General features: G+C 46.7%; 1 protein-coding gene across 1 annotated transcript; it reads left to right on the top strand.

Annotated features, from left to right (window-relative positions):
• The first annotated feature begins 58,673 nt into the window (after window positions 1-58,673).
• ADORA2A (adenosine A2a receptor) lies at window positions 58,674-272,570 on the top strand. Its single transcript, XM_086942798.1, has 4 exons — window positions 58,674-60,648; window positions 75,460-75,596; window positions 185,074-185,978; window positions 266,635-272,570. Exons 3-4 carry the CDS (start codon window positions 185,629-185,631, stop codon window positions 267,548-267,550), a joined length of 1,266 nt encoding a protein of 421 aa, XP_086798924.1. The 5' UTR covers window positions 58,674-60,648; window positions 75,460-75,596; window positions 185,074-185,628; the 3' UTR covers window positions 267,551-272,570.
• Window positions 272,571-288,358: the final 15,788 nt, after the last annotated feature.

Raw genomic sequence — 288,358 nt, 5'->3', positions numbered from 1 at the left:
GCTATATCTTGGAAGTACAGGCATGTGGAGCTAGGTATAGTAAATCTATACTTCTTACATATATATATATATAGTCACCTTCATGATATTGCAGTAGAAGATGTTTTAGCCACGATATTAACTCCACAGTATTCTGGTAATATACATCAATGGCCCGATTCATGGTAATATACATCAATTGCCCGATTCACCTGGACAGTCCAGATATCTGTCCGCCCGCCCATGTGTAGTATAGAATTCTTCTTGGGTGCAGCAGCGAAACATAGATTGAGGTCCTTAGACGAGGGTGGCTTTGAACCCTTGCTTGGCTACCAGTCAAGTTCTGAGGTACCATAGTCTAGATTGTTGACCTTCTCATCTTATAGTGGCTCTGGTGACCATTTGGCTTGGTTATCAAAGGTAAGCAGATAGCCTTACATAGATGACAGGTAAAGCATGACAGCTTGCACAGGTGAACAGAGGTCACCTAGTGTATGGGAAGTGATTTCATTTACTTACACACTGTAGGGTGGTCATAAGAACTTTGGGAAGATCCCCTGGCCTTCATGTTGTTATTCACACCATGGATAGTGGATGCTTTGAGCACTTTGGTTGATCACTGAGATGCATGGTGTGTGTTCGTTAGATTGTTTTGAGGCAACACTTGAATGATTCTGGAGGTGTGAATGGTAGATGATGAAGTCCTGAGGAGACCTCCTAAGTGATTTAGAGTCGAAACGTCAACATACTTTCCCGTATAGTTCACGGACTTTGAATAAAATCACAATATTATTGAGATTTTTTTTAGTTGAATATTTTTTTATTTAGAATAAAAAAAAAATAAAGATTACAGTCATCAAAAGGAAGGAGAACAATGTATCAAAATACAGAGCTTAGCAAATAATGAACACAACAATAATATTAAAATGCACAGCTATAAAATGTAATCAATAGTAAAGTGTAAAAAGTTGAGCAAAATACATGTCTAACTATAATTGATTTTATATTTCATAGAAAAAGGAAAGAGAAGAAAGAGAGGGGAGTGGAATAAAAGAAAAAGAAGATCGAAAGAAAGAAAAGAAGGAAAGAAAGAAAAGTTAAAAGAGAGAGGTATATAAAGTAGGATAGAGATGAGTGCAAAGACAAAAAAGTAGTGAAAGGTAACCAGAGTAAATTTCTGAGATAACGATGAAGAAGAAACAGTAGATATTCTATGCTCATCACAATAGGATTCCACCATGTTAACAAACATCGTTTAGAATTATCTTTCCTACAAGTAAGTCTAACTTTAAAAGCAAGCACAATGAAAAGATCACATAACATCATCTTCGGAGAATGGTCATAAAAATAATTATGAAACCCAAAAAGAGGGGGGACTAGGAGCAAAAGGAAAGAGAGGTCCAGACCCCGAGCTCCCAAGACTAACGCTATAATCACTGGAGTGTGACTGTTCCTGAAGAAAGAAAAGCTGGCCTATTTGGTCGCTAGGACGACTGGTGAGAGAGACTATCTCATAGATTAGGTTGGAAGTGAGACATTATAAAGGCGGGGGAATTCCTTCCTTTTGGAAAAAGTGCCCTCATACACCCATGTGGGTGTCATGCTCCATCATCGGGTGTTGCCCCTCGTGGGGGTGGCGCTGCAGTCCCCCACGGGCCTCCTAGAGAGGGCTCTTTGTCGGAGTTCTTTTCGGAGAAACGCCGCAGTGGTGAGTGCGGGTGTGTGAGGGAAAAGAGGTGAGTGAATTATAAATACTACACTAGTACCCTAAAAACGTTATTCAGGGGTCCGTGTAGTATAGTTAAAACAGGTGACAAGAGAAGGCCTCTTGATTAACTTTATCAGAGGGGTGAGTATTTTCCTTCTGCTTTTTGTCAAGGTGAAAGTGATAGTCAAGTCCCTCCTTTTGTGGACCGTCAAAGAAGTATGGCAGCAGTAGCCCGAGCAGTATTCAGTGCTGACCCACCAAAGTGTGGGACTGCAGGCAGCAGAGTGAAAGCGTATCAGTTGGATACATGATCAACCCAAGTCCTGAGGAGAACAGGGAATGATCCAGACCAGAGAAAATTAAGAGATTCATCAACAGTTTTGTGTGTGTCCGTAATAAACACTATTGCTTCCTGAAACAATGCCTGGTGCCAAGAACAACCAAATGTATATGCTAGCCCCCATCATAAGGTGTCATCTCTGGCTTAATTGTGTCCATTCCTGGCATAATAGTGCCAATGGCATAATAATGGTCATCCTTGACGATTTTAGTATTTTTGGTCTAGTTGTGGTATACTGGGAGCCATCATAGACATGCTAAGAGCATGACTGGCCCATATATACCTATTCCTGGCATATTGATGGTCATGACTGATATATGGTCTCACCACTAATCCTTATGGTTTCCAGCCTTGGCACAACTAGTATAATGGTGGGCATTATTGGCATAATACAGACATCCGTGGTGCTATGTTGAGCATCCATGACCTATGACTGTAATACCCGGAATTCAAAGTAGTCTGTCCATATGAGGCATTTGTACATGGGAGCACCCACCCGACAGACCATGCACATAACCTCGGCATCATACTGGACTCATCACTCACTATGAACTGCCAGATCAACACCATCTCCTCAGCCTGCTTCAACACCCTCTGCATACTCCGCAAATCCTTCAAATGGATCCCCTCGGAATCCAGAAAAACATGCACCCTCATCACCAGCAGAGTGGACTATGACAACAACCCCTATGCCGGAATCAACAAAAAGTTCCTCCGCAAGCTCCAGACCATCAAGAAGGCCGCCGCCAGACTAAACCTCGAAATCCCCCAGCACAACCACATCACCCAACACCTCTGGGATCTCCACTGGTTCCCCATCAAAAGAAGGATAACTTTCAAACTGCTCACGCACCCCAACAAGGCCCGCCACAACATTGGACCACAATATCTCAACAACCGTCTCTCCTTCCACGGCCCCAAGAGAAACCTTAGTTTAGCTGACCTCTCCCTTGCCACAATCCCATGCTTCGACAGCATCAGAGCGGGTGGAAGGTCCTTCTCCTACATCACAACCAAGACCTGGAACCACCTCCCCCCCACCTCCGGCAAAGCCCTACACTGCTCCAGTTCAGGAAAGACCTTAAGACCTGGCTCTGCAGAAGACCCCCCAAACGGAGCTCCACCCCCACCAGTGCCTTGAGACCCTAGCAGGTGAGTAGTGCACTTTAGAAACCCTTGATTGATTGATTGATTGATGATGAAAATGAACTGCTGATGTTTTGGGACTGTGCATTTCCTAAAAACTGAATAAGCATATTTTAAAGGCAGATTTAGTTTTCAAAAATGGGGTTTCTTCTGGAAACTTGAGTTTGTTTTCCCACAGTGGAAAGTGGTATTAGAATAATTAGATGGAAAATTTGCATTTCCAGAAACTGGTGAATGATAATTCATGCTGAGCTGGGGAGACGTACTGATGTGCTTACATCATTTGTGCCACAGGCCTTGTCACGATTTGAATGTTACTTCATAAGTCAAGGGGAGGCATTTAATATTGATTAACTTTTTCCCACCATTTCTGCTGATAACCGCGCTTGGTATACTTGGGTGGTAACCACTGAAAATCTTGCTTTGGGTAGTCACTATTTTACAGTTATAAAATTTGCTAGTAGCTCGGGAAGACTTTCCTTGAGCAGAATTAGCTCTCACCACAGAAAAGGTTGCAGACCCCAGTGATAGTGAAAGGTGGATTCGTTAGGCCGACATGTTTTACTCCTTTAATAGGTCCCTAATGAATCCTTTGGCGTTTCATCAGTACCGTGCTAATAGTGAAAGAAGTTAAAAGATAGGAATCTGAGACAACGACACTCAGTAATCCCTATGGTACCTATATTCAGGTCTACAGTCTGGGTGTCAATGTACCCTGAGAGGAACGCCCACTAGGAGTTCGTAAATTCAACTCCAACAAGTAGAAAGGCGTGGAGTGCAGAATGGAGAGGACTACGGAGCCTCCCCAGGAAAGCAGCATTTAACCTGCCCTCCACTGCTCGAATGCCCTCACCGGCAGGGGCAGTACAACACTGTCAAACGCCTCATTAAATGTTTGTAGAAGTGGCTGTACCAGCCTATCTGAGTAAGCCTGATAGAACTTAATGGGAATCCATCTCCCCCCGGAGCTTTGGCACTAGGCATTTCGGTTAGCGTCTCAAGTACCACCTCTGCGGTTAGTTCGACTCTAATTCCCTTTGGGCCTCGGGTGGGAGCCTCGCCAGTTGGAACCCTTCCAGGAACGGGACATAACGTTCACCCTGGACTACTGGGTCTGTGGAATACACCTTCTTTAGGTGCTGTTGGAATACTTCCAATATTCCCGCTCTGGAATACACTGTATCTCCTGCTGGGTAATGTATGCATGTCGTCATTGGGGCGGGCCAGTTCCCTGCTCAATATCCAGGCCAACAGGCCTTATCACCTTCAGCTTGCAGCCTCTGACGGTAGCGAGTAAGTGTGTATTTGATCAGCCAGTCGCACGTGTCGCTGATCTGCTCATGCAGCTGAACATGAGACAGGCAGCACATGTGTGATTGTCTGCATTCCTGCTAACGCGTTTTCCCAGTTGCTGTAATTGTTGTCTTACTCCACACGTCAGTCCCATTCCTGCCCCACGTACTACCACCTTAATGGCTTCCCACTCTGTCCCTCTACTGTCTGTGGTGTTCCAGTTAAGTATCATGTAATCTGAAAGTGACCTCAAAAGCGATGCCCTGCCCTCTTGATCTTCTAAGATCTCAGGGGCATTTGCCAACAACAGGGCCCCTGTTCTTTAGTATTCCACTGCACTACGCAGCATGGTCCAACAAGAATCTGGCCAGATGGGTTATCTCAGCAGCCAAAAGAATGGGCGACTCGGTCACTAGGATCCTGTGTAGCCTGCTATGCGTGTTGTGTGTGGATGAGTAACATGTGTAGAGCCTCTGTGTCTGGTGTTGTGCTCGCCAGATGTCCTGTAGCCCCAACTCCCTCATCATAATCTGCAATTGTTTTGTCATGCGTGGTTTAGTGCCCGCTCTGGGCGTATGTCGGTCCAGGGTGGGATCTATAATACAGTTGAAATCTCCCAACCACACGAGAGATACATCCAGATCCACCGTTATAAGATCCTGCATCGCTGAGTAAACGGTCAGTTCATCTGTATTCGGGGCATAGGTGTTTCGAATAGTAATATCACTGCCATCCAACTGTCCTCGTAGAATCACATAGCGTCCCTCCACATCTGCTTCTATATACTGTAGTGTGAACGGTGTACAAGGGCCACCCAGATGAGCACGCCCCTAGTGTATGTAGAATAAGAGGAATGGAATACCTAGCCCCTCCACTTTTTCGCTACTTTATCAGCCCCGGTGTCGTCTAAGTGTGTTTCCTGTAGACATGTGAACGTTATATTATGTCTTTTTAGAAAGGAGAGGACCCTATGATGTTTAGTGCAATTGCATAGTCCCCTGATATTCCAGCTTAGATATTTAACCTCTCGTGCCATGGTATCGCCACTCATTTCTCACCCGGTGTGCGCCGCAGTAGCCGCCGCCCTCCTGCCCCACCCACCCCATGACCTTACACCTTGTAACGATCAATATACAGAGAACGGAAACTCCCCACCCCTACAATACTCGCACAACTTCACAGTCGACATTGCCCACCTCATGCTCTTGCCAGGGCGTACACAGCATCCCCATCCGCCCAACAGGGGCAGGTCTATAGCGTTATGTCCTCCATCTGCCCACCCCATAGCAGACCAGCAATCGCACATCAATTCTAAGGTGCAGAGGAAACCCACGTGCCTTCATTCAGACACCCGCTGCGTGTCCCCCGGCCCAAGCACGCCTGGAGTTGTGTCATTTCCCTCCCATTCACACTCCCTTCCCATAAAGAACTTTTCCGCTTCAACTCACATGACCCTCTTTTCAGGCACGCTGAACTATAAACCATCCCAGGAGCCTCAGTTAGATCATTGTTTTTTCATATACCTCCAGTTCAGGTGCCTCTTCCATCAGCGTCTCAGGCACAATGTCCGCAGTTGGGCTCACAGCTTGCGTCTCCAGATCCAATTCAACTGTGACGACTACGGCAGAGGGTCCAGGATTCCAGAGGGTATGTTCACATCTAGTTGCAGTGATCCATCCTCTCCCACTGTGATCCTTGGCTCCTTTTGGGTCGCTGTGTCCTGAGTCCCCACCAGGCCGATCGATGTCGAGGGACCCTGCCAGAGCACACACCCCACCCCTGCGTCTGTCCCTGTAGCTCCTTTGGGGGGAGTCCATATCCTCGAATTTCAAGCCACTCCCAGACTTCCTCCGGAGATTTAAAGAAGTGTGAATTGCGCCAACACTTTCAACTTGGCTGGGTATAGGAGCATGTATTGTAGCTGTAGCTCAACTAGTTTTCATTTGACCCCTAAGTAAGATTTCCGGAGCTCCTGAACCTGCCAGGTGTAGTCCAGGTATATAGTAACTTTACTATTTTCATGTCAGAGGCTGTGGTGTTGCCTGGCAGCGCATAGGGTGCAGTCCCTATCGTAGTAGTTTAGCAGTTTCGCTATTATGGCATGAGGGTGAGCGCCCAGGGACGGGGAGCAGCAGCAGCACCCTGTTGGCTCTCTCGATCGCGAACATGCTAGATAGGCCCTTGGGGCGGACTTCTGTGTGAATCCAGTGTTCAAGGAATTGCTCTGTCAATCTTTGTTCCGCATTCTCCGTAATTCCCAATACGCGGATGTTGCTGCGCCTAGCTCGTCCTTTCGCATCTTCCACCCACCGCTCTAATGCCCCTGTGGCCATCGTCATCTGTGCTACTTGCTGCTTAAGTGTTGTTATATCGCCCTGTAATTCTACAATATCACCATTAGCAATTGTGACCTTGTCTGTCACCTTTTGCAGGTCCACACAGAGCAGGTTGATGTCTATCGAGACAATCTCTACGCGATCTTCCAAGGCCTTCCTGGATCCCTGTATAGCAGCCAGTAGTTCTGCTCGAGTTGGCTAGGGTCAGTCATCTTCATGTTCTGTTTCTGCTCCCCAGCCTGTCTAGTCACGCGCCAGGGGGAGGGTTGTCTTGGTGAGTTGCACTGGGTTATGAAATTGGAACCCACCACCCTCACCGCCTTGTCCTTGCTCATGTTGTCAGTAGTGTGAGTGTCTCACTGCGCCTGCCTTCTGTATCCTGACAAACCAGGAGACTCCCTCCTTAGTGTCCAGCAGTTTGTTCAGCGGGCCCCAATTCCCCGCTCCGTCACTTCTGGGCTCTACTCCCTGTCCTCTAGGATCACATTGGAAAGTACCTCCTATGTTGGTGGATCTTCATGTGATTGGGTTGGCGCCCAATTCAGGTTGGCAAAACTTTTCCAGTGAGTGGGGCCCTGATCCACCACCCCAACAACTCCCAAGGGCGTAAGTCCACTTACTTTAGGAGATGCTTTGTATGTCAAGGGCTAGCTGCCTACCACACCGGACTCAGGGATGCCTCTGGGACTCAGTCCTGTTTATTGCAGGATGCACTCAAGTGCCAGGCCCCTCCAGGGAATCAGATGCCTTGCCCCACACAGCATGCCACCACAGGCTAGAAGTGGAGGGGAATCCAGCAGCGTGATCACCAGGAGCCTGTGATCGCCTCTCGTTGCTACCCAGCAGGGGGGGTCGAGCCTGCTCCGGCCCTCAGCGGTGCGAGGACGGTTGCTGGGCCCCAGGTTTACATGTAGGCCCCGCCTACCATGGGCCGATACTCCTTTAGGCTCTGGAGCTGGGCCACCGGGGCAATCCATGCTGCCTCACCGTGTCCGTGGAGGAATCCAGCGGCATCTCCTCACCGCCATCCTGCCATGCTCAGTTCTCGGGTCTTTCATAACAAGTCCGCGGCAGACCCCAGCCTCAATGCAGCATTTTATGGTCCGATCTTACCACCATCTCAGCTGCCCGCAGTCTTCCCCAGGGGTGGAAAGACAATCACTCAGTTCCGGCCCCACGGCGCGGCTTACACAGCGGCATCAGCCTCTCAGATTCTTCCGGTGACAGGTGTCCATCTCAAGCCTCGCCCTCCAGGCCTGGCTCTAGAAGCAATGGCAGGATCTGCCCGATATCTTATACCAGGCACCCACGCAGCAGTCCCAAACTGGCAGGATATCTGCACAGCTCTGCGACACCCTGCCAGTCTTTGGATGTGGCAGCAGGATTCTGCAGGATTTATGGGTGAACGGACGGACTGGGAGCTCATGAGGCTCACGTCCTGTCAGCCATGTTGCTTGGGCACACCCCTTCCTAAATGAAGCTTTAAAGGCATCCCAATTGTTTTGAAGTGTTAATAGACTTATTAAATTGGAAAAAAATCTTTAATAAAAAATGTGGCTTCCAAAATAAAAGTTTGACGGGATAACAAGGAATTGTTAAATCTCCAATGAGCATGTTTGATATTATTAAGGGATAAGTCAAAAGAGGATAAAACAGGGGTGTGATCAGAAATGAAAATAGAGCCTATTCCTTTTTTTTTTCTTTTTTTTTTTTGGTGTTCAACTGTTTATTGCACGTTGCATTCAGTACACTGCCGTTTGTGCCTACAACCCGGAGGCCGGCGGCAAAAGAAAGCGGGCATCGAGGAGATGTGCAGTGGAATGACACAGCCTTGTTACCGACAGCCCGGAGGCCCGGTGGAGTTTGGTAGTAGTGTATGCCCCGCAGTGTGTACCGTGTGCAATACAGATGTGGTGTATCGTTACAGATGAACTTTTTCTTTTTTAGGAGCGCAATGGAGGAACATATTGATAAAATAGTCACATTTTTCCAGAAATAAAAAACCAAAAAGGAAAACAGAGCAATGTAGCATGAAATGATGATTCAAAAGGTGTCATTACAGTCTCAGTGTTCGATAAAAATAGAGCCTATTCCTGATGACTGAATAGACAGGAGTAACGATTTAGAGAATAAAACATAATCGTTTCTAGACATAGTACGGTGAACATTAGAAAAAAATGGTAATTCATAGGTATCAGGGTTTCAAGTTTTCCATACATCGTAGAATGGACGAGAAGCAATAGCAGATTGGAACGCTTTATGTGATTTATCAGGTTTAAAATTGCATTTGGATTTCCTATCAGGAAATGGGTCTAACCAATCCTTAAAGTCAAGTCAAGTCAAGTCAATAGATCTTTATTCGGTATTTAAAAAATACCATAAAAGTACATGATAAACTGTTAAAATCCATAAAATACAATTCATATGCCAGTAATTAAACAATAGACAAAAGAGATACATTTAACACCACCCTTTTGAGTTCCGTAGCCTGAAAGAAACCTTGATAACATTTATAATACAAAACAGTGTGAGGATCATTGGCCCTTCGCAGAAACAATAAAACAACCTTGGCGTGTTTAAACTTTGCCTGTTTTAAAATTCCTACTAAAAAACTATGCCTCAGTAAAGTGTAAAATTAACATAAAAGTACAAAATGAAGGGTATCATGCGGAGACCTATTGTCGCAGCCGCAGGTACCCTTCTGCTCAACCGTTGAAGTAAAACCTGGTGGATCAGCCTGTATGTGATGTAAAAGGTTGAGCCTAAAACGAGTCATTAAACATCTGTCCTGTGCATTATGCACGAGGGCAAGATAAGGTTCCATTCCTTCCTCTGCCAATCATTGAAGTCACCTGCAACAATAATATTAGGATTAGTAATTGAAGAAAGTTTTAATTTAATATCATGCCAGAAGTCAGTCAGATTAAACAGGGCCATAAATATTGAAAAAAGTGATTTGTTTCCTAAAGATAGTGGCATTAAGCAATACCCATTGCCCATTCGTATCACAGTCAATTGATAAAATTGGATATTTAACAATTTATGACATAAGATAGCTACACCACCCTTATGATAGACAGCAAGAGAAAAGACAACTTTGCCCACCCATTGACTCTTAAGCTTGAGCGATTCAACATCATTACAGTGAGTTTCTTGTAAAAAAGCGATGTGATAATTAAGTTTTGATAAATGTAAGAGTACCTTTTGACATTTGATGGGCTGACCCAAACCACGAACGTTCCACGAAACAACATTAAACATGTTGTTGGGTAGAGACAAGGGTACAGGAACTGTAATGACACAGTGCAAAAACAATGAAGGAAACAGGAAGATACCTTAGATCAACAATCGGATAACATGAAGATACTGCCAAAAAAATGGGGAAGAGAAACAAATAAACACTCATACAATTAGAGAGAGAGTAGGAAGGAAAATAAGTAAAAAACAGTTTAGAACCATTGCGTATTGGTATCCATAGGTTGCTTAGTAATATTTTGTAGGATCATTTTTAATTTGATCGGATCTTCAAAAGTTCGGGAGACTCCCTTTTAGGTAATTTTACAGAGATAAGGATGCAAGATGTCATAGCGAATGTTCAAATGTCTCAGTTGTGGACAAAGGGCTAAGAGTTCTTTACGTCTAGCATTGGTTGCATTGGAGATATCTTGAGAGATGAAGATGTTGTGGCCAGATCATACAAGACAACGTTTTCCCTGACGGCTTTCAAGACAGCCATCAAATCAGTAAATTCTAAAAAGAGCATTATGATGCCACAAGGTCTAGTAGATTGAGGCTGGAGATGACCCAGATGGTGTGCTTGCTGAATATTTAGCGGAGAAGTAGACTCAAGGTCTAGAAGATGAGGTAGAAATTTCTTCAAGCAGGTCAGAAGGTCAGGACTCTCAACGTTTTAAGGTAGACCATAAAGGCGAAGATTATCCCTTCTATTGCATTTTTCGAGATCTTCAGTATGCATTTTTTAAGTTTTTGAATTTCGTATTCCAACATGGGGATTTTGGTAGCCATATCCTGAAGGTGACCTACACGTTGTTCCATATCGTACATTTTGCCTTCCATAAAAATCAAACGATCTTCAATTTGTTGTAGTTTTTCATTAGTAGTATCAACGAAAGGTTTATGGGCATGTACCTCCTCCAAGATAATGTATAAGGAGTCTCGGCACTGGAATTGAATGATCCCCGGTGAGCATCAATAGGGGCAAATAATTATTTGCACTGCAGGGAAATTTTAATATAAAAACATACGCCTTATAAATTAAGGTGGAAGAAGAGGAGTGTTAAAAACATGCACACTATTATGCAGGAAGAAGATACTCTTTTGGGTGAGTCTTATGAAGCATAATAAAATAAATATATCCAATTATTCTTATTTGGTATGAGTATTACCTAGAGGGTCAGGTTGGACAAGTTGGTATGTATGGTCTGCACTCCCTATTTCAGTGAATGTCCAAGTACGGTCCATAACTGGAAACTCCATTTGAACAAGATGTTAAATGCTATAGAGCTGGACATGCATGTGTCTTAGGAATGAATTGTCTTTTGTGTTCTCTCTCTCTCTTTTTTAAGGTGAAAAAAGTTTTTTATTGTGGTGTATTCGTTTTTAGATTAGTCATTGTTAAATTTCTTTTATGCTTTTTTAACAGATTGCCCTTGGAATTGTTTATAAAAGTACTCCTGTGTTTATTAAATACATATTTTTATATATGATTTATGATTTTGGGGCACTATATACTCTTGTTGGTGGGTCCATATGTATGTCAATGTGAGCAGGTCCTGACCAGTGAAGTGTGTGGTGATTGGGTTACGTGAGTGTTTGTGGTTTAGGAAAGGCCGGAAGCCGAAGGGAAAACTTGCAGATTTGATCATCTATTTGCATATAGACAGTCTAATTTGGTCCTTGGGACCATCATTTTGGATCTATGGACAACAGATCTTGGGGCAAACCATTTCTCCCTGTCACCATATAGTTCTTAGTTAGAGCATCTGTTTTACTTGTCAAGTATATGCTATCTGATGAACAATAAGGTGATATAGACCATTTTTAACGCTTTCAATACCACCAAATTTAGGAAGCATTTGTCAGTTAATATGAATTGCATTTGTCCTGTCAAAGGACCAATAGTAAAATCAAGAGGTTTTCAGATGGGACTTGTTACAACTATATTAGGGAATCCCACCGACGTATCTATTTTTTCAGAGAGAGATGCATGAGGGAGCGAGTGGTGGGAAATAGAGGTATCAGTACCACCTAAATCTATTAGAAACGGATGCTCTTCACCATCAACTGTCATTTTGACATATGGACCAGACTGTTCTATAGTTAGTGGTACTTGCTCCTCCCTCTCTCTCGGGCCTCCCTATTCAGCGTACTCAACACAATCCTCATTATCCCAATAATCGTGTGCGTGAAAAGCATTATTACATCCATCAAAATAATTAGCACTTGCACCGTGCCCTGCATTTTCTGTCCTTGTCTGTCCTCAGCCTCTGCCCCTGCCTCCCAGTAATACATTAGCAGTCCTTCGCCTCTTCCGTGAAGAGAAGGACATTTACTCTTCCAGTGCCCTTCTTGAAAACAATAGGTGCAAATATTATAGCCTATCCGAGTTCTCTGCGGCGGCGGTGTTGATTGCGCTCGGCCCCTCCCTCTAATGCTTCTTCATTCCCTTATATTACTTCCGTATACCTGCAATCTACCTCGTTGTAGATATGCCTACTCCATCAGTGCTTTAGTTATCAACTCTTTAATTTTCTTATCTGTTTTTCCCCTTTTCAGCACTTGTTTTATTCTCATACATATAAGCTATAGTTAACATTTCTGCTGTACTTTTTGCTGTCCATGACATACTCTCATATGACTTTACACTGTCTCCTAAATCAGTGAATACATTGTGAAACAAACTGAATGGTAAATATGAGTTTCCCTGCCACCGTTGCCAGATCCTGCCCACTTTGAGCCTTGAACGTTTCTTCAAATCTACTAAAGAAATCAGTTACCTCCTCGCTCTCCTTTTGTTTACATACTGTCAGTTTATCCCAATCAACCTCTTGAAGCAAAATGAATTGCAATCTTCTAATCAATAGTTGAGGCAGCCATAAAATAATAAATCTCCTGCGTGTCTATTTCTATCATTTCATTCGAAGTTAGCCCAAACTATGTTCAGTTGTGTGTGATCATTCCGTCTCACCTCATCCCTTATTTCCAGAGGAACGACATAGCCAAACAACATATCAATACCTTTAAGAGTCATGGGGGCAATCTTAAAAGCTTGTTTCAAATTGTCATAGAATAATTTGGGGTCTTTCCTAGGATCAGGGAGATCCTTTTTAATTTAATTAAGTTTTCCTGTATTCTCCTTGCATCGTGTTCAGGGGCTTTTGTTTGCTCTAACATTTTCAGTTTCTCCCTATCTAGTTTTTCCTTCATTGCCAACGTGCATACATAATTTTCCCATATTTTGAAAACTTTCAACACTGCTGGACGTACTTTTCTTAACATCAAACACTCTTGTAAGTACTGCAATTTTGCAAGATCTAAAGTTCCATTATGAGGGAACTATAATTCCTCATTCTCCTTAGTATACTTGGCCTATAATTCGTTGTACACATTTACAGTCTCTCCTTTCTTTACCATTAAAATCCAACCTGGGCTTTCTTCAAATGGAGTGGGACTTCTTCGTCTAATTTGTTCCCTGAATGTATACAACATCAACACTTCGAAATGCATTGCTTCATTGTAATACAACTCGCACCCATACTTGTCAACAATCCAAACCAATACTAATATGAGCAGTCAATACCAAAGGTTTCAATACCAATATCAAAAAATCCAGTACCAATATTTCTGTTACCAATACAACAGAACAATCTCACCAATTGTTTTCAATCTGTTGATGAAGTCCGGTCACTGGTCTTTAGACAAATGCCTAATCCAAAAGATCAATCCAGGGACCTTGGCTGGGGAAAGACTATTGTCAAGAGGCCTGTATGGAACTTCAGATGGCAGCTGCTTGAGAAACTTGGTATCTTTAAATTGCAGGATGCCCCATGATCAGTCGGCCCAACGTCGCACGTCCATGACCACAGTCCTTAAGCCTGTTGAATGTCTTTCAGCGAGGTCCCTTCATGGTCACCAATTGAGGAAAACAAACTTTTCTTCTCCACGTTACAAACAAGGCAGTAGTTGGGGGTATGCTAAAGTAACTCGCATTTAATATAGTTGATGCGTGGGTGCACATAATCACAGTGCTAAGATGGCTATGACAAGAGTGGACATCATACACAGATCTTCAAGGTTATTTATACATGTGGCACGATCTGGGGATGTGTAAAATATTGACAGAAGGAATAATCCCTAACTAGTTAAGAAGGTTAGGGTTAGTTTATAAGCATGGGCGAATTTTGCGAATCTCGCGTTCGCGAATTTTGCGGATTTGCGAACTCGCAATCCGCAAAATCCGCGAATTCTCACGAATTTGCGGATGTTTTTTTTTTGTGTTTGCCACTCTTTGTCACTACTGCCACTCTCTGACTACTTATGCCACCCTCTGGCCCACCCATGCCACCCTCTGTTTCATCACAGCACCCTCTGGTTGTCCAGTCAGTGTACATTATTGTGGCAAAGCAAAGCACACCTTCCCTGCCTCAAGTGACCTGAATTAATTTGGGGCTGATTAATGTGTCACAGAATATTTTTTTAGCTGGCACCTGCTTCCTTAGTGCTTCCTGATTAGTGATCTTTTGCACTTGCTAAGTGCTTTCATTGTTGCAAAATTAGTTACAACACCTGCCCTGCCCCAACTGACAATAATGAATTAGGGGCTGATTAATGGATTTGAACTTCCAGCCTGGCTCCTGCTTGTCTCCCTTAGCTGTAATTCAGGACCTTTGTGGCATATGTGTAACTATTCTGAGGTTCAGAGCAGGGTCACATAATAGTTGCAACTGGCAACTGAGCTCTGGAGGGGCCCCTCAGGAAGCACTACAGGAAATGGCTACTAATGATGAGCCTGAACTTTTGAACCTGGTAAGTAGTTTCAGTTTTGCTAAGATCGTATTTCTGCAATTTAGCGCTTATTCGCGGGGCGCGAAGTTGTACTGGGAAGCCGCGAACTCACGCGAACAGTGCGAGCAAGCCATAAAATCCGCTGCTCGCGGATTTGCGGATTTTGCGGGAGATTCGCGAATCTCGCGGATTGCGAATTTACCGAAAATCCGCAAAATCCGCGAGCGAAACGGATTTTCCGCCCATGCTTATTAGTTTAAGATTCGCAAATACTAACAGACAATCGAACAAATGAGCACAAACATTATCAATGGACATTGCTGTTTCCCACATACACTGGCAGACTATGAGACAAACGGGTACAAACATTACAAGTGGACATTGCTTGTTTCTTCCTATACAACTGCAGACAATTGAACAATCAAGTATAAAAATTGCTAAATTAACCTCAGAAGGGCAAAGTGTTATATTCCATATAGGTTACTATAATATAGGCCTTGGTAAACTCATTACCCTTCACCTATATTCTCTCCCTACATTACACTTGTCATGGTTTACAGAGACTGACCTTTTACCTAGATATTACACTGCATTCAGATTGCGGGTTTTCCCTAGTTTGAAATCTCATCATTATGCATGAGGGTTCTTGGAAGCACAGCAGGACTACCATCTCCTGTATAAAATCTATGTACAAAGTTCAGGCCCAACGTCATCCTTAGGCCAACACAGTAACACAGCAAAGTAGGACCTCTGGGGAGACCTATGGGTATATATACATCATATCTTGCTAAGATAGCTAGAGGAGATCGAGACTTCCCGGCCGACACACTCACCAGAGACACTGAGGATCCTGCATGCAGACAATCCAGTTCGCTGTGGTCTAACATCCCACGCGGGGTGTCCAACTCGAGACCAGGACGGGGTCCCACAGTCTCACTTAAGGTAATGTGGTTGACTAGATCCTAGAGGATTTCTTGGCTTAACACCTACACCCATGCTCAGTACATTTAGGTACAACTAGACAGGGAGATATCGTAGGAGTATGCATCTTTTATCATGTGTTTAATATACTTGAATGTATTCATGATTTTAGTAAGATGGTAGAACTATACTATCCTTTTACTTTCATAGTACTGTTAATCATTTATATCTTATACTGTCTAACGGTTGTTGCAGCACATCTATTCTACACCAGAATAACAACTGTTCAATAAATGATTATTCAAAATGCAAAGCTTGTTTTATTAATTGTATCTGTCTGAGAAAGACTAAGTAATCACGAGTGACTGAGCGAAAGGTAGTACTTTATTTCCACGGTCCTGAGGGATCAGGGTTGTCATGTTCTGAGGTCTCAAACCAAAGAGAGGGGCTCCGTATAACCCAAAAGGAAATGGAGCTCCAAATAACTGTTAAGTAAAACAAAGTATTCCTTTTGGGGGGTAGAAATAATTACCAACTAAAGCACTCACTACATTCAGTCACTTACTCACATTCAATTGTATGTTAACAACTCATTTGGGAAAGGCTCTATAATGAAAACAAAAACAATTATACACAGTATACAAATTTATTATTATTAAAAAGGCATATAAATCAATCTACAATTTCATTTAAAACTATACCACCTAATGTGGAAAGGGAGAAATATAAACCGAAACAGTAAACTTTGTCTTGGTATTTGTTAATTCGGACACTATGTTGGCAGCAATGGGAAGATATACATTTCTTATACCCAACTATTAGTTGGCAACTCCAAATGTAAACGTTTTTGTTTGCGTCAACGCGTTTCGGAGACCCTTGATGATTGTGGTCTCCTTCTTCAGGACAATGTTTTTTAATTTCTCCAATTTGTAATGTTTCACCTATGCAAAAGCATCTGGGTGAAAGAAAAACTGTTCAATTTATATCCACACCGGGTCTACTTTATCTTCAATTTTAGACTCCCAAGCTAAAAAGCGGTTGTTATGAGCTCAGAACCCACTGTTGCATATCGATTTTTCATTCATATTAGTTCAGGTGCCCTTGTTCTGCTCCTTAATGCTTTCTTAGCTCCGTAGTCTTTTAAAGGTCCCTTCTGTTTAAAAGCATTCCAATTCAAACCAACCTTTCTAATCAGGCGGCTTTCGGTTCGTTTACAATTCTTTTACATCCGGGTGTTTAGCGCTCACGGCTCATATAGTAACCTGGCAGATTTCCCCGGTGCAGTTTCTTGCATCAGGACGATCACTGTTTAAAAGTTTTGGTTTTTATCATGTATGGTATAGTTTTAAATGAAATTGTAGATTGATTTATATGCCTTTTTAATATTAATAAATTTGTATACTGTGTATAATTGTTTTTGTTTTCATTATAGAGCCTTTCCCAAATGAGTTGTTAACATACAATCGAATGTGAGTAAGTGACTGAATGTAGTGAGTGCTTCAGTTGATAATTATTTCTACCCCCCAAAAGGAATACTTTGTTTTACTTAACATGTTCTGAGGTCGCCAGAAATTATCTGCTTGGTAAGAGGAGATTATAGTGGCACTGTGAGCTAGCTGAGACAGAAAGGCTAACATACCCGGAGGGTGTGAGCAGAGTTCATCAAACAACAATCCTACAGTGTATGGTGTCTAAACGTACAGATCCTGTATATTCTCTAAAGGAACTACATGACAAAAGAGCACGTATGTCAATACTAGGTGTGTAGAGACACTAGAAAAACAAGTTTGTTAGTGCTGTCTTGAAACACGTCAGAAAGTCACCACAGTTTGTGATTCAGTATCTCAGGAGAAGGAAAATGGAAGAACTGATATTCATAATAATGAATAAAAATACGTTTTCACACCACTTTTAACTCAACCACCAGCTTGTTGGATCACCCCAAAACCTTCGAAGGAGCTGAGGTGATGAAATCTTTTTTGGGAAAGGTTTGTGAAGATTCTTCTAACGGGGCCAAAGTTAATAGCAAACCAAAAAATGCTCTTTCTATGGGTGAATTACTCAGTACTTCATTTACCGGGCTAAGCAAACAGGTCGCGTTTTGGCTTCGCGCCTTTTTCCAACTGAAAACAACGACGGAGGCTCCGCCATACATTTACAGTGTAATGGATAAAGTGCTTCCGGTGCAGAATTTTACCATCAAAATCAAAAGCGAACTTCCAGCACAATTATTGTCCGCCATCTTTAAATGGTAAAGAATCTACATAGTTCCTTACCGCCACATGAATTCATTTAGAGATATGGAATTATTCAAATACTGTGGAATATGATTCTTCATTGAGAGTTAGCTATCACGCTCTGAATGAGCAAAGGTTCACATATGTTGACTCAGTATAGATTATTCTGCTTCATACATAATTACTAATATCATTTTAACATTTTAAACATCTAATGTCATTTCAAACAACAATTCATCATTCATTGCAGTTTGTTCATAGTTAATGTTACCAATATTCCGCCCTGGATGGGCTATCAATTCATAATTTATATATTCCGATCTCACCGATTCAACCTTTAATATCTACAGCAGCTAACTTTTACTGTACAGAGGGCTTGTCAAATGCTACAGTCCTAGCCTGTATGACTTTCAAAATACGTCATTAATAACACAAAATTTCCATGGGCCACAATTCAGATTTACAGTTTGGCTAATCCCAAAAATCCCCTATCCACAAGATAGCAAGGACACATTTCCATGATCTATTAATACACAATTCGAACAGACATCAGTTAAAGTACCACATAGCTCTAGCCTATATGTATGGCTAGCTCTTCTTCAGTGTTTAGACCTAGGAGAGCCTTGGTCTGTAAATCCACTTTAAACCTGGATTCCAGTCTCCGAAGTTTCAGTTCCCTGTTCCCACCACGTTCATGTATGAGGACATGATCAAGGCAATAGAATTTCAATAAATTTCTATCACTCTGATGAAATCAGGCAGAATGCCTGGCTACAGGACATGTAAACACTGAAGAAAAAGATTAGTCAGACTTTAAATCTGAATTGTGATAAATACTAGCAGCCCGTCCCGATGTTGTCCGGGTAGGATAGCATTTCTTATCTGTGATAGGCCTGTGAAACGCTCCGATTCACAGTGCACTGCTGATGGACTTAAGAGTGCGCGTTCAGTAGTGTGTGAACTCGAGTTTCCCTACTTTATTTTTCCTTGCAATATTATATAGCGCGAACTCGACAACATGGCATGAGCACAATTTACATTACAGAAGAACACATTAATTTGTGGTAGGCACGGGGAGACAAAGCGATTTGCCTGGAATCACAGGATATCGAGCTGATGCAGAGATTCGAACGTAGCTCCCAAGCTCTAAAGTTCGCAATTCTAGAGATTGTGGCGGGAGGTATGTCTAAAAGTGCATGTGGGTGCTGGCCATCAATGAGAGAGACCTGTGCATTTTTCAAATGGGTGGTGAAAAAATATGAGTATGTTGCTGGAGATCTGGGCCGCCGTGCAACCAATGTACTTACCGGGGGAGGGTAAACACCCATTATTCCGCAACTTCCTTTCCACATACCATCACTCCGCATACTTTCATTACCAAAGTACCATGACTCCGCAATGCCATTATAACGCATGGCATTACATTTTATATGCTTTTACCACGCATACATTTACAACGAAATTCGTTGTAAATGCATGAATGGTAAAAGCATGTTTTTTTAAAAATGTTTGGATATGGTAAGTATGGGTATAGGGGTATATGTTTTGGGGTACTGAGGTATATGTTTTGGGGTATTTTAAGGGCTCAGATATAGTTTTGGGTTATGGGGCACAGGGGTAGTTTTAGGGTTTAGGGATAAGTATGGGTTTTGGTAAAGACAACAAATGATGAAAATCTACTGTTCTTTCTCATGTAATTGATATGCTGCGTGTTTGTTATGATGATATTCTGGGACTCAAATGTGTAACACGCCACTGGTTAATGTGAGCGCCAGACACGGAGAAAGGAGGTATCGATTTGGGAGAGTGTGCTTGGAAATGCACTTGTATATTTTACCTCAGAACGCCGGGTATAACATTTACTAGGTGTTTGAATAGTACATGCATTTTTGTGGTTATAGAAGTTGAAAAGTGGGATATATTGGTTGTCGGGTTAACTGTAATTATGTTCCCATAAGGGGATCTAAGCATTAGTACATGACTCACCCTTTAGGAAAAGAAAGCCGGAAGTAGCGATATGGCCACAAGTGTTATTGTTGCGCTAGAAAGCGTAGTCGGGTAGTACCTACAGGTAAAAATAGTATACTTCAGAAATGTTGAGAGACGAGATGTTGATATGCATCAGGTCCCGTAAAATCATTATGGGAGTAGGTGATACATCTAAACAAACCATAAATGAAAATTCATACCTTGAAAGGTTCATGGGAAAACATCCCCGGGAGGAGAAAAGATTAAAGCTGTTGCGCTAGAATCCGGTATTTAGGCGGGTGCACCTATAAGGTAAGTAATGGAAACACACGATGGTGTAATCTTTTCTCAATATAAGGCGGCTTAAACAATAATTTTCTTTTTGTACATATGACAGCACGATTTGCTCCTGCCAAGTATATTCTATGTAATTGTCAATATATTTAACTATAAAACTTTTCTTCATAAATTTGACCGAATTAAAGAAACTAAAAAGTCACTACAAGTCACAACGAAGCATGTAACTGCCCACTAGCACGGACACATTCTCACTCGTTTTTCACCAACTTGTTATATGTCTTCCCGTGTCTTCTTTTCACGTTGTTTGAATACATCATCTACGCACACTAGTTAATGTGTTTGCTTTTAAAAATATAAATAAACTTTAGATCCCCAAAATCACATCCACACAATCTATATAGCCACGATAAAAATTCACCACCATCCACAGTCACGAACAACATTGATATCAAGTCACACTTTTATGCCAGAATGTCACCCATTAGCATGCCCGCCTTATGTCACCTAGGGTCACCCACCACTACTTCACTCGTGTAAATTCAATCATACAAATGTAACTTTTGTATCTATACCCAGCCCTGAAGATTCGCAGTCTGTTTCCCTGCGATGAAACACGTGTTGGCCAGAACAAGAGGAACAATAAATCTGTTTTCCATAACAAGGATTATATTTCATTGAACTTTTTTTCTGTTGATTCTGAAACAATTTTGATGTGCGTAACTCACTACTAAACCATAACCAGGGCTCACCGAGCATTGTGATATTTTCCTAGAGCAGGGGCAATTGTTGTTTTTGTACAAATTAGTGTGGATTTGTGATCCACCATTGAGCGGTTACGAGGGATTACCGCCCGCCCTTTTGCCTGGAGTCTGACACTCAGTGACACGATACCGTGCGGCCACTAGGGAGTGCGCCTGTCCTAGTCTGGAATACCTCAAACCCTCCCAGTGTATCAATATGGGTTTTGGGGTACAGGGGTATTTTTATGGTTCAGGGCTAGGTTTGGGTTTAGTGGTACAGGGGTATTTTTAGGGTTCAGGGCTAGGTTTGAGTTTTGGGGTACAGGGGTATTTTAGTGTTCAGGGGTAGGTTTGGGTTTTGGGGTACAGGGTTATTTTTAGGGTTCAGGGCTAGGTTTGGGTTTTGGTGTACAGGGGTATTTTAAGGGTTCGGGCTAGACTTAGGTTTTGGGGTACAGGGGTATTTTAGGATTCAGGGGTAGGTGTGAGATTTGGGGTACAGTGGTATTTTTAGGGTTCAGGGCTAGGTTTGGGTTTTGGGGTACAGGGGTATTTTTAGGGTTCAGGGTAGGTTTGGGTTTTGAGGTACAGGGGTATTTAGAGGGTTCAGAGCTAGGTTTGGGTTTTGGGGTACAGGGGTATTTTTAGGGTTTAGGGATAGGTTTGGGTTTTGGGGTACAGGGTATATTTATAGGGTTAAGCTGGGTTACTGTTTAAGGGTGTTGGGGTATTTTAAGGAGTAAGGGTGGGTTATGATTATGGGTTGCAGGGGTATTTAAAGGGAGCAGGGTGGGATTAGCACCCGATATGAGACATGGCATGAAGAGTGGAACGTACCACACACCCCCAGCATTTGTCACGCCCCCATCACACGCCCACAGCACAACGCAGACACACCCACAAGGGACTACTTTGCTAGCACGGTTCTTTTACCTTTTAAATTTGTATGGTGGGCGTCTGCATAGCCTATGTCCTTCTGCTGCAACTGCCCTTTCCAACGCTGTATTGGGTGTTGTGACTGGTGCTGTGGTTCCTGAGTTTACCCGCCTCAAAGGTTTGAGCTCTCTCTTTATTATATTAGTATAGATATACTTTTGTCTGAAAAATAACATCTTTTTGTTTTCAGGTCAACTTTATTTACAACTGCAGAGGACCGCGATGGGCAGGTGCTTCGCCCCCAGCTACGCAAATTTATTCGTGGGCTGGTGGGAGGAGCACATGGCCTGGGCGGGGACTAATGAAAAATGGGTGGAGAAAATAGCTCTGTGGACCCGCTACATAGATGATCTTTTCATCGTGTGGCGTGGAACACAGAGCTAGGCTGAGGAATACATTGGGATTCCTCAATGATAACCAACAGAACCTCAGGTTTACTAGTCACATCAGTAAGGAAGAGGTATTCTATCTAGATCTCAGAGTATATATACAGGACAATAAGATTCAGACAGCCTTATACAGAAAACCAACGGCAGGAAATACAATCCTGCACGCAGGTAGCTGTCACCCACGAAGTGTGGTCAACAACATCCCATTGGGAGAGTTTCTGCGGATCAAGCGGAACTGTTCCACTGAAGGGGAATACATCAGAGCCAGAACAGAGTCCAGAAAGAGTTTCGAACAGAGGGGCTACTGTAAAGGTGTTCTGAATTAAGCTGAACAGAGAAGTGATGCTAGGTCCAGAAATGAATTGCTTGTAGATAGGGTTAAAAATAAAGACACAAAAGTGAGATTGATTACCAATTTCACTGGGAAATCGCCTGGGATGTTTCAAATTCTGAGAAAAAATCGGAACATATTAAAATCAGATGGCATAGTGGGAAGTCTGCTATCCGATTACCCACTGGTCACCTATCGGAAAAGCAATTCTTTGAGGGATCATCTAGTGAATAGTCATCATGAACCAAAGAAAAGAAAAAAGGCCTTTGCTTTGGGATTTTACCCATGCATGAAATGTAAGGCCTGCAAGAACTCACATAAAGTGAAAGAATATGAGGTACCGGGGAGATTTAAAAAGATGACAATTTCCAAATTACTGAATTGTAATTTCGAATTTACTGTATATTGTTTAGTGTGCCCATGCAGTAAAAAGTATGTGGGCAGTACTACCAAACAAACGAAACTAAGGATTCTGGAACACATGAGAGCCATAAACACGAAAGATCAAAGTTATCTGGTGGCTCAGCACTATGAAAAAGTGCATAAAAGCAATAGTAATCTATTGAGCTTTTTTATTTTGGATCAGCTTGTAAGAACAGAAAGAGGGGGTGACTGGGTTAAGAAACTCAGAACCCTGGAATCCAAGTACATCATAATTCTTCAAACAAAGAATCCTGTAGGGCTAAACAATGAAGAAGAAATGTGGGTGCATATTGGGTAAATCAGAAATTCCACCCGAAATCTACAGTGGCAGTATGTAAATATCTATTGTTTTCGTAACCCGAAACCTCCTTTTCCCCTCCCTTCCCCCATCAACCCTCCCCAGCAGCAGGACTCTTTCCCTAGTCTTGATGGGCCACGTAATACATATATCATGAGATAGCCCATTCGGGGCATAATCACTTAATTGTACGTGACATAACGGGCACAACCACCTAGGCCGAATACTGTTACCTATGTAACGCAATTAGTGAAAAGCAGAAACTTGTGACAACAACAAGGATGCCCATTCAGGCAATAATACCAATGAATTATAAGATACTGATTAAAAAACAATGAATGCATGAAATGTAATGTTAAAAAAAATGCTTTTCTTATATACGATTCATGAAGTATTCAGACAGTGTAAGAGGGCCGCCATATAACAATGAATGAAATTGAAGTGCCGTTTTTCAATGTTCATTTTTAATCACATGACATCGTGTCACGAAGTAACTTTATTTAAATACACAAAATGTCTCAGTCAGTCAACACTGACGAAGGCGGCAACACCGAAACGCGTTTGTTTACTTGGCATACGTGAACGCTATGATTAAAATATGGCAATGGGACTACGAAGAATGACTGGAGTGTCCTTAATTGAGGAGCTGTTCATGAGGATTTGAACTGTATGTTTGGCATAGTATACGCACTCCACCGTGCCGTAAGGAGGCACCCGAGGATAAGAGGAGCGACAGGTGGTGGAAAGGCGTTTTGGATATACATATATATATATATATATATATATAGATATATATATATATATATACAACAAAAAGCGTCCCTTCGTTCACCGGAGCACTGCAGGGTGGCTTTAGCACGCGGAAACGAAGCATCCTATAGAAACATAACATAAGCACAGAAAACACTTTATTTGATTCATAGAATAACTTTAACAGCAGCAACATTGCAGTCAATATGATCATTAGAAATGTTGCGGTCATATTGGTAATGTGAAAAGCGGGTTTCAAATTCTAGGATTTCCTGGTCTTCCACAATCGTAGATCAAATATTGTGGACACAGATATCTCTATTATAGCAAGAGAATTTCAATTCCATTGTAAGATATCCAGCAACACATTAGGTTAAAATGAGGAATTTTGCATAACAAGTCTTGTTGAAAATATAAGCTTGTAATATTGTCAGTCAGTCAGTCAAGAAAACTTTATTATCGGCCCAAGGCCATAAAAGTGATACAAAACTTCAATAAAAGACAGTTCTCAAAATTATATGACCAACAAGGATAAAACGACATTAAATTCCGAAGATATGACAACTAACCCGTTAACCGCGGCGGTAATTCCGCCGCGGTGCGGGCGTTTCCGTGCGCGGGTGGAATGCCGTCGGCCAATGGCCGACGGCAGCACTGGGGAGGTAGTGTTGCCGTCGTTGTTTGTAAAATTATAAAACATCGGATAAAATATGCTAAAAATAGGGTAAACCCCTACAAAACAGTACATATAAGTAGTCGGGAGTTTACAATGTGAACGGCTTTAGACAATAACCATTAGTACAACAAAAGAACATCCCAAATTCAGGTCTATCAGCAGAGAACAGGTTCGACACATTTCCCTTTTTCTAGTTTTTTAATTTTTGCACACCTATTACACCACATGGAGTATAGAAACCTGGAAGTGGCGAATGTCGTCAAAAAGGATGTATCATATTTTAAAAGTCTAAACACCTCAAGGTAGTTCCTGTAACCCAAGTTAATACATAGTTGAACGATCCATTTCACTCTGGCCTTTTTGTATAAGGGACAGAATAACATAACATGCAAATCAGACTCTACAGTGGCGTCGCACCCTGGACAGCCCTGGAGTGGGGTTAATGCGCCTTTCCACTTATTAGAGTAAGCCCTGAGAGGAAGTGTTCCGTATCTGAATTGCAAATATAATTTCTTGGCCTGAAGAGGCTCTATTTGATGGAAGAACTGCTTAAAATGATAAACAGATTTTACCTCCAGGAATCTAGAACTCAATACACCTAATGAGCTATTTCGTAATAGGCCAGCCAAACAGTGTTCCTTAAGGGTAAGTGCAAGGGATTTTTTTGAAATAGTAAGACAAGTCTTTTCTGGTGAGAGCCAGATCTCTGGCCTACCTAATGCATAGCAGAGCTTTCTAACATGCATGATCCAGGGAATCTTTCCCACCCCAAAAATAGAAAGCAGGTCCTTGAGTTCTTCTCTATAACTGGAGAGCTCAGGCGTGCTCCAAAGCCATCTCCAGAAGAGAAGGGGGCGATTAGCAATTATGTCTGAAATAGGGACCGTACCCAGATCAAATCGCAAGGAGAGGATAGGGGTGCTCTGGGGGAGTCTTAAGAGGCGTCTAAGGAACTCATTCTCGGTCAGGGCAAGGGAGTTAGTGCTTGCATGACCCCAGAGTTCAACCCTGTAGAGTGCTCCTCCTCTGGCTTGGGTTTTATAGATTTCTACTGGGGGGCATAGGGTTTTGTGGGAGCAATCGTTGTGTACCTTAAGAATCCCCCCCGCAGCTTGGGCCAGCTTTAGATTGTCTTTGGCCACATGAGTCCCCCAATTCATCCGATCGTTCAAAGTCACCCCGAGGCTTTCAAACGTTGAAGTTTTCTCAAGGGCTATTCCATCTACGTGGGGGTGAGGGCAGTTAGCTGTCTTAGGTCCAAAGACGCTTCCAATGTTCGCTGGATGCCCATTGGTGATTTAGACAAAAGAAGCTTGTCATCCGCGAACATGAGAGTGGATATTTTGCGATCTGCCAAGCATGGAGAGTCTAAATCTTTCTTGCCCTGGAGGTCAGAAATCAGGCCATTCAAAAAGAGAGAAAAAAGTGTGGGGGCCAGGACACACCCTTACCTGACCCCCATTTCCACTGGGAAAGGCACAATAAGTTCCCCCTTTTTTCCATATCGTACCCTTGCAAAGGTTTCTTGGTGCAATCGTTGTAGAAGGGAGCGGATATATAGGGGAGTACCCATATCTTTTAGTAGGGCCCAGAGCTTGTCTCTTTGGACCAGATCGAATGCGGCTCATAAGTCTACGAATATCAGATACAAGCTACTCCCCCCGCCCAAGACCACAGTTTTTAATTGGAGTCTAAATAACTGGTCGATGGCGCAGACCTTAGCACGAAAACCAGCCTGTAGGGGGGTAAGTATCTGGAATTCGTCCATCCAAGTCTGGAGCTGTACTAATAGGAAACGGGCAAACAGTTTTTGGAGGACATCAATTAGACTGATCGGGCGATAATTCGCCGTGTCCAAAGGGGAGCCCTTTTTGAATATGGGTATTATTTCTGCCCCTAACCACGTGTGCGGGACCTCCATACCCTGAAGGATAGCATTGAACAAAAGCCAGATATAGGGAGCCCATACCTTCGGTTCACTACGGAATCGATCTTCCGGGATTCTATCCAAGCCCGGGGCTTTTCCTGATGGTATACTCTGCAGAACCGCTACTACTTCTTACAAGGTACAGGCCGGAACAATCATATTAGGACTACCAGGGCCAGAGGGGAGAATTATCTCGTTGGATATAAGGTTAGGGGCGGCGGGGGGAGACCTGTTATTATAAGAATATAGGGGCATATTATCAAGAACAGGCGATAAAATTATCGCCGGTTTATCGGCAGGAAACTGCAGCTAAAGCGGCGATAATGGCCTTGATAATATGCCCTTGTGAATTCCCATAGCAGCCCAGGTTAACACCAGAACCACAGGTTTTTAAAATGTGTGATCCAGACCTCTTCGCTCAGGTTGGGCACTATAGCATCAGAGCCCTCAACCGTACCCGTTTTGACTAGATTCCAAAAGGCCCTAAAGTCTCGGCTATCAAGTGCGGTCTTAAGTGAAGCCCATTTATCTTCCTCCCACTCTTGCTTAGCATAGGCAATTAAATTCTTATAAAAGCTCCTAGCTAGTCTAATATTAGTATGTGTTCCACTTTTTATCTGTTTTAAAAGGGCACTTTTTGCCTTTCTGCAAGAAGAATTAAACCAGGGATTGGAGCGAGTTGGTCGTAACTTAAAGTTCCCAGTTGTATAAAAAAAAGTTGCTATTTTGCTGAGAAGATCTTGATTGATGTTCTTTATAGCAAGTTGGTGTGTTGTAATATTTATTTATACATTTATTTATATATTTATGTGTTTACCCCCCGGGGGGAGCAAATTGCGGGGGTATAGTGAAAAAGAAGTGTGGGGGTCCCCAATCCACCCCACACTGCCCCGAGGACCGCCACCCCCCGGGGCAATGCAACGCAGCCCCCTGGCGCATACTAGAGGCTCCTGGTGAGCTAGTTGGCCCCCAGGGACCCCCAGTATGCAAGGGGGATTAGTTCCCCCTCTGCAAACGCGCCAGGAGGCTGCATTTCAGAGAGGTGTAAAAAGGGGTGTGGCCTCATTACACCTCTCTGCAATGCAGCCCCCTGGCGCATACTGGAGGTTCCAGGTGGGCTAGTTGGCCCCCAGGGACCCCCAGTATGCCAGAGGAATTAGTTCCCTCTCTGCAAATATGCCTGGGGGCTGCGTTGTAGAGAGGTGTAAAAAAGGGTGTGGCCTCATTACACTTCTCTGCAATGCAGCCCCCTGGCGCATACTGGAGAATCCAGGTGGGCTAGTTGGCCCCCAGGGACCCCCAGTATGCAAGGGGAATTAGTTCCCCCTCTGCAAACACGCCACGGGGCTGCGTTGCAGAGAGGTGTACAAAAGGGTGTGGCCTCATTACACATCTCTGCAATGCAGCCCCCTGGAGTATACTGGAGGTTCCAGATGGGCTAGTTGGTCCCCAGGGACCCCCAGAATGCAAGGGGAATTAATTCCCCCTCTGCAAACGCGCCAGGGGCTGCGTTGCAGAGAGGTGTAAAAACATTTTTTTTTCAATTTATATTGAAAATATGTAATGTAATTTAAAATATAAAATATCTAAAAATAAATAATTTAAAATAATGTAGTAAATCAGTATAAAAAATATAACAATAATACATTTAAAAATTATCATTTACAAAACCATTGAAATTCACTGAAAAAAACATAGGTTTCAGCCACGTTATAGCTAGGAATTACCATTTAAAAAACCTTTGAAATTCACTGAAAAAACCATAGGTTTCAGCCACGTTATAGTTAGGAATTAGCATTTAAAAAACCTTTGAAATTCACTGAAAAAACCTGATGAGTGATGTCACTGACCATGTCATGAGTGATGTAATATGTGACGTCATCAGCAGTGCATTGCGGGCGCGAGTTATAGTTAGCTGATCTAACTATAACAGGGGAATTTCAACGGTTTTGTATCAGTGAAATGTCCAGCTAACTATAACATGTATGAAACCTATGGTTTTTTCAGTGAATTTCTAAGGTTTTTTAAATGCTAATTCGTAACTATAACGTGGCTGAAACCTATGGTTTTTTCAGTGAATATATATATATATATATATATATATACATATATATTCCAACAACTCTCCCCCGCAGGGAAGAAGTAGAGCCACACAGAAACCGAGGTATTTGCCACATTACTTCATTTTATTTTCATTTCCTTTTCTTTTTGGAAAAACGGCATTTATGCAAGACGCGTTTCGTTCTGCCAAGAACTTTATCAGTTTACAAACACAGTTTGATTGGGAAGCCGATTTGCCACCACGTGTTTCTTTGATTTTCAAGGCTCAGTTTCCTTTGATGGCACGATCTTGGTTAGGTCACTTCCTGTTACTGAGCATTGTGGTACCTGTAGTGCCCACGGCTCCCTCTTGTAATTTATTCCGAAAGTCTTTTAACCCTCCAGAGGGTCGGTGTTTGTTAAATGCCATTAGTTGTCATTTCTCCGGGAATTTTTGGGCAACAGGTTTTTCCAAGTCGGCCCCCTTTCATGGCCGCTTGAAACCATAACCGGGTCCAGTACCCGGGAGCACCGCATCCACCTTGACCGCTTGGACGGAGTCAACGATGTGGTTCGAGTCGGGGATGATGGCGCTCTCATTGGCTGTGCAGTCTCTTTCGGCGGAACCAAGACGATTAATTATTCCAACAACTCTCCCCCGCAGAGAAGAAGTAGAGCCACACAGAACTTATGCGCCTGCAATGCACTGCTGATGACGTCACATATTACATCACTCATGACATGGTCAGTGACATCACTCATGACATCACTGATGACACCATCCAGTGAATGTGTGTCTTTCTGAAAAACATATATGTTTTATATATGTATTTGTAAAGGACGATGGAAGAATAAATGGTTAAATAAGTGTGTAAATGGATGTTTGTTTTTAAAAGAATTGATTGGTTAACTGCCTTATTAAGTGTATCTTAGTGAATACATATATTAGCAAGTAACTTTTAAATATTGAAATGTATGTATCAGTGTTTCACTTTGTGTATAAGTGGCTGTATGGGTTGGTGACTGACTCACTGTTTGTATGTGTTTTGAAGACAGCATATGTACAGGACTGTATGGATGGATGAGTGTGTATATGTGTATGTTAGTGAGTAAACGACTCTCTCACTATTGTCTTTTTCAGTAACAACATATGTTTTAATCTAGTATATGTGAGTATTGATATATATAAGTGAGTATATGTGAGAGTGAGAGATTGTAAGAGTTCCTGTTTAAATAAGAATGTGTTTCTATAAGTGATTGTTTAAGAGAGTAAGTATGTGTAAGTTTCCTTAGAAGTAAAGTGGTAGTGTGTGTATAGCTGTATATGCAAATAAATGGATGTTCAATAGTTTTTTTGCATGTGTGAATATGTGTGTGAGTAACTTTTGGATGACTGTCGGTGTGTAACAGGATGTATAGGTGTATCACTACATATAATGAGTGAGAAAATGTATGAGTGACTATATAGAACTGTTGGTGAATGAGTGGATGTGTATATAGATGGTGGAATTACTGAATTGTTTGTTGTAACTGGTATGGGTATCTCCATTTTTTTGAAAATGTTAATTTCTATTTTTGAATATGTGTTTCAGGGCTTACATTAAACTGAAAGGAGGTCTGTCACTCTGTCACAAGGATGGTGTCATCAGTGATGTCATGAGTGATGTCACTGACCATGTCATGAGTGATGTAATATGTGACGTCATCTGCAGTACATTGCAGGCGCGCAAGTTATAGTGAATCCAACTAACTATAACGTGGGAATTTCAATGGTTTTATGTCAGTAAAATTTCCAGCTAACTATAACTGGTGTGAAACCTATGGTTTTTTCAGTGAATGTAATAGGTTTTTTAAAATGCTAATTCCTAACTATAACTGGTGTGAAACCTATGGTTTTTTCAGTGAATTTCATAGGTTTTTTTAATGCTAATTCCTTTCTATATCGAGTTTCTAACCTATGATTTTTTTTCTAAATTTGCTGTTTTGTGTAAGTATTAATTATTATTATTTTTTAATTATTTTTTTTAATCATTTTTTCCTGGGGCGCTCTGGGTACGCGCTCCGGTAAGCTCTCCGGAAAGCGCACCCAGAGCGCTACTTTCGTTTGTGAAAAAAAATATGAATGAAAAGTAAATAATAACGCAAGACATTTAGTACCATACATATAAAAGCAGTTTTTTTAAAATAAGGAAATGAAAATGATTTTGCATTTCCGTGAAACTATCAAAACGTCACTTCGGCGCGCCGCGTAAGCGCCCCCGGAAGCGCCTACGTTTGTGCCGCGTATGTGCCCTGGAAGCACCTACGTTCGCGCCGCGTATGCGCCTACGTTCGCGCCGCGTATGCGCCCCCGGAAGCGCCTAAGTTCGCGCCGCGTATGCGCACCCGGAAGTGCTCCGGTGCGTGCAGCGTCAGCGCGTCAAGTCATGTGACCTTAAAATAACACTTTTCATTGGTTGCTAACAGTTTTTTTTACAAAGAATGAAATCCCCACCCATTTCCTTCACTTCTTCTTTCACTTTTGTGACTGAAAGACCTGTTTTTTGCTCTTGGATCTTTCTTGGTTTACCATGGCTGCCAGAGAATCCAGCAGTGAAGATGAGCCTGAATTCATCGATGACGAGCCTCCTCAGCCAAAGGTGAAGGAGCATTTCATTTGGAACTTTTTTTCAATACCACCTAACCAGAAAAAGGTGAATGCTCCAAAAGTGGAGTGCAGGATCTGCAAACAAGTCCTGTCACGGGGTGACCCCAAAAAGAAATATTATTTTGGGAACTTTACAATGATACGGCATGTGGAGAGGAGGCACCCCCAGAATTTTGCCCGGGAAAGTGTCAGGGCTCTGGCACAAGAGGTTCCCAGTGATGGGGCCTCTACATCCACCGGAGGAGCAACTACTTCTGGGAGGGGGCGATCGCAGGAGCTCGTGCCAAATATTCAACCTGCTTTCAACAATGCTGTCCTGAAATGCAGATACTGCGATCAACTCCTTACCTATGGGGAGCAAAGTGTCCTGCTCATGGTTCGAGCATTGGAGAACCATCACTGCCGTTCCCAACCCTAATTTTTTTTGTTTTTTTTGCTCCTGTTGAGCAGTTTCCATTCCCTGTTTTTGTTTCTGTTCTTAAAAAAAAGAAGAAAAAAAAGTTCTTTTCAGAACTACCTCCAATTCTCATCAAAGAGCTATATTCTTAAAAAAATGAAAAAGAGTAAGTGAAATGTAGTGCATTGATAATGGAAAGGAAAATGAGTAAGAAAGAACAGAAAGGTATGAGAGGAGAAAGGAAGTGAAGTAGGGGGACTGAAAGAAGGTGAGTGTTGGGAAGGAAAGTAAGGAGAAGAAGAGTGAATATGGGGAATGTGGATATTCAAAGAAAATTTTGAAAAGGAACGGGGGTGTGGAAGGGTAAGAAAAGATGCATTGCTGGAGTTGAAGACTGAAGGCCTCATTTATGAAGCCATGCGTCACTTTATCGCCACCAGAGCGTCACTTTTTGTGACACATCAGTACAGTAAAAAATGTGACGCACCGGCGGCGCAAAAATTGTCGCAAGGCCATCATAAATAAGGCCCTGGATTTCCCCCATGCTTCGCTCCACGGTCCGCCAGCCGGTGCGCGTACCGGGCGCTCCCCCCGCGCAAATCGATTTTTTTTTTAAATGCCCCGCGGGACCCTAATATAGCCCCCACATCAAACCTAGGGGGTCGGGGGGGGGAGGTCTACCCTGCCCCCTTATAGTCATTTCCCCCTTTTTTTATGCCACCTCTTGTGTCTCGATCCTACCGAGACACAAGATGGCGGCCGCTCCGGACTGTTTCGAATGTTTACAGACACCCGTGAGCCAATCAGCTTTCCATGCGCAAGTCGCGAAGCACGCCCGGTGCGCTCCCCGGTGCGCGTACCGGGGCGCGCCTATAGATATATATATTTATTTTAACCTAAATTACTCAAAATCCACTGGAGCACATATCTTGAGACATAGCAAAGGCACATCGGGCTACCAGTCCCTACAATTTTGCCAAGTTTGGTGTAAATCCATTCAGCCGTTCGGGCTAAAAGTGAGTTCGACCGCCCTATGGAAATTAACATGGGGGAAAACGCGTTTTGTGACCCCCCTTTTATCTCGGCGCCCGCTTGACGCATCCCCCCATACTTTCAGGGAAGGACCGGAGCTCGACGAGGCCATTTTGAGGAAATTTTCAGGCAGATTCGTCAACCGGCGCCAAAGTTATTCCAAATAGAATTTTGAGATTTTGCATTGAAAAAAATCCTAACTATAACTACCTACTGGCAATCGCCAGTAGGTAATATATATATATATATACATACATTACCTACTGGCGGTCGCCAGTAGGTATATATAGTTAGGATTTTTTTCCTATGGGATTTTTGAAAATTCTATGTCGAATAACTTTGGCGTTTGTGGACGGAATTGGCTGAAATTTTTAGGAAAATTGCACATTTTGTTTCTGAGCAGCCCCTGAAAATTTGGGGGGGTTTCGTCAAGGGGGGGCCGAGTAAAAAGGGGGGTCCCAAAACGCGTTTTTAACATTGAGTTTTCTATAGGGCGGTTGGACTCACTTTTAGCTCGAACGGCTGAATGGATTTACACGAAACTTGGCAAAATTGTAGATATGGTTTGCCCGACGTGCCTTTGCTATGTCTCAATATATGTGCTCCAGTGGATTTTGAGAAATTAACGTTTTAAAAAACAGATATATCTGTGACAGCGCTCCGGTTAGCGCTCCGGTTCGCGTACCTGACGCGTAACGGAACTTCGCGAAGCGAAGCTGATTGGCTCTCGGGTGTCTGTAAACATTCTAAACAGTCCGGAGGGCCGCCATCTTGTGTCTCGGTAGGATCGAGACACAAGAGGTGGCCAAAACAAAGTGGGAAATGAGCATAAGGGGGCAGAGTACATACTCCCTGACCCCCTAGGTTTGATGAGGGGGCTTTAAAAGGGCCTCGCGGGGTTAAAAAATAATAATTTTTATATCATTTTTTTTGCGGGGGAGCGCTCGGTACGCGCACCGGGAAGCGGTCCGGGATGCGTAATATCGGGAAAATAGGATGAAAGAATGTTCAAATATTGTATGTTTATTGATTGTTATTTTTTTATTTTTTTTATTTTATTTAAGTACCAACATGTAGGTACCAATGCAGAGTCTAAAAATAAAAATACATTGTTTCCTTTGTAGATATCTTGCAGGTTGTTTCAGAAGTTATTGAGGTATATGAAATTCATAGCGTAGTCTGTCAGGAAAGCAGAAACACCATGGAGGTAGGAGATGATAAAGAGATGTTAAATACACATTGGAGATGATATAGTGGAAGAAAGGAAGTAACTATGAGCAAACTTAAAGTTGCACAGTATATTTAAAGTCTGATTTTACATTAAAATCAATTTGCTACTAGTTTAAAAAATACATATAAAAATGAATAATGTCTCAAACAATTTTTGAATTATTATATCTAAATTTATTATTCTGATTTATTTTCAAAATTAAAAAGAACTTCTAATAATTCTTGGTCAGATTTTGACTCATTTTCAATTAACAAATCCACAGCTTCAACACATTGCAGAAGTTCTATGTCCATTGATTGATCAAAGAATTCTGAATCATTTTCTTTGTCTTGGTTGCATTCTGCAATTTCCACGTTATTTTTCTGCTCTCCTTCCATTTCTATGCTGTAAAATGAATTTTAAAAAAATATATCAGTACAGATAGGGCACTGTTGCGTTTAAGTACAGGCAGGTAGTTTGGTTTTTTAAACAGTGATTTTTTCGTTGGGCAGTGTATGGTATCAAACTAGAAGTAGAAATATCAAAACATTTATGTGATAAAATCTAAGTCAATTCTTAATTATACAAGACAAGTCTAACTCCATCCATAACTAAAACAGAGAAGTCTATTTTATTCTATAAGTATCACAGAGGGATAGTATATAACTATCAGAAAATGTTTTCCTAATTAACTTACAGTACAGAAAATACTTCAGTTTTTAAAATAACATCTTACCTTTCAAATAGAAGTTTAAGTTATCAGTTGAAATGTACTTGATATGTACTTCAAGAAGTAGTAGTCAAAATGGCTGTGTTTCTCTCTTTTTCTTTATATATATTCAGGTACATAACCAATCAAATGTCATGAAATAATAGAAGATATTGAAAGTAGCATTTTGATTGGTTGTCAATTCTAACACTTCATAAGTGTTTTGGTTAGGTAATTTACCTCAGGATATTTAATCAGGCTTACAGCATAATTTTCACAATGAAATTCCATTAAATTTGGGGAAATGGTAGGGACTGCTATGTAGTAGGGGCTATTCTATATTTGATGAAAGTGTCTGAAGTGGTTTTTCTGTAAATTACTTTCCCACCTTTTTTTATCGAGCGCTTACCGGTGCGCTCCCCGGTACGCGAACCGGCAGGGTTACGGGAGGCCTTCATTTTGAGTATTGGTAGAATGACACAAAATGGAGGACAAACAATGTTCGGAATGGGTAGAAGAGGGCACGGTAGACACTTTGTGACCCTCTAGGTTTTCGGAGGGGGGATTAGGATCCTGATACATGCAAAAATAAAAAAATAAAAATTTAAAAATTTCGCGGGGGAGCGCCCGGTACGCGCACCAGTAAGCGAACCGGGGAGCGTACTTTGGAGAAAAAAAAAAAGAATACATTTTACAGCTTTTGATATTTGCTATTAAAAAACCATTGAAATTCACTGAAAAAACCATAGGTTATAGACCATATATAGTTAGGAATTAGCATTTACAAAACCTTGAAAATTCACTGAAAAAACCATAGGTTATAGACCATATATAGTTAGGGATTAGCATTTTCAAAACCTTATTTTACTCGCACAAACCCATTGAAATTCGCATATATAGTTAGATGCACTAACTAGTCAAGTCAAGTCAAGTCATAGAATTTATATAGCGCACTACATACCCGGAGGGTTTCAAGGCGCTAGGGAAGGGGAGGAGGATTATTTGTCAAATATCCACGTTTTAAGTTGCTTTCTGAATGCTAGGTGGTTCTGGGTAAGGCGAAGGTAAGCGGGGAGTGAGTTCCATGTTTTAGCAGCCAGGTAAGAAAAGGATCTGCCTCCCATGGTGGTCTTGTTGATGCGGGGTACAGTGGCGAGGGCTTGGCTGGAAGAACGTAGTTGTCGGGAGGGGGTGTAGAAGGACAATCGAGAGTTGAGGCATTCTGGACCGATGTCGTAGAGTGATTTGTGTGCGTGGGTAAGCAGTCGGAAAGTGATCCTCTTATTGACGGGTAGCCAGTGGAGGGCTTTAAGGTGACCAGAGATGTGTTCGTTGCGTGGGATGTCTAATATGAGTCTGGCTGAGGCGTTTTGGGATCGTTGGAGTTTCTTCTGGAGTTTTGCGGTAGTACCTGCGTAGAGGGTGTTTCCGTAGTCCAGTCGGCTCGTGACCAGAGCGTGGGTGACTGTTTTCCTTGTTTCGGAGGGGATCCAGCGAAATGTTTTTCTGAGCATGCGAAGAATGTTGAAGCAGGAAGAGGATACGGCGCTGACTTGTCTGTTCATTGAGAGTGAAGAATCCAGGATGACGCCTAGGTTCCGTGCGTGGTCTGTCGGGATGGGTGCTTTTCCGAGGGCTTCCGGCCACCAGGAGTCGTCCCATGCAGAGGGGGATGTACCTAAGATGAGGACTTCTGTTTTGTCTGAATTCAGTTTCAGACGGCTTTGTTTCATCCATTTGGCAACTTCTTTCATTCCTTCGTGTAGGTTGGTTTTGGCGGTGCTGGGGTCATTGGTGAGGGAAAGGATCAGTTGAGTGTCATCCGCATACGAGATGATGTTGAGGTTGTGTTGGCGTGCGATGGCCGCGAGGGGGCTCATGTATACGTTGAAGAGGGTGGGACTGAGTGAGGATCCTTGTGGTACGCCGCAGATGACTTCAGAGGCCTCGGACTTGAAAGGTGGAAGGCGGACTCTCTGGGTTCTTCCGGTGAGGAACGAGGTGATCCATTCAAGTGCTTTTCCTTGTATTCCGATGTTATTGAGGCGTTGTAAAAGGGTGCTGTGGCAGACTGTGTCGAATGCTGCAGAGAGGTCGAGGAGGATGAGGGCGACTGTGTCTCCATTGTCCAGTAGAGTTCGAATGTCGTCTGTTGCTGCGATGAGGTCTCAGTGCTGTGTTTTGCTCGGAAGCCAGATTGTGAGGGGTCGAGGGATTTGTTGGCTTCGAGGAAGGCGGCGAGCTGGTTATTGACAGCTTTCTCGATGACTTTGGCCGGGAATGGAAGAAGCGAGATGGGGCGGTAATTTTTGAGTTCGGTGGGGTCCGCTGTGGGTTTTTTCAGAAGGGCGGTGAGTTCAGCGTGTTTCCAGTCTTCCGGGAAGGTGGCGGAGTTGAAGGAGCAGTTGATGACATCTCGGAGGTGCGGTGCTATGACGGAGTCTGCTTTGTTGAAGATGTGGTGAGGACATGGGTCTGTGGGGGATCCTGAGTGGATGGAATTCATCAGGCGGATTGTGTCCTCAGTGGAGATTGGGTTCCAGTCGTTAAGGGTGTTCACGGGGGGAAGATGATCAGCAAATGGTAGGGTGGGTTGGTTTCCGGGTTGGTTGTCAAAGCTGTTGTGGATGTCTGCAATCTTGTTGTGGAAAAATGAGGCTAGGGAGTCGCAGAGGGTTTGAGAGGGGGTGATGTCGTTGGAGTTGGCCGAGGGATTGGAAAATTCCACTGCTGATGATGTCACATATTACATAATTCATGACATGCTCAGTTACATCACTGATGACATCACTGATGACATCTCAAATGACATCACTGATGACATCTCAAATTACATCACTGATGACATCACTGATGACAACATCCAGTGACTGTATGTTTCTGTAAAGTTAAAATATGTCTTACATATTGAAGAATGAGTGGATGTATAAGTGTCTGGATGAAGGATTTAGTAGGTGCATGACTGACTGTATGAGTGAGTGATTAAATGTGTCTCACTGAGTGCATGGGTTAGTGACTAAACTGTCTTAATTTGTGCATCATTATGTCTGTTGTTCTGTAAACTGCTGCATGTGTTGATCAGTAGCTATATGAGTAACTATATGGGTTATTGATTGGTTGCCCAAGTATTTGTATGGGAGACTGAGTGTGTGTGTGGGTGGCTGGGAGGTGTATGACTCTGTGCATAGATGTGTGAGCAGTTGATTCATTAGATGTATGGGTTCAAAAGTGCATGTGGAAACAGCTGTATGGGCGGTTGACTGTGTGCATGAGTGTATTGGTGAGTGAATGGATATCTCAGTGCTACATGTCAAAGTAAGTACATATGTAAAACACAGTACATGTGAGAGTTGACATATATAAATAACTGTGCAAAGAGCCAGTGAATGTGTGAGTGGCTGTATGGATCATTGTGAACTTGTATCAGGGATTGTATAAGAGAGTAAATATGTGTTAGTATATGTTTGAATAAGTAAGGTGTGTATATTTGTATAGTTGAGGAAATGGAGGTGTGATTGATTCTTTGCATGACTGACTAGGTGTGTGAGTAACTCCATGGATGAGTGACAGTCTGTGAGTGTCTGTTTACACTGAGTGTATCTAAGGTTATATTAGAGTCTGAAGAGGTTCATCGTATTATCACATGAATGATGTCATCAGTGATGTGCTCGCAAAAACAACAAGTGATGGACCGAATGTGGATCAATGTCACACACTCCCCCAGTCAAAAGATCTGGGCCCAAATCCATCGTTTTTTTGCACTCCACACCACCCTGGGTTAGACAATGGCGATATGCAAATCAGCTCTGACCCTGTTGCCCCATGGGAACAGTCCAGTCCGAACTACAAAAGCCATGTCCTTCCCAGAACGGAATCAAACATCCGAGGACCGGACCGGTTTTGAGGTAACACCTCTCATCAGCCCGGCTAGCTTGACTCCAAGTGGTGTGGAGTGCCTGGGACCCACGTCTGGGCATCCCCAGCGCACTTAGGGCGGCAACTGCAAAAACAACAAGTGATGGACCGAATGTGGATCAATGTCACACACTCCCCCAGTCAAAAGATCTGGGCCCAAATCCATCGTTTTTTTGCACTCCACACCACCCTGGGTTAGACAATGGCGCATTGGCGATATGCAAATCAGCTCTGACCCTGTTGCCCCATGGGAACAGTCCAGTCCGAACTACAAAAGCCATGTCCTTCCCAGAACGGAATCAAGCATCCGAGGACCGGACCGGTTTCGAGGTAACACCTCTCATCAGCCCGGCTAGCTTGACATTGATCCACATTCGGTCCATCACCTGTTGTTTTTGCAAATTACGCCCTAAGTGCGCTGGGGATGCCCAGACGTGGGTCCCAGTCACTCCACACCACTGGAGTCAAGCTAGCCGGGCTGATGAGAGGTGTTACCTCGAAACCGGTCCGGTCCTCGGATGCTTGATTCCGTTCTGGGAAGGACATGGCTTTTGTAGTTCGGACTGGACTGTTCCCATGGGGCACAGGGTCAGAGCTGATTTGCATATCGCCATTGTCTAACCCGGGGTGGTGTGGAGTGCAAAAAAACGATGGATTTGGGCCCAGATCTTTGGACTGGGTTGAGTGTGTGACATTGATCCACATTCGGTCCATCACCTGTTGTTTTTGCAAATCAGTGATGTGCTCAGTAATGTCAAATGAGATGTCATCAGTGATGTCATCAGTGATGTCATTTGAGATGTCATCAGTGATGTCATCAGTGATGTCACTGAGCATGTCATGAATGATGTAATATGTGACATCATCAGCAGTGGATTGCGGGTGCGCGATATATAGTTAGTTCATCTAACTATATATGCGAATTTCAATGGTTTTGTGCGAGTAAAATAAGGTTTTGAAAATGCTAATCCCTAACTATATATGGTCTATAACCTATGTTTTTTTCAGTGAATTTTCAAGGTTTTGTAAATGCTAATTCCTAACTATATATGGTCTATAACCTATGGTTTTTTCAGTGAATATATATATATATATATATATATATATATATATATATATATATATATATATATATATATATATATATTCACTGAGAAAAAAACAGGTTTCAGCCACGTTATAGTTAGGAATTAGCATTTAAAAAACATTTGAAATTCACTGAAAAAACCATAGGAACCTCTAGTATGTGCCAGGGGGCTGCATTGCAGAGAGGTGTAATGAGGCAACACCCCTTTTTACACCTCTCTGCAACGCAGCCCCCTGGCGCGTTTGCAGAGGGGGAACTAATTCCCCTTGCATACTGGGGTCCCTGGGGGCCAGCTAGCCCACCAGGAGCCTCCAGTATGCGCCAGGGGGCTGTGTTGCTTTGCCCCGGGGGTGGCGGTCCCCGGGGCAGTGTGGGGGGATTGGGGCCCCCCACACTTCTTTTTCACTATACCCCCGCAATTTGCTCCCCCCGGGGGGTAATTCGAAAAAACACAGACCGGGTTTAAAAAATAAAATTGGGTCTTGGGGGCCCTTGTGGAAGCACCTGGGCAGGCCTAGGGGGTCAGGGTGTTTCTACCCTGCCCCCTTTTTGTGTTCTACACGTTTGTTTTTCTGATTTCTTGTGCCTCGGTCTACCGAGCACAAGATGGCTGCCAACACTTCCTGGTTTGGAGTGTTGACAGCCAATGAGCATGCAGCTTTCTCAGGAAGGTACGCGTACCGTACACGTACCCCACGCTTTAAATAATTTTTTTTTTCTTTTGGGCATTGGGGATCCTTGTGGGACCCCTTGAGCAGGCCTAGGCAGTCAGGGTGCTTCTACCCTGCCTCCTTTTTGAGTTCTACACGTTTGTTTTTCTGCTTTCTTGTGCCTCAGTCTACCGAGGCACAAGATGTCTGCCAACAATTTCTGGTTTGGAGTGTTGACAGACAGTTGACAGCCAATCAGCATGCAGCTCATGCTCAGGAAGGTACGTGTGCGTTGGCGTACGGTACGCGGACCTGTACGCGTATGGTGCGCGCTTATAGATATATATATTTTTTTATTTTTATTTTCTCAGGAACTAGTGGAAGGATTTACACCATTTAAGCAAAAGCGTGATCTGTGAATCAGACTCTACCATTTTGCCGAATTTCTTGTAATTCCGTTCAGCAGTTCAGGCTGTAGCCATGTCTAATCGTCCTAAGGAAAATAACAAGGGGAAAACATGTTTTGGGACCACCCTTTTTCTCAGCCCCCACTTGACAATTTCCCCCAAAGCTTTCAGGGAAGGAGCGGAGCAGAGCGGGCCATCTTCTTTGAGAAAATTTGCGAAGATTCATCAACCGGCGCCAAAGTTATTCCAAATAGAATGTTGTGGATTTCCTAATGTAACTAGGTCCTAACTATAACTACCTACTGGCGACGGCCAATAGGTAATATAAATATATATATATATATTATATATATATACAACAAAAACCGTACCTTCGTTCACAGGAGCACTCAAGGGCGGCTTTAGCAAGCGGAAACGAAGCATCCTCTAGAAACATAGTATAAGCACAGAAAACGCTGAAGCCATATTCCAAGAGTTTACATCATGATTTATTCCAAAGTAAATGTGGTAGCACAGACAATTTTCTGAGGCATTTCGGCTTGCTTAATGCCATGTTCAGAGGTGCAATAATTGTATATGTGCCATGTGTTTTTAAAGGCATGCCAGCCATGTTGCTTCGGTCCAGATCATACAAGTACCACCATAATGCACCTTCCTGGAATGTAACATATTGATTCAAACTGCAGTCATTTATGAAATACTGGCATCATTGGCATCACATTAAGCATGGGCGAATTTTGCGGATCTCGCGTTCGCGAATTTTGCGGATTTGCGGATTCGCAATCCGCAAAATCCGCGAATTCCCGTGAATTTGCGGATTTTTTTTTTTGTGTTCGCCCGTGTTTCTGCCAGTTCGCGAGGGTTTTTACAATTTCGCAATTTGCGAACTTACCTGTCGGGTCGCAAGTTTTGCGAACTTGTTGTTTCTACGTGTCCAGCCTGTTTGGGACACTCTTCTTCATCACTGCCACTCTCTGTCACCACTGCCACTCTCTGACTACTCATGCCACCCTCTGGCCCACCCATGCCACCCTCTGTTTCATCACCACACCCTCTGGTTGTCCAGTGTACATTATTTTCGGCAAAGCAAAGCACACCTTCCCTGCCTCAAGTGACCTGAATTAATTTGGGGCTGATTAATGTGTCACAGAATATTTTTTTAGCTGGCACCTGCTTCCTTAGTGCGCCCCTATTAGTGATCTTTTGCACTTGCTAAGTGCTTTCATTGTTGCAAAATTAGTTACAACACCTGCCCTGCCCCAACTGACAATAATGAATTAGGGGCTGATTAATGGATTTTAACTTCCAGCCTGGCTCCTGCTTGTCTCCCTTAGCTGTAATTCAGGACCTTTGTGGCATATGTGTAACTATTCTGAGGTTCAGAGCAGTGTCACATAATAGTTTCAACTGGCAACTGAACTCTGGAGGGGCCCCTCAGGAAGCACTACAGGAAATGGCTACTAATGATGAGCCTGAACTTTTGAACCTGGTAAGTAGTTACTTTCAGTTTTGCTAAGATCGTATTTCTGGAATTTTGCACTTATTCGCGGGGCGCGAACTCACGCGAACAGTGCGAGCAGTGCGAGCAAAATCCGCTGCTCGCGGATTTGCGGATTTTGCGGGAGATTCGCGAATCTCGCGGATTGCGAATTTCCCGAAAATCCGCAAAATCCGCGAGCGGAACGGATTTTCCGCCCATGCTTACATCACATTACTGCAGTTGAAATACTTATAATAAAACAGTCTGTGCTTTTATAATATCAATTGGAAAACATCTGTCTGCTTTAAAAGTCGCAATGTTCAATTCATAAAGTGCTGTCATGTTCGAACTCTCCCAATCATAGGGCTCTGGAATCCACAAGAGGGGATACAATGCCCCCCTTGACTCCCTTGCTCAAGCCTATATGGGGTAAGTAACTGTGTATGGTGAGGGGGTGAGTTATAGTTACCTTACTGCATGAGTTATAGTTTCTTGAGAAAAGTAAAACTATAACTGTTTAATTTTGATGGTTTTGTGCATGTAAAATCTGAACCTAACTATAATGTCTCTCTAACCTTTGGTTTTTAAGTGAATTCCTAAGTTAAAAAAAAATTATATTTCCTAATTATAATCCAACCCCTGCCACAGCAGTGGTTTGCCGCATGGCTAACCCCCCATAGACACCCAACTCGGCAGGGGTTGGTCATAGGGCTTGGCACTCACCCCGTACCTTTAGCCTTGCTATGCAGGGGTTGGCAGTAGGGCCTAGTCGCCCCCTCATGCACCCTACTCCACGTCATGCACAGCCTTCAGCCATGTGCTGTGGGTTTGGCCACAGCCCCCGCAGGCACCCACCCCACTCCTTGCACTGCCTTTGACCGTGCCTGGAGGGGATCGTCCACAGGCCTGGCCGCAGCCCAGCCCCCATAGAGGGGATCTCACAGCCCCCCTTCCCGGGCTCATTCCCGGGCTCATTATGGCTCCAGGGACCCCATTTCCTAGGGTCACCCAATTACTAAATGGGAAGAGGGCTACGTGGACCCCTCCCTGGTCCTATTTTGGTCCCAGGGACCCCCATCATCTAGGGCCCTGCCAATTACTGAAAGAGGCCCCTGGGCTCCCAGCCTGACCAATTAGTGGAAGGATGGGGGGGCATTTGGCACACCTCCTTGGGCTGATTTCGGCCCTGGGGATCGCATTCCCTGGGGCCTGTCCAATTAGTTAAAGGGAAGGGCAACCACATAGCTCCCGGGCCGATTTTGGCCCCAGGCACCCCATCCCCTAGGGGCCTGGCCAAATAGAAGAAGAGGAGGGGGACCATGCGGCCCATCTCCCGGGCCTATTATGGTCCCAGACACCCCATCCCCAGGACCCGGCCAATTCGTTCAAGGAGAGGGGAGCCCTGCAGCAACTCTCCCGGGCCAATTTTGGCCTCAGGATCCCATCCCTTGGGGCCCGACCACTTGTTGCAGGGCGCCCTGGCCCCACCCAGGACACCCTATGTGCACTGTTGGGGACCGCGGGGGAGAGTCAATGCCTTAATGGTCCCTGCTGGCTCCCCGCCTCTAGTAGGAGCCGGCATGGCTCTCGCATAGTGTGCAGCAAAAAATACTGCTCCCATTGTGCAGGAACAATGTTTTTATCTGTTTTCCTCGCTGCTTCACAAAGCTCCAGCCAAGCGAAAGCAAACAACTATATCCCCAGGGTGGGCACCTTGGGACATAGGGAGCCGATCCTGGGGGAGAGGTGGTCCCCAGGGCCATTGATGTCTTCAAGAAGGGAGCAGCCTGGTCCCCTCCTTTATTTTTGCAGGGCCTGCCCTGTAGAGGTGGTGGTTCCTGAGGCTGAAAATGGCCTGGGAGGGAGAAGGCCCTCCCCCTTGACTAAATTTGAGATGTCATCAGTGATGTCACTGACCATGTCATGAGTGATGTAATATGTGAGGTCATAACCACTGCATTAGTAATAGTTAGGTGTGGTAACTATAACTGCTGAATTTCACAGGTTGTGTACGAGGAAAATCGGAGCCTAACTATAACGTCCCAGTAACCTTTCGTTTTTTCAGTGAATTTACAAGTTTTTAAAAATCAATTTCCTAACTATAATGCCCCTATAACCTTTGTTTTATTAAGTGAATTTCTAAGGTTTATTAACTGGTGCTCGCTTTTGCAGAGTGGTGGTAAAAGGTGTTGGGCTTCCGGACAGATCTCAGGAATCTCGCTTTAGGGGACTTACTGGGAATAATAGGAGGGTTCTTGGCCCCAAGGTCCCTCAGCATCCAAGAAGACTTCATGCCCCAACCAGTATTGCAACAGGAGTCATGTTTGCAGAGTGGTGGAGAAAGGGGCCATGGTCTCCGAAGTTCTCACACCAATTGCGCTCCTTGGAATTTACTGGAGGTAACAGGAGGGGTAGTTGGCCCCCAAGGACCCTCTGGAGCACAGGGGACTTCATCCCCCAAACAGCAGTGTGCCAGGAGGCATGTTTGCAGAGGGGTGGAGAAAGGGGCGTGGCCTCCGACAACCTCTCAGGAATCCCACTGTGTGGGACTTACCAATGTAACAGGAGGGGTAGTTTGCCCCCAAGGACCCTCAGCAGCCAGAGGGACTTAAACTCCCGGCCAGTTTTGCACCACATGGCGGGTTTGCAGAATGGTAGAGAAAGGGTGTGTGGCCCCCAACGCCCTCTCAGCAATCCCACAGTGTGGGACTTATTGGAGGTAACCGAAGGGCTTGTTGGCCCCCAAAGACCCTCTGGAGCCAAGGGGACTTCATCCCCCAACCAGCAGTACACCAGGGGGCGTATTTGCAGAGTGGTGCAGAAAGGCAGCGGGCCTCCAGTGAATTGCTGTTTTTTAAAAAACATTTGTTTCTCTTTTCTGGGAGGGGGCTGTGTGGCCCACCTCCCGGGCCAATTTCAGCACCATGGACCCCCATCCCCTGGTGCCTGTCCTTTTTTTATTTTAATTACTAAATTAAAGGGAGGGGGGTGAGTGGCCTCCATCCTAGGTCAATTTTGGCCTCGGAGACCTCACCCCCTGGGCCTGGCCTTTGCTTTCTTCTTTTTAATTTAAAAACTAATAAGAGGAGGGGGGGCTCCCAGCCCGCCTCCCGGGTTGATTTCGGCCCAGGTACCCCGTCCCCCAGGGCCCATCCTGTACTGTGGGTGTACTGGTCCCACCCAGTGCACCCACTTTCTAGTGTTGGGGACCGTGGGGAGCCTCAAGTCCCCCGCAGTCCCTGCCGGCTCCCACCTCCTGAGGCAACAGCGTGCTGAGCTGGTATTTGGAAAGGGTGTGCTTAAAGGTCCCTTCCACATGGCAATTGAGACTGGGATGTGTTATTTTTTTTAGACTGAAATCTGGTCGCAAAACATTAATATTTTACTGACTACTGAAAGATTGTGGTAAACTATTTGCAAACAGGTAAGTATTCCCTTTGCGAATGTTGACACAAAAATGTTTTCATCATTTAGCCTACTCCTAAAAAATGTTTGTTAAACTTTTCATTTTTTTAAAATGCATCCCATTTTCCTTTAAGAAAAACAAGTTGCACTTTTTTTTAATTACTTGTTTATTTAAAAACAATCACAGAGAAGGTGGTCCGCTGGCATAGCAGGCCAACAACCCTTTGATGGCCGCGAGTCTTGGAGGGTCACACATCCTACTTCATTAACATTTATGAGTTAGGTCAAATTGCGACACACTGCGATTCGATATTTTGTAAACCAACCTATTAGTAGATAGATCAGTTCTGAAAATACCACTCAGGTTGCAAAAATATTGGCTGTAAATTGTGACCAATATTTTGCGACCATTGTTTAATACATCTGGCACTAAGACTCCTCCCTTCGTATCAGTATCAGTTGCGGGAGGTGGGAGATTAGCTTGGTAGCCAGAAGCTTTGCCAAAATTTTAACTTCCGCATTAAGAAGGGAGATGGGGCGGTAAGACGTACACTCCGCCGGTGGTTTTCCGGGCTTGGGGATAGCCACAATTGTGGCAGTCCATTGATCCAACGGAAGTTCGGCTGTTTGCAGACTCTCAGTGTACATGGCCAATAGGGGCCCACTGAGTTGTTCAGACATAGATTGATACCATTCTATTGGGATGCCATTAGGTCCCGGTGCTTTCCCTGCCCTTACCTCATGTATGGCCCGTCGTACTTCCTCTGTCGTAATATCTGCCTCTAGCTCCGTGACTGCCTCCGACTGTAGCTTTTGTGTGACAATGTGACTAAGCGATGCTCGTGCCATGTCCGCCGTCACTACTCTATCCGGGGTGTATATAGCCTCAAAATGTTCTGCAAGGGCCCTTACTACCTCTTCCGGGCGTGTGTGCACTATTCCCTCCTATTTGTACACTTGCTGTATCCCCTTAGTGCTTCCCCCTCTCTTGTCCAGCCAGGCCAGCATTTTCCCGGCCTTGTCCCCAATGTCATATACTCTATGTGTAGTTGCAGTGAGTCACTCAGAGGTCTGATGTTGTAAGTGTTCCCTATGCTGCTGTTGACATAGGAGTAACGTGTGAGACGTATCTGGCGTTGGGTCTGCCGTATGGGCGACGTCTGCTTCGTATAGTGCCAATTCTAATTTGGTTCGTTCCACTGTCCTCTCACGCTTATAACCTGTAATGGACGCTATTGCTTGTCCCCTTAAAACTGTCTTGTACGCCTCCCATAGGACAGCGGTGACTGTACTGATGCCGTATTTTTTTGGAAATAGTGTTTAGTCGCAGTCCTGAGTGCCTTTTTAACTTTGGGGACCTTAAGATGCATGTATGGGATAGATCCTCCTGCGTGATTTCTCCTGGGTGGAGAGGGTTAAGATGACTGGGGAATGATCTGATATCCCCCTGGGTTGAATTTCAATGCTTTCCACTAGCTGCAGGACGTTTCCCAATGCCAGAAAGTAGTCTATACAAGTAAGACTGTTATGTACTGTGGAGTGATAAGTGTACTGCTTCGCATTGGGGTGTACGTGCCTCCATATGTCCACCAAACCCAAGGCCTCTAAGAATCTTTGGAAGCGGGAAGGTCCGGGGGGCCGGATCATGACCGGGAACCTATCTGCTGTAGCGTCTATTGTCGCGTTGAAGTCTCCTTCGACAATTATATCGCCCTCCGGTAGAGTCAGGAGAAAATCCCCCAATGCTGGCAGCATAACTGAGTGGAGCGCCGGAGGTATATACACTGATACAACATTCATGAGCCTCCCCTCCCACTGCCCCTGAATCGCCGCAAAGCAGCCCTGGTCGTCAATTTTGGTACCCAGTATCATGAATGGGAATGATTTCCTAACCAGAATACCCATTCCCCTGGAGCCTGATGTGAATTCCGAGTGTACCGCCATTGAGTACCTCCTCCTGTCTAGCGCTTTGGACGCCCCTCCGGTGAGGTGTGTTTCCTGCCGGAGTACTAAGGCAGGACCCTGCCTCTTCACTGCGTGCATTACTAAACAGCTCTTGATCTTGTCCCCCAGCCCTCGTACATTCCAGGTCAGAAGCCGGAGGGGAGCGACTATAGACCTCAGTGCCCCACTCTCAGGTGCAGTGGATTGTGAGTCGTGTATGTTCGCCATTGAAGCCAAGTCAGTGCCCAGTGCATCCCATCACCCAAGTCCTTTGTCCGTTTCAGAAGCCTATCGAGAGTGTGTGTCATGTAATGTGTCTTGTTAGTACCAGTAGAACGTGAAAAACAACGAAACTGCCCCCCCTTACCACCCCTCTCCCTGCCTCCCTGCTCAACGGACATAGAACCGCCCGCCCCCCAACTTAGCCGAGTGCTTTACCCCTCCCATTAACAGTCTACTTGATTGCTGGGGTGTAGTGTCCCCCGGAGCAGGCGGCTCTCCTGCCTTCTTCGGAGGCCCCCAGGCCAGTGCCCAAGCATAAACCAACCGGCAATGTCCTTATCTAGTAACATTCTTAGGCAGATCGGGTGCTCATGATTCCACGCCTCCTTCAGCTTCAGAGTTCTCCTGTATCGGCGATTGGGCCACTCCATCTCTGCCGGATGCCTGCGATCCCGCTTGGCCGTCTTCTCTTTGATTCCGGTTGGACTTATTCGTGCGGAGGGGCAGTCCTACTTGTCTCCAACCCTTCAGCCAGTCTTTGGCCGCCTCCGGCATATCGAAGAACCACACTTTATTGTCCGCCACCACTCTCAGCCGAGCCGGGAATAACATAGAATAAGACAGCTCCTTCGCCCTTAACGCCTTTTTAACCTCCAGAAAGGTCCTTCTCCATCGGGAGACCTCAGCCGTGTAGTCTGGGAAGAAGGCGAGGGTGGAGTTTTGAATCTGGATCGGTGCCGACACCCTCACCGCCTGCAAAATGGCGTCCCAGTCGCGAAAGTTAAAGAGTCTTGCCAATATTGGTCTCGGGGGGGCCCCTGGTTTTGGCTTCCTGCTTGGGACTCTATGCGCCCGTTCAACTGAGAAGAAGTGCAAGAGTCCCTTTGGTTGAAGTTGCGTCTTGATCAACTCTTCCACATAGAGGTCCATTGCGCGGGTGCCCTCAGATTCCAGAACTCCGAGAATGCGGACGTTATTCCTTCTCGAGCGCCCTTCCTGGTCGTCCAATTTCTCCTTGCGTGCTTTATTGTCGGCCTCCACCCGCTCCATCGCGATTTGTAGTTCCGAAACATCCTCTACCAAGGATTTCGTGACCACCTCGACCTGCTTCACTCTCTCGCTCTTTTTGTGAAAGTCTGCGCGCAATAGGGTGATCTCTGTAGCGGTGGACCCCACTGTTGCTTGCACCTGCGCCAGGGCTCTCATGACGTCCTCAAGCGCTGCTTTCTTGGACCCCTCTCCTTCTGTTGTTTTCCCTGTGGACGTACGGGGCTCTGCCTGGGGGGGTTGTGTTTGTCATATGCAAATTTGTCTAATCTGGATTGCGTTGAGTTATGCTTTGGGCCTCTGCCTGCCATAGTTCCCGTCAGTAGTGCCCTCCCGCCGCCGAGGTGCTGTCCAGTCCCTTGGTACTCGCGACACCGTCTGCTCCCAATTCACTCTTTTCAGTACCTGCGCCACTTCTCCTCTCTGGCTTGCTGAAGGACGGGTGGTTGGCGATTAGGCGCTATGTTGTGTGTGGGTAGCACCCCACTGCTTGCCCAGCCATATGTGTGCCTTATTCCATGGCCCCTAATGCTCAGGGGGTCCTAAGGATTGACTCCTGTGTATATGAGGCCGCCTGCTCTTGCGATGCGTAGGGGCCTCTCTCTGACGTTGTGCTCCGGCCTCCTAATTCAACTGCAGGTCTGCGCGCCGTTCCAGTGCGTGTTCAGCCCCTACCACACCATCTGGGCCCTTACTATGCCTCTGCTGCAGCTCCCATGAGCTCCGCTGGTCTGCTCCTTCGGATCGGGTGCTAAGGGAGGCGTTGGAGCCGTTTAAGTCAGGAGCGTTATGTAGCGGGCACCCGTGACTTCGTGCCCGGCGCTGTTCCGGGCGCCTCACCGCTGTCTCGTCCTCCGGACGGTCCCCGCCAATGCCGGCGTGTTGAGGGCACCACACGGGTAGGGTCAGAGTATTCTGCTTCCCTCCGCCGCCGCCGATGTGTTGCAGGTGATTTTTTCCGGGGCGGACTTCACTCCTCCCGCTTTCCAGCCACTTCCGCCCAGCCTCAGGAATCACTGTAGCTCAGTGTTGTTCGTCTCTCTTAGGCCCTCACCGGTCGGGAACTGTGATTATCGTCTCCCGGACTGCGGCACCATTCAAAATTGCTCTGGTTGGACGCCGCTCAGTCCTGAACCCAGGTCCCTCTCTTCGGAGGCTGTAAGGTAACGGATAAGTGTGCGGATGATTCTGGGAAGGCCGCCTTACTCCCGGAGCCTCACGACTATGCTGCCACCATGTTCGGCTGCTAGCCATGCCCCCTATCATGTTTTGGTTTTTAAAACATAAATGAAAGACATTGTCATTTGCAATGCCAATAGGTTAAACTTGTGTAAATGCTAGACCTATTGCATTGCAAATAATTGTTTTTTTTTATTTTTACGTCGAAGGTTGCCTGGGGCCTTTCGGCGAGATAAACTTATAATTGCCCCGAGGGAGAGGAGGGTGGAGTTATTGTGTGGAGGTGGTTTGCTCTGGGATCTTAGTTATAAAAATAATCAAACGTGCACCATCAGTCATAAACCCTGTGTACATAGATACTTGCATCAATAACCCCTAATAAAATGATACTTGTTGCAAATGATCTCCAGAATCCAATTAAGGCAGTACATATTTCAGAGAGGTGCATGTATTTGCCTCATTTCCTTAAATTCGGCTCAAATTTGCACTCACATTGGAAGTTCCAGATGGGCCCGTAATGTTTTACCTGGGAGGCCGCCATGTTCTCTGTCAGAGACCCTGCAGAATCATTGATGTCAATGTAGGTTTCTGGCAAAATCAGCATAACCTGTCAAAACTGTGTTCACCCTGATCATTAAAATCAATGCCATCTAAATCAAGGTGATGCCTGAAACTGTCATTGGAGGTGTGCACATACCACTGATTTGAAAAACCATCAACTGCCAATAGAGACAGCCAAAATCAAGGAAGATCTGTTATGTGCACCTCTGTGTATGCATTACATTTTCATAACATGTCCACTGTACCAACATAGCTCAAATGAGATCAAACACCATTCCTCCATATTGTTAACACCAGATTTAGTATTGTCACGGAAAACACGTCACTGAAATGGCCTTTTACCTGAATGCCTCCTATTTGAACCACTCGGTCGTCGCAATGGAATTTATGAGCAGCGCCCTTCCAAATGTCGTAGGACATTGCTGCTTCCGGGACCCTCCTGGGACTTCAATATAAAACTTCCCTCGAAATGCAGGTCAGGCTGAAGCAGCAGTTTTTTGTTTTAAATAAAGTATTTGCGTGGTCTCATGCCATGCTGAAAAAACGTCTTCGAAAGAACTTTTAGCCCTTATGCATTTGAAGTTGGATGGAAAGCTCCCATTGACCTCGCGATCGATAATGGCTCCCATTAGTCTTCAGACTCCTTACAGTGGCATCCCTCCAGCGCACTGGGCAGAGGGCTTCCTATTGCCCCACATGCCTGTCGCTGCCTGATCTACATTGTGAACAGGGGCGAATCGCCACTAATCAAAAGTGAACGACCCTTAAAACCTCCAGGAAAGCCGCTCATGTGACAGACAGCCAGTGTGTGCTCCCCTTTAAGCCCACGACAAAGCTAGCACCCATTGCTTTTTCCCACGTGACAGAATGCGTGGAATCGCCAAATAATCCAAATGGTTAAGCGCAGCCGCAAAAGTGAAAGCGGCGCTTGGCAAATTAATTAAAAAAGCAAGCGCGGTCCCTAAAGTGAAAGAGGACAGCGCAAAATACCATAACAGCCATTATGTATTTAATCTACCGCAATGTTAAACGAACATACACAAATGGTAAAAAAAAAGTGCCTACGAAGCAATTAAAGGACACTGGATAACGCATTGAGTCAAAGATCCAGTCCGGGCAGGCTGGGCCAAAAGTAGACATGGCGGTAACAAGGAGGGACTAAAACACCTCCTTTTCAATGAGACGCCAGCGTTTTGCATAAACGCTGACACAACCCAATCAGAATGATCGGCGGGCTTAAACTCAACTTCCCAAAAATCCTGATTACAAGAATCCTCGCAGAGCGTGCAGCGCATGCGCGCTGGCTCGCTGCAATGCTAGGCGCGAGACCTACAATTTTGACTTCAAAGAGTCAGTTTAGAGAAATGTTATAGCAAGCCTGTCCATACGAATCAAGTTTGCAAGTCTTGGTTGTCAAGGGCAGTGGGCTACCACTTCTCTGTTGTGTGTCAGACCTTGTATTAGGTACAGGCAATCTAATTTGATCCTCAATGTTCAACCCCAAAAGTTGTGGTTCATATTTTGGAGCAAGGTATCTATAAGTTTCATGTAAAAACGTGAGAGCGCTCTTTGGGACACCCCACCAGCAACAGCAACCACATCCAGGTAACTGACAGAGGCCAAAAAATGTAAAGAACACACCTCCTGCACATGGGGGGGGGGTGAAGCTGGTGTGCAGAGTACTCCTTCCTAGTTGTGGTTACAGCAATTCAATTACATCTACGCTACTTAGAGTGAATTTGTCATGTATTCCTTCCTCTGTTTGTTGGAGAACGGTGAGCCTGGTTCTAAAGATCCTCTTCTGTCTCCTCATCCTCCTCTGCTGAGCAGCCAGTGGTCACATTCTGCTCACAATCACACACAGCGCAGCCATTCTGGAAACTCGTGGTGCATTCTGAGTCAGCCTTTATAGTTTGCACTCAGTTACCACCTGAAACGAATTTGTGTAAATTTCATGTGCAAACGGACGTTTTTGGGACTAGACGCTAGTTGCAACAAGCTGGAGAATGAGGTTTGCGAGTTGAAAATATAGACGTGGCAATTGCAATTTGCAAATTTGGATTGCAAAAAATACTGAGTCGCAAAATGCAGGCATCGCTAAAAATACATTGCGAATGCCTTTTGTTCATCTCTAAACACCCCTTTTACTGTTGCGAGCCAATTTGTGACTGATTTGAGAGTCGCAAATGCTTAGCACAACTTGCCCTAAATGTTTTCTTTTCCTGTATGAAGCTTCAGCTTAGTTTGTTTTCTATGTCTAGTGGGAGAAGTCTGTCAGGAGGAGCTGGGCGCATGCACCCCGGGTGGAACTGTTAATATCAAGAATGTTTTGGAGAATGAATGGCTTGGGGTTACTGGTAAATACATGAGCATCCTTGCTGCTCCCACCTCTGACATGATGGAAGGGGGTGGTAATAGGTGGCTAGTGGAGGGTTCAGAGAGGGGATGCGCTATGGGAGATGACAGGTGAGTGCAGCAGCCGACAGGGTTGGGGCGTACCGTCATTTATGTGTAGAGGCAGTTCTGAAGCAATGGGATAGGGCAGGATGGGGGGGGGCATGTAAATGGGTAAATGGGCGAAACAGTGCTTAATTTGAGCCTGTGGCTTCCAGTGCTCCGCTCCCACACTTAATTGGCACTTAATTGTCAACAGGGACACTTGTGACAGTCTGCCACAAGGTGGTGCTGTCTGGCTAATTTAGGGATGACCACAACAACAGTTAATTATTAAATCAATATACATTAAAAATTACTATTACCTGCCCTCCAAGACATTCTGACAGCTTTGGGGGCCTAAAATAGTCTGAATTGTTACACTTGTATGAGTGTGTTGGTTAGTAGTTGTGTTGTTACTATCATTAACACTGCATAACTCGCCTGAGGCTTGAGCCGGGCGGTCCTCTTTTAACCTGAGACCTTCATTCTATTGCTAGCTCTTGCCCTGTGTGTCCGCTCCCCCCTTGCACCAGCGCGCCGTTTTTTAATCGCGACGCTGTCATTTTACCGATTTAAGGGTGTAGATTTCATTGTAATAATTGTATTGGCACTATAGTTTTACTTACCTTAGCCAGCGCTGCCTCCCCCCAGAGTCTCCGGCCGACTTTAGGGCTGGGATTCCTGGGTTTCGGGTGGAAGTTATTACGGCGGCCATCTTGGGTGAGTCACCTGTATAAAACCAAGGCAGGGGCTCATTTCTCGAGAACACTGCATAACTTCCCTGAGGCTTGAGCCGGGCGGTCCTCTTTTAACCTGAGACCTTCATTCTATTGCTAGCACTTGCCCTGTGTGTCCGCTCCCCCCTTGCACCAGCGCGCCGTTTTTTAATCGCGACGCTGTCATCTCACCGATTTAAGGGTGTAGATTTCATTTTAATAATTGTATTGGCACTATAGTTCTACTTACCTTAGCCAGCGCTGCCTCCCCCCAGAGTGTCCGGCCGATTTTAGTGCTGGGATTCCTGGGTCTCGGGTGGAAGTGATTACGGCGGCCATCTTGGGTGAGTCACCTGTATAAAATCTACTGGCCCTGGCTCCAGGCAGCGGACGCGTTCAGCGGGTGCGCCGCATTCGCGCCGGAGTCAAGCCAGAGTCCAGCCCGTCTGCGCCCGTCCGCGACAGATCGGGACGCGGGGCGAGTCCTCTTAACCCGTGATACCACTTAACTTCTCCAACCCTACAAGGTATTTTATTCAATACACTAAACTGGAGCTATTGTTATTAAGTCCCAGGGTAGCGACTGGCTGCGCTCACAGCCTCCAAGCTGATCGGTTACCTGAAGCCTGTAATTTATGTGATCATACTTTCCTATCCCTCGATAAGAACATTCAGGCTATATCAAACCCTAACATGTTACTATTAAATTGTAGGTCGTTAAAAAAACACAGGCTTGAATTATACGACCTGTTAACCTCTAATAAACCTGATGTGGCCTTTTTAACCGAGACGTGGTTGGATGAGGATTCATCACCTGAAGTGCTTGAGGCCATTCCCCCGGGTTACTGTCTTCTTCGGTTAGACAGGCATAAACAAAGAGGAGGAGGGATAGCCCTTATTCATAAGTCCGAGTTAAAATGCACCTTAGCGAAAGCCAATGTACGCCATAGTGAACGGGGCCTATTTTCCATCAAACTAGGACCTAAAAATGTTGTTAATGGCTTATTGACATATCGCCCGCCTGGAGCAGCTGGACGTTTTGTTAGTCAGTTTGTTGACTTTATTACTCAGCCAGCTCTCCGATATAAAAAGTTCGTCATTTTAGGCGATTGAAACCTCAATTTTGACGATAGGGAATGTAAGGAGGCACAGGAGGTGGCGTCAGCTCTGGCTTCATTGGGGCTTAACCTATTTTCCATCGCCCCTACACATCTACAAGGATCCCATTTTTCCCAACTGGGACGGTATTATAGCCTTACCTCCAATTGGCATAATTTGGTCTGACCACTATGTCGTCCCGATCCTGGTTGACATCACGCTTGCAGATAACAAACTAGTTAAACCCCCTTCCTTGAAGCGAAGAAATTGGAAAAAGTTTAACCAAGAAGCCTTCAGACTTGCCCTTCAAAAAAATCCTCCTCCGTACAGCAACTCCCTCCTGGAGGCTTGGCAAAATTACGAAAAATGGCTGTCCACTGCCTTGGATGAGATAGCCCCCTGGACATCCAAGCCTCTTGCTAGGCAATCCAAAACCGCCCCTTGGTTTTCGGAAAAATTAAAACAGGCCAGAGCAAGATGCAAAACGCTAGAACGGAGTTGGAGGAAATCTTACAAACCTAAGGACAAACTCTCATATAAGTGTGAATGAAAGAAATACTACAAACTGGTGAAATTTGAAAAAAGTTGCTATCTTAAAAGCAGAATTGACTCAGCAGACAACCCCACAAAAGAACTCTTTTCCATCTATAAGGAACTTACGATCCCAACGAGGTTGGAAGCTCAAGACACTCACTCGAAACAACTATGTGACTCTATGGCTGACTTCATCGTAAATAAGATAGATAATATCTATGCCACTTTTACAGAGGAGGAGGCCAGTTCGAGTAAACCCGTAATAGCCAAGACCAGCAACACGGAAACTTCCGGTCTCACGTGTTTTAATACTCCTGAGAAACAAGAGCTACTGAGCATCGCAAATAGCATACAAGCTGGCTCTCCGAGCGATGTGTGCCCACCGACTAGATGTAAGGGAGTCATGGAGACCACATTAATCGACTACATCAGCCTTATGGTGTCAATCTCCTTTCAAGAATGCCAGGTCTTAGATGCTTGGAAAACTGCTCAAGTAATCCCCCTTAAAAAGAAGGCCAACATTCATATCACCCAATTTCAAAACCTTCGCCCTATCTCCCTCCTCCCCTTTTGCGCCAAACCTGTGGAAAAGGTAGTTAATAGACAGCTTATGAGCTATCTAAAAGAACACTCTCTCCTGCACCCCACACAATCTGGGTTCAGAGCAGGGCACTCTACTGAGTCCGCCCTGCTTTTCTCCACCGAAAGTTTGAGGCATATAGTGGATGATGGAGAGACAGCAGCGTTGGTACTTTTAGATCTGAGTGCAGCCTTCGACACCGTGCTGCACTCAACGCTGCTGTCTCGGCTATCTGACATGGGAGTAACGGGGCATGCCCTTGCATGGATGGAGTCCTTCCTGGTTAACAGGAACTTTCAGATGCACTGTCCCCCCTTTAAGTCTTCCCTTAGGAAGGCGAGCCATGGGGTTCCTCAGGGCTCTAGCTTGAGCCCTACTTTATTTAATATCTACATGGAACCCCTGGCTCGCATAGTGGAGAGTTACGGGGTGGGCATTGTCAGCTACGCTGATGACACCCAGCTGATGTTCAAGCTCACACCTGACCACAGAGAGGATGCCACTAATTTTTCCAACTGTCTTTCCTCTGTGGCAGCGTGGATGAATAAGAACTGCCTTCGCCTTAATGGCGATAAGACCGAGCTATTGGTGGTAGGAAAATCTTCTTCCGCATGGTCCCACATGTGGTGGCCTGCGGAATTAGGCAGACTGCCTTGTCCTGCGGTCTCGGTACGCAACTTGGGAATAACACTCGACTCTAATCTCTCATACATGCCTCATGTTAGTAAAATCTCGACCAGATGCTTCAGTGTATTGAAGGTTCTCCGAAAGGTACCAGACATCTTCCCTATGGACTCCAGGAAGACCATTGTTCATGCCCTAGTAACCCCCCATCTGGACTATGGGAACGCCCTGTTGCTAGGCTTGAGCAAAAAGGGACTTCACCAACTCCAGTGTGTCCAGAATGCCGCGGCACGTCTTGTGCTCAAGCTTCCTCACAGAGCCTCAGGGAAATCTGCCTTGTCTAAACTCCACTGGCTCCCCATTGAGGAGCGAATTAAATTCAAAGCACTATGCTTTGCCCATCGTATCGCTCAAGGTAAGGGGCCAGAGTATCTAAAAGGCCTTCTAACCTCACACCGCCCCACCAGAAATTTAAGATCCTCTGGAGCAATGTTGTTCAAAATCCCCAAAGTCACCAGAGCCAGGATGGGCGGCCGCTCGTTCAGATTTCTGGCTTCTAAGTGCTGGAACGAGCTCCCACTTGAGATCCGTATGGAGCCCTCTGAAACCAGGTTTCGGGGAAAACTTAAAACTTTCCTATTCCCACGCACTTAACCCCTCTCCTTCCTATCCCCTTGAGTCGGCCCTCCGGCGCTCCTTTCTTTAGCGTCAATGCAGTTTTCAGCGCGGGGACACTCTGTTCTTGAGTAACCAGGCGCTTTACAAATGGCTTAAAAAAAAAAAAAAAATTGGCAGCATGGCAGGGGCAATGGGTGTTGCAAGCTGAAGTGGCCTCTTGACCAGAGCCCTGACACTTTTTTTTTTTTTTTTTTTTTACAAATTAAGCACTGGCAGGAAATGGAGGAGGGTGAGATGGGCAGTGTGCACCCAGAGTGGAGAAAGAGTGAGAGGGAAAAAGAGGCTGGGATGTACATGAGACAGGATGAGGGGAAGGCAGGCAAGCTAGTAGAAAAGGAAGGCAGGCGAGCAAGGGAAAGGTGAGGGTGTTATGGGGAAGGGCTGTGAGGGAAGGGAGCTGAGATGTGAGGGAGAGAGAGGGAGATTAGAAGAATAAAGGAAGAGGGTCAGATGATAAATGGTCAAGAGGCAGGGGCCGTGCAACATTTGTGGTGCCCATGTGAAAGCCATGTTTTGCGCCTATCTCGACATATGGTAGAAACATTTTAACATGGGAAGAAAGTGACATACCCAGCGCGCAGCGCAAGGGGCTTGTAATTCAAATAAGCCCCACATGTCATGCTTCTATGTGCTAGTGGACGCCCTCTGGTGGAGCCGCTGGCTAGCATTGCCCCTGCATAGAACCGACCCTGCTGGAAAGTGGGAAGAGAAAGAGGGTGGGGCTAGAAGTTTAGGTGGAAGAGAGCAAGGCAGGTCGATGGGGGAGAGCTGAAGTGGAGGGGAGAGCAGAGGCGGTGGGATATGGGAAAAGGGGAAACTGACGCGGCTGCGGAAGAGGAGAGGAATATATGTCACCAGATTGGAGAGTTAAGTGATGGGAGAAAAGAGGGGACAAACAGGGAGAAAGGGGAAGGATGAGGAAGAAAAGGATAGGAGGGGCGAGAGGAAGAGAATGAGTGTAGATGAACGTGAGATGCAAAATGAGAAAAGCAAATAAAACATGGGAGACTGGGAGCGAGGGGAAGGATGGAAATGTGTAGGAGAGAAGGAGCGTACATGAGAGAGAGAGATGGAGAAGGAGAAGGGGGGCGTGAGGAGTGGGAGTGAAAAGGAACGGGGTGTGAAGGGATCGATCCGTCCAAGGGAATTTAGCACATGAACCGACATGAAACAAATACTAGGTGCAGCCCTGAGTAGTCTTGCATTGTATGCTAATGACTCGAGGAGTAGGTGTGAGAGGGGAGGGGCGTGGGCGGGGGAGAGCGCGTGGGGCGGGGGCGGTGTGCGCGAGATTCGAGGCAAGAAAGAGGCAGACAGGCACTGGCACAACTGCGGCTGCGAGGGACTGAGAATACAGACAGACCGGACCTGGGAGAATACAGACCCGGGAGAATACAGACCCGGGAGAATACAGACCGGACCCAGGAAAATACAGAATACAAACCAGACCCGGGAGAATACAGACCAGACCCGGGAGAATACAGACCAGAACTGGGAGAATACAGACCCGGGAGAATACAGACCGGACCGGAGAGAATACAGACCTGGAAGAATACAGACCAGACCCGGGAGAATACAGGCCAGACCCGGGAGAATACAGACCAGAACTGGGAGAATACAGACCCGGGAGAATACAGACCGGACCGGAGAGAATACAGACCTGGAAGAATACAGACCAGACCCGGGAGAATACAGGCCAGACCCGGGAGAATACAGACCAGACCTGGGAGAATACAGATCCGGGATAATACAGATCAGGGAGAACACAGACCGGACCAGGGAGAATACAGACCAGGGAGAATACAGATCGGACCTGGGAGAATACAAGAATATAGACCAGACCCCTGAGAACACAGACCAGACTCGGGAAAATACAGACCCTCATGAATACAGACCATCGAGAATCCAGATCAGAATACAGACCAGACACGGGAGAATACAGACCAGGGGGAATATAGATCCTTGAGAATACGGTTCAGAATACAGACCAGACCCAGGAGAATACAGGCTAGACCAGACCAGGGAGAGTACAGACCAGGGAGAATACAAACCGGGGAGAAAACAGACCGGACCAGGGACAATAAAGACCATTCCACGGAAAATACAGACCAGAACACAGACCCGGGAGAGTACAGATCAGACTAAAGGCAATACAGACCAGACCCGGAGAATACAGACCAGCCTCTCGAGAATACAAACCAGACTGGGAAGAATAGGAGCAGGTGTAATACAGACCAAACCCGGGAGAGAGTGCACACCAGCCCCGGGAGAACCCTGACCAGACACGCGAAAATCCAAGGCCAGGATCGAGTCGGATCTGTGAGAGTCACGGGAGATCGCAGCTAGGTCTCAGGAGATCTCAGGCAGGTCTGGGGCAAGACCCACCCAGGAGATACCAGCCCCGGGAGGGTCCGCGCGAACCCCGGGAGATCCCTGACAAGATTCCAGGGAATCTTCTCTGGTGACGTGGAGTGTCGCCCTGACCCGAACGATTCACGTGAAAGATCCTGCAGAGCCGAGGCCGGGGTGGGGCCTGAGAGGGGGGCTGGGATCAACCGGATCACGGGCTCTTCTCTGATCGTGCTGGGAGTTCTTGGATAATTTCATTGATCTTTCCACCGGTTCCAGCCTTCGGCCCGGGACCCCTCCACCGACCCCCGTCCCGGGACAGCACTCCCCGGGGCCCGCACCTGGACGGGTAGGGGCACGGGATCCCGCCAGTGGGCAGTGCCTAAAGGATCCGCCTTTGGGTCGCCTCCGGAGTGGATTCCTCACCGTGATCCCTCCGTCTGACTTGTAACAGTAAAACTTTCCATGCAGCCTCCCAGCGATCTTTACTCCGAAACAACTCCTTGATTTGATCTGTACTTGGAAGGGATCGACCCAGGACAACCTTCTCCGGGACCCCAGCTGTGGGATCCACCCACTAAACCACCACAACAGGTCGTCACTCCGGGACATCCCTGCATGAGACCCCGCCTCAGAAACATCTGTCGGCCGTGTCCACATTTCAGGAGACCCCTGAGCAAGATCAACCAAGGAGATCAAGCAGCGAGATCTATCCAGAGGGATCCCTTCGCTACACTCTACCTATGAAAGATCCCGGCATCATCTGAGGAGATTACCGTAGGGTGCGAATTCACAGGATCCCGTCTCTAATGCGCACCCGGGGACGATCCCTTCCAATGGTGCTCGCCTAGGTAGGATCTGGCTTCTGTGGTGCGATCAACAGAAGAAGCTCTTTCATAGACCGGATCAGAAGGAAGGATCCATCGGGGGCGACCCACGCTGGATCTCCGCCCTCCAGGGAGGACGCATCAGAGAGCGGTAAGGAGAGAGGAGGGGGAGAGAGAAGGTGCCCAGGGGGGCGAGCAGGTGCCCAGGAGGTTGAGAAAGTATCCAGGAGGGTGATAATGTACCCAGGGGGGCGAGAAGGTACCCAGGGGGGCGAGAAAGTACCCAGTGGGACGAGAAGCTGCCCAGGGGGGCGAGAAGGTGCCCAGGAGGGCGAGAAGGTGCCCAGGGGGACGAGAAGGTGTCCAAGAGGGCGAGAAGGTGCCCAGGGGGGCGAGAAAGTACCCAGTGGGACGAGAAGCTGCCCAGGGGGGCGAAAGGTGCCCAGGAGGGCGAGAAGGTGCCCAGGGGGACGAGAAGGTGCCCATGTGTAGAGGAAGGTGCTATGGTGCGCAAGAAGGTTCCCGCGGGTAGGGGAAGGCGCTGGGGGTGGGGTGAGGGGATGGCGCAAGTAGGTGGCCAGGGCTCAGAGAAGGTGCCCAGGGTTATGGAAAGGTGTTCGGGGGCACAAGAATGTGCCTATGTGTAGAGGAAGGTGCGGTGGGGCGCAAGAAGGTGTCTCGGTGGTAGAAGGTGCTAGAGGGGGTAAGAAGGTGCCTGTGTGGGAGAAGGTGCAAGGGGGTGTAAGTAGGTGCCCAAGGGATGGGTGAGGTGCTAGGGGACGTAAAAAGGTGTCTAGGTTGTAAAAGGTCCTAGTGGGCGTAAGTAGGTGCCTAGGTGGTAGAAGGTGCTAGGGGGTATAAGAAGGGGCATAGGGGTAGGGGAAGGTGCTATGGGGCGCAAGAAGGTCCCTGCGGATAGGGGAAGGTGTTTGTGGCGTAAGAAGGTGGCCAGGGGTAGGAGAAGGTGCCCAGGGTTATGGGAAGGTGTTTGTGGGCACACAAATGTGCCTATGTGTAGAAGAAGGTGCGGGGAGGGGCGCAAGAAGGTGCCTCAGTGGTAGAAGGTGCTAGTGGGCGTACGTAAGTGCCTAGGTGGGAGAAGGTGCTAGTGGGCGTACGTAAGTGCCTAGGTGGGAGAAGGTGCTAGGGCGCATAAGTAGGTGCCTGGGTTGTAGAAGGTGCTAGGGGGTGTAAGAAGGGGCATAGGTGTCAGAGAAGGTGCTAGAGGGCGTAAGTAGATGCCCTGGGGTAGGGAAAAGTGCCAGTGGGGATAGGAAGGTTCCTAGGTGTGAGAAGGTGCTAGGGGGCGTAAGAAGGTGCATGGGGTAGTAGATGGTGCTGGGGGCATTAGAAGGTTCCTATGTGGCAGAAGGTACCAGGGGGTGTAAGAAGGTGCCCGGTGTTAGAAGAAGGTGCTACGGGCACAAGATTGTGCCCAGGGTAGGTTAAGGCTCTAAGGAGAGTAAGAAGGTGCCTAGGGGCAGGAGAAGGTGCTGAGGGGGCAGTGCTTATTTTGAGACGGTGGTTGCAGATGGGCTACACCTGCACTCATTTGTTTGGACCGACCCTTATTTTACGTCATCAGACTTTGACCCAGAACAAGAGAGAGAAAAACACCGAAGGCGGAAAAAGAGGAATAGAAAGAAAGAAAACTGTGACTAAGTGCGAAAGCAGGAGCCTGCACGAGTGAGACACAGGGGTAGCTAGTGTCTGGTGGCAGATAAAAGAGGCAGGAGGTGGGGTCACGAGGAGGCAGCCTGGGGTTCTGCAATCCTGACTTTGCATGGCACCCGGGGCAGTCTCCTGAGCCAGCATTTGTGCACAGAACTTATTTTTTTACACATCAGGATTTTGAAGGTTGTAAGAAGGTGCCCTGGAAGGAGAAGGCGATGAGGGGGGTAAGAACTGGTGCCCCAGAGGAGGAGGTGCTGAGGCGTTAGAGGCAGAGGAAGAGGAGAAGGTAGTGAGGGGTGCAGGATGGTGCCCAGGGAGGGAGAAGATGCCGAATGGCCTAAGAAAGTATCCAAGAGAAGGAGAAGGTAGTGAGGGGCCTAAGAAAGTACCAAGGGAAGGTAGTTAGAGACCTAAGAAAGTACCCAGGAGAAAGAGAAGGTAGTGAGAGGCCTAAGAAAGTAGCCAGGAGGAGGAGAAGGTAGTGAGGTGCCTAAGAAAGTACCCAGGAGGAGGAGAAGGTAGCAGGAGGCCTAAGAAAGTACTCAGGAGGAGGAGAAGGTAGTGAGGGGCCTAAGAAAGTACCCAGGAGGAGGAGGAGGTAGTGAGGGGCGTAAGAAAATACCCAGGAGGAGGAGAAGGTAGTGAGGGGCTTAAGAAAGTACCCAGGAGGAGGAGCAGGAGAAGGTAGTGAGGGGTGCAGGATGGTGCCCAGGGTTGGAGAAGATGCTGAGAGGCCTAAGAAAGTATCCAGGAGGAGGAGGTAGTGAGGTGCCTAAGAAAGTACCCAGGAGGAGGAGGAGGTAGCGGGAGGCCTAAGATAGTACCCAGGAGGAGGAGAAGGTAGTGAGGGGCCTAAGAAAGTACCTAGGAGGAGGAGAAGCTAGTGAGGTGCCTAAGAAAGTACCCAGGAGAAGGTAGTAAGGGTCCTAAGAAAGTACCCAGGAGGAGGAGAAGGTAGTGAGGGGCCTAAGAAAGTATCCAGGAGGAGGAGAAGGTAGTAAGGGTCCTAAGAAAGTACCCAGGAGGAGGAGAAGGTAGTGAGGGGCCTAAGAAAGTACCAAAGAGGAGGTGAAGGTAGTGAGGGCCCCAAGAAAGTACCCAGGAGGAGGAGAAGGTAGTGAGGGTCCTAAGAAAGTACCCAGGAGGAGGAGAAGGTTGTGAGGGGCCTAAGAAAGTAGCCAGGAGGAGGAGAAGGTAATGAGAGGCCTAAGAAAGTACCTAGGAGGAGGAGAAGGTAGTGAGGGGCTTAAGAAAGTACCCAGGAGGAAGAGAAGGTAGTGAGGGACCTAAGAAAGTACCCAGGAGGAGAAGGAGGTAGTGAGGGACCTAAGAAAGTACCCAGGAGAAGGGGAACATAGCGAGAGACCTAAGAAAGTAGCTCGGAGAAGGGGAAGGTAGTGAGGGACCTAAAAAGTACCCAGGAGAAGGGAAAGGTAGTGAGAGACCTAAGAAAGTACCTAGGAGGAGGAGAAGGTAGTGAGGGGCCTAAGAAAGTACCCAGGAGGAGGAGAAGGTAGCGAGAGACCTAAGGAAGTATCCAGGAGGAGGAGAAGGTAGTGAGGGCACAGTGCGGGGTACATAGAGAAGGTACTGGGAGGAAGGATACAGAGAGAAGGTACTTGGAGGAAGGGTACGTTGGTGGGTATGGAATGAAGGTACTGAGAGGAAGGGTACAGTGCAGGGTACAGAGAGAAGGTACTGGGAGGAAGGATACTTTGGTGGGTATGGAGAGAAGGTACTGAGAGGAAGGTGCTGAAAGAATAGGCGACACAGGGGAAAACCGGGTACGAGGATGATAAGAATATACCCAGAACAAGAAACAATGTCAGGGGGAGAAAGGCAAGGTACTGATAGCAAGGAGACGACCCAGAGGAGAGTACACTGCCCGCAGGAAGGGGGGTCATGGGGGCGTGAGGGGGTCTGCGATAAATAGCAGAATGCCTAAGGATTGGATGAAAAGATGCAGAGTGCAAAGAAAGGTACTGAGAAAGGGTACGCTGCTGGTTAAAGGGGGAGGGGAAAGGAGGGTGTGGCGCTGATTTGAAGGAGAAGGTACTGAGTGCAAAGATGAGACACAGGGGAAAGATAAGGTGCTCATTAGAAGTTGAAGGTACTTGTAGGAAAGAAATGTAAGGCACTTATTGTAGGGGTAAGGCTGTAAAAGGAAGGGTACGGTGCTGATTATGGGGGGAAGTATTGGGAGCTATCAGAAGGTGCTGATTATTAAGAGAAAGAAATGGGATGAAAGATAACGTGCTGATTATAAGGAGAAGATGCAGAGTGCAAAGACAACACATTGGGAGAAAAGATAAGATGCTGATTGTTAAAAGAAGGTACTGGGATAAATGGTAAGGTACTAATTACAAGAAGGTACTGGGATGAAAGATACAGAGCTTTTAATAAGAACACACTTAGTGCAAAGATTAGCTACTAGGAGGAAAGATAAAGTGTTGCATTTATTTAACGCTTACTACTCCTGAAGAGGCATTGAAGCACTTTCTCAGCGAGTAGCACGCTACTCCGGAACCCAAAAAGGATTAGTGGTGAATTAGTATAGGGAGATATGAAATTCATTTGAGCGGTGAACATCTGAGTTTCTTATTGAAAAGGGATAGTGGAAGGATAGAAGAGGGAAGAGTTTGCCTTTTTTCTAGCTCTTGCTACCCCTGATGAGGTGTTCAGGCACTTTGTGATAGTTTTGTAGCCTAGAGGAACGACTTCATGCAACACTGGAGCCATTTCATCTCCCAAACATAATTCAGTTATGAAGAGTAAGTCAGGTTGTGTGTCAGGGAGTAGGTGGTAGATGAGATGCTTGTTTTTAGAGAGTGATCGAGCATTTATTAGTAGGCAGTTTAGAGAATGTGCTTTGGTGATGGTGTGACTGTTTTGTAGAAGAGTGAGCAGTATTTTGTGGGCTTGTTGTAGCAGGTGTGCCCTTAGTGCTGGTATTAGCTGTATGAGGATAGCAATGGGTAGCTGTTCTGTATTGTGGTCTTTGTACAGCAGACTAAGAAGGCATTTTGATGGGTCTGCATGTGTGGTGAGAGTGAGTGGGTGAGTTGTGTTGTTTTTGTAGACTGCCTTGTGCAGTATACATAGAGAAGCAACGTTGTGGAGAGTGGCATGTTGCTTATTTTGTTTCCGTCTGTTTATGGTGGAAAGTGTATAAGTAAGGGGTGGTGGTGCAGCATGTGGGTCCTCTTGTAAGGTTATCAATTGTCTAATAGGTGAGAGGTGGTTAAAGCGGAGTGGCTTTGTTGCTGTATATGTGTTAGGTGTTGGGGAAGAGAGAAAGCTTGTCAGTGAAGTTTGTGTATTATTTGTGTAGTCAGGAAGGTGGAAGTGGGTGTATGTTTCTAGTTTGTGACAGAAAGTATGAGCTATTTTGTGTGTGAGAGATTTTGCGGTGCTGATCTGTGTGTTATGTTTTGTTTTTGAGGAGTACTGAGAGGAGGTGATGATGTATTTTGTTTTCTGAGAATTATTTGTATGTAACCTATTATTGGTAGTGGAAGCTGAAAGGTAAAGGGGGTACTGGAAGCTTTACAAAGGTGCTGATGGTTAAGAGAAGGTACTGCGATAAAATATAAGGTAATAATTATAAGGTGGTGCTGGATAAAAGATAAAATGCTAATTAGAAAGAAATATACAGATTATGGGGCGAAGGTGCTAAGTGCAAAGATGATACGGTCAGAGGGGAGATAAGATGCTGAGTACGAGGCGAAGGCTCTGGGGTATAAGAAAAGGTGCTGATTACAGGCAGACAGGATTGAGTGCAAAGATGAGCTACTGAGGAAAAGATAGGCTGCTGAATATAAGGCGAAAATACTGGGACCAACAAGAAGGTGCTGATTATTAAGAGAAGGTACTGGGCGAAGGATAATATGCTCTTTATAAGGGGAAGATACTGGGAGAGTGAGTCACAGTGAGGAAGGATACACTGCTGATTCAAGGAGGACGTTCAGAGGTTAAGGCTATGTTGCTGATTAAAGAAAGCAGGTATTGGGGGAAGCAAAGGTGTTCAATACAAGGAGCTGGTACTGTGAGGAAGAGAAGATGCTGATTATAAGAGGGAGGTACTGTACTGAAGGACACGTGTTTCTTATAAGGAGAAGGTACAATGAGGAATGTTTAGATGCTGGTTACAAGGGAAGGATACTGAGTGCAAAGGTGAGGCAGGGAAGGGAGGATACGGTGCTGATTATATGGATAAGGTACAGGGGAGGAAAAGGTGCTGATTTTAAGGGCGAAGCTTCTGAGTACAAAGATAAGGCCATGGGCGAGAGAATATGGAGCTAAATATGAGGCAAGGGTACTGCCTGGAAGACCAGGGTACTGGGAGGAAGAACATGGAGCTAATTATAAAGAAAGGGTACAGAAAGGAGGAACACTGGTTGATTAAAGTACTGAGCGGAATGATAAGGGGTTGACTATACAGGATGGTACTGGGAGGAAGGATACAGTGCTGATGATAAGGTAAAGGTACTGAGTACAAGGAAGAGGCGCGAGGAGGAGGATAATGTGTTGAATATAGGGATAAGGTGCTGGGGAGGAAAAGGTGCTACTTGTATGTAGAAGCTCGTGGGAGGAAGGAGAAGGAGAAGTGAAGCTTGATCTTGCTAGTTTGTCCACTTGGGCATTCATTTATTTTTTATTTCATTTATTCATGGATGGCTTGGAGATCATGGTAATTCTGAGGTTTCTTACTTACTTGGATACTTTAGGCGGTGTTTCCAGATGGTCAGGCCAGGCTGAATCTAAGAAGGTACTGGGAGGAAGGGCGCGGTGCTGATTATAAGACCAGTGTACTGAGAGGAAAGATGCGAGTCACTGATTATAAGAGGGTTCTGAGAGAAAGAATACTGTGCTGATTATGAGAAGAGGGTACTGGGAGGAAAGATATGGTGTTGATCACAAGTAGGTACTGGGAGGAAGGATATGAGGTGCTGATAATAAGAGGGTACTGGGTGAAATGGTATGGTGCTGATTATGAGAAGAGGGTACTGGTAGGAAGGGTACCGTGCTGATCTAAGAGGGTCCCGGGAGGAAGGGTATGGCGCTATCCAGAGAGTGTGCTAGGAGGGAAGGTACGGTGCTGGCTATAAGAAGGTACTGTGAGGATGGGTGCAGTGCTGATTATAAGAGTGTACTGGCAGGAAGGGAACAATGCTGATGATAAGAGGGTCCTGGTGGAGACTGTCCTGAGACCAACCTTCTACACTTAAAGTGTGTGTGTGTGTGTGGGGGGGGGTTGCATTGAGCGGAAGGCAGGTTGTGGTGGAGGGGGGAGTGCAGGGTTCCCAGTGAGATGAAGCTGCTCTCGAGGGGGAGGGGCGCAGGGTGTTGATGGAGAAGGAACAGTCGGTGGCATGAACTGATAAGGGAGAGGGGCAGAGGTGGGCACCGAGGAGGGCGGTGGATGGACAGAGACGGGCGGGGGCACCTGAACACATTTCTGCCCAGAGTTTAGTAGGCGGCCGCCTTGTGCTAAGGCGTCATGCCAGCAGAGGGTGGGGTGAAGCTGAGGCTGGGCGCTGGTAGGCAGGGTTACATACTGGCCCTAGGACTGTGTTGCTTCTCTCGGGGGCAGTTGGGCTGGGGAGATAGCTTCGTGGCGTTTGGGAGTGTGGAGGCGGTGGTGGGTCTTTAGAGGGTGTTGCTGTCAATAATGACGTAGGTGGGGGCTCCCTTCTCCCCGCTTTCGCAGCTTAAGTGAGGGAGGGGTGAGTGCCCGGACTGTCCTTTGCCTCACAGCTCCTTCACATTAATAATTCACGTGACACCTGTCTCCAAAGATCAGCTCATAAACAGCTCTGCAAGAGAGCAGCACGAGGGAGCTGTGCTGTAAAGTGACGCAAGAGATGCTGCAGGAACAAGGGAGAGAGGGATGGACAGAAGGATGGACGGAGGGGGACAAGGGCGGAGGAAAGGAGGGATGGCGAGGAGAATTGGTGGGTGATAGAAAGATGGATGGGTGGGTGGAAGGGGAGGTGGATGGGTGGATGAATGAGTGAGATAAGGAAAGCACTGAAGTAATGACACGGAGAAGGAATGAAGGAACAGCACCAAAAAGACAGAAACAAAGATGGAGAGAAGCAAAGAAACATGAAAGAAAGTTGGGAATCAGAAAAGAAAGCAGGAGCGAGATGATGAGAAGGGCAGAAAAGGGATGAAGAGAAGGAAAACAAAGACGAAATTAAGTGAGGTCTAAACAGAGGGAAAGAAGTAAAAAATGGCATAGAAAAAAATGAAGATGCAAAGAATTAACAATAGACTGGGGGCCGCCTCGAGTGCCCCCTCACACCTGCCTGCAAAACCGATATATTTTAAGCAAAGTTACTTAAAAATGTTCTGTAAAATGCCCACCTGAGATCCATGTTTCAAAGTTTTCGTTGTCAGGAGTGGTCTTTTCAAGTTCCCCGAGGCAGGTCAGCCACTGTAGTCAACACTTGATGAATCTAAACATTTGATGACTGTCCATAGAGAATTTCCTAGAAGCCCTCTACCTTTTGGTTAAATTGAGAATTGCAGTGTAAAATGTATCGTTCAGACACCTTGGTTTCAGAATCCCCTTGGAGGGGGGGCTCTGCGTCCCTGAAGACGGGTCAGGCTCGGTCGCCTCTCCAACTAGCCCAGTGCCACTTGGTATGTGGTTCAGCATGGGGAGTATTTCATTTTTCTGGCTCCTCTGCTCGGGATGCAAGTGCCCCGAGGTGCACGTGCGGCTGAGCTTGTTGCTGGACAGAGTTGTTGGTACGGAAGGTGAAGTTTATGCACCAGGTGTGTAGGTGGGGCTGTGGATATTGGTCCCCCATCGTGCATAGTTCACGCATTGCACTATGCTGCCCTGGGTTGGTAGGTGTGACTGCCAGCGCTACTTTCCTTCCACTATAGGTGATGCAAGGAAGGTTTAGGTCTCAGAGGGGTGCAGGTGGGTGTGGCGATGTTGGTCCCTCAAAGGTGCAGGCGCAACTTGTGATGTTTCTGCCACAGAAGGTGGAGTTGGGGGCTGGGAATGTTGCCACCAATGTGTTTTGTAGAGGCAGAGGGTGTTGCTGTTCTGGTGGTGGTTGTGGTCATGGGTTTGTTTATGCCCCGGGCTTTGCCATCAGGGTCGGCTTTAGCCCGTGGCGCCAGGTGTGACCGTCTTTTTTGGTACACCAGTCCCAATGACCTCCTCCTCAGATTCCCTCACTACCACCCGGCAAAAGTGTCCCTCATCTCTCCATAGCCCCTCTCTCACATACATTTCATTTGTTTAAAAGTGCTGGTGAAGGCTGGTCTAACCCATCCACTCAGCTATCCACTTAAGATACAGATCTGTTCCTTGCAGCAGGTATATTAACCCTCTGCGCTACTTTATGGCGAGTCAAAACTGCCACTAGACAAAATTCTGATCTCTCTCTAGCAGGAGCATTAATCACAAGAGTTATCTTGACATTGTTATTGCTACCTGAAAGCTGGAAGTAGAAGGAACTCTGATTTTAAATCGAAAGTTATTGCTAAATACAGCAACCCCCTGACTTCAGTGCCCCCCTCCAAGTCAGAGCCCTGTGCGGCCACACCGGTCGCACTGGCCTGAAGCCGGCCCTGACTGCCATCACATAAGGTGAGGCTGAAGCCACTGCAGTCCCAGGGATGTTGCTATCATATGAGGTGTAGAGGAGTCTGGAAAAGTTGTCACATAAAGTGTAGGTGGGGTGGGCATTGTCGTGTCCCGGTGGTGTTTGTGGACCTGGGGATATTCATGCCCCCAGGGTGTCGGTGGGAATGTGGAGTTGTCATCACATAAGGTGTGGGTGAGGCTAGTGGCATTGCAGTCCCAGGGATGTTGCTGTCACATAATGAGTAGGTGAGGTTTGACATGTTGCTGTCACAGAGGTGTAGGAAGGGCTGGGATGTTCCTGTCCCAGCCTTTGAGGGCGGTGATGCGGATGTTCGGTCCTAGTGGTGGCCACAGAACTGGTATGTTTATACGTCAGTAGTGTAGGTTATGATGTTGGTGTTGCTGCCACATACGGTGTAGTGTAGGTGCAGTGGCGTAACCTGGGTTGCCAGCACCCGGGGCAAGGCAAGTATTGCGCCCCCTAACCCCTGGACTGTAAGCACTTCCTGGCACAACATTTGAAAAGAAGAAAAATTTGTAGTACGATTTAAAAAAAATATTACACTCCCTAAAAACTTTGTGCCCCCGGAAGCACCCCTGTCTCGGCCCACGCTACGCCACTGTGAAGGTGTACGTGGGAGGGTTTCTTTCCCAGTCTAGTAGTTGGGGCAGGTTATGTTGCCTCGCAAGGGATGGAAGTGGGAGCTTGCCACCACATAGGGTCTGCGTGGTCTTGGGTGTGATGCTGCCTCAGGTGTGCAGATGGGGCCGGATAAGTCGCTGCCCGGCGTGTGGGTGTGGGTGGCAGGGATTGTGCTGCCCAGGGGTGTAGGTGGGACTGAGCGGCTCAAGTCGATTCTCTGCTAACCACCAGCAGGTGGGAGTCCAAGCCACACTTTCAGTGCATGACTGACTGGCTAGTTATAGGGTGAGATGAGTCCCTGCGGGCAGTGCTTTAAATGTGCAGGTACTAGCAGGGGCTCAGTGCCTGCTCATTTGGAAGGAATAGTATCGGCACATCTCAGCACTGCTCCAGTGCTCTTAATGGAAGAGTACCAGCACTTCTCAGCAGCACATAGGTACTCTAGGGCCAGGTTTACCCTGCACTCCAGCATCCCCAGGGTTATATACCCGTCAGGGCACGCTCCTAGAACATTTCAGAGATGAGTGTCAGTGACTCTGATTGTCCCACAGACAGAGCTTTAAATGGGAACATGGAAGGGACAGTGAGGACTAAGGCGGCTTACACATGGAGCTGGACTTTGTCAATGTTGCATATGTGATGGAATGTACTCTTGGGGGTTACATTTATCTTATTGTTATTGCTTGATGGGTCTTCCTTGGTTAGCACACACAGTGCCATTAATATGCCATCACAGTGCTTTTGGTAGTCTGGGGATGACATTTGCACACTCTTGGTAGGTTTGGAATGCCCACCGGCATCTTACTCAATTTTGTAGAGCTGTGCGGTCACTAGAGTGAATGGGAGGTGTCTCTGTTGGGTGACTGTATTAAGCCTAAGCAGAGTTCAAGTGCAAAAAAAACTCCACCGCGCTACGCGGAGCTCCGCAGGCAGCGGAGTGCATTAGATAAATTCAGTTTGCTGTGATTTTCAGTGCCAGATGCTTGTCGCACTGTGCAGTCATCGCGAACGGCACCATGCCCAGCGCAAGCAGTCGCTGCTTCCTTTCTGCCGCTCGAGTAGATTTTTACTGAAGTGGCAGCTTTCTCAAAGCGAATGGATGGTTTCACAACAAGAGCGGTCGCGCGGCATACGGAACCACTCGCAGTGAGAAATGTGACCACCCACTCTCGCTGGGAGCTTGATTTTCCAAGCTCGTGCTCACCAACTTGATGTTGCTGATTGTGAATGAGGAAAAATCTTGCCGGGAGGTGGATTTTCCTCGTTCACCAACTTGATTTTGACGAACACAAGCGAGGGAAAAAACTCTGCGAGCTCCGCATAATGCGGAGTGCGGAAAAATCCGCAAACTCCACAAGTGGAGTCTTAGACTATGAACGTTATATGAGTTTTCATTTTCTGGCATATGCGGCCTGAGGGATCTACCAGTCACTATTGAGTGTTTGAAGTTAGAAGTAGATTGTTTTCCCTAGTTAAAAGCAAGGTGCCGAATAGGTTAGAAGTTTTGGTGGCTAGCGGGGAGAGACACACAGTCACAACCTCTGCATTGAGACGGCTGTGGGAGGGCACTTATATTTTAAAGATGATTTTGGTCTTGGCATTGTCCTGAGGTTCAACCATTGTCTTCCCAAGGATGGTTGCTTATGCCATCTGCTCTGTAGGACGGGTGCCGATGAATGGTGTGGCCACAGGCAAGATGTTGCCACGATACAGATTTTTGTTTTGGGACAATTACATGAGATTGTTGCAGAGATCTTCTGAGCTGGTAGGAGTCCTGGGAGTGAGATTGCCATTTCCCTGTTCAAAAGGATTCCATATTTGGTGGAGTTTGATTCTTCAATGGTTGTAAGGTGGAATACAACCGTTTTGCCTTCATGCTTGAAGACTTGTCGTTGACTATGAAGTCACGCCACGCCTTTCATGCATGGTGCCTCTTTCTTCCAGTAGGGAGGGCTGCGGTGAACCAGCTATTGCCCTTGACGTTGCAGTGTTTAATCTGTGACAGCCTGAGGAAGGCCTGGTGTTCAAGGGGTGTCATGAACCTACTCTCCCACAAGTTGGGCTTTGACTTCAGTGGGGCGAGGACGTCAGGTTCTCTATAACCCAGAGACTTATAGCCAGAGACCTCACAGTGATCTTTCCATCAATTCTTGGGAGAGCCGTTTCCTGTTAGGAAGTTGATTGTGTGTGGGTCACATCACCTCCTTGTTGAGGAAGCTGAGCATGGTGGGGTCAGAACTGGAAAGAACCTAAAAGTCTGTCATCTGAAAAGATGTGCAATCCCAGCTGTGGTCCACAGAGCTTGTTATTTGAGTGACAAGTTGATGACATTCCAGGCTAACCTTGGCCTTTGTGTTACTCTAGATGTAGACGGGACCGTTTTCATCTTAGATTTTGATGTTTCCTAATAATGAAATCCCTATTCAAGTGTGTGGGTGGGAGTTGTTGAAGATGTTGGATAAATGCCAAGACACATTTCAGGGATGTATATGGCCAGGCACCACGTTCTATTAGCATGTGTTTAACTCAGGCGTCTAGGGACACATGCCTTTTCTTACCGACAGACGAATCCTGGTAGATCAAGCCCGGGTCTGCGTCCCTGCCATTTTGTTAGTTAATGAACCAGATGCACGAGCTGGCTAGTGGGGCAGCACGCTCTGTAGGCCAAGGCCTCTCTGAGGACACCCAGGATGCTTTAGGGATGTAGTTGTTCCTATTTTCCTGCAGTCATGAATGCTGCTGGATTTTGGTTGCTGACCTAGTATTGAGTTGGGCATACATAGGGTTCTTGTGGACACATGATGAACTGACCTGGGATTGATTGTGGGTGAGGCAAGGGGAAGGTTTGCTGGTTTGTTGGAAAGTTTGGTCTCGGTAGACTGGAGGAGGACAGGACAGGCCGAGCCGAGAAGTGCTCAGAACTGGGATGTCTGGGACGACACCTGATCCTGACTCGGAAGACTGATATGTTTTGGGAGTGTTTCTTTTGGTATGGGTGCTGTCCCTCAGAAAGTGAAATCAGTGGTTGAAATATGTCAGCGTAGCATCCTTTGCTTTTCCCATCATCTTCCTTATCAATATTTTTGGTGGTGAAGACTTGGTCATGTCTTGTGCTGGTAGCCATCTTGTGATCTTCAGGTATCATTGGACAAAAGGGTCTGATGGTTTGTGTCCACGTGGAGGTGTATAGCGCATAGCACAGAAAGTCGACATTTGTTGTGCCTTTTACAGTAGCAGAATTCAATAATATGATTGCTCTTTATAAGTCTCTGATTTCTATTAGCCAGGCTTGCACTAGAATTTCTGTCTTCCAATTGTTAAGGTTCCTAGTAGAGGATAGCAGATTTTTGCAGCCAATAGGGCTTGCTCCTGGGAAACACATGACTTGGGTGGTTCACAAAGCTGCATGGTGGCTGGCAAACAAGAAAGCTGGTGAAGTAGCTGTTGATGGTCGGAGTGAGGGAAGAGCAGTGGAAGGTGCTGAGGGGGTTTACAGAGGTGAATATGGTAGGCATAGTGGTCTGTGAAGAAGAAGACCAGCTGTGAAGAATGTATACAAGTCAGTGGTTATCACAGTGTCCCGTCTTATGGCATATGCATGGGGGTATGCATAGTGAGGGTGGTGTATAAACAATGCTAGGGATGTTACTCCTCAGGTGTAAGTAGAGTTGGGGAAGTTGCTGCCCCAATTGTGTAGGTGGGACATGGTTTCTTGCTGCTTCCTAGATGTAGATATCATATAGGTTGATGCTCCCATGGAGGTGTATGTGTGTCTGGAGATATTGTTTCCTGATTGGCGAAGGTAGGACCAGGCATTTATACTACCCCCAATGACTGTGGCCGGTCAAGGGATGTTGCTGCTCAAGAGCTGCAGGAGTACCTGTGGATGTTGCTTTGTACACTACACAGGCGACGGTGGAGATGTTGATGCCTTGGGGTGTAGGTGGATGGCTGTAGATTTTGATGGTGTATGGGTATAGGTGGAATGGCTGGGGATGTCAATGCCATAAAAGTCTACATAGAACAGCAGGAGATGATGATTCTATAGGGATATAGGTGGAGTGGCTAGATGCGTTGATGCCCTCGGATGTAGGTGGAATGACTAGTGATTGTCATGGGGATGAGGATGGAATGTCTGGAGATGATGATGTCCTAAGGGTGTAGGTGGAATGGCTAGGCATGTTGATGTCATAGGGGTGTGAATGGAATGGGTGGAGGTGATGATAACCTAAAGATGTAGGTGTAATGGCTGGTGATGTTGATGCCTAAGGGTGTAAGTGGGATGGGTGGTGATGTTGATATCTTCGGGGTGTAGATGGAATTGCTGAAGATCTTGATGCCATGGGGTGTACATGGAATGGCTGGAGATGCTGATGCAGCAGAGTTGTAGATGGAATGGTTGGAGATGCTGATGCAGCAGAGTTGTATATGGAATGGTTGGAGATGCTGATGCTGTGTGGGTGGAATAGCTGGAGATCATGATGACCTGAGATGTAGGATAAATATAGCTATAGGGTGTGTATGGAATCTCTGGAGATCTTGATGCTACTGGTGTGTGTGTAGAATGTCTCGAGATGTTAATGCCCTAAGGATGTAAGTGGGATGGGTGGTGATGTTGATGTCTTGGGGGTGTGGGTGGAATAGCTGGAGATTCGGGGGCCATGGGATTTAGGTGGAAAGGCTAGAGATAGCTATAGGGGTGTGTATGGAATGTCTGGATATGTTGATGCTATTGGTGAATGTGTGGAATGTCTGGAGATGTCGATGCCCGAAAGGCATAGGTGGAAGGGTGGAGATGCTGATGTCAAAGTACCTAGGGATACTAGAAATGTTACTCTCCCAGGAAGATACTTGACCTGGAAGTGCTGGTGTTACTGTCCCAGGAATGTAGGTGGGCTGGGTATGTTACTGTTTCAGGGCAGGAAGTTGTTTAGCTACTGACCTTGTGTCTCTCAGCCCAATACGCATCACCTTCAGTATTACCTCCTGATGGTTTCTTCTTCTTTTAAGAATTAATTGATCATGTTTAATCCCAGGTGGTGCTGAAAAGGGAAAGGGTCCACACCTGACCAAAAGCAGTGGATGATATTCTGAGGGTGACATCAGGAAACCACCAAAAAAACCTGAAAATCCACCACATTCCACGAGGACGGCTGAGATCCAGAGAGAGGAGGTAAGATGGAGGAAAGATCAGAGCTGAGAGAAGTGGGTGGTGTAAGGGGTCTGGAAATTTGGCGAGCATGTGGGGGTGGGTAGGAAGTCTGATAAAGGGCAAGGGTAGGGCTGAAAGAAGAAAAGCACCAAGTGCACCTGAGGTCCATGGGGAGAAGGCAGGTGGCCAAAGCAAAGCTCTGTGGTGGTGGCAGTGGTATGGGCAATGCATAAGGACTTTTGAAATGGGGCATGCAAAGGGCATTGAACTGGGCATCAGAAGGGCTTCTAGGGCATGGTCCATGTTGAAGGGCATGTGTGAGGTGTTTTCGTAAAGTGACAATAAGGGATGCTGATAGGGAACCGTGAACACAGCTTTTAGTAAGTGAAAGATGTTCTGAACCCCAGATCAGGTTTGATCACAACTCTGCGGACAGAAGTGGTGTATGAAGAGGAAAAACATTGACTACAAAAGTTTACGATTTGCATAAGTTGGAGATAGTCACTGCTGAGGATGACAAAAACAGCACAACTGAACAAAGGGAGGGAGCCATGGATGAAGCCAAGACTTCAAAAGGCAATGTAAAAGTGTTAAAAATGTATATACAAATAAGCACTGACAAAGCCAATAGGTTAGAATTTTTCTTAGAAGAAGTTTTTGGTAAGATTTGGGTGACGTGTCACTGCCAGATGTCCTAGAAAAAAGTCTCATAATGAAGCAACATTCTGTGCTACAACAACATGAAAGCTGGCAGGAGCGCCCCTTTCCTTAACAGACTGCATTAGCAGAGATAGGCTGTGCCATCAAAGAACAGTGTTATGAAAATGAGTCAGAAAGTGCAGTTTGAGTTCTGGAGAGCTCAAAGGCATACACAGCAAACTACCACACAGGAGATGCTTTTGATTGAGGATATGTACTTCTAACAACATGTTATCATGAGTGCAAAGTAGAACATGAACACCTAAGTCTACTTAGTGAATCTCACTATCTATTATGACAATCTAGGCCATCCCCATCGCATTTTCTTCCTAAACAAAAATACATAAATCTGTGATAAGAATCTCATCTCTTCCCTCCCTCCTCCTCACTTCAATCCCTTCTCCTTCCTCCTACTTTCCTTCCTTCCTTCCATCCATTCTCCTCCTCTCTTCTCCTCCCTTCCCTTCCTCTCCTTCCTTCCCTTCCTCCTCTCTTCCCTCCCACCTCCTCTCCCCCTTCCTTCTCTCCATTCTCCCCCTCTCTTCTCCTCCCTTCCCTCCATCTCCTCTCCTTCCTTCCCTTCCTCCCCTCTTCCATCCGCCTCCTCTCCTTCCTTCCCTTCATTATCCTCCTCTCTTCTCCTCCTTTCCTTCACTCCATCTCCTCTCCTTCCTTCCTTCCTCCCTCCATTCTCCTCCTCTCCTCCCTTCCCTTCACCTCCTCTCCTTCCTTCCTTTGTTCCCTTCCTCCTCTCTTCCCTCTCTCCTCCTCTCCTTCCTTCCTCCCTCCATTCTCCTCCTCTCCTCCCTTCCCTCCCTCGGCGTCCTCTTCGGTGTCAGGGCAGCGGTGGGGCCCTGTGGAGTTTCTTTGAGCTACCGCCCCAGTGGGAGACACTACAGCCCGCGAGAGCCGTCCGTGAACTCTCTTTGGAGGGGACAGAAAAATAACTTCTTCCCTTGAAAACAATAACCATGCCTGCACCCGCCCTTCCGGCGAAGGGGCTTTGGGAAAGGCGGAAACAGACCAAAGACGCAGGGAAGTAAGTGTTTGACCGCCTCCTGTTAGCGCCCAGAAAGTATGGAATTTTTATCAGCGCTCTGCAGATGCGATAACATATAAATAGATGAACAAAGAAGGACAGAGCTGCGGACGGATGTCCACATTATATGCTGCCTGCTGCCGGTGGCGAGCGCACTTCTCATGGTTACCATGCAGAAATATAGCACCTGGGTTACTGGGGGTAAAACCATACAGGCATAGGCGCTAGAAATATGAGTGTGGAGGTGCTGCAGGAACAATGCTGGGGTTCAGAAGGCGAAGGAGCAATAAAGATGTAGGTACATTGTGTTTATCTTGTCACATCAGTGGTGGCTCAAAGACAGAGGTCAAATGTCAAGTATGTTTGACAGGCTGCTGCTTATTCTTTTAGCATGGAGATTGGGGTTTACTTTTCATGGGCTGTAAAGTGAGGGGATTTTTTAAAGCAATGTTGCTGCGGTGCAGGGAGCATGAAAGGAAAGGCGGCAGGGTGTAATTTTTTCCTAACACAACAAAATTGAACTCTAAAAATATTTCAGAATAGATCAGCAGTTAGGAGAGTACAAATGAAGCACATTTTTAATTCCGAAGTGTTTTGGAAACAAAGATTTTTATAGGAGCAAAACAAATCAAGAAAATGAGTTGGTGATGCTCATAATTGATCCATTTCACCCATAGTTTCACCAATAAACTGTAAGCTTGTGCAAACTTAGTGGCCATTTCAATGGACAACGGGCTGTTTGTAATGAGAGTGTGCTATCACACCATGCTTTAGTGATGTATCTGCTAAAGTGTGCTACAAACTACACCACCAGCACTGTACTACACACTACACCCTCTGCACTCTCCTGCTGAGTGGGTGTGACTCATTTTCTACACTCGGTCTTTGTGATACGCTTGGATTTTTCACGGTCCCTATGACTTCCGGGATGTGACAATGATGGCAGCACCCTCCCTCTGTAAATTGTCCCAGCACCCCTGCACACAGGATTCCCAATTCAATGTGGCTTAACTCATTCTTTTCTCACCTGTCCTGAGCAGGTGGTAAATGTATGTGGGGGCCGGTATATGAGGTGGGATGAAGGGGGTTGTGGGGGTACAGGAGGGGATTGGAAGGTAAATTCTGGTGGGGGAGCAAAATGCTCCCACCAAGGAGGCTTGGCTGGCAGTGCATCCAAAGCCTCATGGGATTTTACCAAGTGGAATTACCATCTGGTAAAATTGGGCCCGTTGTACCAACCCGCAAGAAAACTAAGTGCGTGAAGCCAGCCCTCTCGGAATCAGGCCGAGTGGAACTCCAGGCGGTAATTCTGCTCCGCGTGACTCAATCCGGGCCCAGCCTGGGCTTAAGGTGTTACTGTGGAAAGCTGGACCTGCGGCGGTATCTCCTGTGGAGATCATGGAAATCTGAGCTCGTGGTTACAATGATAGAATAAAGGCCATCGATTAGGGAGCCTGTTTAGACCCTCCTATTCTCTCAGCGGTCTCTCAAACAAGTTTGCTGGTTTTTACAGCAAAAAGGGGCTAATAATTAATATGCCCAAAATAAAATGTATGAACTTTAGATCACACAAAGGTGTGAGAAGCTACTTCACCCTGAATAATTCGGGGTAGGAAGGGGGGGGGTCATGTTTCCTTAGTTAGGCAGAAACCTTTCGACACATACATTGTGGACACCATGGCATATTCACAACTAAACGATGCAGTGTGGCACTTGACGCAATTTTGCAGCGTCGCACTGGCATTTCCTAAACACAGGGATGAGCAATATTGACAAGAATACAGCACATCCAAGTGTTTTCTCTTGCGCCAGCGTTAAAAAAAGCTGCCTAGCGCCAGCGCAGGCACCAGCGTTGCCGGATGATTGTGTTTGTGCAGGAAGAGACACCTTCCTGCACAAAACACAATCATTAATGGCATTTTTCTCCTGCAGCACACATAGAAAGAGCAAAAACGAGGAGAAATAAAAGTATTTCTCCTCGTTGGGCCACTCTAATGCCTCCTTTTGAAAGGTGCTTGTTTTTTGGCACGGCCTGAGATTTACAGATCCTAGTGAATCTGAGGCAGTGCCAAAAAGCTATGGGTGTTGCCTGGGTACACCCACAGCAACACCCATTGCACGCCCTTTTGCCGCAGAAAACGGTGTTGAGGAGGACTGTTGTAAATGGAAAGAAGACACCAAATCCGGATAGGTGGCAGGTAAGTCGTTTAATACAGCAGACAGAAAAGTAACAGGACCGTATCCTCATCTGGCCAGGGAGTAACTGCCACAGAATGGAATGACAGAAGGTGAGGCAGAGAGAACCATGCAAGCAGTCTAGAAGGTTGGGGCTAGAGCAAGCAGGGAGAGGGCTGAAAGGGAAAAGCTATGTACAACACATCTCCCTCCTTTGGATACAAAACAAAAATGAGAGAAAGAAAGAGCAAAATATCAGTAACAAACATTATTGAACATAGTCACTCAGGTAAGCTGGAGGATGGCGGGAACGAGGACACCTTGAGGAAGAAGGAGCACCAGAAGTAGTATCAGAACTCCCAAGCACATCATCACACACAGATGAAGGAGCATCGCCACCACCCACCTCCTCCCGTACAGCAGGTGAGCCACACAAATCAGAATCCCGTCGAGCAGACAACATATAGCCACTGCAACCTGTCTCAGAAGAATAGAGATTTGAATCTTGGGCATTGGGGACTTCCTTCTGATATAAGGCAACCCTTCTGTAGTTCCACTTAGCACCATTTTCAAGTAGAACGAAATGAGGAAAAGCCTTCTTAACCCGGAAGGGACCACTGAACTTAGAGAGGCCCTTAGAGCAGCGACCTGGCTTAACCTTGACTAAATCACCAGTGGATATGGGAAGAGGGGAAGCATTTGAAGGAGGAGAAAGCTTACTATCATCTTTCAACCAGGAGGGAGTTAGCCTGGACACAGGGGAACGCCCACGCATCAGTTCAAAAGGGGATTTTTCAGATTGCCCATGGGGTGTTGAGCGATAAGCCCAAACCAGCTCTTGCACACGCTCGTCAGAAAAACACCCGCTAGCAACTGACATTTGTATCACACCCTTGACCAGGCGATTGACCCTTTCACACAGACCATTGCTTTCGGGATTATAAAGACAGGTGCGGTGATGAGATATACCACATTCACGCAAGAAACAGGCCATTTTGTTAGAGGTGAGTTGGGTGCCGTTATCCGTAATTAGAACTGAAGGGTAACCCTCATTCACAAAAACAGACTTGAGGAAACGAATAGTGGAGTCAGTTGTGATCTCCTTCATGAAACGTACAGTCAACCACTTGGAAAAGCAGTCAACAATGACAACGGCAAAACGTTGATTTAATGGTAGTTCACACATCGGGCCAATGAAATCCAAGCATATTGTATGCCAAGGCAAGCTTTTAAAGGAAATGTTGCCAACAGATTGGGAACCAATAACTTTGAGACGCTTCTCCCCTTCCATGCACAAGGAGCATTTGACCACACAATCTACAGCATCGCTGTCGATTGAGGGCCACCAAAAGTTTTCCGTTACACGCCGCTGAGTAAGAGTTTGGCCCAAATGGCCCTCATGAGCTAAACTGAGGATCTTACCCCTCAAAGAGCTTGGAGGAACATAGCGATCACCCCTCATGAGTACGTTTTTCCCGAACACGGACAACTCATTAACAACTTTAAGAAAGGGTCTGACAGCTGGTTCTAAGGTACTTTCTCTTCTTGCCCCCTTGAGAACAAGATTGACAACGGCTTTCAAAACATGATCTTCATCCATACCCTTGGACCACTCCTCAGCTGAAAAGGAACTCTCACACAACGACACAACATCATGTAAGGAAGCAACAGCTTTATCATCACACTGTTCACTCAAGTAACCCCCAGGTTTAGGGGAAGAAACCGGGAGGCGCGACAAACAGTCGGCTTGCACATTCCTCCAACCGTGAACAAATTCGACCTCAAACTGGTAATCCTGAAGGCGAGAAGCCAACCTGGCCAATCTAGGGGAGCCCTTGCCTGTACCACCAGGTGCTAAAACATTTACAAGGGGTTTGTGATCCGTGCGAAGAACAAACCGAGAACCCCACAGATATGTTCTAAAGTAGTTAACCCCCCACGCAGCCGCAAGAGCTTCTCGCTCGATAACAGAATAGTTGACCTCAGAGGGTGACAGAGGTTTCGAGGCAAAAGCGATAGTTTTTTCGCCACACTCATGTTTCTGAAGAAGAACAGCTCCAAGACCAACACCACTTGCGTCAACCATCAGAATAGAAGGACGTCTAATGTCAAAAGGAGTGAGAACACCTGAGGACTTAAGTTCAGATTTGATGCAGTTAAAGCAAGACTCTTGCTCACTCGTCCAAGAAAATTTGACTCCTTTCTTTAATAAAATTCTTAAAGGAGCAGTCTTCGAGGAAAAATCTTTGACAAACTTTGAATAAAACTCAATTAGCCCCATGAAGGACCTGAGTTGTTCTTTATCTACAGGAGGAGGTGCCAGCTCAATAGCCTCTAAAAGATTTTTCTTAGGTCTTACACCCTCAGCAGAAAGACAGAAACCCAGATATTCAACCTCCTCAACCAAAAACGCACATTTTTCCCGGCGCAACGTGAGACCAGCATCTACGATTCTCCCTAAAGCACTGCGTAAAACATCATTGTGCTCCTCCAATGTATTGCCAAAGATGAGAATGTCATCTTGGAAGAAGATAATTTTATCTAGCCCTTTGAACACTTCAGAAACCATGCGCTGGAAAACACTGGCAGCGGAGATTAGGCCAAAAGGTAAGCGAGTAAACTGGAAAGTTCCCTCGCCCGTGATAAAAGCTGTAAGATGTTTGGAGCTATCATCCAGACGAATCTGGTGATAGGCGTGCTTAAGGTCTAGTTTGCTGAAAAACCTAGCTCCTTTAAGGGTGGACACTAATTCGCCTATATTGGGTAAAGGGAAAACATCGGCCACCACACATTTATTCAAAGAGCGTAGGTCAACACAGAAACGGATCTTGTTATCAGGTTTCTGCGAGATAACAACGGGAGAAACCCATGGGGAGGCTTCAATCGGTTCGATGATACCTCCCTGTAACATCTCATCAAGAACAGCCTTAACCTCAGCCCGCAAGGCAAAAGGAACACGCCGCGCTTTGTGCTGTACGGGGATACTGCCCTCCTTTAACAGTATCCTGTGTGTGTACCCTTGTAGCTCACCCAATTCCTCACGAAAAACTTGACTGTGACTGGCAAGTATGTCATCAATGTAACAATCATCCACAACAAGAACGGGTTCATCAGCTCTGGGATTGACAATAATGTGTAGGTCGTACTGATGAGAACGACCCAGTATTGCGGGACCATCCACAGACACATAAATCTTGCCCTGGGTTGACCTGTTCTTAAAAACAATCATGGCATTGAAGTAACCAAGGAGGTTGATTTTTTCACCCTGGTATCCGGATGGAAAAATATCACTCTCTTCCAAATCTTTGTTACCCCAAACTTCATGCAACATAGACGAGGGAATGATAGTCCACTTGGACCCAGTGTCAACCATCAAATCAACCTTTTTCCCATCAATCAAAAACCTTGCTTTAATGATACGCTCTCTCTTCTCATCGCATGCACACACCGAATCATACAAAATCAATATTTTGTTGACATCACGCTTCAACTCATTGTAGTCACATACCACAGTAACCCTCTGATTGGTTCTATTCTTGCAAACCTTTGCGAAATGGCCTATTTTACCACATTTTAAACATTCTTTGTTATTAGCGAAACAAAACTTTGCATCGGAAGAATGAGAGTAACTCCCACATCTAGAGCACATTTTAGATACAAACTTGTTACCAGGTTGTGACTGTGGTCTACTGAACGACTGTTGAGACATATTTTTCTTTTGTAACACATAACCTTTCTTTCTAACAATCGCAACAGCGGCAGCTTCATCATCACTGATATCACTATTCACCAATTTATGAGAAACTTCAGCAACTTTGGTGTCAGAACCACATTTTGATAACTCCTTAATACATTTTTCGCTTTCCTCAACCACTTTAGCAAGTTCGATTGCTACTTTGAGAGTGGGGTTCTTAGCAGCCCACAAGCGCTCCTGGATTTTCCTATTGTTGACCTGTACAACCAATTGGTCTCTGATATGCTCATCAGCCATTTGGCCAAAGTTGCATTTGACTGATAACTCACGAAGGCGAGCAACAAATTCATCGATACTTTCTCCCTCAAGTTGTTTGTTCTTGTAAAACCTATACCGTTGAAGAATTAGGTTTTCCTCCCTTCCAAATCTGTTCTCCAATCTGGCAATTGCTTCTTCAAATTCATCCAAAGGTTGTGACGTGGCAGAGAGAACCTGAGGTAAATATTTGAAAAGTCTTTGTCCCTCTTTGCCTAATGTGGTCATCAGAATAGCTTTCTTACGTTTGGCAGAGAAACCCTCCCCATCCAAGGCTTCAATGTAGTCATTGAACATAATAACCCAGTCCTCCCAAGGTGTAGAAGGATTGCCAGGTTCATTCAGGAACTGAGGAGGAAGAGCAATATTTATGGATTGCGCCATTATAATAAATGTTGACCACGAGATACTCAACTCTCAATATAAACGGTAAAAACGATGTCTCAGAGTAAGTGCAGATCATGTACAAAAATCCGTTTTTTTTTTTTGAAATGGAAGCCTTTGTCCAATTAAAAGCGCTACACTTCCAGGCGTTAAAAGTATTAAATAACGTGCTTACTTGAGTGGTAGAACTGTTGCGTGCCAACGATCATAAATGAGATCGCGTAATCCTTTAGAGAAGAACTGCTCGCATCGGACTGAAGCACTGTTCGCATCGGACTGCGGATGTAAACAAAGATGGCCGCCAGCGTATGTCGTCACGAAGGTCACGTCAATGACCTTACGTAGACAACGCGAGGCGTCCGAAAGTACAGTACGAGCAGGTACGCGATGCGGTAATGCGCTGTCCAGGCACGAGACACCACTCGCGGTAGCAGTAATTGTCAAAGCAGTTGCTATGGCTACGCAGGACACAAGTAAGACGTTGAGTTCGGTTGCTACGCACCTCAGGCTTGGTTGTCAGGTGACGTTGTCGGTAGCAACCACCGAGGCAAAAACGCTGAAAGAGGAAGTAAAGTCCGGAAAATCTCGACATCCAACAGTTGCAGGAGAAGGAGTCGTCGAGAGTTCAAAGCGCTGACACTCGTGGGTTCGTCGAGGAACGGATCACTGTTTTGTTTGTCTTTTCGTAGGCTGTAGCAGCATTTGGCCAGATGCTCCCGTCCAGAAGTCGCCAAAATGTTGTAAATGGAAAGAAGACACCAAATCCGGATAGGTGGCAGGTAAGTCGTTTAATACAGCAGACAGAAAAGTAACAGGACCGTATCCTCATCTGGCCAGGGAGTAACTGCCACAGAATGGAATGACAGAAGGTGAGGCAGAGAGAACCATGCAAGCAGTCTAGAAGGTTGGGGCTAGAGCAAGCAGGGAGAGGGCTGAAAGGGAAAAGCTATGTACAACAAGGACCATATTTACAAGGCGCTGTTAAGCAATGCAAAGTGTCTTGGCATAACCTTGTAAGTATGGAGCAGGGCACAGCACCACCGGAGTGTCGGAAAAGTGACGCTTCCGTGGTGCAATGCCCTTGTAAATATGCCCCACAGTCTCTAGAATGGGAAATATTCTGGTGCAAACAGCAGGTGCCAGGGTCCACCGAGCTACAGAATGCAGGACTTACCCTGGAAGTGCACAAGGCTCAGTGTCATAGCGCTGCTCTGTACGGTGCAGTGTTTTGGGGCTAATCGAATCTGGAAGAGTGATCCACTTCTTTTGTGCTTAGAGACGGGAAGTATATGGTTTGCCGCACTAAACTCAGAGCTGTTGTGGATTGGTGAACATTCTGGGGCACCACGGAGCTTTGCAACCACAGCGCTGCTCTCAGCGATGTTCTGGGTTAAACAGACAGCTCAGCTATGGGGTGGTTTTAGCATGTCAAGAATACATTGAGGGAAGTAGGTCTTTCACAACTTTGGGACCAACCTAACAGGATCATGTGTGACAGTGCCTTATATGCATGCTTAACATATAATCGGTGGGCTCGGGAAGACATTGGTCAAACACACATTATGGTAGCTTGACCAAGGCTTTTCACTGCCCAAACAAGTAACCAGTTGCAGCCTTATTTAGATGATGTAACTTGGGTTTTAGCTCAAACTCTTTTAAAAAAAATAATAATTTAGGAATGGATTTTGCCAACAAACTATTTATCTCAAAATGGGTCACTTCCCATTGTCAATCCCCTTGGTGTCCATTTTGTACATGTGTTATTGAAAACAAGGCCCATTGTTATTCTTTGTGCAGCATCCACTGCCCCAAGATGTAGATGGCTGCTGCCCCAATGAAGAGGCACAGGAGTCCGAAATATAAAAATTGTCCTGGAGTCACTAAAATTCTCTGCACATAGTAGAGAATTCAAAGACCGGAAGTCGCCCAGGAGAAATCTGGGCAGCCTATCCAGTTCTGTTGCAGAACCACATGGTTCAAAATGCAAAGAAAAAACATGGCAGCATGGGAACTGACTGGGCTGGCCACACCTGCATGGGACATCTGGAGACCTCTCTTTGTGTCTCTAGTGCCCAACAGGCCGCACCTTCGGAGAGGGTAATAGGACTCCACTCGCCATGTGACTGGCTCTTATTCAATCATCATTAATTATGCGCCGCAAGTCACCCGTGAGGGTCTCAAGGCTCTGGAGTTGCTAACTGCTATGTGGTACTTTGTTCATTGGAACTGCCAGATCCTGAGTCTTTTCCTGGATCCCCCGAAGGATGAGGTGGTCCTGAGGTGCAGGGGAAGGTCGTTCCAAGCTTTGGCCACCTCGGTGTTAGAAGGAGCATTCTTTGGGGGGCTTCAGCAGATCTGGGGGTGTCTGTGAGGAAGAGCTCTAACAACACCTGAGTAGTCAGCCTTTGAACCCTTGACAAATGTCCCCACAGCATAGTTCACCTCTGACCCCATACCTTACCACTGCTAAAATCCAATTAGTTTGAATTGTCAGGTGTTTGTTTAGTGACCTCAATGCTCTGCCTGCCACTCACCTGAGCCTATTCAAAGCTCCTCTCAAAGGCTCCTGTCTTCTTGAAGGGTGCAGAGAGTTCAAGTTCCAGGCAATCGTGTCACACCTCGGCTAGTGTCCTGCCAATGTCATCACCGAACCCTGTCATTATTTCAATGAACTTCCAGAGGCTGACTCGACCACAGGGGAAGAGTGGTGGTGGAGAGCAGAGGAGGCCACCTCTCAGCAGAGACTTGTCAGCAGTCTGTAGAGAGACAAAGCACTGAATGGGTGTGGAGTCTCAACTCCAACCCCACTAACCTCATGGCTTTGTTGCAGAATGGCTAGTGCTGGGCAAGGTCACGAGGCGGCCCTGTTACTCCAGCCCCCAGCAATGATGCATTCTGGAAATATCATGTGCTCATTTTATATAGTATAGCATTCGCCAACTCCTTTGCCTCTTGGTTCCCCTGGGCAGACATTTGTCTGCGGCTTTGTGTTCCCCCAATGGGTGGTCTCTGTGAGACTTGGTAGGAAGCATTCAGCCGAGAGCTGTGGTACGGGGTCAGCTGGACCCTCTTGAGGTGGACAATTTATGTGACGAGCAGAAGAAGGTGCAAGCGTGCTAACCGTTGCTGATATCCAAAAGTACCTTTTTACTACCCCAAAATACCCAAAACTATTAAAGTGTGTAATGGTTGGATAGGAAGCGAATGGTGAGATAATAGCAAAAATAAAAAATGCATTTTATTTGGCTTTGATTATTCAAACCACACAGCAACATACATAGTACAGGTTTAAAAGCTATCCACCAGGCCTCCCTTACAGAAACTATGAAAATCATTCATGAACACACATGGAACAACCAATGAATACGTACAACAATTCATGTATCCTAAAAATGGTTTTCAAGCCATGAAACCTGTTTCCATTTAGAAGTCAGAGGAAAGCACATAAAACCCAAAACATTTACAGTCAAAATTGTAGTTCATACCTGAAAACATTAGTAGCATTGGCAAACGGGTCGTTTGCCTCGCTTATGTGGGTTTAATACGCATGGAGAATTCGTTGTCTCAAAAAGCTGACGAGAGGTCTTCACGCGCATTGCTTCAAGCTTTTGTCTGCCAGGTAAGTGGCATTGATGAATCTCCTTCAGATGCCTTCAGCACGAGCCTCTGTGCACATATGTACGTCCTCGGATACCCCATGCTCCATAAACCAACTGCTTTCAACAGATCTCGTGATGTTGTGCAAATGCTGGAAATTACTAACACATTTGAGTTTCTTCGCAAGGTTACAGGGTTCGCCACATGCAGCTTTATATAGAATATTAAACCACAGCTTTATTATCTCAAGAATTTAAATTTGATGAGACCCAACCTCAGAGAAGCAATTTCTCAATATGCTACTCAATGAGGCATAAGGGACCAGGTGGTCTCAGTTCTGTGCAACTCTCTTGACCATATGGTGTAGATTTATTATCAATTAGAGTTTGGTGGAAATCCTACATTTTCTGGAGGAAATGATGAATTAAGAGGAATGGTGAGGGGCAGAATTTTCTCCCCAATAGGTTAAAAAGGCTTTTACAGCAACACCTATTGATTGATGAAGTCTAGTGACTTCAGACCACCACCATTCTTTTTATTTTATTCTTGCCTATAATTTTAAGATGTTTATCACAGTGGTGTTTCTTTGACCTATGTCTGACCGTCTGAGCACCTCTCTAGCGGTAAGTGTTAGCTACTTGACTAAGCAACCCCTGAACGTTAGGAGGTTTTCAAGGGTTCTTAAAAATAAGACAGAGGATTCACCTTCAAATTGTTTTGCTCCAGAAACTGATATATTTTCCATTTCCACCCAATTGTAAATCAGACCAATAACTTATAACCATGGCTCATTCATGTTATTGATCTTTAAGTATGAGCATTCAAGGCTGTGTGTGTTAATCAGTATTGATCCAACAGGTATTCAACCTAAAATAATCACATCATGTGTTTTCTGTTGGGCTCCTGGGAGTAAGTAATGAATGAATTCTTTTATTTGTGCGGTTACTTAAAACCATTACAATATACAACATTAAAAACGTACAGCAAAAAAGTGTTAGAGACTGAACCGTCAACGTGACGTATGCACGGATGATGTAGTCATAATGTTTTTGTATTTTTATTTAAAACATTGAGATTCGGGACAGGCTTAAGGCTCGAAGAGCCCGTGATGTGTCACTTGTTCAGTAGTGGCCGGACCTCCGGAAGGGTGTGACCCTCATGATGAGGGGCACCCGGGCTGTTCGTCACACTCTGCCTGTGAAAACCTGTCCTTCGATAGTGTGTGAGTGTGGTATACAAATTTTCCAAAGTTGGCAATGTACTTCACGATGCCCAAAGAATAGAGCTGGTGGACGGCCTCCTTTGCTGTACGGGTGCCCAGTTGAAGAAGAATAGATCTAAGGTGTATACTTGGAACTTGCCGCATGGTAGAACAGCACAATAAAATGTGTGCAGGGACTCTCTTTTGTAATTGCAAAGATGACACTCTGTAATGCCCAGCCGTGCTTTCTAGGATGGATATAATTCTTTTAAGGGGAGCGGGTGTAGTCTTGCTGCTAAAATCCGATGCAATGCTGGTCTTCCCACTGGCTGCATGAGGTGGGGCTTGTGACTAAACAGACTATGAGGGAGACATTGGGTTTCATGAAAGTCTCTTGCTGCCAGGGATTCCATGTCCAGACTTCGGGAGCATAAACCTAGTTGCTTTTTTTATTGTTATTTTAATGATAGCGTAGTTGATTGTGCTGGGGTTCTAGTTCTCTGTCGCTAATTGCAAAGGATCTTTGGCCGTGGTGAGGCTGGCGGACCAAGGGTTACTCGGTTCTAGAAAGATGGATTTTATGGCGGCCTTCATGGTGTTATCCAGAGCCGCAGTTGTTAGATAGAAATATTTTGTCAAGGCGGCCAGCTCTTCTAATTTTTGTTGGTTTAGGTCAAATTCAAGGTAAATCAAGGTGCTTCTATGTTTCTAGTGCAGGCTGGTAAGTGAAATATCTCTTTATATGTTGTTCAATGTATTTTTTCTAAGTCCTATTCAAACCTCCCTGGAAATGTCTGCTGTGCATAATTGGGAGACGGTAATAGTTCAGCCCTCAATACTCTTTGAATAGCCGGGGTTGTTGAGCTATCTAAGGTGGCATGTAGTTTGCAGAGGGCATGTGTTACCATTTTTCCTTTCTGCTGCAATTTTTGGAGATGAACCCGAGGGCGGCCCGTCTCGCTAAGCGAGGCCCCAAGATAGTTATAGGTTTGTACGCAGTTCAAAATCAGGGGACCCAGCTTCCACTTAGCAAGTTTTTTTCTTCGGTTGGTGGCCAAACATCACTATTTTGGACTTACTTGGGTTTGCGACCAGCTTGTTTTCTACATTGTATACAGACAAGGAGGTTAGTGCTTTCTGGAGGCCTATTTTGGTATGGCCCAGAAGAACAAGGGCTCCTGGGAGTATGCTTCCACTCCTATGCATTAGATAATAAAAGAGAGGCGAAGCTATCCTGGTCCGCAAGCTTTATATGGAGTAAATATGACAAGGCCCACCCTGCCTGCACTGCTCTGGTAATTCTTCCCAACCGGACTCGTAATAACATGTTTGCACTAGCATTCCATGGCTTTGGTAATTTCTGAAGATGAGTGCAATTGAGTCTAAGAAAGTATTGGATTTATTTTCTAAGGCTACCACTGAACATAACAAGATTGAAAAAACCTTACTGTAGTAGGCTTCTATTAGTTCTTCGTAGGAAAAGTACAAAGACAGAATATAAAATCAGAATATAAAAGTGTCTTAGTCCTAAAGAAGCCTTCGCGGTCTCTTCGTCAATGGTTTCTTTTAAATCGTCCAGTGAAGACTCGAAGGGAGCTCCATTCCTAGTTGGTAGGACAAACTCAATATTCCAAGTGAACAAGGTTTTCCTTCATCCAAAAATCAGGATCTCTGCTTACTAATTATTGTTCAGTAATTCATTTCTGTGCCTGATCTAGCAGAGCCAAATTGGTAGCCTACATTAGCATTGACATTGGCTGAACTCTTGGTAAAAAGAACTAACAATTTATCTTTGAAAGATTTGAAACAAAATCCACACAGTGAAGGACCTGGACAATATCCTGCTTTAATTCTTTCTCAGTCTTATTGTTTTTGTAATCCCTTATCGCCCTACCTAATGGCAATCCTAACTCAGAAACCTATTTCTTCAGGAATTTATACTTTTTTTTATTTTTTTAACTTTTTTAAACATTTGCCAATTTTGTGAAATTATTGAAGTTGGCGAAGTTTAATAAAAAAAACTTCAAGAACATGGCAAAAAACATCTTTATAAATTATCAATGCCGTTGTATTAAGATGGAAACCTGGGGTGGGCAAAATTAAAACTATTGGCAAACTTTCCTTTCTCGTGTGAGATAAGCTTCCTGTCTTTGCCTGATGCTAAGTTTAACTTCATCAGACCCCTTCTCTCGTAGCCACATATCTTCTTGCCCACCGTCATTCAAAGCTGTCTGTAACTTTAATTGACAGCAGGAAAACAGTACTCACAACTCCCCAGCTGCTACCTCCCAATCCCATTGCTGGAAGTCCCGCCCGGAACTAGATATACCTGCCTCTGGATGACGGTAGAAGGTAAGTGCTAGGCTGTTCAGTTACTCGTAGCCTGGACCGGCCTTGGGCATGGGCAAGCAGGCCCGGGCATCAAGATTTAGAGGGGTATCCAATGAGCTAGTCTCAGACTTTATACATAGCCCTTCGACTTCCTCCCTTCTCACCCACACCATCTTTCACTTTCAATTTAGCATAGGATAGGCAGGGTTGGATAGGGATGGAAAATAGGACAGGGCACCCAAAAAAAAAGTTGCCCACATTTGTGGATTGCGCCTTTTCGCAAAACACTGCTTCAGTGTTTTAAGTGTTATGAAAAGAAGGGGGAGGGTTATCTAAAAGAGACATGGGGCCAGATGTAGGTAAACTACATTTACCAATTCTAAAATACCGAATTTTACCGATTCGGTATTTTAGAATCTGTAAATACTATGTAGGTAATGGATCGGTAAGTATTACCGAATCGGTGAATACCGATTCAGTAAATCCCATTCATTCCTATGGGCCTGGAGGCCCATAGGAATGAATGGGAATTACTGAATCGGTATTTACCGATTCGGTAAAAGGGGGAACACGTTCAAGGGTGGCAGGGTGTCACTTTGACACCTGTTGCACCCCTGAATAGTGCATGGGTGCACATGTGGCACACATACATGCCCTAAGGGCATGTATGTCTGCCACATCGCACTGTTGGAAAAGCAAAAAAAATGCTTTTTCAATGGTTTTCATTATTTACCAACAACTTGTAGTTGGTGGGAAATACGAAATAACGAATCCTTAACTGAGGAATGCACTAACTTGAGTGCTCCCTACATCCTGGATTCGGTAATTTACTGAATCGGTATGTTAAGAATTCGGTATTTTACTGAATCCTTAAATTACCAATTCGGTAAAATACAGAATCCTACAAAAATGCCACCTACATCTAAAAAGCCCAATACCGGTCGGTAACGGCCGAAATTTCGTAATTTCGGCCGTTACCGACCGGTATTGGGCGACCTACATCTGGCCCCATGGTTTCTTAACTTCACTGAGATAAAAAAAATGCAAATACCGGCAGGACATTTGTGCATGGATTAGTTCACACTGGTGAACCACACCTGAATATAACGGAGGCCACTTCTGCCCAGACCCCCTGCCCTTGCTCAATCTGCATACTTTAATGGGCGGCCCACCGACCGACTGGGACTGACACCTCCGCCTCGTTGGTAACAGGGAGGTAATAGAGCAGTGGCGGCTCCTCCATAATGGCAGAGGAGCATCACCCCACCTAGTGCAGAATGAAAAATAAAATGATAATAAAACAATGTTATTATCATTTTACTTTTCACTGGCAGCTGATGCTGCGCAGTCTAGGGCGGGCGGGCAGTCCTCTGTTGACAGAGCAGAGACTGGGAGGAGGAGCGGTGGGCACTTGTAAATGCGCATGTCTGTTTGGCAAGGCATCTTAGGCCTGCCAAAGAGGCATGAGCAAGCATCCAACCAGCACGCTCAGGCCAATCCCCATGCTGCTCTCACAGTATGAGAGCAGCGTCTGGATTGGATGGGGAGTCCGTGATGGGACTGCTGGGAGCAGGTAGAGCAGAAGAGCAACAAGGAGCGAGGTGGCTGGCCAGTTTTTCATGAAATAGGGTATTTAGGTCTTACCTAGGCAGCCCTCGCGCTGTTCCTTCGAGACATGCAGTATCTAGTTTTTTTATTGTTAATTCCTACCCCCCCTGCTGCTGCCTCACCGCCCTGCCACGGTACATGCCGAGGGTCAGTCACTGCTGAGGTTAACATCCAGGACCTGACCTGTAAACACTAAAGCACCCCCACCCTAAAGGAATATTAGGGAGAGAGGTCAGAAGCACATTTATCAATAACCAGCAGCAGTCCTCCAACAGTCCTGTCTTTCTCCCCCAGGCCCTCTCGACAGCATCCTCAGCTAAGGCCCTCAGGATAAAGTTTGTGGTCCCAGATGGAGCAGCAGCCATGAGTATTACACCCACAAATACATAATATTTATAAAGCAAACAGTTACACTCAGGAGGGTGTCCTGGCGCTAGGTAAACGTAACCTCTACGGCACACAGTCAGCAAACTTATCTCATTCGCAGAGGAAAGCACAGCACAGAAGCAGCACTATTAAATTGTGTGTCAGCCATGGCTGCTATATACTGCCCTTAGAAAAGGCAGTAGTGTGCAGGTGGTGATAGGGAACCAAGGGAGAGTGGATTAGCTGGGGCGCCAAATGTGGTTTGCCCGAGGCGCTATTTGGGCAGAGAGCGGCCCTGCTCGCAGCTGTATGTGTCCTGCTCTCAGCAAGCACGGGAGCGGGGATTTCTCGTCGGTCAAGAGGACCCCTTTGTCAAAATGTATCTATTTTTTTTTTACGTTTACCAGCTTCTTATTTCGCAAAGCTGGCAATTAAAAAAAACTAAAATGTATGCAAAATTATAACTGTCTAGCTTTGAAACTTTGTACAGTCCTACTGTGGAGAAATCAGACGCAGGTTTAAAAAGTATAGTATGTTATGGCGTATTTCTGTGGAGCAAATTCAAGAATGATTAATGCACTGAATGACAAATACTTTTATGTTTAGGCAGCAGTCGTTAAGGGTTTAGAATGTTGTGAACTGAGTGCATTAACCCAGATAATATTTAAAAAAATATATAAATAGATCTGTCACTAATCAAATTACTCCAGGTCACCAACACACAATGTGCTTGCTTAAGACCCTCATTTGTTCTGGCAGATGCACTCTTAATGCCTAGCAGCCATTTCCTCCAGGTTCTGCAGCTGAAGGAGAGTAGAGAGCGGTATTATTGTCTGGTACCCTCATGTCTCCTCAACAGCCCAGGATACTGTGCCAATGGATGTCCAGGACTTTCTTAGTTTCCTCGATTCTCCAGCGGGAGCTGTGGTCATACAGTGAAGGTTTACACCAGGTGATGCTCTGGGTTCAAATACAAAATAACCAAGACCACTGGAGGATGTGTCAGACTATCGCAGGAATATATCCAGAAAACAATATTGTGCAACCAAAATATCAAAGCCAAATTAACAACTACTGAAATATCGTAAAGTTAAAAACATATGAGTGAATACAGATTTACTCTTCTTATCTCCACGTCCATATCAAGGTACATAGCTTTGGAGTTAAGTCTAGTAAATGCATACTTACCTATATGTACTTACCTTTATGATTCTTTGGTAGTCCATATTCTGGCTATGATATTTTAGCATATTTAAAACTGGACATTCAGCCAGTATAAACCACGAAATACACAACTGCACCGCTGTATATTCTGCTTAAATATGACTTTGCCACGCTTGCCACATCATACAGCATCTATTGCATACATTCAGTACTTCACCAAACATCTCACACTCTCTTCTCAGCTGTCGATTGCTATGTCCAGTTTTTTTTAAAAGGTGATACATTTGCTGGGACAGGATGAACATTTCAGGCTTTTAAAGAGGTGACACAGAATAGCAGAAACATCCTTCCCTTAATTGACTGGGAAAGGAAGAGGAAAGAAAAACTATAAATATTTCAAGGTAATCCAAACAGAGTGTAAAGAGGGACACCTTCTTTGTCCTCAGCATTTTTGGATTCCCTTCGCTTAAACTCCTGCTTGCTAAAGATAGCCTACTCAAAGCAGGAGCCGTGTCAAGAGGGCTCTCGGGGTTTAGAAGAATCCCACACACAGGGCATCTCTTTTGTGAAGTACCTCCCTGGGAGACACATACATACAAAATATGTATGTACCATACTGTCCTGCAGGGCTGCTTCTTCATGGAGGCCAGAATGTTTTCATACAGGGGAAACCTGTCAGTGAAAATAAGGTTTAGAATTTAATACATTGAGTGACTGTCGCAAATTTTTTTTTTAGTTTTATATAGCACGAAATTGACCCGAAGGTATCAGAGCGCTTTACATGAGCACCGGTTGCGTTACTGACAAACACATTCCTTTTGTTGGGGACGGGTAGATGAAGTGATTTGCTCAGAATCACAGGATGTTGAGCATCCCTGCCGAGATTCGAGCCCGGTTTCTCAACTTCGAGGTCGACCGCTCTAGCCATTAGGCCACACCCTCTCATGCATAGATCCAAAAGAGGAACCAATTCCAGTTCAGCATCCTCTCTTATTCTCCATTATCCTTGCATAAAGTTATGTTATGTTATGTGGTTTTTATTAGGCGCACAAATGCTCCAGCTAAGGAGCGTCTTGGCGCCCGACAAGGCAGCTACACAACACAACTAAATAAAACAGCACAGGACACACTAACTAAGGGAATAAAAATGTTTTTAAGGCGCGACGAAAAGAAAGCAAATCGCTCATGGCGCGAATTGCCGGGGGTAAGGAGTTCCACAGAGCAGCGGCCCGCACTCGAAATGAGCGACCACCGGCCCTGCTTCGCTTAAAGCGCGGTACCACTGCCAAATCGAGATCTGACGATCTTAAGGGTCGTGCTGGAATATAGTTGGCCATGAGGGTCGTGAGGATCATTGCCGGGGATAAAGTGACAGCAAACTCCAACGTGAGAAAGCAAAACAAAATAAAAAATACTCTATTTCATGTTTACAATTGTAAACCATATACAATCAATTAATTTCGGTATAAAAGTGATCCTTCCATCCGACTATGACGTCTACAGTCATAATACGAAGAAATGCAATGGAAATGTCTTTGAAATGAATGACACGAATATCCCCATGTTAATAATGTAAAATGCCTTAAAAAGTCATATTTATAACATGTTTTACTGATCACCATGAATTTATACCATATGCTTGATTAATAGCAGGTAGGGTCATTTAAAAATTTCAAGCCAGGCAGTAAAGTTTTGTGGTGTAAATGTGGTGTATTACAGAAACAAAATCCTTCAACCATATTCAGTCAATTTTAAGATGCCTATCTTATGTTAAGATGCTTCTATAGCACGACAGCAACACACCCGGGTTTCCTAGTGCTTTAGCAGCAGGTAAGGTTACTCCAGGCCCAACTAGTTCAGAACAGCCACATCTGTAATTGTCTGGAAGGTGGTAAAATAAGTGCAGAATCTCAGATGTTCTGGTTAAGCGTTCCAGAGCTTAGGACCGAGGTATGCAAAGGAGCGACCACCCATGCAAGGCCGTTTGATCCTGGGAACTGTGCACAGGGAGAGGTTGCTGGAGAGCAGATGACGAGCAGGCTGACGCAGTTTTATCAGGCCAGTGATATGGTGGGGGGCAACCTCTGCCCTTGCTTTGAAGACATTGCGTAGAGCCTTAGATTGGATGCGTTTATCCACCCTTAGCCAGTGAAGCCCACGGAGGAGAGATGGAACCGATGCATGTTTTGGCAGTCTGTGAATCAACCTGGTGGCCGCGTTCTGCACCACCTGCGTACGTCTCATGGAGGCTTTACCAACTCCTAGGTAAAGGATGCTGCCACAATCCATTTGGGAGAAGATAAGTGCCTGATGACAATTCTTTGGGCAGATACGGAAAGAATCCATATATATTTCCATTGCCATTTCAAAGTTGCAAAGCAGGTCGCAGATAGATTTGTCACCTGAAGCTTCATAGTGTCCACTAAAAATGCATGATTCTTGACTTTGTGGGCAGGGACAGTAATTTTGCCCAGAGCATATGGCCAGTGCTGTGGTCCCCAAAGGGACGGGTCCTTTCCAAGCATCAGCACCTCTGTTTTCTCTCCAATCAATTTCAACAAGTTGTTGTTCATCTACGAGGCTACATGAGCCAGGCAGGGGTTCAGCGACACAGATTTGTGGTCGTGCGTGTATGAGGTATAGAAGATAATTTGAGTATCATCCTCCTAGGAGAATAAGGTGAATCCACAGCGTTCCGCTAGGTCGACTAGATGACAGACATAGATGTTAAAAAGTGCTGGGTTTAGAACAGACACTTGCGGGATCCCGGACGTCAATGCTTGACACGTGGAGGAGGTGCTGCCTGAGGAGGCTTGGAAGGATCGACCCTTTAAGAGGACAGCCAAGCAAATGCCGTTCCCTGGAACCCAAGTTGTGCCAGCCTCAAGGTGAGCGTATCATGGGACGCAGTATCGAAGGCAGCGCTTAGATCAAGTAAAATAAGCGCTTCTGTATCACATTCATCCAGAGGCCATCGAAGATGTTTTGTGACCCAGCAGAGGGCGGACTCCGTGCTGCGCCCTGTTCTAAACCCTGACTGGGAGTCAAGTAGAAAGCTTTGTTACTCCACAAAAGCAAAAAGTTGTTTACAAACGTGTTATTCTATGATTCTGGACAGGATAGGGAGCTGAGATATAGGTCTGTATTGAGACCAAATGGAAGGATCCAAATTGGTTGTCTTCATAAGAGCAAGGACCTTAGCATGCTCCCAGGGCTGAGGAATAAACCTCTCCCTTACAATACATTGTCACGTCATCACTGCTGCCACAAATCACTTAAATCCTTGGTATGTAGATCTTTCATATAAAAGAGAGAGCATGTTTGCAACCATGGAGAATAAAAATCCAATCTCTAGTGCAAAATTAAACACATCAAAAAAGCTGTGAGATATTTGCTGTGAGAAAAAATCAAAATCAATTGAATTCAAGTCAGTTTTAAAACAAATAGGTGCGGTAGCTTAATATATGTAGAGAAACATGCAGAAAGATTCTAATTTTTTTATAATCACCAATGGAGTGCAAGATTAAGCATGTGGCCATAAGTATCCCCTTTCTGGTTGTCACTGTGCAACTAGAAAAACTGCACTGGAGCAAGAAAATACATTTTCGTTCTATAAACAATTGCTTTGATTATGCTATGTGACCTGACTTGCCTTTCCCCTTGGCTCTGGCAGCAGGCATTGTGACATCAGAACTAAACTGTAATAAGTTATTACAGTTGAGTGGCAATGTCATGCCTTTATAATTGGTGACTGGGTGCATCACAAGTCAATGAAAATGAAGAAGGAAGTAGGCACGGCGCACTACGAAGTTAGTAAAATTGAAATTCAAGAGGACGGTAGTTGATGGTTGTGGATTTCAAGGTGCTCCCACAGGTGACGTAACTGTTCCAGTGCGTCTGAAATTGACAGTAAGGGTAAGTGCGCTACAGGAATGTAGGCGCATCCCTGTATAGGGCACACTTATTCTGGTTCTGTGTGTCTAAGACACAGTGGATTCCAAAGGTTTCAATAAATTTCCCAAAATTGCTGTTTATGCAAGTTTATTAAGTGAATTTGTCAATCCATGATTTTCTTATGTTTCAATATTTCTTTTCAGACATCATATAATGCAAAAGCTCCGATGCATTTCGGACTATCCAAGTCCTTTATCGAGGAGCACTACAACAGAATATGAAAAAATGACCCAAATCAGTGAAACAATTAAGTCACATTGTTATTAAAACGGGGGTGACTGAGTGGTACAACCTCATGCTACCCAGATGTGAATTATGAATCATTATTGTTGAAAAACGCAATATAATAAAGTGATCACAGTGAGAATAGTGAACGAGGCTCAAAAGAAAGTAAGGACCACAGAACAATGGTAATAGTGCAAAGACAATATGCAAGCAAACCATGCTCGAAGTAAAAGTGACGTGCCAAAACGAACCGAGTGACTAGATCAAAACTAAGTGAAATGTGATTAGGTGGAGGCTGAAGGGAAGGTGAAAACGTGAAAACAAACGGGCGGGTAAAAAACAAACCTCAAAACGCGAGGCTTCTAAGGTGCTCTCCGCATAGCGGGAACGGCAGCTAGAATAAACAAAAGTGAACCGCTGGCGGTTAGCGCGTGGAGTGAAAAAACGGGGAAAAGGAAAAAGTAACAGGCTGGATACGAAGAAAGCTTACTTCAATCAGTATCAGCGCAGGTCTGCGGGAGGTGGGTACTACGATCAGGAACTCCGCGAAGTAAACGCGGAGTTGATGGATATGAAAACAAGATGGGTGCAATGAAAAAAGGACTACGAAACAGCGTAAAAAGAGCGCGGCCATGTTGGAGTGGGAAAATTCACATTGTGAAGGATAAATGGTGTGGCATGCAAAAGGTGCAATTGACATTCAATACAATTGGCAGAAACAAAGTATATGGCATCATTACCGTGCCCAAAGGGCATCATAAATAGCAGCTTAATTCAGTCCGGTCATTGAGACCCCATGGTTTCTGTGCCTGAAGTCTGTAAATCCAGGAGGTTTCTCTCTGTAAGAGGAACTTGTCGTTGTCCCTTCCTTCTATCTTGGGGACAATCTCTAGGACCATGTATTTCAGTTGAGCCACGTTGTGGTTAGCTTCATGAAAATGTGTGGCTAACGTAGACTTGGTGTTCTTAGTACGGATATTCGACTTGTGTTCGTTCAGTCTAACCTTAACTTTTCTGCTGGTTTTACCCACGTGAATCTTGCCGCACGGGCATTTGAGTAGATAAATAAGATTAGAAGAGTCACAAGTTGCGTCCACATTCAATCTGATGTTATGACCTTTCATTGGGTGGTTGATGTTGTTTCCCTTAATGATATTGTTGCAATTATTGCAATGATGACAAGGACGGGTGCCATTATGTTTAGTGGAGGTGATGTTGGAATCGGCTTGAGATAGAATTTCTTTGAGGTTCCTTGGTCGGGTGTAGGCAAAGATTGGTGGTTCTTTAAAGAGGTTTCCAAAGTCTGGTTCTGATGCCAAGATACGCCAATGCTTTAAGATGATGCCTTTGTAACTGTTGCTGACAGTGGAATATTTCGAAACTAGGACCATTCTTTGTTGGTCCTTTTTGTGGGTGCTTTGAAGAGCGTCTTGTCTTGAGATGGAAGTCGTCCTTTCAATGGCATCTTTCAAAAGATCCTCAGGATAACCTCTTATCTGAAATCTGGATGCCATGATTTGAATCTGGTTCAGTCTAGTGTCTGGGTCGGAGACAATTCTCGTGACTCGCAGCAATTGGCTGTAGGGAAGATGTTTTTTAAGAGAGTGTCGGTGAAAACTGCTGTACAGAAGGGCGTTGTTGCGGTCAGTGGGTTTCCGGAATAAATCCGTCTGAATACCATGTGGGGTGATCTTCACCAGAACGTCTAGGAACGCTATCTCTTGGTTGCTAGTGTTCCATGTGAACTCTATTCGATCATCTTTAGAATTAAGGGCAGTCAAGGCTAGTTCAAGATTTTCTTGAGAGTTTTTCCAAATGAAAAATAGGTCATCTATATATCGAACGTATAAGATGAGGTTGTCAGTCCAACTTGGATTGCCGTGGATGTGATTATATTCAAAGTTTCCCATGTACAAATTGGCGTAGGTGGGACCTGCACAATTAATTAAATTAATTAAAAATAAGTGTGCCCTATACAGGGATGCGCCTACATTCCTGTAGCGCACTTACCCTTACTGCATCACAAGTCACCAATTATAAAGAAATTAGAGAGAGGCTTTTATAAAGGAATTGCAAAATCCCATGTATAATAATATTCAGCTCTGTTTTTAATTTTTACTCATTCATAACTCTATTTCCATGTCAACAGTGTTCTGAGCTATGCTTGCAAATTTCAACAAGGGTGAATCACTGTTGTGTTAATCTCGAAAATGTATTGTGTTTGGAAACCAGCATCTGCTTTTTGTTCCTCCCCTACGATCAGAGAAAATAACTTCAAAAATCAGATCATACCGCTAATTTACATCATATTACATAAACATTGCAAGATATTGATTACTTATTTCGTCTTACAAGTCATCAATTACCTAATTTCAAAGATCTTTCTGTTGCAACCCTGAAACCAATTTGTCCTTTTAAATTCATAAATACACATTCGACTGATGCTACATTTATAAAATCCTGTGAGCTACGACTATATTTTTGATACAGAGTCGAGCTCAGTTTATCTTTTAGACTTGGTACTATCCTGTATGTTACATTGAACTTTTCAGACAACTTTTCGGACAGCCAAGGATCACCCTTCAACAAGGGCCAATAATTGTTAATACCTAGATTTAATTTATGAGTTTTATTGTTACATTCTGTGAGTCATCTAAGTTAGTCAGTATTTTCTTCTTTGTGGATCTTTTTTAAGGCTATCTAGTGAAAGTTGATTTTGAAACTTATGAACTAATTTTTATTGCACTAACTCCAAAGTAGAATAGTTGCACCCCCTACCCATACATCTTGAGATACCTGTATGTACTCTTTCCGGTGTGTACCATTATATTTCCCTCTCAAAACATCTCAATGTGGGGTATTTCTCATAGTAAGTAGAGGGTGGCATTTTCAAGAGGCTACAATCAAATGTAATTTTTTTGCTTTTCAAAAGAAGAAAGTTTGAAGTTCTCCTTTGTCTGTCGATACTTTTACATCCAAATATTCAACTACCAAAATAATATATGTAGACCATGGCTCAACTGAATGGTGTTCTGATTAAGATAAGCCATACATTTTAAGAGCTCTGATTAAGCAGAGCTCCTAATTAAAAATGATCCATTGATATATTTCAATTAAGGCTGATCATGCATCACAAATATATCTGCTTCTAGGCCCGGGAAATTGTATTTCTCTTAATACCCTACAATAAGATTGGCATACGATGGTGCAAAAGCAGAGCCCATTGTAGAACTCACTGTTGAAAAAAAAAAATAGGTATTTTCCAATGTGCATTTGGCTATTGATATGAATATTATAATGTGCTCAGAATATGATTCAGACCTGACTAAAAGAAAATACTGTAAACCCCCAGACTACCCTGCTGATTTACAGAAGTTAAGTCCAATAACATCTAAACAAGCAACTAACCTTTATAACCTAAATTATAATTATTTTTCAGAAAATTACTCTCCTATCATAATAAATGAGGCCCACCTTTTATATAAAAAGAAATATGCACTTTAAGGCATCTTTTCTACAAAATACAATGCAGTTTGTTTTACACAATATAAATTACTGTTAGTGATAGAAAGGCCAGCATTAATACAACATTCCTTTGTTTCCTGGTGATATAAAATGTTTAACCTCTTAAGTGCTGCGTCGGGGCGTTGGCCGACGGCAGCACTACCTCCCCAGTGCTGCGCACGACCATTGGACGTCCATTCAGCACTAGTTCCAATGGACAGCGCAGCACTGGGGAGGGATATTTGCTCCGCATCTAAGGTGTTAATTTGTTAGCGATCAAAATATTTTCTCATTGTATTTGTTTAGAGTTTCGTTTTCTCTATTATGAGACATATTATATATATAGCACTAGGATTCATGTTTCATTAATGTACTAAAATATAGAAATAGTTACATACTAATGCCACAGGATATGTTAAATAATTAAAGTCTAATTGCATAAGAAGCCACATAATTTGCCCTCTCTTGCTGTTGAGTAAATTTTGCAGATTATTTGGCTCTCTATTGCTACACAATTGCTGTGGCCCCGAATATGTCACAGAAGTTATTACACCTAATGAAGGTGCCTGACCAGGCAGGGATATTTCTTTATTAGGTGAAACATTTTTAAAACAGCAGCCGGAAAACTAGTGCAGTAAAAGCAGAACAATGGTGAAAACCTAATGTACATAATTAAAGTTTCCAGCGCAGCCTTATCATACTTTGTGTGGCTAACAATACATAACAATGTCTGGTTTTGCAGTTGCTTGCATCTTCTACCTTACGACAAATTTTAGCTTTCAGCATACAGTCAATAGAGACTCATGAGGGCATGACTAGTGTAGACAAACAATCTTCCTTTAGTCGAAGCAAGCTCAGGAGGTTCGGCTGCTACTGCTGAACATACAGACCAGCTAAATACAGCAGCTTGGAAAGCCAATGTTGGTAATGTACTGGGGTATTCTGCAAAGATATTTGCAAATCTGCTTTTTTCGAGGATTTGCCTGTGTCTTGGAACGTGCTGTGAACCACTGTTAATGGTCAGGGCAACTGGTTCATCTTCGGGAGTTAGCAGGTGGAAACCTTCCAGTCATGGTTGCCTTTCTCTTCATGAGCCTCCAGGATACTAGGGTCTTTGCAAGGCATTGTGGTAGTATTTTGGATCAATGGCTCTACCAGGAAAACTTCGAACTGCGATATCTCGGGAATCGTCGAGGGTTGTTAAAAATGATTTTGATAGAAGACCCTTTTGGGGCTGGGGTGCACGTCAGCATAGGCATGGAGGTTCCAGGACAAGGGAACTTTGGATATTCAGTGGCCAAGAGAAGCCTGTAGCCTAGGGTCCAATGTGGGGTCCTACACCTCTTAGGGGTCTTTGTGAAGCCCTCGTCTGTATACACCGTCACAGCCCACCTTCAAGATGATCTTGACCCTGGTACCCAAGATATTGTTGGAGAATGTGAGAAGTGATGGGGACGTGGCAAAAGACAAAGGACTTGACCCCTACACCAGCCCCTGAGACTTTGATTGGTTTAACATTTTTGGCAATACCCAGTCATGGACAAAGCTGGGTATGCCATATTTTCCCCGAGCGGACATACCGTAACCTCTTTCCTCCTTAGAAGGGGGTTGAGTCTAGTTCTGAGCCAGACAGTGGCACCACGGGCTCTTTTTGAAGTAGAATATGAAAGAAGGGCTCAAATAGAGTCCTCACTGCGGTGTGAAGAAGGCCACAGGCTCCAGTGAGTTCTCTGTGAGGAACCATAGTGACCGCGTCACAGAGCATGGAAACACACACAGAGTGGGCAAGAATTGAGAGAATATGGTTAGTTACAGACATTCATCCTTGCCAGGCAGGGGCATGTATTTGTGACGAATGTCCCCAATATTCTAGTATAGTGGCTACCAGGTGAAAATTATTCCAAGATGAGAACTTTCAAGGAGAAACAAGCAAAATGTTGCAGGACAGTAAAGCAGGAAGGCCCAAGTTTACTAGAGGGATCCATGTCGCCAAGGAAACAGCGTTCCAGACCTGGGCTTTCCTTATAACCATAGCCTGAGGGTGTGGGACTTGGACTGGTTCAACTAAAACGAATCTGGACTCCAACTTCCAGAATGCATCATGTTGTTAACTAAATCCCCAGAGCAGGACTGCTACTTCCTTCTTGACACGGAGCGAACCTTATTTTTAGTTCATCAATTCTGCTCCCTGTTATCAAGATTAACCAGATGAAGCTGTCATTCAGTGAAGCTTAGGGGAAGAAATCAAAGGTGCATTCTTTTTTATTTAAAACTAGCGGCCCGTCCCGACGTTGTCCGGGTAAAAAAAGGCTTGGCAGCAATGGTTTTAGTATCACTATACATTCGTCCCACATGATAAGAGACACATTTTGAAGCAGTGTCCCCAAAGGTCCGTTTTTCCGAAGAGAGCATATTGAATCCCTTTCAAGGGAAACTGTTAGAGGCAGTTCAAAGGTAGAATGTGCTGTTTTTCCAGCTGTTAGCAAAGTGGCAGATATTCCAGAGTCCCAGCTGTTAGCAAAGTGGCAGCTATTCCAGATGAAGCAACAGCTAGAGCCAAATTCCCAGAAGATCGAACTTTGGCAAGTATGAGGTTGATTAGGTAAGTCTTTCCTGTGCCACCGGGGGCGTCTATGAACAATAGTTTGCCTTGCTTCTTTTCAACACTATCAACTATGGTGTTGTAGGCGAGTTGTTGATCGGGAACTAAGTTAGAGCAAGGTAGTTATTTAGCTCTGGAATATTGTGTGCGGTAGCGATATTATGGTATCCCGTTAGGTTAGTTCGGACCGCTGGCGGCAGGCTGAAATCTTGTAAGGACTTCTCGCTTAATAGATACAGTGAGTCTTCAATTTCTATAAGTCCTTGGTTTATGATTTCATTGTTGATAGCAGCCCGTGTCGACGTTGTCCGGGTATGAACTGCTGCCGGCCAGTAGTATATTATTTTGTAGGATTTCGTTTTGATAGCATTTCTTATCTGTGACAGGCCTGTGAAACGCTCAGATTCACAGTGCACTGCTGATGCACTTAAGAGTGCGCGTTTAGTAGTGTGTGAACTCGAGTTTCTCTACTTTATATTTCTTTGCAATATTATATAGCGCAAACTCGACAACATGGCATGAGCACAATTTACGTTACAGAAGAACACATTCATTTGTGGTAGGCACGGGGAGACAATGCGATTTGCCTGGTATCACAGGATGTTGAGCTGATGCCGAGATTCGAACGTAGCTCCCCAGCTCTAAAGTACGCAATTCTAGAACTTGTGGCGGGAGGTGTGTCTAAAAGTGTATGTTGGTGCTGGCCATCAATGAGAGAGACCTGTGCATTTTTCAAATGGGTGGTGAAAAAATATGAGTATGTTGCTGGAGATGTGGGCCGCCATGCCACCAATGTGCTTACCGGGGGAGGGTAAACACCGATTATTCCGCAACTTTCTTTCCGCATACCATCACTCTGCATACTTTCATTACGAAAGTACCATGACTCCGCAATGCCATTATAACGCATGGCATTACATTTTATATGCTTTTACTACGCATACATTTACAACGAAATTTGTTGTAAATGCATGAATGGTAAAAGCATGTTTTTTTAAATGTTTGGATGAGGTAAGTATGGGTAAGGGGGATATGTTTTGGGGTACTGAGGTATATGTTTTGGGGTGTTTTAAGAGTTCAGATATAGTTTTGGGTTATGGGATACAGGGGTAGTTTTAGGGTTTAGGGATAGGTATGGGTTTTGGGGTACAGGGGTATTTTTAGGGTTCAGGGCTAGGTTTGGGTTTTGGGGTATAGGGGTATTTTTAGGGTTCAGTGGTAGGTTTGGGTTTTGGGGTATAGGGGTATTTTAAGGGTTCAGGGCTAGGTTTGGGTTTTGGGGTACAGGGGTATTTTTAGGGTTCAGGGCTAGGTTTGGGTTTTGGGGTACAGGGGTATTTTAAGGGTTCAGATATAGTTTTGGGTTTTGGGGTATAGGGGTATTTTTAGGGTTCAGGGGTAGGTTTGGGTTTTGGGGTACAGGGGTATTTTAAGGGTTCAGGGCTAGGTTTGGGTTTTGGGGTACAGGGGTATTTTTAGGGTTCAGGGCTAGGTTTGGGTTTTGGGGTACATAGGTATTTTAGGGTTCAGGGGTAGGTTTGGGTTTTGGGGTACAGGGGTATTTTTAGGGTTCAGGGCTAGGTTTGGGTTTTGGGGTACAGGGGTATTTTTAGGGTTCAGGGGTAGGTTTGGGTTTTAGAGTACAGGGGTATTTTAGGGTTCAGGGGTAGGTTTGGGTTTTGGGGTACAGGGGTATTTTTAGGGTGCAGGGCTAGGTTTGGGTTTTGGGGTACAGGGGTATTATTAGGGTTCAGGGCTAGGTTTGGGGTACAGGGGTATTTTAGGGTTCAGGGCTAGGTTTGTGTTTTGGGGTACAGGGGTATTTTAGGGTTCAGGGGTAGGTTTGGGTTTTGGGGTACAGTGGTATTTTTAGGGTTCAGGGCTAGGTTTGGGTTTTGGGGTACAGGGGTATTTTTAGGGTTCAGGGGTAGGTTTGGGTTTTGGGGTACAGGGGTATTTTAAGGGTTCAGATATAGTTTTGGGTTTTGGGGTATAGGGGTATTTTTAGGGTTCAGGGCTAAGTTTGGGTTTTGGGGTACAGGGGTATTTTTAGGGTTCAGGGCTAGGTTTGGGTTTTGGGGTACAGAGGTATTTTAGGGTTCAGGGGTAGGTTTGGGTTTTGGGGTACAGGGGTATTTTTAGGGTTCAGGGCTAGGTGTGGGTTTTGGGGTACAGGGGTATTTTTAGGGTTCAGGGGCCAGTGTGGGTTTTGGGGTACAGGGGTATTTTAAGGGTTCAGGGCTAGGTTTGTGTTTTGGGGTACAGGGGTATTTTAGGGTTCAGGGGTAGGTTTGGGTTTTGGGGTACAGTGGTATTTTTAGGGTTCAGGGCTAGGCTTGGGTTTTGGGGTACAGGGGTATTTTTAGGGTTCAGGGGTAGGTTTGGGTATTGAGGTACAGGGGTATTTATAGGGTTTAGGGATAGGTTTGGGTTTTGGGGTACAGGTTATATTTATAGGGTTAAGATGGGTTAGTGTTTAAGGGCGTTGGGGTATTTTAAGGAGTAAGGGTGGGTTATGATCATGGGGTGCAGGGGTATTTAAAGGGAGCAGGGTGGGATTAACACACAATATGAGACATGGCATGAAGGGTGGAACGTACCACACGCCCCCAGTGTTTGTCACGCCCTCAGCACACGCCCCCAGCACACGCCCACAGCACAACGCAGACACGCCCACAAGGGACTACTTTGCTGGCACTGTTCTTTTAACTTTTAAATGCATATGGTGAGCGTCTGTTTAGCCTATGTCCTTCTGCTGCAACTGCCCTTTCCAACGCTGTATTGGGTGTTGTGATTGGTGCTGTGGTTCCTGAGATTACCCGCCTCAAAGGTTTGGGCTCTCTCTTTATATTATTAGTATGGATGTACAGGGCCTTGGAGCCAGCTGCCAGCTTTCGGTGGCTATGGTGACTTTTGCCAGGCATGCCCCCCTGTGCTTGCTTTTATCTTCTTTGTGCAGTTAGGGACCATGAAGCCCGCACTTACGAAGGGCGAAGTGTAATTAGTTTACAAGTTCCAGAATGCAGAGTGCTGTTGGCTGAAGGTACCAGGCACGAGCCGCTGTGCAGAAAAGTACAAACATGTTCAAAGTAAACTGCCCGCAGCCCTAAGAAGCACTTGCTACAAACAGGAAAGCGCCCACCTATGCAATTATGTCAGCCAGGAAGAAGGCGCGTCTGTCAGCAGTCCATCCACGTGTCAGCGCACAGGGCCGCTCATCCAGAGCGTTAAAAGCCCGCACGCACCGTTGTCACGCTCCAGCTCCGGGCTCTGAAACACAAGTGGCCCAGGTTCAAACCGCGCTCAGCTGCTGACAGGTAACAGCAGGGCCGCTGGAATTATGCGGCAGGGGAGGCCAAATGATGCCTTAGGGTTCAGTAATGTATGCGGCAAGTAAAAAAGTATTTACTTAATTGTTTGGCCATTTCTACACTTGTGAGCACTGTCGGGCCATTAGTTGCAACTCATTAGTCTAAGTTTAATACCCAAATATAGTAATAAGCAACAGAAAGGTGGTCAGCCAAACTTTGCAAAGGGCGTTTCACTGCGCGGCAACACGTGTCACTGCATTTTTATTTCGTTTAGAACTTTTGAACTAGACTCAATTTTTTTGTTAATATCTGCAAATTGGATTATGTGGCAAATCCATGTGTATGCGTAAAACGCAGCAGCCGCACAATCGCATAATTCCAGTGGCCCTGGGTAGCACTGAACGCCTCCAGCATGTACATAGCTGCCAAGTTTCCCAGGTCTATGCGTGATGTGCTGATCTAGTCCAGGTTTCAATTCTGGGATTTGTAGTCCAGTTTTATAATAAAATAAAGGAGGCTGCAAGTTTCACAATTTAAAGAAAAAAACCTGCACTGGAGCAGAACATCATGAATGGATCTCAGCGGCGTAACACAAAATGTAACCTTCCCCCCACCCCCCGGCACAATGTGATGAGGGGCCTCCGAGTCTCCATATCTCACATATATTCATTGACAATGGGCTGGATGGGGCCCCATGAAGGGTTGGGGACCCCCTCGAGTGTTGTCCCCACCAAAGGGTGTTCAGGGGCCTGTATTATGCCTCTGATAGACCTGGGAACCTTGACAGGGCTTCATGTCTACTAATATCTCTGGCCCATAGAATGTTCTGTTTTGTGGTTATTCGTGTACAGTACATACTGAGTATGGATGACTTCTAAGTACTTGAGTAAATTCACAGTTAAATGATTTCATAGCTGCTAGCTGGCTCCTTCTCATAAGTGTCCCATTCAGCCAGTATTGAAGTTCTTTGCATTCTGGGATTTGTAGTTTCAGTGTTCCCACTGTAAGAATTGTCAAACAAGTCTAAAATTGCAAAGTGCTGTTTGATAAAACGAGAAAAGCAAGCTTTGAGAAAGCCAATTGGTATGTCCTTGACAAGCGTGTATTTTTTTCTATTTTTTGAAGCATATGCAATAGAAATTAGGGTCTGGAAAGTAAAAAAAGTAAAACTGATGCAGGGAGTTGCTGGACATTTGTCTTAAAGCATGGGCAAAGGAAAAACAGTAAAAAAACGAATGAAACGAGGGGATAGATTACAGAACCAGCCTTGGCACTCCGATTACCTTTTATGGGGAAGTTTATTTATTTATTTATTTTTAATGGTTTTGTAAAGCGCGTAGTGACTCAGTGAGCATCCCAGTGCTGACCTGCTTCTCCAGGGGTTTCAGCCGTCTAACGAGATTATGTTTGAGGGAAAAGGAGAGTCTTTAATGATTTCCTGAACTGGAGGTGATTCGGTTCTGTCCTCAGTCTTCGTGGGAGGTGATTCCAATGTTTGGCCGTGTGGACCGAGAAGCGACGGCCACCGGTCTTGGCTTTTTTGACTCTGGGGACTGAGATAAGATTTTCTCCGCTGGACCGGAGATCTCTTTCCGCCTTGTAGGGGATTAAGAGTTCCTTGAGAAGGGGGGGGACCGTTATTGTTAAGGGTTTTGTGGGCCAAGCAGAGGGCCTTGAAGACGACCCTTTCTCTGACTGGAAGATAGTGCAGAGACTTGAGAGCTGGCTTGGCAGAGGATCTTGCTGGTGTGCCCGTAAGTAGGCAGGCGGCGGCGTTTTGGACTTTCTGCAACGTGTTAAGGGTGGCTTCGGGAGCTCCCAGGTAGATGGCGTTACAGTAGTCCAATCTCGCCAGAATTAGACCCTGAATGAGGAGCCTCCTTGCGTTTTCGGGGAGCAAGGGGAAGATCTTCCTACAGGCTCTGAGTAGACCAAAGCATGTCCCTGCCGTCTTTTTTGCCTGAGTTTTAAAGCTCATGTCCTTCTCGATCCACACGCGTAGGCTTTTGACCTATGTTGACATATGTGATTAAAAAATACATAATGACATTTATACTTAGAGGGGCCTTGGATCAACCCTCTTCATCCATTGGTCCCTTAAATTATCATTCACATTTTACTTCCAATCACCACAGTGTGGGTCAATGGGTCAGCCCACTTCCACATTCAATGACATTTTTCCTTCTGAATTTTTCGACTATATGAGGGTGGTAATCCAGAAAATGCTATCACTAGGCCTGACCTAAAAACAGGACTGCCTCATGAAATAGACCTTTTAGTAACTATGGCCCTCTGACACCGTTGCGGAATAGGAACCGACCAACAGCGTCAGCGGTTCTGACCGCATCATTTGGATGCGACTGCTCACAGGGTGGTCGAAATCATCCATTTTTCTATGGGAGCTTGTGCTGCGGGCGGAAAATGCCTGCAGCATAAACGGATGTTTCCAAACATCCCTGCACCGTGTGGCATGCACTGATGTTGAGGGGGGAGCACCATTGGTGCCCCCCAGTACAGTATATGGAAGCCGTGGAGGGGCCCTAAAAGACACTTTCTGACAGCAGTTCCATGTAAGAAAGGCCGACATTGAACTGCTGTCGGAAGGTGCCATCGTAATCCCGACGGCGGAAACGCCATCCTTAAGGGATTATGAGGCCTTTCCAACTGGCCAATGGGCTCCTTGAGCCTGTCAGAACCGCGTTGGAGTACCCGGACGGTTTAAACTCTGATCGCCAGTGCTTTAAATGGGCCGGTACTCACCGGTACTGAGTACCGGCACTTCTACATTTGTGGCGCTTGAGTACCGGCACTTCTAATTGTCCAAAAGAGAGTACCGGTACTCATGGGGCCGTAAATCAAGTTCCGTGAAATTGGCATTAAACAAAAATGAGCGCCTCACAGCTGACAACGAGTGGGATCTTTTCCGTGAAGCACTCGGATCGAGCGCTAATCTCTCCTTGTAATGTGCTAATTGAGCGGCAGCCCGCGGTATTCATTCTGAGCTGGTAGGAAGTTTGGGAGGGGCCCGAGTCACACTGTGATTACAGACACGGTGTCCGCTCAGGCTCTGTTGAGACAATAGCCCAGTAGGTGCGTGGGCAGGGCCTGCTAACAGGCATATCTCCTGACTCTTGGAGGCGAAGGCTTCCTGCTGGCATAGCCGAGTGCAGCAGCAGGAAGGTGGTGACAGTGACGCTGCTAATGATGCCGAGATTCTTCTTCTGTTAACAGACAGGAAAGGTCTCATGCAAAAGTAATTATCTTTTTTCCTGAAACAAATATACGCTGATTGTTTGAGTAAGTGGAATGTTTTGGTATTAGAATGCATACAATACTATTTCACGTGTAGTGTGTATGCCCTAGGATGCTAAGGAATGCTGGCTATGTGTGCACATTGTGTATTTTTGGTGTTACGCCTACACAGAGTAAGATCATTCCCTCGTCTTACTGTGAAAGCTGTTTGATATTGAGGAGAGATGAAGGCTGGTCGCCGAGTTGCTGGCTGTGCGAACAGAATAACTCGATGTTCACCATTTAAGCTCATTGTGTGATTTTGGGCAACTTGCTTTAGCTAACTGTGCCCCAACTCTTAAGAGAAGCTAAATAATGGGCTAGGCATATGTACAAGCACTGTGCTTGAACACATCTTTACTTAGCGTTTGTGGTTAACTATTTGTGAGTTTCAGTAATTGCTGGGCCTTGTCACAATGGTTTGCAGGCTTCCAGATGTATTTCCCAGGCACTTTCAAGTTGTGCATGAGTTTATTGCATATGGCGGACCACAAATGGGTGTTCTTGTTGCACTATTGTGGTTTTTCATTCACTCCATAGGTGTATTTGTTGTTGTTCGTATACAGCTATGTTGCAAATGAAGTGTTAGTCATCCTGTCATACACTGCAGCTTAGCACTCCAAGTTATGGAAAGACGTGACTGCTCTTTCCTATGAGTGTTTTGCATGGGATTGCCTTCTGCATTATTCTCGCTACCCAATAGACTTTCATTTGTGTCTATAGTGACCTTTTAACAGCTCCTCCTATTGGAAGGTGAAGCGCGCGGCAATGGAGAATGAGCTGGAATGGGGTGACATTGTTTTTGTGCTGTTGGCTGCAGAATCAGGGCTGTCTAAAAGTCGTCCCAGGACAGGGGCTCACTTAACAGATATGGGAACACTGTATATAAACCAGCTTTGGCCACATCTGCAGATCTGGATTCAATGTACCAAGGCTTATAAACAACAACAGTTACAAATGCTATTTACATGCATTGTACACTTACACACTGCTTATGACATTACAGTTTGTCTTATGTGCTTTGCCAATGTTAGGAAAAAAGTAGCAACTAGCATTGGTAAACCAAATAGGTCCCACGGTAGTGACCTATTGGCTATGTCAAAGTTTTTTTTGCCACATAGTGCAGCATCCCAGATGCAGCACAAAGTGGCTAGAACTTTAATGGGGCACCTTGTATGATTTTGTAGAAGTGCCCGCCACAGCATGTGCTCGCCTACAAAATTATGCAGTCATTTTTTTTCTTTTTAGTTACTGATCCGGGTTGGATTGGTAACTAAAAATAAAAAAAAATGCAAAAGTGTTTTTTTCTTTTAAAGCAAGCAGGAGTGGGGGAGCATGGAAGCAACAAAGAGAAGGACAGTGGAACCGACAAAGCAACAGAGAGAGGGTGTGGCTTAATGGCTAGAGCGGCTAACTTTGAAGCAAAGGAACCAGGTTCGATTCTTGCCAGGACACTCAAGCATCCCATAATTCTGAAAAAAATCACTTAATCTCCCTGTGCTTAAAACTGAATGTGTCTGTAATGCAAGTGGTGCTCATGTAAAGCACTCTGTTACCTTCGGGTCGAGTTTGCGCTATATAAAACTGCAAAAATAAATAAATAATGTAAGTGCTTCTAAAACACATGTACTAAATGCCCTGGGTGTGTGCACAGATGTCCCTGTGCGTGTTCTTGCATGAGTGAGTGTTGTCTGCAGTGTCCAGCACTGCAGATATATAGTTTGAAACCAAACAAGCCCTGCATTACCACACCCTGCCCATGAAGCTCATGTGAAATGATGCGCTTGTAGCTAGTGCAAGGCCACTCTCTCTTCAGTGCAGATCTACTTTCTCAGCAGTGTCAACACAATTGTATCTTGTTTTTTACAGGTCGTTTTGGGTTAACGGAGGGGCTCTGGGAAGGGTAGAGGTGGGTGAACTAACAGATTAGCAAGGCTAGCCCAGTCAGAGTCGAACTAGGAAGTCTGGCTTGGCCTTAAAAACTCATACATAAGTTGAGCCCTGAAAACATTACTAGTGTATTTGTTTCATGTGGAAGCATTTCACCTTGGTGCATAAGCTTATATTACAGCATTGAGAGGAGTTTGTGCTCCCACTGATGCCATTAGTGATCTAGGAAACCAGTCCCTATTCAGGTCTAAATCGTATATGGTCTATTTGCATTTCATGAATAAAAGCGACATTATAGTGTATTAAATCTAACACAACATTTGATTTCACCGCACACATCTGTATCTATACTATCATAGGTGCTAACAAAGAAAATGGAGGCTTGGTGAGAAAAAATATTTTGTCTGCTATCTCACAATTTGGTCAGGTGGGGAAGCTGGGATTAATTCCAGAATTTCTGCTATCACATTGTGTAATTCAGCCTCTAGATGGCTTCATCTTTCTTTCTCTCCTGTATTGCAATTGAGGTCACTATTTTGTCTTAATTCTCTGCATATGAGATCAGAGTTTGGTTAGCAGGCACATGTACTATCACAGTTCAGTTTATTTTTGGCTTGAGGATGCAAGAGAGCCTGGAACAGAGCTAGACCCAGGCATCCTCGCCCGTGCTTTCAGCAGCTTGCCCAACTCCAGAAAGAGGGAATCAAACTTTACAGTAGGTAAGGAGCTTTGAGGCAAAGCTCTGCCGCATAGGAGGGGCTGGTGATGTCTGCTAAGTGGCAATGAAATAAGAGGCTTAACCATAGTTAAACTTTTCCCCAAAATGTTTTGAAAAATATCATGTGCAAGTCATATGTGATCTACGTGTTGCACCATGAGAAGCCCACTTTAATTTTAAATGTACCCTTTTGTACGTATAAAGGAAATGGAATTATCAAAATATACAAGAAATGCTTTCGTATCATTATGCACATCTGCACACCAATTAAATCTCAATCACATTAAATGTGTGCCCCTGGCCGGATCCCTTTGCGCCCCCAAAGCCCCGCCCCCAAAGCCCCGCCCCCAAAGCCCGCCCCCTTGTCCGCGTCACAATTTGGTGAGTACCTGCACTTATTTTTTTCCATTTAAAGCACTGCTGATCGCCATTATTGTAATATGGCGGTCGGACTTTAAACCTACAATGTCGGTCGAAGTCTTTCCGGCCAACATTATTTTTAGGCCCTATGTGCTTTTGAAAGTCGCCATTTTGCTAAAACTGATTTCCAGCACAACAAGGCCGGCTTTTTGCCTTTCTGAATAAATACCTGTGAAGATTAATGCCAGCTAAGACGATGTTGCAGCTTCAGTACTCTTAATCCGAATGCACAGTTATTACACAGCGCTCAACTCTCCCATTTAGCCAATGTCGAAGCTCTCCTACTTTACATCTCTTCTTGTGTGAACTTACTATTTGTATATATAGAACTCTAACCACTAGTATATGTAGTAGACCTTTGTACTTACTACCATTCCTATGTGATTCTAGCATTTATCTGTTTGTACCTCTCCCTTAAGTGTCTTTACAACTTGTACATGTGCAATTTTTTCATGTTTATATCTCTTCCTTGAGTGACCTTTCACCTTGTACATTTGCACACAAAAAAATGTTTGTATCTCTTATGTAACTCGTGTAATCCATGGTCCTTATGTAACGCAACTGGTTCTTTTGTAAAGCGCTCTGACACCTTCGGGTAATGTTCGCGCTATATAAAATCGCATTAAATAAAAATAAATGAAATAAATGAGGAAGTTGAGGCGATTTGTGCAGGATCATTCAGCTTGTTAAATTGATGGGAAGCCATGATTCAGGGTCAGTTTTTGATCATAAAATCAGGAATTCTCAAATGTCCTAGCTTTTTAGCCAACAACACTTTTCATGCTGTAATACTTATTACAAAGAAAATGAAATGATAGGTTTCAAAATATAATGTGCTGTTGGTGAAAAAAGCGAGACTGGGTGTAGCTGTCATACATGGTAAGGAAACTGTTGGAAGGTGCACACAGGGTGATGCACCACCATTTAAGTGGGGAGAGGGGCAGTGAATGCTAGTCTATCCTGTGCTTAATTTGAGCCAGTGGTTACAGGTGGGGCCCACCAGCACTCATTTATGGGGATCAACACTCATCTTTTCTCGTTAGAGTTTGACCCAGGGCAAGAGAGAGAAAAAAGCAAAAGAAGGAAACGAGAAGGAAGTTAAAGATGGTAAAGCAGCGAAAAAGAGATACAGCATGTATGAAAGATCTTGCAAGAGTGATATAAAGGGGACGGTAGTGTCTGTGCTGGAAGAAAGAGGCATGAGGTGGAATCAAGACTTCACAGCCTTGGTGCGTAACTGCCAAGTTTGGGCGATCCATGCATGAAGGGCTGCATCAGTTCATTTGTTTTTCTTTGAATTATGGAACTTGTTGTCCTGCTTTATAATGGAATAAACAAGACTTCAAGTCCCAGAATTCAAAGAACATAAAACTGGATTGAACAGCACTTTAGGCATGGACTTGGGAAACTTGGCAGGGCTGTAGGTGTTGCGAAATCTTGACATTCGGCAGTGACAGCCGCAGGCTTCTGAGAAATCTTGGGGCACTGGAACTCACCATCTTACAAATTAAGCAAGGGGAATGCCACACTTTAAGATGCTTTTAAGAGTGTCAGGTTTCCCACTTCTATGCATGAGTATCTTGTCCAGTTCAGGTTTTTGCTTAATCTAGGAGCTGCAGTCTACGTATGATGAGATATGCGGGGCAAAGACCTGCCAGAATACAGAAACAAAACAAACCTGGCCAGGGTGAGCTCTTCCTCCATGGCTATGGAACACTTGGAGCACTGTGAGAGCATTTTTTGTATAAATGGGTATGTCATGCAGAACTTTGGCAAAGGATTGTCCTGTCCTGAAATGATCCCAATTTCCTCTAAGCTGTAGTTTAATATTTATCCAAAGCTCATCCAAGAGGTTCTGCATCGCGAGGCACAATATTTCGCACCTAAGGAGACGAGCTCCAGATGGCCCCTGGTCCATGTAAAGCACCAGTGCAGCCGGGTTTACCGTCACTCGTGGGTAGTAGCCAAGGAGGAGATCCGGATCTTTTTGCAGCCCGAAAGGGCACTGTGCAGCTCCCTGAGGTGTTCTAGTCTACTCATGAGCAGAGCACCCAGTCCAGGCTTTTCTTTGCATTCTGGGGCTTGTAGTTTTTTGCTATTTTTAATGGGTTAAACATGACTACATGAAAAGAGAACAAAACAAATAAAAATAAAAGCCCACTTTGGATATATATTCTCTTGATTTCACCATCTATTAATCAGCATTAATTTAGAGTTCTCCTGTCTGACTCTAAAAGGAAACGCACATCATCCAGCGAATGAGACAGCTGACAAAGCGCCAACCTAGGAGCTAAACTTTGCTTGGCGCTGGGATTGTCTGTCCACCATTCAAATTCCTCTCAGATAGCTACCACTCATGACGTCGTTTCAGCAGGCCTCGTGCAGCACTCGCCACTGTCATTGGAGCCAGAGATCTCGATTTACAAGGAGGCAGCGCCAAAAACGAACGCCATGCAATAGCAGGCGTTAGAATAGTGCAACGTGGAGAAATACTTTTCTTTCTCCTCGTTTTGCTAGCTTAAAACATAGCTTTTGCAGCTTAAAACATGGAAAGAGCAAAATATCTTTAATGATTGTTTATGTGCAGGAAGGTGTCCTTTCCTGCACATAAACAATCATTACATAATGGTGATTTGCTACTTCAATGTGTGCTGCAGAATGTGAGAATAATTCAAAGGTTTACAAAGGAGTGAATGGATGGATGAATGAGTGCATGGATAATTGTTGAGTAATTTGATCGATGGTTGAATGGGACTGCAGGGATTAATGGTTAAATAAGTGTGCTTGGTAGTCTCTGGATATTGGGTCCCTCCGTGTGACATCAGGCTGAGTCACACTTTTGTCTTTGCATTGTAAAATTGTGTGAAAGAAGCTCACCCACCCTGCAAGATCTATAGGTAGCAGCATTGATGTCATATATTCCAGCATTTGGGATAAGAAAAGAGGGTCAATTATTAAAAAAAGGGTGGATGCATGATTGTGATGCAGAAGAAGAAAGGCTACAGGATGCTACAAACCACAAGTCCAATAGGCTTCACCCTTGAACGAGCACTCCCCAAATCCACTGCAATGGAAAACACTCACTGGCAAAGCCAACAGGTCTGGCTAAAACATAAAAAGCCTGCTGCAGTGAAAAATAAACAAAACAAAAATATTGCTTTATCTATTTATTTAATGCGTTTTATATAGCGCTGGCTAGACCCGGAGGTATCAGAGCGCTTTACATGAGGTTCCACAAACTTGCAAAATTATATCAGTTACATCAATTACAACATTGCATAAATTACTAGTAAAACATTCAAAGAGCGTAGGAGATGAGATAGCTGGAGTGTAGACGAGTAAGGTGTGGTATTCGTGCATGTATCGTGTGTGTGTGGCGCGTGTGTGTGTGTGGCGCGTGTATGGCATGCGAGTGTAGAGCGTGCATGGAGTGCGAGTGTGGAGTGCGTGGTAGGTCGTTTGTAGAATGCAGGTGGGAGGCAGTTGCTGGAGGGAGAAGCGGAGGAGGTCCTGTGTTCATGTTGCTGTACTACTTGATACTGTTAAATAAAGAAGAAGATCGAACAAGCAACCCTGTCTGCGTGTCCCTGCTTACAATACATGGCGACGAGCGGGATTTACAGCGACAGCAACATTGAGCACGAATTTTTTTGCATTTTTAATTTTTCTTTTACTTGTTTCATTTAATTGTTGCTCAACTACCCTCAAAACGGTAACTATCCAAGCCAAGCTAAGCGGCGATCTCCTCGACGAATTGGTACGCTTTTAAAATCTTTTTTTACCTTCAAACACGCTATTTCATATTGTGCATCTTTCAAGTTGTCCTCCGAACCAGCATCGGCACGCGCAAGCGAGGAACTCCAGAACGTTGTTACTACGTTGAGCGTCACCACGTGATTACCACCACGCTCACGTTTACCTTTACGCACAGCGGCCATTTCTGTTGTTCTTGTAGCTTAGCAACGCGTTAACGGAGCAACGAGCAACGCGTCAAGTGCAGGATGCGTTAAGAGAATAACGCGGCTTGAGAAAAATTCATCTAATATTAATTGCTGAATGCTGATTCCAACGCCGGTTGATGCTTTAACCGCAAATTACCAATTTTAACATTATTTTACCTCGGCGAACTGTTGAGCAACATAATCTTAAGAAGTTAAGTATTACCTTAAATTTTTGAACTCTGGTGAACTATTTACGCAAGCATTGGAAATTGTTTGAGCAACATGATTAGAAAGAAGTCAGGTATTAACATACCATTTTGAACTCTGGTGAACTTTTTGCGCAAGTATTTACAAAGAAACATTTTTTTTCTGTTTGGTGTAACTTGTACCTTATTGAAATGTCTTCAATTCATCCACCACCATTTTTTTTAGCAGAGTCTGGTGAACCTCCTATTGCATGGGACTTATGGTTAGATATGTTTGAAGCCTATGTAGAAGTTTTAGCTGAAGAAGAGTCGTCACAAGAAAGGAAAGTGTCTTTGCTTAAACATAGATTAGGCGCTGTAGGGTTAAGAGAGTTTAAAAATCTTCCTAAAATTGAGAATGCTGGTGACATGGGGGTCTACCAATGTGCTGTCAAACAAATGCAAGAAAGATTTGGGAGGAAAATTAACGTAGTGATGGAAAGGTTTAAGTTTTATTCAAGGGCTCAAAAAAGTGACGAATCTATTGACCAATATGTATCAGCTCTAAGAGGTTTGGCTGTCACATGTGAATTTGAAAGCATGACGTATGACCAAGTTTTGCGTGATCAGATCCTTATGAAGACTAAATCGAAAAAAATTCAAGAGAAACTATGGTCATCTGGAAGCACTTCTTTAAAAAATGCCATTGAAGTGGCTAGAGGTGTAGAAATTTCTGATCAATGCATTCGTGAGGTCAGGAATGAAAAGAATGATTCTGACTCTAATTCTATTAATGTTGTAAATAAGGGTGACATGTCCAAATTCAAGAGTGATAGCAAGACAACAAATTATTCATCTTATCCCAGTAAGAAAGGAAATGAAAAAAGTTTCGAAAGAAATAATGACCCGAAAAAATTTGCATGTTTTAGATGTGGGTCTTCTACTCATTTAGCTAATTATAAATGGTGTCCTGCCCTTGATAAAATTTGTACCAACTGTAAAAAGAAAGGACATTTTACCAGAGTATGTCGAAATTTCAAAGCTAAAGTTAATTATTTACAAGATAACGAGCAGGATGACATTAATTGTGTCCAAGATGGGAATCAAGATGATGTTTTCCATGTTGTGGGTGACATATGCAGCATCCACGACGAAATAGCTAAAGGGGCGTGTAGAGTTAAGAAGTTACCATCTTGTTTTGTTAATATCGATGGGCTAGAAGTAAAGGTCATGGTAGATTCTTGTGCCTGGTATACTATTATGGGTATGGATTCATTCAAATCTCTATGGCCCAGCAGGCCATTATTAGGTCCTGACATACATCCTGGAAGTTACACAGGACACAGAATACCGTTAGAAGGGTTTATAATAGCCAAAATAAGTTTTGGATGTAACTCTTGTCAGGGAAAAATTTATGTGGCCAATAAGGGTGCGACAATCTTGGGGTGGCCACACATTTATGATTTAGGCATGAAAATTGATCCTAGACGGGAATGCCCAGTTTATTCTATTCAGGATGAGTGTGTTGAGAAAGATGCTTACTCAAATCTTCCAGAAAAATTTCCTGATGTATTCTCAAGTGGAATTGGCAAAATGGTTGGATTCAAGCACAGAATAATACTAAGGGAAGGCGCATGTCCTATTCGGCAAAAACTTAGAAATGTTCTGATTAGTTACAGAGAAAAATTGGGTGAGATACTTAAAAAACTGTTTAGTGATGGTATTGTTGAACCAGTTGAAAGTTCTGATTGGGTTTCGCCAGTGGTTATTTCGCTTAAATCCAATGGCGATTTGCGCCTGTGTGTAGACCTAAGATGTTTAAACGAGGCTATTTGGGTTGACACATTCCCTCTTCCAAATCTGCAAGAATTAACATCATCTGTGGGTGGTTCTTCTTGGTTTTCCAAGATAGACCTAACTAGTGCATACCATCAAATTGTGTTAGAGGATGATTCTAAACACTGCACTGCTTTTATCACCACAGAAGGGATGTTTAGGTATAAGCGCATGCCTTTTGGGCTCGCTAGTGCATCTGCAGTGTTCCAAAGGGAAATGTGCAGGGTCTTGCAGGGGATCGAAAATGCTAAAGTGTTTCAGGATGACATTTTAATATTTGGGAAGAACAAAGAATGTCATGATAATGGCTTATTTGCAGTTTTGGAAGCGTTAAGAAAGAGTGGACTAACTATTAAAAATGAGAAATGTGTATTTGGGAAATCTGAGGTGGAATACTTAGGTCATGTCATATCTAAGGATGGTATTCGACCCAAAATTAGCCACGTTGACGCTATTTTAGCTGTTCCAGAACCTACAAGCAAAGAACAATTAATGTCATTTCTGGGACTGACAGAATTTTATTCACGATTTATTGAGAACTATGCTTCAAAAGTTGAATCGCTAAGATCCTTACTAAAGAGAGGTGTTACATTCTCATGGGGCGATCAACAGAAAACGTGTTTTGAGAAAGTGAAGAAGGAAATAGTTACCACGCCTTGCTTGAAACCTTTTTTACCAATGGCAGAATGTATTCTATCTGTGGATGCGTCTGGGTATGGCATTGGTGCTGTGTTTTCCCAACGGTCCAAGTCTGAAAAGTGGGTAGTAGCGTACGCTTCACGTACTCTAACTAAAGCAGAACGGAACTACTCCGTTATAGAAAAGGAATTGTTAGCTGCTTCATGGGCAGCTGAAAGATTTCGAATGTATATATGGGGAAGGAAGTTTAAAATCTGTACTGACCACAAACCATTAGTGAACATTTTGAGGCCTGAGGGCGGGAAGAACTTAACGCCAAGATTAGCTCGTTTGGCTTCAAAGCTGCAAATGTTTAGTTTTGATATTGAATACATTCCTGGTAAGGACAATGTTGTTGCTGATGGTCTATCTAGATTACCCAATGCAGATATGTCTGATGCCAAGACCAACACTGATTGTGAAGTGGCATTTACCACTAAGGATGTATTTCTTATTGACGCTGAGAATGTTGTTAGCAGTATTTCTGAAGCATCTTGGGTGAGTGAGATGGAGAAGGATGTGGTCCTGAAAGAAATTAAACGATTTATAGTTGAAGGATGGCCTAGAGAGTCATATTTACGCGGTGAATCCATTGCCTTTTCCAAGGTTAAGGATGAGTTATGCATTGTTAATGATATCATCTTAAGGGGTGACAGGATTGTGCCTCCAGTTGGGTTAAGGAAGGACATTGCTGAGAGAAGCCATTTGGGACATGGTGGCATGTCTAGTTCAAAGAGAAGGGTTAAGGAGTGGTTTTGGTGGCCAGGTGTGGACTCTATGGTGGACAAACTAGTAAGGGATTGCAAAATTTGTAATAACAGTGACAAAGTAGCTAAGCCGTTGAGTGTACCATTGACCATGGTGGAGCTACCTGAATACCCGTGGCAGAAAGTAGCTATCGACTTTATGGGACCATTTTCAGCCTTGTCTTCTACAGATTGTTATGCCATTGTATTAGTGGATTATTATTCGAAGTGGCCCGAGGTAAGAATGGTGAATGGTATGTCTACGGATGTTGTCATTGAGTTTTTGGAGGATGTATTTTCGAGAGAGGGTGTACCTGAAATGTTGGTCTCGGATAATGGTCCCCAATTTGTTTCACAAAAAATGGAAGAGTTTTTATTAGTAATGGGCATTAAGCACATTAAGTCATCTCTGTACCACCCTGAAGGAAATGGCCAAGTTGAGCGCTTCAACAGGGTGGTCAAGGAAGTGATTGAATTAGCATTAAGTGCAGGGTTACCCTGGAGGAAGGCCTTGCAAGAGAGGTTGACTGCCTATCGTGTGACTCCCCACTCAGCTACCGGGAAGACACCTTTCGAAATTTTAAGAGGCAGGAAGCCATTTACGGGACTGGTTCCCTGGTGGTTAAGAAAGAGAAATAATAAGATGCAATGTAACGCCAAGAATGTTGATGAAGAAGTCAGATCTGAAGTTAAAAGGTATCAAGACTGCAATCAGCAGTACCATGGGAACAGATGTAACTGGCCTCTAGTCAAGATAGGTCAGATGGTTAGGGTGAAGAACCCTAGGAAGGTATTGAAGGGTGAAAGTGTATGGTCCAAACCTTTAAAAGTAATTAAGGTGTTTGGTAGTGCTGTTGAATTGGAAGATGGCAAAAGGTGGAATTTTCGTCAATTGAGTTTTTGTAATGAGAGGAGGGGTGTGGTTGGTGTACATTCCGATGGTGGGTCTTGTAGTGGTTACTTGTTAGGCGATGATTTTGGTTTGGTGAAGGATTTGAGGCTGACCGATAATGCAGGTACGTGTGAGCCTAGGGATGTGGTTGATGTTCGTGACGTTGGTTCTTCTAGTGCTAGAAACGTTATAGATGCTGAGAGTGTACCATTTCGCCCTAATGTTGACATTAGTGGTGAATGTCTCCGCCGTGGTGATAGGGTAAGGAAGATGCCAGCTAGGTTTTTGGATTTCAAGTTAGGGTGATCTTAATGGTGGTTCCTTAGCTTTTTGAGGAGGAGGGTGTGTGGTATTCGTGCATGTATCGTGTGTGTGTGGCGCGTGTGTGTGTGTGGCGCGTGTATGGCATGCGAGTGTAGAGCGTGCATGGAGTGCGAGTGTGGAGTGCGTGGTAGGTCGTTTGTAGAATGCAGGTGGGAGGCAGTTGCTGGAGGGAGAAGCGGAGGAGGTCCTGTGTTCATGTTGCTGTACTACTTGATACTGTTAAATAAAGAAGAAGATCGAACAAGCAACCCTGTCTGCGTGTCCCTGCTTACAATATAAGGGAGTTGGGTGAAGGGGTAGGAGGGAGGTACGATGGCGAGACGAAGGAAGGTCTGCCCCAAGTCCGGCTGGGTAGATGACGGCCTAGGGGGAAGTTCACGGCCCATCTCCTTTTTAGCTATCAGGTAGCTCCAACGGGCATTGGCCAAATGGCAAGGTCTTGGTTAAAAACATTTAAAGAACATAGGAAGACAAGATAAATGGAGCATAGAAGGGTAGGGTAAAAGGGTAAGAGGGAGATATGACGGCGAGATGAAAGAAGGTCTGCCCAAAGTCCGGCTGGGTAGGTGACAGCCGAGGGGGAAGTCCACAACCCATCTCCTCTTTAGCTAAACAGGTAGCTCCACAGGACATCATTCAGCTAGTTAGGTCTCAACGGTCGGAGGAAGATCTCATAATTCATGTCATGACGGGAGAGCCAGGTGGGGGAGGATGGTGGGGGAGCATCCCTAGCCTCGCAGGTGTGCGCTCGATGAGCCAGTCCATCGAATCCAGAGTGGGTGGAGGGGCTTCTCTATTAGCTGCAGTCCGGTGGAGCAAGGAGGGGGTATTGGAGAAAGGGCTTCAAGAGTGGGGAATAGTAGGTAGGAACCTAGTTGTTTAGACCATTTGTATGGTGGCCATGTCGAGGTCAGGCACCTAGGTATTCTGGGATCTCTCGACCGCTGTCTCCTGGTGATTGGGGCTTGCACAGCCGCCATGTTGGAGTCAGGCATCCTCCTCACGTGCATTCTCACCTGGAAACTACACCGGAGGGGAATCTCCTGGTAGACTGTTGAGTGTAGTCTGGCCCAGGCGGTGGGGGTTCATGCCCTGCAAACTTCTGGCGTGCCCCTGTTTCCAGCAGGTACTTTTCTAGCAGTCAGATTCCATTGTTGTGGCCACAAAAGTGGTAACTATTCAAGCCTGCTGCAGTAGGGGGATAATGTAGTGCCATGGGGGGGATGGGGAGCAGCCGCTTGCTCCCGGGCTCAAGGCGGTCAACTTACTCACGCAAGTTTATCTGAAATGCCCGCTGTCATCAGGGCTCAGTCGCTCGTGCCGCCGGTATGTTCAAGCAATTTGCGTTATCCAAAAACTCCTGTCCCGCATCCCAGAGGAGGCCGCCATTTTGCTGCAGCCGAGGGGGAGCGGTCCTTGGTATCCGGGTGGGCTCCGGCAACGCTGCAGGGACCTCGATCTCGTTTCACAGCTTCTTTGCCATATGGGGGCTCACTTGCCCTTGGGGTCCCCTTATCAGGGTTTCCGCGTCTTCCGGGGCCTTTTCTAAATTAGGCTCGAGGGTCAGGTACCGCCATTTTGAGTCAGGTAGGCCATCTCTCCCCTGGCGTCTCACTCAGCTGTTTCTTCGCCGGTGTAGTCCAGACGTCTCCCGCTTCTCGATCCTGCTATGCAGGGGGTCTTCCAACACTGTTTCCCCCGTATTGAATGTCCGGTTCCGCCAGTATTGTGAGGGAATTATATTGTCTAAGGCAGGAGCTCCGACACAGCGTGACTCGCTGGCCATAAGCCATGCCCCCTGCTTTCTCATTAGAATGCACCTATGAGATAAAGAATTGAATGTGGGATGATTCAGAGTACTTTTGACATACAAAGCGGCCTTGGTGCATTGCAATGTAAGCTCTCCATTGAAGGCAGAATGTCTTAGCAAATGGTGAATATTATGTAGTGAGAGGGTAATCCTTCTCAGAGTAGAGCAAAGAACACTCGATGTCTATATTAAAGAATTGGTAGCAATTGGTCTTGCAAACAGATGCACTTTAGATCAAGCCAGATCTAAAAGCTACTGAACAAATGTTTATATCCACAGCATAGAAAGGATTGGAAAACAAAAGCATCTGTGGATTTCTTTCCATTCCAGTAGTAAATGGTACAGAGGGAGAAAGAGCTCCTATCATTCTCCAGGATTGCTTTGAGGTGGTGCTTCCTCTGTCCCCACCCCTCCTGCCCAGCTTGGGCACCCCCTTCAACTTGGCATGCACCTTGCCACCCTACAAAAGAGACTTGCATACGCCCGCGGGCTTTCTCTCCCAACCCACCATGGGCCGAGTTGCACGCAGTGGCACTTGCAGTTTAAAGGGCTGACGTGGCCTAATGGAGTTGTGGGGCTGTCCCTGTCTCTCTATTGAGCACGGTGGAGGCCAACTGGTTGTCCCCACCTGGACGTGCAGCATGTCTTTATAGATCCTGACAGTCCTTGGTATCTTAGCAGTGAAACCCCACCCGTGCTTGGCTACAAAAGCCCCTATTGCGGCATCAATCACTGGGAATAACCAAGCGCATGTTAGTGGAGGCAATACGGATCAATTTTACAGCCTTGTGAGCATGCTTGTTCTAAATACTGCACAGAACTTCACCCATTAAGACACTTCGCCATCTACAATCACAATGCAGTAGAGCACTCAACACCACCCAGATCACCAACCACCCCATCCAATAGCATGTAACCCATGCCATCAACTTTACAGTTCATCTCGCTATACAACACTGCATCCCAGATACAGTAACACACTCAATAAACCACACCAAAGCCATCAGAACACCAGACCCTGCAGTATACACCTAACAATACAAGCATAAATGACTGAGCCACCTTACATCAGACTACATCACCATACCAATAACATTATCCTACCTAACCATACTACCCCATCAAGACCTAACCATAACATGTCGGATTATGTCTACCTTATACTGCTACTCACCTTCACACCACACAACCATGACACATCATATATCTCATCATGCACGGCATACCTATGCACATCATGTCAAACATACACCTTGCTCGGGCACCTAGCATCACAGCAGACCTTCCACAAGGTAACATTTGGGCAGACTTCTTCTTGTCAAAGGACAGCATCAATAAACAACAGCGGCACCACTGTGAACGGGGAATGCCGGACGACCTTCGCGGGAGGGTGGAGTGTTACTGAAGAGGTCTCCACAACTCAGGAATAACTTCGTCGGACACCAGTCCATACTACGGCTCCCTCATGACGCGTGGTTGGTCACCTCCATCTAACCTAAGGAGACAGGAGGGTGGGATGAAAAATTTGAGAAGTCAACCCTGTGCACCCAGCATCTACAAGTGGGTCATTGACCCCATGCCATGAGGAAAGGCCCAAGCAGCAAACACCATACCACACCACACCACATCAGTGTGAGTGCCATCTTGGAAACTGAAGGTGCTGCCTTAAAGCCATCGAACAACTTAGAGGTCATCTCCCACCCCTCCTACTCACACGTTGGTAACCAATGGCCCGAGATTGGTGGCTCACACTCGGCCCATTCTAGTTAAAGTATGTAAATGAAGGCGTGGTTGCGGTGCTCACATAGAGCACACACTTGACGTGTTTTGTTGCGCAGCCATAGCACACACTTGTGTAGGTGTGTGAGTGGCTGTATTTTTACACAGAGCTCAACAGCTCAGACTTGTTTTCAGTGAGGGTACAGTTGACTTACTCACATATAGTACACAAACACTTGTGTTAGGGAGGACAACATTGTATTGCTTAGGCACAACACAAGCTTTCACACTTATATTTGTGAGGCAGAGTCAGGGTTGCTGAAGCACAACACATGCTTGCACACTTTTTCTTTTTTACAGAGTTTTATATAGCCCGAACTTGAATCGAAGGTATCGGATATCAGAGCGCTTTACAAGAGCACCAGTTGCGTTACATGAGGACACATTCATTTTTTGTTTGGCTTGGGGAGATTAGCAGCCTGATTCATGAAGTGAAATTGCGCCCGCAATCGCTGCGAAAACGCAAATGCGGGCGCAATTTCCGTAATCGGCATTCAACAACAAAATAGCGAATTCGCAAACACATATTTGCGAAATCGCTAATATATTCGCAGAATCCCAGCCGCTGAGCATTAGCGATTCGGAAATAGCGACACACCACGGATTCTGCGAAAATAATAGCGAATTCGCAAAATAATCGCTATCGGTATTCAAGAAAAATCGCAATTAGCGAAAAACCCAAAAATCGCATTTTGCACAGCGCAAAATAAGGACAACTCAAAGCAGGTGGTAACCATGAAAGCCATGGAAAAAAAACTTTAAAAAAAACGTTGTCCTATCACCAACAGGTACTGGTCTAACCAATTACACATAAGGACCATCAGCAGCAGCAGCATTAGGAGTCCCACAATGCCAGGAATGTACATGGTGGTGAGGCGTCGCAGGCTACAGCGATTAGCACGGAGGAGACGCAGGATCCAGGACAGGATATTCCGCCAGCGGGTCACCTTGCTGGGCCAAACCAGAGAGCAGATATATGCTAAATACAGGCTGAATGGGGAAATGATAATGCAGCTAATACAGGACCTTGACCCCCTGATGCAGCACCCAACAAGCCGTACCAATGCTGTGCCTACACATGTGCAGGTATTGTGTAGCCTGCACCTCCTGGCCTCCGGAAGTTTCCAGGGGGTAGTAGCGGCTGCTGGGGGAATATCCCAGCCCACCATGTCACGCTGCCTCCACACTTTTGTTGACGCCATGCTCACCCAGCTACACCGTCACATCAAATTCCCCGCCAGCCAACAGGAATTGGACATGACAAAGCTACAATTCTACAATGTAGCCCATTTTCCACATGTGCTCGGATGTATAGACTGTACCCACGTCGCCATCTGCCCACCAGCTGGCATGGAGTATATGTTCCGCAATAGAAAGTGCTACCACTCCCTCAACATCCAGATGGTCTGCAATGCCAAGACATACATCACTGACATCGTCGCACGGTACCCAGGGAGTACCCATGACTCCTTCATTTTCCGGCACAGCGGACTCCACACACGACTGGTCAGGGGAGAGTTTGGGGAAGGACACCTACTTGGTAAGTACACTTTGATTGAAATGTCACATTGCAAAGATGTAACAGCGCAGCACAGGCAATCACCATCTGCTCCTCTCATTCAGGTGACAGTGGCTACGTCCTCCGTGAATACCTCCTGACCCCATACCTCAACCCTGCTACACCCCAGCAACGGCGCTACAATATTGCACACATACGGACAAGGAATTGCATAGAAAGGACATTTGGCCTTCTCAAGAGCAGGTTCCGCATACTGCACAAGACAGGTGGGGCCATGTATTACAGTCCTGAAAAGTGCTGCCGCATAGTGGCTGTCTGCGCAATACTACATAACATTGCAACCAAGCGCCGGATACCTGTTGACATCTCTGGCAGTGAATCTGAGGGGGACAACCGTCCACCTGCACATGCGCGCCATGCACAAGGGGAGAACCCAGCAGAAGGGCACAGACGTCGCAACCACATCACAGTGAACAGTTTCTAGTACAACCACTTCCATCACCCCACAAATCAACAATGCATGCAAAATGTAATGATGACACAAAGCTAATGTGTGTAGCAAAATAAATGTATTTGTTAAATTCACAAAATAGAATATAAGGTTCTGTCCAAATAGCAAAATAAATGTATTTGTTAAATTCACAAAATGAAATATAAGGTTTCTGTCCAAATAGGTCCAACAAACAGTATTACGCCATACTGCTGTGCATGACTGCATGGCAGGCTTGACCTCAGCCTGTGCCATTGGTGAAGTGCAGGTCTCTAGGTGCGCCTAGTGCGCGTTCCTCCATAGCGCCTCTGAGGGGCATCCTCCTCCGGGGCTTCAGGCAATGGGGGGGTCCTGGTGCTGCGGGTGGGTGGTGGGGCCTGTGAGGCAGATTGTGAGCTGAGGCTGGACGCCCCCTCACTCGCATCATCACCCCCCACAATAGATGGAATAGGTGGAGGGTGAAGAGCAACGACGGCCGTGGTGAGGGTCTCCAGCACCCTTGTCATGTCCTCACTGCACTGGATGATTGCGTGCTGCTGGGTCAGACAGCGCCGCGCCAAAAGAGATGTCGCATTCGCCGACACATAACTTGCCCTGCTGTAAGTGCCAAGCCGGGTCAATAGTTGGCGGTGGCGCCGGCGTTGCCCACTGCGCACTCTCAACATGGCACGGGTGTTGGCCTCCACGGCTGCAGCAATGCGGGCCATTCCATCTCCCACACCTGCCAGGTCTGCCCTCATGCCTTCAATGTGGCCTGCAACAGATGCCACGTTGCGGCCAATCATGTGCAGTTGGAGCTGTATAGCTCCCTGCTGCTGAGCCTGGCGCTGGTGAATGCGCAGCATCCGTCTCTCGACGCTGAGCCGCGCCAGTCCATCAGCATTGGCCTGCCTGGTAGCTGCTGTGGAGCGCTGGCGTGACCTGCCACGCCTGCCCTGCTGGCCTGAGTGTGAGGCTGGCCGCTGTGTGGACAGTGGCGCAGCCCCGGATGTTGAGGCGACAGCTGCTGGGGGTAAGACCGGCGGTGTTGCAGGTGCGCCAGTCGCAGGGGGTGTGCCTGCTGGTGTGGCAGTAGCAGTTGATGCAGGGGGCACAGGAGTGACTGCCCTGGCTGCGGCTCTGGGAGGAGCAGCGGTGGCAGGAGGCACAATGGGGGCTGACATGCCAGCGGATGTGGGTGCTGCACCAGTTGCAGGGGGGACGCTGCTGGTGGTACTTGCTGCTGGTGTAGATGCAGCGGCAGGGGCTGGTGCCTGGGTTGGTGTTGGCACCTCCACCTCCGGGACGCCCTCATCGATCTCCAGCCTATCGCTGTCACTGGTATCGCCACCTGTGGGGGTAAGTGGTGGACCATTAGTTGCATGCATCTGGCAGACGTGCAGTTGCTACATGCATGCTGGGTGACATTCCCTGAATGGCAGTGGCTTTGTGTGCATTGGGACCTGACTGGCTGCATTGTGGTACTACAACATTGTGGCCAGACTACATCTCCCACAATGCTTCAGGACATTCCTTGATGTGCAACTATGGCATGCCTATGGGACATTGGGGGAGCCTATTTGGTCATGGACATCCATAGGGGGCAGGGTCGCAGTCGCATGCCACTTACCTTGGGTGTCTTGGGTGGGGCGGGATAAGTCCAGTGTAGTGAAACCGACACAGGCCTCCTTCTCCAGGGTGTTCTCAACCTGGTCCTCCATGGCGGTGTTTGGTGGTACCGTTGGTCCTCCTCCTCCTGTGCCGGAGGACTCCCCAAGGCGCGCCGCCACCTTCTCCTTGGCATGGCCTCGGAGGTCGTACCACCGCTTTTTTAGTTCGTCCAGGGACCTGGCCGCCACTCCCACGGAGTTCACTGCTGAGGCTATCCCCTGCCATATGCGCCGCTTCTCCATTTCTGGGACCCTCCGTGAATTAGCGCCAAACAGTTGGTCATGGTTGGCCACAACCCCCTCAATTAGGTGTTCCAGCTCCTGCTCAGAGAATTTCAGTTTTCTCTTTCTCCCACACGAGCTGCTGGTCCCAGGTGCAGGTTCCTCAGCCATGGTATAGGGTTGTGGATCTATGGATCTGTGTACTTTCCAAGATGAGCTGCAGCTCTCCAATGTGCTCCCTCTCTCTCTGCCTCAATGTGCAAAATGGTGGTGGGAACCGGCAGCTTCCTGGTTGTGATGTCATCACTGGGCTCGAAATGCGACTTCCCGTTTTCCCGATCTCGCGAGTTTGCGATCTCGCAAATAGCGATATCGCTATTTGCGAGATCGCAGTCCAGGCGCGGGTAGGCGGAAATTGCGATTATTCTGCGATTAATCGCAATTTCAATCGGATCGCAATCGGATTTTGCGATCGCGTGCAAATCGCTTTTTTTAATCGCAATTATTCATGAATTCGGATTTGCGATTTCTGAATAGCGATTCGCTTTTTTTCGCTATTTCAGAATCGCAAATGCCGATTTTCATGAATATGGCGGAAGGTGATTTGCCCAAAATCACAGGATGTTGCGCGTCTTTGCCAAGACTCGAACCCGGTTCCCTAGGTTTGATGTCAACCGCCCTAGCTTTTAGGCCAACTACTCTTCCCAACTTGTGTTGGCAGGGCCTGCTTTCATTTATTACAGCAACCAAGTGTTGCATTAGTAAGGGCCTGGATGTCTTGCTTGTACACTTGTTAATTCATTGCCATTTTCATGACGTACAGCCTGCAAGTAGTGCTATCGCTTTGCAGCACTGTAGGCAGTCAGGGGTGTCTTTCTAAGCAGTTTCAAGATTGTATTCGCAGACCAGAGCCACCACCCTGGGGTGAGATTTGTCTGTAGTGTTGGAGAGGTTGTGAGTTGAATTAGGATAAAAAAGGATGATCATGTGTGTGTCTCGTGGTGAATTGTTGCTTGGCTTTATCTTTGTATTGATCTCCGTGTGTGTGATTGGCTGCTGGAGAGGTTTGGCCGGAGGGATTTGCCAATAGCTGGTGTCAGTAACAGGACTGACGCCTGGCAGTGAGAGCCAGGCTGCCTGTGCTGTTGATGGCAGTATTGATGTCTGAGCTGTGTTTGACACACGTGGGGCGTTCTGTTAATGTGTGGTTTGTGCCTGCGATGATGACATCTGCAGGGTGCTCTGGGTCATGCTTTCGGTAATGTTTGCCTGTATCATCCCACGGGTGCTAATGCAGTAAGTGGTGACGTCATAGCTCACTGAATGACTGGTCTGCGTTGTGATGGGTGTTCGTGAAAAGTTCTATCTGAGGTCTTCTCCTGTGTTAAGCTAGTGCGATATTAACTGTGTGCTGTTGTATTTGTGTCTGGCATCCTTACTGGCTGCAGCTTTTTGGAACAGCACCGAATGTAAATGTAAATGTATAGGCATTTATATAGCGCACTACTTACCAGGAGGGTCCCAAGGCGCTTCGACCGCTGCGAAACCCTTCCTGGCTTCCCTGAGAGATGGTCCCTTAATGGGTATCTCCAGGGTGAGACCAGGCATCCCCGGCGGTCTGGTGGGGCCGTTAGTGAAGATGAGGCAAGCTAATGCCCAGAGTTGCCGAGTGTGATCGCTGATCAGAGTGGGCACCGAGGCGAGAGAATTAACGAGTCCGCTGACCCTGGTCCAGAAACCTGCCGCGCCGGGAATCAAACCCTGGTCCCGGGCCGTCCTCTGCTCTCGGGTCTGCCGCCTCTAACCAGTGAGCCACACTACTTCACGAATCAGCTTCCAGATGCTGCATCCGTGCTCCGTTGGGTGAATGGGCGATGGATGGTCCTTCGAAGGACTTTTGTTTCATGTCCGGGCGCACTTCTGGAACACCAACTAGGCAAAGTGGGTACCGGCCCATGGGACCCACTTCTTTCAGGGGCCTCGCGACAATGGATCAAAATAATATTGATTTGATCTTGAAAGACAATTGCTTGCTTTTAATTTGATGGTTTGCCTTCCTCTTGTTGTGTTTGCTCCTCCACCGGGGCATTGCCCCCTCACCATCCTTTTGAGTGAATGACGCGATTTCTCCCACTGCTCACATTAAGGAAACTTTTTTATTTCTATTTCTTCCAGCTCTTTCCCTCATGTGCTGCTTTCCACCCCACCCTCTCTCTCTCAGTGTCACTCCCTCATGGACATGTGTGTGCGCAGCACCTGTTTAGATTAGCATTTAAGGGGTGCTACAGGGTGTCCTCTGGACACCCCTGGCACCCTTTAAATCGCTATCTTATTTGCGATTAGCTAATTGCTAATCGCAAATAAGGAATACTATCAATTCATTCCTATGGGCCTTTTGGCCCATAGGAATGAATGGGGAGTTATTCCTTAGTTGCGATTAGCAATTAGCTAATCGCAAATAAGGAATCTGTAGGAATCGCAAAAAATATGGCTATTTCTACATGAATCCCGTTTTGCGAGTCTGGAATAGCGATTCCTTATGAATCGCTATTTCAGACTCGCAAAACTTCACAATGATGAATCAGGCTGTTAGTGAACTTATTTTTCGCATTTTCAGATGTTAAATCTTACTTTTGTGTAAGTGTTGCCTCTGCACTGTCCCATGTTCTTCGATAGGTTGATGTGAACCCCAGGGTTTCTGGCTGGAGATGCTGTGGGCAGGATGTCTGGGAGGAAATGGATAGGGTGGAGGGAGCGGGGACCGAGGCTGCAGGAAAGTAGATGATGCAAAACAAGAGATGGGCTCCCTCAGGAGCCATCCTGCAGTCCCAGCCTCAGCTATTTTAAAGAGCTCGGGTCACGTGGGCAGAAGCCAGTCTGTTGATTCAATAATAAAACAAACATTGCTCTATGGGGAGAAAACAGACGACCTTATATTGAACTGATTTGATAAGGTTATTAGCTTGATTATATTAGGTATTTACAGGGTCCTTTGAAGAGCAACATTTATCCCAACATATGTGAACAGGGATGAACAATTCTATACATATTTTCTAATGTGCAATTAGCCAGCTGCTAGGGGCATTGTGCAGGGTGCAGATTGTACCGTATACAAGTGTTGAACCCTAAATAAGCAGCACACAGTGACCATAACTCTACTAAAATTGTGTAAAAAACGAGACAACCAGCGAGTAATTAACTGTTGATGTTTCAACCCCTTGGCATACTTCAGCAGGGTCTTTTTCAGGGTGGCTTTTTCAGTGGGATGGAATTGTAAAAAATAAGCAAGAAATTGGAAAATTATTGCAAGCTTCAGAAATACATTAAGCAAAGTCCTCTCAGATTGTAAGACCCCCCCTCCCTAGCCCTCCACCAGAAAAGCGATTTTTTTGAGGCGGATGTGAGTCAACAAGGATCAAAATTCTGCCATCACGCTAAATGCTGGCATGGTACCATCGTGGCTCAGTTTTGCCTATTGCAGGCACTATTGAGGGTGTAGTTGTATTTCTTACACTCATCACATAGTTGAATTTGTGAGGGTGTGAACGTGCTGCTAACACAACACACTATTTATGTTAAGATGTGTTGCGTGTGTCCTCAGTTAAGTTTTTGGAAGAGAATATCATAAAATCCTATACCTAGCACTTTGGAAGCATTTATTTTATTTATTTATTTAGTTTATAGAGCGCGACAGATACCCAAAAAGGGCTTCCCGGCGCTAAACAGAAATTTGAACTGGAAGGACAGAAAGGTTTTAAATGGGAAACCAAAAGCGCTCACTGGTTGAAAAGCCAGGTTTTGATGGCCTTGCGAAAGTGTAGGTACCTATTTTCAAGACGGAAAGATTGGGGAAGGGAATTCCAGATCTTTGGGCCTAGGAAGGAAAAAGATCTACCTCCCATCCTAGCCCGACGTATTTTAGGGACGCAGAAGAGACCTTGGGAGGCGGATCTCAAGTCTCGGGCAGGCATGTAGGTATGTACAAGGGTCAGAAGGTATTTGGGAGCATTACCCCACTTTATCCTGTGCATGAGGCTGAGAATCTTAAATTTAACCCTGTTGTCAATTCTTAGCCAGTGAAGTGCCTTTAAGTGACTGGACATACGGTCTCTCCTGTTACATTTACAGAGCAGCCTAGCTGCCGCATTCTTTACCAGTTGGAGACGCCTTGTGACTGCCTGGGATGCCCCCAAGTAGAGGACATTCCCGTAGTCCAGGCGGGAGGTGATTAATACATTGACAACTGTCTTTTGGGTGTCTCCAGGGAGCATCCATATAATTTTCCTGAGCCATCTCAAGATCGTAAAACAGGTGGCTGAGAGAACGCTCACCTGGGGCTCCATGGTTAGGTCTCTGTCAATGATAAAGCCCAGATTGCGAACCTGGTACGATGGAGTTGGCAGGGGGCCCATTTCAAGTGGCCAGTGTCTGGGGTTCCAGAGGTTCTGGTCGGGGCCTACTATCAGAACCTCAGTTTTACTGCCATTGAGTTTGAGTATATTTTTGTTCATCCAGGATGAAATGTTCTTAAGGCCAGTCTGGAGGCGTGAAGGGGTATCTTGGTTTACATCAGATAGGGAGAATATAATTTGGGAGTCGTCAGCGTATGTGTACATGGAGAGGCCATCTGATTCAGCAATCTGAGCCAACGGCGCTGCATAAAGGTTAAAAAGCAGGGGGCTTAGTACTGATCCCTGTGGGACTCCATGTGGAGAAAAATGAGTCTTGGATGCCGCGTTGCTGGAGGAAATTTGGAAAGTCCTGAGTGTCAAAAAGGATGCTATCCAATCTAGTGCCTTTCCTCTTATGCCCATATTGGAGAGGGAAGCGAGCAGGGTGTTGTGAGAGATGGTGTCAAACGCCGCGCTGAGGTCAAGAAGAATCAGCGCGGCAGAGTGACCCATGTCGACCAAGTGTCGAAGATTTTCCACGACTCCAAGTAGTGTGGTTTCCGTCGAGAATCCTGCGCGGAATCCGGATTGGGTGGGGTGTAGGACGTTGTTTGCCTCCGTGAACTTGGTAAGATGTTCATGAACGTGTTTTTCCAAAATTTTGGAAAGTGCAGGCAGGAGGGATATCGGGCGAAAATTTGCTAAGATCTTAGGGTCAGCTGTTGGTTTCTTAAGGAGGGGGGAGACCATGGCATGTTTCCAAGGTGACGGAACCGTGGCTGTGGAAAGAGATAGGTTTAAAATGTGGCATAGCACGGCTAGGGAAGAGGTGTCCAAGAGTCTAAGTATAGAGATCGGGAACCTTCAGATTTCTACATATTCCAGGCAAACAAATTAGAAAGTAAATTACTTTCAGGGCAAATTAATGAAAATAGGTTTCTACAAGTAGAATCCTTATGGCTCATGCTTTTCATTTCTGGGTCCAGGATGGAACCCAGAGCAGCCTATTAGATTTGTAGAAATCCCAAACCAGCAGACGGGCTGTCAGGTGGGACCCCAGGCGAAATTGAAAGGAAAAAAATGGATGTTAACCAGTTAAGAATACTTCAAGGTTCCAAAGATGGAGGTCATACTGTAAAAATATATACTCTATTGAAATTTGTGACATCTGGCTCATATATTTGCAGTTATGTCAACTTTTTCTGAACTTAAAATCATCTTAAACAAGCCAACTGAAGCACATGATAATGAGGGTTAGAGTCTGGCAAACCAGGATTACTCAATTGCTGGCTGTTTCTACTCCTCAGTTATGAGATTGATTGAAAGGATTCATTTCATTACACATTGTGAGCTCCACTGGATGCCTTAGGGGCCCTGTACTCCTAGGGCCACACCTCAGGTCTTCATCATTGCATCTCTTCTGTGAGCCTATGTGTTGACTGATCAAATCTTCAGATGTGATGTCATGAATGAGATGTGCAAAGCTGAATGTTCTTCCTCTGGTAACGTTTGAAGTTACTTTTCAAAAATGTGCAAGCTTTGTCAAGATGATGAAGGTTGCAATGTTTTAATAAGAAAACAGAGGGAATAAAATACTGCATTATGTTACACAGACATTAATTCCTGCAAAAAGACACTGTGGGCCTAATTACGAACTTACAGCAGTGTGGTGGCTCAACGGTGCAAACTGGTGTGTCACAGCTCCGCCGAAGGTCGCCACCGCCCACCTGCCAGATTGCTACTTTCCAGTAGTTGGTATGGTGGTTCCCCCTGCGGTGCCCTTTAAACGGCGGCAGTGCCTTTTAAAAAGGCACAGCATTTGGAACACCTCACATGGTTCTTGGGAAACATCCTTTACAACGCAACTTTTACCACGCAGGGCCTTTACGACGCAACTTTTACAACGCAAACCATTACAACGCATTGCGCTGGGGGGCTCTCTAGGATAGGGAATAGGTTTAATTTACTATCCAACACCTTCCCTACTATCCACGGGGACTGGAGTTGGAATAGTAAATTAAACTATTCACTATCCAGCGCCCCAAAGCACTATGCATTGTAAAGCCATGATTTGTAAAAACCACGTTGTAAAGGCATGCGTGGTAAAAGCATTCGTTGTAACGTCATGCATCCATGGTTCTTGCATGGCATTAACTTGTAAGTCCATGCTGTGCAGGAACCTATGTGCATGGGTGGACAAAGGGACAGTGGCAGTGTTCCCGAGTCCGCTTGCGGTACGGCTTGGCTGAAAGGCTCATCTTTATTTTTAAAAAACGTGGCATACATTTTAATATTGGGACAATACTTGTATTTTAAATAACATGTGTAAGGGGCTTGATTGCACTGTACCTGTACTCGATCTCCTGGTCTTCCCGCCCTGGTCCGACCCGGTGTTTACCGTTGCACGGAGGGCGGGGTAGACAGAGACAGGCACTTCCGGTAGGGGCAGCGCTCTAGTTGTTGGGCGGGGAGCCTTCAACTTGAACATGCCTCAGCGGCAGCGCAGCGGATAGCAACTGCTGGCAATGTGAACACTGTTCTTTTGATGTGAAAGTGTTTACGGAGAACAGGGAAAGTGGATCTCGGCTTGCCCTATCTCTAATTAATTGTAGGTCTATGAGGAAGCATAAAATTGAGATACACGACCAGAAGGACAAATAGATGTCCTATTTGTTACTGAGACATGGTTAGATATGGAATCTGTACCAGATATATTGGAGGCCCTTCCTGAGGGATATGGGATTACGAGATTGGACAGACTATCGGGTAGAGGAGGGGGCATCGCTATTATTTATAAATACTCTATCCAATGTTCCCTTGAGCTAGCTGCTATCGAGGACAGCGAAGCAGGACTATTTACGCTTAGAACGGCTACCAACTACGTTATTAAAGGTCTTCTAGTCTACCGACCGCCGGGGCCCTATACCAGCTTCTCTCTTGGTGTAATTGACTATCTAGTGCAACCAGCATTGAGGTACGACAAGCTACTGGTGCTGGGAGACTTGAATTTGCACCTTGATGATGCACTCAGCCTCGGGGCACAAGAGTTGCGTCAGGAATTAGCTACATTTCAATTACTACTAAAGTCGGAATGCCCCACACATAAGCAGGGACATTTACTTGATCCCATCTTTGCCAACTTGGATGCTCTGGAGGTTGAGACCCCTTGTCCGGTGCTGTGGTCGGATCTCTTTTGGATACCGTTTACAATACTGCTTCCGGCTCCCAAAGTAAAGGAGAAAGTTAAAATTGGTGTGAAAACCAGGAAGTGGGTTGGCTTCTCTCAGGGGGCTTTTAATCAGGCCCTTCTGAGAGATGGACCACCTACTGGCTTAGAGGTAAATCAGGCGTGCAAAGCCTTAGGGAGGCGCATTACTGAAGCCCTTGATTGTACCGCACCCTGGTCTAATAAGGTGTCCACAAAAAAAGTAAAATCTGCTCCCTGGTTTGGAGAAGAACTTAGGGCAGCAAAAACAGGGTGCAAGCATCTTGAAAGGTGATGGAGAAAAGATTTCTCGGTCCTCGTGGAAGAGGAATATAAAAGCTGTATTAAGTCATACCATTCGCTCATTAGGAAGGCAAAGTCATCCTATTTCAAGGAGAGAATTCAAACAGCTGAAAACTCTACAAAAGAACTTTTTAAGGTTTTTAAAGAAATTTCCTCCTTGACATCCATTGCCCCGCCCGTTGTGGGATCTGAGAAATCCTGCAATCGGATTGCAGAGTACTTCGCGACAGAGGTAGAACAGATCTACTCCTCTTTCCCCGACTCTGCTCGTGTAAGCCTGGGAGGGGAGGGGGAACAAGTGGACGATCCAACACTACAATATCTCCATGGATTTTCTGTGCCTGCTCTGGACACCCTTAAACAGATAGCAAGTACTATCAAATCAGGGTCACCTAGGGTTCCAGGACCCTCAGGGTGCTTAGGGGGAGTTTGGAGCCCTTTATTAGACATCTTATCAGCATGTCTTTTATCTCAGGAGTGGTCCCTAACAGATGGAAGGAGGAGGTGGTGCTTCCTCTGCAAAAGAAGCCCCATATTAACGCGGGGCAATTAGACAACGTGTGACCCATTTCCCTGCTTCCCTATTTTGCTAAGGTAGCAGAGAAGATTGTGAACATACTGCTTACAGCGCACATTTGTAAGAACAATCTCCTCCACCCCTCTCAGTCTGGCTTTCTTGCCCTCCACTCCACTGAGTCGGCACTACTGTATTCCACCGAGATCATTCGGAAGCATGTGGACTTCGGACAAACAGCAGCACTTATTTTGTTAGATCTAAGTGCTGCTTTTGATACTGTTGCCCACCATACCCTGTTGCAGGCTTTAAAGAGAGGTGGTGTTACTGATAGGGCTCTGAAATGGATGGAATCTTTTCTGACCGAGTGTAGCTTTCAAGTTATGCAAGGGGCCAACTGCTCCGGGAACATCAAGCTGGAGAGGTGTAGCTCAATGGTTAGAAGCGGCAGACCCTGATGCAGAGGTCTGACCCGGGACCAGGGTTCAATTCCTGACGCGGCAGGGCCTTTGGCTCAATGTCCACGGACTCGATAATTCTCGCCTCGGTGCCTACTCTAATCATGGGTCCTACTCTGGAACTCTGGGCAATAGCTTGCTTAATCTCCACAACGGCCCGAAAGCGCTGGGTTGCCTGGCTTCACCTTGGGGGTGCCCAGTAGGGGGCATCTCACAGGGAAAGCCAGGACGGGTTCCACAGCGGTATACAGCGCCAGGATGCCTGAAAGGTGATAGTGCGCTTTACAAGTATACATACATTTACTTTTACATTTACAGCTGAATGCAGGGGGTGCCTCAGGGCTCAACCCAGAGTCCGACTTTGTTCAATCTTTATGTCACCCCCCTGGCAAAAATTGCGGATAAATTTGGGATTAATGCCCTGTCCTGTGCTGATGACACCCAGCTGGTGGTCTCCCTGACTCAGGCTCGGTCCAATGTTGCCTCTAACTTCATGTCCTGCCTGAAAGAACTGGCTGAGTGGATGGCAAGGAATTGTCTGACGCTAAATGGTACTAAGACTGAGGTACTGGTAATAGGGAAGGCTCCGTCAGTTTGGTCATCGGCATGGTGGCCTCAGACGCTGGGCCCTACCCCTACACAGTGCGAACAAGCAAAGAATCTCGGTGTATGGGTGGACAATAAGCTGTCTTTTGATTACCACACCAGACGGGTGACAGGCACCTGTTTCGGCATTCTACAAGGTCTTTGGAAAACCCTGGATACCCTTCCCATTGCAACCAGAAGGATCATGGTGCATGCTCTGGTGACTTTGCGCCTGGATTACTTCAATCTCCTGTATTTGGGTGCAACTGACAAGTGCATACGGAGATTGCAGTGTATCCAGAATGCAGCGGCACAACTTGTTCTTATTTTACCAAGGAGAGCGTCTGCAAGGAAGGCGCTTGCCTCCTTGCACTGGCTCCCTATTAGGGAGAGAGTGAAGTTTAAGGCCATGTGTGTAAGCCACCAGATTTTACAGAAGAAGGGTCCTGTGTATTTGCACGACCTTCTTACTCCCTATCCACCTACCAGATTGCTTAGATCAAGTGGGAAAGGAATGGTGCATGTCCCTAAGATTAGGAGGTCAAGGATGGGCGGCCGCTCGTTTCGGTATGTGGCGGCCCAGTTGTGGAATACCCTTCCTCAGAATCACCGGCTGGAGGAATCTGAATCCACCTTTCGGAAAGGTCTGAAGACCTATTTGTTTCCAGGGGTTTAATCTAATATGTCTTCTGGCTTCTAGATGATGTCTTTGGGTTCTATGGTTGTTGCCTAGCGCGGGGACACACTGGATCAGTGTAACCAGGCGCTCTACAAATACAAATAACATAACATAACATGCTCACAGGTGGGCACATGTTAGGCCCCCTTGTGTGCGTACACATATGTCTGAGGCACAGGGTTGCCCTGTAGGGCCCCCTTTGTTTCCTCTCCGCCAGGCTTTTCATGGCGGTGTAACCACCATGAAAATCCTGGCAGAGAGGAAACTCATAATATGCTTGGCTGGACCATGACGGTCCCACCAAGCATATTGGGGCCTGTGACCAGTGTCCCTTCCCTGGCGGAGCCGGCGGTCCGACTGCCCGAGTCATAATTGGGTGGTCGGACCGCCAGTGCAGTGGTGGCTGGATCAATCACCACAAGTCTGGCAGTCCGAGGACCACCAGACTCGTAATCTGGCCCTAAGTGGAAAATTGCTTCGGCCCACATTTTTTTAAAAGGAATCTCCTCTCTCAGATGAAAATATACTCAGTTGACAAAATTTGTCAACTTTAGGATGTTCCAATTTTCCAAGTTTGCAAACCTGGGTGGTGCAATTTAAATTGTGTATACTTCTAGATATGAGGAGCCACATCCTGCATGTGGGCCATGTTATGCACACTGCTCAATACATTGAAGTTTACCCTGTCTTCAAGTGGGTGCAATTGGAGCACAAAGTCGTGCATGTAATTATTTATTGTATTTATAGACGTTAATTAAAACACCAGCTTGTCACCCTGTGGACTTTGTGTAAAAAACTTAAGGAAAGTATAAGGTGCTGGTGGTTTTTTGGAGGGACAGTCTAAAAGTGCAGTCCAGGACAGTTACATCAGCTTTTGTGATTATAATAATCTCAGAACCTCGGGGGTAGATTGTGGGAATTGTATCAAGTGGACACAATGGTCTTCTGTGAATATTGGTGCAAAAAGATGTTCACCAACCAATTATAGAGGTCTATGTATCTGATTCAATCTTAAGATGTCCATCATCCATCTATAGACTTCCATCTATCTACTTCAATCTGAGGATGTCCATCATCCATCTATAGACTTCCATCTATTTACTTGAATCTTAAGATGTCCACCATCCATCTAAAGACTTCCATCCATCTACTTCAATCTTAAAATGTCCACCATCGATCCATCTATAGACTTCCATCTATCTACTTCAATCTTAAGATGTCCACCATCCATCTATAGACTTCCATCTATCTACTTCAATCTTAGGATGTCCACCATCCATCTATAGACTTCCATCTATTTACTTGAATCTTAAGATGTCCACCATCCATCTATAGACTTCCATCTATCTACTTCAATCTTAAAATGTTCACCATCCATCTATGGACTTCCATCTATCTACTTCAATCTTAAGATGTCCACCATCCATCTATAGACTTCCATCTATCTACTTCAATCTTAAGATGTCCACCATCCATCTATAGACTTCCATCTATCTACTTCAATCTTAAGATGTCCACCATCCATCTATAGACTTCCATCTATCTACTTCAATCTTAAGATGTCCACCATCCATCTATAGAATTCCATCTATCTACTTCAATCTTAAAATGTTCACCATCCATCTATGGACTTCCATCTATCTACTTCAATCTTAAGATGTCCACCATCCATCTATAGACTTCCATCTATCTACTTCAATCTTAAGATGTCCACCATCCATCTATAGACTTCCATCTATCTACTTCAATCTTAAGATGTCCACCATCCATCTATAGACTTCCATCTATCTACTTCAATCTTAAGATGTCCACCATCCATCTATAGACTTCCATCTATCTACTTCAATCTTAAGATGTCCACCATCCATCTATACACTTCCATCTATCTACTTCAATCTTAAGATGTCATCCATCCATCTATAGACTTCCATCTATCTACTTCAATCTTAAAATGTCCACCATCGATCCATCTATAGACTTCCATCTATCTACTTTAATCTTAAGATGTCCACCATCCATCTATAGACTTCCATCTATCTACTTCAATCTTAAAATGTTCACCATCCATCTATGGACTGCCATCTATCTACTTCAATCTTAAGATGTCCACCATCCATCTATAGACTTCCATCTATCTACTTCAATCTTAAGATGTCCACCATCCATTTATAGACTTCCATCTATCTACTTCAATCTTAAGATGTCCACCATCCATCTATAGACTTCCATCTATCTACTTCAATCTTAAGATGTCATCCATCCATCTATAGACTTCCATCTATCTACTTCAATCTTAAGATGTCCACCATCCATCGATAGACTTCCATCTACCTACTCCAATCATAAGATGTCCACCATCCATCTATAGACTTCCATCTATCTACTTCAATCTTAAGCTGTCCACCATCCATCTACAGACTTCCATCTATTTACTTGAATCTTAGGATGTCCACCATTCATATATAGAGTTCTATGTATCTGCTTCAATCTTAGGATGTCCCCCACCCATACATAAAGTTTCATATAAGTGGTTCAATAATTCATGGATACTTATTTCCGTAAAAGAAGGTAAAGAAGGGAGGAGACAGTACGTTGTCTTCCAAGACCTTACTGCTTAACTCTTTGCTATCAGTCCCTACTTACACTTGTCAAGAGTGGATAGTAGCAGCGACAAACATGAAGTACCAAATTCATTCTTTGCTCGAATACATTAATGTCAAGGCAAAGAGGGCGGAGGACCAGATTTTTAAAGGGAAATTTCTGCCGAACACCTTTTTCAGGCAATGAATGACCCACCACAATACAAAATGTTGTTTCTGTCGCTTCTCTCCAACTTTAATAGCGCAATGGTAACAGTTGGAAGATACTGTCTTTCTTCCTCCTTGCTCTTCCCTCATATTCAGAACAGAACTCAGCGGCTAGAGCCTTGGTGGGTCTCACCCGCAGATGCTCAGTCAGAGCTACCATTCGGAAATTACACTGGTTGCCTATTGAATCTCGGATTCAATTCAAAACCTTGACTATGGCCTTCAAGATCCTTAAATCCGGATGCCCAGAACTCTTGCGCCCGCTCTTAACACCTTATGCGCCACAGCGCAACTTGCGCTCATTAGGCCAGTACCTAGTGACTGTCCCCCGTACTAGGCTCTGCCGCATTGGTGGCCGCTCCTTTAAGGTTCTGGGAGCTAAGCTCTGGAACTCCTTGCCGCTAAACATTCGTTCCTTGGAAAATCTGTCTGCCTTCCGGAAGGCTATTAAGAGCCATCTGTTCCCCCCCTCCTAGGACTCCCTCCCCCTTCCTTCCCTCTTTAGTACAGCTTCTGTGGTTCTTCAGCGCCGGGACACCTCGTTGCTGGGGCAGCTGTGTGCGCTTAACCAAATAGATAACATAACATAACATATATTTTTTTGCGGAAAAGAGACAAAGTATACTTTGTTACTTAATGTGGAGTACTCTTTCCAATGCACCCATGCAGCTCACTGTGGAAAGCAGAAATTCACTTACCTCACCCTTCTGTTTTTAACTTGCAAACATATGGGCGATAAAATAATAGCTGTAGGAAGGGAGTTTGGACTGTACCTCTCACCGTAGCCAATGGCGAGCAGGGGGTGTAGGCACTTTCCTGGTGTCTGCACCCTGTCTGCATTTTGAAAAAGTGCGGGAAACCTTCACTTAAAAAAATTGACAAGTTTGGGACCCCCACATCCATATTTTTAACTGTGTGACAAATCAGCATCTAATTTGGCATGGTCTCGGCTTGCTAAATGCTATTTCGTCAACATTTGATGCACATTAGGTATGCGGTGACAAGCTTATTAAAGGTACAAAAATTGGACTCCCTATAGAGTAAGGTTTCAATGTTACCTACGATATATTTATGGTGGAGAGGTGCCAATAACTGGACTGTTTTAGTGTTTTTTTTGTTGTTGCAGTTTTATATAGCGCAAACTTGACCCGAAGGTATTGGGGCACTTTACATGAGCATCAGTTATGTTACACAAGGATACATTCATTTTTTGGTAGGCAAGGGGAGATTAAGTAATTTGCCCAGATTCACAGGATGTTGAGACTCAAAACTGGTTTCCCAGTTCCAAAGTCTGCAACTCTGACCGCTACACCACATGACTTTAACTTTTTTTTCACCCCAAAAACACATGAATAGCTTATTTCCAAGATATGTAGATATACTTTATATTGTATATACCATACGAAACAAGCATGATGTATACGGGCTAGCGCGACAGGAATGCTACATCACTTTGTTGTCTCCCTTTTGATTTCTCCTAGTTTTACACATACATAATTAAAGTGGCCTTGGTGCTGAACAAGCACTGTTTGTGTGTGGGGGAGGGGCGGGTGCCTAATAGGGACTCTGACCTTTCACAGTCTCAGTTTCACTTGCTGAGACTGAGGTGAAAGGGTTAACGGGAGGGTGGATGGCGAGGTCAGGTAGATTGTGAGAGGGTGAGTCACTCTCCGGTCAGCACATCCAGGCAAGGCAGGTACATTTATAATGCTGAATTAGATCTGGCAAGGAATGCCTTGGAAACCCCATTATGAAGCTGGGAGCTGCTCTGGTTGTGCAGGGTCCATGGTGTCCTGCTCACACAGCTCTCTCTCTATATATATGTATATATATATATATATATAGCACCTCGACTCCCTCTTGGTCAAGAAGGAGAGTGACACAGCTCCGGGGGAATAAGTGCAGATTTATTGATTTTTCTTGCGCAAGTCCCTGAAACGCTGGGCAGACGCGTTTCAGCCATCCATTGGCCTCATCAGTGCCCGTCTCAGCTGCCTTCTCGTTGTTTCTGGGCGTCCGTTGTGGTGATGTTTTAACCTGTGACCACTCTTGATCATGTGATCACTGGCCCCACCTTTTGCCTCACAGGTGTGAGACACTTTGCGCTATTCTACAGTCCCACTGCATGCTGGGCGTTGAAGTCCTTCGTCAGAGCCCATACAGTGAAGGGGTTTCCAAAACACCAGGTGGTGCTTCCAAAGTTATTTGGCCGAAGATTTCACGCCTTTCTACAGCCGGGATTGCAGGTAAATCTGTCCTTTGTCCCCCTTTGTCAGGCAAACGCCGCGTTTGCCTCCTCTCTCCCCATGCGCTCAATCGCCTCCAAGTGAAAATCCAACGCCGGGGGGGCGACGCGTATTCAAACAACCCTCCAAAGATTGCAGGTACGACGCGTAGCTCCAGACCGAGAGGGCGTGTCACAAGACCAGTACCTGTGAACTGGTAAAACATAGCACCTCGACTCCCTCTTGGTCAAGAAGGAGAGTGACACAGCTCCGGGGGAATAAGTGCAGATTTATTGATTTTTCTTGCGCAAGTCCCTGAAACGCTGGGCAGACGCGTTTCAGCCATCCATTGGCCTCATCAGTGCCCGTCTCAGCTGCCTTCTCGTTGTTTCTGGGCGTCCGTTGTGGTGATGTTTTAACCTGTGACCACTCTTGATCATGTGATCACTGGCCCCACCTTTTGCCTCACAGGTGTGAGACACTTTGCGCTATTCTACAGTCCCACTGCATGCTGGGCGTTGAAGTCCTTCGTCAGAGCCCATACAGTGAAGGGGTTTCCAAAACACCAGGTGGTGCTTCCAAAGTTATTTGGCCGAAGATTTCACGCCTTTCTACAGCCGGGATTGCAGGTAAATCTGTCCTTTGTCCCCCTTTGTCAGGCAAACGCCGCGTTTGCCTCCTCTCTCCCCATGCGCTCAATCGCCTCCAAGTGGAAATCCAACGCCGGGGGGGCGACGCGTATTCAAACAACCCTCCAAAGATTGCAGGTACGACGCGTAGCTCCAGACCGAGAGGGCGTGTCACAAGACCAGTACCTGCGAACTGGTAAAACATAGCACCTCGACTCCCTCTTGGTCAAGAAGGAGAATGACACAGCTCCGGGGGAATAAGTGCAGATTTATTGATTTTTCTTGCGCAAGTCCCTGAAACGCTGGGCAGACGCGTTTCAGCCATCCATTGGCCTCATCAGTGCCCGTCTCAGCTGCCTTCTCGTTGAGACGGGCACTGATGAGGCCAATGGATGGCTGAAACGCGTCTGCCCAGCGTTTCAGGGACTTGCGCAAGAAAAATCAATAAATCTGCACTTATTCCCCCGGAGCTGTGTCACTCTCCTTCTTGACCAAGAGGGAGTCGAGGTGCTATGTTTTACCAGTTCGCAGGTACTGGTCTTGTGACACGCCCTCTCGGTCTGGAGCTACGCGTCGTACCTGCAATCTTTGGAGGGTTGTTTGAATACGCGTCGCCCCCCCGGCGTTGGATTTCCACTTGGAGGCGATTGAGCGCATGGGGAGAGAGGAGGCAAACGCGGCGTTTGCCTGACAAAGGGGGACAAAGGACAGATTTACCTGCAATCCCGGCTGTAGAAAGGCGTGAAATCTTCGGCCAAATAACTTAGGAAGCACCACCTGGTGTTTTGGAAACCCCTTCACTGTATGGGCTCTGACGAAGGACTTCAACGCCCAGCATGCAGTGGGACTGTAGAATAGCGCAAAGTGTCTCACACCTGTGAGGCAAAAGGTGGGGCCAGTGATCACATGATCAAGAGTGGTCACAGGTTAAAACATCACCACAACGGACGCCCAGAAACAACGAGAAGGCAGCTGAGACGGGCACTGATGAGGCCAATGGATGGCTGAAACGCGTCTGCCCAGCGTTTCAGGGACTTGCGCAAGAAAAATCAATAAATCTGCACTTATTCCCCCGGAGCTGTGTCACTCTCCTTCTTGACCAAGAGGGAGTCGAGGTGCTATGTTTTACCAGTTCGCAGGTACTGGTCTTGTGACACGCCCTCTCGGTCTGGAGCTACGCGTCGTACCTGCAATCTTTGGAGGGTTATATATATATATATATATATATATATATATATATATATATATATATATATATATATATATATATATATATATATATATATATATACATACATATATACATATATATATATACATATATATATGTATATATATATATCCATCAAGATTGCCTCTGAACATAAGGACGCCACTCTGCTGGTGCTGTTTAAACAAACCCTTTATTTCACCAAGCTGCACTTATAGTCCGGTTAGTTTCAAGCCATCCCCGACGCGTTTCGAAGCTGCTGCTTCTTCCTCATGGGGTCATGGGCAGCACGTGACAGGATTTGACCACATCCTTCATTTTTAAACCCTTGTATGCATACTCTCTCCAGTGAGGTATGCTGGGGGATGTAGTACGATTCTTCCCCTCCATTGGGGTCCCTCATTGTGCCATAGTTCAATGCCCTTTCAAAAATTCATTTCACCGCCCTCCAGTGGGCTCCAGGTATTTGGTGCAGCAGTTTATTTTGTGAAAACACCAGCGCTGTATCCCAGGCGGAGTAAGTCCCCGCCTACAGACCTGTTCCACTCAGTCTTGCCAGGCGGTGCATCCTCCGCGGCTGAGGCCGCCGCGTTAAACATCCATCAAGATTGCCTCTGAACATAAGGACGCCACTCTGCTGGTGCTGTTTAAACAAACCCTTTATTTCACCAAGCTGCACTTATAGTCCGGTTAGTTTCAAGCCATCCCCGACGCGTTTCGAAGCTGCTGCTTCTTCCTCATGGGGTCATGGGCAGCACGTGACAGGATTTGACCACATCCTTCATTTTTAAACCCTTGTATGCATACTCTCTCCAGTGAGGTATGCTGGGGGATGTTCAGAGGCAATCTTGATGGGTATATATATATATATACATATATATATGTATATATATATATATATATATATATATATATATATATATATATATGTATGTATTCCGAAGCATTCTCCTTCCTGGGAAGTATATATATATATATATATATATATATATATATATATATATATATACACACACACACACACACACACACACACACACATATGTATATATACATGTACACAAACACATACACACACACATATATACATATACACAAACATATACACACACGCACATATTTGTATGTATATACACACACATATATTTTCTCTCTCTCTCTTTTCTCCTCCTTCCCAGCTGCCAGAAGGGAAGGTATCTTCCAGGTGTGAATTATCTAAAATGCTATAAAATGGCTCAGTTAGTTAAACTTTGCAGCTGACATCTACTGTGTAAATGTTGGTAAGTAGACAGGGCCTCATTTATGAGGTTTTGCCGTAGGGCAGCACAGCAGGCCTTCCTGCTGCGCTTCCCTATGGCAAAAGAAAAGGGCAGGAATATGCTGTATCTATAAGATACGGCGCATTCCTGTCCTTTTCCCCTGCGCCGGCACTCAAAGGCTGCCTTATGCCAACGCAGGCGCCTTCGCACCATGCTGCAAGGGGGCCTGCGATGCGAGTATGATAATTTTTGTACAGGAAGGGAAAACTTTCTGTACAAAAATAGTCACAAAAGGCTTTTACTCAAAAACGAGGAGGAATGAAGATATTTCTCCTCTTTGCACCTCCCTTACGCCTCCCCTGGGGAGGCGTAAGCTTTTGGTGCTGCCTCAGATTTACGATTTCTACTAAATCTGGGTCCGTGTCAAAAGGCCTTGGATGTTGCTGGGAACGCCCCAGCAACACTTATTGCACACCCCTTTAACGCAGAACACTGCGTTAAAGGGACTGATATTTATCAGGCAGCATTAAGCCAAAAAAAGTGGCTTAGGGGTGACTCATAAAAATGGAGCAGACTCCTGCGCCATGGAACGTCACAAAAAAGTGACGTTCCGGAGGCACCAGGAGTCTCATAAATGAAGCCCAGAGAGTCCAGCTCTGCGAAACACTCACATGGCCGGCACATAGGACTGACAGATCAGTACATGTCGGTCGATCACTCCTTTCTTTTTATACATTTTCAGTAGTGTTGGTCCAGTTGGTCCAACTCCCAGAATAAAGACCTTGTTTACTCCATGAAAGCCTGAGGCTGGAAGGACTGTCCTGCCAACACTGGGTGAACCCTATTTCTGATGCATTTATTTATAGGACAGCACAAAAACAGAGCACAAGGGCCTTCTGTTTGCACTTTGGGTCTTCTGAGGTTTACTCCCTGATTTCCAGTTTAGTGTAAAAAAAATTTGAAAGTTGGAATAACGTACAGAAACCGTATTTATAGCCATTTTGCACATGTCATATTCAGGTTCGGGTTTTGTCCTCACAATCACCGCCAGTTACAAGCTGGTGCAGACACCATTCCCGCTGAGCTATCACTATTAGTAGAACATTCATCAGGGTCTCAATGAGGCGCCAAGTTCGCATCAAGAGAAGGGCATGCAAACATCTATGCATCTATGCATTCTGTCCAGTCTATAGCTCTTATGTCATAATCCGTGTTTATTCTTGGTTTACTTGTAAAAGCGATGTAAACCACGCCCATATCATAACTTAGGAGACATAAGATCAAAGTTTGAATAAGTTTCTTATTTCCACAATTCTCTACTTCAAACATTGGCTGTTGGACCGCTTGAATTTTCAAATACAAAATAACAGAGAAATTTGTTCCAATCATATAGCGGCAAAATCTTCCAGGAATCCAGGCGCTGTATGCTTACAATGGAGGCAGGGGCAGCTCTTCCGCTAAAGCAGAGGAGCGTCACCCCCTTGCTCTCAGAGCAGGAAAAATACAATAATAACCTTGTTATTATCATTTTTTTTTTCGCTACGGGCTGGGTTAGGGCGGGGCAGGACTGCGGTCTTAGGGGGAGGAGTAGTGGCACGTATCACAGTTTGGCCGGCCGTCTTGGGATGGCCAAACAGTCTTGTACTTTGATTGTTCTCCACCAGGCTGTAATGCACAGGCTCCGAATCCCAGTATGAGCACCAAACCTCGGCGCTGAGACCAAGCGCTACATTGCAGCATTGTGATTGGCTTAGGGGAGCTTGTGTGCTTCTGGGACTAAAGCAGAGGAGAGGGCAGCCGCGTGAAGCTGAGGAGAGACGGCAGCCGTCAAAAGGTAAGTGGTTTTTTTTTTGTCCCCCTTGATCCCCACCCGTCCACAGCCCTCTCCGTTCCCTGCCACTGATTGGAGGCTAATCTAGTTTTTGGGATCCTCCCAAAACAGATGAAATCCCTTATCTTTTTTTAGCTCCGCACGGAGGTTGGGTGCAGTCTGTCTTTTTCTGTTACTAGCATTTTACCTCCTAGTGGTCTTCTACTGGGTGAATGACCGTCAGCCTATTGTCCTCAGCTTTTAGGGTTCTACCAGGCTTAAAGAGTGTTGGTTGATGAGCTATGCCGCAGAAGGGGTAGTAGGTATAAGCAAGCAAGGGCTAGACAGGCCTTTTATGCCACCGGGTATTTCCCCAGAGGGCTGAAGCCCTTGGAGGTTGGTTTTGGAAGCCCAGGGTCCTGGTGTCTCTGTCACTTTCTCTAAGGTCTGCAGTTTAGCCAGTATATGAACATAGTAGCCGAACTTGCTGCTCAGGTGGTTTCAATGTCATTTTAAGAGCAGCCATTCTTGCATGAAAACTTAAGCTCTAAGGGGCCGATTACGATGGCGGGCGGATCGCCACGCTGGGCCGGCGGTGAGGACCGCCGGCCCGGCGGTGGCGATCCGCCTGCCATCAACCTGAAAATTCCCACTGCCAAATTAGGATAGCGGTAGGAATGTGAAATTTATCGCAGCGGACGGAAAGACTGTCCGTCGTGGTCCTGGAAGGCGATCCTATACCGCCTGCCTTGTGGGACCCGGTACAATAGGGGCATTTTTGCGGTGCCGTGGAGGCACCTCCATGGGCATTACGATGCCTGTCTTTTTCGGCAGAGATCCTGCCGCAAAAAGACAGGTGGAGAATGCCTTTGGGGGCCCGTTGCAAGCCCCCGGTGGGGTGGGGGTTTGGGGGTTGCACGTGGGGGATACCTATGGTACCCCCTGCATTTGCATGTATAAGGTGACAGGCACTGCATGGTGCCTGTCACGTTGTACATTCAAATGCACAACATGTAGTTTTACATTGCGGCGGGTGCTGCTTGTAGCACAGCCCGCCGCAATGTAAAAATACGAGATGCACCCGCCAGTGTGGCGGGCGCATCATATTTTGAATAGCGGGACCGCTGCACCTATTGCTGGCGGTCCCTTGTCCGAGCGCCATCGTAATTGACCCCTTAGTGTTTGAGACAATCTGATCGTGGTCTCCCCAATTCAGACTTAGTCATAGGCATGCAGTTTTCCGTTCTTTTTACTGTTTTTACACATAAACATAAAAAATGGATTCCCTGTCTGTATATATTTTTTAAAACGGAAAACATAGAAGCTGTGATCTTCTTTTGAGTGTCAGTGATGACTGGCAGGGCAATAGGTGGGCAGATTGACAGCATGGGAATTAAACAGGAGCAGGAGTTTATAATGGAGAATAAAAAACTTCTAACATGCACTTGTTCCAATTCTACAGTACTAATGTTTTCAGATAAATGTAGTTTTTAATTGTAAGTCACTGCTTCACACACTGAACCCTATAGACTTTGCAGCATGAGTGTACATTTCTTCATATGTTAGCCGCAGGCTAATTTCTTTCAAGGGTTTAGATTTCAACATGCAGGAAGTGCAGTGGCACCAAGGCACAGGGGAGTCAGGGGCTCGCTTCAACACAATAATTGGCTGCTTTTTGCGACAAACGTAGTGGATGGGGCCTAATGTTCTTCCTTGCATTAGGGCCTATAAAGCCCTTGATACACCGCTGATTTCATCAGCGGCGTCCCGCACAGGTAAGCGCGGTGGGGTGGAGAAGGGCGCGTGGAAGCCGACAGATGACGGAATAGGTATTATTTATTTATTTAATTATACCTATTTCGTCGTCTGTCTGCTTAACTCGTTCCCATCCCGCCCGGACACCGCCTGACCTCACCGCGTTTACCTGTGCCAGCCGCCAATGGATTTAATTCACCTGCCCAAAATATGGACACCAATAAAATGAGAAAAAAATTATTAAGAATAAATAGAGACAGAAATCTCTAAAAAAATACCTTAATGACAAGGGACATAAACAAAATCACCCCTAATTTAGCAATTGCTAACTAATCTAAGCCTCCCGTTGATCTTCCCTAGACACTCTGTAAGTTATGATTGCTCTTTGGGAAGAGTTCTCCTGAAGAAGGGAAGACCCCTAGCAGTTCGAACCAGAGTGCTCATTTTGGGGTGAGTTTTAACTCATTTGGACAAGGCTGCACCTCCTTGATAGCTCTCGGCACTGTCCAGCTGGAAAAGGCACCCTGGTCGCTTTTCTTGGCATAACAAGCATTGGGAATGCCAATAGGTCTGGCTTTAAAATAATGTTATATGGTAATGTGAAACATTACAAGTAAATAGTAATGTAATTAATTTTCATTTGAGTGGAAGCAAAGAGCTGTAGAATAATATTGTGGACAGTTGCACTGTCAAGCCAGCCCTAAAAATCAATTTTCTTTAATGACTGCCCTCCCCCCATCCATGCTGCTGCCAGAGAAAGACAAACATCATAAATTATCTAATTATCTAAGGCACTTTTACTGCATTACAATGTCACGTGTCTGCCCCAGAAAGTTCAAGCTAAGCCATCTGGCTATACAAAATGATCTCAGCTATGTAGAGGGCAAGCACTTTTTTGTGGAAGCACCCAACTTCTGCCCAATCAAAATATATTCTCCTGGGTCCCAACATGTGGGCGGAGCCAAACCCCTCTCTAGTGATGCTGACATAATTGTCTGGTGACAGCTACGCTGTAAAGCCAGACCATAAAAAGGGGAGCTATTTGGAATTTTGCTGTGAAAATATGTTATGTATCATCATTAGTTTATTTCAGGACACAAGGGACCCATCAGTGCACAATAAAACAGACAATACTTTTCCATCATAAATAATCATAACAGTTAAAATCACAGTTAAAAAAATATGAGAAAACTATAAAATACAAGTTTAAAAAGCATAACCATCATCTTGGTGAATATTATGCTAAAAATGAGATGGAAGACTTAATAAACTAGCATACAGTCCGATTCACAAAAAGAAGTAACATTGCTTTCTTTTGGAACACAAAGTGTGCGTGCTTAGTGGAGATTGGATGATAACTTCTTAAAGAGAGTTCCAGAGTACTATAATGATCGTAACCTTAGAAATGTAACCCTCCCAGCATTGGAGCATGCCTGCGTTAGGCATGGGCGGATTTTGCGGATTGGCAATCCGCAAATTTGCGGATTTGTGAATTTGCGGATTGCGAAAATCCGAAAAATCTGCGAATTCTCGCGGATTTTGCGGATTTTTTTTGTGTGTTCGCACGGGTTTCTGCAAGTTCGCGAGGGTTTTGTACAATTTCGCAAATTGCGAAATTGTACAAAACCCTCGCGAACCTGCAGAAACCCGTGCGAACACAACGTCTTGATTTATTGAATTTGGCTTGAAAATTAAACCTGTTTAATTTTCAAACCAAATTCAATAAATCAAGAATTAAGGGAAATATCAACTGTATATATATATTTTAGGCTTCTGAAATGTTGGCATGTATGATGTAACTATTTTACAATGGCGCCAGCAAGCTGCCAGCGCCGTTGTAAAATAGTTACAAAGTTAGCTTGCACAGGAAGCACATAGATAAAATAAAGCAGCACCTGCTTCGTTTTATCTAGTGGTTCCTGTACAAGCTAACTTTGTAACTATTTTACAACGGCGCTGGCAGCTTGCTGGCGCCATTGTAAAATAGTTACATGAGTGGGGGTTCAACTTTTGAACCCGTTACGTCCGCGGATTTTTTTTTGCGGATTTTGCGGGAAATCCGCAAAATTCGCGGATTGCGGATTTCCCAAAAATCCGCAAAATCCGCGGGCGTAACGGATTTCCCGCTCATGCCTAGCCTGCGTCTACAAGGTCTCCGTTGGAGCTGTATGAGCCATGCTGCACAAGTGTATTTGGATACTGCAATATTAAATGCTTCTCTAGGGTCTATGCACAAGACTCCGAGTGTTGTGGAATGGCCCCAGAAGCCCAAGAGCTTGCAATTTGGCTGGAGCCATTTCGTCCTGGCGGTAAAATGCATTGCAGAAAAAGGCAAATGATGTAGTGTCTCTTTTCCCTGATTACACAAGTGGCATCTTCCATTGTAAGCTTTAGCAACGGCCCAGTTTGCTGTGAAGCTTTTAACCGGTAATGCACCATATCCCCACCTCAAACATAGTTGTTTAACGTGTCCCTCGGAGATGACTTCCAGGGCCGGACTGGGAACCACAACCGGCCCTGGCAAAGTGCTCAGCTGGCCCCAACCTCCCCACCGGAGCTCTTTGTCAGAGCCGGTTTTCGGCCGATTTTGGTACATGGCTGATTTCGCAGCTATGCTGCAAAAACAGCCCTGTAAACAAAAACGCCCCCAGGGGCTCAAAACCGGCCCACACCCGTGCGGCGCACCGGGGGATTGCCCGGTGCCCGCTATGGCCAGTCCGGCCCTGATGACATCAAGGAATGGCTCATATGCATGGGCAGGCTTACAATATAAAAATATGTCAATCAAGCTACCAGGTGCGATACTCCTCATCTCTCGCTCCCAAAGATAGTTCCTACAGCACTCCTTTATCAGTGGGAGTTAAACATGCTTTTATAGGACCGGACAGGAAAACATGTTACTCCAATAAGAGTAGGGGAATAGAATGCCACCAGAACTAAACCCGAAGGAGTTAAAAAGGAAATGAGACACTCTTTAACTCTAAGTGACGCAAAGGAAGTGACATCAAGCGAAACTTGACCTTTTGATTTGACTAAAAGTATATGTGTAATATGTTTACTTCCAGGGGCTTTAAAGCTGGGCATTTTCGTACATTAGTCTCTTATTGTGTCATTCACACTTTTCTTCTGCCCACTAAAGCATGTAGCGTGGGGCAGTGGGTCTGCCCACTTTAGCCATTGGCTTTCACTGTGACGTTGTTCTGCACTTCCACAAGAGCACCTCGACACACAAAGTATTTATCTTGAGTGCCAGGGACTACTACAGCAATAAGTGCTGTTTGGGAACAAAAAATATTTTAGCTTTTAGGAAAAAATGTTAGACTGATGAGGGCCTAGCAGCTCTTCAACTATAAAGTTTTGCAAAAACCATCAAAAAAATACAACAAGCATTAACCATAGAAATCCCCGCACCCGCAGAGGCAGAACACGGAGGAAGAGCCTTCTCCGACATTGCAGCCAAGACCTGGAACAAACTCCCCCTCAGCATCAGACGAACCCCCACACTGCAAGCATTCAGATCATTCAGGAAGAGCCTCAAGACCTGGCTCTTCGGATGAGCCGGAGCTGCACAAACCACCCCCCCCCCCCCCGCCCCCCTGCGCCTTGAGACCCTCGCGGGTGAGTAGTGCGCTTTACAAATCCCTGATTGATTGATTGATTGATTAATCCAAGTCAAAACTCTGGAGGCCAACGTTAGACCGATTGACTTTGCCAATACTTGTTCATACAGAGAGCACTATATTAAAGATATTGTTTGTTTAATAGTGACCTTCTGTAATGCAATTAGCACTTCTCATGCGTCTCAATGGAAGACATCTCTTTTTTTAATACAGGGAGGCCCTGTGATAAAGAAGCCACCTCTTTTTCATTCAAAGAGCTAGTGACACTGCTGTAGGCTGGTGAGTTAGTGCTGTAAGCTTTTCTCTGGACTGGGCTGTGTGCCAGTGTACTCCTTATGTTACCATGCCATTCACCCTTACAGATCCCTGCCAGTTAGTATCCAGTGCCCCCTTCAGTTTATCTGTTAGTGCTGCCTTCACAGACCAGGCAGGTGCGGTCACTACATTACTCCTTGTCACCAGGCACAGCTGTTCTTGTCCTGGGCTTTCCTTGTACACTGCATTATTTTCAGATGAGTTAGGCCTAGATGTTTGACTGAACTTGGACTACAATTTCCAGAATGCACTGATTCTATAAATGTAAGCCCAGGACTTCCCGGTAACCCTACAAGCAGGGCCCTTATCTCATATCCCAATGCCCCCATGTTGTAATTTTATTGTATTGTAATTGCATTTATATAGTGCTTACTACTCCTGACGAGGCGTCAAAGTGCTTTTTCAACACGCTACTCCTGAACCCATAAAGGATTAGTGTTGAATAAGTATAGTGAAATATGAAAGTAATTGGAGTGGTTGATAGGTTAGTTATTGGGATTCAGAAGGATAGCGGAAGGATAGAAGAGGGAAAAAAGGTTTGCATTTATATAGCGCTTGCTACCCCTGATGGGGTGTTGAAGCACTTTTTTGGCGAGTAGCACGCTACTCCAGAACCCATAGTGATGAATTAGATAAGTGAAATATGAAAGTAATTTGAGTGGTGGTCAGTGATTTAGTTTGAGAAGGGTAGCATAGGAATTGAAGAGGGAAAAAGGTTTGCATTTCTATAGCGCTTGTTACCCCTGATGTAGTGCTGAAGCACATGTCCCTATGCCACGAGGAAGTAGCTGTTGGATTGTGGTACTGGTAGTCACGACTTTCTGAAGTATGCAATGCTAGTGAAAGTGGGAAGAATGAAGGCAGTTTCGTGTACAGGCTCGTTCTAAGTTGAATTCCCCTGGTTACTGTTGTAAAAAGCACAATACTGTACCGAGCCATAGTGCACAGACAGGGCCTGGCTGCATAAACTATTCGTGCGAAGAACTTGGAAACCAGAGAGCTCTGACATCCTGCCCTGGTAGCCACACGCCTTTAGGTTCCTTTGAAGTAAACCACTAGCCCAGCTCGATATCCTTCTCCCCTCCCCCCTTGAATAGGCTCCAATTTCCACGACGAACACAGTTGGAGGGAGAGAGAGAGAACGAGAGAGAAAGAAAGAGAGAGACAGAGAAAGAGCAAGAAAGTGAAAGAGAGAGAGATAGAGTGAGAGAAAGGGAAAAAGAGAAAGACAGAGAGGGAGATAGAGAAAGAGAGAGAGAGAGAGAGAGAGAGAGAGAGAGAGAGAAAGAGAGCGAGAATGAGAGAGAGAGAGAGAGTGAGAGAGAAAGAACGAGAGAGAAAGAGAAAGAGCAAGAAAGTGAAAGAGAGAGAGAGAAAGAGAGAGAGAAAAAAGAAAGAGAGAGAGAGAGAGAGAGAGAGAGAGAGAGGGAGAGAAAGAAAGAGAGGAAGAGAGAGAAAGAAAGAGAGGGAGATAGAGAGAAAGAGAGAGAACGACTGAGAAAGAAAGAGATAAGTAGAGAAAGAGGAAGAAATTAAAAGAGAGGGAGAAAGAGATAAATAGAGCAAGAAAGGAGAGAAAGAGAGAGGTAGATAGATAGAGAGAGAGAGAAAGAAAGAGACACAGATGGAAAGAGAGAGAAAGAGTAAGAGAGGCAGAGAGAGAGAGACAGAGACAGAGCAAGGTGAAAGAGAAAGAGAGAAAGGGAAAGAGAGGGAGAGAGAGAGAGAAAGAGAGAGAGAGAGAAGGAAAAAAAGAGAGGGGGAGAGAGAGAGAGAGCGAAAGAGAAAGAACGAGAGAGAAAGAAAGAGAGACAGAGAAAGAGCAAGAAAGCGAAAGAGAGATAAAGAGAGACAGAGAGAGAGAAAGACAAAGAGGGAGAGAAAGAGATAAAGAAAGAGAGAGAGGGAGCAGAGAGAGATAGAGAGACAGAGGAAGAAAGAGAGAAAGAAAGAGAGAAAGTAAGAGAAAGAGTAAGAGAGAGAAAGAAAGAAAGAATTTCAGCAAGCGTTCATAGAATTAAAATCTATGCAGTATTTACAGATATACATTACATTTCCATCTAATAAAGTCCAGCAATGCATAATGTCTTACAATCGACACATGGCAATGCTCGCACCAGCTGATCAATCTATACATTCGGTATTGGTTACTTCCGGCTGTCTCTGCGGGTTCCCTTTGTGGCGTGTTAGTCAAGCCTCATCCTTCCAAGGGCCCCGCCCTGCACCTTTCCCAATAGAATTCTGAGAAAAGGTAAATTCTCAGGCACATGCTAAGGCTGAGAATGCTTCTCGTGGGAGCAGGATACATTTTTTTTAACTTATATCTAGAGCCGTACTTATTATGGGAAAAAAGTGAAACTCCCAAGTTCCAATGTACATAGTGCTGTTGGCCGAAAAAACAAGAGAGTCTGAAAGTCACCCTCATGACATGGCGCCAATTCACATCCGGGGTGGGAGCCGCCAGAGCAAACAACTTTTTTCCACCGCTTGTTAGAGCGAGGGAAGGTTCCAAACAAGCATTTACAATGCAACGGTCTCGCCTTTGCAAAAGTTAGAGCTATTGGCATTGTAAATGACAACATTTTTATTTATGTGTTGGTTTTGAAAACAGATAAATAAATGGCACTGTCATTTACAATGCCAAAAGCTTAATCTTTCGCAAATGCCACACACAAACACACGGAGCCCCCCCCCACACACAGCCCCACACACACACAGCCCCCCCATACACAGAGACCCACACACATACACACAAACCCACACACACACACACAGAGGTCCCCCCACACACACAGAGCCCCCCACACACACAGAGCCACACACAAACACACAGACCCACACACACAAACACACAGACCCACACAAACACACACACACAGACACATACACACAGAGCCACACACACACAAAGCCACACACACACACACACAGACACACAGACACAGACCCACACACACACACAGAGCCACACACACACAGAGCCACACATACACAAAGCCACAACACACACAGAGCCACACACACACACTGAGCCACACACACAGAGCCAGACACACACAGAGACACACACACACACAGAGCCACACACACACACAGAGCCACACACACACAGAGCCACACACACACACAGAGCCACACACACACAGCCACACACACTGTGAGGCACACACACACACAGAACCACACACACACAGAGCCACACACACACAAACTCTGACACTCCAAGCCCACTCAAATAAGCCACAGCGCAGAACACACTGACAGAATTCTTCTGGTAAGAGGCAAACAATGGCAAAGCCGACACCATTTAGGAGGGACACTGCATGTTCTCGTAACCCCCCTCGCCCAAAAATTGTCTAAGTTCTCACCGAGTCCCTATTCCTCCATCCTGAAATTCAAATGCAACCAAAGAGCATGTGCCATTTGCTTTGCTATACAATACCATTAGCAAAGCAAATGAATTTAACTTAATCAAAGGCGCGACCTATTGCATTTTCAATGCTTGTTTTTAATTAGGTGTGACCTTGTCCACACACTCAATGGCCTCGCTCCCATTGTTGTGCTCGGGATCACAGTTCCCATATTTGTGTATGCAGCTCGATAAATTAATTTCAGTTTTAATAGACTTGCTTATTTACGGTAGGCGATTCAGTTTGTGGCGTGAATTCAACTTGGCAGGGATGGAGGTAATACTCCCATATCCTTGGGGATTCCCTGTCTTCTCCCACTTTAGTATCAACCCTCAACTATCCTCACTCAAGCGCAAACATGCTCCCCTGTTCTCTTACGCATATGACAACAACATTTGCATCAGTTTCAGAGACTCTAGAAATCCCTTCATAGTCATTGATGGACAGCTGGCTGGCCCAGTGTATTCTTGAGTTGCAACTGACGAAGTATAACAAAATGAGGCTTGTTCTGGGAGCACCTGGTGTATGTTTGTGTTTATACACCCTTGCTCCTATTCAATATACCCTATCCGGAGTCCAAAGCCCGGAGACCCCGGGGGCTTATTTGAGGACTAATCCTATAAATACGCACTTATGTCACAATTCTCCCCAGTAGAAGTGCAACTTTTATTGTATTAAAAACAAACTATTATAGTGCTTTGTTGCCCAATTTACATTCCAAATACATTGTTCATGCTTGGATCTAAAAACAAAATCAGGACCTTTCTCTGGGTCCACTTTCCCTTGTACCTGGTTCAGCTAGCTAAGTGAGTTGAAGAGACTGTAGGGACATGCTCACGGCTGGAGATTCAGCTGAACTTATAGGCCCTGCTCTGAGCACGGATGGCTCACCTCCTCCATGGTGCTTCCCTGAGTTGCCTCATTGTGAACTGGCTGCACAGTTGCAATGGGGCCGTGGCCAAGATCTCCTAATTCCTTTATGTTATCTAACCGTGCAGGCACTCTACATGTAATCTTTGCCTTCCCTACATGCACTACCCTTAAAAGCACTCTTCAGGTACTCTTAGCTCCATGTAAAGCACTATTTTCCCGTACAGGCACCCTCCAAGCAATCGTACCTCCCTGTACATGCAACACTGTTATCTACCGGTAGAGACCCTCTCAGCGAACTGCACGGTACAGTTATCTACCTGTAGATGCACTGTCCAAGCAACCTTAGCTCCATGGACAGTACTGTTATCTGCTTGTGCAGAAACTCTACAGACAGTCTTAGCTCCCCCCTGCATGCACTGTTATATACACTCTCCGGGTGCTCTTAGCTCCATGTGCAGTGTTGTTACCTACCCGTACAGACACTCTCCATGTACTCAGCTCCATGTACAGTACTGTAATCTACCCGTACAGACACTCTCCATGTACAGGCACTCTCCAGACAATCTTTGCTCCCGGCACAGTACTGGTATCTATCCGTACAGGCACTCGTAGCGCTCTGTACATTATCATTATCTACCCTTACTGGCACTCTCCAGGCAGTCTGAGCTGCCTATACAGCACTGCTCGCTACTTCTGACCCACTCCCGCCCCTTTACCCCTTTCAGTCCAAGCTTAAAATTCAAACAGCACTCGGTGGCTCTCAGTGCTTCATGAGATACAGCCCCTCTCTCAAGAATGTTGCAAAGAAAAACGTTCTAGTGTTATTTCCTTACACGTCTTTCAAAACGTGAGAGCAGGGAAGACAGGAGTGATAATAACAAGGGTGATTGTGAGAAGCCCTCAAGTCCTATCCCTCACTCTAACTCCTCCAAGCAGTGTGAGGGGTCATATCTGTCTAGAAAACACAAGCAATGTAAACTTGTAAATAAAAAAACCGAATAAAGTTTAGCAGCAGTGCTTCAGTTCTCCCCTTTGGTCACTTCACTGCCCTCCTGCACTTACCGGCTTAGGCATTTTGTAGTCGGGGAGGGGTCAGCCGGTACAGGGGTCCCACGCTCTGCACCTCTCTGGAAGCTCTGCGCCGTGGTAATCTCATGCACTTCCCTAGCGGAGGGTCTGGCTACACCCACACACGTGCGCCATCCTTCCGCCGTCGCCTCACATTGCTGGAAACTATTACCTGCTCTCAGCACCCCGGCCGACTCCCCAGCTCCCCGCCAGCCGCGACGCTCGCAACAAAGACACAAGTCTTCTCCATTATATTTCAATACAGGTCATTGTTTCCTAAAGTAGCACACTAATCATGGAGCGACTTGGACACGGAAGTGTTGACCTTGATTCCTTTAGCAGACGCAATATTCGGCAACAATGCTAAATATACAAGAAAAAGGCACGAGCGGATGGGGGAGCAAAGAAAAACAGACTCTTGAGCATGGCACGGCCCGAGGCAAAGAGCAACGGAGGTGAGCCTTGCGCCGCCGCTGCCCTCTTCCAACTCACGGAATAAAGTCACGGAGGGAGCCACGCGACACTCGCACTCCTTCCCCCACCGCACAGCAAAAAGTCCTCCAGACAAATAGGCAAATAAACGGAGCGTGGTGTGCCTGAAGTGGGTGCCGCGCTCCAAAATACAGAAAAAATAAAGCACGTATCAAATACAGTAATAAAAACAAAGCACATATATCGTTTTGACTGCCCCTCCCCCACCACGCAGTCAAAAGTCCTCCAGGCAAATAAGTAAACAAGCGCTCGACATTTGTCTCTAAGCCCTGTCCTTTTCAGTCTGGGGGGGTGTGTTTTTGACTGTTGTTTACAGCCTAGAAAGAAAGTCAAAAACACATCCCCCAATCCGAAAATGACGGTGCTTAGATCCAAAGAAGAAGGTCACTGGGACCTCTTCTCCAATGGCTGGCCACCGTTTAGGAGGCCAGCCAATGGAGAAGAGGGGCGGGGTTTAACCTCGCTAATCCAAGTCATTAAATCTCGCCAGCGAGACTGCGCATGTGCGCAGCCTACGCTAGCCGAGACCTAAAAAGCACATGTCCCAGTAGTAGACAAAGTAGGACCTGGGATGAACCTGGCAGTTCGAAGGGTAGGAACTTCTGGAGTTACCAACAGGGCCAAGGTCATTGCCAAGGGCATTGGGAGCACCGCTGTAAATCTTAGGCCTTAGCTTTTTGGTATAAAATACTTTAAATGCTGGGAATTACTGTGTTGCCTTATCCACTGAATTATGGGTTACTGGAATTATGTGACTAGGCAGCACCTTATTATGGGGCGTGATTAATTAAACTAAGAAGGCAGAAAAAGCACATTATGCTGCTTAATTCAGCACATTTTGGGATTACTTCACTATTTTGTCATTACTCACTAGCACTGTCTGGGAGAAGATTTCACCACATTAGTACCAGTTTAAGTTCGAAATACAGTAGTAAGCAACAGAAAATTTCACCAGTCAGCCTTTATAAAGGGCCTTGTATATATATATGTATGTGTGGAAGCATATGTAGCTGCTTTTTTGAGCTCGAAACAAAATGTTAGAAAAATCTGCAAATTATGGGGCAGATGATGGAGTATGTGGCAAATGCGGCAGAGCCATAGTATGCAGAAAACACAGTGTCCGCAGAATCACTTAAATCCAGTGGCCCTGAGTATATGTATGGGCCTACAGAGCCACCCATTGTATGTGCTGCTGTTGGCAACTCTGGGACCGGCTAGCTGTGAGCTTCAAGTGCTTCAGGAGATGCCCTTATGTTTGTAAAGCAGGCTGTCAAATTCTGGACCGGTTTATGGGATAAATAAAGAGCATCCGCAGGGGAAGGCCTCTCATCCTTACCTAGTGCTTTCAAGCCCCCCAAGAGGCCTCCAGGAGCTAACTGTGCTGTAATCTCTTAATGCCCGACATCCCCTCCCCTCTCCTCCACACCACACAAACAAACACACTTTAGATTTGACTGCTTTCATCAAACAGAAGCAATCACATGGGAAATACACCCTGATTAATATTTCATTTCCTGTCGGGGGAGGAGATGGCAGCAAGAATTACTTAAAACCAAATTATTTCTGTCTGATGAGCCGATGAGGGAGCAGGAAATGTAATTGGATGCCCCATGACAGACAGTGGTGTGAGCGGGTGGGGGGAAGAAATGGAATGACCACATGGGAGGTTTCCTGATAGACTAGGACCCCTGAAAGGCTATAAGGGCTGGGGCAGGATCAATCACTTGTCAGGCAGGATCTCTGAAGGGCCAGATTCCTGCAATGCCCCTACAGAATGCATAGCTTTTTATTTTTAGCTAAATGTATATGAAAATTGTGCTGTAAAGGTCTCTTTTAGCCCTCCCCTCAACTCAAGATGGGTGTATATGCCACCCTCTTCCTTCACCACTGAAAAAGAGCACGAGCCACAGTCAGCCTATAGGCAGGACCACTGGAATTATGCAGCAGGAGAAGGCGAAATTATGCGGCGGGGTGGAGTAAATTATGTGACAAGGAAAGGCAAATTATGCACCACATTTTGTAATAGTATTACTTCATTATTTTGTCATTTTTAAACTTGGTAACCCTATCTGGGCACTGGTTGCACCTCATTAGGACCAGTTTAATACCCAAATATAGCAATAAGCATCAAAAAGGTGACAAATTCAGCTTTGCAAAGGGCCATTCACTGCGTGGCAACAAGTGTTGCTGCATTTTTTGTAATGTTTGAACCATTTAAGCTAGAAATAAAATTATTTTTTTGTTAAAATCTGTAGATCATGCAGAATATGATGGATTATGTTTCAAATGCGGCAAATGTATAATTATGCAGAAATCCCTTCAGCCGCACAGTCGCATAATTCCAGTGGCCCTGCCTATAGGGCAATCAGGCAGTGCTTGGGGGCTGGTCTGATAAGATCGTGTGTGGGATGGTTTTTTAAAGGTTTGAGTGCCTCTTTCTTGGTCTTGTGGGCAGTACTGTTGATTTCACTGATATTACCACAAACATTGATTGTAGCAAACATAAATGCATGAATACATTGCAAAACACCTACGTGTCTTCACAAGTTAAAAACTGCTGTATTTGCAAATGTCGGCCACCTCTATTTAGCTATCTGATGCGCTAATGGGTGGTCTTATTTTATTTTCGTACCCCAGCCTATTTCCTGTCCCAGTCTGACCCTGTATGCAGTTTAAGGTTACCTGGCTCGTTACTCCAATTGGTTCAATCGAATCAAACGGAGACTGCATCTCCCAGAATGCACTGAATTGTTAAATAAACGCTCAATGCTGAAAGCGGTCTCCTGCCGACACATAGGGGGTCATTAGGATGGCGGGCGGACTTTGCCTGCCCGCCATCCTCGTGGTAATCGGGACCGCCCGCCTAAGGGCGGGGTCCCGTGGGGAGTATTAGGATGTGCCCGCCACAGTGGCGGGCACATCCTGTATTTTTAGCATTGTGGTGGGCGGTGCTCTCTGCACCGCCTGCCACAATGCTAAAAAAGCGTTTCAGCATTTGCATAATCAAAGCAGCAGGCACCGCGCGGTGCCTGCTGCATTGATTATGCAAATGCAGGGGGTTACCCGTGTGCACCCCGTACTCTCCTTCACTCTGGGGGCCCGCAGAGGGCCCCCAGAGTGAAGACCGCATGCCTTTCCGTGGCGGTGCCATGGAAAGGCATATACCAAAGCCCATTGTAATATGGCTGGCGGTGTCTAATAGACACCGCCACCATATTAAACATTTTCCGGAAAAGTGGCGGGTGGTGTTTATCTCCGCTGCGGTCCCCCCGCCATTGTAATATGGCGGGTGGGAATTCAGGGAAGGATGTCGGGCGGGTTGCCCCTGCCAGCCTGGCGGGGGCAATCTGCCCGACATCCTAATGTGCCCCTTAGTGATCTGTAAACCCAAGGTGACAACGAGCAACTGATAGGCCCCTGCTTGTAGACGAGTAGGGAGCATGAAAAGTAATTTTTTTGCAACTTTCACAAATGCTAATGGAAAGCTTTGAAACCTGGCAAAGTTTGCAGTTTTTTTCTTTTTGCCACACCCGTGTGAAAATGTCTTGCCAGATCGGCGGGGAACTGTCAATATGGGAGAATGGCATCCGCCTGGCATCTGCCATCCTGACGGCTTGGGAACCACCCCGCCATATGTTTAATGCCCACACCAATCTGCCCCAGTCCTACTGGCCTTGAAGGAGCGCTAGATGGCAGGGAACGTGTTCAAACACACTGGGTTGCCCAGGTCGGTAGAGGGCGCTGCCAGCCCCTCCTTGGTAAGTGTGGGTATTCCAATGACATACAAACTATGGATGAGCTGGTCCCTGGATCTGACTCCGCAATATTGCCAGGATCGATACACCAATATGTATGACACGACCAACCCATCCTCCAGGCACAGAAGCCTGCTATGGGGACGGGGCAGGCAGGGACATGTCAGGGACGCCATGCCATGTGGGCAGTTGCGTCTGCTACCTGGAAGCAGCAGTGGAGCGGGTGGGGGTGAAGGGAGGGTGGGGGTAATCGGGTTAAAAAAAATCACTTACCTCGCGGCTGACCTGCTGGCCGGCCGCCGCCTCTCCAGCGTTCCGTTCTGTTCCTGGCTTCTTGGGAGAAACAGGAAGCACCAGGGCTCCCACGGTCCCCGCAGCCAATCACAATGCTGCAATACAGTGTTGTGATTGGTCTGAGCATCGTGACTCGGGGCTCAGCCAGGAATTGTAGGGGTGGGCATGTTCTCCATGCAGGCTGTAATGCAGGTAGTTACAGTGTGTATCCAGTGAGGCAGGTTGAGGTGCATACCTTTAGGTGCATTAATATTATTGAAAATTGAAAAAGGCAGTAAGGCATGGGGTGGCCACCTCACTTCGTGTCATCATTCACATTATTTCTATTCCTGGGCTTTCGTGTAGTCATGTAGTGCATTCTGGGAGTGGTAGTCCTGCTTTACTTCCATTCTGCTAATAGACTAGCACACCTGATAGCAATGATTTGTTAAACTTCCAACTGGAAATAACGTCTGTGATGACACTCAGTGAGGGGGTTACCATAGGAGGGCAGGTGGATGAAAGAAAGGGGGTGGGTGGGTAGGTGGAAAATGAATGACAAAAGAAGTAGATGTAAACAAAAGAAACAGATAGATTCATTTTGATACAGGAAAGGTTCTTACTGTTTAAAAAGCTCTGCCCAGAGAGATACTAGCTGCCCTGTTCGTAACGTGAGTTTTTCTGCCAGAGACCAGTCAGCATCTATGCCACCCTGATGGGAACTCACCACAACTCTCCGAAAACCTGCCTCTGGCTGCCATGACCACCCCTTCTCCTGGACCCTCTTCAGTAACCTGCCCCAGCCAACCAGGAGCCTGTCACAGACTGCCAAGAGCCCTCAAGAAGCCTGGCCCAGGCTACCAAAAGCCCATGCCAACCCACCTCTGCCAGCAGTGCATTGTATCCTGTGGGATCCCTCTAGTATCTGCCACAACCGGTACCCAGCCTGTTAAGACCTCACCCTCACCTGGCAGACCTTAACCACAGACTGCCATGTCCCTCTCCTTGCCCACTTGGAGCTATTTTCGGGTCACCAGGCATCGTGCTGGTTTACCAGAAGCCTGACACAGGCTATCTGCCCCAACCTGCTTCAAGAGCGGCACCTGCGGGAGCCCACACTGGCCCGTCAGGAGACTCCTCCACCAGCCCAACAAATCCCCTGAGACCATCCAAAGCCATCAGGAGATCCCTCCACAAGCCCAACAAATCACCAGAGACCATCTAAAGCCATCAGGAGACTCCTCCACCAGCCCAACAAATCAACAGAGACCATCTAAAGCCGTCAGGAGACTCCTCCACCAGCCTAACAAATCACCAGAGACCATCTAAAGCCATCAGGAGACCCCTCCACCAGCCCAACAAATCACCAGAGACCATCTAAAGCCATCAGGAGACTCCTCCACCAGCCCAACAAATCACCAGAGACCATCTAAAGCCGTCAGGAGACCCCTCCACCAGCCCAACAAATCACCAGAGACCATCTAAAGCCATCAGGAGACTCCTCCACCAGCCCAACAAATCACCAGAGACCATCTAAAGCCGTCAGGAGACCCCTCCACCAGCCCAACAAATCACCAGAGACCATCTAAAGCCGTCAGGGGACCCCTCCAGCAGCCCAACAAATCACCATAGACCATCTAAAGCCACCAGGGGACCCCTCCACCAGCCCAACAAAGCTCCAGAGACCATCTAAAGCTGTCAGGAGACTCCTCCACCAGCCCAACAAATCCCCAGAGACCATCTAAAGCCATCAGGGTCTCCTCCACCAGCCCAACAAATCACCAGAGACCATATAAAGCGCACTTTTGCCCTGTCCTGCCTGCCCGAGTCTCTCTTCAAGCCTGTTGGGGACCCTGTCCATCTTATAAACAACAAGTGCCTCGCCTTTAGGTGAGGCCCTTGTTGTTTATAATATTGTGAGTGGGGGGCGGCCTCACCTTTTCTCTCCCCCTGTGACTCCTTTCGTATTGACCCTGTCCATCTTCCCTTGCGTCATCTCCGGTGCACCAGGGGGTGACCAAGGCTAGCAGCAGTCCAGCCTATCTAACAGGAGCCCACAGCAAACTGTATGCGCCCAACAGGAGAGGAATCTTCCAAGCCCACCTAAGCTCTTCCTCAAGTACCACAGACCCTCACCAGCCTCTCATGGGTCTGCCCAGCCTACCAGAAGCCCCAACCAGCCTACGGTGACCTCAAAGATACACGCACAAGCCAACCCAAAGTCTGTCGGAAGCACACCCGGAATCCACAGATGCCTGTTCCACTGTACCTGGTATCTTTCAAAAGTCGCTCCCGCCTACCGGATGCCTGTCAAAAAACTGCACCAGAAGTCTGACAAAAAACTGCACTAGGCTACCGGGTGTCTGTCAAAAAACAGCACAAACCTAGCAGATGTTAGTCGAAAAACTGCACCATGCTACCAGATGTCTGTCAAAAACCTGCACCTGCCTACCGGGTGTCTGTCAAAAAACTGCACCAGCGTACCAGATGTCTGTCAAAAAACTGCACCAGACTACCGGATGTCTGTGAAAGAAATGTACCTGCCTACTGGTTGTCAGTCAAAAAGCTGCACCAGGTTACTGAATGTCTGTTAAAAAGTTTTCCCAGTCAACCGGTTGTCTCTCAAGAAACTGCACCAGGCTACCAGATGTCCGGCAAAAAGCTGCACCAGCCTACCGAATGCCTGTAAAAAAACTGCACCAGACTACTAGATGTCCGTCAAAAAACTGCACCAGGTTACCAGATGTCTGGCAAAAAGCTGCACCAGCCTACCGAATGCCTGTAAAAAACTGCACCAGACTACTAGATGTCCGTCAAAAAACTGCACCAGGCTACCAGATGTCTGGCAAAAAGCTGCACCAGCCTACCGAATGCCTGTAAAACAAGCATTGGAAATGCAATAGGTCTCGCAGTAGTAAAGTTTGAGCTATAGGTGTTATTTATTTTTTTGTTTTTTATTTATGTGTTGTTTTTTCTAAATAGCTAAATTAATAGCTTTCTTCTTTACAAAGCCAATAGTTATAATTTTTGTAAATGTGACACCTCTAGCATTTGTAAAGCAACATGTTTTGTATTAACGGGACTTATATGTGACTTAGATGTATTGATATAAAAAAAATCAATGGCTTTAAAAAACAATTAATAATTAATACGTAAATAAAATGGATTTTATTTTATATTGCCAATAGCTTAAAGTTTATTAAATATATTTAGTGAAGATGCTGTGGTTGCGCTGAGTGAGGGTGAGTGAGGGTGAGGGTGAGTGAGGGTGAGGGTGAGTGAGGGGTTGAGGGTGAGTGAGGGTGAGGGGTTGAGGGTGAGTGAGGGTGGGTGAGGGGTTGAGGGTGAGTGAGGGTGGGTGAGGGTGAGTGAGGGTGAGTGAGGGTGAGTGAGGGTGAGTGAGGGTGAGGGGTTGAGGGTGAGTGAGGGTGAGGGTGGGTGAGGGTGAGGGTGAGTACCCAGGTGTTCTGCAGAACTCCTGAGGCACTCTAAACTGACCACACAAAATAGAGAGATTACGGTCAGAATTGTGAATGATAAAAGGGATATAGTGGCGTAAAACTGGACTGGGTGAGTGAGGGTGAGGGTGAGTGAGGGTGAGTGAGGGTGAGTGAGGGTGAGGGTGAGTGTGAGTGAGGGTGAGTGAGGGTGAGGGTGAGGGGTTGAGGGTGAGTGAGGGTGAGGGGTTGAGGGTGAGTGAGGGTGAGGGTGAGTGAGGGTGAGGGGTTGAGGGTGAGTGAGGGTGAGGGGTTGAGGGTGGGTGAGGGTGAGTGAAGGTGAGGGGTTGAGGGTGAGTGAGGATGAGTGAGAGTGAGGGTGAGGGGTTGAGGGTGAGTGAGGGCGAGGGGTTGAGTGAGGGTGAGGGGTTGAGGGTGAGTGAGGGTGAGTGAGGGTGAGGGTGAGTGAGGGTGAGGTTGAGTGAGTGAGTGAGGGTGAGTGAGGGTGAGGGTGAGTGAGGGTGAGGGTGAGTGAGGGTGAGGGTGAGTGAGGGTGAGTGAGGGTGAGTGAGGGTGAGGGTGAGTGAGGGTGAGTGAGGGTGAGTGAGGGTGAGGGGTTGAGGGTGAGTGAGGGTGAGGGGTTGAGGGTGAGTGAGGGTGAGGGTGAGGGAGGGTGTAGGTTGCAGTACTGCGGAAGAGCGGTGCGCATTGATAGGTCACGAGACCTCACGACAACCATGGCTAAAAACCATTGGCAAAACTAAAAGGTCCCAAACGGTGCGATCTTATGGGTTTGCCAGTGCTTGTTTTCTGTGGTTTCCATCGCATTCCGGTGACGTCGTATCCGTAGCAGCATGGCAGCCTCCACTAGCACAGCAGCGCCGCTTTCTCTACGAGTGCTAGCAGAATGCTGGGTATCCAAAGCCCGGGCATGCGAGCTGCGATTGCCTCACGGGGAGGTACCTACGCCGGTCTTTATGCCTGTGGGGACACAGGGCACCATGAAAGGAGTCACGGCGCATCAGTTGCGGGCGCTTGGATGCTGGATCTGCCTCGGGAATACCTACCATCTGGGCATGCGCCCGGTAAGTGAGGGAGGGCTCTTCCAAAATTGACAGTGGTGAGCGGTATTAATGAATGAAACTACAACAGACGAATAACAACCATGATTGCATTTTTAGTACGAAACTACAAAAAAGGATATCAGGATGCGGTTTCAGCAGTGACGGATGACGGATAATTACGTTGCATCAGGGAGCACTGTGTGTTGTTAGGAGGGCATTGCTGTGGGGAGGGGGGAGGAGAAATGCGACGCGACATGGCAGGCAGGGGAGGGGGCGGAGCGGGGGTGTGGGAGGAGTGCGGGAACAGACGGCGAGGGGAGGAGAGTAGGAGGAGGAGAGTAGGGGAGGCACGGCCTAGCGGCAGTGCAATCAAGAAGTGAGGGGGCGGGAGAGTAGGCAAGGCAGGCGGCTGGGGGGAGGGGGGAGGAGAAATGCGACGCGACATGGCAGGCAGGGGAGGGGGCGGAGCGGGGGTGTGGGAGGAGTGCGGGAACAGACGGCGAGGGGAGGAGAGTCGGAGGAGGAGAGTAGGGGAGGCACGGCCTAGCGGCCGTGCAATCAAGAAGTGAGGGGGCGGAAGAGTAGGCAAGGCAGGCGGCTGGGGGCATGTGCACGCGCTTTTAAGCTCAATGCGCATGCGCATTGAGCTTAAAAGTCACGGGCACTGCAAGGAATCGCCACGATTCCTTGCAAGTTGGATAAAGAGTGGATAAGCCCCCATAGTCTCGCTTGCTCGATGCGCATGCGCATCGACAGGCGAGACCTAAAAACTGCACCAGATTACTAGATGTCCGTCAAAAAACTGCACCAGGCTACCAGATGTCTGGCAAAAAGCTGCACCAGCCTACCGAATGCCTGTAAAAAAACTGCACCAGACTACTAGATGTCCGTCGAAAAACTGCACCAGGCTACCAGATGTCTGGCAAAAAGCTGCACCAGCCTACCGAATGCCTGTAAAAAAACTGCACCAGACTACTAGATGTCCGTTAAAAAACTGCACCAGGCTACCAGATGTCTGGCAAAAAGCTGCACCAGCCTACCGAATGCCTGTAAAAAAACTGCACCAGACTACCAGATGTCTGTCAAAAAACTGCACCAGACTACTGGATGTCTGTCAAAAAACTGCACCAGACTACCAGATGTCTGTCAAAAAACTGCACCAGACTACTGGATGTTTGTCAAAAACTGCACCAGGCTACCAGATGTCTGTCAAAGAACTGCACCAGACTACTGGATGTTTGTCAAAAACTGCACCAGGCTACCATATGTCTGTCAAAAAGCTGCACCAGCCTTCCGGATGTCTGCTAAAAAGCTGCACCAGCCTAATGGATGTCTGTCAAAAAACTGCACCAGCCTACCGGATGTATGTCTAAAGCTGCGCCAGGCTACCGGATGTCTGTCAAACAGCTGCCCCAGCCTACCAGATGTTTGTCAAAAAAATGCACCAACATGAGAGAAAAAACCTCCCTTGGTCGAATTAGAACATGTCCTAAGCCACTTGTAGAACTTTAAAGCTGCGTCACCATTGTTTTGACTGGACTTGCTCTTCCGAGCTGGGGAAGAAGGGGCGTCTGGGTCGCCACTTGGCCCCTAGACATTCCTGTAACTATGTGGCCATCACCTGTCCCCGTGCTTTAAATGGGCCGGTACTCACCGGTACTGAGTACCCGCACTTCTTAGATTTATCACTCTGAGTACGGCACTTCTCTTCTGCCGAGGAGAGTACCAGTACTCATGAAAAGGTAGGCTTATTGGCTTTGAGCGCTGGTGAGCCAGAGTCGAAGGTGTCTCTGGCAGCCAAGACGCCACTTCTGTATCCCCAATCTGAGCCCCAGCTGAGCCATTCAGCAGGGCTCATTGGAATAATTGCCAGGTGCCCACCACCACGCTGTGTTTGACAGAGCAGGGTCCGTTCAGGTGCTGTGCTGTCAATCACAGCCCACTATCCTGTGCATTTGTGCAAACAAGTGCCAGATGACAGAGGTTTCCGAGGGAGTAGTCAAAAAGAACATGATACATCGAGTCACAACTTTCATGGAGAATGAGGCGATGAACACTTTATGATCATTAGAAAGTTTTGTTTGTAGTGCGTTAGCAGTGATATCTTCTGGGGAGGGTCATGATGATTTGCTTCATTTATATTGTGCCATCAGAGCGTTGGTTCGAAGTGGGGGGGGGGGGGTATTTTCAGTGGGTGAGTGAGTGGATGGATGAGTGAGCAAGGGTGGATGTATAGATGGATGGATGAGTGAAAGCATGGATTGGTAGGTGAAAAAGGGTGGATGATTTGATAATAGGGCGGATGATGGCTGGATAAGTGAAAGATAGGATGGATGAATGAAAGGGAGGGAGGATGGATGTGTGAAAGGAGGGATTGAGTGAAAAGGTGGATGGAATGAAAGGGTGAGTGGAATAAAGGAGTGAAAGGGTTTATGGATAGATGAGCGAAAGGATTGATGAATGAGCGAAAGGGTGGATAAAGAGATGGATGAGTGAAAGGATGAATGGATACGTTTTTAGATGGATAGATAGATAGGTTTAGATATGAAGGGTGGACAGACGGAATGGTGAAAAACTGAATGATGGATGAAAGACTGAATAGACGACAGAAGGTAAAGGTTAAATTGGGTACATCAGCAGGTAAATGGTAGGATGGAAGGATGAATGGATAGATCTATGGAAGAGACAAGAGATATATTTTGGGGAAGGTCATAATAATTTGCTTCATTTGCTTTGTGCCATGAGAGCTTTGGTTCGAAGTGGGGATATTTTCAGTTTCTTCCTACTCACGTGCTGAAAAATATATAATGTTGTGCCCAACAACCGCAATTAACAGTATGGCATTAAGAAGGTGCATCTTTGGCAAAAAAATAGGAAATGTTATCATATTATAGCATTTCTCTTTCATTTGTGTAATGAGTTAACCTGCTTTGTTTATATAAACACATTCCTAATGTGTTTTGGTGTGTGCTGCAACCAATATAGAAGTCATGAAGTATCATCATGTCTTGCCTTTAGCCCCGCCCCTAGCCCCACCCCCTCACTGCACATCTAGCTCATTTTAATGAGTACCTGCACTTATTTTTTCCCATTTTAAGCACTGCCTGTCCCTGAATGACCTCACTCCACACCTCACTGAGCGATGCCTGGCACCTTGTTTTGGCTCCATGCCCACCCATGCCCAGACTCCCTGTTCCAGACTGGGCAACAGGTCTTGAGCAGAACTTAACTAACCCTGCAAAAAGCTGCCATATAGCCTAGGGACGCGAGGAAATAATCACCACATTAACAGCGCACGAGATGAGCGCGCAGAAAGTGCTTCGGACAGCTGCGGCCCCGGCAGACACTAGACGCGAGGCGAGACTGGCGGTGCTCTCTGCAGACCATTCGCAGGAGCATAAATGGATTGTTCACCTCAGATGTGATTAGGAGGCAAATGCAATTGCTATGGATCTTCATTAAAGGCCAGAGATGCATCACCTCCTGCTCCTGGAGACGGCGGCGGCGGCGAGCTGACGCTTGGGGAACATAGGTTCAGGCAGGGTTAGTAGGGACCGCCCTACTAGAGGTGACAGACCACCCATGTAGACTTCCCACAGGGAATATTTAACCAACATGACCATAGGCTGCAGGAGTAATGAACATCATTGACCACCCAACAGACTCCCCAGTGATGCTTATTATACGTGTCAAACAAGAGAGTCTTTCCTGGGATCTCTGATGTTATCTACCAGGCTAGGACCCTTGAGTCAATATCAGTGCTATAAGCCCCACATACCAAACCCTACAAGGATGCTATTTAATGAGTGCATTGCACATTAGGGAGCTTCTTCTGGTCATCTTTGATCGTAGCACCCAGTAGTTAGCTCCATCTGCTACTTAAAGGCATTTAACTTGCAATCCAGATGTGCATCTGATGGTCTTCAATCACACTGTCCACCCAAAGGAGATCTTGGCATCAGATGACTTCTGATGCCAATACAGTTCTTCCTATGATGACCCTTGATGAAATTGACCACCTAATAGAGAGTTTCCAGCATCTATATTTTATAACACAAACCCACCAATAGAATCCTGTAAAGATATTGGATGTTTCTAACTACCCAATCAAAAGGTGCCCTGTATGATATTAGACAATACTGGTCAGCCAGTAGAAAACGTCCTGTGTTAAGTGACAACACTGAGCAGTGAACAGAGAGCCTGCTGGGTTCATATGTGAATATATTGCCCACTTCATAGAGAGCCCTGAATTAATATTTCATGGCCCTAACCAAGCAGTAGAGTTTCTACCGGATTGTTATTCACTTGTAAAATCAACCAATATGAATTGTCCTCTGAGCAACATTTCTTGACAAGATGACCCAATATTGAACTTCCTAGGATAATATCACTGGTACATACATTAAGATGATTTTCCACAATTGAGGATGCTGGCCATCTATTAGATATGGTCTTGGGGTAATAATTAATTCGATTGAGCATCCCCCCAAAAATGTGCTCCCATGTCTCGCTGATTCCCACAAATGGGTGCCCACGTTGATAAGAATGTATGATGCCATAATAGTGAAATTAATCACTCTAAATATGTCACTGTAAAATATAATACAACTCGCAGGAAAAGCCCTCAGTGAGGAAAGTCCTGTCACATTTGACCATTTAATTCCAATCCCTTCTGTAATATTTACTAATACTGGTGTTCAATGTGTGATAATATCTGTTGATGTTGGACACCTAAATAGAGCACTTCAATAGGTAATATTTGAGGAGATTGACCACCCAAATAGAGACTTCAAAATATGATATTTGAGGATATTGACCATCAGAGCTTCAACATATGAAACTGACCACTCACTAGAGAGCTTCAATATATAATATTTGATGGGATTGACCATCCAATGGAGAGGCTCAATATATATTTGATAGGATTGACCATCCAATTGAGAGCTTCAATAGATTTTTGATGAGATTGGTGACTCATACAGAGAGGATCAACAGATAATGTTTGACGGGACTGACCACCCAAATAGAGAGCTTCAATGGGCTACATTACATGAGATTGACCACCCACAAGAGAGCTTCAATTGATGATATTTGATGAAACTGAGCATCCAACAGAGGACGTCATTAGATATTTGATTAAATTGTACAACCAGTAGAGGGTTTCTATAGATGCCTTCTAATGTCATTGACCACCCATGGAAATTCTTCTGGGAATGGTACTTGCTAACACTGATCTCCAGTGGCTGGTACTAGATAGCTTCAGTGGATAATATCTAACAACATAGACCATCCTCAGAGAGTTGTAGTGGGTGATATTTTAGGATGCTGGCTTCCAAACAAAGGATTTCATTGGATTTTTTAAAAATGATAATGAAATTCAAAAAGAGCATCACTAGATGGTAATTGATGACACCAACCACCCACCAGAGAAGGACAAGAATGATATTTGATGATGTTGATCACTGGTTAGACTACATCAGTGGATGATATCTGATAGCTTATTTATTCAGTAGTTTAAAAAGATATTTGATGATACTCAAAACTGAATAAAGAGGTTCCTCTGAGGATATTTGATAACAACGACCATACATTACTGAATTTCCCGTAATGATATTTGATGACATTTATTACAAAATAGCAAGTTTCAGGGCATAATATACTGTCCGACCTTCAAAGGGTGACATCTGATGGCATTTATCATCCATCCTCCTGAATTAGAGCGTCGGAGAATTAAACTGATGATATTTAGAATTCAAGAAATGTGATGTTGTTTGATGAAAGGAATTTTTGAATCTAGTGGATTTCTCTTTCCTTTGTTGAACACCCAACAGAGAGCTTGAATGGATTAGTTTTGATGACATTGATCATCCGATAGTGAGCTTAGTGAATGATATTTAATTATATTGACTGTCCAAAGAATGTCTTCATTGAAAGATATTGAATAGCATTGATCACTCAATGGTGACCATTAATTGATGAAATTCAGTGACTTTGGCCATGCACCTGGGATCTTCTGAGGATGATATTAGCTCACGTGACCACTAATGAACAAGCTTCCTGAGAATATATTTACTGGGGTGGAAGGTATTGAAAATGTAAGTATGAGCTTTGAGTGAAGTTATTTGATGATCACCCAGCAGAGAACTTCTTGGAGCAATATTTCGGGATCATAGAAAATCACCCAGAGTCCAGCTACAAAGCACTCAACTTACACTATGTAGGCCATAAAAGTATTGTTGGACTACGTGCTGTAAGGCTGTGCCTCCACCAACCCAGACTCGATTGGCTTGTAGTATACGTTTCGGTCCATTGAAATTGCTTGATAATACGCTCCAAAGATCAGCGGTAGGGCCAACATCATTGTAATTGAAGAAGTCTTGAATCATAAAGTTTGTGGTCCTGGTGAAGGTGGAGAAGGCCCAGATTATGAATAATCTTTACTTTTGCTTTAGACAAAGCAGACTTTCTTTGTCTTTACCTTCTGCGTCTATGTCCAGTATATAATACTGGGCTGATATACCTTGCGGGATGTTTAATGAGTATGCAGAAGGAATGGCCCGTGGTGATATCAGATGCATATATTCTCCTACAGAACTGGCTGCTGGGCTGATGTGTGATAATAACAATAAATTAGTGTGAGAATGAAAGGAAGGGAGAGCTTGGGGTAGACTTTGCAAAGGGACATTGGGCCTGACATGCTACGGAGTGCATGCCAAGGTCTTCTGGCCTTTTACAGCCTCTACCTCTACACAGCAGGGCACAGCCTGAAATTTCCGCACCGTAAAGTGTGCAGCAGATGGACTGGTCCTGGAGCATCTCTCTGTTGCTGAAAAGCAGGTACATTTGAGTTTGTCACCTGCCTTCTTGTTGCTCAGACATCATTTTTCTAGCCCTGGCCTTTTTTGTTACAAATCGCTGCCATCAATCATGTTAATGGAATTGTTGCTATGGAAGCTAACACTGTAATTCCCATAATGCATCTTGTTTCACTTGGAAGCCCAATGTGTCCTGGAATTAAGGTGTCCTTTGAGATGTAAGCGCATGGTACTGCTTTGCTACAGTCCTCTTGTGGGAAGGTCAGGGCCGGCTCTAGGGCGGTGCGACCGGTGCCACTGCACCGGGTGCTGACTTGAGGGGGCGTCGTGTTTGCAAGTTATTTTCGTTTTATAAGCACCTGCTGCCACAACAATAAAAATGTCACGATAACTCCAGTGATTAATGTTCTTCCTGGAGAGAGATCAGAGTTGTGTTCGGCTGAGGTTTTGACTGATCATAAAATAGCAGATTATTAATGTGCCTGCTGCAAAGAACGTGTACAAATGCAGATCACAAAGGGCATACAATGGAAGAAGCTCAGTGGGTCACTGCTTTTCTAAGACATCTAATTGTTACTTGCAGTTTATAAGTTAAAATCTCAATATAGAACAGTGAATGATTAACTGTCATCAAAGAACTGCATGCACACTGCAAAGTATAGATTAGCATAGATTAATGTTGTAAAAAGGGTTCATTTGGGTAGAAAATGATTCTTATTATGAAGGAGAACCCCCAACTATAGTGTTCCGTTTTCAATTCTGAGTTTGTGTCTTTCCAGACCAAACACTCTTTAACTATGCTGTCTACCAGTATGGATGACGTGTGACTCCTACACCTTGTAGTCCTCTGCCTTTTGTAGCATTCCACTGATTTACACACGTACGATTGATTGTGTCTGTGTAATGCGTGTGTGATTCAAAGTGCCACGGCACCTAACTTTGGTATGAGTGGCGCTATACAACTAATTAAATGCATCTGAGCGAGAGGGTGGTCATGTAGACTTGAGGGGCACTGCTGAAAGGTGGTGGTGAGGGAATCCGAGGTGGATGTGGTCATGGGTGGTGGCGTGGGGTTCACCAACAAGAATTGTGGCACGGGCGCCACCAGCCCCTGGGGCAGGTGACAGGACAGAGATGGTCGACGAAGCAATACTTTCCCGGCTCCCTTTGCCAGACTTTGGTCCGTCCTGTGTCCAACAGGAGGCTGGCGCGGCCCCAGCACTTCGGCGGTTGCGGCCATTGTTTTATTGGAACTGTTTTTATGGTGCTGTAGCCCGCCAGGGCGCAGTTTTTGATCATATTGATGTCTTTAAACAGGAAAGTTCAACATTTTTTGTTTTTGGTCCAAACTGAATGGATTTTATCCCAGAAATAAAGGGGCTGCCCCGCCGCGCGCGGCCGTATAAGGGCATCTCTCGAGGCCTCGGCGCTCGTAATTGTTCAGGTTCAGTCCACGTGTGACGTTCAAGGCTGCTGCCCCATCGCCTGCCTTCCTTCCCCACAGTGGAGCCGGCAGCCTGCGTGCACCTGTGCCCTGGCACCCGCCCCTGTGTAGGGATGCCCCCGCGCCTGCCTTCCTACCTGTGCCCCCCAGCCTTCTCTCTAGCCACCAGACTGGCGTCCTCGCCTATATTATCCTGTGTACCCCAAACAAGATGCCCTCGCTCGCCCCCTTGCCTGAAACCTGGAGCTCACACCTTCAGGTGTCTCCGCCTTTCCAAGGTCGCAACCCCCTAGTCCTGGGCCTTTTATTTATGCACCTTTGCTTGCAGGTGCGACAGCTCATCTATTTTAGCTGAAGTGAAGCAGGACTGCAAGACCCAGAATGCATTAGAGTGTTGAATGAAAACTAGACCTTGACCACGGCGCACTTGTTGGCAGGCGTCATCTTGTGACCTTGTTCTATATTATCCTATGTCCTGTGAACAGGATGTGCCCCTGGTCTCCTCTGTGAGCCTGCCATGTTCCCCCGGGCTCCGTTTTGACCCCTGGAGCCGGCACCCTCTCCCGCACCGCACCGGCTCTGTACCCCGGCTTTGCTCCATCATGTCCATGTTTCTGGAGCTACTGTGTTATCGGTCTCTCTCATTATTGCCCCTTCTGTCTCTGGGGCGGGTGATGTCTCCTGTTTTCCTGTCATTAGTGTTAAGATCTCTCCCTTTGTTTGTGTTTCTGGCTTTTCCTCGTTTTATTAACCCTTTTATCCCCGGAACACACGGTCCTTCCTTCGGAGCTGGGTCCCTTTTCTCTTTGATATTTTGCCTCCCCTCTGGTGTTAGCGATCTCCCCAGTTTTCCTGTCACTAGAGTTATTAATCTCTCCTGTCTCTGGAGTTGGTGATCTCTCGTGTCTCTGGAGCTGGTGATCTCTCCTGTCTCTGGGGCTGGTGATCTTTCCTGTCTCTGGAGTTGGTGATCTCTCGTGTCTCTGGAGCTGGTGATCTCTCCTTTCTCTGGAGCTGGTGATCTCTCGTGTCTCTGGAGCTGGTGATCTCTCCCGTCACTGGAGCTGGTGATCTCTCCTGTCTCTGGAGCTGGTGATCTCTCCTGATCTCTCCTGTCTCTGGAGCTGGTGATCTCTCCTGTCTCTGGGGCTGGTGATCTCTCCTGTCTCTGGAGCTGGTGATCTCTCCCGTCTCTGGAGCTGGTGATCTCTCCTGTCTCTGGAGCGGGTGATCTCTCCCGTCTCTGGAGCTGGTGATCTCTCCTGTCTCTGGAGCTGGTGATCTCTCCTGTCTCTGGAGCTGGTGATCTCTCCTGTCTCTGGAGTTGGTGATCTCTCCCGTCTCTGGAGCTGGTGATCTCTCCTGTCTCTGGAGCTGGTGATCTCTCCTGTCTCTGGAGCTGGTGATCTCTCCTGTCTCCGGAGTTGGTGATCTCTCCCATCTCTGGAGCTGGTGATCACTCCTGTCTCTGGAGCTGGTGATCTCTCCTGTCTCTGGAGCTGGTGATCCTTCCTGTCTCTGGAGCTGCTGATCTCCCCGTCTCTGGAGCTGGTGATCTCTCCCGTCTCTGGAGCTGGTGATCTCTCCTGTCCCTGGAGCTGGTGATCTCTCCTGTCTCTAGAGCTGGTGATCTCTCCTGTCTCTGGAGCTGGTGATCTCTCCCGTCTCTGGAGCTGGTGATCTCTCCCGTCTCTTGAGCTGGTGATCTCTCCTTTCTCTGGAGCTGGTGATCTCTCCTGTCTCTGGAGCTGGCGATCTCTCCCGTCTCTGGAGCTGGTGATCTCTCCTGTCTCTGGAGCTGGTGATCTCTCCTGTCTCTGGAGCTGGTGATCTCTCCTTTCTCTGGAGCTGATGATATCTCCTGTCTCTGGAGCTGGTGATCTCTCCTGTCTCTGGAGCTGGTGATCTCTCCTTTCTCTGGAGCTGGTGATCTCTCCTGTCTCTGGAGCTGGTGATCTCTCCTGTCTCTGGAGCTGGTGATCTCTCCTGTCTCTGTAGCTGGTGATCTCTCCTGTCTCTGTAGCTGGTGATCTCTCCTGTCTCTGGAGCTGGTGATCTCTCCTGTTTTTGAGCTGGCGATCTCTCCTGTCCCTGGAGTTGATGATCCTTTGTGTCTCTGGAGCTGGTGATCTCTCCTGTCTCTGGAGCTGGTGATCTCTCCTGTCTCTGGAGCTGGTGATCTCTCCTGTCTCTGGAGCTGGTGATCTCTCCTGTCTCTGGAGCGGGTGATCTCTCCCGTCTCTGGAGCTAGTGATCTCTCCTTTCTCTGGAGTTGGTGATCTCTCCTGTCTCTGGAGCTGGTGATCTCTCCTGTCTCTGGAGCTGGTGATCTCTCCTAACCCTGGAGCTGGTGATCTCTCCTGTCTCTGGAGCTGGTGATCTCTCCTGTCTCTGGAGCTGGTAATCGGTAAAATTCGGTAAATACCGATTCGGTATTTACCGAATCGGTATTCCCCACCAGGCCCATAGGAATGAATGGGGAATACTGATTCGGTAAATACCGAATCGGTAAGGGGGGGAATACCTACAAGGGTAGCATGGTGTCACATTGACACCCTGTTGCACCCCTGAATAGTGCATGGGTGACCATGTGGCACACATACATGCCCTAAGGGCATGTATGTCTGCCACATGACACTGATAAAAAAGCACAAAATTGCTTTTTCAACAGTTTTCGTTATTTACCACCAACTTGTAGTAATGGGGTAAATAACGAATTCTTACCGGTGAAAAGCACTCACTTGAGTGCTTCTTACATTTCAGATTCGGTAATTTACCGAATCGGTATTTAAGAATTCGGTAATTTTCCGATTTGGTAATTTAAGGAATCGATAAATTACCGAATCTGAAATGTAGCCACCTAGGGCCAGATGTAGGTAAGTTAATTTTACTGATTCATAAATACCGAATTTTACCAATTCGGTATTTATGAATCGGTAAAATAGAAGGGGGAGATGTACGGAAAACCGGTAATTGAATTACCGATTCTGTAAGAATCGGTATTTACCGAATAGGTAAATACCGATTCGGTAATGCCCATTGATTCCTATGGGCATTGAAGCCCATAGGAATCAATGGGTATTACCGAATCGGTATTTACCGATTCGGTAAATACTGATTTGTGCAAGGGTGCAGGGGGTGTCACTTTGACACCCTCTGGCACCCCGATTTAAGGCATGTGTGACATGTGGCACACAGACATGCCCTAAGGGCATGTCCGTCTGTCACATGCCATAGGTGTGCATGCACACATGTGCATGCACACCTGGAATCGGTATTTTACCACCCAATTGGATTGGGTGGTAAAATACAGATTCGGTAAGGCCTGTGGGACTCAAAAGAGGCCCACCTACATTTCAAAATTACCGAATCGGTAAAAATACCGATTCGGTATTTTACCGATTCGGTAAATTTACCGAATCGGTAAAATAGGCCACCTACATCTAGAATAGCCATTTACCGGTTGGTAACGGCCGAATCGGCCGTTACCGGTCGGTAAATGTGTACCTACATCTGGCCCCTACATCTCAAATGCCTAATACTGGTCGGTAACGGCCGAAATTCGGTAATTTCGTCCGTTACCGACCGGTATTAGGCTTCCTACATCTGACCCCATATATCTATTGGGCAGGTCATGTAGCTTGGACCTGGCTCTCCTCATGAAGGCGTGGAGGGATTAAAAACAGGGATTATCTGATGGGTACCAGGGATTAGATGGACCTGCCCCAGGGCTTTGGGCAGCCTCCATCCTGTGTGTTTTTATGGGCATGTTGGGAAATGTCCAGACAAACTAGTCTGGTACGGGGCATGCCCTGCTTAATTTGTTATACATAGATTAATAATTAAATACACAAATAAATAAATAAGTGTCAGTTCCCAAATTGGTTTTTTTCTGGGGGCTGAGTCTGCAGAGGGTGTGAGCCGGGGAGGCGGTGGGTGGCCTTACACCCTCTCCCAATCCCCATCGGCGTGGCCTCATAGGAGCATGCACAACATTGAGGAGGGAAATCTTACAGCCCTTTTTAGGTCTCAGCTACCAGATACCAAAAGCTGCCTGGTTTCGAAACACCTATTGTGTGCTTACCAAGGACTTATAGTGGTTTTACAGCCCACCCATTCATTACCATTTGTTGATTTTTTTTTCACTCTTATTTGCTTGTTTCTTATAAGATGACTTGCCTTCCTCTTCTTGCATTTGTCCCTCCTTGGAGCATAGCCTCCTTACCATCCTTTTAATTGCTTGTTTTGTACCCTTCCACCGCCCACTTTGAAGGATCTACATTTTGGATGAGCATACCATGTGAGGGCATGTGTTTTCCAGCTCTGCCAAATACCCGCCTGTGGTTTCTGTTGCTCTGTCCCTTGTGTGCTGCTTCCTCTCTTTTGTGTGCTTCTCCCCCAGCAAACCTCCCCTGTTTCGCACTCCGTGTTGCTCTCTCTCTCTGCTTTTCTCACACCCCGTCCGTTTTGCTGTCTCCTATGCATGTTGCTCTCTCTCTCTCTCTGATGTGCTTCTTCCCACTAAACTCCTGTGCCCCAGCTCGCTGTATTGTCCTCTCCATCCTGTGCTTCTCCCCCTGCATTTTCTCCCCTTTGTTTGCTGCTCTTTCCCTCTTCTTCATGTGCTTCCCCCAACCAGCACCTCTGTTACCCCCGCAACAGCAGTTGGGTCAGTGTGCCTTTTGTTCTTCTTTTTGCTGATACTGTTCAGCATTGTTAAAAAGCACTTTGCTTTTTGCCGATGCTGGACATCATCAGCACCCTACATTGGCAAAGCCAATAGACCCAAAAGGTAAGACCTGTTACCCTTGCCAATGCTTGTTTTTTTCCACCGTGGAAATAGAAGAGAGACTGCTATTATTTTGGTGAATTAGTATGGAAATAAAAAAATCCACCTGTTTGACTGCCATTAACTGCTCTCTAAATACAGGTAGCTGCAGATAGAGATGGGCACAGTGGGAGATGGCAAAGAGTCCGTGCCCCTGTAATAAGTGCCTGTTCCACTTTCAGAAAGCAGCATTGATTAAATACTGGGGGCATGGATGTCAGTTAGGTGTCGCGAGGGGTATCAGCATTTCCAGCTTTCCATGTGCTCCTCCTGGCATTGCCCTTGCTGCTTCTCGCCTCAGGAATTACAAAGGCAGCAACAGAGACTAAACAGAGCTCTGGCAGCCATGTTCATGTGCTGTAGTTTCCTCTCCTTGTCCCTCCTCCAGCCCCTCAGCAGCAGATAGAAAGTTGTTAAGGTGCTGAGGAATGGGACAAAGGCCTACCCTCTAATGTAATTGTTGTGCAAAAGTTACTTTATGCCACTCCTGCTTCCCCCTGCGTACTGGTGAGTCGGTGTCCAGGGGTCACTGGCTCAGGTGGGCTTCTGCACTGATGCCAGCCCTCATCGCCAACAGCATCCATTTTAGAATCTTGTTAAAAGACCCTGGGGAACATTTTGACTCTGAAGAATATGGGTAAATAGTGACTTGGAGCCAATCATGGAAACACAAGAGACAGTTCTCCATCTACATAGACAAGATGCTAATGCACATCCATGAACAACATCCTTACTAGCCCTGTTACAACAAACGGATGTATCCCAGTCTCCACACAGAAGAAATCAGAGAAGAGGACATACTCTCACAGTGCAGCCCTGACTTGTCTCCTGACACACAATGTGCTCAACTTTCCACCACCCACTATAAGCTGAGTAGAAAAGATGGGTGGGGGTACGTGGGACAGCAGAGAGGCAGGCTTGGGGGTTGGAGTGGCAGTTTAAGAAAGATCTTATCTGGAGAAGCACGATTGTACCATCCATGTGTTATTTATGAGTGTCATCTTCACTCTGGGAATACAAACAACATCTGCTTTCTCTTTCTGCTTCCGTCTTCTTGATCTTCCCCCTCTGAACTGTTTGCTCCTGCCTGTGCATTTAAAGCTATGCTGTCTTCCCACCTCTTCCCCAGAGCACTCATGATGCAGCAGGGCCTAATTTAAGGGAGAAGCCTCACTGCTTGTTGATGCCACACACAGTGCAGCTGAACATACATTAAATAGCCAAAAATGAGCTGACCGGGATGAATCCGGGTAGCACTGTGTCAGTAAGGACATAAAATAGGCCCAAATCGAAAGAAGTCCATGGTCATCCATCAATAGTCTGAAAATTCAAAGTGGGTGTTTCCTAATGCCTCTTCCTGCACTGTGTGAGAGCTCGGGCTTTCGTTTTCCACCACTTTGAGCTAGAAGAGCTGAGATTTGTGTCTTCTTTGCTCCTCCATCTATGTTTTCACCTATTCTCTTCTACTACCCTCAAACCAAATTTTCTCTCTTGTTGTTCCCTTCTACTATTTTCCAGCCTTATGTTTGCCTTGTGCACCCCTATCTCCGAACTTTAAAAACTTGATGTCTGTCCCTGCACTGCTCCTCTTTGACATGTACAATTCAGGCCTCTATTCCCAAAGCCTGTGAGGGATGAAAGCTGGTTCCCTCCTTGCATCCCTTCCCCTGAACTTGATCACCCACCCAGATCATCTTTTTGTTATTTCTTCCTAGGAAGAATTTATGGGAAGGCGTCTGGAAAGAATAACAGCTGGATGTTTTTCGAGCCAGCTGGCGCTGTGGTGAATAGAGAGGCAAAAGACCATCGAGGCTGTTACTTCAGGAGCTGGAAAGACCTACGTGGTGCTAGGAATTGAGGCCTCTTGATTCATGACCTGGAAGTTGTCCATCTTGACCCTGCCTGGATCCCACCTTAGTGGCACCATAGTTGATTCTGCTTTGCATTTTTCAAATTTGCAATTGTCGCTCTTTACCATACTCCTGCTTGTCGGTCTCCTTAACTTCCTCCTTCCAGCTAACCCATCATGAACAACTTTGCTCAACTGCATTGAGAAAGAGTTTGGCTTGATTTTTGATTTGAATCATTTAGTTGTTATTTGAAGACCATCTGATATTGGCAAACGAGGAATCAGTCAGCATCACGATTGTTGGACCACAACATCCTCTTACGTATTCACCACAATTTGGAAGTAGGAAGTTTGAGCAAGTTGCCGCTATGGACGGTGAGATTTCTGCCCACGCACTTATGTCGATCTGGCCGCTCTCACCATGATAACGGATGAGGATGGGAATTTGACCTGGAACCTGCTGTACATTGTGCTGGAGCTGCTCATTGCTGTGCTGGCCATTCTGGGCAACGTGCTGGTCTGCTGGGCTGTCTACATCAACAGCAATCTGCAGAACGCCACCAACTACTTCGTGGTGTCCCTGGCTGCAGCGGACATCGCGGTCGGCGTGCTGGCCATCCCCTTTGCCATCACCATCAGCATTGGTTTCTGTGCTGCTTTCCACGGCTGCCTCTTCATTGCCTGCTTTGTTCTGGTGCTGACGCAGAGCTCCATCTTCAGCCTCCTGGCCATCGCCATGGACCGCTACATTGCCATCCGCATCCCGCTCAGGTGAGGGACTGGGGAGTGTGGGGATCGAGGCAGATTGAGCAAAGGGGGAGTGGGGACAGGGCAGCTGGGTCCTTCTAGAGTGGAGGAGTGGGGTTGTTTAAAGACAGGAAGGGGTAGCTTGGAATAGATAAACTGGTTAATTTGGTGATTACCTGGGAAGTGGGTTCTCCTGGAAGTGGATGAGTGGGCAAGCCTGGGCATGGAAAAGAGGGTTTGCTTGGGGTCTGTGTTCAACAGCTTGACCATGGGATGGGTGACTTTGGGATATGATGTCAACAAAAGGTCTATTAAGAATAGGATATGAGCACAGAATCATTCAGGATTGAGAGTAGGCATTGATCACTCAGGCACAGGATGTTGGTATGGATCATTCAGATATAGGGTGTGGGCAGGGACGTTCAGGTATTGGATGTGGGAATGGGCCAGTGGGGTATAGGATGTGGGCATTGGTCACCTGGGTACAGGATGTGCACATGGGCCAATAGGGAATTCGATGTGGGCACATGGTATTTATGGGATAGGATCTGGACATGATCATTCAGGTATAGTATGTTGACATGGGTCACTGGGGTATAGGATGTGGAAATGGGTCACTGGGGTATACAATGTAGACACAGGTCACAGAGGCATAGGGTTTGGACATTGGTCACTCGGTTATAGGATGGGGATACACATCATTTGGGTATAGGATGTGGGCACACATCATTCGGGTATAGGATGTGGACACTATTACTTGAGAATGGGGTGTGGACACTTACTCTGGGATAGTGCGTGAGAGGTATAGGATGTGAGCTTAGGGTTACTCTAGGATAGAATGTGGGTCTGAGGCATAGGGCCATCAGGGAAAGTATGAAGGCACAAACTCTGGCATAGTATGTGGGCATAGGGTCACATCAATGTAGACTGTAAGTGTGGGATATAGGATGAATCTTGGATAGGTTGTGGTTTTGAAGCACGGGGTCCCTAGGATGGGAGCTGGGTGTCAGCTACAGGGTCTCTCTAGTGGAGAATGTGTGTGAGGCGTGGAGTCACTTGGAGATAGGGTGGGGGCATGAGATGCAGGGTCACTCTAGCAAAATATGTGATATGTGTCACTTAGGTGCAGGATGTGGGTACAGAATCACTCAAGCATAAGATGCCGGTACAGAGGGGTAGGATGAAGTCATGGGGACACACCAGCATGGCATAGGATGTGAATGTGAGGCATGGGGTTCCTCTGGGATATAATGGGAATGTGAGATGCAGAGTCACACTAGGGCAGGATGTGGGTGAGAGGCATGGGGTCACTCAAGAACATAGGATGTGAACATATGATCTCTAGGAAAGGATGCGTGTGTGGGCCAGGGGGTCACTGTATGGTATGATGTGTGTGCGTGAGGTCACTCTAGGTGAGGATACAGGTGTGAGGCATGGGATTGCCGTAGATAAGGTTGTAGGTGTGAGGTGCAGGATTGCTCAGGCATAGGGTGTGAGTTGTGGGGTCACTCAGGCATAGGGTTTGGCTGTGTGGTCAGTCAGGGACTGTATGCAGCCCCAGGGTCATTTAAGAATATGATAACAATTAGGCTTAGGATCAGATGTAGGGGTGAGGTTGGGGTTGAATACAGAATAGTGTTGGAAATTTGCCTTTTCTGCAGGGTTTCCCCAGATTTGTGTTGCCTTTTTGCTGAATCCTCTTTTTGCTGGCTATATCACTTTGTGTACTTTACCCCTGCTAACCAGGTGTAAAATGCTTGTGATCCACCTTTCAAAATGGTAACATTAGTATATTCCTGATTAGTATATTTAACTTACCTATTAATCCCATAGAATGTGGTACCAAGGTGTAGCCAGGGCTTGTAAGTATCAGTCAGACCTGTGCTCCATCGCAGTCAGTGTCAAAGTTCGCCTAGCCCATATTCTACCACGACCATTGATTTTCATTGGCACTTAGTGCTTCTTAGCACTATTTCTACTTAACATTATACAAAATTCATATCTCCGGTTCTCCTAATCCAATTGTTGTCATTTTGGTGTCATTTTCTTTATTACACTTTACTGTATTTTTCTAATTCAGTTTGGGATTCTTATTGTTTTCTATTTCGACTCTATTACTGTTTTAGTACCATAAGTATTTTACACATCGCCTCTATGTTAAGCCTGCTTGCTCTGTGCCATAGCTACCAGGGGATGGGGCTCAGATTTATTTAGTGACTTTAGTGGTTCACTCTGACAAGGATTTTGGTTATTAATTAACCCTTTATGTGCTCCCGTCAGCCAACGGTCGACGGGAGCACTCCTTCCCTGGTGTTGCGAACGGCCAACGTCCGTCGCAGCCCCGCCCATTCTTTAGAACGACCGCACCACGGCAGAATTGCTGCTGTGTTTAAGGCGTTATGGTGGGTACTTACGCACCTCAGCCCCATAACCCAATTTCTTATAAATAGGATGTGGGCCCTAGGTCACCCTGGGTATGATGTGGACACTGACTAATAGGATCTGAGTTCGGGGTCACTTACGATGAGTATTTTGGCATGATCTGAATTAAGAATAGCGCGTAGGTTTGGGACTATTCAGGAATAGAATATGGGTGGAGGATCACAAGTTGAAATAATGTGGTATGTCACACGGGGTTTGGATGTAAGCTCACTTAGGGATAGGATGTGGGCACATGGCACACTGGCATTTGATGTGGGCACTCAGTAAGCTAGAGGTTTGATGTGGGCTCGCAGTCACTCTGGAATAATAAGGGCTGCTGAGGGTTAGGATGTGTGCACAAACTCACTCAGGGATTCAATCAATCAATCAAGTAATTTGTATAGCTCGCTACATACCCGCTAGGGTCTCAAGGCGCTGGAGGGGGGGGGGGGGCTGCAGCTAGTGGTCGAAGAGCCAGGTTTTGAGCAGTCTTCTGAATGCCGGGAGGTTTGTGGTCTGTCGTAGGTGGAGGGGTAGAGTGTTCCAGCTCTTGGCGGCGCGGTGGGAGAAGGATCTACCTCCGGAAGCGGTTCTGTGGATGCGTGGGACAGCGGCCAGGGATACGTCCGCGGAGCGGAGTTTCCTGTTGGGTACGTAGAAGGAGAGTCTGCTGTTGAAGTAGGCAGGGCCGGTCTTGTGGAGTGCTTTTTGTGCATGGATCATGAGTTTGAAAGTGATTCTATTGTCAACGGGGAGCCAGTGCAGTTCTCTGAGGTGCGAGGTGATGTGGTCTCTGCGTGGGGCGTCTCGGACCAGTCGTGCGGAAGCGTTCTGGATTCTTTGGAGTCTGCTGATGAGTTTGGCCGGGGCTCCAGCGTAGAGGGCGTTTCCATAGTTGAGACGGCTGCTGATGAGGGCGTGGGTAACGGTTTTCCGAGTGTTCATCTGGATCCATCTGTAGATCTTGCAGAGCATGCGCAGGGTGTGGAAATAGGCGGAGGAGACTGCGTTGACTTGGCTGGTCATGCTGAGCTTGGAGTCGAGGATGACCCCCAGGTTGCGTGCATGGTTGGTGGGTGCCGGGGGGGGGTCCCAGAGATGGGGGCCATCAGAAGTCGTCCCATGCTGAGGGGTTGGGCCCAAGGATGAGGACCTCCGTCTTGTCTGTGTTCAACTTGAGCCAGCTTGCTTCTATCCCGTCTGCGACGGCCTTCATTCCCAGGTGCAGGTTGAATTTGGCGGTGAGGGGGGTCTTTGGTGAGGGAGAGGATGAGTTGGGTGTCGTCGGCGTAGGAGATTATGTTGAGGTCGTGTAGTCTGGCGATGCGAGCGAGGGGAGCCATGTAGACGTTGAATAGCGTCGGACTGAGGGAGGATCCCTGAGGGACGCCGCAGATGTTTTTGGTGGTTCCGGATTGGAACGGGGGAGAAGGACTCTCTGGGTTCTGTCGGTGAGGAAGGAGGTGGTCCAGTCCAGGGCCTTGTTTCTGATCCCTGCGTCGTAGAGGCGTGTGCGAAGTGTGTGGTGGCAGACGGTGTCGAAGGCGGCGGAGAGGTCGAGGAGGATGAGGGCTGCTGTTTCGCAGTTGTCGAGTAGGATTCTGATGTCGTCTGTGGCGGCGATGAGGGCGGTCTCGGTGCTGTGGGTGCTGCGGAAAACAGATTGGGAGGGGTCCAGGATGTTGTTGTCTTCTAGGTAGCGGGTGAGTTGGGTGTTGACGGTTTTTTCAATGACTTTAGCTGGGAACGGAAGTAGGGAGATGGGCCGGAAGTTCTTGAGGTCGCTCGGGTCCGCCTTGGGCTTCTTAAGTAGGACGTTGATCTCGGCGTGCTTCCAGGCCTCGGGAATAGTGACGGTTTCGAAGGAGAGGTTGACGACGTTGCGTAGGTGGGGTGCGATGAGGCTGTTGACTTTGTTGGCGATGTGGTGGGGGAGAAGGTCCAACGGGGAGCCTGAGTGGATGGTGCTCATGGTGTTGATTATGTCCTCGGTGCTTACGTTGGTCCATGTGGTCAGAGAGACGTGGTCGTTGGGGTTGGGTGTGTTCGTAGTGGTAGGGTACGTTGGGTTCATTCGGGGGTTGAAGCTGTTGTGGATGTTGGTGATTTTGTGGTGGAAGAAGGTGGTGAGGGCGGCGCACAGGGCTTGCGACGGCGGGATGTCGTTGGTGCAGGGGCTGGAGAGTTCTTTCACGATGCTAAAGAGCTCTTTGCTGTGGTGTGCGTTGTTGTCCAGACGGTCTTTAAATGAAGCTCTTTTGGTGGTCCTGATGATTGGATTGGATTGGGAGGATATACATGTTTGCCACTCTGAGATAGGGTGTTGGCAGAGCATTGCCAGGCATTGGTCTCTGGGAGAAGTCTGACTAGGATGAGGATGAAGATGGGCCTTCTTCAAAGTAATATCTGGGGTCCCATGAATACAGGTGGACTTAAAGTTCCTCTTGCCCCCTGAAAAAGGCACTAATGGGGTACATCATTGTGGTCCACGGGACAGATGGAGCAGCAGAAAAACTGCATTTCAGCACAGCCAGAGCTTTCTAATTATGGTTCATGTTAGCATCCCCACCTGCTGAAATCAAAGGCAAACTGTCTTCATTTGCAAACTGTCTTCATTTGCTTCACAAACTCTGCAGAATATTAACAAGTTGTATTTATGGCACACAGAAAAAGCACAAAAGTTAATTAGGGTTCAGCAAACGCAAAACTTTAACAGCCCTGAAATGTCCCAGTTATGGTGGGCCATATAACGTACATTATGACTTATGATGGTGTCTTAAATAGGCAAGAACTCTCAGGTAATCATTACCTGCACTTAACCTTTAATGAGAGAATACTGGCACTTCTCAAAAGCAGACATGTACTCTGGGATAGCGAGGACCTGCACTTTTGTTTTAGCCACTGTGGTCCATGCATGTTTTGTACATTGTAGACAGCCTGTTTTTAGGTCTTGCGTACCAGACAGCTTTAAATGAAAGCCTTTTGTGGCTAGTGCACCATACCAAAAACGTACACTCTGCGCATGGCCTGCGTATTGCTCACCATGAGTTCTCTTTATTTTTACTCTCATGTCCTTGGTTCTTATTCAATGACTTGCCTTCCTCATCTTGTGTGTGTCCCTCCCAAGAAGCATGCCCTCTTTACCATCGTTTTGATTGGCTGACTCGTATCCTTCCACTGCACACATTTATGGAATTACTTTTTTCTTTTTCGTTCAGCGTTCAATGAGAGGGCATGTCTTCTATTAGCTCTTCCAATCGTGGGCTTCTTCCGTCCCCCAGACTCCTGCTCCCCACACGCTCCCTTTGCTCCTTCATTCCTCACCCCAAGCTCGGCCATTGCTTTACCCAGCCCTCAGTGGCGTCATTATCCTATATATGTCACCCTTCCAGTCCAGCCTCCAGCACCTCTCTTGCTTCTTTGCCCAGCGCCCTTCCATGTTGCTTACCCCCAACTTGCTCCCCCATCTGCTCTTCTGTTGCCCTCTGAACCCTGCCCTGTCTGTAACGCTGTTTTTAATCTATTTTTTAATTCACAGATCCATATAGCACCTGCCATCTTTGAAATGTAAATAAAAAATACACGTAGGTCATTTCCAATTTGCGTTCACAGGGAATCATGCAGCCGTATGCGGCGGCCACGCACTTATGGTGCATTTTTTTTTACTGAGGCTAAATAGCATCTGCGAAAAAGCATTTTTATTTTTATCGATGCTGCGAAGCATCAACAAAAAGCATTGGCTAAGCCAATAGGTCACAAGACAAGAGCTATTGGATTTTCAAATGCTTGTTTTACATACCCTCGCCTAAGGCGTGTATTGAGCATGGAGAGGGTCCTTAGCTATGTTGTGCATTTTGCCTGGCAGACCATAAATGTGAATTTCAGTGATAGATAGATAGATAGATAGTTAGATAGATAGATAGATAGATAGATAGATAGATAGATAGATAGATAGATAGATAGATCGATAGATAGAGTGAGGGCGATAGATAGATAGATAGATAGATAGATAGATAGATAGATAGATAGATAGATAGATAGATAGATAGATAGATAGATAGATAGATAGATATTAGCCTCTCTCTGGCCTCTACCCCCTCTCACTAGCTAGCCATCTTACTCTGTATCTATCACTCCTCCTCTGTACCCCTCCTTCTCTGCCTGTCTTTCTCAGTCTCTTTCACAGTCTTACTCTCGCAGTCGCTCACTCTATCTCTCACACATACAATTAAGGACTAGATAATTGTCCTGCATAATGTCATTCTTTCAAAATCTTCTGCTGAAATAAAGAACATCTTATGATCTAAACATCAGGTGCCTCAGTAGAGTGTTATTGCATGGTTTCCGTATTATTGATTGTTCGAGTATTATTACCTGGATCGAATAATATTAGTTGGCCTAGGGTTATATGATGGTTCAGGTATTATTGTATGGTTTCACTATTGTTGGAAGACTTGAGTATTATTGTGTATTACATGCCTTGTGCATTACAGGGCTGTGATCTGCGAACCAAGAATGTGACAGCTGGAGACTTTAGCCACTGCTGCTAAGTCTCAGTGAGAGCTGGCTGCTGTCACTTCTGCTAAGTCACAGTGAGAGCTGGGGTCTGCAGTCAGTACTGCTGAGTCTCAGTGAGAGCTGGCTGCAGCCACTGCTTCTACGTCACAGTGAGAGCTGGAGGCTGCAGTCGCTATTGCAAAGTCACAGTGGGAGCTGGAGGCTGCAGCCACTGCTGCTAAGTCTCAGTGAGAGCTGGCTGCAGCCACTGCTCCTAAGTCACAGTGAGAGCTGGCTGCAGCTACTGCTGCTAAGTCTCATTGAGAGCGGGCTGCAGCCACCGCTGCTACGTCACAGTGAGAGATGGCTGCAGCCACTGCTCCTAAGTCTCAGTGAGAGCTGGCTGCAGCCACTGCTGCTAAGTCTCAGTTAGAGCTGGCTGCAGCTACTGCTGCTAAGTCACAGTGAGAGCTGGCTGCAGCCACTGCTGCCAAGTCACAGTGAGAGCTGGCTACAGCTACTGCTGCTAAGTCTCATTGAGAGCTGGCTGCAGCCACCGCTGCTACTTCACAGTGAGAGATGGCTGCAGCCACTGCTCCTAAGTCTCAGTGAGAGCTGGCTGCAGCCACTGCTGCTAAGTCTCAGTGAGAGATGGCTGCAGCCACGGCTGCTAAGTCTCAGTGAGAGCTGGCCGCAGAAACTGCTGCTAAGTCTCATTGAGAGCTGGCTGCAGTCACTGCTCCTAAGTCACAGTGAGAGCTGGCTGCAGCTACTGCTGCTAAGGCTCATTGAGAGCTGGCTGCAGCCACCGCTGGTACGTCACAGTGAGAGATGGCTGCAGCCACTGCTCCTAAGTCTTAGTGAGAGCTGGCTGCAGCCACTGCTCCTAAGTCACAATGAGAGCTGGCTGCAGCTACTGCTGCAACGTCTCATTGAGAGATGGCTGCAGCCACCGCTGCTATGTCACAGTGAGAGCTGGCTGCAGCCACTGCTGCTAAGTCTCAGTGAGTGCTGGCTGCTGCCACTGCTGCTAAGTCTCAGTGAGAGCTGGCTGCAGCCACTGCTGCTAAGTCTCATTGAGAGCGGGCTGCAGCCACTGCTCCTAAGTCACAGTGAGAGCTGGCTGCAGCTACTGCTGATAAGTGTCAGTGAGAGCTGGCTGCTGCCACTGCTGCTAAGTCTCATTGAGAGCTGGCTGCAGTCACTGCTCCTAAGTCACAGTGAGAGCTTGGTGCAGCTACTGCTGCTAAGTCTCATTGAGAGCTGACTGCAGTCACTGCTCCTAAGTCACAGTGAGAGCTGGCTGCAGCCACTGCTGCTAAGCCTCAGTGAGAGCTGGCTGCAGCTACTGCTGCTAAGTCTCAGTGAGAGCTGGCTGCTGCCACTGCTGCTAAGTCACAGTAAGAGCTGGCTGCAGCAACTGCTGCTAAGTCTCATTGAGAGCTGGCTGCAGTCACTGCTGCTAAGTCTCAGTGAGAGCTGGCTGCTGCCACTGCTGCTAAGTATCAGCGAGAGCTGGCTGCAGCCTCTGCTGCTACGTCTCATTAAGAGCTGGCTGCAGCCACTGCTCCTAAGTCACAGTGAGAGCTGGCTGCAGCTACTGCTGCTAAGTCTCAGTGAGAGCTGGCTGCTGCCACTGCTGCTAAGTATCAGCGAGAGCTGGCTGCAGCCTCTGCTGCTACGTCTCATTAAGAGCTGGCTGCAGCCACTGCTCCTAAGTCACAGTGAGAGCTGGCTGCAGCTACTGCTGCTAAGTCTCAGTGAGAGCTGGCTGCTGCCGCTGCTGCTAAGTCTCATTGAGAGCTGGCTGCAGCCACCGCTGCTACTTCACAGTGAGAGATGGCTGCAGCCACTGCTCCTAAGTCTCAGTGAGAGCTGGCTGCAGCCACTGCTGCTAAGTCTCAGTGAGAGATGGCTGCAGCTACGGCTGCTAAGTCTCAGTGAGAGCTGGCCGCAGAAACTGCTGCTAAGTCTCATTGAGAGCTGGCTGCAGTCACTGCTCCTAAGTCACAGTGAGAGCTGGCTGCAGCTACTGCTGCTAAGACTCATTGAGAGCTGGCTGCAGCCACCGCTGGTACGTCACAGTGAGAGATGGCTGCAGCCACTGCTCCTAAGTCTTAGTGAGAGCTGGCTGCAGCCACTGCTCCTAAGTCACAATGAGAGCTGGCTGCAGCTACTGCTGCTACGTCTCATTGAGAGATGGCTGCAGCCACCGCTGCTATGTCACAGTGAGAGCTGGCTGCAGCCACTGCTGCTAAGTCTCAGTGAGTGCTGGCTGCTGCCACTGCTGCTAAGTCTCAGTGAGAGCTGGCTGCAGCCACTGCTGCCAAGTCTCATTGAGAGCGGGCTGCAGCCACTGCTCCTAAGTCACAGTGAGAGCTGGCTGCAGCTACTGCTGATAAGTGTCAGTGAGAGCTGGCTGCTGCCACTGCTGCTAAGTCTCATTGAGAGCTGGCTGCAGTCACTGCTCCTAAGTCACAGTGAGAGCTTGGTGCAGCTACTGCTGCTAAGTCTCATTGAGAGCTGGCTGCAGTCACTGCTCCTAAGTCACAGTGAGAGCTGGCTGCAGCCACTGCTGCTAAGCCTCAGTGAGAGCTGGCTGCAGCTACTGCTGCTAAGTCTCAGTGAGAGCTGGCTGCTGCCACTGCTGCTAAGTCACAGTGAGATCTGGCTGCAGCTACTGCTGCTAAGTCTCATTGAGAGCTGGCTGCAGTCACTGCTGCTAAGTCTCAGTGAGAGCTGGCTGCTGCCACTGCTGCTAAGTATCAGCGAGAGCTGGCTGCAGCCTCTGCTGCTACGTCTCATTAAGAGCTGGCTGCAGCCACTGCTCCTAAGTCACAGTGAGAGCTGGCTGCAGCTACTGCTGCTAAGTCTCAGTGAGAGCTGGCTGCTGCCACTGCTGCTAAGTCTCAGTGAGAGCTGGCTGCAGCCACTGCTGCTAAGTCTCAGTGAGATCTGGCTGCAGCTACTGCTGCTAAGTCTCATTGAGAGCTGGCTGCAGCCACCGCTGCTATGTTACAGTGAGAGCTGGCTGCAGCCACTGCTGCTAAGTCTCATTGAGAGCTGGCTGCAGTAACTGCTCCTAAGTCACAGTGAGAGCTGGTTTCAGCTACTGCTGCTAAGTCTCATTGAGAGCTGGCTGCAGCCAACGCGGCTACGTTACAGTGAGAGATGGCTGCAGCCACTGCTCCTAAGTCTCAGTGAGAGCTAGCTGCAGCCACTGCTCCTAAGTCACAGTGAGAGCTGGCTGCAGCTACTGCTGCTAAGTCTCATTGAGAGCTGGCTGCAGGCACTGCTGCTAAGTCACAGTGAGAGCGGGAGGCCACAGCCACTGCTTCTACGTCACAGTGAGCGCTGGAGGCTGCAGCCGCTATTGCTAAGTCACAGTGGGAGCTGGAGGATGCAGCCACTGCTGCTACAGTGAGAGCTGGCTGCAGTCACTGCTCCTAAGTCACAGTGAGAGCTGGCTGCAGCTACTGCTGCTAAGTCTCATTGAGAGCTGGCTGCAGCCACCGCTGCTACGTCACAGTGAGAGATGGCTGCAGCCACTGCTCCTAGGTCTCAGTGAGAGCTGGCTGCAGCCACTGTTGCTAAGTCTCAGTTAGAGCTGGCTGCAGCTACTGCTGCTAAGTCTCATTGAGAGCTGGCTGCAGCCACCGCTGGTACGTCACAGTGAGAGATGGCTGCAGCCACTGCTCCTAAGTCTTAGTGAGAGCTGGCTGCAGCCACTGCTCCTAAGTCACAATGAGAGCTGGCTGCAGCTACTGCTGCTAAGTCTCATTGAGAGATGGCTGCAGTCACCGCTGCTACATCACAGTGAGAGCTGGCTGCAGCCACTGCTGCTAAGTCTCAGTGAGAGCTGGCTGCTGCCACTGCTGCTAAGTCTCATTGAGAGCTGGATGCAGCCTCTGCTGCCAAGTCTCATTGAGAGCTGGCTACAGCCACTGCTCCTAAGTCACAGTGAGAGCTGGCCGCAGCTACTGCTGCTAAGTCTCAGTGAGAGCTGGCTGCTGCCACTGCTGCTAAGTCTCATTGAGAGCTGGCTGCAGTCACTGCTCCTAAGTCACAGTGAGAGCTTGGTGCAGCTACTGCTGCTAAGTCTCATTGAGAGCTGGCTGCAGCCACCGCTGTTACGTCACAGTGAGAGCTGGCTGCAGCTACTGCTGCTAAGTCTCATTAAGAGCTGGCTGCAGCCACCGCTGCTAAGTCTCAGTGAGAGCTGGCTGCAGCCACTGCTGCTAAGTCACAGTGAGAGATGGATGCTGGAGCCATAGGTGCTAAGTTTTGGTGAGAGCTGGGGACTGCAGTCACCGCTGCTAAGTTACAGTGACAGCTGGAGGCTGCAGCCACCACTGCTTAGTCACAGTGAGAGCTGCAGACTGCAACCACTGCTGCTAAGTCACAGTGAGAGCTGGAGGCTGAGGTCAGTGCTGCTGAGTCACAGTGGAAGCTGGAGGCTGCAGCCACCACTGCTAAGTTACAGTAAGAGCTGGGGTCTGCAGTCAATGCTGCTAAGTCAGAGTGAGAGCTGGAGTCTGCAGTCAGTGCTGCTAAGTCACAGTGAGAGCTGGAGGCTGCAGCCACCGCTGCTAAGTCTCAGTGAGAGCTGGCTGCAGCCACAGCTGCTAAGTCACAGTGAGAGCTGTAGGCTACAGCCACCACTGCTAAGTCACAGTGAGAGCTGGAGGCTGCAGCCACTGCTGCTAAGTCACAGTGAGAGCTGTAGGCTACAGCCACCACTGCTAAGTCACAGTGAGAGCTGGAGGCTGCAGCCACTGCTGCTAAGTCTCAGTGAAAGCTGGCTGCAGCCATCGCTACTACGTCACAGTGAGAGCTGGAGGTTGCAGTCAGTGCTGCTGAATCACAGTGAGAGCTGGAGGCTGCATCCACAACTGCTAAGTCACAGTGAGAGCTGGCTGCATTCACCGCTGCTAAGTCACAGTGAGAGCTGGAGGCTGCAGCCACTGCTGCTAAATCTCAGTGAGAGCTGGCTGCAGCCACTGCTGCTAAGTCACAATGAGATCTGGAGGCTGCAGCCACTGCTGCTAAGTCACAGTGAGAGCTGGAGGCTGCAGTCAGTGCTGCTAAGTCACAGTGAGAGCTGGATGCTGCAGCCGCTGCTGCTATGTCACAGTCAGAACTGTAGACTGTAGCTACCGCTGCTAAGTCACAGTAAGAGCTGGAGGCTGCAGCCACTGGTGTTAAGTCACAGTTAGAGCCAGAGACGGCAGACACTGGTGCTAAGTCACAGTGAGCGTTTGAGTCTGCAGCCACCGCTGCTAAGTCACAGTAAGAGCTGGGGTCTGCAGCCACTGATGCTAAGTTTCAGTGAGAGCGGGAGGCTGCAGCCACCGCTGCTAAGTCTCAGTGAGAGCTGGAGGCTACAGTCGCTGGTGTAGAGTCACAGTGAGAGCTCGAGGCTGCAGACACTGGTGTTAAGACACAGTAAGAGCTGGAGACTGCTGTCACTGGGGCCACAGTGAGAGCTGGAGACTGCAGTCACTGGGGCCATAGTGAGAGTTGGAGACTGCAGTCACTGGGGCCACAGGGAGACTGCAGTCACTGGGGCTGTAGGAGAGTAGGGTCTGCAATCCTATGATCACCCAGATTTTTTGCTTTTGTTTCACTGGTTTACGACTTTCTCTGGCTGTGGGCCTGCTAATCAGACCCACAGCCTGGCTGTTCTCTTTCTAAATTACGATATGTACCCTAGGTGCATTTACCAATTGGTACTGGGCCACCTTATCAGACCCCGTAACACAGGGCATAGGTGTACCCAGGGCCGCCAGGAGCTGCAGCATGTATTATGCCACCCCTGGCTGGCCTCTCAAATTTGACACAACTGGCTGCACGACAGCTGGGGCGAAGACGTGTAACCACCCTTCGCTTTAGGTATAGTAGCCCTATATCTAACCATACACTGGACACCCGAGTCCCTATCAGTCACTCCTATGGCAGGCCTTATCAATCCTGAAGGCAGAGTGCGTGGGCTCGTGTGAGTTAGGTTCAGGCCCGAGCCGAGCCCGGCTGCAGCTTGCGGGATCAAGGCCCAATAGCTGTTCCATGATAACGCGTACCATATCGGTAACTCCGGTATCGCGTTATCAAGGCATGTCGAGTAAGGTGTCATACGAATCGGGATGCTGCCCTCTCACCAACCCTGGCGACGAGGTTAGCATTCCGCCCTTCTAGAGGGACACGACATGTACGTAACTGTGAACCCCGGTTAAAGTTAACTAAAGCCTCAGCTCCACAAAATGGATGCTGCCACCACAGACACAAGTCTGACCTCCTGCTGCTGGGAGTCCTTCCAGCGAGGAGCACTTGGACAAAGGGTTTCCTGTCAAGGGCGCTGTTCGCACCGTCCCAGACAGGGTTTGTGTATTCTGGGTAGGTAGGGCTTTGGCGAGAAGGTGACTGCGGAGTGGCACCCCGGTGCTCACTACGCATCTGCCGGTTAGAACCAGTTCCAGGGGCGACAGCCCTGGCCTGGGGAAAGCCCGGCAGGGGAGAGGGGCGTAACTACCCCCCTTCCTGGTCCCACCCTTAGGGCAGGACCTAGTCATGTACCCACCCCTTTCTTTAGGATAAAGACCGGAGCGGGGACCCTTCCAAATTAGATCATCTTTGAATCAAGAATACTTTCTACGAAAGGACTTCAAGACTCTTCTCAAGATTTCTCCCTTGTGACTAAGGAGTAGTCACCCTGCATCAGCGGGCACCAACTAAGAACTCTGCGGTTTGCTGCAAGTCCTTCCTCAAGGATCCGACGGCCCAGCTCGACGAGAACCGGCTTCCCTGGCACCTCTGACCTCTACCCACGTCATCAGCTCAGCTGTGATCTGTGGGTGCGACGAGACCTCGAGGGACCGGCCATCATCAGAACCTACACGCTCTTAAACCAGCACGACCATCGAAGCAATTCCCTGGTGAGTGCTCTGGGGTCCGAGAAGCCCCGACCCTGAGCCGCTCCAGCACCGAAGTGCAGTCTCCCAGCATCTCCACGATCTGCGTGGGGCCCTTCTGCTCGCTGCTCAGCGCGTTGTCTGGTCACTAGCCGCTGGCTTGTGCCCTTCTGTGACGACATCCGAGAATCATCACTGCTGGTCTGGTTGCTCCAGACTGGCCCTTGCTTCCATCCTTGCGAGAAGCACCCCGGACCCTCCTGGTCCACTCAAGACGCCATCTTAGGCCCATCCCGTGGCCCCGAGATTTGCCAAGGCTTGTTGCCCCATCCTGGGCCCAGCGACGCCGACAGCATCATCCTTCGTGGGACAGCTCGCACCTCCACCGTGGTCGCCGACAACGCCTCCTGGTCCGTGAGACTGCAGAGCCTAGCGTCGCCCACTCACCTGGTCGAGGTGACGGCCAACTGGTGCCTTCCTGGTACCCTCTGACTACTGGCTAGTAGTACGAACTTGGTCCCCTCTGCTTTCAGGTTTCATCAATCTCCGATCCAGGCTTGGATCTCTACGAACTATTCAGCACTGGTCGCCGGCCAGCAACTCCTTTCTTCCGGCTCCTGGCTCGTCAGCGAAGACCCCGACGCCTGTAAGACTTGTGCAGCCGCAGCCCGCGTGGCTAGGTAACTCGGCATTTCGGTGCCTGCATAGCCTCCTTACTCTAGGGTCCCGAGTCCCTCGCTTCCGACTTGCCTTATCGGGTCCGCCCGAGACCTTAAACTTTCCGTGTCCTCGGACACTTGTTTTAATTGTGCACTTGAAGTATTTTCCTAAGAGATTTGGTTTGTGCTTAGTACCCTGTCCTCATAAAGAGTACAGGGCTGTTGTGATCCTTAATAAATATCCTGTTTATTTTCATAACACTTGTGTGGTGTCCTTTCACTTGGTGTTCGAGGGGTACATGTGTGGTAAACAGCTGGCTTAACGCGCCCTCTCGAGTCTTTAGCCTTAGACTGCTCGTATCCACGCTACTAGGATAGCTGGTCTATAAGGTTGACTTACAACCAAACACCATAAGGGTCGCTGGAACGATACATAGCGGTCGCTAGAATAGCGAACGTTGCATATCGGGCCAACTTCTCACATTGGTGAGCAGCGGTTGGGATTTGAGCTTGCTGTTGTTTTACCACACGTATCCTAAGAATATCTTGTTGAAAGATCGCATAAGTACTGTTAGTACATATAACTAAAGCTTAGAATACTCTGAGTTCTACTGAACCAGCTGTTGTAGCTCCTCAAGGCTTAGCACACCTTGGCTGCAACTCTTAGCAAGGGAACAGTAGGGAAACACATAGTGTAGGTAGGTGCATCACTTACGCCACACTAGAAGCAGTATGTCGGACAAAGGAGGAAACTCTGAGTCTCCCCTTGTGTCAGTTGACCCTCCACAGGTCATCCCTTCAAGATATACTGCGCTTAACTTCCATGAGTTACGACAAGTATGTACCTCTAGGAAGATTAAGCAAGGGGCTAACCCCACCACCTCCTTTCTGATTGGTCTCCTCGAGACTTATGATGCCAGAAAGGCTGAGAAGCTTCTTAGCCATTCTAATCCAGAAGGAGACATGCCTCCCCTCGAGGGAACCCGAGACGATCCTGACCTCATCCACCTCGCAACTGAGAACGAAGATGGGGAGGAAGATGAGGATGAGGATCTCTCTGGGGATGAGGCAGATAAGGGACAGGTAGAAGTCGTCAGACTAAGCAGGTCCAACTTAAGCAAACATGATAGCGGTACTGGGGGACCCCTGGGGCCACTATCAGGTCAGCTTAACATTGGGAATGGACGAGCCAGATCTCTGTCGAGAGGCTCTGGCAGATCCCTTCAAACCAATGGCTCTCACAACTCGTCTCAGAGAGGGATGACATCCCCTCAGAGGAGAGTGTACGAAGCTAAGGAAAGGGCAGCTAATCTAAGGATCGAAAGGGAAGAACTTGCCCTGGCCAAAGAGAGGCTTGCCTTTGCAAGAGAGCAACAGTTAAGTGGGGTAGTCCCCACTGGTGGCAGCAATGTACCTAGCAATAGGGAAAAGAGTTTCGATACGAAACACCTTGGGAAGATAGTGCCCCCCTTTAAACAAGGGGACGACATCCACAAATGGATTACTGCTTTGGAGAGGGCCTGCACTGTGCAGGGCGTTCCCCAGAGTCAGTGGGCAGCTATCTTGTGGCTCTCCTTTGAAGGAAAAGGAAGAGACAAGCTCCTCACCACAAGGGTAGAGGATGCGAACGATTACCAAGTCTTGAAAAATACACTCGTTGAAGGGTTCGGCCTAACCACTGAGCAGTACAGGGTGCTGTTCAGGGATACCCAGAAAACGCAGTCTCAAGATTGGTCTGATTTTGTCGATTGTGCCACTAAGGCTTTTGAGGGCTGGTTACTGGGCAGTAAGGTTACTGATTACGAAGGATTGTACAATTTGATGATGAGAGAACAAATTTTAAACAATTGTCAGAACCAGTTGCTGCATCAGCATCTTGTCGACTCGGATCTGACCTCTCCCCAAGAATTGGGAAAGAAGGCAGACAGATGGGTTCGTACGAGAGTTAAACAGAACCAGGGCCAGAATCAAGGTGGTCAGAAGAAAGCAGACCAGAAGGGTAAGGATTCTAAAGGGGAACAAAATGACCAGAAGTCTTCGACAGGTCCCCAACAACCCAAAGAGGGTGGGGGTCAGGCTCCCCAAAAGAAGAAAGAAGGCCATTCCAAAAGATGGTGCCAGTACTGTAAAAGTAAATCTCACTGGTTTAGTGAGTGCACCAAGAAAGGAGGAGGGCAGACTCCTGCCACTGCAGCCCCTAAGGCACCTGTGCCCCCTAGTACAGTCAGCAGTGGTAGTGCGCCTCCCAAGGGTTTAGTAGGGTTAACCCTGGGTTCTGAGGGGCGTGACAACCTAGTTGGCACACTCACTCAGGCTGTCCTTGTCAGTACAGGGGACGTGGACGTGTCCCCTGACGTAAGCCCCAATTCTTTGGGCAAATACCGACAGACGCCTTTCATAAATGGAAAGATGGCTCAGGCCTATAGGGACACTTGTGCCAGCGTCACCATGGTGACGCCTAACTTTGTGGACCCTGGACAGATCATGCCAGGTACAGAATTCCTGGTGACCAATGCAAGCAATGTCACTACCAATCACAGTATGGCAATTGTAGCTTTCTCCTGGGGAGGGGTAACTGGCCAAAAGAAGGTTGTAGTTAGTCCAGACCTCCCAGTGGATTGTTTGTTGGGCAATGATTTGGAGTCGTCACAATGGTCAGAAGTGGAGCACCGGACTCACATGGAAATGTTAGGCTTGCCAGCACATGTGTTCGCTGTGACCAGGTCACAGGTCAGGAAATGCCCCACTGAACAGGTGCTGGATCCTGGAACAACGGACCAGACACCTCCCAAGAAAAAGAGCGGTAGGGTTAAGGCTGCGCCTTCCCCCTTGCCCCAGGTCGAGGATCAAGTCTCAGAGGAGGCTGACCTACAGGAATTGCGGGAAACTGAGCCTAGGGAATTCGAACTTGATCAAGTTGAATTCTTGGGTTCAGGGGGACCCTCAAGGGAAGACCTGGGGAAGGACCAGTTAGACTGCCCTTCTCTTGAACCCCTCAGACAGCAGGCTGCTGCTGAGGCTGCTGGGAACGCCACAGGTACCCACAAGGTATACTGGGAAGATGGACTCCTGTACACTGAGTCAAGAGACCCCAAGCCTGGCATGACCAGGAGGCTGGTTGTACCCTTGTCTCAGCGTGGTTTCCTACTTACCTTGGCCCACGAGATTCCCTTAGCAGGTCACTTGGGCCAGACGAAAACGTGGGACAGGCTTGTCTCGCACTTTCACTGGCCACACATGAACGAAGATACCAAGGAGTTTTGCCGCTCCTGTGTCACTTGCCAAGCCAGTGGTAAGTCAGGTGGCACGACGAAGGCCCCCTTTATACCACTGCCTGTGGTGGGGGTACCCTTTGAACGGGTGGGGATCGACATCGTCGGTCCCATGGAACCACCTACAGCATCAGGGCACAAGTTTATACTGGTGGTAGTGGATCATGCCACCAGGTATCCTGAAGCTATTCCCCTTAGGACCACTACAGCACCTGTTGTGGCAAGAGCTCTAGTTGGAGTATTCTCCAGAGTGGGCTTCCCTAAGGAGGTCGTCTCCGACAGAGGTGCAAACTTTATGTCGAGCTACTTAACTGCTATGTGGAAGGAATGTGGTGTCAACTACAAGTTCACTACACCCTATCATCCACAATGCAATGGGCTTGTTGAGAGATTCAACAGGACCCTTAAAGGGATGATTCATGGACTACCTGAAAAGCTTCGGCGTAGATGGGACGTCCTGATCCCCTGCCTCTTGTTCGCCTACAGAGAAGTCCCACAGAAGGGGGTTGGCTACAGCCCTTTTGAACTTTTGTACGGGCATCCTGTAAGAGGACCCCTGTGTTTGGTGAAGGAAGGATGGGAGAGACCTCTCAAAAAGCCTGCAACCAACATAGTGGACTATGTGCTCGGCCTCCGCTCGCGGATGGCTGAGTACATGGAAAAGGCATCTGAAAACCTTAAGGCCAGCCAAGAACTCCAAAAAGCTTGGCATGACCAAAAGGCTGTCTTGACTGTTTACCAGCCCGGACAGAAGGTGTGGGTGTTGGAGCCAGTGGCCCCAGCAGCACTCAAGGACAAATGGTCCGGGCCCTACACCATCCTGGAGAAAAAGGGAGAGGTCACCTACCTGGTCGACCTGGGAACTCCCCGGAGCCCCCACAGGGTGCTTCATGTCAACAGGCTCAAGGCATATGTCGACAGGAAGGACATGAGTTTGCTCATGGCCCTAGATGAGGGACAGGAGGAGGAGAGTGACCCTCTCCCCGACCTGCTCACTCAGAATCCTGACGATGGATCGGTAGATGGTGTTGTCTTTTGTGGCAGCCTCTCCGAACATCAACAGAGCGACTGTAAACAGGTTCTTCAGTCGTTCAGACATATGTTTTCTCTAACACCCAGCCAGACCGATTGGTGTACCCATGAGGTTGACACTGGTGACAGCTTGCCCGTGAAGAGTAAAATCTACCGGCAGCCTGATCACGTTAGAGACTGCATCAAGAGTGAAGTGCAGAAAATGTTGGAGCTGGGAGTCATTGAGCCCTCGGATAGCCCTTGGGCTAGTCCCGTAGTTCTAGTGCCGAAACCTCACACCCTGGGTGGTAAGAGAGAGATGAGGTTTTGCGTAGACTACAGGGGTCTCAATGCAGTCACTAAGACTGACGCCCACCCAATACCAAGGGCAGACGAGCTTATCGATAGATTGGCTTCGGCCAACTACCTAAGTACGTTTGACCTGACAGCTGGGTATTGGCAAATCAGGTTAGCTGAGGACGCCAAGCCTAAAACCGCATTTTCAACCCCTGGTGGGCATTATCAGTTCGTGGTGATGCCCTTTGGTCTGAAAAATGCACCTGCCACCTTCCAACGGTTGGTGAATCAAGTCCTTACTGGGCTGGATGACTTCTGCGCGGCGTATCTTGACGATATCGCTGTCTTTAGCTCCACCTGGGAGGATCACCTGGTCCACCTGCGGAAGACGTTAGAGGCACTGCAAGCCGCAGGTCTCACTATCAAGGCCACCAAGTGCCAGATAGGGCAGACACAGGTTGTATACCTGGGCCACCTTGTAGGTGGAGGCCAGGTTCAGCCACTGGAGAGCAAGATACAGTCAATCAGGGACTGAGCTCCTCCAACCACCCAGACTCAGGTTCGAGCTTTCTTGGGCCTGACTGGATACTACCGGAAGTTTGTCAGGAACTATGGTTCCATCGTGACACCATTAAACGAACTGACAAGCAAGAAAATGCCAAAAAAGGTTCAGTGGACAGCGAGCTGTCAAAAAGCATTCGATGACCTAAAGCAGGCCATGTGCACGGAGCCTATCCTCAAGAGTCCGGACTACTCCAAACCATTCATTGTCCAAACAGATGCTTCTGAGTTGGGTGTGGGAGCTGTTCTTTCTCAACTGAATTTTGATGGTCAAGACCAGCCCATTGCTTTTATAAGTAGAAGGCTGACCCCTAGAGAGAAGAATTGGTCAGCTATTGAGAGGGAGGCCTTTGCTGTGGTTTGGGCCCTGAAGAAGCTGAGGCCATACTTGTTTGGCACTCACTTCAAGATTCAGACCGACCATAAGCCCCTCTTGTGGCTAAATCAGATGAAGGGTGAAAACCCCAAACTGCTAAGGTGGTCCATTTCCCTACAGGGGATGGACTTTACAGTGGAACATAGACCTGGTACTGATCATGGCAATGCCGATGGGCTCTCCAGATATTTCCACTTAGAACAAGAAGACTCACCTGGTCAAGGTTAGCTTATTGTTCCGACGTTTGGGGGGGGGTCATGTAGGAGAGTAGGGTCTGCAATCCTATGATCACCCAGATTTTTTGCTTTTGTTTCACTGGTTTACGACTTTCTCTGGCTGTGGGCCTGCTAATCAGACCCACAGCCTGGCTGTTCTCTTTCTAAATTACGATATGTACCCTAGGTGCATTTACCAATTGGTACTGGGCCACCTTATCAGACCCCGTAACACAGGGCATAGGTGTACCCAGGGCCGCCAGGAGCTGCAGCATGTATTATGCCACCCCTGGCTGGCCTCTCAAATTTGACACAACTGGCTGCACGACAGCTGGGGCGAAGACGTGTAACCACCCTTCGCTTTAGGTATAGTAGCCCTATATCTAACCATACACTGGACACCCGAGTCCCTATCAGTCACTCCTATGGCAGGCCTTATCAATCCTGAAGGCAGAGTGCGTGGGCTCGTGTGAGTTAGGTTCAGGCCCGAGCCGATGCCGGCTGCACCTTGCGGGATCAAGGCCCAATAGCTGTTCCATGATAACGCGTACCATATCGGTAACTCCGGTATCGCGTTATCAAGGCATGTCGAGTAAGGTGTCATACGAATCGGGATGCTGCCCTCTCACCAACCCTGGCGACGAGGTTAGCATTCCGCCCTTCTAGAGGGACACGACATGTACGTAACTGTGAACCCCGGTTAAAGTTAACTAAAGCCTCAGCTCCACAAAATGGATGCTGCCACCACAGACACAAGTCTGACCTCCTGCTGCTGGGAGTCCTTCCAGCGAGGAGCACTTGGACAAAGGGTTTCCTGTCAAGGGCGCTGTTCGCACCGTCCCAGACAGGGTTTGTGTATTCTGGGTAGGTAGGGCTTTGGCGAGAAGGTGACTGCGGAGTGGCACCCCGGTGCTCACTACGCATCTGCCGGTTAGAACCAGTTCCAGGGGCGACAGCCCTGGCCTGGGGAAAGCCCGGCAGGGGAGAGGGGCGTAACTACCCCCCTTCCTGGTCCCACCCTTAGGGCAGGACCTAGTCATGTACCCACCCCTTTCTTTAGGATAAAGACCGGAGCGGGGACCCTTCCAAATTAGATCATCTTTGAATCAAGAATACTTTCTACGAAAGGACTTCAAGACTCTTCTCAAGATTTCTCCCTTGTGACTAAGGAGTAGTCACCCTGCATCAGCGGGCACCAACTAAGAACTCTGCGGTTTGCTGCAAGTCCTTCCTCAAGGATCCGACGGCCCAGCTCGACGAGAACCGGCTTCCCTGGCACCTCTGACCTCTACCCACGTCATCAGCTCAGCTGTGATCTGTGGGTGCGACGAGACCTCGAGGGACCGGCCATCATCAGAACCTGCACGCTCTTAAACCAGCACGACCATCGAAGCAATTCCCTGGTGAGTGCTCTGGGGTCCGAGAAGCCCCGACCCTGAGCCGCTCCAGCACCGAAGTGCAGTCTCCCAGCATCTCCACGATCTGCGTGGGGCCCTTCTGCTCGCTGCTCAGCGCGTTGTCTGGTCACTAGCCGCTGGCTTGTGCCCTTCTGTGACGACATCCGAGAATCATCACTGCTGGTCTGGTTGCTCCAGACTGGCCCTTGCTTCCATCCTTGCGAGAAGCACCCCGGACCCTCCTGGTCCACTCAAGACGCCATCTTAGGCCCATCCCGTGGCCCCGAGATTTGCCAAGGCTTGTTGCCCCATCCTGGGCCCAGCGACGCCGACAGCATCATCCTTCGTGGGACAGCTCGCACCTCCACCGTGGTCGCCTACAACGCCTCCTGGTCCGTGAGACTGCAGAGCCTAGCGTCGCCCACTCACCTGGTCGAGGTGACGGCCAACTGGTGCCTTCCTGGTACCCTCTGACTACTGGCTAGTAGTACGAACTTGGTCCCCTCTGCTTTCAGGTTTCATCAATCTCCGATCCAGGCTTGGATCTCTACGAACTATTCAGCACTGGTCGCCGGCCAGCAACTCCTTTCTTCCGGCTCCTGGCTCGTCAGCGAAGACCCCGACGCCTGTAAGACTTGTGCAGCCGCAGCCCGCGTGGCTAGGTAACTCGGCATTTCGGTGCCTGCATAGCCTCCTTACTCTAGGGTCCCGAGTCCCTCGCTTCCGACTTGCCTTATCGGGTCCGCCCGAGACCTTAAACTTTCCGTGTCCTCGGACACTTGTTTTAATTGTGCACTTGAAGTATTTTCCTAAGAGATTTGGTTTGTGCTTAGTACCCTGTCCTCATAAAGAGTACAGGGCTGTTGTGATCCTTAATAAATATCCTGTTTATTTTCATAACACTTGTGTGGTGTCCTTTCACTTGGTGTTCGAGGGGTACATGTGTGGTAAACAGCTGGCTTAACGCGCCCTCTCGAGTCTTTAGCCTTAGACTGCTCGTATCCACGCTACTAGGATAGCTGGTCTATAAGGTTGACTTACAACCAAACACCATAAGGGTCGCTGGAACGATACATAGCGGTCGCTAGAATAGCGAACGTTGCATATCGGGCCAACTTCTCACAGGGGCCACAGTGAGAGCTGGAGACTGCAGTCACTGGGGCCATAGTGAGAGCTGAAGACTGCAGTCATTGGGGCCACAGTGAGAGCTGGAGGCTGCAGCCACCGCTGCTAAGTCTCAGTGAGAGCTGGAGGCTGCAATCGCTGGTGTTGAGTCTCAGTGAGAGCTGGAGACTGCAGTCGCTGGTGTTAAGTCACTGGTTGCAGTCACTGGGGCCACAGTGAGAGCTGGAGGCTGCAGCCGCCAATCTAAGTCTCAGTGAGAGCTTGAGGCTGCAGTCGCTGGTGTTGAGTCTCAGTGAGAGCTGGAGACTGCAGTCGCTGGTGTTAGTCACTGGTTGCAGTCACTGGGGCCACAGTGAGAGCTGGAGGCTGCAGTCGCTGGTTTTAAGTCACAGTGAGAGCTGGAGACTGCAGCAGCCACTGGTGTTAAGACACAGTGAGAGTGAGCGCTAGAGACTGCAGGCACTGGTGTTAAGTCTCAGTGAGAGCTGGAGGCTACAGTCACTGGTGTTAAGTCTCAGTGAGAGCTGGAGGCTGCAGTCACTGGGGCCACAGTGAGAGCTGGAGACTTCGGTCACTGGGGCCACAGGGAGATTGCAGTCACTGGGGCCACAGTGAACGCTGGAGGCTGCAGCCACCGCTCTAAGTCTCAGTGAGAGCTGGAGGCTGCAGTCGCTGGTGTTGAGTCTCAGTGAGAGCTGGAGACTGCAGTCGCTGGTGTTAAGTCACTGGTTGCAGTCACTGGGGACACAGTGAGAGCTTGAGGCTGCAGTCGCTGGTGTTGAGTCTCAGTGAGAGCTGGAGACTGCAGTCACTGGTGTTAGTCACTGGTTGCAGTCACTGGGGCCACAGTGAGAGCTGGAGGCTGCAGTCGCTGGTGTTAAGTCACAGTGAGAGCTGGAGACTGCAGTCGCTGGTGTTAGTCACTGGTTGCAGTCACTGGGGCCACAGTGAGAGCTGGAGGCTGCAGTCGCTGGTGTTAAGTCACAGTGAGAGCTGGAGACTGCAGCAGCCACTGGTGTTAAGACACAGTGAGAGTGAGCGCTAGAGACTGCAGGCACTGGTGTTAAGTCTCAGTGAGAGCTGGAGGCTGAAGTCACTGGTGTTAAGTCTCAGTGAGAGCTGGAGGCTGCAGTCACTGGGGCCACAGTGAGAGCTGGAGACTTAAGTCACTGGGGCCACAGGGAGATTGCAGTCACTGGGGCCACAGTGAACGCTGGAGGCTGCAGCCACCGCTCTAAGTCTCAGTGAGAGCTGGAGGCTGCAGTCGCTGGTGTTGAGTCTCAGTGAGAGCTGGAGACGCAGTCGCTGGTGTTAAGTCACTGGTTGCAGTCACTGGGGCCACAGTGAGAGCTGGAGGCTGCAGTCGCTGGTGTTGAGTCTCAGTGAGAGCTGGAGACGCAGTCGCTGGTGTTAAGTCACTGGTTGCAGTCACTGGGGCCACAGTGAGAGCTGGAGGCTGCAGTCGCTGGTGTTGAGTCTCAGTGAGAGCTGGAGACTGCAGTTGCTGGTGTTAAGTCACTGGTTGCAGTCACTGGGGCCACAGTGAGAGCTGGAGACTGCAGTCGCTGGTGTTAAGTCACTGGTTGCAGTCACTGGGGCCACAGTGAGAGCTGGAGGCTGCAGCCACCGCTCTAAGTCTCAGTGAGAGCTGGAGGCTGCAGTCGCTGGTGTTAAGTCACAGTGAGAGCTGGAGACCTCAGCAGCCACTGGTGTTAAGATACAGTGAGAGTGAGCGCTACAGACTGCAGGCACTGGTGTTAAGTCTCAGTGAGAGATGGAGGCTGCAGTCACTGGTTGCAGTCACTGGGGCCACAGTGAGAGCTGCAGTGCTGAACATTGATATCAGACACTGAATGGTGATAGAGCTGCTGGCCTGGCCAGTGGGAGACATTATAAACATTATAATCTCATTGACCTTTGACCCCCCCTAAGCCTCAGGATCTATTTGGAGTCTGTACTATCTCTGCGGGAAGAGTCCGGCTCTGTTGACTTGGCCCAGAGTTTAACTCGCAGCTGCTCTCCCACGGCTGCCGCCTCCCCATCCCGCGGTGGAACCGGCGTGCAGGGGCTGGAGGCCCGGACTTCCGTCTCTAGCGACCCCACCCTGCATCCCTGCGTCCGATCCATCGTTGTGTGCTGCCCCCCCCCCTCCCTCTCTCCTGCTACGGATCTTTCTGACTCCTGCCCCCCACCCTTCCTCTCTCCTGCGTCCGCCCTCCTTTCGCCTTCTACGGATCCTTCTCTCTCATCTCTCCTGCTCCATATTCTTCGTTCTTTTCCTCCTATTCAATATCTCCCGCTCTGCTGCTCTCCTATCCACCTCTCTCCTGCTCCACACACTCCCTCTCTCCTGTTCCCTTTCCTCCTCTCTCCTGCTCCCTATGCTCCTCTGTACTTCTCCCCACCCTCCTCTCTCCTGCTCCCTTTTCTCCTCTCTCCTGATACCTTATCCCTCTGTTTACTGCTCCCTTATCCTCTTCTCTCTTGCTCCCCTATCCTCTTCTGTCCTGTTCCCTTATCCACCTCCCTCCTGCTCCCCTTCCTTCTCTCTCCTGCTCCCCTAGCCTCCCTCTCTCCTCCCTCTTTCCTGATCCCTTCCCCTCCTCTCTCCTGCTCCCCACCCTCCTCTCTCCTGCTCCCCATCCTTCTCTCTCCTGCTCCCTATCTTACTCTCTCCTGCTCCCTTTCCTCCTTTCTCGTGCTCCCTTTCCTCCTCTCTCCTGCTCGCTACGCCCCTCTCTCCTGATTCCTTATCCCTCTGTCTCCTGCTCCCCATCCTCCTCTCTCCTGTTCCCCCCTCCTGATCCCTCCCCCCCCGCTCTCCTGCTCCCTATCCTACTCCCTCCTGCTCCCTACCTCTCTCTCTCCTGCCAGGGGCGGCTCTAGGCTCATGGCGGCCCAGGGCAGGGAGCGTAGGTAGGGGGTTCCGGAAGAGGGGGTCCTGGTGGGGCGGAGCGCAGAGGCCAGTGAAGGGGGTGGGTCAGGGTGTTTGGAAGTGGAACAGAGCTGGAGGCCACCAAATCCCTGCCAAAGGCCACCACACAAATATGTATCCATCCTCAGAGGATTATTATATTGAGGATATATATTGGCGTGGTGGCCCTGTGCAGGTGCACAGCTTGCACATGCCTAAGGCCGCCCCTGCTCCTGCTCCCCACCCTTCTCTCTCCTGCTCCCTATCTTCCTCCCTCCTGCTCCCACCCTCTTCTCTCCTGCTCCCTTTCCTCCTCTCTCCTGCTCCCCACCCTTCTCTCTCCTGCTCCCTATCTTCCTCTGTCCTGCTCCCCACCCTTCTCTTTCCTGCTCCCCACCCTCCTCTATCCTGCGCCCTATCTTCCTCTGTCCTGCTCCCCACCCTTCTCCTTCCTGCTCCCCACCCTCCTCTCTCCTGCTCCCTATCTTCCCCTGTCCTGCTCCCTATCGTCCTCTGTCCTGCTCCCCACCCTTCTCTCTCCTGCTCCCTATCTTCCTCTGTCCTGCTCCCCACCCTTCTCTTTCCTGCTCCCCACCCTCCTCTATCCTGCGCCCTATCTTCCTCTGTCCTGCTCCCCACCCTTCTCCTTCCTGCTCCCCACCCTCCTCTCTCCTGCTCCCTATCTTCCCCTGTCCTGCTCCCTATCTTCCTCTGTCCTGCTCCCCACCCTTCTCTTTCCTGCTCCCTATCCTCCGCGAACTCCGCCCAGGCTTAGCTATGACCTACAACTATTCTCTGATATGTCCAGAATGTGATGTTCTTCTAAGAAATTGGTTAGAATGGCTATACCATGTGTCTGTTACTTTTGCAAGGAATGGCAGAAGAGAACTAGGCCAGACCTTTTCTGGGTTTGAAGCATCCAAAGTAGATTTTTCAGAAGAGAAATAACTTTGGCATGCTTCAAGAAAGTAGGTACAGATGCCGATGCCCATGAAAGATTCATCAATTCAAGACCGGGCGTAGAGAGGCGGTCCTGGATTTCAGAAAAAGGTCCGGCCTGAGAGGGTCAGCAGGTGAGCCAGAATCAACCTGTTTCCATAGAATATTCCATTCTGACAGGGCCAGGGTTAGGGAGTTTAGCCCTGGCAAGATGGTGCCCTTTGACCCGGCTGGACTGGAGCCAATAATGTTAGGGTTGAAGCTGGGGTAGATGTTTTCTACTTTGTTAATAAAATATCTTGACAAGTGGTCATTAGAGTCTTCCATATGCTCCACAGCAAGTACCAGTGCAGTTAGACTGTTAAGGAGAGAAAAGATAACTTTAGTGGGATTATTGCTAATCTTTATTTTGTTGGCAAAATATTCCTCTTTGGATATCTTAATCAATTTTATTGCCTCCAAGAGCGTTCCAGAACCTTACAGCTCTTTTTTTTCCAGTACCAGAAATTCAGTAAACTAGGTGCATCCTGCTTTTTACTGCTCCTGACCGATCTAGCGGGCACGAAAGTGCCTGTCGCAGAGGAGAGCCAGCCCTGAACATTGCTGTTAGCATCTTCCACATTGGGTTCCAGCAGCGGGCATCGCTTCTGGAGAAAGTCTTCCAATTTTTGGAGGTAAAGCTTATGCCAAGGCCTTCTGAAACTAAGGACCGAACAAGAAGACTGGTTCTGGCATACTAGACATATGGATATAGGGATCAAAAAATGGTCCGTCCACGCCATAGGGAGAGGGGTAATTACCTTCAAAAGATTAAGACTCAACAAGACTGGATCCAGGAGGTGCCCAGCGACATGAGTGGCACCATCAACACATCGCGTGAGCTGACAAGCAGCAAGGCCATCTGATAAATTAACAATGTCGCCATCCTGCCTGACGTCCAAATGGAGATTCAAGTCGCCTACTATATTAAAATTGGCTGGTTTAATAGTCAGAGAGGCCATTAGGTTTATCAGTGCCTCGTTAAACATATTGGACGGGCCTGGAGGGCGGTAAATTAACAGCACAGCTAGCATGAAGTTGCTATTCAATTCGATATTAAAAAGGCCACTTTCACAATCCTGATATTGCCTGGTGATAGCCTGCAGATATATTGTTCTTTAAAAATAAAAGCAATTACCTTGTCCTTCCTCTAACTCTATTGAAGTTATTTATGAAATAGCCCTGAGGGAGAGCAAGGAATGGTTCTACCCCAGAGTCCTGGGTAATCCAGATCTCCATCAGGAACATAATGTCTGGGTTTTGATCTTGGACCAAGTCACAACACCTCAGCATAATGTTTGACCAAGGAATGGCATTTCAGACTCAAAAATGTACATTCTGTAGCCAAGCGGGATAATTTAAAGGGCAGTACCACAGAGCCAATTTCAGAGCCACACCGCTTACATAGGAAGGGAAATCCATTTTGAAAGTTGTCATGCCCATAGCAAGATGCAACAGATGGCCTGAAGGTGTGAAGTTCTAGAGGAGAATAGACTATCCTGTGGAAGCCTAGAAGGCAAATAGTTTGTGAGGTGCTGTTGACCGCGATGGTCCGTGAGCTAACAAGTTTCCCAGAAGTTGTCCCATTGGGTGTGTTCCCATGCCATAGGTTCGAGAAACCCTCCACAAAGTTCCTCGACCTGGCTCTTCTAGCAAAACACAATATTACACTGCTCTGGAAGGATTCACTTCCTCTCGTTATTGGAAGTTGAGCCAAGGTCTCGTTCTCTTGGTTTTGATCTGAGAGCACCCTGTGACATGGGGAGGAATGAGTCGGTCTGATACAATATTTTATTGCACAGGCGTGGGATATTTACATCGCTGCTGTGGTTATTTTTCCCCTGTGCTGAAAATAGCTATTCTCCTATATTCATGACGAGCTCAGCTCGTCATCAGCACAGCTCAACTGTGCCTCATGACGAGCTGAGCTCGTCATGAGCATGGAAGGGGTTAAAGACTGCACCAAGGACGATACTCTCTCCCATAATTCACCCCGACTCATGTACTCTCAAGGGTAGATTTACAAGAACTGACGCATCTCTGCAGATCAGCAGAGATGCGTCAGTTAAGATGCGCCACGTAAAAAAAACCTGGGGCCACCATGGATGTATCGCATTTACAATGCAGCGCACAGTGGCACAAGGATTGACAGATGTGTGACGCAGTGCTGGAGTCGTCTCGCAACCATGATGCAACTCCAGCACTGCTCAGGGTTGGCCTATACTTGCTTTGCTGCGTCACTCCTTACGCCTGCTGCAAACAGGCGTAAGGTTTTGAAGCAGCGGCATCGTAAAAGTACTCAGTGAAATCTTGTAGATTCCACTGCGTCACTTTTATGAGGCTTTCTTACGTGGGAACGCCCATCCTGCATACATTATACCTGATGCAGGTATAATGTGACACATGGCTTTACAACGTGATGCATCTCCCTAGATGTGGCACATTGTTTACGACTCTGCTGCGTCACAGAAGTGATGCAACGGCGGCGCAAATGTATCGCAAGGGACTTGTAAATCTGCCCCTCAGTTTCTATATAGTGGTCGTTCTTATCACATCTAGGCAACTACTCATGTCAATGGTTTAAGGGCGCCTATCTTCAACACACTGACATGATTTCCCCTCTAGAACATTTTCATCAAAGAACTGCAGGGTTCATTGCTCTGCTTCCCTATGCTGATAGATAAAACAGCGTCAACTGGGCAGGGGGTGTGGAGAGACAGTTTATTATGAACAAGTTTGTTAAATAGAAAAGTTTAACAATTGTATGCTAACTCTTCAGGAAAAGCCCAGCACTGTTTTTCTGTAATGGTTCGATGGAATCTATTGCTAAATACCTGGCTACTCTGAAGCTATGTAACCTCTTTTGGCATGCAGCAATAAATCTTTTTTTCAGACATATGGTAGTGTTTCAGTTTAGTGCATTAGATCACAACATTGCATTGACATTTATTTGAAGGGAACGTTTTTACACATGAACTTTAAAGCATTCATTAACCCTCCCTCTTAACATCAACAGGAGTGAACAAAGTGAACTAATTATCCGATGTCCCTTCCATCATAGCCAATATTATCCTTATGGATAGAGGAACATTCCAGTCTCGTAAAATATACAAGCAGTTTTTTTTTGTACACAGTCCATCTTAAACTGAATTACTTGAAAGTGCTCTAAAATGTCTTTATCAAGTAAAGTCAAAGCGTGAAGTAAATTGATTAGACTAAAATCACACAATTTAGCCATGCAGGAAATCTGGGATTTGAAGCCAGGATTCACTGCCACACATATTGCACTTTAACCACTGACTAGATTAATTTATTTCTCTCAATCCCATTTAAAACCAGAAGACAGTGTTTTTGCACAACCATGTAAAATGAATAGTATACTGTGTTAAATAAATACAGATCATAGGCTAATTTGACACAATATCGAAAAAGAAAAGGTTCATAATGAAGGTAATAAAGGCAGCACACTATGTGCTAATATTGCTAACTTTTTAGACATTACATAGCTATTCTAGAGGTGAGCGAACCGCTGAAAGCTTGAGGCTTAGAGTTCCTTGATCCCATAACGAGCCGAGATTTCATGTGGCTTTTGCCTGCCTCCTTACCTCTACCCAGGATGTGGCGTTAGGGACAGGGCTGCTGACTTTGGAACTGGGGAACCAGTTTTGAGTCTCGGCAACGACTAAATATTCTATGATTCTGTGCAAACCACTTCATCTCCACATGCCTATAAACAATGAATGTGACCTTGTGTAATGAAAGTGGTACTCATGTAATGTGCTGGAGTCGAGTTCACACTATAAAAAAAATAGCAGAAAATGCATAAAGAAGTTAATAGCACAAAGCACAAAGTCTTTAATATAAGAATAACACAAATACCTGTTAACTGGCTGATTTGTGCAAACTTATATTAGAAAACCAGGATAAATTGCTGGTTGTGTGATCTTAGGCAAATGCTTTACTTCACCAAAACTCTTTTTTCTTCATGAACGTGTATGAAAGCACTTTTCAAATATGTGAGTTTAAATACCAATTATACAAAAACGTATTGCATTTGATTTACTAGACTTTGATGTGACTTAACTTCATACTTCAAATACACTTCTCTTGAATTATATCATATTTTACATGATGTTTGTTATAAGATTTACACTGCAAACATATCAGCACTTGTCTTATGCACAGGCTCTAAGATCAGAGCCAGACCCTTGGCCCGCTCTCTTTGTTAATCTGTTGGCTTGCCCACCTCGAAGCTATTCAATGCACTGGTTGAAGTGAATTTAAAAAAGTATGGATACTACCTTGGGGACGGGGCCAGTGAGCATGGAGGAAGAATCAAAGAGCCAAATATTCTGTAACTATTTTGTTGATCTTTCACCGTCAGGTTACAAATAAAATAATGTACTGAAAAACTAATAAAAGTTAAACTAATTGGTGGGAAATGCACTATTTTATGTTTTGAAACCTCTGTTGGTTAATGCGATCACCATAGATCTATATGTATGCAACCAGAAGCCCACAGAATGTAATCCTGTTTGGTGCAGCAGGGAAAAGCGACATGTATTTCTAGTGCTAGGATCCCTGAAAACACTGTGGGGCAGATTTACAAGAAAGTGACGCAATTATAGAGATGCGTCACTTTCCTTGCGCCACCCTAAAAAATGCTTGCGCCACCATGGATGCGCCGTATTTACAATACTTACAACAAGGGGTGGTGAGGGACAGAGTCTCTGAATTAAACAGAATACTCTCACCCAGTCAAGAGATCAGGGCTAGATCCAACACCGTTTTTTAGCTCACTGCACCATCCCAGTTTCAGAACCTGGCTGTATGCAAATTAGTCTGTTCCTGTCCCAGTGCATGATGGGAACAGGGCAAACCAAACTACAAAAGCCAATTCTTACACTGGGAAGGAAACAAGCTACCGGGGACCGGTTTCTGGCATTTCAGCCTCTTCGGCCCGGCTTGCTTGAATCCTGATGGTGCAATGAGCAAGGGACTCACATCTGAGCATACCCTTCCACGCTTAGGGTGGACAAAAATATTTACAACAAGGGGTGGTGAGGGACAGAGTCTCTGAATTAAACAGAATACTCTCACCCAGTCAAGAGATCAGGGCTAGATCCAACACCGTTTTTTAGCTCACTGCACCATCCCAGTTTCAGAACCTGGCTGTATGCAAATTAGTCTGTTCCTGTCCCAGTGCATGATGGGAACAGGGCAAACCAAACTACAAAAGCCAATTCTCACTGCTCCATCAGGATTCAAGCAAGCCGGGCCGAAGAAGGCTGAAATGCCAGAAACCGGTCCCCGGTAGCTTGTCTCCTTTCTGGTGAAGAATTGGCTTGGTAGTTTAGTCTGCCCTGTTCCCATGATGCACTGGGCCAGGGACAGACTGATTTGCATATAGCCAGGTTCTGAGCTGGGATGGGGCAGTGAGATAAATAACGGTGATGGATCAAGCCCTGATCTTTGGACTGGGTAAGAGTGGTCTGTTTAACTCAGACACTCTGTTCATCACCACCCCCTTTTTGTAAATCGTTTTTGGCCACTATAGGTGTGGCAGGGTATACTCAGACATGAGTCCCTTTCTCACTGCTCCATCAGGATTCAAGCAAGCCGGGCCGAAGAAGGCTGAAATGCCAGAAACCGGTCCCCGGTAGCTTGTCTCCTTTCTGGTGAAGAATTGGCTTGGTAGTTTAGTCTGCCCTGTTCCCATGATGCACTGGGCCAGGGACAGACTGATTTGCATATAGCCAGGTTCTGAGCTGGGATGGGGCAGTGAGATAAATAACGGTGATGGATCAAGCCCTGATCTTTGGACTGGGTAAGAGTGGTCTGTTTAACTCAGACACTCTGTTCATCACCACCCCCTTTTTGTAAATCGTTTTTGGCCACTATAGGTGTGGCAGGGTATACTCAGACATGAGTCCCTTTCTCACTGCTCCATCAGGATTCAAGCAAGCCGGGCCGAAGAAGGCTGAAATGCCAGAAACCGGTCCCCGGTAGCTTGTCTCCTTTCTGGTGAAGAATTGGCTTGGTAGTTTAGTCTGCCCTGTTCCCATGATGCACTGGGCCAGGGACAGACTGATTTGCATATAGCCAGGTTCTGAGCTGGGATGGGGCAGTGAGATAAATAACGGTGATGGATCAAGCCCTGATCTTTGGACTGGGTAAGAGTGGTCTGTTTAACTCAGACACTCTGTTCATCACCACCCCCTTTTTGTAAATCGTTTTTGGCCACTATAGGTGTGGCAGGGTATACTCAGACATGAGTCCCTTTCTCACTGCTCCATCAGGATTCAAGCAAGCCGGGCCGAAGAAGGCTGAAATGCCAGAAACCGGTCCCCGGTAGCTTGTCTCCTTTCTGGTGAAGAATTGGCTTGGTAGTTTAGTCTGCCCTGTTCCCATGATGCACTGGGCCAGGGACAGACTGATTTGCATATAGCCAGGTTCTGAGCTGGGATGGGGCAGTGAGATAAATAACGGTGATGGATCAAGCCCTGATCTTTGGACTGGGTAAGAGTGGTCTGTTTAACTCAGACACTCTGTTCATCACCACCCCCTTTTTGTAAATCGTTTTTGGCCACTATAGGTGTGGCAGGGTATACTCAGACATGAGTCCCTTTCTCACTGCTCCATCAGGATTCAAGCAAGCCGGGCCGAAGAAGGCTGAAATGCCAGAAACCGGTCCCCGGTAGCTTGTCTCCTTTCTGGTGAAGAATTGGCTTGGTAGTTTAGTCTGCCCTGTTCCCATGATGCACTGGGCCAGGGACAGACTGATTTGCATATAGCCAGGTTCTGAGCTGGGATGGGGCAGTGAGATAAATAACGGTGATGGATCAAGCCCTGATCTTTGGACTGGGTAAGAGTGGTCTGTTTAACTCAGACACTCTGTTCATCACCACCCCCTTTTTGTAAATCGTTTTTGGCCACTATAGGTGTGGCAGGGTATACTCAGACATGAGTCCCTTTCTCACTGCTCCATCAGGATTCAAGCAAGCCGGGCCGAAGAAGGCTGAAATGCCAGAAACCGGTCCCCGGTAGCTTGTCTCCTTTCTGGTGAAGAATTGGCTTGGTAGTTTAGTCTGCCCTGTTCCCATGATGCACTGGGCCAGGGACAGACTGATTTGCATATAGCCAGGTTCTGAGCTGGGATGGGGCAGTGAGATAAATAACGGTGATGGATCAAGCCCTGATCTTTGGACTGGGTAAGAGTGGTCTGTTTAACTCAGACACTCTGTTCATCACCACCCCCTTTTTGTAAATCGTTTTTGGCCACTATAGGTGTGGCAGGGTATACTCAGACATGAGTCCCTTTCTCACTGCTCCATCAGGATTCAAGCAAGCCGGGCCGAAGAAGGCTGAAATGCCAGAAACCGGTCCCCGGTAGCTTGTCTCCTTTCTGGTGAAGAATTGGCTTGGTAGTTTAGTCTGCCCTGTTCCCATGATGCACTGGGCCAGGGACAGACTGATTTGCATATAGCCAGGTTCTGAGCTGGGATGGGGCAGTGAGATAAATAACGGTGATGGATCAAGCCCTGATCTTTGGACTGGGTAAGAGTGGTCTGTTTAACTCAGACACTCTGTTCATCACCACCCCCTTTTTGTAAATCGTTTTTGGCCACTATAGGTGTGGCAGGGTATACTCAGACATGAGTCCCTTTCTCACTGCTCCATCAGGATTCAAGCAAGCCGGGCCGAAGAAGGCTGAAATGCCAGAAACCGGTCCCCGGTAGCTTGTCTCCTTTCTGGTGAAGAATTGGCTTGGTAGTTTAGTCTGCCCTGTTCCCATGATGCACTGGGCCAGGGACAGACTGATTTGCATATAGCCAGGTTCTGAGCTGGGATGGGGCAGTGAGATAAATAACGGTGATGGATCAAGCCCTGATCTTTGGACTGGGTAAGAGTGGTCTGTTTAACTCAGACACTCTGTTCATCACCACCCCCTTTTTGTAAATCGTTTTTGGCCACTATAGGTGTGGCAGGGTATACTCAGACATGAGTCCCTTTCTCACTGCTCCATCAGGATTCAAGCAAGCCGGGCCGAAGAAGGCTGAAATGCCAGAAACCGGTCCCCGGTAGCTTGTCTCCTTTCTGGTGAAGAATTGGCTTGGTAGTTTAGTCTGCCCTGTTCCCATGATGCACTGGGCCAGGGACAGACTGATTTGCATATAGCCAGGTTCTGAGCTGGGATGGGGCAGTGAGATAAATAACGGTGATGGATCAAGCCCTGATCTTTGGACTGGGTAAGAGTGGTCTGTTTAACTCAGACACTCTGTTCATCACCACCCCCTTTTTGTAAATCGTTTTTGGCCACTATAGGTGTGGCAGGGTATACTCAGACATGAGTCCCTTTCTCACTGCTCCATCAGGATTCAAGCAAGCCGGGCCGAAGAAGGCTGAAATGCCAGAAACCGGTCCCCGGTAGCTTGTCTCCTTTCTGGTGAAGAATTGGCTTGGTAGTTTAGTCTGCCCTGTTCCCATGATGCACTGGGCCAGGGACAGACTGATTTGCATATAGCCAGGTTCTGAGCTGGGATGGGGCAGTGAGATAAATAACGGTGATGGATCAAGCCCTGATCTTTGGACTGGGTAAGAGTGGTCTGTTTAACTCAGACACTCTGTTCATCACCACCCCCTTTTTGTAAATCGTTTTTGGCCACTATAGGTGTGGCAGGGTATACTCAGACATGAGTCCCTTTCTCACTGCTCCATCAGGATTCAAGCAAGCCGGGCCGAAGAAGGCTGAAATGCCAGAAACCGGTCCCCGGTAGCTTGTCTCCTTTCTGGTGAAGAATTGGCTTGGTAGTTTAGTCTGCCCTGTTCCCATGATGCACTGGGCCAGGGACAGACTGATTTGCATATAGCCAGGTTCTGAGCTGGGATGGGGCAGTGAGATAAATAACGGTGATGGATCAAGCCCTGATCTTTGGACTGGGTAAGAGTGGTCTGTTTAACTCAGACACTCTGTTCATCACCACCCCCTTTTTGTAAATCGTTTTTGGCCACTATAGGTGTGGCAGGGTATACTCAGACATGAGTCCCTTTCTCACTGCTCCATCAGGATTCAAGCAAGCCGGGCCGAAGAAGGCTGAAATGCCAGAAACCGGTCCCCGGTAGCTTGTCTCCTTTCTGGTGAAGAATTGGCTTGGTAGTTTAGTCTGCCCTGTTCCCATGATGCACTGGGCCAGGGACAGACTGATTTGCATATAGCCAGGTTCTGAGCTGGGATGGGGCAGTGAGATAAATAAAGGTGATGGATCAAGCCCTGATCTTTGGACTGGGTAAGAGTGGTCTGTTTAACTCAGACACTCTGTTCATCACCACCCCCTTTTTGTAAATCGTTTTTGGCCACTATAGGTGTGGCAGGGTATACTCAGACATGAGTCCCTTTCTCACTGCTCCATCAGGATTCAAGCAAGCCGGGCCGAAGAAGGCTGAAATGCCAGAAACCGGTCCCCGGTAGCTTGTCTCCTTTCTGGTGAAGAATTGGCTTGGTAGTTTAGTCTGCCCTGTTCCCATGATGCACTGGGCCAGGGACAGACTGATTTGCATATAGCCAGGTTCTGAGCTGGGATGGGGCAGTGAGATAAATAACGGTGATGGATCAAGCCCTGATCTTTGGACTGGGTAAGAGTGGTCTGTTTAACTCAGACACTCTGTTCATCACCACCCCCTTTTTGTAAATCGTTTTTGGCCACTATAGGTGTGGCAGGGTATACTCAGACATGAGTCCCTTTCTCACTGCTCCATCAGGATTCAAGCAAGCCGGGCCGAAGAAGGCTGAAATGCCAGAAACCGGTCCCCGGTAGCTTGTCTCCTTTCTGGTGAAGAATTGGCTTGGTAGTTTAGTCTGCCCTGTTCCCATGATGCACTGGGCCAGGGACAGACTGATTTGCATATAGCCAGGTTCTGAGCTGGGATGGGGCAGTGAGATAAATAACGGTGATGGATCAAGCCCTGATCTTTGGACTGGGTAAGAGTGGTCTGTTTAACTCAGACACTCTGTTCATCACCACCCCCTTTTTGTAAATCGTTTTTGGCCACTATAGGTGTGGCAGGGTATACTCAGACATGAGTCCCTTTCTCACTGCTCCATCAGGATTCAAGCAAGCCGGGCCGAAGAAGGCTGAAATGCCAGAAACCGGTCCCCGGTAGCTTGTCTCCTTTCTGGTGAAGAATTGGCTTGGTAGTTTAGTCTGCCCTGTTCCCATGATGCACTGGGCCAGGGACAGACTGATTTGCATATAGCCAGGTTCTGAGCTGGGATGGGGCAGTGAGATAAATAACGGTGATGGATCAAGCCCTGATCTTTGGACTGGGTAAGAGTGGTCTGTTTAACTCAGACACTCTGTTCATCACCACCCCCTTTTTGTAAATCGTTTTTGGCCACTATAGGTGTGGCAGGGTATACTCAGACATGAGTCCCTTTCTCACTGCTCCATCAGGATTCAAGCAAGCCGGGCCGAAGAAGGCTGAAATGCCAGAAACCGGTCCCCGGTAGCTTGTCTCCTTTCTGGTGAAGAATTGGCTTGGTAGTTTAGTCTGCCCTGTTCCCATGATGCACTGGGCCAGGGACAGACTGATTTGCATATAGCCAGGTTCTGAGCTGGGATGGGGCAGTGAGATAAATAACGGTGATGGATCAAGCCCTGATCTTTGGACTGGGTAAGAGTGGTCTGTTTAACTCAGACACTCTGTTCATCACCACCCCCTTTTTGTAAATCGTTTTTGGCCACTATAGGTGTGGCAGGGTATACTCAGACATGAGTCCCTTTCTCACTGCTCCATCAGGATTCAAGCAAGCCGGGCCGAAGAAGGCTGAAATGCCAGAAACCGGTCCCCGGTAGCTTGTCTCCTTTCTGGTGAAGAATTGGCTTGGTAGTTTAGTCTGCCCTGTTCCCATGATGCACTGGGCCAGGGACAGACTGATTTGCATATAGCCAGGTTCTGAGCTGGGATGGGGCAGTGAGATAAATAACGGTGATGGATCAAGCCCTGATCTTTGGACTGGGTAAGAGTGGTCTGTTTAACTCAGACACTCTGTTCATCACCACCCCCTTTTTGTAAATCGTTTTTGGCCACTATAGGTGTGGCAGGGTATACTCAGACATGAGTCCCTTTCTCACTGCTCCATCAGGATTCAAGCAAGCCGGGCCGAAGAAGGCTGAAATGCCAGAAACCGGTCCCCGGTAGCTTGTCTCCTTTCTGGTGAAGAATTGGCTTGGTAGTTTAGTCTGCCCTGTTCCCATGATGCACTGGGCCAGGGACAGACTGATTTGCATATAGCCAGGTTCTGAGCTGGGATGGGGCAGTGAGATAAATAACGGTGATGGATCAAGCCCTGATCTTTGGACTGGGTAAGAGTGGTCTGTTTAACTCAGACACTCTGTTCATCACCACCCCCTTTTTGTAAATCGTATTTACAATACAGCGCACCATGGCGAAGAATTGACAGATGCGTCACAAATTCTGACGCATCTGTTGGGGCAAAAGTCAGGCATTGCTGGAGTTGTGTCGCAAGCACGACGCAACTCCAGCAATGCATTTTGTGGCCTATTCCCAGTACACTCCATCACTGCTTACGCCTGCTTGAAGCAGGTGTAAGGTTTTGGACGCAGTGGCGTCCTAAAAGTGACGCAGTGAAATTTTGTAGATTTTACTGCATCACTTTTACGAGGCTTTCCTGCATAGGAACGTCCCCCTGCATACATTACACCAGACGCAGGTATAATGTGACGCAGGGCTTTACAACGTGACACATCTTCCTTAGATTTGTCATGTTGTAAATAGCGCACATTGTTTGCGCCGCCGTTGCATCACAAAAAGTGAAGCAATGGCGTCGCAAAGAGGCGCAAGGGGCTTGTAAATCTGCCCCTGTGATAGGGTATGATAATAAATTTAGGTTAAAGATAAAAAGTGCTTCTAGAGGATAGCGTTCATTAATAGTCAGACTAAACCTAGTGCAAACATTTTTTATAACTGTTCTTTAAAAGGACACACTCCACAGCTCAGCTTGGAATACCCTTACAGTACCTCACAAAAAGAAAATATCTTGGGCGTTGGGCCCGATTCACAGAACTAATTTAAGACAAAATCCTAAACTTACTACTTTTGGTATTCACAGAAGTTAGGATTTTGCCTTAAGTTTGTCTTAAGTTTATCTTAAGACAGACTTAAGACAGAATCCTAACTTAAGTCTGTCTTAAGTCTGTCTTAAGACGAAATCCTAACTTCTGTGAATGCCAAAAGTAGTAAGTTTAGGATTTTGTCTTAAGTTAGTTCTGTGAATCGGGCCCGCAGTCATTAGGAAGCTTCAAGTGATTCCATCAACAAAACGCCTCCAAGCTGCCTTTACATTTGCCAAGTAACTAATTGCACACATTTGCATTTCTTTAGGCAAGCAGACACCCTGGCAAGAAGGCTTATTTAATTTTTTTGCCGTCTGCCCCCCCCCCCCCCCCCCAACCCCCCCATCTCCGGGCTCAGGCCCGGACTGGCCGTTGAGGGCACCGGGCAATTCCCCGGTGGGCCGCATGGTTGGGGGCCGGTTTTGGGCCCCTGGGGCCGTTTTTGTTACAGGGCCGTTATGCTGCAAAAACGGTCCTGTAACAAAAACGGCCGAAAACCGGCCCTGTCATAGAGCGCGGTCGCACCTCTCCCCCTCCCCTCTCCTCCTGGAGGGGGGAGGGGGGCCGGCCGAGCACTTTGCCAGGGCCGGTTCTGGTTCCCAGTCCGGCCCTGTCCGGGCTGCTGCAAAGGAGACACCCTTGCACATCAGCTGGGGAATCTCAATTGTGGAAATGAGCTCTTGTTCTTTACCCAAGAGACTAAAATTACAGACAAGTCCCGTGCAGTTAAGACATTCCTCACGTACAACAGACTTTAGGGCTGATTTATGACAGTTGGTCACCCTACAAGAAATTGAAGTGTTCTCCTACCTCGAAGAGTTCAAGTGAACCAATTTGAAATTGAGATTTCTCACAGACCTGAAGCAGAGGTTGAAGTGGGCGGGATCAGAGGCGTGCCCATACTTTTTTGATTTCTGAAAAATCGTTCTCCTACTTTTTGTAAAAAGACAACAGTCCAGGGAGAGTTAATTCAATGCTTCAGCTGAAGTGTCACTCAGTGAAGCTCCTATGAAAGCCAAAGCCGGGCAGACAGCTAAACAAGCCATCCTGCCAGGGTGCCTGCTTGCCTCAAAGAAATGCGCATGTGCGCAACAAATTAATTTGTAAATGTAAAGGGTAATTGGCATATCTAAAGGATGCTTGGGATCCTGTACTGGCTTTTTATTTTTTTAGTTTTATATAGAGCAAACTCGACCCGAAGGTATCATAGCGCTTTACATGAGCACCCGATGCATTGCAGACAGACACATTAATTTTTGTTTTAGGCACAGGGAGATTTAATGATTTGCCCAGAATCGCAGGATGTTGAGCGTCCCTGACGAGACTCGAACCCGGTTCCCCAGCTTCGAGATCGACCGCTTTCGCACTAGCCATTAGGCCTCTCCCCGGCTTTAATTGATCGAATCACTCAAAGCGGACTCATTCTCTCTGAGTGGTAGTGCAAAAGGTTAACAACTGAGCAGTGAAGTGCATGCTTTTAGTTGGAATTGTGTTTACATAGTGCCTACTACCCTTGACAAGGTGACAGTTAAGTAAAAATAAAAATTGCATTACGCACACTAATGGGTATTTTGGAAGCATATTTTTATCTTAAACTTTTTGCACCTTTTGCAGCAGTCTATCTTATACTATTAGTAAGTTTAAAATAATGACTTACTTATTCGCAGTGCTTTCTGTCACAGGCAGTGAACTCGCAGCATTAAAAAATACGCAGGTCACTATTCTCCACTGCTCCAACCAAGCAGTGCTTAATTTGAGCAGGTGGTTTCTGGTGCTCGCAACAGCACTTAATTGTCAACACCAGGGTTTGTGACAGTCTGCCACAAAGTGCTCTGTCTGGCTGATGTATAGATGTCCACAACAACAGTTATTTATTAATTCAATATACATTAAAAATGACTACTACATCCCGCCCACGCCATTCTCATAGTTTGGGGGCCTGAAATAGCCTAAATTGTCACACTACTTAGTAGTTGTGTTGTTACTATCATTGCAGTATGGCAGGGGCAGGTGTGTTGTGCAAGCTGCAGTGGCCTTCTGACGAGAGCACTTATGTTGTTTACAATTACGCACTGCAACAAAGATTTGATTCTGTGGCCTCCCTGGTTACACACAGACCGCTGTAGTGTATTCACTAACGGAGGTTTCATAATGTACTATCATGCATTACCCACTGAGTAACACATTTTTCTTTTTTTTTAACTCTGCACGTTTTTTTATTTGTAGGTCCATGACAAAGAAATTCCAAAAAAAGTACAGAATTTTTTGTGTTTTAGCCACACCTTTCACCCCATCTCCATGCTCACTGACCCTGCCTCCATTGCATGCAGCATCACAGTTCCCATACTTCCCATACATTTCTATATGCACTTCGACAGCTGACCTGAAAGCAGAGTTGTGGGAACTCCTGCAGGTGGATAAGTAGGCTGACGAATAAGGAAAAACTCCTGAAAATTTGAGGACTATTCTTAAAGATAATAAAGCTTCCAGGGTGTGTCCAAAAGTTTTGGACCTAGGAATAATTTAATTCTTGTAGGACAGGGACAACCAGGCAGGCATCTCAAGAATACAGAGGCACTGAGTAATCCATGTCCCCAACTTCCTTAAGCTCTTTCTGCTGCAGCTTCTAAACTTGCTTCTTTGAAGATATTCAACCACCTGAAAAGCTTCGAAGTCAAAAAGTAACAATTATTGGCAAAGCCAATAGGTCTCACCTATGCAAGAGTTATGGGCTTTGCCAATGTGTTTTAGCTATGTTGTACATCAGTGTGGCTGCTTGTCAGCATGGCTAAAAGTTAGTGGCATAGAGGAGAGTGGCGTGGAGTATCATAGAGTGGAATGGCAAAGAGTGGAGTAGAGTGGAGTGGCAGAGAGTGTCGTGTATTGGAGTGGCATACTGTGCATTTGCGTACATAGCATACACTGGAGTGGCATAGAGTAGATTGGACTGGTGTAGAGTGCATTGGTGTCAAGTATTGCAGAGTATGGTGGTGCAGAGTGCAGTGGCATTGAATTCAGTGTTGTACAATGCAGCATCGTAGAATGGAGTGGCTTAGATTAGAGTGGTGCAGAGTGCAGTGGTGCAGAGTGGAATGTTGCAGTGTAGAATAGAGTGCCATAGGTTGCAGTGGCGTAGAGTAGAGTGACGTAGAGTGGTGCAGAGTGGAGTAGTGTAGAGTTGAGTGATACAGAGGGCAGTGGCGCAGAGTAGAGTTGAGTGGCATAGAGTGCAGTGGCGTAGAGTGCAGAGCAGAGTCGAGAGGCAGAGAGCACAGTGGCATGGAATGGTGCACAGCAGAGTAGAATAGAGTAGTGCAGAGTATAGTATTATGCTGTAGACTGCAGAGGCATAGAGTGCAGTGGTGCAGAGTGGAGTAGTGCAGAGTACAGTGGAGTAGAGTTCAATGGCAGAAAGTGCAGTTTTGCAGAGTAGAGTGTCAGAGTACAGTGGTAGAGTGGAGTAGAGTGGCTTGGAGAGCAGTGAAGTAGATTATAGGGATGCAGAGTAGAGTGCAGTGGCGTAGAGTGCAGTGGTGTAGAGTAGATTGTTTCAGAGAAGAGTGAAGTAGTCTAGAGTGGAGTGGTGCAGGGTAGAGTGCAGTTGCGTAGAGTGGCATAGAGTGTAATTGCATAGAGTAAATTAGTATAGAGTGCAGTACTGCAGAGTAAATTAAAGTGGTGTACAATGGAGTGGCATAGAGTGCAGGGGCATAGAGTTGAGTGTTATAGAGTAAAATGTGTTGGCGTAGAGTGTATTGGCATTGAGTGCAGTGGCGTAAAGTTCAGTGTTGCAAAGTGGCATAGAGTACAGTGGCGTAGATTGGAATTGTGCAGAGTAGATTTGTGTGACCTAGACTGGAGTGGTGTAGAGTGCAGTAGAGTAGAGTGCAGTGGTTTAGAGTAGAGTGGCCAAGAGTGCATTGGCATAGTGTGGAGTGGTACATGGTAGAATAGAGAGGCATAGAGTGCCATGGCGTTGAGTAGAGTGGTTCAGAGTGCATTGGCATGGAGTGATAGAAAGTGGAGTGGTGTAGAGTAGAGTGAAGTGGCATAGAGTGGAATGTGCATAGTGAGGTAGCACATTGCCATTACAGACAACACCTTTTGAATTGAAATGACTATTACATTTGCAGAGACATACAGTTTTACTATTAAAACTATACAGTACTCAGCCAAAAAATGTGTGGAAATTGTATCACCTAGTGTAATGATTTGTTTTGATCATGTTAAGGTATTTGTTTCCAACACATTTCAGAAATAACTAAATAATGTGCTTTATTTGTTTTCTAACTTCTGATATATTCTGAAATACTTATAGTTCATTTAAATATTGTTGTGTGCAAGAAAAGAACTCTTTCCTACCCCCACTGTCCAGCAAGATTGTCACATAAATCCTATCACTTTAAAGTCAGAAAAGAAAAGCAAACAAGCACCCTCAGAGGACAGCTCCTGACATTTGACCCCGGTCTTTGAATGCACAACAAATGTGATGAGATAAGAACAAGATTTACAGGCCTGTTTCCAGACAGGGAGTACTCGGAAGGATATTGTAAATAAGGTTTGGGTAAGGGAAGGTACAAACTCAAGCTGGACAGCCTAAAACAAATTAAGCCAGCAAATGGAAAGCAAGAGAACATGGGTTACAAACCACAAAGAGTTACAAAACCGTTCCAAGATGCATCCTTTCCCAATGTATCTTTTCTGCTCACTTGAGGTGGGGAACAGCATCACAAATTAGGAGGTGTTTTGTAGGTTGTAATGGGGGTGCAGAGCTGTTTATTTATCTTTTACTTGACTTCACATCATACTTACCTTGTATTCATTTGTATGGTCCTCGCGTTCTGGAACGGAGTGGTGGTGTTGGGTTCTCGCAGCGACTGGCGGTCCGCTGCTGTTGAGACCTGAGGCTCGCTCGTCGATTCCTGTCGTGGGTAATTGTCTTGGAATAAACTTTGTTGAATCTAATTTTGGCTGAAGAGATTCATTTACCACATATTTGGCGATGAGTGAACCACTTTACTGTACATTGCCCTCTGACCTGGAGACTTTTATTATTATTTTCTCAATTTTTCCTCAGTGGGACTTATTTCAGTTCTTTTCAAAGATACACACTGGATTGCTGCAAACTCCTTCTTCTACTAGAAAAGCCCCCGAGTGCTGATTGGTAACTTATCATATTTATTTTCTTGCCTTTATTGTAACATCTGCCAGTGCAGGCATATGGTGTGAGATGTGGGTGAGACATACCGCTTCTACCCCACACCCAGCGCAAGCATATGGTGTAAGCTGTGCATGAGACTCACTGCTTCACTTCCACACCCAGTTACTTTCAGCACCAGTGTTAGACGGAGACCCGGAGGGTCAGCCGAGCACAGGGGAGAGGCCTCCGGTGAGGGCCGTCTCCAGCGATCGTACAGACAAGTAACTCCCCCCCCCCACAGATGGACACCACACCAGGATGAGTTCAACACACTTTATATACGAATCTTGAAGCAAGGTGTTACGGTACAGGGGGGTCAGGACACGAGTGTCCTCTCAATTCTAGTCTCTGTAGGGGAGAGGGGTAGCGGGTCAGTCTTGGTACCGGTCCGGTACAGGTGCGGCAAGAAGGAAGCTCACAATCCTCGAGCTTGGGGATCCGCAAAGATGGGCCGCGGCAGCGCCAGCAGGCTTAGGTCGATGGTTCACAGCAAGGAGGGCCGCGGCAGCGCCAGCCGGCTAGGACGATGGTTCAGCAATGAGAGCCGCGGCAGCGCCAGCAGGCTAGGACGATGGTTCACAACGAGGAGGGCCGCGGCAGCGCCAGCAGGCTACGAAGATGGTGCACGACGAGAAAGGCCGCGGCAGCGCCAGCAGGCCAAGACGATGGTTCACGTTGCAGAGGGCCGCGGCAGCGCCAGAAGGCTTCGGAGATGGTTCACAAGAAAGGGCCGCGGCAGCGCCAGCAGGCCTTCAAGGATGAGTTCCTCACGGTGTCTCTCGACTCCAAGATACAACTGCCTTCCTGCTCTGGAGCTGCCCCAGTTATAGGTCTGGTCTCCTTTGATGTCCGGACCCTCGCACTTGGAGGTCGGGAGGTCCGGGATGAGAGAGTCCAGACACCCAGCAGGGGGGTGGAGCCAGCGCCCGGGGAGGCCGGGGGCGATCGACACCTGGCGGAGGGGAGCCATTGACACTCCTTCTCCCATTGACCCGCCAAGTGGTCTCTTCACCCCCTGGGTGGATGGTGGTGCCTCGATGTCGGGGCCTGGCCAGGCCCAGGGTTGGGGTCGAGCCGAGGCCACGCGGCCTTGTCAGGTAGTGTCCAAAGATGGCGGCTGGGCCGGGGCAGTGGTGCTGACGGGGGCCCGGGCCAGCCGGTACTGGGGTGTTCGGGGCTGGAGCTCCGTTGTGGACGGGTCATGGGTTGCCCCAGCGGGTTGCCGGGATGGTTCTTGTCGGGGATACAGGGAGAGCAGGGGTTCGGTCCTCGCCATGCGGGGAGGGAGCGGGCCTTCCACGAGGCCTGTCCAACATGCGTCCCCCCCCAGCTGAAGGCAGGGAGAGTCACCCATCCTCTTGGGTACTCTCCTCGCCGAGGCGGAAGAAGCGTGACAGGCCATCTGCGTTGGCATGGTCCTGGCCTGGACGATGCTCCACAGTGAAGTCCATCCCCTGCAGGGAGATGGACCAGCGCAACAGTTTTGGGTTCTCTCCCCGCATCTGCATCAGCCATTGCAGGGGTCGGTGATCTGTTTGTACCCGGAAGTGGGTGCCGAAGAGATAGGGCCGGAGCTTCTTGAGGGCCCATACTACAGCAAAGGCCTCACGCTCGATGGTGCTCCAGCGCTGTTCTCGGGCCAGCAGGCGTCGGCTGATGAAGGCCACTGGCTGATCAACTCCCTCGGTGTTGAGTTGGGAGAGGACGGCCCCAATTCCATGATCTGAGGCGTCCGTCTGCACTATGAACTCCCGGCTGTAGTCGGGGGCCTGGAGCACGGGGGCGGTGCACATGGCGGCCTTCAATTTCTCAAAGGCTGTTTGACAGTCCGGGGTCCAGTTGACGGTTTTGGGGGTTTTCTTGGATGTGAGTTCTGTGAGGGGCCCCACGATGCTGCCATAGTCCTTCCCAAACCGCCGGTAGTACCCGGTGAGCCCCAGGAAGGCTTGGACCTCGGTTTGGGTGACAGGTGGTTGCCAGGCCTGGATGGCAGCGATCTTGAGCTTGAGCTGGAGGGGGGCCACCAGACCGCTCCCCACTTGGTGTCCCAGGTAGGTCACGGACCCTTGGCCAATCTGGCATTTGCTGGCTTTGATGGTGAGCCCGGCCTGCCGGAGGGCGTGCAGGACTTCCCGGAGGTGGTGGAGGTGATCTGCCCAGTGGCGACTGTATACAGCAATATCGTCCAGATAGGCGGCGCTGAATTCTTCGAGGCCCGCCAGTACCTTGTTCACGAGTCTCTGGAAGGTAGCGGGGGCGTTTTTCATGCCGAATGGCATCACTTTGAAGTGGTAGTGGCCATCCGGGGTAGAGAAGGCGGATCGCTCTTGGGCCCCGGGGGTGAGGCCGATCTGCCAGTAGCCCGCTGTTAGATCGAAGATGCTCAAGTAGCGGGCGGCCCCCATGCGGTCAATCAACTCATCCGCCCGGGGGATGGGGTGAGCGTCGGTTCTGGTAACGGCGTTCAGGCCCCGATAGTCCACACAGAACCGGAGTTCAGGGGCAACGCCCGGGGCGGCCGCCTTGGGAACCAGTACGACTGGGCTGGCCCAGGGGCTGTCAGATGGCTCGATCACTCCCAGAGCCAGCATTTTGGAGACTTCGTTCTGGATGCAGGTGCGCACTCGATCCAGCACTCGGTACGCCCTGTGTCGGATAGGGGGGCTATCCCCGGTGTCCACGTCGTGAAGGCACCAGGGGGTGACCCCGGGGATGAGGGAAAACAGATCTGCAAATTGTAGCAGGAGATCTCGGCAGTCTTGGCGTTGCTCTGGGGATAAGGCATCGGAGAGTCTGACCCCTTCCACGGAGCCGTCCTGCTCGAGTGTCTTCAGCAGGTCAGGAAGGGGCTCGGAGTCCTCCTCCATCCCACTATCGGTAGCCATCAGGAGGCTGAGTTCTGAGCGCACAAAATGGGGTTTGAGTCTGTTGGCGTGGAGGACCCGTAAGAGGTTCCGGGGGGGACTCCATGTCGATCAGGTAGGTGACGGGACCCTTGCGCTCTATCACCTTGAAGGGCCCGGTCCATTTGTCTTGTAAGGCGCAGGGTTCAACTGGGGACATCACCCAGACTTGTTGTCCCGGCTCAAACTCGATGGAGGAGGCATGCTGATCATACCATCTCTTCATGTCCTCCTGACTGGCTTCAAGGTTGGCCTTGGCGAGTTCCCTGAATCGCCGGGTCTGGTTGCGGAGGGTCAGGAGATACTTGTATACATCCGGAGGAGTCTTCTTGGGGGCCACCTCCCACCCTTCTTTGACCAGGCTGAGGGGGCCCCGGACGGGGTGTCCATATAGGAGTTCGAATGGGCTGAAGCCCAGGGATTTCTGGGGGACTTCTCGGTAGGCGAACAGGAGGCACGGGAGCAGCACATCCCATTGGCGACGTAGGGGTTCTTCTAGGCCCATGATCATCCCTTTGAGGGTGCAGTTAAACCGCTCGACCAGGCCATTTCCTTGCGGGTGATAGGGGGTCATGAATTTGTAGGTGACCCCGCACTGTTGCCAGAGAGACTTCATGTATTTAGAGATAAAGTTCGTGCCCCTGTCGCTGACGACTTCCCGGGGGAAGCCCACCCTCGAGAAGATTCCCATCAGGGCCCGGCCTACCACGGGCGCCGTCACGGTCCGAAGAGGGATGGCCTCGGGATAGCGGGTGGCGTGGTCAACCAGGACCAGGATGAATCGGTGCCCTTGTGCTGTTCGGGGGTCCAGGGGCCCCACAATGTCTATTCCCACCCGTTCAAACGGGGTGGTGACGATGGGAAAAGGCTGCAAGGGTGCTTTGAGTTTTCGGCCGCTCTTCCCACTGGCCTGGCAGGTTGAGCAGGCCCGGCAGTGGTTGGCTACATCATTTCGCATCTTCGGCCAGTAGAAGTGGGTTACCAGACGGCTGTACGTTTTGTCTTGCCCCAGGTGTCCGGCAAGAGGCACATCGTGTGCTAGGTTCAAGAGGAAGTCCCTGAAGCGGAGGGGGACCACCAGCACCCGGCTGGCCCCCAGCTCGGCAATCTTTTGCTCGCTGTAGAGCAGGTCATTGTCCCAATAAATCCAGTGGGCCCCCGAGGTGTCTCCTGTGCTCTGGGCGAGGGCTTGCTGCCGAAGTCCCTCAAGGGAGGGACATGATCTCTGCTCCTGTTGGAATTGTTCCTGAGTGGGGCCACCCTCTTGACACCACTGGGCCAGTTCGGGAAGGTCCCGGAACCGATCGAGTCCTTCTTCGCTATTTTCCAGAGGACTGGCTTCCAGGGTGGCTCCCTCGTGGACGATCGGGGGAGGAGGTGCTGGCCATTCGGGTTCTTCTGGATTGGGGATGGTGCGGGCGGCCATGGACCGGGTCGTTACGCAGACCCATTCAGGGAGGCCCAGCATCCCCAGGTGCTCTCTTCTCTCGACGGCTGACCAGGGAGAACTTTCGAGGTCGTTCCCCAGGAGGCAGTCCACAGGGGCATCATCACGGACAGTCACTTTTAGCATTCCGGATACTCCCCCCCACTTGAAGGGGACGCAGGCCATCCGACATAGACTTTCTGAGTTGTCGGCCGACCGTACGGGGCAGAGGACATTAGGCAAGATCTGGTCCGGGGTCACCAGATGACAGCGGACTGCGGTCACACTCGCCCGGTGTTGCGGAGGGCTTCAGCCCGGTGCCCGTTAATGTTGACCCACTGGCTGTACTTTTGCGTGTTGGCGGGAAGGGGTGCCCGCGGAATCAGGTCTCTTTCCCCTAGGCAGACTAGGGACATGGCGGCGGGTTCCCACTCGGGCTGGTCTGGCTCGTACTCTTCAGTGTCTTCTTGTGTTTGCTCTTCTCCCAGAGCGGCGGCAGCGACCTGGCGGGGCATAGGGCTCTGGTTTTTCGGGCAGTTGGGATCATTGGCGTAGTGGCCGGGTCGCTGGCATCGGTGGCAGGTAACGTTGGCGCGGAAACCTGGTCGCACCGGGAGGCTCCCTCGGCCGGTCGGGGGCGGGGTGTTGCTGGCGTGGGCCACCGGGACGGTATCTCTTCCCCGACCCTGGCCTCCCCCTCCCCCTCCCCCTCGGGGGCGATGGAACCCTTGGGCGGCTCTGTTCTGTTCGCTGGGCCCGTTTCGGGAAACTCGGGTGCTCTCCCACCGGTCAGCCTCAACGGCGAGTTGCCGAGGTTCAGTCAGTTTACTATCAAGGAGGTGCTGCCGGAGCTCGACGAAGCAGTTATTAGAGAGGTGCTCCCATACAATAAGGTCAAAGAGTTGTTCGTAAGAGGTCACCTTGCTGCCCTTGATCCACCCTTCGAAGGCTCGGCTAAAGTAGTTCACGTACTCCACCCAAGTCGTACCCGGGATCCGTTTGCAGTCGAGGAACCTCTGGCGGTACATCTCGGGCGTGAGTCCGGTGGGAGGTCATGGCTACTACGTAGGCTTTGAACCATTGCTGGATATCATCGTTCCGGTAATATTCTCTGACGACATCCTTGGGGATGTGGACCTTGGGGTCCGTAGGGACAGGGGGGCTCGGGTGTCCGGGGACCCGAGATCTTTGTTATGCCTCCGGATCTCTAGTTCCTTCAAGTTGCGCTCATGCTCGTAGGCTAGCTTCTTCTCTTCTAACTCTCTCTGCCTTTGTTTCTCTTCTCGCTCCCCTCGGAGCCGTAAGTGTTCCAAAGTTATTTTTTGTTCCGCCAATTTGAGTTCTCCATCCAAGCGAAGTCGAGCCAGCTCCAATTCGTGGAGCCTGCTTTTCTCTCGTTCTCGGGCCTCCTCTGGTGAGAGACCCGGTCTTCTTTCTTCTGTCGGCACGGGGCTGGTTTCGGGTGTCTCTTGGCTTTGGTTTTGGGGTACGGTCGTACCCGTCTCTGCCCAGGATTCTAGGGCGTGTTTGAAGTCCTCTTTCGTGCTCAGTCCTGTGGTAGCAATGCCCAGTTCTATGCAGAATTGTTTTAGTTCTCTGTGGTTGTATTCTTCTAGTTTTTCCATCTGGAATTTTTCCGTTGTTCCGCTCTCTTTTGTTGTCATGGTGGTCGTGTGTCGTGGGGTGAGTCACTCTCTGTACGATTATGCGTTGGCTCGGATTGCGCCGCTGGCCACCAATGTTAGACGGAGACCCGGAGGGTCAGCCGAGCACAGGGGAGAGGCCTCCGGTGAGGGCCTTCTCCAGCGATCGTACAGACAAGTAACTTCCCCCCCCCACAGATGGACACCACACCAGGATGAGTTCAACACACTTTATATACGAATCTTGAAGCAAGGTGTTACGGTACAGGGGGGTCAGGACACGAGGGTCCTCTCAATTCTAGTCTCTGTAGGGGAGAGGGGTAGCGGGTCAGTCTTGGTACCGGTCCGGTACAGGTGCGGCAAGAAGGAAGCTCACAATCCTCGAGCTTGGGGATCCGCAAAGATGGGCCGCGGCAGCGCCAGCAGGCTTAGGTCGATGGTTCACAGCAAGGAGGGCCGCGGCAGCGCCAGCCGGCTAGGACGATGGTTCAGCAATGAGAGCCGCGGCAGCGCCAGCAGGCTAGGACGATGGTTCACAACGAGGAGGGCCGCGCCAGCAGGCTACGAAGATGGTGCACGACGAGAAAGGCCTCGGCAGGGCCAGCAGGCCAAGACGATGGTTCACGTTGCAGAGGGCCACGGCAGCGCCAGCAGGCTTCGGAGATGGTTCACAAGAAAGGGCCGCGGCAGCGCCAGAAGGCCTTCAAGGATGAGTTCCTCACGGTGTCTCTCGACTCCAAGATACAACTGCCTTCCTGTTCTGGAGCTGCCCCAGTTATAGGTCTGGTCTCCTTTGATGTCCGGACCCTCGCACTTGGAGGTCGGGAGGTCCAGGATGAGAGAGTCCAGACACCCAGCAGGGGGGTGGAGCCAGCGCCCGGGGAGGCCGGGGGCGATCGACACCTGGCGGAGGGGAGCCATTGACACTCCTTCTCCCATTGACCCGCCAAGTGGTCTCTTCACCCCCTGGGTGGATGGTGGCGCCTCGATGTCGGGGCCTGGCCAGGCCCAGGGTTGGGGTCGAGCCGAGGCCACGCGGCCTTGTCAGGTAGTGTCCAAAGATGGCGGCTGGGCCGGGGCAGTGGTGCTGACGGGGGCCCGGGCCAGCCGGTACTGGGGTGTTCGGGGCTGGAGCTCCGTTGTGGACGGGTCGTGGGTTGCCCCAGCGGGTTGCCGGGATGGTTCTTGTCGGGGATACAGGGAGAGCAGGGGTTCGGTCCTCGCCATGAGGGGAGGGAGCGGGCCTTCCACGAGGCCTGTCCAACAACCAGCATTTATTTACAGCACGAGGGCTATCATTTAAAATACGCTGCATTGCGCAAGCTGAGCCTCGGAGAATGCCAAGCAAGAAGTTTCTACCTGCTTATTCCTGTGACTCGTGCATAGCGTTTACATCGCTTATGCTCACGTCACTACGTCACACCTTAGTGGCCATTTTGGACCACATCAAAGTAGACGGATGTGCGATCCCTATCGACAAGTTGAATTTATACTTACAGATCATTAATGCACTGGATTTAGCAAGGATTTTTAAATTACAAGGTATTTATTTTGAAACTCTTGTCCGGCATGCTGTTGGATTTATTTATTTCACATCATAAATATCTGAAGCTCTTAGGGGCAAATGTACAACTGTTTCTTGCAGTCGCAAATGGGAATTTGGCCCGTTTGCGAGTGCAAAATTGGTCAGCCCCATTTACAAACCATATTTTGCGAGTCACTAACCTATTAGCGACTCACAAAATATGGGTTGCGATTCGCTATTAAGAAGGGGCGTGCCAAGGGCATTCCTTCCTAATAGCGAGTCTGACGGCATTGTATGATTGTTTTGCAATTGCATTTATGGCCCCCAAAACGCTCTCAGTTTCCTACCCTTTTCAAAAGGGTGGTAAGCCACTCGCAAACAGGAAGGGGTCCCCAGGGGACCCCGTCTCCTTTGTGAATAGGTGCGAAAATATTTTTTAAGAGCAGGTAGTGGTCCAAGGGACCACTGCCTGCTCTTAAAAATTGAAACTGAAAAGTTTCATTTTTCTTTTTTAAATGCATCCCGTTTTCCAGTAAGGAAAATGGGATGCATTTTTTTTAAAAAACTGCTTTATTAAAAAAGCAGTCCCAGACATGGTGGTCTGCTGACCTCAGCAGGCCACCATCCCTGTGAGTGCTAGCCATCCCCAATGGGGTCCCAAATTGCGACTACCTCATGAATATTAACGAAGCATGCAATTTACGACCCCCATTGGGAATCACAAATAGTGTCTGAGACACTGTTTTGCATACACTTTTGCGAGTCGCAAATTGAGAGTCACAATTTGCGACTCACAAATGTGAATGTTCATACATCTGGCCCTACATCTTTGAAGACAGTCTCTGAATCTGTACTCTGGCACCCTTGGCACAACAGTCACTATCACTGGAAGTTATACAGAGTTCTAGCATGGCAACTTCCAAACATTTTCCGCAACCAGCTCTGTTTCTTTTACATCCTGGAAAATCTCAAATCAAAGAGAAACAATGCTTAAGGTTATTCGAAAATGATCTTGTTGCTATAGATGCAGCAGACTACAGTCCTGCTCGAGAACAAGCATTATTGTTTTGCATCCGGGTCACGCTGCTCAAGAAGTTTTTGATAATTTGCCAGTTGTACCTGTGGCACAGGGAGAGGCGGGTAATGCTGCGTGCAATTTTTACACGGTCGCAATTGAAAGGGTAAGCAAACAGTACTCAGGTGAACCAACTATCATGCATGAGAAACATCATTTTTTTCAAGCATAAGCAGCACATTGAGTAGAGTGTTGTAGATTATTCCTGGGCGCTAAGGCCTGGAATCAGTTACCACCCTCCCTAAGAGCATTATCCCAGGAGACCCACTTCAGGAAAGCATTAAAAACTTGGGTCTTCTCTTTAACTGATGTAGCCTGCAGAGCCTTGATCTAATAGTGTGATGTAATAGGTCACTCATCATCCTGCCCCCTACCCGTCCACCTGGGTTGGTTAAGCGCCAAGATACTCCCTGGAGTGCTATAGAAATGTGCTTTACATTACATTATGTCTCAGTATTAAGAGTTTTAGCTGCAACTTGCGATTTTAGCATTAATGTTGATATTTATATGTGTGACCAATTTGTTTTCAATTGAATGAATGAATGAATGAATTGTGTCTTATACCGCGCTAACTTAGCCCAATGGGCGTCAATGCGCCTACATCAAATAAAGGAACTAGCCAGGTCAGACAGCAGTATCTCATTGGTAGGCTCTGATGAAGTACCAGGTTTTAAGGGCCTTTTTAAACAGGTCGATGGAGGGTAAGGTTTTGATCTCCACCGGAAGGGAGTTCCAAAGCTGAGGAGCGGCAACAGAAAAAGCTCTCGCTCCCCATCTGGTCAACCTAGCGTGGGGCACTACCAATTGGCGTAGCCCGGCCGATCGAAGGCATCTTGTGGGTACATAGCGGGTGAGCAGGGTACCAAGTGCGTCCGGAGGGCCAGCCGCAAGTGCTCTATATGTAAGACATACGAGCTTAAAGGAGATTCTAAGCTGGACGGGGAGCCAGTGAAGATTTCTCCTAGCAATGGTGGCAGATGATGCTATGGGAAGGGCCAGGACGAAGCGCGCTGCAGCGTTCTGTGCGGTTTGCAGTCGATGGATAAGGCCCTTGTTGGACTCCACATAAAGAGAGTTACAATAATCAAGCCTGGAGCCAACAAGAGCAATCGCAATCTGTTTGCGCGCCTGGAAGGAAAGATAGTGGAGAATTCTTTTTAAGATCTTGATCGCAATCTGTTTGCGTGCCTGGAAGGAGAGATAGTGGAGAATTCTTTTTAAGATCTTGATGACACCCCAGCAAGTGGCCACGGTCCTATTCACTTGGAGCGTCATAGAGAGTGAAGTGTCAAAGATGACATTGACATTCAAGAAAGATTCTGGAAAGATTTCTAAGTTGCAGGAAGTCATTGACTTGGCTAAAGGTATAGAGAGGTTCATGGTTTCTTTTAAAGCATTAAATCCAGGAGATTCTGTTAGCGCTCTATTGTCACTAGTGAATTTAACATGACATTGATCATGTATGTTTCTTCAGTTAATGCACGTGGCAAAGGTGAGAAAATTGCTGCAAAGAAACTGACTTATGGTTGCTATAGGTGCAGATCTTAGAGTCACCTTAGCAATAATCCCACATGTCCAACTGTTGGAAAACGTTACATGTTATGTAAAAAAACTGGTCATTTTTAAGCTGTGTGAAGAAGGAACAAGAATGTGGTAAAGAATAAGGTCAGTAGCGTAGATGTAAAAGAGGACCTTTGTACAGAAAGACTCAGTGTGGTGTTAACTATGGAATGCAATTCCTTAACAAGTTCAAGGTCTGTTAAAGAACCGTTATGTAAAGGTATCATTGGTGATATCTCTTTGCAGGTTGTGGCGGATTTGGGATTCCCAATCACCATTCTAAGAGATACAACCTCTTGTGATAATAAGAAAGAAAAAGTAACACTTTTGCCAACAAATGTAAACCCAATAGCTATTGGTGAAAAAGACATTTACATGCTGGGCTATTTTATGTCCAAATTAGAATGTTTTGGAAGAGTTACAACTAGGAAGATTTACGTTGCAGTTAAGGGCAAATGCATCATTGGGTGGTTAGATTTGGCAAACATGGGATTGTATCTTAACTCAGGTGCTGAAAATCCTGTGGTTGTTGGAGACAAGCCTTTATGTATCTGGTAATTCTTGTGGCACTACTACTGAAAGTATTGTATTTGAGTTTAATGATATTTTCTGTTAACAGGTTTGAGCATCACATCAAATTCAAACCTCAGGCACAACCTATAGTTCACAAAGTAAGCAAGTCATAAAAATATATATTAAGGAGGGATTATTGAAGCATGTGATTCATCATAGTGAGTGTCTCCTGTGGTAGTAGCACTTAAAAATCAGGTAAGATAAGGTTATGCTCTGACCTTTAGTGCTTAAGAAGAATAAACTTGTTGATTGCCATCCTATATGTAAGTATATGAGTTCTTTGCCAATTTAAGAGGAGCTAAATATTTTTCAGTTATTGATCTATGTCAGCATATCATCAGATGGCACCTGAGTCACAAGAATTGACAACTTTTATTACACCATTTGGTGCTTAAAGTTATGAAAGGATGCCATTGGGGCTTGTTTCAGGAGCCAGCGTTTTCCAGAAATTGATGGACAATTTGTTTGTATACGTGAAGGGCGTGCAGGCCTATCAAGATGACATTCTCATTTTTACAGAAAGCATGGAACTTCATAATCAGATTTTAAGGAATGTGCTGTTTATTGTATTCCCAAATAACCTGACCACCAGGCGTAGTAAGTGCAAATATTTTGTACACAAGAGTTCAACTATTTGGGTCACATGATCTCTTCATCAGGGAATTAAACCTACGTTTTGTGTAATCAAAGCCTTCCAGGAGGGAGTTCTGCCTAAAGATAGAGATTTCCTTCATTTATGTTTGGGTTTGGCTGAGTATTATGCTTGCATTGTGCAAGGATTTGCCACAAAAAGTGGAGCCATTGAGAGTTTTACTGAGAAAAGGCAAAATGTTATTGTGGTCTAGTGAACTGGATGCAGCCTTGCTAAAGCAAAGAATTTGACTGAAGAAGAACTAGACTTGAGTGCATTTTAAGAAGGAAGGAAGTGCATGATTACTGTTGCTGCAAGTCTGATGGGTTTAGGTGCTGTTCCTAGTCAATGGATGTCAGGCAAGGAGCAAACTGTGGCTTTTGCTTCCAGATCAGAAGTTCAGAATGTATATATAGGGTCGTGAATTTGAACTTTTTACTGACCATAAACCTTTGGTTCACATTTTGAGTGGCAGTGGAACGAGTAATGTGTCTCCAAGGTTAGTGAGACTGGTGTTGAAGCTCCAAGAATACAGGTTTGTGAAGAAACATTTGGCAGGCGGTAAGAAATTTCAGGCTGATTGTTTGTCACATATGTCACTAGATGATGCTGATGAGAAAAATGTTAGTGATGACAAGAGTGTGTTGTAGCTGCAGTGGATGCTGTGAGTCAGTGGGCGAGTAAGGTGACAGAAAAAAATTGATGGAGGCATGATGGTGATTTGCAAAAAAAAGACAAAAAATTCACATCCAATGGCTGGCCTGAAAAGAGGTGCTTTTATTAGGTGATTTAAAAACATTTTTTCAAGTTTCTGATCATTTGTCTATTGTCAGTGATATGATCAAGAGAGGTGAGCTATTTGCGCCACCTGAACTTTTATGAAAGGACATCGTTTCTCTAGCTCATACCAAACATGTAAAAGATAGAAACTATTTTATTGGTGGCCTTCTATGGATAACCAACCCATGTTTTTCATTGATGAGTGCTCTGAATGTCTTCTTTCTGATAAGCATTGGAAAGCCAATGAAATGCTCTTTCATCCTGCCACATTTCCTGATGCTGCATGGGATAACGTGGGATTGGATTTTTCAGGGCCATATCTGATTTTCCCAAGCAACATGAGATATTTAATTTTACTAATTGATTGTTACTCAAAGTGGACTTCAGATAGTTGTGACATCAGTGCATGATGTTTGCACGTTTTTTAAAAACACATTTTTGGAGTTCTACGTGGCACTTCATTGTCCCCTTTCAGATTACTTAGGGGAAGAAAATCACATGCTAATTTATTTCCAGGTTGGTTAGAAAGCAAAAGTTGTAAAAATGTTTAAATCCAAGCTGAATTTCTTTTTCATTTTAATATATCAACAAAGCTGTTAAAGTTTAATATACTTTTAACTATTTATTTAATATAAAAGGATTTTATGAGTAATCTTTTCTAAATGCACTGTTAATGTACTGTGTTTTTTAATTGTAAATGTGCTTTTATGATATCACACATATCGAAATAAAGCTTTGAACTGTAAAAATGTTTCACACAATGTGAGTGACAGCAGTTAGATTGCGTGAAATGACGAAACACGTTTCGAAGAAGAAATATTTTGATGAGAAACACAAGTCTCAAAATATACGTTTTTGTGCAGATCATTGGGTTTTGATCAAGAGACCCATCAGAGACAAAAGAGGGGAGTCAAAATTGTATTTTCCTGTATAAGTTGCAAATGGTAAACAAGGGGCTGTGTTACTGTAAAGCAGAGGGTGGAGAAATAGAAGAAATGTGGTTAAGATTACTCATCAACAAGCAGCCTTATACAGGGTTAAGGAAGGAACCTTTCTTGCAGTGCTTAATTTGAGCCTGCGGTTTCCGGTGCTCAACACCGGCGCTTGTGACAGTCTGCCAGAAGGTGGCGCTGTCTCACGAATTTAGAGATGACCACAGCAACAGTTAATTATTAATTAAATATACATTAAAAATGACTATTACTTGCTGCCCACGCTATTCCTATAGCTTTGGGGGCCTGCCATAGTCCAAATTGTCATACTTGTAGGAGTGTGATGCTTAGTATTGTGTGGGTACTGTCATTGGCAGCATGGCAGGGCCCATTTGTGGTGCAAGCTGCCGAGGCCTCCTTACCAGATCCCTGGCACTATTGTTCTTACAAATTAAGTACTGCTTCCTTCCTTGAGGATAAAAAGGTATAGGGCATATTTACAAGGGCATTATCAACGTTTTAGTGGCACTTTTTGCCGTTAAAGCGGCGATAATTTCATTGCCCTATTAACAAGGTGGCACTAACATGCAATAGCGCATGTTAGCTGCTGTTTTTGTAACGCCAAGCATCTTAGCGATATACATCGCTAATGAGATGCAAAGTAGGCTTACCTTCCTGTAACACCATGACAAAAGGTCGGGAACAGGACATCGTGTTATTTACAACGCGGCCCCGGAACCACGAAGCGATGAAGAAAGTCGTGCTAACAAGGGTTTGTGCCGGCTCCTTAAAACTTGACTTGTTTTGAATGGGAGGTGGATTGTTTAGTTACGTCAACACTCCCCTATTATCAAGCTTTTCGTTAGCGTGTGAAATCATCGATAATGCCATGTCTTTCCTGGACCGGAATCAAGCATCCTAGGACCGGTTTCTGGCTATCAGCCGTCTTCAGCCAGGATAGCTTGACTCCAGTGGTGTGGAGAGCATGGGACTCACGTCTGAGCATACCCATCCCACTCGGGGTGACAAATGCAAAAACCACAGTTGATGGGGATCACTGACATAATATCGAGGGACAGAATATCGACCATCAAGAATATCGTTGACAAAATATCGACAGACAAAATATTGAGTTTCTATCTACAAACAGGTAAGTACAAAAATATTGAGTTAAACATATCGTTTACTAAAATATAGTTTTTAAAAATATCGACTTTACTAAAAACAATGTTAAATTAAATTAATATTAAAAACTAATTACTAAAATATACTTAAAAATACTTAAATTAACTTATAATAATTAAATAATTAATGAAAGTGAAAAAAAAATTCTTCATATTTGTTAAAACATATATATATACTAACAAAATATAATTAAATAATAGCCAATATTATTTACGTACAATAACAAAAGTGTAAAAATTACTATTCCCACTCCAAAGAGTGCAAGCGTAGGGAAAGCGTTGGATAGCGTAGAGGTTAAAATGACTATTCCCACTCCAGTGGGTGCAACAGTAGGGAAAGCATTGGATAGCGTAGGGGTAAAAATTATTATTCCCACTCCAGTGGGTGCAACAGTAGAGAAAGCGTTGGATAGCGTAAGGGTAAAAATTACTATTCCCACTCCAAAGAGTGCAACAGTAGGGAAAGCGTTGGATAGCGTAAGGGTAAAAATTACTATTCCCACTCCAAAGAGTGCAACAGTAGGGAAAGCGTTGGATAGCGTAGGGGTTAAAATTACTATTCCAACTCCAGTGAGTGCAACAGTAGGGAAAGCGTTGGATAGCGTAGGGGTTAAAATTACTATTCCCACTCCAGTGGGTGCAACAGTAGTGAAAACATTGGATAGCGTAGAGGTAAAATTTACTATTCCCACTCCAGTGGGTGCAACAGTAGGGAAAGCGTTGGATAGCGTAAGGGTAAACATTACTATTCCCACTCCAAAGAGTGCAACAGTAGGGAAAGCGTTGGATAGCGTAAGGGTAAAAATTACTATTCCCACTCCAAAGAGTGCAACAGTAGGGAAAGCGTTGGATAGCGTAGGGGTTAAAATTACTATTCCCACTCCAGTGAGTGCAACAGTAGGGAAAGCGTTGGATAGCGTAGGGGTTAAAATTACTATTCCCACTCCAGTGGGTGCAACAGTAGTGAAAACATTGGATAGCGTAGAGGTAAAATTTACTATTCCCACTCCAGTGGGTGCAACAGTAGGGAAAGCGTTGGATAGCGTAGGGGTAAAAATTACTATTCCCACTCCAGTGGGTGCAACAGTAGGGAAAGCGTTGGATAGCGTAATAGTAAAAATTATTATTCCCACTCCAAAGAGTGCAACAGTAGGGAAAGCATTGGATAGCGTACGGGTAAAAATTACTATTCCCACTCCAGTGGGTGCAACAGTAGGAAAAGCGTTGGATAGCGTAGGGGTTAAAATTACTATTCCCACTCCAGTGGGTGCAACAGTAGTGAAAACATTGGATAGCGTAGAGGTAAAATTTACTATTCCCACTCCAGTGGGTGCAACAGTAGGGAAAGCGTTGGATAGCGTAAGGGTAAAAATTACTATTCCCACTCCAAAGAGTGCAACAGTAGGGGAAGCGTTGGATAGCGTAGGGGTTAAAATTACTATTCCCACTCCAGTGAGTGCAACAGTAGGGAAAGCGTTGGATAGCGTAGGGGTTAAAATTACTATTCCCACTCCAGTGGGTGCAACAGTAGTGAAAACATTGGATAGCGTAGAGGTAAAATTTACTATTCCCACTCCAGTGGGTGCAACAGTAGGGAAAGCGTTGGATAGCGTAGGGGTAAAAATGACTATTCCCACTCCAGTGGGTGCAACAGTAGGGAAAGCGTTGGATAGCGTAATAGTAAAAATTACTATTCCCACTCCAAAGAGTGCAACAGTAGGGAAAGCATTGGATAGCGTATGGGTAAAAATTACTATTCCCACTCCAGTGGGTGCAACAGTAGGGAAAGAGTTGGATAGCGTAGGGGTTAAAATTACTATTCCCACTCCAAACAGTGCAACAGTAGGGAAAGCGTTGGATAGCGTAGGGGTTAAAATTAGTATTCCCACTCCAGTGGGTGCAACAGTAGGGAAAGCGTTGGATAGCGTAGGGGTTAAAATTCCTATTCCCACTCCAGTGGGTGCAACAGTAGGGAAGGCGTTGGATAGCGTAGGGGTTAAAATTACTATTCCCACTCCAAAGAGTGCAACAGTAGGGAAAGCGTTGGATAGCGTAGGGGTAAAAATTACTATTCCCACTCCAGTGGGTGCAACAGTAGGGAAAGCGTTGGATAGCGTAGGTGTTAAAATTACTATTCCCACTCCAAAGAGTGCAACAGTAGGGAAAGCGTTGGATAGCTTAGGGGTTAAAATTACTATTCCCACTCCAAAGAGTGCAACAGTAGGGAAAGCGTTGGATAGCGTAGGGGTAAAAATGACTATTCTCACTCCAGTGGGTGCAACAGTAGAGAAAGCGTTGGATAGCGTAGGGGTTAAAATGACTATTCCCACTCCAAAGAGTGCAACAGTAGGGAAAGCGTTGGATAGCGTAGGGGTTAAAATTACTATTCCCACTCCAAAGAGTGCAACAGCAGGGAAAGCGTTGGATAGCGTAGGGGTTAAAATTACTATTCCCACTCCAGAGAATACAACATTAGGGAAAGTAAATACTTCATATATTATTTAAAAATTTAAAAATGAATATCTATTAATAATTAATTAAGAATTATTAAACAATTATTTACAATTAAATAAATTTCATTACATTTAATTATTTAATTATTTATTAATAAATTACTTCCCACCATATTCCCCTATAAACCCAAAACCCGCTACAGAAAATACATTATTAAAATTAACATAATTAACAATTAATCTATTAAATTAAATTAATTGGCAAATAAAAATGTTATAATTACCCATAAAGACTTAATTAATTATTCATTCTAAATAAATACCAATAAATAATTTTACATATTTAATTAATTATAATTTTATTACTTCCCACCCAATTCCCCTATAAACCCAAAACCCGCTACAGAAAATAAATTAGTAAAATTTACATAATTACCAATTAATCATTTAATTAAAATTAATTACCAATTAAAATGTAATTAATTAACAAATATAAATTAATTAACAATTAATTAAAATTTACTATCAATAAATAAATTTACATATTTCATTAATTATAATTAAATTACTTCCCACCCAATTCCCCTATAAACCGACAACCCGCTACAGAAAATAAATTAGAAAAATTTACATAATTACCAATTAATCAATTAATTAAAATTAATTACTAATTAAAATGTAATTAATAAACAAATATAAATTAATTAACACCTAATTAATAATTACTATCAATAAATAAATTTACATATTTAATTAATTATAATTAAATTACTTCCCACCCTATTCCCCTATAAACCCACAACCCGCTACAGAATTAAATTACGCAATAATTATAAAAACAAAATTCATTAATTAAAATTAATTATAAAATAAATACACACTTTTCAGACATATTATAACATAAAAATACACTATAAAAAATTAGATATTATTCAAAAATCGATATTTTTAACTATCTATATTATATACTTCGATATTTTAACTTTCTATATTTTTAACAGTCGATATTACATCACTTACGTTCAAAACGATATTTTGGTTATCTATATTCTGTCCTGTCGATATTTTGTCCAGTCTATATTTAAAATTCGATATTATGTCCAATCGATATTTTGGAGTCGATATTATGTCTGTGCACCGTTGATGGACAGAATGCAGAACAATGTCATACATTCACCCCAGTACAGAGATCTGGGCCTAAATCCATCGTTTTTTTGCACTCCACACCACCCCAGTTCAGACATGGCCATATGCAAATCAGCCTTGACCATGTGCCTCATGGGAACAGTCCAGCCCGAACTGCCAAGCCATGTCTTTCCTGGACCGTAATCAAGCATCCTAGGACCGGTTTCTGGCTATCAGCCGTCTTCAGCCAGGATAGCTTGACTCCAGTGGTGTGGAGAGTCCAGGGAAGGCATGGCTTGGCAGTTCGGGCTGGACTGTTCCCATGAGGCACAGGGTCAGACTGATTTGCATATGGCCATGTCTGAACTGGGGTGGTGTGGAGTGCAAAAAAACGATGGATTTAGGCCCAGATCTCTGTACTGGGGTGAATGCATGACATTGTTATGCTTTCTGTCCATCACCTGTGGTTTTTGCATTTGTCACCCCGAGTGGGATGGGTATGCTCGGACGTGAGTCCCATGCACTCCACACCACTGGATTCAAGCAAGCCGGGCTGAAGACGGCTGGAATGCCAGAAATCGGTCCTCGGAAGCTTGTTTCCGGTCCAGGGAAGGCATGGCTTGGCATTTTGGGCTGGACTGTTCCCATGAGGCACAGGGTCAGACTGATTTGCATATGGCCATGTCTGAACTGGGGTGATGTGGAGTGCAAAAAAACGATGGATTTAGGCCCAGATCTCTGTACTGGGGTGAATGTATGACATTGTTCTGCATTCTGTCCATCACCTGTGGTTTTTGCATTTGTCACCCCGAGTGGGATGGGTATGCTCAGACGTGAGTCCCATGCACTCCACACCACTGGATTCAAGCAAGCCGGGCTGAAGACGGCTGGAATGCCAGAAACCGGTCCTCGGAAGCTTGTTTCCGGTCCAGGGAAGGCATGGCTTGGCAGTTCGGGCTGGACTGTTCCCATGAGGCACAGGGTCAGACTGATTTGCATATGGCCATGTCTGAACTGGGGTGGTGTGGAGTGCAAAAAAACGATGGATTTAGGCCCAGAACTCTGTACTGGGGTGAATGTATGACATTGTTCTGCATTCTGTCCAACACCTGTGGTTTTTGTATTAAAATGTGTCCTTGTTGGCATGAGTCCTGTTAGCTATGATGATGTCTTATTTGCAAAAAAATGACTTTGAGACCTATTACTTATCAAATGTCTGCGAGGCAGTGAAACCTAGTGGGTATGTATGTTCATCACCTATCTTTCTCCCACTTGCTCCTAGGCCCCCTTCTTAACTTTCAGAAATTCTGCATTTCTTCTGAGTTATGAAACACAGCTCAGGTTTGAAGTGTGAGGAAATTTGTTATAGGTTGATCAGTCATTAATATAGCATTACTGAGATGGAGTACATGTGCGTTTGGAGAGAGCATGTTGTAGATGTTATGGGATTCACCAGCTGTGAGTAACAATCTAGAAATTCCTTTTGAGAATGACGTTTCCCAATTGCTCCCTTTTATACTAACTTGATGATGTAAAGCACTAAATACTTTGTGAAAGATTTCTATACCCTCTATTTTCAAACAATTTAGTGAATCTTGGTTGTCCGAAATCCTTGGTGGTCAATCCTACAGAAACAGTTGGACGTTGCTATCTGTGTGAGCCAATAAAATTGCTGCCAATAATCAACCGGACCCCATGGTAGTCTTGAGAGACAAATGGAAAACAGAATTAAGAGACATAGAGGACTCAGACTGGATGAACGCACTAGCGTCTGCCAGGGAGACAGCGATCCCATCTCGGCTAAAACTTATACAACTTAAAGTGCTACATCGCATATACTACCCTCGCACCACACTACATAAACTCGGGCACACGCTTGATCCACTCTGCCTCAGGGGGTGTGGGCAAGTCGGAACATTCTTTCATATAATATGGGAATGTCCAAAGATACAAGCCTACTGGGAACAAGTGCTGAATGAGATCTCGGAGGTGGGTGGGGTAGAGGTCCAGCGAGATCCTGGATGCTGCCTACTAAATATTTGGCAGCCTACTGACCTTAACCTGGGCCTACAGAATTGGGCAACGCTTGGGATGATGATGGCTAAGTGAAATATAACCAGGAACTGGGGCTCCGGGGTGGGGCCTGCACAGCAGCAGTGGGAGAATGACATGGATGCCGCTATGGTGGCTGAAAGAGCGGTTTATACACACAGGGGATGTCCCAAAAAATGGTCCAGAATATGGGGAAGTGGAATGAATCCCGGGGGAATGTCTGTGAATCTCCGCGAGCGACATCAACCCCTGAAGATAGCCCATGAATAGAGACGAGGCCTGGTGATCTCTTGACAGTAAAAACTCATATGTAGTAATGTGGGAGGGACACTGCGGGAATGGTGTCATCTGTTAGGCAATACGAAATTTGTGTCGAGGTAAATTGTTATGTACGCAGTGGAACGTGTAATGTCCTAAGTAATCACAAATGGAGACGATTAATGTTTATTGCTGTATGTGAATCTATGACAACGAACTAACAATAAAAAAGTTAAAAAAATGAAAAATAAAATAAAATTGCTGCCACTAGACTGGGCTCAGCTGGAATTTGGGAATGGTGCTAGAATGTAAAAACAATTCTGTCAGATTCCTGTCCACTTTAAAATGGTTGATAATCCTAGGTTTTCCAAATTAGAAGTTAGTTCACCATGACTATTATTCTACAGAGACTTTGCACCACATTTTCGAACAGAAGTTTAGACGCACGCCCAAGGCACTGGCAGTATCCCATTTGATAGTGTGTCCGATGTGTTTTGAATATGCCTGAAATGGGTGCGGCAATGGACAGAAATTTATGACCTGAGTCTAACTGTATTAAATACATAAATCAAGTATACTCTAGGTATATACCTTTTTGTGTAATTTGTAACTGCAAAGATCTACTATAATGATGACGGAGCAATACTTATTGAGGATACAAAACATATATTACAGAACTGGGTCATTCCAGGTATTTCAAAATTTGAAGATATAATTAAAAACAAGTTTTATGTACCAGTTTTAAACACAAATAATCACCCAAATCAAAAGGTGAACAAGACAGTTATTGAGTAACAGCAAAAAGGCAAATGGCTGACCAAGGTTAAGCCCATCAAATCCATATGTTCAGTCAATATAAAGGTGGTGCAATCACTTCCAGCACCCGCCGTCCATGGGTGCAGATAATAGCAAAAATGTTCAAGAGTAAGGAAGGTGCACTCGATGCGAAGTCAATCAGGCAGGCTAATATTCGTTCCAAAATTACTTCTTTTATTACGTTAGTCCTAAAACCTGGCACACAGCCAACATGTTTCGTTCCCAGTTGCCAGAGGGAACTTCGTCAGGGCTCAGAGACCTCCTACTTAGGAATCAGTATATAGTGCGTAAGGAGAAGGTATACAATTCCAAAATGCGATACTTTCTAATCAAAAGTGGGATCTCAGATCAAAAAAAAGCATACGATTCCTAGTTTCAAATATATATAGCAAAACACGAGTCCAAAGGTGGCTCCTTCTCCAAAGAGCTTCATAATAAATGGCTCCTGATGTGTGGCCTTTATGGAGCAAGAGGTACAAGACTCGGCATGATGCCGGTTATCCCAGATGTTTCGATGCCCATCTATCCAGTGTACCTTGACAGATTCTATCTACAGTGTCTGGTCCCCTCTCAATTAATTTTCCTCTGAATCCTATTCATGTCCCCTCCTCATACATAGTGTTTCTCCCCACCTTATCCTTGTTGTCTTGTCCCCTCTTGATCTCTGGTGTTTTGTGCCCTCCTGATCCCAGGTGTCCTCACCCCCTCCTGATCACAAGTGTTTTGTACATTTATGATCACTGGTGTATTGATCCCTGGAGTCGTGTTCTCTTCTGACCTTTGGTGTCATACCCCATTCTGATCCCTGATTACTTCTCCAATCTTGATCCCTCCAGATTCCTGATTCCTTGTTCCTTCCTGATTCATTGTCCCCTTCTGATCTCTGGTCCCTTGTCCCCTTCTGATCTCTGGTTCCTTGTCCCCTTCTGATCTCTGGTTCCTTGTCCTCTCCTGATCTCTGGTTCCTTGTCCTCTCCTGATCTGTGATTCCTTGTCCCCTTCTGATTTTTGGTTCCTTGTCCCCTTCTGATCTCTGGTTCCTTGTCCTCTCCTGATCTCTGATTCCTTGTCCTCTCCTGATCTCTGGTTCCTTGTTCACTCATGGCCCTTGCTGTATTCTCCCCTCCTGATCCCTGATTTGTTGTCCCCTACTAATCTCTGGTTCTTTGTCTCCTCCTGATGCCTGGTTCATTGTCTCCTCCTGATGCCTGGTTCCTTGTCCCCTTCTGATCTCGGGTTCCTTGTCCCCTCCTGACCCCTGGTTCCATGTGCCCTCCTGATCCTTGGCTCCTTGCCCCCTCCTGATCCTTGGCTCCTTGTCCCCCCCTGACCCCTGATTCCTTGTCCCCTCCTGGCCCTTGCTGTATTGTCCCCCCCTGATTCTTTGTCCCCTACTAACCACTGGCTTTTCGTCTCCGCCTGAAGCCTCGTTTCTTGTCCCCTCTTAATGCCTCTTTCCTGGTCCCCTCTTGATCCCTGGTTCCTTGTCCCCTCCTGATCTCTGGTTCCTTGTCCCCTCCTGTTCCTTGTTGTTTTGTCCTCTCCTGATCCCTGGTGTTTTCTGGCCCCCTGATCTCTGGTATCCTCACCCGCTCCTGATCACACGTGTTTCGTACATTTTTGATCACTGGTGTATTAATCCCTGTAGTCTTGTTCCCTTCGGAATCTTGGTGTCATGCCCCATCCTGATCCCTGGTTTCTTGCCCCTCTTGATCCCTCCTGATCTCTGATTCCTGGTCCATTCCTGATCCATGGTTCCTTGTCCCCTCTGGATCTCTGGTTCCTTGTCCCCTTCTGATCTCTTGTTCCTCGTTCTCTCCTGATCCCTGGTTCCTTGTCCCCTCCTGACCCCTGATTCCTTGTCCCCTCCTGACCCCTGGTTCCTTGTCCCCTCCTGATCCTTGGTTACTCGTTCTCTCCTGACCCCTGATTCCTTGTCCCCTCCTGACCCCTGGTTCCTTGTCTCCTCCTGATCCGTGGTTGCTCATTCTCTCCTGATCCTTGGTTCCTTGTCCCCTCCTGATGCCTGGTTCCTAATCCCCTTCTGCTCTCTAGTTCCTTTTCACCCTCCTGATGCCTGGTTTCTAGTCCTCTCCTAATCCCTGGTTCCCTGCCCCCTTCTGGTTCTTGCTGTCTGCCCCCCTGCTGATCCTTTGTCTCTTCTGATCTCTGGTTCCTTGTCCCCTCCCGACCCCTGGTTCCTTGTCCCACCCTGATCCCTGGTTCCTTGTCCCCGATCCCTGCTGTCTTGGCACCACCCGTTCCTTGGTACTATTCGCCTGTCTGATAAAGGGTGCGGTGGTGTCCTCCCCAGTCCTGGCCCCTCTTACAACCTCCTGCCCATGCCCCTCCTATCCCTGAATTAAGACGCCCTCTCCCTGCCCACCAGTACCTGTGCTGGCCCCTCCAGTGCTACCTTACCTTCATGTGCACCTGGTTCACACCACTAATGCTTCCAGTTTACAGAATGTAAATGTAAAATCACCAAAGACGATGGAGAAAACCTTACCTTCTAATGTTCCGCTGAACAGATATGAGCCAGAACTGAGTCACAGTCACCTCAACGACTGTCCAATCCCACCCTACTAGAGGTAGCTGCAGTGCTTAATCTGTAACAAAGTAGGTGCCAGGGCCCTCGTCAGGAGGCCACCGCAGCTTGCACCACCCATTGCCCTTGCCAACGCTGCCAAGGACTGTACCAACATAACTATTGCGCTCCAGCAATTGTGACAATTCAGGCTATTCCAGGCCCCCAAAGCAATAATGGCTTGGGCGGCAGGTATTAGTCATTTTTAATGTATAGTCAACTAATAAACAACTGTTGTTGTGCTCATCTCTAAATTAGACAAACTGCGCCACCTTGTGGCAGACTGTCTTAAGTGACGGTGTTGTCAATTAAGTACCCGTGCTGAGCACCAGAAACCACGGGCTCAAATTAAGCACTGATAGCTGACAATCTCTATTGCTCTCTTTCTACAGAAACAATGGGAAGGTTTGTGCAGGATCACTGTGACTTCAGAATTCTCATGTACTGTTATTACAGTCAGGTTCTGCCATTGTAACCTGCCTGATGCGTGTCTTCAAAATGTTCTTTTGCTTTTTTTCTTCATATCATGATTTAATTTGTTATGCCATGCATTCTTTTCCATTAGATATCGCCTTCATAGCAATTACAACAACATTAATTAAATAAACTTATAGGGCCCGATTCACAGAACTAACTTAAGACAAAATCCTAAACGTACTACTTTTGGTATTCACAGAAGTTAGGATTTTGTCTTAAAACAGACTTAAGTTAGGATTCTGTCTTAAGTCTATCTTAAGTCTGTCTTAAGACAAACTTAAGACAAAATCCTAACTTCTGTGAATACCAAAAGTAGTAAGTTTAGGATTTTGTCTTAAGTTAGTTCTGTGAATCGGGCCCATAGTGAAAAATGCTACCTACATTTCAGTACTCCATGTATTATATATGATGAACTACTTGTATTGTATTTTAAATTTATAGTGCGCGCAGCTACCCACATGGGGTCTTCCGGCGCAAGACTGAAGGCAGTGGTCATGAGGTTAGAGGGTTATCACTGAGGGAAGAGCAGGGTTTTAAGCTTTTTTCGAAATTTGGTGACGGAAGGCTCAAGTTTCAGTGGAGCCGGAAGAGCATTCCATAGCTTAGGTATCTGGCAGCATTACCTCACCAAGGAGCTCTTTGACATCACAACAGTGAGACCATATGCAGAGCTCTGATAATACTCTTTGACAGGGCTTTAAGTGAGATTCTTTTTAAACCGGAGGTGCTCTAAAAGGGGAGTGACAAACCTGTTAAAGAGATGTGGCCAGTCAAATTAGGGGTGTGGCCTAAATCATGAGAACTAACATTGAGTGCATATCCAATATAATGAAATGAAATGTAAAGAACATTTATAAAGCGCAGTAACTACCCTTAGGCGTCCTAGCGCTGCAGACATCACGCTTATAACAAAAAACAGTTCGGCAGCTATTCTGGTTTGTTAAAAAGCAGGGTTTTTAGAAGTTTACGAAAGATAAGTAACTTGGACTCTGATCTGAGTAGGAGGGGGAGGGAGTTCAAAAGCCTGGCTGAGTTATAGGAGAACGAGCGGCCTCCACACCTTGCTCTTTTGAACCTAGGATTCACGGCTAGGAAAGAAGATCTGGATCTGAGCTGTCTGGTCGGCTGATAGGTGGTTATCAGCGATTGGTTGACGATAGCGCCAGTTCCCCAGAACGCTCGATGAGCAATACATTGTGCTTTGAATTCAACCCTTTCCCTTACAGGGAGCCAGCGAAGGTCTTTCAGTCTATGCTTTACTGGGAGTCGGCGAGGGATCTGGAGAAGGGTTCTAGCGGCACAATTCTGAATGATCTGTAGCTTGTTTAGGGTCATCTGGGGGCCACCTAAATATAAGGCGTTCCCAAAGTCCAGGCGGGATAAGATCAGACCTTGGATCATGATCTGTCTTGCATGAAAAGGTAGCGGAGGGAGGATTTTTCGCAGGAGTCTTAGTAGGCCAAAGCAAGTGGCTGAGAGTTTGGTTGCGTGATAGTTGAAATTGAGGGATTTATCTAGCCAGATGCCCAGGCTTTTGATGGTGTCTTCGGGCACTGGGGCAGGTCCTAGGGACTGACAGGCACATGCATCAAAGGATTTTGCGATCGCAAACGGTGTGTATCACAAAAATCGTCCGTTTGTGATCGCAAAATCTGCTTTTGGAATGCATGAAGGGTGAAGGCCCTCGCAATTTGAGAATTCGCAAATATTTGCGAATTCTCAAATTGCGATTGCATTTAAGGAATCGCATTTTGGGATTCCTTAAATGCAATGCATGAAACTTTTAAAAAATGCGAATTCGCAATTAGGGGGAGCAAATTACCATGAGGTTGAACCTCATGGTAATTTGCGAAAACTTAGAAAAATGCACTTTTGTGCATTTTTCAAACTTTCATGTTGTGCACACACATGCCCTAAGGGCATGTGTGTGCACAACATATGTACACAGATTGATTTCAGGGGTGCAACAGGGTGTCCTTTGCACACCCCTGCACCCTTGAAATCGCATTCTCAATTTGCGATTCGCTAATTGTTAATCGCAAATTGAGAATGTCTTCCCATTCATTCCTATGGGGAGGTATTCCTTAATTGCGATTCGCAATTTGCGAGTCGCAATTAAGGAATTTTAAGAAATTGCAAATGTTTCAACATAATTAAATAGTATCTTAAAAAAATGCCAAATTAGGCTGTGTTATCTGTCTTTTCTTGTGACAGAATTTATTCAACCCTGCCGCATAACTTTAGGCCTTTCCTGCTACATAATTCTAGTGGTCCTGCTTTGTGGTTACACCTAGTTATCTGCCTTGCTTGCATTAGGTAACTGAGGTTTCATAGTAAAATTGATTAGTTTAACTTACATGTATTTAACCATTTAACGTGTGCACATTTTGTACGCAATTTCCTGAAGGTTAAAAAAATAACAAACCTGTTACAGAATATTTTGTTCTTTTTAGCCACATCCTGGACCCTCCCACCCGACTCACTGACCTCCATCCCAGGGAATCCAGGATCACAGTTCATACTCTGTTTTGAAGCCCTTCAACTGCTGTATGCAAATCAAGATTGTCTGGAAACGCACCACATGCACAAATTGGCGCTGCCAGGCCTTTTTCATTTACAAATACTTCAAAAGCCATTTGTGCCCCCCCAGGGATGCAGCCCGCGGAGCCCCGTTTTATTCCATAGACACAGGACCAGTGTTTTTCATAAACATAGAATTTAAATGTGGTTTATAAAATCCTCATAAGCTATGGTTGGGTGTACTTATCAATGCAATCGGTATGTGGCATTGTTCAAATACATCAGCTGGTGGGGAAGGGTTGAAACAATTATGATGATGGTGACACCAGCCGTCAACTACACACTCAGCATGCTGCCCCTAGCAATGACAAAGAACTTTCATAAGAAGCTTGACAAACTAATAAACAGATTTATATGGAGAGACAAGAGACCAAGAATCAGTCTGCAGAAGCTGAGACTAACGAAAAACCTGGGCGGGCTGAACATAATGAACTTCAAATACTTCCAAACAGCCTGTCTAGCCAAGCAAGGAATATTCTGGGTCACAAACACACAAGACTACGAACCGGAGTAGCTGAAAGTAGAAAGGAACTTCCTGGGGGGGCTAAACCCAATAGCATTGCTCACAGCGAACAAGCACCCTCACAGACTAAACCCCATCATCAAACACACCAAAGAAGCCCTAATGAAGGTGGACAAACTTATGGAACAGAGGATCAGGGGAACCAACTGGGAATCAGTCTGGTATAACTCAAGGATATTATACCAGGGCAAGACATTAGACAACGAAACATGGATGAAGAGTGGAGTCACCACGCCAAACCAACTGGAAACGAAAAACTCCCCTATCACCTTCCAGAATCTGAAACAGATCCACGGCCTCCCAGACATAGGACTATACACATTGCTAAAAATAAAAACGGCCACAACGAAGGCGAACCTAAGCAAAACGCCACCAACCATCATCAAATACATGGACAACCTCAACGCCACAGGCCACCACACAGCAAAAATCTACAGACTACTGTGCCCCCAAACATCCACGCTGAACAAGAAAGTGATGAGCACATGGGAAGCATTGACAACAAGACAACTCAGTGACGAGGAAAAAAGCAAACTGTGGAAGTCAGCCACAACTAACAAAGTCATGCCGCAATTGGCGCAAACGAAATTCTGGCTCCTTCATAGAGCCTACTGGACCCCGGCGAGACTACACAAAGCAGGCATAATGGACACTGGAACATGTTGGAACTGCGACAAAGAGAATGGCAGCCTGGAACACCTCATTTTCGAGTGTCACAAAGTCAGGAACTTCTGGAAGAAAGTGAACAATTTCATCAACGCCGTCACAGGCAAAGACATACCAATTAGTTTCGTTGGTCTCGCCACAGGGTTCATGACGGACTGCCTAGAAAACAAGGAGGAAAGGGACCTAGTGGACATCCTACTGACAGCTGCAGTTAAAATCATACTAACAAAGTGGAAGAACACGGCCAAAGCCACTTTCAAAAACTGGATAAACTGGGACATCTTCCTCAGAGGCGCAGATAACATCACTGGCAATTTCTCGAAGGAGCACAATGCCAAAAACGACATGTGGGAAGCCCTCGACGTACACTTGGAAACACGCCGGACATAAAACCCGACCCCCCCCCCCCCCCCACTATCTCCCTCTCCGCTTTCTTTCTCTCTCCAGGGGGGTAATGTTGTATACTCAAGGACAAGTCAAGCCTATACCCTAACTATGTATACAGCGCACAACCTGGTGGCGAAATAAGCCCAACCCCCGAATGTATACCCCCCCTGGTTTGCTCTGTACTGTTTGTATCTTCTGATATGCAAATTTATAATTTAATAAAAACTTTTGAAATAAAAAAATAGGTTATTTTATCTTTGGAAACTATGGAGTGTGATTAATGTGCACTCTGCCTATTTTTAAGTCTTGGCTCAACAGCTCATGCTCTGTCCCTTCAAGACATGTTGTTAATACACTGTGAGCTTACAGCCTGCCCACAGCTTTTCATTTGTTTGCTGCAGCTTCTCTCACATTTCCTTCATTCCAGTCTATGAAGCAATGCCTATATCATGTGCTCACCCTGTGCTTGGCCCGGCACTGGAGCATAGACAAAGTACTGGTGTCCATCCATTGTTCCTGTGTTTGGAGCAACTTTTCTCTTTGTATTCCAGCACTCCACATTGTGTTTGTGTTTTCCCCTCTGCTCCAGTATATTTATTTTATGTTCTAGCACTCCATAGGAATGCTCATGTTTTTCCCCTCTGCAGCAGACCGTTACTCTTCACCCCCACCCGCCCACTCCATTTCATAAGCTACCCCACCACCCTCTTAAGCCCACATCCCACCCTCCTTCATGTTATTCCTGTGAAACTAGAAGCAATTTCAAGTGGAACAACGGGCTCATGTAACCCTCTTGCTAGGAGCTGTTTGGTGAGTGGTTCTCGTTTTATTTCTTTTACTTTAGGCATCTTTGGTGTGCTTTGCAAGCATCCCCTTTCAGGCAGGGGGAAGAGTGGAGAGGGGGCAGTGCTGGTCGTGTGGTGGCTTCAGTGCTTAATTTGTAAACAAATAGGTGTGTGGAGCTCTCTGCAACTTGCACTACCCATTGCCCCTGCCATCTTTACCAATGACAGTACCAATACAACTACTAAGCATCACACTCCTACAAGAGTGACAATTCAGACTATTACAGGCCCCCAAAGCTATATGAATGGCTTGGGTGGCAGGTTTTTGCCATTGTTAATGTATATTGAATTTACAAACAACTGTTGTTTACCCTTCTGTAAATTAGCTAGACAGCGACACAATGTGGCAGACTGTCATAAGCACCAATGTTGACACTTAAATGAGGGTGCTGAGCACTGGAAACCACCAGCTCAAATTAAGCACTGGCTGGCTCATTTGTTTACAGCAGTGAGCAGCAGCTCCTCAATTGCTTTCAAAGGTGTGTGTTTCTTTGCTACATTACTGCTGGGTTTCCACACCGAAGCTGACCTCTACTTCAACTGTGAATGAAAACAGATGGTCCCGGAGGTCTCTCGAGGGCACTTCAAATTTATTGATTCCCCTGTGAAATATCATTTTTTGCAGAAATATGATCTGCTTCGTGCCCATGTCTACCAACCCGCCACCAACCGTCTAAGGCATCTGCTCAACATCCTGTGATTCTGGGCACATCGCTTAACGCCTTCCATGCGTGCGTCGGCCAATGGCTGTCGCAAGCACTACCTTCGTAGTGCTGCGCACGTCCTTTGGCCGACGTGACCCCGCCCACTCCATTAATCCGCTGCATCGCGGCGGAATTGCCGCCGCGGTTAATCTCCCCAAGACTATCAACAGTGCTTGTGAGCTTGCTTATGTAAAGCACTCAGCTTTCGGTCGAGTTTACTGTATTTAAAAACTACAGAAAAATTAACTTACATCTAAAAACAAAGTCTTAACATAAGGAAAGACAAATATATACCTATTTCCTGGCTGAGTTATACAATGTGAAACCAGAAAACCTGGATAAATCACGGCTTCCCCAATTAAAATGTGTTCTTGGCCGAATATTTTATTTTAAAAAAAGGTTTTATCTTCATTATCGTACGTGAATGTGCTTTCAAATATGTGAGTTCAGAATACCAGCTAAAGAAAATTATCACTTTTAATAAGTACTTCTCAGGGCATTACTGTAATGTGCCTTATTAATGTCACAGCTCATCTACACTGTACGGACTGTTCCTCTCATCTGAGTTTAGATGAGTGAGTTAAGGGTACAAAGGTATGAATGTTGTACACAAACTGCCAGCAACAGGTTGCAACACAAGCACTGTGGTAGGAGGGAAAACTTGCAGTTTGACACAGCTCAGAGATGATGCTTGCTTAGCTAAGGACTGGGCTAGTGGCTACAAACAGCAGGCATGGAGCCTAGGCGGGTGGTCACGAAGCAGCATTGCCGTTTTTAATTCCTGTGTATTGCTGAGCTGTTTGCCCTTAGTGTTTAAATTAATTCAGCTGCACACCTAATAAAGAAATGCCTCTTTTTGTATTCCCAAACTCCATGTAAATTACAATGGCTTCTAGCGAGGGTAGAATTAATGTGCACAGCATTCGAACTTCATGCCTTGGTAACGTCCAGATTGGACTATTGTAATGCCCTTCATCTGGGCATTAACAAAGGCCTTGTGCGATGCCTGCAGATGGTGCAAAATGCTGCGCCCAGGTTGGTACTGAACCTTCCAAAATATCACTCAGTTACGGCCTCTATTAAGCTGCAGCACTGGCTGCCGTTGGACCGTAGGATTCTTTTTAGGTCTCGCAGACGTAAAAAGAGACATCTTTTGTTGGCGTGTTAGAAGGAATCTGAGACAGAGCTCAAGCACGAGCGTCGCTGTCTCAGATTCCTCCTCGGGGGCGCGCACGGCACCACACACGCATGCGCATACATAGAGACACACTCCACACTCACGCATGCGCACATACACAGGCACACACACACACTGCATACACACATGCAGACCCACGCGCACACACACAGACACATTCGAACACACACAGACACACGCGCGTACACCCCCCTCCCCTCCCACTCACCGGGCTCTTTCGGGCGGCTGGTCGGGCACTCACCGGGCTGTTGCTGGGCATCGGGCTCCTCTCTGCGGCAGTCTCCTCGCGGCACCAGGGGACAGGACTTCACTTCCGGGGCTCCCTCCAGCACCTGGGAGCCGTGCAACACTCTGGCTGTTGGCAGCCCCGGGACTCTCCTCAACTCATGGGAGCCCCGGGCTGCGGAGAGGCCATCAGTCGGCCGGCTTCACTTCTTCCTCGGTGTCGGCGGGCGGGACTTCCTGCCGGATTGCAGGCCCCGCCCCCGTCTCGGCCAAAAGTGCCTGACTTCCGGTTTTCACGGAGCAGGGCTGCGGCGGTGAGTTCTTTCGGGGGCAAAAGGGGTAAGCACCCTCGAATTAAAATATAATTATATATGCGAGGTGGGCACTCGCAAAGGACCTAAAAACAGGTCCCGTAAATAATTAGATAAAGTGCTCTCGGGCAAAATGCCGGGTGGGCACCGGCCTGGTAACAAAGCGCTCTCAGGCGTAGGGAGAGAGTGAGCACGAGGGTACAATGGGTTAATAAAAAAAAACTTGCATTCAGACGCCCATACCCGTAAGTGGACACCCATCAAAAAAATATGTGTTTTCTATAGTCTCCAGCTGTAGAACTCACTTCCGCAATTAAATGCTGCTTGGAGTAGCCCTGACTCTTTTTGTACCTAAAGCTTCACTTTCCTTTCTCATTATGTGCAGAATAACACTAGCATTTCACGCTATTTCCGCAGAGCTGCAGGTTTCAGAACTGAGCTGTGTGAAATGCTGTTAGATATCCGTCCTGGTTTGCTTCTAAGTGCTGTGCAGTGTACAACAGGTGTACCTAAGTGCACTCTTTGTTTCCTAATTCTACTGTTGTTTTACTTTGCTCCTGCCCCCCCTTCCGGCCGTGTTCACTATGCTCCCGCCCCCTCCCGTTGTCTGCCGTTCCTTTGCTCCCGCAGCTCTCCCGCTGTATTTTCTTTTGCAGTTTTCTACTTTGATCCTGCCCCCCTTCCGGTTGTGTTCACTATGCTCCTGCCCCCCTTCCCGCCGTGTTCACCATGCTCCAGACCCCACCTATTGTCTGCATTTCCTTTGCTCTATCAGTATCCAACACTGTGACTCTGAGCGCTATTTTTTTTGTTAGGCGCCACACTCGTGAGCGCATTCCAAAGGCGTTCTGTGGAGCTCGTCATACTGTGGGCGCTGTTCACCAGAGCTGCCTCTTAGCGCTATGGAGGGGCGCCCACGTGGATGTTTCGGTACTCCGAGAGAATGAGCCGGTGTCAGTCTGTGCCTGAGGATCTGCCCCACGCAGACACCCATCCTCATCTTCACCGGAGTTTCGCTCGGTGCAAGCGGAACCCCACCGCCCTCACCTTTTAACTTTCGTTGAAACTGTTTTTTGTTTTACTGTACTCTTCTTATTGCTATAAATGAGATAATTACAATATGAGCACCTACTGCATGTTTAAATAATCACAGTGATTAAATACTACAATGTTAGTATGACCGTTATGCCAGTCACTGGAGGAGTATTTTAGAAGACCTTTTGGCAGGAGTTCCCTTGCATGTCGCTACACTTTCATTTAATTCTGAGTATGACCTAAACAGGCGAACGGTAATTCTTCTTGGGATTTAGAAACTTGTGCACTGTACCCCCTGCACCATGTTTTCGTTAGTTTTCCCTCGTGTCACGTTTTTTGTGTGCGCCTCACGCTGTCTTCTCCCTCCTCTGTCCCTCACTGTCCTTAGTCTCCTCTGTTCTTCACTGTCCTTCTCTCTCCCCTGTCCCTCACTGTCTCTCTTCTCCTTCATCTGTTCCTCACTGTCTCTCTTCTCCCTCCTCTGTCGCTCACTGTCCTCGGTCACTCACTGTCCTTGATCTCCATCCGCTGTCACTCACTGTCCTTCTTTTACCTCTTCTGTCGCTCACTGTTCCTCTCCTTAGTCCCTCACTGTCCTTCACCCTCCTCTGTCTCTCACTGACGTACTTCTCTCTCCTCTGACCCTCACTGTCTGACCATCACTGTCTGTTTTCCCTCCTCTGTTACTCACTGTCCTTGTTCTCTGCCCCTCACTGTCCTTCTCCCTCCTCTGTCCCTCACTGCCCGTGTTCTCTGTCCCTCACTGCCCTTCTCCTCTGTCATTCTTCTCCCTCATCTGTCTCCCTCTGTTCTCTCCCTCTCCCTCCCTCCCTCCCTCTCTCTCCCTCTCTCCCTCTCGCTCTCCCTCTCTCCCTCTCGCTCTCTCTCTCTCTCTCTCTCTCTCTCCCTCTCTCTCCCTCCCTCCCTCTCCCTCTCTCTCTCTCTCTCCCTCTCTTTCCCTCTCCCTCTCTCTCTCCCTCTCCCTCTCTCCCTCTCTCTCTCCCTCTCTCTCCCTCTCTCTCTCTCCCTCTCTCTCTCTCTCTCCCTCTCTCTCTCTCTCCCTCTCTCTCCCTCTCTCCCGCTCTCCCTCTCTCTCTCCCTCTCTCTCTCGCTCCCTCTCTCTCTCCCTCGCTCTCTCTCTCGCTTCCTCTCTCTCTCCCTCTCTCGCTCTCTCTCTCTCCCTCTCTCGCTCTCTCTCGCTCTCCCTCCCTCTCGCTCTCTCTCGCTCTCCCTCTCGCTCTCTCCCTCTTGTTGCCACCACAACATCACTTAGCACCACCACAGCATCAATCTCTCCAACCATTCATCAACAACTGGTTCATATCTGTTCTCTCAATGTTTCAAGCTTTATTACAAATGTCACAAAAAGATGTTAATATTTCACTTCTGTTCTTGGATTTTCGTCACAATAAAATGCACTGAACATAATCTTCACAAAAGTTTAAGCTATTGCCATTATAAATTACAATAACTTTTGTAAATGTATTGGCATTTATATAGCGCACTACTTACCCGTAGGGTCCCAAGGCGCTTCGACCGCTGCGAAACCCTTCCTGGCTTCCCTGAGAGATGGTTCCTTAATGGGTATCTCCAGGGTGAGACCAGGCATCCCCGGCGGTCTGGTGGGGCCGTTAGTGAAGATGAGGCAAGCTAATGCCCAGAGTTGCCGAGTGTGATCGCTGATCAGAGTGGGCACCGAGGCGAGAGAATTATCGAGTCCGCTGACCCTGGTCCAGAAACCTGCCTCGCCGGGAATCGAACCCTGGTCCCGGGCCGTCCTCTGCTCTCGGGTCTGCCGCCTCTAACCAGTGAGCCACACTACTTCACTTTTAAGTATTAATTATTAAAAAATAAATAAATGCCATTGTTTGTAATATCAATACATCTAAGTCACGTAAATACAACACATATTGTATTACAAATGCGGTAGGTGTCACATTTGCAAAAGTTAAAACTATTGGCATTGTAAATGACAAAGCTATTAAGTTTGCGATTGTCAAAACCAACACATGAATACAAAATTTGTCATTTACAATACCAATAGCTCAAACTTTCCTAATGCGAGACCTATTGCATTGCAAATGCTTGTTAAGACCCTGTGCCCGACTCATGACGCCTACTATGGCTCAGGCCCAGATGGGATTAAGGCGATGGTTCTTCACTATGTTCCTAGTAGGTTGCTTCGGTCCTCTGACAAAAACTTGCTAACAGTTCCTAGGTTTAAGAAGGCTAAGTGGGGAGGTACAGCTTTCTCTATGGCTGTGGCCAAATTGTGGAATTCTCTCCCGGAAGAACTTTCTAGTCCGGTGTCCCACTCGCTTTTCCGTAAAGCCTTAAAGACTTGGCTTTTCCTGGAGACGTTGGTATGAACAGGTTTTCTCTTTTGACTGCACCCAGATGCTCCGCCGTTAGCGCCTTCATGCCCTTGGGCTACGTTCGCGCTTTACAAATTGAATATTCATTCATTCATTCATTCATGCGACCCTATTTTATCCGAGTATCTAAATTAAGTCACTGCATTATTTCATGTCTGCTACATTTTTTTTTACTTCCTGTAAATGCTGTACAAATCTAGGCAAGTAAATTCTACGTTCTACATGGTAAAAACAAAGACACTTTTGTGAATTTTGAAGAAACTTTTCATATTCCACTTGGTGTGTGTTCTATGATTCACATAGTAAATATGTTCAGAGCTCGGATGGTGCACAGAGTCTAAGATCCCAGCTGCATTCCACCCCCTCCCATGATGCATTTGCCTGTTCACTTTCTCGTCAACTGCCCCCCACTCCATACTATGTTGTGTGTCTTTACTCGCCCCCTGTTTGTTGCTTGACTCGCCCCCACGTCCCGGTTGTGTTGCTTGACCTGCTGCTATTCAACATGGCTAAAAGACCTGGACAACAGCAATAGCGCTTGGATTGCCGAGACCTACTGGCTTTGCTGATGCTTGTTTTCTTTTGGAAGGAGGATGATCTGCATTTCATTTTGAGGTCTGCTTGATTGTGCAGCTGTCTGTGCACCTATTGTTACCAGTTCTTTCAAATTTACATAAAATGGGTTTTAGCTCCAGCCAGAGAAGTATTGCTCATTCCCTGTGTGCTATTGGCTGTTTGGTGTATCATTACTCTCCCTATTGAGTGTATGCATTGCAATGCATGCTGGACCACGTCTGTATATATATGTGGGGTATTTCTTTAGCACGAACCTAACCAAACGTGGTGGAGTGCTGTACTGGGTCAAAAACATGGATGCAGTCAACATGTGATAGGATAGGTAACTGGTGTGTGGAATATTACTATATTGTGACGTAGTGTTCTTCAAAGAGATGTGTCTTCAACTCCTTCCTTAATTAGACCAGTGTGGGCATATGGATATGTTCTTCCAGATCCTGTGTGCAACATTTATGGAAAAAGCCTCCTGCTTATTTTTTTTTTTTTTTACACTTCTTAGTCTGCATTCTAATGGTGCACCGAGAGCCCCCAGCAACGTCTGCAAGATAAGCAGTGGTTCTACTCATGATGGCTTTGTAAATGAAGCAGCTTGGTTTGACGATGGTGCGGGCTGGCATGGGCTGCCAACAGAGTTTCATCAGCTCTACACCTACATCACCTGCACTCAACACAATTACTTACACCACCACCTGTATGTAATGCCACAAACCCCATTCTACATCACCACCGTACACAAACCCCACAATTTGTTCTTTACCACCACCTACACTCTACCATTCCTACACACTACACAAATACTTACACAACAAACCCACACCTTAGCTGCCACCTACACCCCAAACCACCACCGCCATCATAAACTCCACACTTGCACGTACATACTAGAACAGGTTCAGCATTTTCAACATTGTCGACATGAACACCTTCACTCTATATTATTAGCTACACCCTACAACACCATCTACAGTAGCATCCACAGCCTACACCTACACTTGCGTGTTTGGTTGGTTGGTGATGGTAAAATGCGCTGTGGGGAAGTTGCGTTTTGGTCCTGGCTGGTTAGTTTTGGGACAAAGTGCCTGTAGGGCTCTTTTGAACTAATAGTATTTGGACAGTTGTGCTTTTAAGAAAAAACTATTACATATGTTTTGCCATGAGTGGTTTGTGATACTGGCAAGTCACTACAGACAAACATTGCAAAAATCAATGAATTCATATGCATATAAGTAAATGGCACCTCTGTGCTCTCTTGAAGTTTCTAGCGGGTTCTAATGTATCTTTTTGTCTTCCTAGGTACAACGGTTTGGTGACCAGCCAGCGCGCAAATGGGATCATCGCCATCTGCTGGGTGCTCTCCTTCATCATCGGCCTCACGCCCATGTTGGGTTGGCATGCCAAGATCCAGGACGCATCGGACGGCGGCAACTGCAGCGAGTCCTTGGTGGTGTGCCTCTTCGAGAAGGTGGTGACCATGGACTACATGGTCTACTACAACTTCTTCGCCTGTGTTCTGGTCCCTCTTCTGCTCATGCTGGGCATCTACCTGAAGATCTTCATGGCCGCTCGCCGGCAGCTCAAGCAGATGGAGAACAAGATGATGCACAGTGGGCGCGCGCGCTCCACGCTCCAGAAGGAGGTGCACGCGGCCAAGTCACTGGCCATCATAGTAGGCCTCTTCGCTGTCTGCTGGCTTCCCTTGCACATCATCAACTGCTTTACGCTCTTCTGCGAGCAGTGCCCTCGCCCTCCTGCCCTGGTCATGTATGTGGCCATCATCCTGTCCCACTTCAACTCTGTGGTCAACCCGCTCATTTACGCCTACCGCATCCGGGAGTTCCGCCTGACCTTCCGCAAAATCATCAAGCAGCACATTCTAGGGAGCAAGGAATCGTTCAGGACTAGTACGCCCAGCATGCGCGCCTCCATCCATTGCGGGGAGGATGGGACCTCAGTGAGGGACAGCGGCTACTCATTGAACTTCTATGTCAATGGCCATGTTGGCGCCTCCATTAGGAGTGGAGGCACTCCGGACCAAACCCAACGGAGGGGGCACCCAGAGAGGTCTCATAATGGCCTAGCTGAGGGTGCCGGGACAAACGGGCACATCCTGGAAGCTGCCCTCCGAGACGATGGTTCTGGAAGCTTGGTGCAGGGTGGTGCCACCTGCATGGAGAATGGCTCCAGTTGGCAGGCGGCAGACATTTCCTGATGACCTCAGTATCGGCTCATTGGTGCATCAGTACATCTGGTTTCCCATTGGATGCCTCGACGGAAGGCGGGGAACTTGAAGGTTGGGAGTGTGGCTTCATGCCGGTCTGTCAACAAACACAGAACTCTTGGGTGCAAAAAAACAGCAATGACGTTGTTTTTCCTGGGCACGCCGCAGAGGGCAGTTTCAGATAGGGGGCATCAAGGGACACATTCCGCTGTCTGTCTTTTCACTCTACGTGAACTCTGAGTAAGTCCTTGCCACCCACCTCTGACTCGGCTAGCACTGGCACCCTCGGTGGCACAACTACGGAATGCCCATGTGAAGGACTCACAATGACTGTCACTGCTGTGGGTGAAGAACTAAGTGTTCAGCCGTCCAAGGACTGATAAAGGAGTCTGAGTACCAGAGAAGCTTGCACATCACATGCGCTACACTTGTTCACCTCTAGGCACTTTCATCCCGTGCCGGATACCGCTAGTTGTGAGAACAGCAGAAGGGACGTGAAGTGACACAAATCATGCATCGCCTGTCATGTTAGTTTTGTTCCATTTTTTCTCTCTCAGAGATACCCCTCCCCCACCCCCTACACACACACACACTTCTGCACACACTTGCTCACACTTCTGCACACCACCTGGCGACTGGCAAGAGGAAGCTCGCAATATAGTGAATCAAATGATAAACTCTAGCAGCCAAGATGGCGGCCCAGCTCTCAAATGCCCCGGGGCTGCAGGCCCTCTCAACCTCAGATGCTGATTGGCAGTGGGCAGCCTAGAAATCCAGGGACCAACGCTGAGGTAGCAATCTCAGTCGATGATGTGCCACGGAAGGCAGCATTCCGCCGATGACGTACTCGAGAGGGATGGCGTTGTGTCACGTTTGGGCCGCAGGGAGGGGTGGAAACACAGACTAGCTTGTTGGTGTGAAAAAGGCCGCTTTATTGGAATCAGGTGCACCTTACAAACCTATTCCCTTGGCATGTGCCGTACAAAACGAATCCTCACTAAATATTGTCTTCCTGCCTTACCCCCACCCCCTCCCCTAAACATGTTCCCTTCTGCAAAAATTTTTGAAACAAACTTGCCATTCCTAACTTCTCTACACCTATAAACTATGTAAACTACTTATGTTCCTACATAACTGTAAACCTCCTTATTCTATCTTAGAAAAAACGACCCCCAGCAACAATAACGCACCACACAGCACCTGTTCCAGGGACAACTCCATACAAAGTACAATGCACCTGTTTCCAAGGAAACCACCTGTAAAACTAAGAAAGGCTAAAACAGCCACCCAGGAAAACCATCCAAAGAAAGGTCACGCGGGAGGGTCCTGGAGCGCTGCGGCCGGGACAGGCAGCTGTGCGCCTCTGGCTATCAGGGGTACAATGATTGAAGCCTTGGGGGTGGTGTGTGTGTGTAGGGAAGGGGGAGGGGAGGAGGGGGCGGTATTGTGCCTTTTCCTTAACTTTTTGACGTAAAGAAAACAGGGCGCCAAAGGATGGGAGTGCTGGGGGTCAAAGGTCAGGCTAGTATTGAATTATTGATTCACGTTTAGGTAAGTAGGGCGCTTCCCCGACAGCTGGCAGTGAGTCCACGGATGCATGTCACTCCCCTCTCGGGGGACCCTGTGCTTTCCGAGGCCCTTTCCTCCCAGACTAATGTCTCTCCCCGTCTCTCTCTATCTTCCTCTCTCTCTCTCTCTCTCTCTCTCTCTCTCTGTGCCTTACCCTCTCCAGCTCGTCAATGTCTCCACGTCATCTTGTGACACGGGCTGGCACCCAGCGCAGAGACAGGACCATCTGCGCCAGTGCCAACTGTACCCATGTGCGGCTGCTTCAGCAGAAGGCGCCCACTGAGGTGCGGACCTCGGACGGCTCTGCTCTCTCAAGGCTGCCTGCACGCACGCGCAGAGCAGACCTCATTCTTATAGCGCTTCGACAAGAGTAAGACGCTACCTCGTAACCGGTCAAATGCGCACTGCCACCTGTGGCCTGGGAGAACAGGTGCGCTGTACAAGCCAGGGACATGGCCCCTGTCTGTCGGAGGGCAGCGGTCAGGCACAGTGCACAATATAATTGCAACAGGTTCTGATAGCAGAGATGTCTCTCACTGAGTGCCTGCATGCGCAGTGCGCACGAAAATAAAAAAAATCACGTATATTTGCAGGTTCGGTGTACAACATCATTAAACTTGTACGGGAGAGACTTCCATGCGGCATCAATTTGGCGCGGGTTCGCGTGTGTCCCTGTCGCGTGCGCCCTGACGTGTTAACAGACAGGAATGGCCCGGGCGGTGGCGCGAGACATGTTATTTCACTCCTGTTATTAGCTTTCTCAAAAGGCGCTCATTCCTTTGTTCTCGCTGGCGGTGAAGGGGCGCTTATGCGTTTGTGCCCGTGTGCTGTTTAGGTGTTTGCAGCCAGTTGTAGTGTGAGATGCGCCTGCAGTGGTAGCGGCCTACTCGGACCTGAGGGTGATTTCCAGAACTGATTCTGCCCCCTAGGCCCGCCCGCCTTTGGGCACCTAACCAACTGCGAATCCGCCCCTTCCGGTAACGCTTCTTGGCGCTTGGCACTTACCTCCTCGCTCGAGCACGCCCTGTTTCACTTCTAGTGGTGAAAGGGAGGCTGAGGGGTTTCCCGGAGCCTCTCTTTATGACTGACCCCAAGGGTTCGCCTCCAATGGCGGGAATACTCTCTGTCAGGGCTGCCCCAAGGGTTCTTTACTCAGATCTCTGCGGTCTCACCGCTGCCCTTCCATTGCAGGGTGCGCTCTACCAGGCGGTCACATGGCACTGATCAAAGATCGAGGCACTGCCCTTGGCATTGCAGGGCTGCCACTGGGACTCAGTAAAGACCTGTCCAGTTTCCACTGTCCTTGCATTGCAGAAATACTCTCTGGCAGTGCTGCCCCACGGGGTCTTCTTGTTGCTCTGTCCTATCTCACTGCTGTCCTTTTCTTTTCAGGATTACTCTCTACCAGGCCTGTCAACGTGACTTATCAAAGCTCTCTCAGTCTTCCCACTGTCCCTGACACTGCAGGGATTATCTGTACCAGGGAAGTCCTAAAGGTTTCTTTTTGTTGCTCTGTCCTATCTCACTGAGTGCCTTCTCACTGCAGGAATACTTTCTAAAAGGACTGTCACAGGGATTTTTTAACGTCCGTCCAGCTCCCCTCTGTCCTCCTCACTGCAGAAATACTCCCTGCTGGGTATAGCCCAAGGGGTCTCTGTTCTGTGTCACTGCTGCCCTTTGCTGTACTTCATATTGCAGGGAAACTCTCTACCAGGGCTGACACAGGTGACTCAGCAAAGATCCCTCCACCTCACTGCTGCCCTTCGCAACCCAGGAATACTCTCTACCAGGGCTGACACAGGTGACTCAGCAAATATCCCTCCACCTCACTGCTGTCCTTCGCACTGCAGGAATACTCTCCACCAGGGCTGATAATGGTGACTCAGCAAAGATCCCTCCACCTCACTGCTGGTCCTAGCACTGCAGGGATACTCTCTACTAGGGCTGATAATGGTGACTCAGCAAAGATCCCTCCACCTCACTGCTGTTCCTAGCACTGCAGGGATACTCTCTACTAGGGCTGATAATGGTGACTCAGCAAAGATCCCTCCACCTCACTACTGTCATTCGCTCTGCAGGAATACTCTCTACCAGGGCTGACACAGGCACATATCAACATAGATCAGTCCACTTCACAGCGGTCCTTCATGCTGCAGGAATACTCTCTACCAGCCAGGGCTGGCACAGGTGACTCAGCAACGATCCGTCCACCTCACTGCTGTCCTTCGAACTGCAGGAATACACTCTACCAGGGCTGACAAAGGCGCGTATTAACATATATCCCTCCACCTCATAGCTGTCCTTCACACTGCAGCTGCAGGAATACACTCTACCAGAGCTGACAAACGTGACTCAGGAAAGATCCGCCCACTTCAGTGCTGTCCTTCGCACATCAGGAATACTCTCTACCACAGCTGACAAAGGCACTTATTAACATGAATCCCTCCACCTTATAGCTGTCCTTCACACTGCAGGAATACTCTACCAGGGCTGACACAGGTGACTGAGCAAAGATCCGTCCCCCTCAATGCTGTCCTTCACACTGCACAACAACTCTCTACCAGAGCTGACACATGTGACTCAGCAAAGACCCGTCTGTTTCGTTACAGCAGGAATAATGCTGTGCTATCTTACTTCAGTCTTTCGCACAGCAGGAATACTCTCTACCAGGGCTGACAAAGGCACTTATTAAAATAAATCCCTCCACCTTATAGCTGTCCTTCACACTGCAGGAATACTCTACCAGGGCTGACACAGGTGACTCAGCAAAGATCCGCCCCCCTCAATGCTGTCCTTCACACTGCTCAAACACTCTCCACCAGGGCTGAGCGACACATGTGACTCAGCAAAGAGCCGTCTGTTTTGTCACAGCAGGAATAATGCTGTGCTATCTTACTTCTGTCCTTCACACTGCAGGAATACTCTACCAGGGCTGACACAGGTGACTCAGCAAAGATCCCCCCACTCAATGCTGTCCTTCACACTGCACAAACACTCTCCACCAGGGCTGAGCGACACATGTGACTCAGCAAAGAGCCGTCTGTTTTGTCACAGCAGGAATAATGCTGTGCTATCTTACTTCTGTCCTTCGCACAGCAGGAATACTCTCTACCAGGACCCCACACATGATTGACACAGGGCAAGAATCCAGGTTTACAATCACTGACCTGCACACTGTATGTACAAAGTACTACCTTTTTAATTTAAAGTTCGTTTTTTTAAATTATAAGTTATATAGAGATTGTCTTCTATCGTTTTTATCTGTAAATAGCAGAGTCGACATGTTTCCTGTTTTTATTGGGGTGCCGGGCAAATTCTGTGCGCAATTCTCTATGAACTGAACAAAGTATTAAAGATTGTGTTGTTTGTGACCTGCACTGATACCGAGCCAAGGCCTTGATAAAATGTGTTTTTTTTCATAACAGATATTAAAATGTATTCACAAACGAAATCACTGGCGGCAGTCTGGCCTCATTGGGGAGAGGGTACAGACAGTTTCATTTACACCTCACCGTCTTTTTAGAGCGAGTTTGATGCCTCTGGAAGGTTTCCCGGGCGTAGCTACTATTGGTGCAGCAGGTGCAGTAGCACCAGGGCCAATCGAACCATGATAATGGCGGTGTTTCACTTCCCAAACAGCAATCGAAGGGGCCATTTTTCTTGCTTGCATCGGAGCCCATGGAATCCTTGCTACACAACTGGAAGGTAGGCTTGGATGAATGTGTTAATGTGTCAAGGTAGCTGGGCCAACCAACTAACGTTCATTCACGCCTGCCTCATGTCATGGGGTCCTATGGACGTGCGCGTCATGACGCTGAGAAGGAAGCTCTTTCTAGCCAGGCCCACCCGATGGTAGCAAATCATAGTGAATTTGGAAGTGAATCCCAGCTTTTAACTCCGGTGACATCACAGAGTGACATCACAAGCCTCATTACATTCTTGTCTTGTTCTTGGTATGTTTTTCAAACTATTTTGATAATTTGAGGCAACATCTTGTTAATAAGCCGTTGATTGATAACAGGCACAAAGAAGCACGGGCAAAGCCCAGGGGACTGTCTTTAATACACTAGTGCAAACAAACACAGGCCTGAAGAAATGCTATTTGCATGTGTTAGCATGTTAAAGTCAAAGCTACTAGCTTTGCTAATGCTGGCCACCCCAAAAGTGAGCAGCATAAGTCATTTGTACAAAGGCTATTACAGGGTGTATCAACAGTGAGTACACAAGCCAGTAATAACACATGCTGTTACTAGGTGTCCCTAGAGTCAGCAGTACAAGCCTGCTTTACCACTAGCTGTTACTAGATGTCACTAGAGAGACCGGCACAAGCCTGCAGTACCACACACTGTTACTAGGTGTCACTAGAGAGACCAGCACAAGCCTGCAGTACCACAAGCGGTTACTAGGTGTCACTAGAGACAGCAGCACAAGCCTGCAGTACCACATGCTGTTACTTGGTTTCACTAGAGAGACCAGCACAAGTCGGCAGAACCACAGGCTGTTACTAGGAGTCACTGGAGAGAGCAGCATAAGTCTGCAGCGCCAAAGGCTGTTACTAGGTGTCCCGAGGGTCAGGAGCACAAGCCTGAAGTATCACAAGCTGGTACTAGGTGTCACTAGAGCGAGCAGCACAAACCTGCAGTACCACAAGCTGTTACTAGGTGTCACTAAAGACAGCAGCACAAGTCTGCAGTACCACAAGATGTTGCTAGGTGTCACTAGAGAGACCAGCACAAGCCTGCAGTACCACAAGCTGTTACTAGGTGTCACTAGAGACAGCAGCACAAGCCTGCAGTACCACAAGCTGTTACTAGGTGTCATTAGAGACAGCAGCACAAGCTTGCAATTCCACAAGCTGCTACTAGGTGTCACTAGAGAGACCAGCACAAGTCTGCAGTACCACAAGCTGTTACCAGGTGTCCCAATAGTCAGCAGCACAAGCCTGCAGTACCGCAAGCTGTTACTAGGTGTCACTAGAGAGACCAGCACAAGCCTGTAGTACCACACGCTGTTACTAGGTGTCACTAGAGAGACCAGCACAAGCCTGCAGTACCACAAGCGGTTACTAGGTGTCACTAGAGATAACAGCACAAGCCTGCAGTACCACAAGCTGTTACTAGGTGTCACTAGAGACAGCAGCACAAGCCTGCAATTCCACAAGCTGTTACTAGGTGTCACTAGAGACAGCAGCACAAGCCTGCAGTACCACAAGATGTTACTAGGTGTCACTAGAGAGACCAGCACAAGCCTGCAGTACCACAAGCTGTTGCTAGGTGTCACTAGAGACAGCAGCACAAGTCTGCAGTACCACAGGCTGTTACTTGGTGTCACTGGAGAGACCAGCACTAGTCAGCAGTACCACAGGCTGTTACTAGGCGTCACTGGAGGGAGCAGTACAAGCCTGCAGTACCACAAGCTGTTACTAGGTGTCCTGAGGGTCAGGAGCACAAGCCTGCAGTACCACAAGCTGTTACTAGGTGTTACTAGAGACAGCAGCACAAGCCTGCAGTACCACAAGATGTTACTAGGTGTCACTAGAGAGACCAGCACAAGCCTGCAGTACCACAAGCTGTTATTAGGTGTCATTACTTGGAACACCTTGGAGCGATGATAATGCTTTGAAATACAATGTGGAACCTTTGCAATGAATGTGATTTTTTACGCTGAGGTTAACCCCTTCCGTGCGGGGGTAATTCCCCCTGCTGTGCTGGGGGGCGGGGGGCGAGCACAGCGCCCCGGTGCTCATGACGAGCTCAGCTCATCACAGATGCACCCGTTTCTGTGGAACGCTCAGCACAGCAGGGGAATTATCCCCGCATGCGAGCGTTCCACGGCTCATGACGAGCTCAGCTCGTCATGAGCACCGGAGCACCGTGCCTCATGATGAGCTGAGCTCGTCATGAGTACGGAAGAGGTTAAACTGGCTTCTTAGAGACATTTGGGCCCGATTCACAAAGTTAAACTGAGAAGAAAGTCTAACTTTATGACTCTTATTATTCACAAAGGGCATTTCCGAGAAGTAAAGTTAGACTTTTGTCTCAGTTAAGCTTAAGTTTTGGACTTAAGTGTAATTTAAACCAAAAGTCTAAGGACTTTCAGTATTCACAAAGGGCATTTCTGAATAGTAAAGTTAGACTTTTGTCTTAGTGAAACTTACATTTTGGTCTTAAGTTTAACTAAGAACAAAAGTCAACATTGAAACTAAAGTTTTGGTCTTTAGTTTAACTGAAACCAAAAGTCCAACAACTTTTGGCCTCAGTTAAACTTAAGACCAAAAGTTCTGATGTTGATAAGGGGGTGCTGTTCCAGATCATGTGAGCCTAGAAGCAGAAGACCTGTCTTCTGGTTTTCTCTTGTTTGAGTTTTGTTTCAAAGCTTGCAATGTCCTGGCTTCTGGCAACCTCTCGAAACCAGTCCTAGGAACCTTGTTTACAGTCCAGGGAGGACCTGGCCTGGCAGTTCGGCCTGGACTGTTCCCATTGGGCGCAGGGACAAGACTGATTTGCATATGGCTGGGTCCAAACTGGAATGGCACGGTGAGCAACACAACGATGGCAGGGGCTGATCTAGGCTCATGGTGGCCCTGGGCAGGGACCGTGGGTAGGGGGCCCCAGAAGGGGGGTCCGGGCAGGGGGTGCCCCCCGGAGCTCAGGAGGGGGGGTCAGGGTGTTAGGAAGTGGTAGAGCCGGAGGGTGCCAAATCCCCGCCATGCAAATATGCATCCATCCTCAGAGGATTATTATATTAAGGATATATATTGGCGTGGAGGCCCCTGGGGTTTGGTGGCCCTGTGCAGGTGCACAGCTTGCACATGCCTAAGGCCGCCCCTGACGATGGATTTAGTCCCAGATCTCTGTACCGGGGTGAATGTATGGCATTTTTCTGCATTCTGTCCATCAATTGTTCTTTTTGCAACTGGCTTCTGCCAAGGCATCCAAGTGGGTATTTTCTAAGCCAGGTACACAGGAAGCAGTTTCTAGTTTCTGGTTCCGAATCCCAGTTGAAGATTTTAACACAGGCCTTCTTAGTCAAGAGAGAAAACCGGAAAGAGTCACAATCAAACCACAAGAAAGCGACACCCAATAAATAAAATAAATGAAATTAAAATAGCCGACCGCAGAGCTGCTCTGTGACAAGAGACGGCACCACAGAAAGGACAAAAGGAGTGAATACATATGGGAAAAATTATATACAGAACACGCTGGCGTCCATTCACATAATTTCTGAGAAAACTGTTGCGCTGCGAGCTTGGATCAAGGCCCCAAAAGCTTGAGAAAATGAAAATTGAGCCGTGCAGGAAGCCACATTGTGCAAGAGAAAAAAAAATAGACTCACGCCATAAGAGGGGGAACGTGCCGGAAAGAAAAGTGGTTCATGTGAAAAGAAAGATGCAAGAAAGTGTGGGGGAGGGTCACATGCTCCAGGGATCTGCCTAAAGTGTGAGCAAGGCGTGCGATTGTTCGTGATTATGCACAAAATGTCACTTTGTGGGGACTAGCTTAGATAAGTACTTAGCTGGTACCACCAGCCATAAGATTGTGCATTGCCCTGTTCTCCACCCTCTGTTCTATCAGGCAGCCCAAGAAAGAAGGACCAAGAAAAAAAACACAAGGCAACGACGGGAAAAGCAAAATATTTGGGGGCATTAAAAATCTCCAGTGGAAGAGTGGCTTAGGAAAGAATTCTCGAGGGGGAATTGTAAAATAAACTATTTGGAACGAGAATGGCTCAGACTGCCCCTTCTTCACATTTCTGTGGGATCTGCTTTTGCAATTTTTAAAATTCACATTTCACCTCCCTTTTCGGGAACGTCCCCTCCTGTCAAGGCCATTAGATGCTTCTCTCCCCCAGAAAATGTTATAAAAATTATGCAGAATAAATGGGTTTACTTTTTTATGTCAGGGATAAAGAGTAGAGAATGTGTGTCCCAAAGCCCGCGACCGAATCATTTTTATCTGGTTTGTAGGGCCGGCTAAATTGCTGAATGAGATTTCACAAGTTCGATAACTTCAGATTTAATTATAGGGTAGGGTATTCCACGTTAAGCGGTCTTTATTGCAAAAAAGGAATGGCTTCAAATCTCGCGTTTCTCAGGGATTTGATGTTATTCAAGAGACATGACATCATACCTGCGAATTGCGGATATCATCCAATGGGAGGGCTAGCCTTGGTCTGATTTCTTTCCCTCTAGCCAATAAGCTTCTAAGCATGACAGTGCGTGTAGATGATGACAACCCCCAAAGCACTCCACTAAGCCTTACCATTGTCCTTTGTTTAACTATCATTCTCTTCAGGAATGATAAGCCACATCCAAGCATAGCAATCAGGGCCATTGTTAGAGGAATCTTCCAGACACCAGACTCAATAACCCCTCTCAGCTATAGATAGATGTTTTTAACAAAGTACTAAACCTTTGTACTAAAAATACAAATTCTGAAGTTGACAGTGAAACGTTTTTCTTTTCTTTTTACAATATATGAGGAAACACCATAAAACAGGGCTCACCTGATGTTTTTTTAAATACACATGTTCCTATTTTGAAAAAGCCCCTTTTTTCATGCTAACTGCATTGAAACAAACAATGGCAAAGCCAATAGTTCTCGCCTATGCAAGAGTTAATAACTTTACCAATGTTTTTTTGTCGTGTTGTACATCAGTGTGGCTGCTGTTCAGCATGGCTAATGATTAGTGGCGTAGAGGAGAGTGGTGTTGAGTGGAGTGGTGAAGTGTGGAGTGGAGTGGCGAAGACTGGAGTGCCGTGGAGTGTTGGGGAGTGGAGTAGAGTGGAGGGGCATATAGTGAAGCGGCATAGAGTGGAATAAAGATTTGTAGAGTGGAGCGGTATAGAGTAGTAAAGAGGTGAGTGCTGTGGAGTGGCGTTGAATGGAGTAAAGTGGAGTAGAGTTGTAGAGGGAGTGGCGTAGAGTGGACAGGAGTAGAGTGGCTCTCACCCTGTCAACTCCATGTCCGAACAAACACCCGTATGAACAACATCAAAATGATGTGAATGTCTAGGCTCCAACTAAAACACTTAGGTACATGCCTAAACCTTCAGCTGCTTGCTACTCTAAAGACCTCACTGACTGTAAACACTATCGGCAGACAGAAAGAAAATGGAAGAAAAACAGAATTCTTTATTACCTCAGGATAATGAAGTTTTTCCGCCCAACACACAAACTGCTCACCACATCAGCCAAAGCAAAATACTGGAGAAGTGTGGCTCAATGGTTAGAGCGGCAGACCCTGATGCAGAGGTCTAGCCCGGGACCAGGGTTCAATTCACAGCCTCGGTGGGTCTTGGGCTCAAAATTCCACGGACCTGATAATTCTCGTCTCGGTGCCAATTCCAATCATGGAGTCCCACCCTGCAACTCTGGGCAATAGCTTGCTTAATCTCCACAACGGCCCCCACAATGCTAAGGATGCCTGGCCTCCACCTTGGGGGTGCCCAGGAGTGGACGCCTCACAGGGAAAGCCAGGATGGGTTTCACAGCGGTATTCGTACAAGCGCCTTGAGACCCTTGCGGGTGAGTAGTGCGCTATACAAGTATCAATTTTCTATTAAAACCAACAATGAGGCTACCAACAAAAGCAGAACACTGTTCAAGACACTCTAGCACTGCATCAACCCACTGCCTGACCCTCCTATGCCACACTCCATAAACTATTGCACTGCCATCAACTGCTTCTTCATTGAAAATATATAGCAGATCAAACAACACATTGAAATCATTAAGCCGGCTTCCTCTCTTAGGACCACCCCTTCACATAGAATTTGGCAATGGTCATCCTTCAAAGCTCTATCTCTTGCAGATCTCACCAACATTCTCAACTCCCTTGAAACCATCTAGTATGAAGATAATGTCTTACCTCTTCCTTCATCAAAGTTCTTTCAGTGGAAGCTCTCTTACCCGACTCACTATTGTCAATGACACTCAAGGCATCTTCCCAGAAGCTCGTAAAACAGGCCATGTCTTCCCACTCCAAAAGCAATCCACACTAGACACCAATGACCTCCCCACTACCAACCCATCCGTCACTTAGCCTGCATCGTCAAGATAATTGCAAAATCAATCTATGCTGAACACCAAGATCACATAAACGGTGAGCATCTTCTGTGCATCTAGCAATCTGGCTTCAGATCAGATTGCAGCACAGAGACATTATATTATAGACATCATCATAGATAAGGCTCCCTGTTTTCTGTTTTTACAGGTTTTTACAGATAAATGTAGACGGAAAACAATGTGTGTTTCTGTCTGCATTTATTTTTAAAAGTGGATAAATACAGAAAATTGTGCTACTTTTAAGAAATTATCCATGCAGTCTTTCATGAATTGTAGGCCAGCAGCTGAGCAGATGGACAGCAAGGGACTTTCAAAACAGGATGACATTTCTTTAAATAACAGAATATGCCACACACATTTATGCTATAATGCTAGTATTTACCATTGGATGTACTGTTATGTAATATTTGGCAGCTTAAATAACTAAAAAACGAAAGATGTCATAGTATGAGTGAGCGTCTATCAGTTAAATAGATACGGAAATGTACAGTTTTACAAATACTTGCATACGATAAACACAAAATAAATAAGGATAAATACAGATAAAATGGCCAACGAAATAAATATGGACAACTTCAGATGAAAATGGCCCAAAAATAAATACTATAAAACCGAGAGCCCTAATTATAGATGACCCCTTCCTGACCGCAGATGAAGATGACGCTTGCATCCTGATATTGCAGGGCCTTCTAACTGCCTGTGACACAGCTGACCATCCCATCTTCATCTACATTATGGGGTCTTGAATATGATTCACTACCATTGTCCTTTACTGGTTTCCCGCTACCTTTCTAACCAAAACCAGCTTGTTCACATGGGCATCTCCAGATCGCAAAAGATAGCTATTACCTGCGGAGTACCCAAGGTTTCCATACTGTCCCCTGTCATCTTCAACCTCTACATGGAGGTCCTTGGGGCTCTACTGAGAGATAACAGCATTAAAGTTCACCAAGATAGAATTGGAGACATGAAAATAAACCATTTTGTTTAGCTTCCCCTAAGTGCCAGCCCTATTGGATATTTATGGGATCTTCCTCGTTGACACAGACAGGACAATGACGTGTGAAGAGTGGTGGCTGCAGTGAGAAGTAAGGAGGTTGGTTGGGATTGCAGGTAATTGTAATTGTAATTGTAAAGGCTCTTCTATAGCGCATGGCTACTCGGGAGCATCCCAGCGCTTAGGACTGACCAAAGCGAAGTGGATTGCAAAGAATGCGGAGGCCCAGACTCTAGATCCTCGGAAACAGAACAGTTTTCAGCTTCTTTCGAAATGCAAGTAAGTTAGGCTCTTGTCGGAGGGATGGAGGAAGGGCATTCCATACCTTAGCCGCATTATATGAAAAAAGACGGCCCCCTGTGCGGGCCCTATTAATCCTGGGAATTGCTAAAAGATTTTGCTGATTGGAACGAAGGTTCCTGGATGGTTTATAAGGCCTAATCATGTCATCCAGAATGGGGGGACCTCTCCCATAGAGTGCTTTGTGGACCGTACAGAGGGTCTTGAAGGGAACCCGCTCCCTTATCGGAAGCCAATGCAGAGTACTCAACGCGGGTCTAGCTGAAGAGCGATAGCTAGCACCCGTAAGTAGCCTCGCTGCAGAGTTCTGGACAACCTGAAGTTGCCGAATAACCGAGACAGGGGCTCCTAGATAAAGCGCGTTCCCATAGTCCAGCCTAGATAGAATAAGGGACTGGACTATGGTTTTCTTGGCTTTTTCAGGTAGCTGAGGAAGGATTTTGCGGATTGTTTTCAACAACCCAAAGCAAGTAGCTACTGTCTTCTGGAAGAACAGGGATTTTTTTCTGACAACCTCAATTGAGTACATTGTGTGTTTCTGGACAGATGAACCCATCCACCTGTCCCTCGGTTCCAGTATCTGGGAGCTCTTGAAACTGGCTAGTCACTGGCAATAATGCCTTTATAAATATCTGACCGAGCTCTAACCCTGGATCCCAGCCATGAAGCACACTCCATGGGGAAGAGAGGGCAGTCACACCGGCCAAGTTCCCATCCTCGGCTCAGCACAGAAGCCTCCACAGCTGCTGGGGTCGCCGCCACTCTCTTTCAGTAAACGGTAGGATATTTGAGGAAGATTTAATAATATAGAAATTCAATATGAGGGTAAGATTAATGGATAGCTCACATTTTTGGATTGAACATAACTAGAGATACACAAGCCACATAGTTTATTCTTGCAAAGTGCCTGTAATTCATGCAAAAACTATAACAAACACACTAAGTGCTCATAGTTTGTTGCAAGGGAGTTCCTTTGTAAAAATCTGGACTTTCACAAGCATGTTGCATGCAAGTTATTTCTGTGGAGTCACTCATAAGGAGAACCTAAGTAGGGTATTCACTTGCATACAGAACGCGTTCATGTTAACAGCATGACACGGAGTAGTCGTGCGAGAAGACGATGGAGCAAATCAGATCTTCTTCTGATTACACATATGTTCACCACTGAGGGCACAAACGCACATTTTAGACTCAACATAAGTACCTATATTAAAACCTACATAATGGAAAACCACAACTTGAACAAAGAACTTTCCATGGCTCACAAGGAAATTGCAGCATTTCCATCATCACTTCTCCTGGTGGTATCATCTTAGCAGATATGCAACTTTCTCATGACACACTTCTGTAACAAAAGAGACACACTCAGAGGCAATATATGTGCCCATACCTTGTGCCTTTTTCAGAAACACCTCTCTTCACCCATGAGATGGTCAAATCATTAACCCTGTAGCTCTACTTCCTGAAATTTCCAATGCCAAGGTATTCCAACATTGCCAACTAGCTCTAGTCTCCCTTGTCACTCAACTCATCAATTCCTCTCTTCCATTTGGTAGAGTGCCACAACCATTCGGATACTCTGATTACTCTAATATTGAGGAAGCTCAAGGCAGACCCAAAATGACTTGACAACTACCATCCAATATCTCTTGCTAGCTGAGGTGCTCATCTCTGGGATAAGGGTGAAATACCAAACTTTTAGCCCAGCTCGAACAGAATAACCTTCTGAGCGAGTTCCAAACTGGGGTTCTGACCCCGCAGAGGTACTCATATTCCAGCCACGGGCATCTGGGATAATTTGATCCAGTACAGGCATGTGCTCTGAACCATAGTTGATGAAAATAGTCTGTGGGATCAGATTTACAGCAGTGGTGAAAAGGCCCTCCAATGGTTTGTAACCTTTCTGTCTAATAAGTCTCACAAGGTCAAGCTTGCTTAATATCTGCTCCTCTCTAATGACATCCAAACTTTTGCATAAGGCTTGTCTTTTTCTCCTTTCATCATCAACATCTATATGGTGGCGCTCTCATAGTATCACCCCCAACCATCGAGGAGTGTTCTTATATGGGGCATTGACAGCAAATCGCCAGTGAACAGCATGATGATCGGTAAGTTGTGAAATGCTCTGTAAATGTGCAAAACTGAGGAGCATATTTACAATGAAGTGACGAAGTGCGGCGTTAGCGTCTTTGGCTTAACACTGCGCTCCGTCACGTCAGAAACTCAGGGCTGCACCATATTTACAACATTATGGTGCAGCCCTGCGTTTCCCCCTGCGCTGGCGCTAAACTTAGCAGCCTAGCGCGAACACAGGCATCCTTGCACCATGCTGCAAGGGTGTCTTCTTTGCTTATGTGCAAGAAGGCCTCCCTTCCTGCACATAAACAATCTTTAAATTCCATTTTGTAACTTTTATGTGTGCTGCTTAATGCAGCACACATAGAAGTTGCAAAATAGAATTTTTTGGTGTTGATTGTTTATGTGCAGGAAGGTTCATCTTCCTGCACATAAACAATCAATGGCAATTGCTGTTTCTATGTGGGCTGCATAATGCAGACAACATAGAAACACCAAAAACGAGGATAAATAAAGCATTTCTCCTCGTTTCATCTGTTTTAAACCAGGTTTTACCTGGTCTTAATTTTGGCGCTGCCTCCTATCTATGCTACCCTTGTAAGTATGGGGCAGCATCAAATTCAATGAGTGTTGGGGTGGGACGCTCACTGCAACACCCATATCCCTCCCCTTTCACTCTAAGTACAGCGTAAAAGGGGGCATTATTTACAAGGCAGCGATTAGCCATATTAAGTGGCTTACGGCAGGCTTGTAAATAAGGCGGGGCCCCTATCGCCACCACAACTTCACTAAAATTGGTGTTGTGGTGCTAGGGGCTTGAAAATATGTCCCAGAGTATGCCACACCGGACTCTCATATTTTCTCTAAAACTAAGATACAACTAACATGACCAGACAATCCTTCTTCTCTTTCAATGGCCTATCATGAGTCTACCACCAAACACTTCTCCATATGTGAAAGTAGTTCTTGACACCAACTACCACAGGGCTTATTTATAAGCCCCTTGCGCCACCGGTGCGTCACTTTAACATGGGGAAAAAGTAAAGTACCCGCAGCACAAGGGGACTGTAAATAAACCCCCACTCTTTTCCCCAATTATCTGTTGTTCAAGCTAACCTGTCCTGTTGCTTCTAGATCACTTGGATGCATGCCATGAGGATCACCAGAAGTTAAAACTGCGATGCACCAATGTATGGTAGCTTTGCAGTCTCGTGTGTTGGTCAAACTCTGCAATACTATGCATCACATCTAATTCTTGATTTGAAGCAATCACATCACTCCTGCACCTGGGTCTGCATTAGCTGCTCCTTAAACAAATTAACAAATTCAAGCTTGTATGCCTCTAGCACAAGAGCCTTCACTGTCGAGCCTCTTCCTGTTTCTCCAAATTGATTTTGTCTTATGTACCAATCAGAGAGTGGGATCCACTTTTCCAGTGACCTTTAGGACATGTCTGGGTCAGTGGGGTCCAGCACGGATCGGGGGTGGCGGGGCAGGGAGGTAGGAAGGTGGTGTAAAAAAAGAAAAGAAATACCTCCTTGCCACGTTTCACCCACATTATCTCTCCTCTGCGTCGGGACGAGCAGGAAGCACTGAGGCTTACAGGCTCCAATGAAGTTATTATCATCTTATTTTTCCTTTATTTCACTGCTGCAAAGCATTGGGGCAACTCTCCTTCGCCTTAGCGGAGGAGCCGCCACTGGTCAGGGTTCAGATAAGGAAGATTTATTTGGCGGGCATTAAGTTGCTTCTACCACTAGCGGGCGGCAACATTAAAATATGGTGCGGCACGATGCCCAAAAAACTCATCATACTTGTTGCGCTGGCAAGCAGAGTCTCGTTGCGGTTTCTTTGCTCTCCTAGGCGGTAACTGGTGGCGGTCCGGCGGAAAGAGAAGCACCAGGATTGGTTTGAGTAGGCTAACTCAGTGTTCATTTTGTGGTCGGGGACTTGTGGCTGCAATCCATCAGCTGTTTCTCAGCCCTGGGATTGCCGGCTCTGAAGCGCGCGTGTCAGATTGGCCGGCTCTAGACAGCCACCAATCTGACTTGCATGTTGGCAGAGGGCTGTGCTATACAGTGCGAGCCTGGAACACATTATAATAAAATGCTACTTATTACCATTTTATTACTCTGTGTGCCTGCTGCGCTCGCAGCAGGCGGGCGATGATCCTCCGCCATAATGGAGGAGTCGCCGCTGACTTCTACATAGGAGAGAAGCTTGGGCCAAATGACACTTGCTAGAATCTCAGGGGCATATTATCAAGAACGGCATTAAAATAATCACCGGTTTAGCAGCAGAAAACTGCAGCTAAAGCGGCGATCATGGGCTTGATAATATGCCCTTGAGAATTCCAGTGGAAGTCCATGTTCACACTAGAACATGGACATCTATTGGAATTCTCAAGGGCATATTATCAAGACCATTATCGCCGCTTTAGCTGCAGTTTTCTGCCACTAACCAGCGATCATTTTTAACGCCGTTCTTGATAATATGCCCCTCAGTTTGTATTCCTTTCTCATATTCCAAACGGAGATTCCAGCCAGAATGCCACGCATTCCTCTCCGTCAAACAACAAGAGTACAATGACAAGCAAAGACCATGTATTATGCACCTAATGAAAAATTCCTATTAAGTACAAAATATAGACAAGGAAGAAACCTGAGTGGTGAAACCAACTACGCAATGGAAAAGAAAACCAACTCTTGATATGAATTAGATTTGACCACAAACAAAAAGGAAGAATTATGTTAAATGAAATAATCCCCAAATATGTGTATGTACAGTGACCATGTGAGTAACTAATACAGTTGATAATTCTTACACCGTAGGGGAGGCTGGCCTACACGCTTGGGAAATCGTCATTTACCCGCAGAGGCATCTGCGACCACCGTATCAGCAGGACTGGAATGACTTATGACTTTATAACTATTGAGTCATAAACATCGCTGAGCCATTACCACTTTGCTCATGCACAAAACAGTTCCATTCATTAACTCTACCGCCTGTTTGCCAACTCTAAGTATGCTTGTTGGATTAGACCATTTAGATTCTCCAGTTTTGGCATATCTTCCTTTTTTCACATGGACCCTTTCACCTTCCTTAAGAGACTGTGATGCATCTCCAGCAACTAGATTGGATTTTAACCCAGATCCACTTTTTTCAAACCACTTGCTTTCCCTAAATTATTCCACTCCACAACCAGCCTTCTCCATTCTATTCAACAGCCACATCTGTTGTAAAGGAGACACTGCAGCTCTACCTCTCGTTTTTCAGAAGGGCGACTTTTCACGAGCAATCGTAGGTCTAGTGCAATATCTTTAAAGTAACTCCCTGATCATTTGATGGTCATCCTTACAGTTAACTATTGTGAATTGCAAACCTTCTTTCACAACTCTTATCCATCTCGCCACTCTGTGGGTAATATACAGGCATGTGTGTGTGTTAAATTCCATGGCTTGTCAAGAATGCTGTCATTTCTTCCAATGCAAAATGTGCAGCATTGTCAGTCACAGTACATCCTTTCAAAAACTTCTTTCATACATTCCCTAACATTTTTAGAGGTAACCTAATTCATAATTTTCACTTTAGGACATTATAACATTTGATGAATTAAAACTATGTAAAACACTTACTCTTCAATACACACAGGACCTGTGGTATCAATGGATATCATTTCCCATACTCTACCAGGGCTAGACATGGCTAATTTCACGTAGTTCACACTTTTTGGTGATTTATCACTAGTGGCACACTCTACACATGATCTTGCCTTCTTCATCTATCTACACTAGGCTACCAAAAATCACATCTCACTTTCCTCTTCCTGCTACTCTTACCAGGATGTCCATCGTGACCCATATCTAATATGGTTTGACTCAAACTCTCAGAAACTATCAATTGTTTACCTTACAGTTGCAAACCTTCCTGTTTGGAAAGTTCTCTTGCAATGTGAAAATATCAATAAATTCTTATCTGGCAGTTTCTTGTTGGGCCCCTTCTTTCTTGTGTGCCTTTTGTCCACCATGTCTCTGAAAGACAACCACCTGACACTTCACAAATAAATACTACCTTATTCACATCAACATCATCAATATAAGTGTCATCAGTTTCCTTAATGGAAAGTTTAGATAAACAATCCGCCAAACCAGATCGAGCTCTGGGAACATACTCCATATGGAAGTGAAACTCTTGCACTTTGTACTGCAATCTTTCCGCTCTGGGTGTCGCTCTCCTACAACCCTTTGTTGTAAAAAAAATCCTCTAATGGGCGATGATCTTTTCCCACCCTGAATGTTGCACCATAAACATATTTCTTAAAGCATTCTATTTCCCACCAAAATGCCAAAGTTTTTCGAGTAGTTCTTGCACTCTCAATGGTCTTGAAGCAAATACTAAGGTTGCCCATGTACAATCGCGATCTTGTAACTAAACAGCACCAATGCCCACATTGCTAGCATTAGCCATTATAAGGGTATCACAACCGGTGTCAAAAGAAGCCAAAACTGGGGTGTCCACAATGGTTTTTTTCAAATCACAAAGGGCCCCATTTATATGTTGGTGGTATGTAATCAAGTAATCAAAGGAGAATGGATCACTCGTCCTGTTTATAGCCAGGGTCTTGGGTTCTAAACGTCTTTAAAAACCCTCATTCATGTGAAAGCCGTAACTGCGGTATATCTTGGCTTACCGCAAGGATTGTTAGGTGAAAAGCATCATCATTGGGTCTTTGTTATGCTTTCCTCCATCTGGAGGGAGACCAACTGGTATTCATAGTAGTGATCAGAGATAGTGAGGGTGAGAGTGAAGTGCGTTTAAAATTACATCCACGAATTAGACTTTTTTTTATTGTATTGACGATGGGGTAAAGCTAAAAAGAAAGATGGTGCATAAATAGAAGAGTAACTGTTCTATAGCATCTACTTAAAAAGCGAGAGTGGTCAACATGTTTCAGCCCTTGGGTGCCGAGTCGGGTCGTTGGGCTTTCTGCAGGACCAAGTGGTTGCACGTTTACTATTATGTGACGTGCATCATTAAGTAATACACTTACCCTTCTTCTTAAGTGCATTTATTAGCACAGTAGTAGGTTATAGGTGAGTTGTACCTGTAACTAGAAATAGAAAAAAAGACCATAAAGACAGAAACAAGTATTGATCTCTATTGATCTCGTCCTGTCACATGTGATGCTGATAGTTAACTATTCATAACTACGTTTTGCTATGCTCTGGAGAATCGTGAGGAAAAAGTAAGAATACACAACATGATGTCATTTGAAACATTACAGTGAGCAATTACGAATGGAGGTAGGTAAACGCCATGATATTTTCAAACTTGTTACACAAAGGAGGCAAGAGGTTAGCTATGCACCTTGTCATGGGTGCTGCATGCATGAGGCAGGGTGCCCAGAGCAATATCTTAAATTAAAATCAAGTAGTGGTTACATAATGCGGCTAGGAACGTAGTACGGTTGCCATTTTTCTGATCATATGTCGCATTTTCCAAACAGGAATGGAGTCTCTCTGCAGGGAGGAAAAGATAAGAAGAGGTTACGGCAGTGAGGTGCGCTGTGCTGTGCGCTGTCCTCCCGTAGGAAGTGGCATATCTCTGAGAAATCTAGCAAGCGACTTGTGCTAGCTCCATCTGCTGTGCCCCGGTGACGCGGGCCGGCAGAGGAGTCTATAAGTAGTAAATGGCCGTGAGTTGGCATAGTAGACAGACTTTGTTTTGGCTGATTGAGATTTCTTCTTTATTTTGTTCCCAAGTTTATTTATAAAATTTTATATAGCGCGG

This window comes from Lissotriton vulgaris, chromosome 11 (assembly GCF_964263255.1).
Source record: "Lissotriton vulgaris chromosome 11, aLisVul1.2, whole genome shotgun sequence".
In the NCBI taxonomy this organism is placed as follows: domain Eukaryota; kingdom Metazoa; phylum Chordata; class Amphibia; order Caudata; family Salamandridae; genus Lissotriton; species Lissotriton vulgaris.
This window is presented reverse-complemented; position numbering and strand designations above follow the sequence as displayed.

Excerpts from the sequence above, each read along its gene's own strand:
- ADORA2A (XM_086942798.1), top strand. The coding sequence starts at position 185,629 with ATGATAACGGATGAGGATGGGAATTTGACCTGGAACCTGCTGTACATT. Across the intron at positions 185,979-266,634 it reads GCCATCCGCATCCCGCTCAG|GTACAACGGTTTGGTGACCA; the intron begins GTGAGGGACTGG and ends TTGTCTTCCTAG.